Source organism: Delphinus delphis, chromosome 17, assembly GCF_949987515.2.
Source record: "Delphinus delphis chromosome 17, mDelDel1.2, whole genome shotgun sequence".
Classification (NCBI taxonomy): Eukaryota; Metazoa; Chordata; class Mammalia; order Artiodactyla; family Delphinidae; genus Delphinus; species Delphinus delphis.
In genome coordinates this window covers 11,401,219-11,689,576 of record NC_082699.1, presented here as the reverse complement: position 1 = coordinate 11,689,576, position 288,358 = coordinate 11,401,219, and the positions used below count along the sequence as shown (strand labels likewise).

Genomic DNA, 288,358 nt, shown 5'->3' with positions numbered 1-288,358 from the left:
TTACTTTTTAGGAAAGTTATAAAGTCTGTGTTTAGATTCTTTTTTTTTTTTTTTGCATGTGGATGTCTACTTCCACCTTTTGTAAAAGATTTAAAATTATATAAAATAATATTTAGAACTATATTATTGAATTTATAAAATATATAGGTATAATATGTAAAATAATAACAATAGCACAAAAGTAGGGAAGAAGGACTAGAGTTAAATAGGAGTGACATTTCTATATCTCACTGGAATAGTTAGTGTCAATCTGTAATAGATTCTGATAAGATGCATATGATAAGCCCTAGAGCAACCACTAAGAAAATAACCCCAAAAATCATGAAAAAAATAATTAAAGGAATTAAAATATTGCACTAGAAAATATTCACTTGCTTAGGATCCCCAGGCTAGTGACTTGTAGAAACATGATAAATATGATGAATTCTAAACCCCTCAGCCTGTCATACAAGACCCTTTAACAAACTGGCTTCCAACTTCCTCACGAGTCCTGTCTCCCAGCTCTCACCAACCTCGGTAGTGACACTTCTCACCAAGGGGCAGTCTAGTGTGGTCATAAAGATCATGCTCGGGCTTCCCTGGTGGCGCAGTGGTTGAGAGTCGGCCTGCCGATGCAGGGGACGCGGGTTTGTGCCCCGGTCCAGGAACATCGCACATGCCGCGGGGCGGCTGGGCCCGTGAGCCATGGCCGCTGAGCCTGCGCGTCCGGAGCCTGTGCTCCGCAACAGGAGAGGCCACAGCAGTGAGAGGCCCGCGTACCGCAAAAAAGAAAAAAAAAAAATCATGCTCTGTGGGGCTGCACAGCCTGGGCCTCCTGTCCCCTCTCTGTTGCTTCCTAGCTGAGGGACCTTGGGCAAGTTGCTAACCCTCTCTATGCCTCAGTTTCCTCATATGTGTAGTGAGGAGCATGTTAATAATCACTGTATCTTCCTCACAGGATTAACGCGAGTGCAGATTAGATGAATTCACTAGAATTCACTAGATGAATCAATTCTTGCACATTGCCCCACTTTTTTTACTTGTAGTTTGCTCTGTCTAGAATTCTGTCCACCTTGCTCCCTCCATTCTGTTTCCCTTCTTCGACAGCCAGGTGCTCAACGGCCTTTAAATTTCAACCAAAGACTCCCCTCTCTCAAATCCTCGCGTTCTACCAAAGTATTCATTTCTCCTCTGGGCCTCCAAAGTATTTATTCATTACTTTTGTCCTCTTTGCATAAAAAAGAATAGCTATAGTACATCTGTGATGGAGGCATGAGGGCTCAGAAGAGAGAGGCTCAAAGAGCTTCTATCGTCGTATTGCAAAGGAAGACACTATGCTTAATTGTGAACTTGAAGCAACTAAAGATGGAGAGAATAAGAGTTTTCTGCAGTTTGGCATAAAGTCCTGATTACTTCCTTCTTAAAGACATTTCCAGTGCCTTCTGCTCACATGGAGAATAGGAAACAGAAACTTAAATTTTATCTCTGAATCTAGGAAACATCTGTAACCCCAAACCACATTATACTAGGAGGGAAATCAGATGGAAGAATGATAAATGACTTAGCAGAACACAGGGAGGTCAAATCTAAGTGCCTGCGGAGGTGATACTGGCCAGAAGCAAGCCAGTTTGATTCACAGGATCCCAGTATGGCTCAGAAAGCAGAGACACCAGCACCCTGAAAGGTGAGGATGTTAAGAAGAAGAAGATCATTGAGAAGTTTGTAAAAGGAAAAATTGAGTTGTCACATCTTCATTCCTACCTCTCTCAGCCTGGTGACCATCCCTCTGGAGAAATTTGTACTAGAGAGGATACTAACAAAGAGATTGGTCAAGCGAACAAGAGTAAAACCAGGATTTTAAGCAAAAGTCTGCATATTAACGCTCAAGAGCCCTGCCAGCACCCTCCCTTTGCCCATTCTAAACGTGAGCATCCAGGTTTTTACCTTCTGGTAGGGGACTGGAAGATTCTTCCATGGAGAAACTGACCACACGCACCAGAGGAAAGTCCTTTAGCTATTGACATAGGGGGTCCACAATGAGAAAGCATGCTGGCCATACCCCCACACCAGGGTTTCTTAATTAAGCACTACTGACATTTTGGACCAGATAATTCTTTGCTGGGGGAGCAGGAGTAGAGGGGACACTGCTGTCAAATGTCCCTAGGTGATGGGGCGGGTGGTATAGAGAACTACTGACTGACAATGACGCTTATCAGTCTGCAAGCCACTCCCTACACAGAGTTTCTAATCTACTTTTCTGGTGTGTCACCAGTTCTTTGAGCATAGCCTCTGACACAAAAGATAGAGACCAAAAGAAATCACAACCTGTAATTAATATCCCCAGAGATATAAGGGAAGATGTTTCATATTTAAACAAGAAAAATATGTTATATAAAAGGAACAGAGAATAAGAACTCTTCTTTTGTTTTGTTTTGTTTTGTTTGGGGTTTTCTTGGCCGTGCTGCACAGCCTGCAGGATCCTAGTTCCCTGACCAGGGACTGAACCCGGGCCTCAGCAGTGAAAGCACAGAGTCCCAACCACTGGACCACCAGAGAGTTCCCAGAATAAGCTCTTGAAAATAAAAATATCATCAAAAATTTTTTTAATTTGATAGAAGTGTTAGAAGGAAAAGTTAAACAAATCTCACCAAAAGTAAAACAAGCAGACAAAGCTTGAACATAAAACGTAAGAATATTAGAGTACCAGTCCTAGAAGACTGGTACCACATCAAACTAATAAGCGTTCCAGGAGGAAAAGAAAACCAAGTGGGGAAAGTTACCAAATAGTTTGAGAAAATTGTCCAAAACTGAAGGATAAGAATTTCCAGATATTAGTGGCTAAATGCCTAGTAAAATAGATTTTAAGAAAATACCCATATCAACTTCACTATATTGAATTGTGGGGGGAAAAAAAGAAGATCCTAAAACCTTCCAGAGAGATGAAAAAACACAGACATACAAAAGACTGGGAATCAGAATGGCATCAAACTTTTCCGTAGCAACATTAAAATTAGAAGACAATGGATCAATGCATTTAAAAATCTTTTGGTAAATGATTTGTATCCCTGGATTTTATACCCAATCAAATTATCAGTCAAGATGTTTAGGATAAGTGTGGCACAGAAAGGTTAGTCATAGATTAAAAGAAAAACTAGGAAAGTTAAGGAAAGTTGATTATCAACTGGAAAAATAGAAAAGGAAAGGTAATCATAGTACATTTTTCTGATTCAGCATTGAATATTTTCATAGTCAAAGCAGGAAAACATTGAATATAGAATGAGCAAAACAAAAACAAAGCTAAGCTAAACTGAAAGCCCCTGTGTTGTACAAAATCAAGAGGATGGAGAGTGGAGAGGAAAAGGGTGTGAGAAAGATTAAAATTCTCATCTGCCACACAAAAAAAAAAATAACAGAGGACCTCCATTTCTGGTAATATGGTGGCTACATGCTGAAAACAATTGAGAGTCCTGGATAAAAGGTAAAACATCATCTTTTTAAAAGCATTAGTGAGCTGATAAAAGAAGAAAAGAACTCTCAGGCCAAGTGTTCCTTCTCCGTAAGGCTGGGACTTCAAAAGTCTACACCCTCAGAGCACAGATGAACTGTAAATAAACCTGTACTCTCCATCCCCCCAGGGACTGTGAGGAGACTTGCACAGCAGCACGGGCATATCCCTCAGGTCCCAGCAGGAAGCAGCACGACTCAACTAAGGAATTAAAGAGAATATTTCGTCTGTGTATAGAGGTGTGAGCAGGGTTTAGGGAAACCAACAGAAGATGGGGAAGAACCCTGGTGCTAGCAATTGCAGGGAGCTCTTACCACCTCTAGGCGTGAACGGTGGGGTTGCCAGAATCCAGAGAAAGTGCTGTTTGAAGAGGGTTGCCAGAGAACACAGCCACTCCTAGCCCCCGGCAAGGAGCAAGCCAGGGATCCCACTTTCTTCTCACCCTCTGATGTCCTACAGGTTCTTCTCTGTTCAGGCCCGAGACTTCCACTGTGAGCATTTTTAAGGCAGGTTCTGACCTTCAGTGAAGCAGGGTTCTTTACTTACTGCTCTGAGCCCACATCAGACCCTTTCTCATGGCCGGCCATACAGCTCACAGAGGAGGCTGTCATTGAAGTCAGCTGTCTCCCAGGTCCAGAATCAAATTCGGTACACACTTTAACTTCACGTTTCATCATTCCTTTAGGGAAGTTCCTATCTGAGACATGCTTGTTAACATGCAGCTCTTTTGTAGAGAAGAGATTATTGATGTATAGAAATTGAAGTTGATCAGCTCTGGTTTTCAGATTTGTCCTTTTACCTAGAATTGCTTTGCTTACTTGCCACCAACTAGTTATCTCTTGCAAAATGATCGTTGGTTGTGATCATTATAACTTATGTAATACATACAGCATCCTATGAAGACATTTTGAATGACTTATTTCTTAAGGAACTCACAATGAGAGACATGATTGTGGAAAAACTTAATTGCACTTCAATGTGAGAAATGCTATAATAGACGCATAGAATGAAGGGTCTTCATTTTGATATCATAGGCCCCAAATACTCTATAACTGCTTAGCTGCATAGAGTCTAAGTGTAAAAGATAAAAAAACTAGTTCTTTCAAGATGTTAAAATATCTTTTACCTGTTCTTGTACTTAAAGGGGAGAATCAAAAGAAAAGCTAATTCTTTGTAATTTGTCCTTTTTTTCTCACTGAAAATGGATAGAGAGGTGATGTAAATGTAAATGTGGTTATAAAAAGTTACAATTATGAATAATTGCTACTGTCAGTTATGGATCCTGATAAATCGCTGGTATATAGAATCATTAAGATAATTGGCAATGGAACGTTATAAAATCAGATACTGCTTCCCTAGGAGATTATTATGGGGAAATAGCATCAGAATAGAGAAAATGAAGCTGATTTTATTTGGGCTTTTACTGTCTTTCACTGAGTAATGTATTCTTCATAAAACTGCATAGTATGGGTCAATTTCTAGAAGGTTTACTTTGACGGGGAAAGGATAGCAAAACTCTGGGAAAAAGAATGTAAGTCCAGAACCAGAAAGCGTCTTCACATTTTAAAGAGTTGTTTCGTATTTCTTATATCTACACCAAGGACGACGAAAATATAAAATGAATTGTGGAGAAGGGAGATGAGGAACATTAGTTATGATCTTGGCAACAGCTGTAGGAATGGAGATTATGGGTCATTTCACTGGGCTTCCCACTTTAAGTCTGGTTTATTTTACAGATTATATCCAGCCCTCATCTCGAAGAGCCAGTTATCAGTAGAGCATATCTCAGTGGTGCAAGTTGTAGACTGTATCGGGCATTTGTGGTGCCTTGCGCACATGCACCAGTTCATCTGATGAGAGTTTAAGCTATAGTTTTACTGAGATACTAATTTTGTCAAAATTACAAGTTTTGTTTTGTTTTCAAATGACTCTACTGCCAGTGAGGGTGTTGCGAAATAGGTTAATGTTCACGATTTCAGTTAAAAGATGATGTTACCAGCACAAGTAACAAAAGAAAAAGTAGATAAATTGGACATCCTCCACATTAAAATTTTTGTGCCTCAAAAGACACCATCAAGGAAGTGTAAAGACAGCCCACAAACTGAGAGAACATTTTTGCAAATCATATACCTAATGAAGCACTTGTGCCTGGAATATATTAAGAACGCTTACAATTCAATAATAAAAAGACAAATATCTCAATTAAAAATGGGCAAAAGGGCTTCCCTGGTGGCGCAGTGGTTGAGAGTCCACCTGCCGATGCAGGGGACACCGGTTCGTGCCCCGGTCCGGGAGGATCGCACATGCCATGGAGTGGCTGGGCCCTTGAGCCATGGCTGCTGAGCCTGCACGTCCAGAGCCTGTGCTCTGCAATGGGAGAGGCCACAACAATGAGAGGCCCATGTACCGCAAACAAACAAACAAAAATAAAATAAAATAAAATAAAAATAAAAAAATAAAAATGGGCAAAGGGTCTGAATGGACATCACTCCAAAGAAAATAGTTACATGGCAAACAAAGCAGGAGAAGAGGTGCTCAGCATCATTAGTCATCAGGGAAATGCAAATTCAAACCACAGTGAGCTACTACTTCACACCCTATAATCAAAAAGGATGGCTATAATAATAAAAAGAAAAAGACAGCTAATAATAGGTGTTGGCAAAGATGTGGAGAAATTGGAACCCTTGTACATTGCTGTTGGAAATGTAAAATGGTGTAGCCACTTTGGAAAACAGCCTGATAGTTTCTCAAAGTGCTAAACGTAAACCTAGCAACCCCACTCTCAGATATGTACCCAAGTGAAATGAAAACTTATGTTCATGGGAATTCCCTGGCAGTCCAGTGGTTAGGACTCTGCGCTTCCACTGCAGGGGGCCAGGGTTCGATCCCTAGATGGGGAACTAAGATCCCACAAGCCATGTGGCAACACAGCCAAAACAAAAAAAAAGAAAAGAAAGAAAACTTATGTTCACACAGAACTAGTACTCAGATGTTTAGAGCAGCATTATTCAAATAGCCAAAAATGTCCATCAGTTAGTGAATAGATTTTTAAAATTCCTGCATGTCCATACAATGGAATATTATTCAGCAATCAAAATAAGTGAAATATTAGTAGTAGGTACAAGGTGGATGAACCCAGAAAACATAATGCTTAGTGAAAGAAGCCAATCCAAAGGACAACATATTGTATGATTCCAAGTATGTGACATGTCCAGAAGAGGCAAATCCATAGAAACATCAAGTAGATTAGTGATTGCCTAGGGCTGGGGAGGCGGGAGGGAAACAGGAAGTGTTTGCTAATAGGTAGAGGTTTGGGGGAAAGAGGGGATGAAAATGTTCTAAAATTGATTGTGATGATGGAAGCACAACTCTGAATATACTAAAAGCCATTGAACTATAAACTGTAAATGGGTGAGTGGTATGGTATGTGAATTATATAGTATATCAATAAAGCTGTGATTCAATAGTAGGGTAAAACTAAGGTGTGGGGAATATGGGAACTCTCTGCACTATCTTCCCAATTTTTCTGTACATCTAAAACTATTCTAAAACACAACATTTATTTAAAAAATCAGGATGTCACCATCCCCAACTATCGCTTAAAATTATGGAAGTTCAGTATGGGGAGATCAGTAAACTGTTGAAGAAATATTGGCTTTGGTGTGTCGGTCAAAGTTCAATCAGAGAAGCAGAACTGCTAGGAGATATGAATATATACAAAAGAGGATCGGCTACAGCAGACCTTATGTAACTGTGAAGCTGCGTAATAAATCTCTGTAAGGCTGTTGCCTCTGCTTCTGATGCTGAAGATTGATGCGGGCAAATTGGAAGGGAAGATTGACAGAAGTCTGGGGAAAGCAGATACAAGCTAGAACCCACAAACATGAGCTGGAGCCCAGGAGAGTGCACTGAAACTTGTGTCAGATGTTGTTGCTTCTAACCTTCATGGTGTTGGTGTGCTGTAGAAGCCAGTGGAAAGCTGAGCTGACACTCTTTCCCCAACTTGGAGGCAACAAGGTGGTGCCAGCCGATGCCCCATTTTCATCAAAAAAGGTGTGAGTAGGGCTTGTTAAGCTGAGCAAGCAAACTCACCTGTCCCACGATACACCTCAAAGGGAGGCTGCTGCTTTAAAAGAAGATTAAAGAGAATCTGGACTCTTAATATAATATCCCAAATGTTCAGGATAGGATAGAATTGAAAATTGCTTATTTTATAAATAACCATGAAAATTATAACTTACATAAGAAAAAACAATAAAAAGATGCCAACACTCTTTATGCAGTACTGTTTACTGCATTTGTTTATCCATTCTAGCCCTGTTAGACTCATCTGACAAGGATTTTAAAGCAGCCATTGCAAAAATACTTCAAAAAGTAGTTACAGGGCTTCCCTGGTGGCTCAGTGGTTGAGAGTCCGCCTGCCAATGCAGGGGACACGGGTTCGTGCCCCAGTCCGGGAAGATCCCACATGCCGTGGAGCGGCTGGGCCCATGAGCCATGGCCGCTGAGCCTGCGCGTCCGGAGCCTGTGCTCCGCAACGGGAGAGGCCACAACAGTGAGAGGCCCGCGTACCGCAAAAAAAAAAAAAAAAAAAAAAAAAAAAAAAAAAAAAACGTGGTTACAAATTCTCCTGAAACACATGAAAATATAGAAAATCTAGCAAAAAAAAGTTATAAAAAACCAAAAATTTTGAACTGAGAAATACAATTCAGAAATAAAAAGCTCAGTGGATGGGTTCAATAGTAGAGTGATGACAGATAATGGAATTAGTACCTTGAAAACAGATTAATAAAATTTATCCTATCTGAAAATAACAGAGAGAAAACAAACTGAAAACAACAACAACAGTATCAGGAACCTATGGTACAATAACAAAAGAGCTAACATTTGACTCATTGAAATCCCAGAATGAGAGAAAAGAGAGAGTGAGACTAAAATAATATTTGAAAAAAAAAGGGCTGAAAATTTCTCCAAAAATTTTTGGGGAAATATAAACCTACAGATTCATGAAGCTAAGAAAACCCCAAGTAGGATAAAACCAAATACATTGACATGAAGTAAATCATAATTAATCTTCTGAAAACTAAAAACAACAGGAAAAAATCTCGAAAGCAGCCAGAGAGAAATGATGCAATATTTACAGGGGTACACCAATGCGAATGGCAGCAGATTTTGCATCTGAAACCGTGGAGGTCAGAAAAAAGTGGCACATTTTTCCAGGCCTGATAGAAAGGCCTGTAAGCCATGAATTTTATATCTGTCAAAAATATCCTTCTGAAATGAAAGGGAAATTAAGACATACTCAGACAAAGGAAAACTAAAGAATTTCTTTGCTAAAAAAACCCCTACCCTTAAAGAATAGCCGTAGGAAGTTTCTGTAAACAGCAAAGGAATGATAGCACAAGAAGTCTCGGAACTTCAGAGAGAAATGAAAGAACATCAGAAGGGATAAAGATAGGGGTAAATATAATAGACTATCCTCATACATTTCTTTTGTAAAAAATGCACTTTATTAAAGGATATAATTCAGTGATTTTTAGTATATTCACAAAGTTGTATAATCATCATCACTATCTAAATCCAGATTATTTTCATCACCCCAAAAGAAACCCCTTACCCATTAACTCTCTATCCCCAACCTCCCACCTCTCAGCTGCTGGCAACCACTAATCTATTGATACTTTCTGTCTCTATGGATTTGCCTATTCCAGGCATTTCATGTCAGTTAGATAATATGATACATGTCCTTTTGTGAATGGCTTCTTTCATGGACAATAATGTTTTCAAAATACAGTCAGCCCTTTGGATAACCAGGTTTCACATCGGTGGATTTAACTAACCGTGGATCGAAGTTTTAGTCTGACTGTGGACTATTTTACATTCCCACAAGCAATGTAGAGGGTTCTAATTTCTTCACATTCTTGAAAACTCTTGTTATCATCTGACTTTTTGATTATAGCCATCCTAGTTGGGATCTCATTGTGGTTTTGATTTGCATTTCTCTGATGATTAATGATGTTGAGCATCTTTCCCTTTGCTTGTTGGCCACTTGTGTATCTTCTTTGGAGAAATATTTGTTTTTGTATATGGTGCAAGGTAAGGGTCCCATTTCATTCTTTTGCATGTGGATATCCAGTTGTCCCAGCACCATTTGTTGAAAAGACTATATTTCCCCCATTGAAAACAATGGGTACCCTTGTTGAAAATCAATTAACCATAAGTGTCAGGGTTTATTTCTGGACTCTCAATCTATTCATTGTAATCCTTATGCCTCATGTTTCTCTTAAATCATTTTGATGGTGAAAGTAGAAAGCATAACACTGTCTAATGTGGTGCTTATTTTATTGTAACACTTAGGACAACCATATTTTAAAAGTGGAGAGGAAGCTTCAATAGAAGTAAGTTTTCTATACTTCACTCAAATTGGGAAAACATCGATACCAGTAGATTGTGAGAAATTACATGTGTATATGTAATACCTAGAGCAACCACTAAGAAAACTATATAAAGTGATACACTAAAACAAAACAAAATAAAACAAACGGTAAATAAATCAAGATGGAATCTGAGAAATATTCAAGTAACCCACAGGGGGGTAAAAATAGAAACAGTGGAATGAGAAACAGGAAACAGATAAAAAAGAAATTGTAAAATGGTAGACTTAAACCCTAACATATAAATAATTACTTTAAATGTAAATGGCCTGACTATTATCACTTTAAGGACAGATTGGCAGAGTGGATTAAAAAACATGATCTGACAGTAGGCTGTCTACAAGAAACTCACCTCAAATACAATTTCATAAGTAGGTTGGAGATAAAAGGATGGAGAAAGATGCTTATATCATGTAAGCATTATTTTTTTTTAAAGTAGTAGTGGCTGTATTAATATCAAGTAGACTTTGGAGAAAAGAAAATGGCTAGAGACAAAGAGAGACATTTTATAATGACAAAGGAATCAATCTACCAGGAAGACATAATGATTCTAAATGTAACAGCACCAAACAACAGAGCATCAAAATACATAAAACAAAGGTATTCAGTTGTCCTGTACCCACTCCAGGAAAGAGGCTGGCTGGTGGGCTAGAACAATTTGTGTAATTACATTGGGTTTAGGACAAAGTCTTACATGGCTTATCACAGCTGGTATGCAGGGAATCAGAAGACAAGAAAAGATACCACACTTAAGAGAGAGCTCCAAGGACCAAAGCCAAAGGCACATGTCTAGAGTAGTGGCCACAGGAAGAAAGGCTTTAGAGAAGGGAGTCAAAGACTCAGAGAGCTGGGAACATAGAGCATAGAATTGTAGGTTGAAACACACAAGCAGTAGTATGAGGGATTTCTTGCTACAGTCGCACAAGTGCCATGCTCAGATTGCATGTTGCATGAAATCCATGGATACTTCTAAAAGGCCTAGGATAATGAATTGGAAGATTGGGATTGACATATATACACTAATATGTATAAAATAGATGAGTAATAAGAACCTGCTGTATAAAAAAATAAAATAAAATTCAAAAAAAGGCCTAGGACATCATTAAAACTTGCAGATGAATGAATTATGAACTAAACTTTTCCCAAAATAATAAAAACGTCACTGACATTGATTGAGCACTTACTATTTGTCAGGCAACAGTAACATATATGCATTATCTCGTAATTTTCACAATGGTCCTATAGTATTAGTTTTTGTTTGCTGCTGCAACAAGTTGCCATAACCTCGATGGCTTACAAGGACAAAAATTTATTATCTTCCAGTTTTGTAGGTCAGAAATGTGACATGGGTCTCACTGGAATAAAGTTAAGGCATTGGCAGGGCTATGTTCCTTCCTGTACATTCTCGGTAGGATCTGTTTTCTTGCATTTTCAAGCGTCTACAAGCTACCCACATTCCTTGGCTTGTGTATCTCTACCCATCTTCAAAGCTAGTAAAGGTAATCCAAGTCCTTCTCACATCATATCAACTCTGACCTCTTCTGCTTCACCCTTTCACTTATAAGGACACTTGTGATTATATTGGGTCCACCCAGATAATCCAGAATAATCTCCCTATTTTAAGGTCACCTGACTGGCAACCGAAGTTCCATCTGCAACCTTAATCCCCCTTTACCATGTAAGGTAACATCATCATAGGTTCCAAGCATTAGGCTAGGGACATCTTCAGAGGCTCTTATTCTGCCTACCATACCTATGAAGTGGGCTCTATAATTCATAATTTAACATCTGAAGCAGTGATTTCCAGCCAGGGGTGATGTGCAATGTCTGGAGACATTTTTGATTGTCATGACTGGGGGGAACTTCTACTGTCAACTAGTGAGTAGAGATGCCAAACATTCTACAATGCCCAGAACATTCCCCCACAATAAAGAATTATCAAAATGTCAGTAGAACCAATGATGAGAAACCCTGGTCTAAAGAAACTGAGAGTCGGAGAGAATAAGTGTCTTGACCACACTCACAGCTAAGTTTCAGAGCCATGATCTGAACCCAGGTCCACCTGACACTCTCCAACTTTGCCACATGCAGTACTATGCCATCAATTGTCCTGTGACAAGCAAAACTGAATGGCCCCTCCATGGGTGTATTCATACACAATGATATGAGGACTTCTTTAGTCTCTTAACTCTGAACATACAAATGTCCAGCTCCAGCTAACCGGTGCCTTGGTGATTTGGACAATGCAGTCTTGTTCAGTAGTTGAAGCAGGTGTACTTGTTTCATGGAAGTGTTCACTGAATATAGTTCACTCAGGCCTTAGAGTAATAAAACCAATATAAGAAGTAGCATGCTTTCTCAGTGCTACAGGTAGGAAAGGAATTGGTCCCATAAGATGAAATATCACGTCAATCTTTTGCTTCTTTTTACCCATCTCCCTAGTTTGTGTTGCTTCACTTACCAGAATGTCGGTTGCTGACAACATTCAGAAATATGTGTTTCTATGAGGATGGATAAATACCAGAGTCTGTGCATTCTCAGTACACACTAAGTGTGAACCTTGGAAAGTCCTATCCCAGCATATTTATATAGATGAACCATGTATGAAAGTAACGCATGACATTTATCATCCAGCATGTGAAGAAAGTATTGCTTTAGCATAATGCAACAAAAATTAGATTGTCAGTCACAGATTTTTTAAATGATAACATATTTAGCTGTTCTCAGTAATCACATCATTAACAACCCGTTGCATCCGAACATTAACATTGCATAAGCCATTACATCATTAAATAACACTGAAAATAATTATAGCAAGATTATTATTTTCTATAGTCACGTGTTCCCTGAAGCTCCAAGAATTCATTCGAACATAATTATGGCATCTAAACTGTACAAATATCAGCATGAACTTAAAAGACTTTAATTAGAGAACACCTTTAGCTTTCATTGGGTAAACGGTTACCTTCCAACATCAATAACAGCAATTTACGTAATTACATATTTGTGTACAGGGTTTAGTTGGTCTAAATTATTTAACAGTTTGAATCAATTTTACTGCCTTACAGAGGTTCAAACCCAGACTATCACAGCGCCACCAAAAAAGAAAATAGCATCAGCCAAATGTAACATGACGTGTATGTGAAGGAAGTTGCAGACCTTTAAGAAGTGGTCACTAATGATCTAAGGCTCCACAAAAATCAATCACCCTCTGCTTACCCTGAGTGGTACTGATTAGAAAATTAATCCATTTTCCAAGAAGCTCCAAGAAGCTAGTGATTTTCTCAAGGTCACCCAGCTCCCAAAATCAGATCTAAGACCAAGTCTCAGGTCTTCCAATTCCAAGCTACTTAAAATAACAGATCAGCTCTTCCTCATTCCTGTTCCACCCTGAGGGGCTTGCTGAGTGTCTGGCACAGAGTCAGGTATCTGCTGGATTGAATCCTCAGTCTAATACTCCATTTACTCACCACACAAATGTCTTGTTTTATGTGCAGAGCTGATATTCAGCTAAATTCCCAGGCTATTGATCCCACCTCTGGACTGGCCAGTCATCCAAGAACTAAACGGAATTTATTGACCTTCTAGACCCTGCAGGGTTACAGTCAGTATCCATTCTGATTGTCAGGTGTCCCTGCCGTAACTACTGTTAAAAGCTGTGAACATCACCCTGGTTTATAGCTAACAAACTTCAAACTTGACTTTAAGTAAGTTACCTCACCTCTCCTCTCATCTTAAAATGAGGGTGAAAATAATAATGGCTCTATTCTTAGGATCGTAAGGATTATATGAGATCATTTGCTTAAGGTACTTAACACAGTGCTTGGCATACAATAAATTCTTAATAAATGTTAGCTGTCATTAGCTTGCTAGCAAAAAATTAGTTTCTTAAAATGAAAGAAGCCAGTGCACACTATTTAAGATGCTCAAAATGCCCAGATTCAATATTCAATACATTTAACATTTTAAATGATTTTTTATGTAATAAGAGTAAGAATAATTATAACTGTAGAATTACACTTGGGTAGAACCTTTACTAAATAATGTTTACAAAGTGCTTTCTTACACATTATTGAATTTATACCATGAACTAAAAAATAGTGGCTAGCCTTAGAGATCCTGTGAAAGATAACTTCATCTTAGTCAAAAGGGGAGTTATACATGATTTTAATTTGAGGAACACTGAAGAAAGCTTAGTGCACAATATATTTCTCCAGTCCAAATGCCACAGTGTCTGAATTCCATTACTGTAGTAAAGATAATAGCTTTATTTTTGCCAGCTCCTCCTTTAAAATGCCATTACTTCTTGAACTGCTGATAGCTCAGGCCATATAAATATATATATATATATTTTAGGTTTTTATCATATATATCTATATTTTTTTTTTAGGGTTTTTTTTTGTTTTTTTTTTGCGGTACGCGGGCCTCTCACTGTTGTGGCCTCTCCCGTTGCAGAGCACAGGCTCCGGATGCGCAGGCTCAGCGGCCATAGCTCACGGGCCCAGCCACTCCGTGGCACGTAGGATCCTCCCGGACCGGGGCACGAACCCGTGTCCCCTGCATCGGCAGGCAGACTCTCAACCACTGCGCCACCAGGTAAGCCCTATATTTTAGGCTTTTATCATGCCTACTGCCCAAAATGACTCTGGACTTCTTAATACAATATAAAACAGGACAATTAGGAATAAGAACAGAAGTCATTTAAAAAGAGCAGAAAAGTACAGAATGCCAAACTTTGAAGAGTTAAAGTTGGGCACTGAAATTTATTTTAATATCTTGGAAATTATGGCAGAAGTTGGAAGCATCTTGTGTAACATGATCTATGTTTCCTGACCCCAAAAAACAAACAAAAAAACAAAACACCAAACACATTTGTCTGCAAACACAAGTAGTACCAGAAAGATTGCCGCACCTGCTCTAGTTTGAATGTGAATCTCTTAGAATTGACTCCTCCTCTTAAGGGCAAGAGGTCAAGTGTGGAATTGAGACCCTGCTCATCTAGGTAGGATTCTCCTGTCACGGTTGACTGAAAATCTGCCTGCCTTTGTCTCGTTAACTTTTGTTCTTCCTATGCATGTCATATAAAACCACAAGATTGACCAAAGTTAGTCTCAGCTATTAAAATAAAAGAAAATGTATTACAGTTAATTTAACATGTATACATTTATTATTTATCATCAATCACACTAAAATATAAGACAAATTCTAAGTAGAGTACAAATGATTCTAGCAATACCACGTGTATAAAACTTTACAGTGTACAAAAATGTTTTCACAGACATTATTGATATGCACTGATTAATTCAACAAATAGTTATTGAAAATTAATTATGTGTTAGGTATTTGTGCCCGGAGAGAATAGTATAAAATATAAACATGGTTCTTGCCTTCTCAGAATTCACAGTTTAGTGGAGGAAGTTATACCTTGAAGAAATTACTAACCAAATAAGTAACAAATTACATTTGTGATAAGTACCATGATGGAGAGTCTCCAACAGGGGAGCCAGACCTAGACGAGGGCGCTGGGGAGAGTTTCCCTGAGGAAGTGAAAGGAAGGTTGAGACCTGAAGAATGCATGAATCAACGTTAGCAAAGAGACGTGTGAGCATCAGAAGCCAAGGAAATAGCTGTGCAACAGGCCTGAGTTTGGAAGGGGTGCAGCCTATTCTAGGCAGTGATGAGAGAACACCGGGGTTGCTGGGCATCCAGATCCCAGAGACAAGTCACGTAAGAAGAGCGAGAATCGGCAGGGAGACTCGGGCTCACATCACGCTGAGCTCTGAAGACTGCCATCTTCTGAGAATCTGATCATAGGACCTCATAAATGAATACATACCGGTGGATAGTGCGGGGCAAGGCCAGGCAGTGAGGCCTGGGTGGGTTCCACGTGGTTTCATTTAGTCACATTAAGGAGAGTTGAATGCCCCATATCAATCGAGCTGGCCACAAACTACAGCAGCTAACAGCTGTAGCAGAGTTACCTTGGCTCTCTAAGTATCTAAATGACTTCAGAGAGTCAGGGTATTGGCGGTTAACAGTCAAGCTTCCTCACCTTGATTCCAGTTCTGACTCATGGCTTTATGACTGTGGGCAAACCTTTAGCCGCTCTGAGCTTCAGCTTTTTTGTTGACAGAATGGAGATAATTTTTGCCTCACCTGGTTATTGTGAGGATTAACAAAGGAAAGGACTTTGCAATGATAAAAATAAATGCTCAGTGTTTATAGTTTTATGATTCTGACTCATGCCATGTTTTCCTTAGTGAAAGTCTTAAGTAATATTTTATTCTAGAAGGTTTTAGAATGCCTTCTTTCATATGCTTAAAAGATAGCTTGGTGTAATAGAAAAAGCTTTGGCCTTGGAAACACCTGAAGTCAAATGCCAGTCCTGGCACTTCCTAGCTGGATGACAATGGGAAGATTGAGCCTCAGTTTTTTCATCTGCTAATTGGGAGCAATAGATTATACCTCTGTTGTTATTGTAGGTATTAAATGATATAGCATTGGTGATTCTCATACTATAGTGCCTATTACATAGCAAATCTGCAGTAAATGTCTGTGCCGTACTTCTAGCTCTCTTTCTCCAAGAAGAAAAAAATTTCTGTGTTGCATTTAAGAAAGCAGGGTAGACTAGTGCTTCACAGGCATCAAATATGCATAGGAAACACTTGGGGATCTGCTAAAATGCAGATTCTGATTTGGTAGGTCTAGGATGATACCCAAGATTAGGCGTTTCTAACAAGCTCCCAGGTGATGCTGTCCCAGCTGGTCCGCAGATCACAGTTTCAGTATCAAGGGTCTAGATGATCTTCCTAGTTTACTAATATCATCAAACTGCTGTCCATATCAGAATAAGTTAGCTAATATTGGGATGTATCTTAGTAGGCTTCCATGCTTCCTGGAAAAAAATTTAGGGCTTCTTATTGTTTGATTTCATTTACTTTTCTTGATCCAGAAATAAGAAACATATGCCTAGAAAATTTAGGTGAGATAGAAAAATCTAATAAGAATCATTTTTAATATAGAGGTTTGATGATCACTCATTTGAGGGTCTCTCAGGCATGCTAAGAAAAACTAAAGATGAGCAAAAGCATGCCCGTGGCAAGGAAAAACAAAGTTTGTCTTGCTTTTCAACTAAAACAGTGATTATGGAAGCCAAGAAATTACTCTAAATATGGCAGAGAAGGCAACAAAGGATAAAATTCTTCTTTTGTTTTTATTGTGGTAAAATATATGTAACCTAAAATTTACCATTTCAATCATTTGCGGCCATGGCCCACGGGTGCAGCTGCTCCACGGCATGTGGGATCCTCCCAGACCAGGGCACGAACCCTCGTCCCCTGGCATCGGCAGGCAGACTCCCAACCACTGCGCCACCAGGGAAGCCCCGCATTTCAATCATTTTTAAGTATAAATTCACTGGCGTTAAGTACATTCACATTGTTGTGCAACCATTCACCACTATTTATCTCCAGAACTTTTTCATCATCCCAAACAGAAACTCTGTCCTCATTAAATAATAATTCCCCATGCTCCCTGTCTTAGCCCCGATAACCACTATTTTACTTTCTGACTCCATAATTTTGACTCTTTGGGGCTCCTCACACAAGTGGAGGCATACTATATTTATCCTTTTGTGTCTGGCTTATTTCACTTAGCATAAAGTCTTTAAGGTTCATCCATGTTGTAGCACGTATCACAATTTTATTTCTTTTTAAAGCTGAACAACATCCCAATTGTCTGTCTGTATTTGCCACACTTTGTGTATTCCATTCACCTATTGATGAACTTTGGAGTTGTTTCTACCTTTTGGCTATTGTGTATAATGTAGCTATGAGCGCTGATGTACAAATATCTTTTTAAGTCCCAGCTTTCAATTCTCATGGGTATATGCCCAGAATGGGATTTCTGGGTCATATAGTAATTCTATTTCTAATTTTTTGAGGAATCACCACACTGTTTTCCACATAGGCTGCACCATTTTACATTTCCATCAGGAATGCCTGTCTCTTCTGAAAAGAAGAAAAATCATGTTTTTCAATAAGGAATCATTTTTTAAAAGATGCCACAGGGGGACTTTCCTGGTGGTGCAGTGGTTAAGAATCCACCTGCCAATGCAGGGGACACGGGTTTGAGCCCTGGTTCGGGAAGATCCCACATGCCATGGGGCAACTAAACCCATGTGCCACAACTACTGAGCCTGCGCTCTAGAGCCCGAGAGCCACAACTACTGAGCCCACATGCCACAACTACCGAAGCCTGCGTGCCTAGAGCCCGTGCTCTGCAACAAGAGAAGCCACCACAATGAGAAGCCCACGCACCATGACGAAGAGTAGCCCCCTCTTGCCACAACTAGAGAAAGCCCGTGTGCAGCAACGAAAACCCAACGCAGCCAAAAAAAAAAAAGAAGATGCCATGTGACGGCAACTCCCTCCTAAAATGCACTACCTTTTAGGGCCTCTGATGAGACAAATGAGCCGACTTTGCTGACTTTACTTACTTATTATTTACCACATATTTTCCCCAGAACTTTATTTTCTTTTTGTTTCTCCTGGTTCTTCAAAGGACCTCCTTTAGACAGGGAAGATAGTGTGCTGTAGCAGAAAGAACAAGGCATTTTGAGCGGTGTCTCAGAAAGAACAGGGATTTGGGGCTGTAAGATCTGGGTTCTAATCCTGACTCTGCCCCATACTGGGTGTGTGACTTTAAATAAGTCACTACACCACTCTAAATCATTTTCCTCAAGTGTAAACTAGGAACAATAGAAATGCCTTCCCCATTGATGTGGAGGCCAAATGAGGCATGTCATTGATTTTCATGGAAGAAAGTGAACCCCAAGGCAATACCTCCCAGCCAACACACACACACACACACACAGAGAGTAAACTTCAACAGAGCAGCTCCGCTTTTATTTTACATATTAGTTTTCCCTGTGAGACTGATTTGAAGAAACAGCTCTAACAGAAACTGAAAAACGTTGAAATATGTAGACCTTTCTCTCTCATTTTTTTCTTTTTAAGTAGTTTTAACTGTTTTTGCTCTCTCCTGGCCATCTTCATACATGCAAGTCTCTTCTCTAGTGGAGAGAAAGTGGAACAAGGCAACGCTTCTTTTAACCCCTTCCACTCCTCCCAGATAATTTACTATTTTTCTACTTTCTTCATTGCTAAATTCTTATAAGGAGTGACCCTACTTTCTGCTTCTATTTTCTCTCCACTACTCTCCTTTTACTCCCTTATTATATGAATTCCGGCCCGAGGATTCCATTGCAACTATGTACTTAAGCTCAACTTCTCACTGAATTCCATCCCCATTCTCTTAGCAGCTTTTGAAATAGTTTACTCCCCGCTCTCTTCCTCAAAACCCCTTTCTTCCTGGTGTTCAGAGATGCAGTGAGATTCTGGCATACCCCCTTTTTCCCAGGCAGCTGCTTCCTGGACTCCTCCTGTCCGAGGACAGTGGTGGGTCCCCGAGGACCAGCTGTCAGCCCTCTGCTCCTGTCCCCCGCAAGCCCTCCCTCAGAAATCTTGTCCAGCTTCACGGCATCAGCTGTCACACTATGAAGACCCAAGGTGTAACTAGGACCACTCCTCAGCTCCAGTTCCCTGGCTTCGGTGACCTGCTGGACTTTTCATTTCACATGTCTGGCCCTGACAATTGCTGATTAAACCATTTATCTAGACCCAAAATGCCTCCCCCTCCGCACTTCCTGTTTATGTTATGGCATGGGCAGCCTCACCGTTCTGAGATTTAACATCACCCTCATGCTTGCTAATTCCTTGTCTTCATCTCTCTACTCCCATATCTGATCCGCCACAAACTTCCACTGACTCTTACCCCTCGATGCTTCAGAAACCTCTTCCCCCTTCTTCACCCCTTCCTCTGGCGTTCTAGTCCAGACCCTTTAACAGGGCCATGGCAGTCATCTGCAGAGACTTACCTTCAGAGTCCGCCTTGCATCAGCTTCTCCCGTGCACCATTTCTTTACTTTTGCCAATCTCCTATTCAAAACCTTTCACTTCTCCCTTTCACCTCTAAGACGCAATTCAGACTCCTTAATCTGGCATGCTGTGCCTTCTACAACCCGACCTCAACTTACTTTTCTGAACCTATTTTCTGTCTCCCTTACTTTAAGTTGTATCTGACTTTAGTCAAATATATGACCTCACTGACTTCAGTTCCAAGAAGTGAGAGTTCTAAGAAGAGAGAGTGTTATAAGTTTATTATTATTATTATTTTTTGTGGTACGCGGGCCTCTCACTGTTGTGGCCTCTCCCGTTGCGGAGCACAGGCTCCGGACGCGCAGGCTCAGCAGTCATGGCTCACGCGCCCAGCCGCTCTGCGGCACGTGGGATCTTCCCAGACCGGGGCACGAACCCGTGTCCCCTGCATTGGCAGGCGAACTCTCAACCACTGCGCCACCAGGGAAGCCCTATAAGTTTATTTTAAATAAAAGGCCCAACGCTGGTCTAGTTGGCTACGGTCTAGGAGTTAGGGTCATGCTCAGGTTTGCCTTCTCTGAGTCTGGATAGAGGACTTTTCTACCTTGGAAGTACAGGCAAGGAGAAAATTATTGCTAGTACTGAGAAAATGCTAAGCCAGTACCAGCACCAAGAAAAGGGTGGGGACAGGCTTTACCTGCTCCCCCTGACCCACCCTAATCGTCATACATCTTCCTGTAATGTGTGTGGACATAAATGGTCACTTGGAGCTTCCTCAGTCTTTTGCAAACGTAGTCTCTGGTCCCCTCCCCCACTGCGACAGGCTGCAGCCCAGAAGCCCCTGCCTTCTGAGATATCCGAGACCAGTCACTGAAGGTCTGTACAGGGATGGTTCCTTTGTTGGACATTTGACTTGGCCAGAATGACAGCTAAATTAAGTTTATTTGCATATTTTGTTTTGAGGCTACAAAATATGATAATTGTACTAAAAATATTAGAAACTAAAATTTGATATCCCATACATACAGGATTGGTCCAATATTTTGCCCTCTTGACTCTCTGATCAATTATTAGGACGAACAACAGACCCTACTGGGTATACGAAGCCAGAAGGACACTAGTTATGACAACTCACTTTTATTTACCTCTTTACCAAGATATTTTGGATTCTATGTTGTCCTACATAAAAGCTCATGTCAAGTTTATTTATGTCATAGAATAAATATTAAACTTTAGCATAAATATGAAGAACTATTTTAAGAGAATGGAGGAAATGTAGTGATTCCAATGAACAGGTGAAGAACTTGATATTGAAATGAATTTGTCAACAAAGTAAGAAACAACATGGAAGTGTCTTCACATTGTGTAAGAGATAGAAATTCTGTTATCTAAAGAGATGTTGTAGAGCAACTAAGTTAAACAGTCTTATTTTTCTTTTTTATAGCTTTATTGAGATATACTTCATATAACATAAAATTTACCCATTTAAAGTTTATAGTTCAGTGGTTCTTAGTATATTCACAGAGTTGCGCAACCATTACAAGAATCTAATCATAAAACATTTTTGTGGGTTAAAAGAAGCCTGACAACCTAGCCCCTGACAACCATTAATCTACTTTCTGTCTCTGATATGCCTATTCCAGACATTTCCGGACATGCATGGAATCATACAATATGTTTTCAGGGTTCGTCCATGTTATAGCTCGTGTCAGTATCTTGTTTCTTTTTATGGTTGAATAATACTCTGTTGTGTGGAGATGCCACATTCTGTTTGTCCAGTTGATCGATAGTTAGGTTGTTTCTACTTCTTGGCAATAATTACCAATGCTGCTAAGAACATTTATTTTGGTGTGGACATGTTTTCATTTCTCTTGTATGTATACCTAGTTGTAGAATTGCTAGGTCATATTCTAACACATTATATGCTATATGATATACATACATATATATAAAGAATATATTAAACACTATATCTAAAATGTATTAAATATATTAACTTTATGTTTAATATTTTTAGGAACTGCTAGACCAGTTTTCAAAGTGGCTGCACCATATTACATTCCCATCAGCAGTATGCTAGGTTTCCAATTTCTCTTCATTCTTGCCAACACTTGTTACTGCCTGTATTTTTTGTTTTAACTATCCTAATGAGTTTAAAGTAGTATCTCATTGTGGTTTTGAATCATTCTTATTTTTAGCAAGAGGAAGCAAGTCTTGAGTCTTGTGCTTTGTTTCCCAGCTAGTCATGGGCAAAATCTGATCTATAGAGCTGTGTTGTCTTAGAGAAAGGTATGAGAAGATACCTAACTGTTAGTTTTAGTTACTAGAAGGTAGCGATTTAGGAAAGGAAGCGGGGAAAGACTATTAACTTTTTTCTTTATGTTCATCTGTTGTTAAAATGAGCATTTTACCTATATGTTTTGCTTTAATAATTAAAACAAAACTATAAGAAAACAAAATGAGAAAATCCGTGTCTTCTGATTTCCAGTTCTGTAGTTAATCCTTTGGGGGTTTGGGTTAAAATCTTTTTTGTGTATAAGGATTACCTATATGTGTATATAAGTTATATAATCTAGTTATTAGATAAAACATTTAATAATAGACATATATAAAAACTTACTTAAAATACTGGCAGGGTCAAACTTGGCCAAATAGAATCTGAGTATTCTGTGGCAAGTGTTACACAACGGCTAATGATTTGCTGGAATGTTTGAATAAAAGTGTTACACTATCAGTATTTTTAGATTATGGAGTATTTGCCTGGAAGAAATTTGTTTTTTTGTGAGTAAAATGCAGTAGAGGTGTAATGGTTCATATTCTCCTCACAATCCTTGAACAGTTTAATAAACAGAAAAGACTTTTGACTTGATAAGCACCAAGTTGTGCCATTGGCAGATTTGCTGCCATGCTTCTGGGACTGATTTTTCTGACCTGGTGTAACAGTCTACAGAAAGCCATTCATACTGGCTTAGCAGTTCACAAACCTCTATTGAGTCATTCTTCCAACACAAAGAACACGATAGATTTAACTAATTGCAAATACTTAATGGCAATAAAACCAACATGTAGATTAAAGGTAGTTCCTCAAGTGGATAAAATTTGTGAATTTTTTTTTAAAATGAAGCTTAATGCAACTTCTGTATATCTTCTCAAAACTTTTTTGATAAAATATTTTTTTTTCCTGAAGTCTTGGCCCACAGGCCAGTGACCTTGGTAACTGTTTCTTTTTTTTTTTTTTTTAATATTTATTTATTTATTTGGTTGCACCGGGTCTTAGTTGTGGCTTGCAGACTCTTAGTTGTGGCATGCATGTGGGATCTAGTTCCCTGACCCCGGATCAAACCTGGACTCCCTGCATTGGGAGCGCAGAGTCCCATCCACTGCACCACCAGGGAAGTCCCTGATGTAATATTTTTTATACATCCATGTTGCATTAGGATGTGTGGAAAACATGACAGATGCAATCTGTTTCCCATAATTGGATTTTCTAAATGCTTTGTTGTGCTCCATCACAGTTTGAGCAAAACTGTCTAGTAGTTCTTTTAGCAGAGCTCAAGCAAAAGAGAGAGAAAAGCAGACAGAGCAGGATCTTAAAAGAGTCTCAATCCAGTTATTATCATTAATCAACTACATACTGCCTGTAAGATTTATACTGGAGAATTAAAACCTGATAATAAATACTCCAGAAAAAAGGATCTAACTCCAGAATGAAAAGATAAAAATTCAAGCAGCAGCAGAAGTAGAAGACAGTTTCTTTGTGCTTTTCCTGGAATACCATTACCCTTCATTATGAAGGTCGGTCAATTGGAAACCAAGAGTGAATAGCACTTTTGAGGGCTTTGGGTACATGTCTGGGATAGATAGGATCAGAAACTCCCAGATCTCAAAAAGATAACAAGGAATGAAAATTCCAGACACAAGAATCTACCGCCAACAATGTGCCTTTGCTTGCCCCGGAAATTCAGACCTTTGGAACGAAGAGCAAGAACTAACTAATCATCCTAACAAGAATTTATAGAGGCAGCACCAAGAAAACTGGTTCGAAGACACTGTAATAACCTGTAGCTTGACATGTCACTGACACTTAGTTACACTTTCTAAGGAGCTGAATTTGTACATACACTTGAAATGAAAAGTAGGCTCCCCTGGACAGAACCCTGCTTAAGTAGGTAGGAAAGACAATTCAGTTCAGTAATCCACTGAGTACCTTCCATATATGTTTTGGGCTTGTGTTGTTTAGAGAAAATTCCTCTAATATAAATGGAAGAATTCATAAAAAATTCTGGTGACAAAAACACCCTCAAAACTAAGTTTTTAAAAAAATGTTTAACATTAATATTCCTCCAGTGCTAAGCAACTAATAGTATATTTTGGAATAGGAGAGAAGTGAAGCTCAAAAAATACAGTAAAAATTTAAATAGAGAAGCAAGTCACATACTTTCCCTTATGTAATCTCATCTAAACCTATGACCATCATATCCACCAAGAGAAAATATGTTTTTATTTTTAAAAAAAGATACGTCTTGCTCCTTACCTAGCTTATAGCACCTTGACTATTTTTATTTTTACTATTTTTCTTACTAACTTCATTTCTTATTTGATTAGCTCATTGTGTCAGATGCCAGGGATCAGCTTGACTTAGATCATCTCATTTCATTCAGAGGCAGATTCAGGTTTTGTACAGATGCAAGCTTACATAATTGGGGGCCCTTCTTTAAATAGAAGAATACAAAATTATGGGGCTTCCCTGGTGGTCCAGCAGTTAAGACTCCACACTCCCAATGCAGGGGGCCCAGGTTTGATCCCTGGTCAGGGAACTAGATCCTGCATGCTGCATCTAAAGATCACGTGTGCCGCATCTAAAGATCACACGTGCCACAACTAAGACCAGGCGCAGCCAAATAAATAAATAAATATTTTAAAAAATTAAGTTAACTGTTTAAAAAAAAACAAAGAATACAAAATTATGAATGCAAAATGAGGTTAAAAATTAGAATGATAATACAAATTACAATAAGTTAAAAACATTCTAATGCTGACAAATAACCATTAATAATAAAAACTCCAGGAAAATTACATGATATTTTTATTAATTAACTTCCTGACATACCATTATATTACTTTTCTTATACATTTTTTTGGTTTAATGCACTTCGGTAGCTTCTTTATACAACAGCTGTTTTGTAATATCATCTTCTATAAAGAGAATAGAAAAGTAATTCAGTCTTTCTTGTGGTCTAGTTGACCAAAATTTGTTTTACATATTGAGGCTTGGGATGCATAAATCATCACAACCTCATACACAGACATACTTGCTGTTTTTAGTACTGCTGCAAGTTTGTACCCTAAAATCAAAAGAATTTTGATCAATTCTATTTCACACAATTCTCATCATAAAAGAAAGACATATATGGTGTGTTGATAATTGTACATCATCATATATATTCCAACTGGAAAGCCATGGTTATGCCTAGGCTTCTATGCAAACTGAATCCTCTACTCACAGTTTTATACATCTGATGATTGGAAGAATTTCCCACACACTAGCTTAGGACATTTCAAACACGTTTCTCCACCACTTGCCTACACAATCCTGGTAAGAGGTGTGATAGGACCCATTCATGGTGTATGAACGCGGCTCTGCCCCTTTATGTCATGGCGCCAGGTAGCTCAGCATAATGGGAGTTACAAGTTTTCCTGGAAGCTATTCCTTCACCAGGACACCTAGCTATAACTTAACTTACCACAGAAATGACTGCAAACCACATAAAGATACCCTATGAGACCTAAACTTAACAGTATCACCAACTTAACTTCCACTTACCAGGATCCTGTAATGTCCACAGCCACTCCAGCACACCTAACACAAGGACAGACACTACAGGGGGCAAGTCAAAGGGGCGAGAGAGTACTGTCAACTGAGGGTGGCTTAAATATCTTCATTTTACAAATTTTGCCAAAACATATGGCACGTGAACACATTGCTTAGGCCTTTCCCAAAGCCTTGGAAAGACTGGTGTAAAAAGAGGACCTGAAGCTTCAGCATCCCCTACTTTAATCCATCTGCTCCTGATCCCATCTTTTTTTAATACATTTATTTATTTTTGGCTGTGTTGGGTCTTCATTGCTGCACGCAGGCTTTCTCTAGTTGCGGTGAGTGGGGGCCACTCTTCGTTGTGGTGCGTGGGCTTCTCATTGCCGTGGCTTCTCTTGTTGCGGAGCATGGGCTCTAGGTGTGCGGGCTCAGTAGTTGTGACTCGCGGGCTCTAGAGCGCAGGCTCAGTAGTTGTGGCGCACGGGCTTAGTTGCTCCGCAGCATGTGGGATCTTCCCAGACCAGGACTTGAACCCATGTCCCCTGCATTGGCAGGTGGATTCTTAACCACTGTGCCACCAGGGAAGTCCTCCTGATCCCATCTTATCTCACTTCTGGAATGCTCACCCGGCGAGCCACACATGGAGAAGCACATACATCTCTACACAGAAATAAATCATGATTTAAAAGAAGTTAGTCTGCTTCTCCAGAAGAAAGAAGTTCACTTCCTATTATAGCGAATAAACTTGACAACTAACTGAAGCCATATTTCTCTGAGACTTCAGGAATTTTCAGTAGAATTTTCTAGGGACGATGAAGGGAAATTACCTAGTTGAGAGAATAAGGACCAAATACCATGGAAATGAAGCCCAGGCTCAATCAGGGAGAATCCTCTGAGTGCCCGCCCAGCCAGCCTGCCTAGACCGCTAGCCCATGGCTGTCCTCACGGGTGTGAGCCAGGCAGGGCACCAGGTATGGCCTGGAAGAAAAGAGGCCCCACTAGGGGAAATGGGGAACATCAAAGAGGAACGGGGCTATCTCCAGAGTCAATGCCTGGGGCAGATTTTACCAGGCGCCCTAAAAGAAATCTAGATGCAGAACCCGAGGCCATCCCAGCAGGTCGGCACAACCGGAAGGAAAACCAGCAGTGTTGAGAAAAGCGTTTTAGCTCCCTACAAAAAACTTCCCTTCCAGATTAGATCAAGACCTATTTGTACCTGAAAGCAGGAGTGATTAGATGATTTCTTACAGCGTTTGTCATCAATCTATGATATCATATGAAAAAAGGATGAAAATTTATTCTCAGGGGAGGATGAATGCCAAACGTGTGAATTTGAAAACTATTCTTTTAATGCTCTATAAATCTTATAGGCTCTTTAAGCCTTTCAGTATTTAAGATGTTATAATTTTCCCACTTGAGAAAACAGAAAAGAAGCAGTGAGATGATTTTAAATGTGCTTTGAAAATACCATAGAAAAATCACCGAAATGTTATTCTCTAATGTATTTTCTTTAGGTTCTTCTCAATTAATTTTTCCATTTCTATTTGAATAGGAATATGACAGAATTTTCACAAGTATGATTAAGTATATGTAAAATCTGAATTCATAACAGACCATTAAGCTAGGAAAACCAACACTTCTTTTGCAGCAATCTCTCTAGATAAATATTACAGCTTTAATGATCCTTAGAACACTAAATTAGAAAAATCATGGAACTTCAACTGTACCTAATATTTTCATTTCCTAGGAGATTCGACCTCCTGACAAGTTAAAGCTTTCCTTTCCTTTTATTTCTCCTTTGTCATTGTGACACTCTCGACAATTTTCTCACGTTCATTGTCCTGGTGATGTCACATCTTCCATGGCAACGCTTTGTCAGTCTATTGTAAATAAGCTACAAAATTCTTGGTTGTATTTAAAAAAAAATTATATAGTTCCTTAAAATGTCAGATATTATATCTGTTTATTTTCCCCAAAAATTGACTAAAATATTGGGGGTGGGGTACTTTAAAATATGAGCAGAAAATGAAATTTAGGCCAAACTGGGCAGGTCAGATAACATGCTAGAGATTTGAGTAATCAGTGCTAAGATTATGTAACAACAACGCTTTCCTCTCTGGCCCTTCTCACTTGATGTTTATGAACCCAGGCTTAGTTAAATGTCACCCAAGGAGGTAAACGGCAACAATGACTTTTGAAAAATGAGCTTTTGAATAATGCCATTATTTTAAGAAAGAGGATCTGAAATTGCAACCACACACGTATATATTTACCTATCAACAGGACTTGAAGGAAACATGCAAAAATGAAAAGAATTGGAGCGTCAGGGGTAAGAGAGTAATTTTTTTTTTCAAAAAAGTTTTTAATCTCATTGTTCTCTCAGCATCTCTATAATAATGATTTGAACCATGGGTGCATCGTTTGGTTTAAAAGAAGAGAATCATGTAGTCTGGCTTTGCTGCCTGCGACCTCTCAACCTGGTGCGTCTGGAAGCCAACAAGGCAGTAGCTGTGCTCTCAGAGGGAAGCCTAAATCTGGGAATTTATTTCCATACCCCACTGCGAGGGAAGCAGTAACAGAAATCATTTTATAAGCTTAACACCTCTCAAGACAAAGGGCTAGACAATAAACAGCTGAGTCCTCTCCCCCAACCTGCTCCAGAGGTTTCTTTTTATTTCTTAGCTCTGAAAGAGAAAGCTTGCCCCACTCCTAGTGACAGCTAGCTATGACAGAAGCCATGTGGACCTTAATTCCAAGTTTTAGAGAGTCATCTACAAATTCAAGGATTTTGTGAGACTTTGGTAAAATAATAAATTATCAATTTCATTCTTTAATGGTTAGAAAAGAGAGGACAGCACTGAAGTAAAAATGGCATCATACCACCTTAATAAAGCATTTGTCTAATTCTGAATTTAAAAACAGCATTCCTCTAAATGCTTAATTGTTATAATGAAGAGTTAAGACTTGAGACAGGGTAATGATATCTGTGTTTAAAACATATTTAATGAATTAGAGAACCTTGACATCACAAAAGATTCAGAGTTGGGTGTATAGCTTGCCTTTCAAGTCTTGTCTGTTTCTGGAACACGTCTGATGATTTTATCTCTTGTTAAGATGATATACTTAGAGCAGCAGTGCTTTTGAGTTTCCTTTTTCTTACTCTTTCCATCTTCTCTCCTTTTTCTGTCCCACTGTCTTCCTTCCTTCCTTCCTTTCTATCTTTGTATCTATCTATCTATCTATCTGTCTGTCTACCTACCGACCTATTTATCATGGTTTTCCCAAGTATCTCTTCTCTATCTGTTTTCCTGAGGGACCAGAAAATTGGATTCATGCTATGGCTTTGTTAGCAGTTAAAGTCTGTGACAGGGAGAAATTTTCATTAAAGCTGGGACTTGTCAGATCTGACTTTATCCTGTATGGATTCTTTTTTTTTAATTGAGATATAATTGACATATAATATTGTATTAGTTTCAGGTGTACAACATAGTCATTCAGTATTTGTATACATTGCAAAATGATCACAATGAGTCTGTTTAACACTGGTCACCTTAAATAGTTACATTTTTTTCTTGTGATAAGAACTTTCAAGGTCTACTCTTGGGAGTTCCCTGGCGGTCCAATGGTTAGGACTCTGCCCTTCCACTGCAGGGGGCATGGGTTCGATCCCTGGTTGGGGAACTAAGATCCTGCATGTGGTGCAATGTGGCTCCCCCCCGCAAAAAAAGTCTACTCTCTTAGCTACTGTCAAATATGCAGTACAGTATTATTAACTGTAATACTGTAGTCACCATGCTGTACGTTACATTCCCATGACTTATTTATTTTATAACTGGAAATGTGTACCTTTCAACCTGTTCACCTAGCTCATCTGCCTTCCACCCCCTGCCTCTGCCAACCACCAGTCTGTTCTCTTTATCTATGATCTATGATCCCCCCCCTTTTTTTTTTTCAGATTTCACATATAAGTGAGATCATATGGTGTTTGTCTTTATCTGACATTTTCACTTAGCATAATGCCCTCTACGTCCATCCGTGTTGTCACAAATGGGAAGATTTCCTTCTTTTTATGGCTGAGTAATATTCCATTGTGTGCATACACACACGTGTGCGCGCGCACACACACACACACACACCCCACATCTTCTTTATCCATTTGTATGTTGGTAGACACTTATGTTGTTTCCATGTCTTGGCTATTATAAGTAATATTGCAGTGAACATGGGGGTGCAGATATCTTTTTGAATTAGTGTTTTTACTTTCTTTGGATAAACACCCAGAAATGGAATTGCTGGGTCATATGGTAGTTCTACTTTTAATTTTTTGAGGAACCTGCATACTGTTTTCCATAGTAATTACTCTTGTAGAGACTAGATCTCCCAAAGATCTTCTAAGGTAGGATGCCAGGCCAGAACTTCTCTGCAAAACCATATATAAGGACAAATACACAAAAGAGTTTTGAGTTCCATGTAAGAAAAATATCACATAAATAATAGACTGAAATTTCTCTTAGCAGCCTTTGATACTCAGTATTCCAGTCTAAGCCATCTATTTCCTTTCTCTTTTACTTTAATAAGTAACAAAAAGAAAGCTAAATAGTCCTAAGATCTCTATCATTATTCTACATGCTCTAATTTTTGAGTTGATATAAACTAGTAAGAAAACTGTAAGCTTTTTAAAATTGATAGAAGATATGGAAGAAAACTTGGGGGAGGGTCTGTAGGAAAGGGCCTCAGGAAAAGAAAAAAATAGAGAAAATTAGATGAGGAAATAAATCATCTACAGGGTAAGGAAAAGGAAATTGTCTAAAAGGGAGAAATAATGAGAAGTTGATGACAGAAAAATTGAAGGCTGATCACCCCTTATAGGAAAGAAGTTGCTTCTGGCATGATGCTGAAAAAGCAGTAACTCTGCTCATAAGAGTCAACAGATTCTCTTTCATAGAATTATAGTTGACCCTCAGTATCCGCAAGGGTTTAGTTCCAGGACCCGCCTGATGCCAAAATCCTCAGATGCTCAAGTCCCTTATATCAAATGGCTGTATTATAGTCAGCCCTCATATCTGCTGGCTTCTCATCCAGGGATTCCAGATATGGAGGGCCAACTGTATCTTGTTGTAACTCGAAATATCCCAACTTTTGATGAGTGAGAATTTGCTTTTCCTTGGGATAATAACTTTTTTAAGGCTGATTAATAGAATGGACAATTTCAATGGCTCTTCATTTTCTACTAAAATAATTAATTTTATGACACTGAATTCTATTTCAAAAGCAATAAGCCCAAATGATTCAAATACCATCTTCAATGCATAATAATTTTTTAATGGCATTTCTGCCAAAAATACTTAACTGGCTAAAATGTAAATGAAATCAGGAAAGTAAAACTCACAAAATCAAAACAAAGTACATTCTGGAAGTAGAGACAGAAATAATAACCTTTCCCACCAAACCAAAACAAAACCAAACCCTCTTTGAAAGAAACTTTATGTTGAAGTCCACCAAAACATGGATCTGGAAAATCAGCAGTTGGAATGGAATCCCAAGGGTTGAGAGGAGATTATTCTTGAGAATTTTGCTGTGCCATTTCTAGAAGGTTTCATTTGGAAAGACAGTGTCTAAAGTACACCAATCTTCACTGCTTTACTCGAATTTAGACCTAAAGGCAATCTGATGAAAACAGACTGATCTGCCACAATAATCTTAATGACTGTTATCAGCAATACCACAACTCTCTCCTTGAAGCAAAAAGGAAACCAGTTTGGCTTGCAATGTAGGTCTTATGGATATCTTCGGGTCAGAGCTGGACACTGCAAGGTCACAATGTGGTAGCCAGACATGTGTTTCTAAGCAGCGTAGCTTAGAAGGACAACCAGTATTGTTAAGAGTGTTTTATGTCTAATTTTTAAAATGTTAGAGAATGCCCTGTGTGGTCTTGGGCAGTTCACTAACCCTCTTTGAGGCTTGTTTTCTCATCTGTAAAATGTGAGTAAAAATACCTACTTCATTGGGTGGTTGTGAGAAATAAATGAGATAGTATTTACGAAGCACTTAACAAAGTACCGAGTACATAGAAATGACTGCAGTAAATGGGTAACTTCATTATGTAATAATCAAACTTGACCTATCCAGCCTTGCAGAGACTGTCCTCTGATAATAGTTTTTGAGCAGATGACCGCTGTAAGTCAGGAAGGGAATTCCAGAGAGAAGAACCAGGATTTTGCTGGGAAAGCAAAAGATCTGATTGGAATAACATAGCAGAGGCAGCTATACTTGGGCAAGAGCAAGAAAAAGATGGAAGGAAAAACTCATCATGAATATTTCCAGAACTCACAGTTTTTGCTAAGAGACGCTGGACATACTCTGGATTTTGATTATAGATTTCGGGGAATTCTTAAAGCTGGAGGGGAACTTAAAGAGATCATCTCTCCAAACTTATTTTACAGATGAGGAAACTGAGGGCTAGACACATGAAAAACTCTTCTGAAACTACATGATCAGTTACTGACCACGGTGGGTTTCAGAACTGCCGACTTCGATTCTAGTGTTTTCTCCGTGACTTAATACCCTTTGTCACATAAAAGCGAGCAGGACTTCATGAGAGGTTTGGACAGGTGCATTTGGGTCGTTTGCACCCAAAGGCAGTGGTGTCATTAGCATAAGGAGAACAGAGAAAGAAATTTGGGCAGGGAAGATGATCATTTCCACCGTAGAGTTAGTGAGTTTAAGGTTTAAAGAGGCAGCTTGGTGCAGAAATCTCACAGGCAGTCAGAAATAAGGGGCTGAAACTTGAGAGAACCAGAGGACTGAAGATGGGAATGGAGATTTGGGAGTCACATTCATAGAGGAGAGAGAGAGTTGGAGCAGTGGCGAGATGGCCGTGGTGGAGGGCTATGTGTATCTGGGTGTGTGAATCTACACTCTTGTCAGCAGTGTAGACTGACAAGAGAATAGGGTCCAGGAGAGATCTTTGGAGAACATCTATATTTAGACGTCCAGAGGGATCATTTATGTACACAGTAAATAAAATCATACCACACAGAAATGGGAGTGCCTTAAGAGAAGTACACGAGAGAGAGGCTTGGACATATATACACTAACAAACGTAAGGTGGATAGCTAGTGGGAAGCAGCCGCATAGCACAGGGAGATCGGCTCGGTGCTTTGTGACCGCCTGGAGGGGTGGGATAGGGAGGGGGGGAGGGAGGGAGACGCAAGAGGGAAGAGATATGGGAACATATGTATATGTATAACTGATTCACTTTGTTATAAAGCAGAAACTAACACACCATTGTAAAGCAATCATACCCCAATAAAGATGTAAAAAAAAAAAAAAGAATAAATAGAATCCTTTCAAAAAAAAAAAAAGAGAGAGAAGTACAGATGGTCTTACAGGACCTCCTAAGAGAGAGATTGCTTCCAGCTGAGAATTCAGGAAAGGCTTCATTGAAGATGGATATTTAAACTGCATCAGATGATATGTGGGATTCGAAGTTGGAGAACCTGGGTGGGAAGGAACGGGTCCTCAATTCAGAGAGAATAGCGTGAGCAAAGAGTGTAGACAAAAGGGCAGGGCACTTGTGGCAGCAGAAGTTTAGACATGCTAGAGTGAGGGCTGTGAGGATACCAGTAACTCCAAAGACTCCAAGTCACGTGCGTTGTGCAGAAGCCAGAGCATTCTCTCCCCTCACTGCCATCTCTGGCCACTTGTTTTCCAGAACAATTGGCATGTTTTTGGGGGGGTTTTTTTCTTTCTCTTGCGGTACGCGGGCCCCTCACCGCTGCGGCCCCTCCCGCCGCGGAGCACAGGCCCCGGACACGCAGGCCCAGCGGCCACAGCTCACGGGCCCAGGCGCTCCGTGGCACGCGGGACCCCCACCCGGACCGGGGCACGAACCCACGTCCCCTGCATGGGCAGGCGGACTCTCAACCACTGCGCCACCAGGGAAGCCCCTGAAACTCTACACTGATTAAGGAAAACATTTATTCCAGTTATCTCTTTCATGAGACTGAACTTTGTCTAAAGTAAAAGCAACTTGTTTCTTGTGATTCCAGAGGTATTTTTATTCATTTATTTAATTTATTTATTTTTGGCTGTGTTGGGTCTTGGTTGCTGCGCGCAGGCTTCCTCTAGTTGTGGCAAGCGGGGGCCACTCTTCGTTGCAGTATGCGGGCTTCTCACTGCGGTGGCTTCTCTTGTTGCGGAGCACGGGCTCTAGGCGCGTGGACTTCAGTAGTTGTGGCACGTGGGCTCAGTAGTTGTGGCTCGCGGGCTCTAGAGCGCAGGCTCAGTAGTTGTGGCCCACGGGCTTAGTTGCTCCGTGGCATGTGGGATCTTCCCGGACCAGGGCTCGAGTCCTTGTCCCCGGCAATGGCAGGCGGATTCTTAACCACTGTGCCACCAGGGAAGTCCTGTTGCCCATTTTTAAACTGAGTTGTTTGTCCTGGGAAAATTTTTTTAAAGCTTTGACCTTGGATCATTTCATTTCCTAGAGTTAATGACCATTATTACTAATTATATTCACTTATTTCCAAATGAACAAATTTTACTTTAAACTTAACTGAATTTTGAATACTGACTCCTTTCACTCTGAGAATTGTGAAGTTATACTAATTCTTAGACAATGTGAGATTTCTAAATACTATAAGTAGAAGAATTATTTTGGTTGCATTTAAAAATTGATTCGATACTGCTAATATATACATAATATTTTGCTATACCTTGTAAATTTTTAATTATATAAGTTGTTTACCTAAAAAAAATTAATGCTGAGATTTTTCAATAGCAATTTCATTTTTATCCTTCAATTTTACAGTTATTTTGTTTTTGAGCTGTGAATAAGATGTTCTAAATGGATGTTAACTGGTTTATTCAGAAACTCTGGCTAGCATCTGCTCTAAAGAAGTTCATGAGTGGACTTTCCGGTGGTCCAGTGGTTAGGACTCTGCACTTCCATTGCCAAGGGCCCAGGTTCAATTCCTGGTTGGGGAACTAAGATCCCACAAGCTGCATGGCGTGGCCAAAAAAAACGAAGTTCGGTGGATGTGGAAGAACCCCATGATTCTGTGATTTTTAGCTTGAAAAGGGGATAATGTTTGTTGGCTCAGATGGTTATCTGTAAATAACCACCATCTCTCTTTCAGGCTGTTTAAAAGCTATTCAACTGATCTCCTTGCTTCCACTTTTTATCAAGAAACCATTGTCTACAGAGCACCCAGAGAGACCTTTAAAACATATAAATCAGAGACTGTCACTTCTCTGATTAAACAAAACAAAACAATAAAACATTCCAGTGGCTTCCCGTCACACTTAGAATAATATCCAAATCCTTAACCAGGCCTATCAGAGCCTACATTGATTTGGTCTCATCTCCCTTCCCTGCTTCTCAATCACTGTATTCCCTCGACATCGGCCTTACTCATGTGCTGGGCGTTTGTACCGTTTCCCTCTATCAAGAAAGTTCTTCTATACCCACTGATCCTTGCCTAGTTTACTTCCTTACTTCATTCAGGACTCAGATGTCATCTTCTCAATGATACCTTCCATAAACTTCTAAATAGCACTTTCTAGTACACTTCCCTGTTTTATATTTCTTCACAGCACCTAAAACTCGCTTGTTACGTGATGCTATGTGTTTATTTGTTTACCACTCTTCTCCATTAGAGTTCTCACTTCATTCAGACAGGGACCTTTCTCAGTCTTATTTTATCTCTAGTGACTAGAGGAGGGCTTAACGCATAGTAGTCACTCAACGACTATTTAATGAATAAACAAATGAATGAAAAAACTGGAATTGAAAAAATTTTAAAGGACTCTTTCCCTCACCCCAGGTATTATAATTTTAATAAAAGCCCTGAATATTTTTTTTTTGGACATCTTGCTTTATTTATTTATTTATTTGGCTGCATCAGGTCTTAGTTGCAGCACACGGGCTCTTTGTTGCAACGTGTGGGCTTCTCTCTAGTTGTGGCATGCAGGCCCAGTAGCTGCAGCACGCGGGCCGTAGAGCACACGGGCATAGTTGTCTCGCGGCATGTGGGATCTTAGTTTCCCCCACCAGGGATTGAACCTGTGTCCCCTGCACTGGAAGGCGGATTCTTAACCACTGGACCACCAGGGAAGTCCCAGCCCTGAATATTTGTTTCCTAGGACTGCCGTTCAAAGTTTCACAAACTGGGTGGCTAATGGTAAATTTTATGTTATGCTGTATAATCTGGGTGGCTTAAAACAAGAGAAATTTATTCTCTCACAGTGCTGGAGACCAGAAGTTCAAAATCAAGGTGTCTGCAGGGTTGACTCCTTCTCAGTGCTCTGAGGGAGACTCTGTTCCATGTCTCCCTGCTAGTCTCTGGTGACAGCCAGTGATCCTTGGCTTGTAGATGCCTCTGTCCAGTCTCTGCCTCCACCTTCACATGGCTGTCTTCTTATGAAAACACCCGTCATAATGGATTATGGGCCCATCCTAATTCACTATGACCTCATCTTAATTTAACTAACTATATCTCTAATGACCTTATTTCCAAATAAGGTCACATTCTGAGATACTGCGGGTTAGGATCTCAATGTATCTTTTTTTTGGGGGGTGTGAAGAGGTGGGGAGGAACTGACATAATTCGACCCATAACACCCTGTAACCAACTGCTTTAAGATCTTCAATATCTCATTATTTTTAAGAAGATATTGGACCCTAAGACAAGACACTGGAATTAAAAGTGTAGGAAATGTAAATAACACCAGTGGTTTCTTTAAATCTGTTACTATTTCATACAAAAATGACAGTTAACAAGTTCAGAGATACTTATTAGTTGGATAAAATGTTTAAGTAAGCAATTTTCAGGTCCACTTTAAAAGAGTTTGCTGTTTTGGGGACTTCCCTGGTGGCACAGTGGTTAAGAATCCGCCTGCCAATGCAGGGGACACAGGTTCGAGCCCTGGTCTGGGATGATCCCACATGCTGCAGAGCAACTAAGCCCATGCACCACAACTACTGAGCTTGCACGCTAGAGCCACACCTACTGAGCCCGCGTGCCACAACTATTGAAGCCTGCACACCTAGAGCCTATGCTCCACAACAAGAGAAGCCACCACAGTGAGAAGCCCGCGCACCGCAACGAACAGTAGCCCCTGCTCACTGCAACTAGAGAAAAGCCCATGGACAGCCATGAAGACCCAATGCAGCCAAAAATTTTAAAAAAGTATTTTTTTAATTAAAAAAAAGAGTTTGCTGTTTTGAATAATGTTCACTCTGTTCAACATTTTACATTATTATTGTGCAGGGTGTGAAGGAAGAGGGCCCTATCCTTTATAACTATTCTTCTCCAGAGATAGCAGGAGAGAAGGGTATTTTAAAAAACAGAAAGTAAATCTCAGGCAGGCGTACACTTAAATATTTATAACTAGAGACCAAAATTCGTGCTTCACATTTGCCAGTTCTCCCACGTCCCTTAATTGAACAGATGGGTTTTATACTGTGCCCTAAAAAAACAAACAAAAAAAACCCAGCTAACTTGATTAGTTTTTTTTTAACCTCAAGTGTGGAAATGTACTTAGAAGAATTGACCCTCTGTCAAACTTCTCCTGCTCCAATTCAGATACACAGAAGTTGAGTAACACGACTGTATTAGTTTCCTTAGGCTGCCGTAACGAATTACCATAAACTGGGTGACTTAGAAAAGCAGAAACATATTCTCTCATAGTTCTGGAGGCTTGAAGTCCAAAAGCAAGATGTTGGCAACGCCATGCTCCCTCTGAAGGCTCTAGAAGAGAATTTGTTTCATTCCTTTCCTTAGCTTCTCTTGGTCACTGGCAGTCCTTGATGTTCCTTGGCTTGTAGACTTAACACTCCAATCTCAGTCTCTGTCTTCACATGGCTTTCTTCCCTGTGTTTATGTGGGCCTCCAAATCCCCCTCTTCTTATAAGGACACCAGTTGTCGGGTGTCAGGCCCACCCTAATCCCATATGACCTTATCTTAACTTGATTACATCTGCAAAGACCCTATTTCCAAATAAGGTCATAAGTACCAGAAGTTAGGACTTAAACATATCTTTTGGGGAACACAGTTGAACTCACTATAATTATTTTAATTTTTTAAAAATAAATTTATTTATTTATTTATATTTGGCTGCATTGGGTCTTTGTTGCTGCGCACGGGCTTTCTCTAGTTGAGGTGAGCAGGGGCTACTCTTCCTTGCAGAGCACAGGCTTCTCATTGCAGTGGCTTCTCTTGTTGCAGAGCACGGGCTCTAGGCATGTGGGCTTTAGAAGTTGTGGCACGTGGGCTCGGTAGTTGTGGCTCACGGGCTTAGTTGCTTAGCGGCATGTGGGATCTTCCCGGACCAGGGCTCAAACCCGTGTCCCCTGCATCGGCAGGCAGATTCTTAACCACTGGGTCACCAGGGAAGCCCTATTTTAATTTTTTAATGAGAAAAATAATACATAGTTTTTAGAGTTCAATAGTTCTACTATATTATAATAAACCTAGGAGCGTCTTGTTCCATCTCAGTATTCTACCAGTTCCTGCTCTGCTGAGGCAAGAATGTTCACTGTTTTAAATTGCTCTTAACAATATTTAGCTCCATATTCTTAACTCACATCCCAATTTTAGATATTATCTATTAATAGATATTATTGGGGTTTTTTTTTTGGAGGGAGGATTCTCTCTATTGTTTCTGTTTCTTCTTGTTTGTTTTTCTGTTTTTTTCTATTGTCTCTCATTTTATGATATTTATTCAAATTCTGGTAATGCTTGATTGTTCTTTCACATTTAAGAATGAGACACTGATAATGCTATTTGTAACTCCATGTATATGGGTAGGACTTACCTTAGATTTATGTGTGGACCCACTTATTTGGTTGGAAGAATCCAAACTGATAGAACCTGTAAAACTTTTGCCTTCGATAGGTTCACTTTCTAAAAGAGAAATCTTCCAACCCCTTGCCTCAAGGATATTAACTTGGCTGTCAACAAGTAGACAGATTCTCATTTATTCCACTGCTTTCCATATGGTACTCTAACCCCACTCTCAGTTCTGCCTGGTGAACCCATGTCCAGAGCCTGTTTGGTTCAATCTATCCAATCTTCTGCTGAGGTGAAGGAGAGCACGAGGTTGTGGAGGAGATCTGGGCTTCTAACCACTTGTTTTAAAGAACTTCAATTGACCTGTCTCTTTTTCAGCCCACTTACATCCTTGCCTTCCAAAACAGCTAGGGCCTCTAATTTCTGCAATTATTCTGGGTCTTTGCAGCAGGAATTGGCTGGATATAGACCTCCCCATTTGTAAGCTTAGGTTTTAGCTTTCTGTTCTGCCGAGACATGTACAACTTGTCCATTCCCTTTCTATTTCTAGAAGACAAACTTGTCAGTTTTCATTTCCCCTTCTTTTCTCTTTGTCTTTCTGGGTTTATGCCTTATTTTCTTCCTTCAGTGTCATTTAGTTAGGGTTTGGGGAGGGAACAATGATGGATGCATGTTTGTAATCTGCTGTGTTTAGCCAGATGTCCTCTGACTGATTATTCATTAGTGTACCACCAAGAAAGGTGCTTGTCAATTAGTGTTGAGCTACTAAATAGTCTAGAGCAACCAACCCGCAGGTGAAAATTTCCTTCAATTGTCTTTTATTTCATTAAACATTCATCATTGCATTTTAAACATTTTATTTTTATTCGTAGTTTATATTTTTAACAAATTAATTTTTGTTACAAAATGACATGTTTATCTTAGAAAACTTGGCAAATAGACTTGATCAAGAAAACATTTTAAAAGAAAAGGAAAAACCATAATCCGACCGCTTCTAACATTTGGGGGATGTACCTTGGGGACTATTGGGAGGGAATATACAGAGCTTACTTTATAAGCATTATTAAGTAGAGAAATTGAATTAATAATTTTAAATCCTCCATAAAGAAAAATCCAGGTCCAGATAGTTTCACTGGTGAATCCTATCAGATATTTATGTAAAAAAATGATACCACTTGTATGCAAAATCTTTCAGAAAATAGAAGAGTAAGGTTTATTTCCCAGCTCATTTTATGAGACCAACATTACCTTAAAGCCAAACAACGTTAAAAAAAAAAAAAAGAAAGAAAACTATAAGCCAGAGAGAGCAGAGCATATATTATTTTTAACATTTTAACCTACCTGGGGCTGCCTGAAGGACTGGTCTCTGCTTTGTCTAACTTGGATTTCAAGCAGGAAGAAGCAGTAAATGCTTCTCAGGAAAATTAAAGGGAGGCTGGCCCACAGATACTTGGAGTAAGAGATTATGGGTAGAGGCCCCAAAAAGAGACACTTTGGGATACTAAGACAATTAAAAGCAGCTGTATACACAGGGAAATCAAAAACGTCAAACACAGCCCCAAGCAAGATGCACGGGCAGTAAAGACCTTATGATTTCTCCTTGGACTGATCCCAAAGCTTAGAACCGAGGGTCAGGTAATTAGTGACACGTACCCCTGGCACAGGACCAGTCTACAAAGTCTGAGATAGGTGGCTATTTTTTAAATGTCCAGTGATCAACAATTAAATATCACAAGACATAAAAAGAAAGAGGAAAACATGACCCACTCAAAGGAAGAAAATGAAGTGGCAGAAACCAGCCCTGAAAAAAACACAGGCATCATACTTAACAAACAAAGACTTTAAAACAACTGTTTTTAAATACATGCAAGTTGCTGAGGGACAACACAGACAAACAACTAAAGGAAATCAGGAAAATGATATATGAACAAAATGAAAAGATCCGTGAAGAGGTAGAAATTATAAAATGAAACCGATAGAAATTCTGAAATTGAAAAATGCAGTAACCGAATTGAAAAAAATAACCAGAAGTGTTCCATAGCAGACTTGAGCAGGCAGAAGAAAGAGTCAGCGAACTTCAAGATAGGATATTTGAAGTCATCAAGTCTCAGAAGCAGAAAGAAAAAAGGTTGAAGAAAAGTGAACAGAGTCTAAGGGAATTATGGAACTAAGGGAATCAAGTGGACCAATACCTGTATTACAGGAGTCCTTGAAGTAGAAGAGAGAGAAAGAGGCAGAGAGGTTACTTGAAGAAATAATGGCAGAAAACTTTTCAAGTTTGTGGAAACCTGAATCTACAAATCCAAGATCAATGGACTCCACTAGGATAAAGGAGACCCACACTGAGACACATTATAGTCAAACCGTTGAAAGACAAAGACAAAGAGAAAATTTTGAAAGCAACAAGAGAAAAGTGATTCCTGATATATTAATACAAGAGATCTTCATTAAGATTATCCACCAATTTCTCAAAAGAAGGCTTGAAGTCCAGAAGGCAGTAAGATGATGTTTAAGGTGCTGAAAGAAAGAAAAAAAAAACTGCCAACCCAAAATTCTACATTTGGCAAAATCGTCCTTCAAAATTTAGAGAGGAATTAAAACCTTCCAAGATAAGTGAAAGCTGAGGGAGTTCATTCCACTAGACTTGTCCTATAAGAAACGCTAAAAGCAGTCCTTCAAATTGAAGTGAAAGGACACTAGACAATAACTTGAAGCCATATGAAGATATAAAGATCTCCAGTAAAGGTAAATACATGGACAAATATAAAAAACGGTATTATTGTAATTTTGGTTTGTAACTACACTTCCCATTTTCGACAGGATTTTGAAAACAAATACCTAAAAAAATAAGTATTAATTTATGTTAACTGGTACACAATACATAAAGCTAAAACTTGTGACATCAATAACATAAAGTGGGAGGAGAGCTGTACAAGAGTGGAGTTTTTATAGTGATGGCAGTTAAGTTGGTATCAATTCAAAATTAATTGTTACAATTTTAGGATGATATATGTAATCCCCCTTGTAACCACAAAGAAAATATCTAATGAGAATGGAATCCAAACATGCCACTATGTAGAAATCAATTAAACACAAAGGAAGGCAGTTTTAGAGGAAATGGGGGTCCAAAGAACCATAAGACATAGGGAAAACAAATAACATGACAAAGTAAGTTCTTTCCTATCAATAATTACTATAAATGTAAGTGGATTGAAATTCCCAAACAAAAGGTATAGATTTGCAGAATAGACTTCAAAAAACATGATCCAACTATATGATATCTACAAGACAATCACTTTAGCTCTAAGAGAACGCACAGGTTGAAAGTGAAAGGATAGGAGAAGATATTCTATGCAAATAATAAAAGAGAGCTGGGTGGCTATATCAATATCAGACAAAATCGTTTTTTTATTGAAGTACAGTTGATTTACAGCATTTCACGTGTACAGCAAAGTGATTCATTTTCAGATTCTTTTCCATTGTAGCTTATTACAAGATATTGACTATAGTTCCTTGTGCTGTACAGTAGGTCCTTGTTGTTTATCTATTGGGTTGGCCAAAAATTTTGTTCGGGTTTTTCATGTTACAGAAAAACCCGAACGAACTTTTTGGCCAACCCAATGTTTTATATTTAATAGTGTATATCTGTTAATCCCAAATTCCTAATTTATCCCTGCCCCCTCCTTTCCCCTTTGGCAACCACAAGTTTGTTTTCTGTGTTTGTGAGTCTATTTCTATTTTGTAAATAAGTTACTTTGTATCATTTTTTAGATTCCACATATAAATATCATTTAATATTTGTCTTTGTCTGATTTACTTCACTCAATGTGATAATCTCTGGGTCCATTCATGTTGCTGCAAATGGCATTATTTCATTCTTTTTTTATGGCTGAGCAGTATTCCATTGTTTGTGTATACCACATCTTCCTTATCCATTCATCTGTCAATGCACATTTAGGTTGCTGCCACATCTTGGGCTACTGTAAATAGTGATGCTATGAACATTGGGGTGCATGTATCTTTTTGAACTAGAGTTTTCATCTTTTCTAGATATATGCCCAGATATATAATCCCAGGAGTGGGATTGCTGGATCATACAGTAGTTCTATTTTTTGTTTTTTTTTTTTAAGAAAATTAATACTGTTCTCCATAGTGGCTGCAGCAATTTACATTCCCACCAACAGCGTAGGAGGATTCCCTTTTCTCCACACCCTCTCCAGCATTTCTTATTTGTAGATTTTTTGGTGATGGTAGACAAAATAGTCTTTAGGACAAAAACTGTTATGAGACAAAGAACATGATATCACTATTAAAGAGACAATTCACCAAGAGGATATAACAATTACAAACATATATCCATCAGACATCAGAGATCCAAGTTAGATGAAGTAAACATTAACAGAACTGAAGGGGGAAATAGACAGTTCCACAGTAATACAAGGAGACTTCAATACCCCATTTTCTTTTCTTTTTTAAAAAATTTTTAATTGAAGTATACTTGATTTACAATATTGTGTTAGTTTCTGATGTTCAGCAAAGTGATTCAGATATATACATATCTTTTTAAATATTCTTTTCTATTATGGTTTATTATAGGATATTGAATATATGTCCCTGTACTGTACAGGACCTTGTTGTTTATCTATTTTATATATAGTAGTTTGTATCTGCTAATCCCAAACTCCTAATTTATCCCTCCCCCACCCCCTTTCCCCCTAGCCATGAGTTTGTTTTCTATGTCTGTGAGTCTGTTTGTGTTTCATAGATAAGTTCATTTGTATCATATTTAAGATTCTACATATAAGTGATATCATATGGTATTTACCTTTCTCTTTCTGGCTTAATTTAGTATGATAATCTCTAGGTCCGTCCATGTTGCTGCAAATGGCATTACTTCATTATTTTTTATGGCTGAGTAGTAGTCCATTGTATATATATATATACCACATCTTTATCCATTTATCTGTCAAAGGACATTTAGGTTGCTTCCATGTCTTGGCTCTTGTAAATAACGCTGCATGAACATTGGAATACCCCATTTTCAATAATGGATAGACAACTAGATAGAAGATTAATATGGAAATAGATGGCTTTAACAACAATATAGATGAATTGGACCTAACAGACATACATAACACACAGAACACTCCACCAAACAGCAGTAGAACATACATTTTTCTCAAGTGCACATGAAACATTCTCAAGGATAGATCAAATGCTAGACTACAAAACAAATCTTAATAAATGTAAAAGGATTGATATTATACAAAAGAATCTTCTCCAGCCCTTGTGAAATGAAGTCAGAAATCAACAGCAAAAAACCCGGAAAATTCAGAAATATGTGGAAATTGACACATCCTTAAATGTCAATGGTCAAAAAATAAATCACAAAGGATATTAGAATCTTGAGACCATTCAATGGGGAAAGGGCAGTCTTTTTTAACAAATGGTGCTGGGTAAACTAGATATCCACATACAAAAGAATGTGATTGGACTCTTACCATACACCATATACAAAAATTAACTCCAAATGGATTAAAGACCTAAACATAAATTGTAAAACTCTTGGAAGAAAACATAGAGGAAAGCTTCATGACTTTGGATTTGCAATGGTTTTTGGCTATGACACCAAAAGCACAAGCATTAAAAGAAAAAATAGATAAATTAGGCTCTATCAAAATTCAAAACTTTTGAGCATCAAAGTACACTATCAGGAGAATAAAAAGATCACCCAAAGAATGGAAGAAAATAATTGCAAATTACATATCGTTAAGGAATTAATATCTGGAACATATAAAGAACTACTAAAACAACTACAAATAACTCAATTCAAAAATGAAGAAAGGATTTGAATATACTTTCCTCCAAAGAAGATATGCAAATGATCAAATAGCACATGAAAAAATGCTCAACATCACTAATCATTAGGGAAATGCCAACCAAAACTATGAGATACCACTTCACATCCACTAGGATGGCTATTATCAAAAAACAAATTCCAAGTGTCGGAAAGGATGTGGAGAAATTCGAACAATTGTGTATCCCTGGTGGGGATGTAAAATGGTACAGCTGATGTGGAAAACAGTATGGAAGTTCCCCCAAAATTTTAAATATAGAATTACCATATTATCCAGCAACTCCACTTCTGGATATATGTTTTAAAAGTGAAAGCAGGGGGCTTCCCTGGTGGCTCAGTGGTTAAGAATCCGCCTGCCAATGCAGAGAACACAGGTTCAAGCCCTGGTTGAGGAAGATCCCACATGCCACAGAGCAACTAAGCCCATGTGCCACAACTACTGAGCATGTGCTCTAGAGTCCGGGAGCCACAACTACTGAAGCCCGTGTGCCTAGAGCCTGTGCTCCGCCACAAGAGAAGCCACCACAATGAGAAGCCCAGGCACCGCAACAAAGAGTAGCCCCCGCTGGCGGCAACTAGAGAAAGCCTGCGCGCAGCAACGAAGACCCAACGCAGCCAAAAATAAATAAATAAAATTTAAAAATAAAGTAAAATAAAATAGAAAGCAGGGACTCAAACATATTTATACGCCCATGTTCATAGTAGTAATATTCAGAGTAGCCAAAAGGTGGAAGCAACCCAAATGTCCATTGACAGATGGATAAATTACATATAGATATATGAATATTATATATGAATATATATGAATATTATTCAGTCTGAAAAAAGAATGTAATTCTGTTATATGCTACAACATGGATGAACCTTGAAGACACTGTGCTAAGAGAAATAAGGTGGATACAATCAGATAAATACTGTATGACTCCACTTATATAAGGTACCTAAAGTAGTGAAATTCATAGAGATGGAAAGTACAATACTGGTTACCAGGGGCTGGGCAGGAGGAAATGGTGAATTATTGTTTAATGAGTACAGTTTCATATTGGGATGATGAAAAGTTCTGGTGGTGGTTATGCTGCACAATGTGAATGTAGTTAATGCTACTGACTTCTACACTTAAAAGTGATTAAAATGGTAAAAATTATGTTATTTATATTTACGACAATAAAAAAAATGAACGGCTGGGTGGAGCTCAGAGCAAGAGAAGAGTATGTAAGGAATCCATACTGCCATATAAGCTTCTCTGTCACTTGGGCCATATGACCCAGCAGATATGCTGCTGTGATAGGTTAGGGATACCATATAAAGCCTTTGGTGATCCTCTATAATTGAATCAGTACAAAGCTATGTCACCTTCTCTACATAACTGTTCCCCTTTTGAGAAATTATTCTTGCTTCCGCTGGGCCCTAGTAGAAGCAAAATGCTTGATCACGAACTATCAAATTACCTTGTGACCTGAGCAACCCAAAGTGTACTAAATGTATTCTGATACACCAAACCATAAAGTTGGTCGTGCCTAGCAGCACTCCATCAAGTGGAAGTGGTATACCTGAGATCAGGCTCAAGCAGGTCTTCTGAGGTGCAGGTCAATTTTATAATCTAGTGGCCCAGATGCCCATCATTCCTATTACTACTACAATGTCTCCTCCCTCTCAACTTTCATCTAAGGTATCATGGGGAGCCCCCTATCTACTGTTGAGTGATAGAAGAAAAAGATTTTATTTGGGACTGTCTTACAGATAGTTCTGTATTCTGTGGTGCAGAAAGTGGATAGCTCCAGCACTATGACCACTCTTCGGGGGTAGTCCTGAAGGTAGTGAAGAGAAATAGTCCCAGTGGGAGAACTTGGAGCAGTACGCCTGGTTGTTCATTTTTTCTGAAGAGGGATAGCTAGATCTGCAGATCATACTAATGGGCAGTGTCTGACCATTTGGCTGTATGGTCTGGAACTTGGAAGGAACATAATTAGACAACTGGTGATAAGGAGGTCTGGGAAAGGTGTATATGTGGATAGACTGAATGAGCAGGGTGTGAATATATTTGTGTCTCATGTGATTCCTAAGAGGAATCTCATTAGAGTATGATCATAATAATCAGGTGGATGAGATGATACATTCTGTGTATGTCAGTCAGCCTTTTCCTCCATCAACCCCTGGCCTTGCCCAACAGGCTCATGAACAACATGGCCATGGTGGCAGGATGAGGGTTAGATGTGGCTTTAGCAGGATTGATTTCCACTCAACAAGGCCAATCTGGCTACAGCTATTGCTTAAGTGCTCAAGTTGCCTACAGCAGAGTGTAAGACTAAGCTTCCATTTCCTGGAGGTATCACTTAGCCATCAGGTACATTGCATTAAGCCTCTTCCATTATGAAGAAGCAGCCCTTTTTTTCTCCCAGAATACATACTTATTCTGGAAATGAGTTTCCTTCCCCGGTTGCAATGCTTCTATCAAAACCACCATGCATGGACTTACACCATCACACTATTCCACCCAGTGTTACTTCTAACCAAGAAACTCATTTTATAGCAAATAAAGCAATGCGTTCCTGCTCATAGAATTTACTGGTCTTATTATGTTGCCTATTACCCTGAAGTAGCTGGCTTAATAGGATGGTCAAATGGCCTTTCTCTTCATTGTGACAAAATTACAATTTTAACCATTTAAAAATGTACAATTCAATGGCATTAAGGACATTCACAATGCTGTGCAACCATCACCTCTATCTAGCTCCAGAACCTTTTCAGTTCTCCAAAAGGAAACCCCATGCCCATTAAGCAGCCTCCCCATTCCTCCCTCTCCCCAGCCCCTGGCGAGCACTAATTAGATTTCTGTCTCTATGGTTTTGCCTGTTCTGGATATTTTATATAAATGGAGTCATACAATATTTAGCATTTTGTATCTGGCTTCTTTCACTTAGCATGTTTTAAGGTTCATTGGAATGGCCTTTTGAAGACTCAATAATCCGTCGTACCAACTGGGTGGCAATACCTCATGTAGCGAGGATAATATTCTCCGAGTTTTGGCGTATGTTCTAAATCTAAACGTATATCCATGATCCAGGAATCAAGGAGTGGGACTGGCAGTAGATCCTCTTACTTTTACCCCTAGTGCAAAATTTTGCTTCCCATTCCTGCAACTTTGGGCTCTCCTGGTCCAGAGCCCAAAGAGGTCTTCGTTCTCAAAGAAGAATGTCTCCACCAGGGTACACAGCAAGAGTTCAATTAAACTGGAAGTTGAGACTGCCACTTGGCCATTTGGGGAGCCTTGTGCTACTTAACCAACATGCAAAGAAAGGGGTTACTCTACTGCCTGGGATGATTGACCCTGGCTACTAAGCAGATTTTGAGCTGCTGCTACACAATGGGAAAAGGGAGGAATATGGCTGGAATGCAGGAGAGTCCTTGGGGGTGCCTTTTACTACTTAGTATTCCAATGCTCCGTGTTATGACAGTGGAGAACTACAACCAAGAATACTTTTACTGATAGCAGTAGAACCTCTGCTGGCCCAGAGCCTTTAGGAATGAAGGTTTGGGTCACTCCACAAGGCAAGTGGAGTGACCCATATCATTTTCAGCTGAGATGCTTGCTGAAGGCAAACGGGATATGAGACAGGTAATGGGAGCAAGAAAATAGTTATAAATAGTAATTATGATCATGTTTTCAGTTGCAGCTACAAGGACTATAACAGTTCTGAGCATTTTTCCTAATTTTGATATGAATTTATCTGTGTATTTATTTATTTTATCTTTATTACATCTGTGTATTTATTAACCAATTATTTTCTTTTACTCCTCTCTCATTCCCCTATGATGTGTTAATAGTAGGTAAACTTATATCTTAGTATATAAGTTACAGAATAGCCAAGGTATATACTGTGACTCGTCAAGAAGAGGAATTAACATCACTCAAAGACTCCATCCTCTTGGGGAAGGAGGGAGCTGTTTTGGGTTATATGAAAGAGAGTTGCATCATATGGACAGAGGCATGATTTTGCTATCGTCTTCATTTGAAAATTAAATACGATTAAAAGAGTGTGTATGGATGTCAAGTTGGCAAGTGTTGGACTGGGGTGGTTATGTCCTGACAGCTTAGCTAAGTTGGAACTACATTTCCCAGAATTCTCTTCCTTTTATAGTTTTGGTTATGGTTGGCCACAATAGAAATTTGCAAAAGAATTAAAAAGTGGAAGTGAAGCACCAGCCATTACACTTGAAAGGTCCCTGCAGGGTCCCAGGCACCACTGTGATTTTGCACATGATCCACTAGCTCTCCTCACTGGCAAGGGGGCAGCTCCTCCAGCTTCTCTGACCTCTGGAGGAGGAACATGTGTGGCAAATCAATCTTGCTCTCCCTCTGTCTCGCTCTCTCTCCCTGGCTCTGTATATACTTTATAGGTTCTGCTTTTCTGAAGAACCCTAGTACACTCTCCAATACAGTAAAGAACACTGAAAACAGCTGAAGTTCTGGTCTTGAGCAACCACCCGGTGTGGTGGAAATGCATGGCTCTGAAATCATACAGAACAGAGTTCAGTGGCACAAATGATTTATGGCTTCGAAACCTGATTCCCCATCTGTAGAGTTGGGATCAAGTTTTTACTTTTGCAGCTGTTGCACAGGGCTAAGTTAAACACTATATAGAATACCTATCACAGTTCACAGTGGGTGCATAGTAAATGTTAGCTCCCCTCTCTGCTGAGGGAGAGCTGAGTCTTGTTAAATGATTTCATCAAGTCTCTTAGATGTTATTAAATATGACAGAGTTACTTGGCATATACTGTCTGATATCACACCGATACTGCTTTCTGGGTGTTTAGAAGAACACAGAATTCAGACATTATTTGAGGTAAGTTCTGCCATTTATCTGTGGAAGATCTAAGGCAAGTCATGTTTCCCTGAGCCTCCTTTCAATTTAGAAACTATTACCTTATGGGTTTTTTGTCAGATGTAAATACGAGGGAGAACTCAGCTTAATCACAAGTATACAGAGGATGCTCACATCTGCTAGAGGTCGTGGGAGTAATTAGGGTTTCAGAGATGACTTGGGTCAGCTGTTGGGAGACAGGCTGGGACCTGAGACCCTCTGCTGCAGTATTTACACCTGGACCAACAGCTCCTCAAGCAAGAGAATACAAAGAAACAATAAGGGACTAAAAATAAATGCATGCATACACAGCTGGGGCAAATTATGAACAACAAGATACAAAAAGACCAAAAACCCACCTGACACTTCTGAGGTGTCCGGAGCAAAAGCATGGTACTGTGCAGGATCCCTCCACACAACACCATCAAAGGGGTGGGTAGACTACCTAAGCCACCCCCCAGCACGACCCCAGGATCCTCCCCTCCCTCACCCCATCTAAGGGACCAGCTCAGGACCTCCCCCCCTCCCCCCGCCCGCCCAGTTAGCAAGGGAACCTGTTATTTGTTTTCACTCCCTCCTGCAGTAGCAAGAGGCCCAATAAAGCCTTGCTTGAGCTTCCCGTCTGGCCTCTTAGTAATGAGTACAAGAACCCCGGTTGGTAACAGTTGCACTGAAGGGAAGCTTACCATCTAGTGAAGACAAAAATCCATGAAACCACATTGGAAGTGATATCCTTTTAATAGTAGAAAGCAGACAAGTAGAAAAATGCCCACGAGAAGGTAGAAAGTGTTAAGTGATATAAAAGAAACATGTCATGGAAAGACGATAAAAGGTCTTGTAGACGTCTGTTGATTTATGGGATCAACAGCACATGTTACCTGATCTCATCGGTACTGGCTATGCAGTACTTTCAGAGACCTGCCACCTTGCCAGTGGCTGGTCATAGCACAGAAGTGGAAGCTTGGGTGACCTGAAAGCAGAGCCAAATCAGTTTTGCCAGCAGGGGAAAGCTTGTTCAGGCTGATGCCCCAGAGGCTGGAATGTACTTGAAACAAAGGGTTGCAGCTGAAAAGCTTTGATGGTTTGGGAGGAAATGTAACAAAATGAACCTGCAGTTTACAAACCATGTCAAGAGTTATTTTCTCCTGCCTTCTACAAATCAAAGCCAAGAAACGAAAACACTTTTGGTAAAAGGGCATGCAGTCTCCTTTCCCGCTCTGGCTTCTCATTTTCATCCTCCCCTTCTCATATTTTCCAGTGCATACTCTCACTTCTTTCTCAGTCTCGGTGTTCCCTCCCCCACCCCTCGCCCCCTCCCCACGCCCGCGCTCTCGGCTCCGCTCTTGGCCCCTCCGCCTGGGACGGCCCCGGGGCCGCACCTGCCAGGGGAGCGCCCAGCCCGACCCCGCCGGGGGACTGGCAGTGACGTAGCGGGGAGGACGGTGTCCGCGCGGCCCGCTGACGTCACTGCCGCAGCGGTCCCGAGCGAAGCCCAAGAATGGGAATTCGAGGAGGGAAACACGGCGGTGACCCCGCGGTCGCGGCTGAGCGCAGCGAGTGGGCCGCGTGCTTTGGGTTTTTGGAGCCGAAAAGCCGGAACCGCGCCTCTAGTGTAGGCTGAGCCCACCCCACACCCTCAGCGCGCCCGAACGCCAGAGTTTAGCGATAAGGGGAATGTCCCCAGACGGTGGGGCCTCGTGCGCACGCGCCTTGGCTGGGGGGCCTGCAAGACGAGGATTGGTGGGGGAGGAGGGCAGCGTGAAGCGGGAGAGGACTGTGACTGAGCTCCAAGGTGCGGCACAGGAGGAGGGCGGCTCAACCCCTCCACTGCTAGCCGGTCTCCCTGGACGCTGCGGCGGCGCGGGGCCTGCGGCGCAGCGTCGTGACGTCACGGTGGCGGCGGCGGTGGTTGGCCCAGGGTCCGCGGCTGCAAAGTGTGAATTACGCCGGGCTCGCGCTGGCGGCGGAGTGAAGTCAGGCTCCGGGGGAGGGGAGGGGAGGGGCAGGACCGCGGCGGCGGCGGCCGGAGCTGGTGGCTGCACCCGAGCCCCGCGCGCCCTGAGTCTCGCCGCTGGCTCCAGTAGTCTTTTCTTGCACCGCTTTGCTCTGTCCTTGCTCCGCTCCTGCGCCGCTGGCCCCGGACCCTCTCCTCTCGGCCGAAGAGCCTGGCGGCGCCGGGGTTCCCCCGCCGACTTGGCTCGTGCTGCCCCCGCTTGCACCCCGGAGCCGGGAGCGCGCTGCTCTTCGTAACCGTCGCTGCGGCCGCCGCAGCGCCTTACCGCCGGCAACCCGGGTGGAGTGTTGGGGTGGGGGAGGCGTGAGCGCGGCTTCCCCGCCAGGGGTCGACGCCCGCCCGCCCTGCCCCCGCCTCGGCCCGGCGCCCCCGAGCCGCGGCCCCTTCCCAGCGCAGGGGCCGGCGGCCGCGGCAGGGCGGGCGCCGCGCGGGGGCAGGGCGGGCGTATTCAATGGAAGTATGTTACCAGCTGCCGGTGCTGCCCCTGGACAGGCCGGTCCCCCAGCACGTCCTCAGCCGCCGAGGGGCCATCAGCTTCAGCTCCAGCTCCGCGCTCTTCGGCTGCCCCAATCCCCGGCAGCTATCACAGGTAAGCGCCGCCGCCGCCGCAGCCACTGGGGGCCCACGCCTGGGGGCTTCTCTGTTGTTACCCCCCTCCCACCTGGCTTCACCTCCGCGACCCCTACTCCCCAGTCCTCGCCGTTCACCCCAGATCCACTACTGCCCATTGTTCGGGGATTCCTAGTCTGGCCCCTCGATTCGGGAGCCTTTTCCTTGACCCTCGGGGCTTCAGCCCCCCGGCCTGCTCAAGCCTGGACCCGGGTGGGCTCTGGGAGCCCTGCAGACCCTTCCCAGGCCCGCCCCCCTCCGTGCTCAGCGGCTTAAGACTCAGGAATGACTTCGTTTTCCTCCCTTTCTCGACGTCTCGGTCTGGAAGTTGGGACTCTCTTCGTCGGCGGTGGCCCTGGGCACACCTGGCCACCCTCACGCCCACACACCTGTGCTGGGTGCGCGCCTCGCCTCCCGCAGCTCCCGCGCGCCCTGCGGTGCTCGGACGGTCCTGCGGCCCTCCGAACAATAGGCCGATTCCCGGTTGCTCTTCTCCCCGACTCCTTCGATGATGTGAATGGACCCTAAGTGGTATCGGTCTCCAGAGTGCTTCCTCGAAGCTTCGGTTTTCGTAAAGTTGATAGCCAGGAACCAGTTTTGTTTTTAATTTGATAAGGAGGTTTTAAGAGAAAAACTACTGTTGGAGCACTCCCAGGAAGACTTTGTTTTGAATGGGCCAATACCGGTTGCTCCTGAGAATTTCGTGTTTTGTTTTTTTCTGTGGTGATGCTGTTGGCCAGCTTCTACTTCTGGCTGATTTTGATTGCCGGATTTAAAATAGGGAGGTTAAAAGAATTTTGTTTTGTTTACATTTGAACTGAGTGAGTGCCCTCCATTTCTGCTGCCAGAGCGTCACATGTTCACGATCACTTTTTAAATCACGTATATTTATTTTTCCTGTTGATTAATATTAGCGTCTTTTATGGGGGTATATGTTTTTCTCCTATTATATTGTAAATATCTTGAGCCCGGTCTGTATTTCTTTTGGGTTTTACTGGTAATGTGGATAGCACCCGATAGAGATTTACTTACAGTAGGTGTGTCCAGTAAATATTTGCCATTTGCTTCTTTGCCTAAATTGTTTGTAGAGAGAGAGCAGTAGCCTATATTTGGGTTTCTCTGTGAATTGTTTTTATTTAAAATCAGACTTCTTTAGCAGGACAAGGTGGTATGCTAATGAGGTCAGAGTCAACTTGTAAAGATTACTATAATATTAAGTGACATCTAAAAATAATGCTACATAATTACTTTTAAAGTTAGGTCCGTGATCTGCCTTTACAGTACTGCTTAAAGCATTTTCAGGTTCCACATTTAATACTGAAGAGATACTAATGCATTAAAAAGGTTTTTAACGGTAGTAACTTTTTCATTTCTTATATCAGCAGCACATGACTAATACCCATTTCCGGTTCAGTCTAAATAATCAAGGCAATCAGTACTCATTTGTAAAATTATAAAATGTGAATAAAGTTACTTGTGCTCCCCAAGGAGAAAATGAATGAGATGGGAGATTCCAAGGGAGTTAAAACAAGTAAGGCTGATGCCAGGGAGTTTACCTGATGTCTTAATTAATCCACAGAGACCAACTTTAAGCTCCATTCCTTCTTGACTCATTTCCTAGCCTTAGATTTAAATGGGTAATGGAATTTTAAAAATATGATTGGCAGATAAAGCAAATATTGTATAGCCACACCATACTTACTATTAAAACTTAAAAGAAATTTTTTGTACCCCAAAGTGAAGTGTATAGGAACTTCTGAAAACTTGGACAGAAGTTTTCCTGAACTAACACTTTTTTCAAATTAGCGGTGCACAGTATTAAAATGACAGTAAACTTACCATGATGCTGAATGGGTATATTTATCATTATCAAGACTTTGATTATCATTTAATACTAAAACATATGTCATAGTGATTTCTTTAGGGCCAGATGGGAATTTGTAATAGACTGAAAAAGAGATAGAAAATCTTGGAATCTTATTCAGAGCTGTATAAAGTAAATATTTGGTTAAATCAAAAGCTTTCTTTACCCTTGAATCTTCAGTTTCTAAGTCTTAAGTTAAAGGAATTATAAAAAGTTTGGGTGGTTTTGTAGTTTCATTTAAAAGACTTTAAGAAATCTGTTTTTCTTTTTTTTTTTTTCCTTAGGCACTAGTAGAACAGTTATTTATATTAGAGTACTTGTATTTTAAAATATGTTCTCAACTAGCAGTCTTTTCCATTTTCATTGTAATATGGGAGCCCAGTTCTTAGTAGGGACTTAGTAATATTGGTTGAATGAGTGAATGGCTAATGAAGTTTTAAGTTTTATCTCTGACTGAGCATCAGTTGAAAATAGGACATCAACGAAAGGACTTTCATCCAGGTAAAGCGGTAACTCTTTTATCCAAGACTTGGCTCTCCAGACTTTAACAGATTCAGGAAGTAAGCGAACACTCTGAGCGACCAAAGTAGATTTGGAGATCCTCTCAAAGCCAGTGTGTTTTAGGCAAAATTCTGACGAACTTGTTTTCCAAGTAGCAGCAAATTTGAAGGGGGATGGGAGGCTGCTAGAGTCAGGTTCATACTGATAGCAGCAAAAGTTGACAGCTGACGCACCCAAAGCTCGGGGTCAGAAGAAACGCTCTTCAAAGCCAAAAACTTGTAAAAAGGACATAAAGTTTGGCATCTTGAGTGTTATACAACACAGTTATGTTTTTGACATTAGTCAAAATAACATTTAATGGAGTCTGTTTTTAAAAGTTGAAAGATTTGTGCTGTTTTAAAAAAAAAAAACCTCCATGCCAAACATTTTAAGTGTTGATGTTTAAATGGACAAGCCCGAGTTATCTGGAAGATTCATTTATGTGGAGCACCAAGTCTCCCAAGGATGCCAGGTAAATGAAGCATTAACTTTTTGTTTTAAATCAGGTCATGTACTACTTTCTCAAATGGTTAATACAATTTTTTTAATTATTGGAAAAATAAGGATAATAGAAGATGGTTGTTGATTGTTTTCACCATTTTGGGGATATCTGTTGTTGATAGTTGAGTATAAAAACATTTATCTTGCAAAATACGTTTCTTATTTGGAAAAAAATATTGTGAGAGCAGAAATTATCTTGTTCACCACTGTGGCCACAGTGCTTTGCATAGGTAGGTGCTTATTAAGCATGGAAGTTGAGCTAGTGTATTGATAGCATGCCAAAACACCGCACCTGGGATGATTTCAGTCAGATTTTCTATACAATGGAAACAAATCTTATTTGGGTTAGAAAGCTGAGGTTTAATTTTTAAAATTTAACATAAATCTATGATACGTATTATTATTGAACAAAATTTGGGGATCTAACATGTAAACATATGCTTTTAATACCATAATAATCTAAATTTGATTTCTAATTTAGCATCTGTATCTTTTTTTTTAAATAGATTTGATTTTTTAGAGCAGTTTTAGATTCACAGCACTATTGAGTGGAACATGCAGAGATTTCTCTCACCTGGAACATGCGTAGCTTCCCCATCATCAGTATCTCCTACATGAGCAGTACATGAACCTCCCTAACACATCAGTATCACCCAGAGTCCATAGTTTACCACAGGGTTCATTCTTGGTGTCTTTTTTTTTTTAATCCAGAAACTATTCCACAAATATTTACTGAACACCTCTGTGAACAAGGCTCCTTGTGTTAGGTGCTGAGAAAATGTAAAGAATTAGTAGTTTAAAAAAAAAATCACTTGTGAGCCTGCCAACCTAACCAAGTTTTTCTTTGAAGCATTGCCTTCCTTATTCATAAACATTTTTCACCTGTATTCACAGTCCACATCTCTGGTGTCTTTGGTAACGTTCTAAGAATATAACAAATTATCGAGGTCCTGTATGTGCCAGAACAGTTCAGAGCCCCTTGGATAAAAGTTGGTTGGTTTCTCCTTGAAAAAGCTTTTACAGGATTGTGGTGGGGAAAATGGTATGCTTATATATGACATAATTTTTGTACTGGGGTTATCAAGCTCTAATGAGACTACAAGAAGGTATACCTAAATTTCCTGGGTAAATCAGGAGAAGCCTCACGTGGTAGTTGAGCCTTAGGCTAAGGCCTGAAGGTTCAGAAGATGTTTCTCAGTAAATGGGTGCATGTAGGGGAGGAAGAGAGGGGAGGCGCAGGTAGCTATGTAGATCAAAAAGCACCATCAAAAGAAGTTTTTGCGATGATGGAAATGTTCTCTGCAGTACCTAAGATAATAGTCACTAGCCATATAGCTAGGTGAGCCCTTGAAATATGACTAGTTTTGACTGAGGGATTGAATTTTAAATACAGTTTTGTTTAAATAGCTCCATATGGCTAGTGGCTACTGTATTGGCAGAGCAGGTGTGTAGTGTGCTTAATGATGGTTAGTAGTGATGTCATGTTGATCTGTCCGTAGCACGTTCTCCGGATGCGGAACATGAGAGCTACTTTCAGGTTGTTGCTGTTGGCTGCAAAACTTCATTTAATACCTTCATGCAAATTTGATAAAGTCCTTAGAGTGGAAGCACTAGATTGGGTCGAGAGGTAGGAACACTTTCTGGCTTTCTAGAATTCTCTCTTCTTTTACAGTGCAAAGATGAATGAGCATATCTCTTTCATCTCCAATCACATAGTATTAAACTGTAATACTTATATGTTAAATAACCATTTTATAAATATTTTATAAACATTTATATAAACGTTTTACTGCTTCAGTAGATGTGCTATGGTACACCGAGTTTGTTTTCACTTGCAGTAAGGGTGTACAGTTTCTCGACTGTTTTTTGTACATTTGCATTACCTCTTTTGTGACATTTCATTTGCATATCCTGTGCTTATTTATGGAGGCTCTTATATATCTAATATCAGTTTGTAAATTGCATCATTTCAAATATTGTTAGCATAGTTGTTGCCTTTTCACAAGCCTGCGTTCAGAAGCCAGTACAGGGGTTGTGTGAACAGTGGTGAACAGGGGAGTGATTCTGTTCCTGACACCTTCCTCCCTGCCCACTCCCAAGACACTCCTTTGGTTGGGACCTTGGTTTCATTTTTCTATTTTCAGAAATACTTCGTATTTTGATTTAAATTCAGTACTACCGTATTTTGGCTTATACTTCAGAACAAATATGTATTTATACTATATTTCAAAAAACATGCTCAAACATAATATTAATGTAAATTTATAGTGTATTTGGACTGCAGATTTGATTGTGGAGTAGGGTGTTCAAATTACTGGTTTATAAGTTGTCATCAGGAATACGTGTAGTCTGTGGGATGTGAATTGAGAGGTTTTAGACCTATGTCCAGATTTTGGTGCTTTGTTGCAATGCCTAGAGTTCTGTCAGTTGTACATACTGTCTACTCAAAAAAATTTTTTTAAACACAAATGTCCTGTGAGAGGTAAAATATTAAGCTCTTTGCAGGAGTTAGGAAGATTAGGGCGCCCACTTTGGGTGGAAAGAGGGAGAGGGATGTACTGTCCATTCTGTTGGAGGCAGTTTGATAAGACTTCTGCTAACACTTCAGTGTAAATTTCAACTCTTCCTTTCCTCTTCCCTCCTTCCCTCCCTTCCTCTCTTTATTCCTTTTTTCTTTTTTCAGAAAGGATTACAGCAGTTTTAAAGAATTGACTTCTTTTCTGGGGATGGATATAGAGACAGGCTTGGAAGAAGAGAGCTGAAGAAAGAGAAACGACAGAGTTTAGCTTAACTCAGTTTTTGTCTGGGATCATTAATAGTCATAAAAACACCTAGGAAATTTAGATGATAAAGAACCCTCATTGCATGCAGATCTTCTTAATGAATTTAATTTTTTTCTTTTTCTGTACTAAAGACTGTGTGTATCACATTTGTTGTGTGGCTATAAAATCTTTCTAATTTTGTTAGAAGTCTCTTGACTCAATATCTTTAGTGGAAGTTTTTTGGACATTCTTACATTCCCTTTGGCCACTCCAGAAAACTTCAACAATTAATCTTTAATCTTCTAATTTAAAAACAACTCAAAATATTTTTTTCTGGCTACAGATTGCTCATATCTTATGATTATTTTGAATTGAGAGAAAATTAAGTGTATATTCTCTTCCATATTTAAATGGCCTGTTCTTGCCTGAAAATAAGGTAGACCGTTAATTTTTACATTGTTGCCAAATATGCCTTTCAAAAGGTTATTCACAAGTAAATGATACTTTTTGCATGGTTGCATTCAGGTGTAAGTGTTCATGCGGTCAGTATGTGGGGAAAGGAATAAAAGCTATATTTGTACATGAGCCTTCTAAGCTTGTGGGGCTTCATTTTGGCTGCTGGCAGGAAGCCTTCTGAAGGGATCTGTGCTGCTGATCCTGTGGCTGTCATCAGAGAATCTCTTGCTTATAATTTTGAGTAGGAATTTTGGATTATTGCTCCATGCCTCCACCTGCTGGTAGGGATGGCTCTTCGTTTTCTGAAGATGATGGCTAGAGGGAGGAGAGGGCAAAGGCAGGGCATAATTTGGGGAAGAAAAATTATTAATCAGATAACTAAATTTTGGCAAAACCTACTCTGTTTCTCGAAGTTTTGAGTAGACCAAACTCTAGCTCAGGACCATGTAAAGTACTTGGTAAACAGTGCTTCATAAAGATGCAGTAGTCTTGCTTCAATATTAATTATAATTATTGGTTTCCATTTATTGAGGACCTTCTACATGCCAGATACTGTAATTGATGTTTTTAATCTTTACAAAAGATTGCTTTATGAGATAATTGGCAGTACTCTCATTTTCACCAAGGAGTGAGTAAACTGAGCTTGGAGACATTAAATCCCACTTTTACCAAGAAGTAAGTAAACTGAGCTTACAGGCAAGTTAAATCGCTTGTCTGAGGCATCAGGCAAGGTCTTGGAGAAGAGCCTGTCATGTTCCACACTCTTACTTTCAAACTGGTCTCCCTCATTGGAGAAGGTGAGTGGAATATAGTTAGACTTTTAGGTTTACGGATTATAGATTTTGTTGGTTCATGGATCTTGATAAAGAAAACAAATTTGATGATTTGAGACGATTATTTGAAATGATAACCTTCGCTCTGGTCTTTTCAAACCATATCTGGAATATTTTATTCTAGATGCCATGTTCTAGGAGGAGATGATTACGCTAACTCAGACTCTGAAGATAGTGACCAGGGTCATGAGGTGATTTGAAAACTGTATCGTTTGACAGGTGACTGAAGAAATTGGAGACATTTAGTCTGGAGAAAAAAGACTCAGGTTTTGGGCCAGCGGGGGTGGGAATGGAGGTGGGGAATGCTTGGTGAGAGATGGTGGAGCATTGCTGTCTTCCAGTATTTGAAGGATTGCTGTGTGAATGAGAGGGAGGAGAAGAGGATTAATTTAGGTTTTGATTGGTTGTATGTTCTTGACTGCTATACCCTTTTCCTACTTTGTGAGGTCAGTTGCTAATACACAGGAAGAGATCCAAGCTTAAAGTTGTCACTTGTCCAAGGCCACACAACTAGGTACTGGAAATGGATTAAACTCTGGGTCATTCTGACCCTAAAGCCCATGCATTCTCTTCTACTTCCTCTTACTGCGTGGAAAAAGGATGTTACCTCAGAGGGTAGATAAGTACCAATAGGTAGAAACAATAGAAATAGAAAGGGAGATCTTGTGTTTAAGCACACTAGTAATAAAAGAAATGCAGGTTAAAAGAATGATACTGATTTTTGCTTTCAGATTGGCAAATTTAAAAAAAATAAGTGTATAGCTTGAAGATTATACTCACGTAATGCTGGTAGGAGTCTAATTGTTTTACGTTTTCTGAAAAGTAATTTGGCAATTGAATAAAATAATTAATACTTTTGCCTGATAATTTACTTTTGGGTATCTGTCCTGAGCAGATAACTAGAAATGTAGATGAAGATTAATGATCTTCAAGGATATTCATCATGTATTTATCACTGAAAAATTGAAAACAAATAATTTATAAATGGTTTACTATAGTATTTCTTATTGTGAGTATATGGTATTTATTTTTATATTGTGTGACCACTAAAATGCATTGAAGAATTTAAAGTATGTATAGTGTAAATAGTTCACAAATGGCTAAATAAATTTTAGTATTTTCTACTATTTCTGTATTGTGTGCCCACTAAAATACTTGGAAGAATTTGAAGAATATTTAATTGCATGAAGAATTGCTTACAACATTAAGCTAGCAAACAAACAAAAAAAATCCTCAGGGTATTTACAGATTTATCCCGATTTTGTTTAAAAATAAATCACAAAATATATACATATTCACATACTGTGCATGATTGCAGAAGGAAAAAAAGCCAATATATATCCCAAAATGCTAACAGAAGCCATCTGTGGATGCTGAAATTATAAGCAATTTTTAACTTTTTGTTTAGAATTTTGTGTAATTTTACGTGTTCTTCTTTTAACATGAATCTCCGTTTTAACTACAATAATCCTAGAAAAAGTCAAACAAGTTGTATTTGGGCCCAGATCTCTGACAGAGATGTCCAGAGAGGAAGTACACTGCCTCATGAGATTAAAAATTCCCGAAAGATACTTGGATGAGGTTCTTGTCAAGGGGTTTGACTTTTCTGGTTCTGTCTGACCTCATGATTCTATAATTCTTGGCGTAACTCAGCTGTATACATGACAGGTATTTTTGTATAGCTCTGATAATGATAAAGTAGCTTCACTCTCCATGGGAGATGTTGGGAAGTAAATTTAAGTATAGTTATTGTTTTAAAGGAGAGCTGTTTGATGATAGCGCGTGAAGAGATCTTGAACAGTGGCAGTGGTGGAAGAAATAGAGATAGGAGGTCAGGAGTTAGGTCCTCGGAACTGATTTGATTTGAGAGGTTAAAAACAAACAAAAAACTTCACCTTTTAAATTTAGGAGACCAGGTAGATCATGAAGCTAGTAATAAAAATACAAAAGGAAGAAGAGGCAGGTTTTATTTTTTTTTCTTTTCCTCTTTTGTGTATGTGTGTGGAGGATTGGGGGAGGGTGGTGGAGTACATTATAAGTTTACTTTTTAAATATGTTGAGTTCAAGTGTCTGGGAGCCCTCCAGTTGGGATGTCCAGTAGGCAGTATCTTAGGACGAAGGTTAAGACTAATGACATATTTTGACTTCTACTACAAGGATTTTCAAACATTTTTTGCTCACATATCCCTTTGAAAAACTAGGGGAGAAAACCCACAAAAAACTGGATACCTTCTTACATATCTAGAATTTTTCTTCCAAGTGTATTTGTAAATGATGTAGATTTTGGTGTATTATTTAAATCACAGTTTTAAATACATCCAGGGGAATTTTTAAAATTTGATATGCCCATGATCTGTTTTAATAAAATGTGAGCAAGCTCTTAATTTTAACAGAATCTTTACATTCCTTATTTTTCTCTTTGAACTCATTTCTGTTTGACAGTCTCTACATATTCTTATCCTAATGTATTCTTTTATATTTGAAAGCGTTTTATCAATCACAGTGTCATACTTTTCTACAACAAAAGTAAATTCATTCATTAATTTAGTAGATGGAAATAGAAAGTACTTAAGCAGCGTCACCCAGTTCTTCTGAGTTCTATGCAAAAACAGTTATAATTTAAAACATTTGAAATTTCCTGTGTCTGTAAGGCTGTGTCAGATATATTTTGGATTGAGTTACCAATACAATGATAACCAGTAGACAATCAAAACAACATGTGAGTTATTAAATTTAATAAGTATTAAATAGTAAAAATTTCATTGGAAATGCATTTTGTTTATTTTAAATCATTTAGAAATCTATTTTATCCATTTATAAGTATTATTAGAAAAGATGAGGTTCTGCACCGATTCTCTTCCTTTTTTACTTTAAAGTATTGAGAAATCTTGTCCACAAATTTAGTAGATGGTAATAAAAAGTGCTTTATTTTAGCAGTATCACCCATTCTTTTGAGTTGACAGCAAAGTGATCCACAATCAAAAATACTTTTAAGGCTTTCTCGAGTAGCAAATGGATTTGGTTCTCCTTCCATTTTCATGGAAATAGGAGCTGGTGACCATTTGATTTGAAAAAAATTTGATACCCAGTCTGGAGAGCAATTACCTTTTTCAGCATTAATATTTGAAACTCTCCTTTTGGCTCCTCAGCTGTTGTTAGGCCCCAGCTCCACAGTAAGTTTCAGGACTTGTAGAGATTTATGTAGGGCAGAAGAGGAGAGGTGAAAGGGGAGAGGAGGTAAATGAAAACTGACGTGTCAGTAGAATAGTTTTAGAAAATTGTACATATGGAAGTTGAAGACCTAGAAATCAATTCCCTTGAAACTTTCCATGCCCAGGTGCTCCTCAGGGTATGTATGCATGACCCAGTTTGTAGACCACTGTTTACTGTATTTCACCTTATTACCTTGTTGCTGTATTTTACTGTTCTCCATAGGCATACAGAAATAATACCTTACGCATCAGGTGCTTTTTTTTTTTTTCCTGATTTTGTTTGCTCATAATCCTGGATCTCCATACTTAATCATTTTAGGCCTTCTTTAGGAATGGAATCAGAATATTACTGCTTGAAAGAGACCTTATAAGTAATTTATCTTCAACAGTTTGAAGATTTGGTTGTCGAGACTCAGAAAGGTCAGGATTTCTCCAAGATCACACAATTAGAAAGTGGAAAAATTAAAGCTGTAAACTTAGTTCTTCCAACTTTTAATCTGTTGCTTTTCTCACTATACCCCTACTTCCTTATAAAAGGATTGATTTATAGGATTTCCATAAGTAGCAGTCTTTCTTTACTGAACATTATTCCTTTGAGTAGCATTTGCTGATAGACCAGTGATTATTTGAACAAGTTAAAGGACAAACACACTCAATTTTTAAAATGTCTGAGTTACTTCTGCTTAAAATATAGTCAGATAAAGCAAAACCATTACTGAAAGTGTATTGGGCCTGTTAGGAAGATATTTGTTAAAATGTGATTTATGTATAACTCAGCAGGAATAACCTTTTTAAAAGGAACACATATTTCACCTGTATTTTAAAAATTAACTTAAGAATAAAACTTTTTTTTCCACTTTAGGGAATAAAAGAATTTTAGCAAATAAAAGCATATTCTTGATATACAAAGAGCTCACTCTCTAAACCTTTTATGTGTTTACTATGTATGAAAGGGTGAGTGGTAGAATTTTTTTTTTTTTACTTCATTTTACTTTTTGCTTGAATTCTTCATAGTGCACGTATATTTTAAGAAAAACAATGAAGTTATTGTGAAAAGCGAACTTTTTTTTAAGAGCAGTTTTAGTTTCACAGTAAAATTAAGAGGAATGTCAAGAGATTTTCCATGTACCTCCTGTCCCTACACATGCTTAGCCTCCGCCATGATCAACTTCCCCCCCAACAAAGTGCTACACTTGTTACAACTGATGAACCTAAATTGATATAATCATGCAAATTCCATACTATGTATATACATTAGGGTTCACTCTTGGTGTTATACAGTCTGTGAGCTTGGACAAATGTATAATGAAATGTATCCATCAGTATAGTGTCATACAGAGAATTTTCACTACCCTAAAAATCCTCTGTGCTCCACCTAATTATCCCTACCCCTCAGTTCCCAACAACCACTGAATGTTTTTACTCTCTCTCTAGTTTTCCCTTCTCCAGAATGTCACATAATTGGATTCATACAGTCCTCTGCCTTCAGGATGGCATCTTTCACTTCGGAATGTGCATTTAAGGTTCCTCCTTGTTTTTTCATGGCTTGGTAACTCATTTCTTTTTAGCACTGAATACTATTTCATTGTCTGGATGTATCACAGTTTATTTATCCATTCATCTACTGAAGGACATCTTAACTGGCTTCCAGGTTTTGGCACCGTGAATAATGCTGCTACAAACATCTGCTGGATTTTTGTGTGGACATAAGTTTTCAACTCCTTTGGGTAAATACCAAAGGAGTGTGATTGTAGGATCATATGGGTAAAAGTATATTTAGTTTTGTAAGAAAACACCAAACTATCTTCAAAGTGGCTGTACCTCTTTGCGTTCCCACCAGCAGTGAATGAAAATTCCTGTTGTTCCACATCATCACCAACATTTAGTATTCTCAGTGGTCTGGATTTTAGCCATTCTAATAAGTATGTAGTGATAGCTCATTGTTTTAATTTGCATTTCCCTGATGACATCTTTTCACATGCTTTTTGCTATCTGTATACCTTCTTCAGTGAAGTGTCTCTTAAAGGTCTTTGGCCCATTTTTAATTGAGTTGTTTTCTTATTGTTGAATTTTAAGAGTTCTTTATACATTTTGGATAATAGGCCTTTATTAGATGTCTCCTTTGCAAATATTTTCTCCCAGTGCATGTCTTGTCTTCTCATTCTCTTGACATTGTCTTTTGTAGAGCAGAAGTTTCAGCTTATCAGTTTCAATTTTTTTTTTTTTTTGGTGGACTGTGTCTTTGGTGCTGTATCTAAAAAGTCATCACCATACCCAAGGTCATCTAGATTTTTTCCTGTGTTTTCTTCTAAGAGTTCTATAGTTTCAGGTCTATCATTCAGGTCTATGATTCGTTTTGGGTTAATTTTTAAAAATTTATTGGAGTATAGTTGTTTTTCAGTGTTGTGTTAGTTTCACCTGTACACCAAAGTGAATCAGCTATACGTGTACACATATCTCCTCTTTTTTGAGTTTCCTTCCCATTTAGGTCACCACAGAGCATCAAATAGAGTTCCCTGAGCTATACAGTAGGTTCTTATTAGTTATCTACGTTTTGGGTTAATTTTTGTGAAGAGTGTAAAGTCTGTATCTAGATTCATTTTCGCATGAGGATGTCCTGTTGTTCCAGCACCATTTGTTAAAGAGACTATCTTTGCTCCAGACTATCTTTGTTCTGTTGTCAAAGATCAATTAACTGTACTTCTGTGGCTCTATTTCTGGGCTCTCCATTCTGTTCCATTGATCTATTTGTCTGTTCTTTCATCAGTACCACACTCTCTAGATTATTGTAGCTTCATAGTAAGTCTGGAAGTCGGGTAGTGTTAGCCCTCTGACTTTGGTCTTCTTCTTCAATATTGAGTTGGCTATTCTCAGATTTTTGCCTCTCCATATAAACTTTAGGAGCAGTTTGTTGATATCCCCCAAGATAACTTGCTGGGGGAATTTCCTGGCAGTCCAGTGGTTAGGACTCTGTGTTCTCACTGCTGAGGGCCTGGGTTTGATTCCTGGTTGGGGAACTAAGATCCCACATGCCTCATGGCGCAGCCCCCCCACCCCCCCAAAAAAAAGATAACTTGCTGGGATTTTTGATTGGGATTCCATTGAATCTGTAGATCATGTTGTGAAGAACTGACATTTTGACAATATTGAGTCTTCCTATCCATGAACGTGGAATGTCTCTCCATTTATTTAGTTGTTAGATTTGGTTCATCCAAGTTTTGTAGTTTTCCTCCTATATATCTTGTACACATTTATACCTAAATATTTCATTTTGTGGGGTGCTAATGTAAATGGAATTGTGTTTTTAATTTTAAATTGCAGTTGTTCATTGCTGGTATATAGGAAAGCGATTGACTTTGTATATTACCCTTGTACCCAGCAATCTAGCTGTAATAGCTCATTAGTTCCAGGAGGTTTTTTGTCTGTTTTTTTCCGATTTTTCTACATAAATGATCATGCGATCTGTGAACAAAGAGAGTTTTATGTCTTCCTTTCTAATCGATATACCTTTTATTTCCTTTTATTGTCTTATTGCATTAGCAAGGATTTCCAATATGATGTTGAAAAGGAGTGGTGAGTGGCCTTAGTCCTTGAAGGATTCTTTACTTTTAACAGGGCAATGTAATAATATCTATAGGAAAAAAATTAAGACTACTCAGCAGAAGGTTAGCAGAAGACTCACTCAGTTCCAGGAAGAAATACAAATGTAGGAAAACAGGTTCAGCTTTGCTAGTAATAAATGCAAAATAAAATAAATTTTAAAAATTTGGGGGGTGGGGAAACATTTTCTTACTGGCAAAGACTGGCAAAACCCAATCTTAGCAGGGTGTGAGAAAACGGTCTTTTTTTTTGTTTGTTTTAATTAATTTATTTATTTAATTTTGGCTGCATTGTGTCTTCCTTGCTGCACACTGGCTTTCTCTAGTTGCGGTGAGCGGGGGCTACTTTTCGTTGTGGTGCCTGGGCTTCTCCTTGCAGTGGCTTTTCTTGTTGCGGAGCACAGGCTCTAGGCACGTGGGCTTCAGTAGTTGTGGCAGTTGGGCTCAGTAGTTGTGGCTCACGGGCTCTAGAGCGCAGGCTCAGTATTTGTGGCTCATGGCTTAGTTGCTCAGGGGCATGTGGGATCTTCTCGAGCCTGGGCTAGAACCCGTGTCTTCTGCATTGGCAGGCAGATTCCCAGCCACTGTGCCACCCAGGGAAGTCCCGAAAATAGGTATTCTTATAAATGGAGCTGGGAGCATCATTTGGTTCAATCTTTTGGGAATACAGTAGGTCTTTACAAATCAAAATTTTAAATGTGAATATTACCCTTTCTGCAGTCCTGTAATTTATCCAAAGGGACAGTTAGAACAATTTGCTAAGATACATGTGCATAGATTTTTGGCAACAATTTGCAGTATTGATATTGATGGGTGTTTAGGTTATTTCAGTGCTCATCATTGGATATTGTTAAAATATGGTGTTTTAATTCAGCGTAAAAGTCTATATCCAGTAAAATGATGCCACAGATCCATATTTGTCTTGGAAAGGTATACGTAACAGTTTGAATGGGGAAAATTTTAGCTGAAAAGTGGCATGTATATATTAGCCTGTTGATTTAACTTTCTATGTAATATCTGCATTTGTCAATAAAAACATGGAGGATATTGTATACACCAGTATATGAATGCATACAAGTCTGGAAGGTCGCTCAGCAAAATGTTAACAGTGGCTATCTTTGGGTACTGGGGTTTCTGGTAACTTTTACTATTTTTGTACTTCTGTGGTTTGTTGTATTTTTTTTTTTTTTGTAATCAGAGAAATCAATTTTTTTAAAAAAACAACATTAAAAAGTAACACGCTGTCAGGTGGAATATCATTTAAGTAGAAATAAAGTTATGAAGAAACTTAGATCTAGTTAGAAAATAATTTATTATAGGATGGTCAGAAACGAGTTATTCACTGGCACATCGTAGGTATTCAGAGTGGTTTATTAAAATGGAATTATAGTGGGGGAATGATGTATGGAGGAATGCACTGCTTTTTTTTTTTTTTTTTTTGGCAGTATGTGGGCTTCTCATTGTTGTGGCCTCTCCCGTTGCGGAGCACAGGCTCCGGACGTGCAGGCTCAGCGGCCATGGCTCACGGGCCCAGCTGCTCCGCGGCATGTGGGATCTTCCCGGACCGGGGCATGAACCCGTGTCCCCTGCACCGGCAGGCGGACTCTCAACCACTGCGCCACCAGGGAAGCCCTGCACTGCATTTTTAATGGAAAAATGAAGTGAGTTTGGAGGCAGATAGTTTACAAAAAATATTATGCCTATTTCAGAGCTGAGAAGGTAAGCTTTCTGCTATAATATTTATGACCTGGAATCATAGAACATCAATGTTAGAAGAGTCTGTGGAAGTCAGCCCCCTCAACATCCAGATAAGTAAACTGAAACCAAGGAGGTTAAAGGACACACCGGGCAATCCAGAAGTCTCTTCTGTTGAACATCGTGATTTTGGCTGCTCAGTTTTTGCTTGAACATTTTTGGAATGAGAAGATTACCACTTTATAAGGCAGTCCATTTTGGTGTTGAAAGGTGTAATGGGTTGAATAGTGTCCACCAAAAATTCATGTCTACTTGGAACCTCAGAATGTGACCTTATTTGGAATGAGGATCTTTGCAAATGCAATCAAGATGAGGTCATATGGGTTAGGGCAAGCCCTAAGTCCAGTGACTGAAGTCTGTCTAAGCAGAGGAGAGGACACACAGAGCCTCTGACATACACACAAGAAAGAAGGCCATTTGAAGAGGGAGCAGAGATTGGAGCGATGCAGCTACAAGCCAGGAACTCCAAAGATTGCAGGGATACACCAGAAACTACTGAGATGCAAGGAAGGATTCTTCCCTAACACCTTCATTCCGAGGCAGCACAGCCCTGCCGACACCTTGATTTTGGACTTCTGGCCTCCAGAACTGAGAGAGAATAATCTGTTGTTTTAAGCCACCCAGCTGGTGGTACTTTGTTACAGCAGCCCTAGGAAACTAATACAAATGGGTTTGAATATTTTAAATGTGTTTGTTCGCTCTTGCAGTCAGCAGATGTTTACGGAGCACTCTTTACGTGCCAGGCACTTGGCTAGGTATATCAGAGATAAGTGAGACGTGCTTCCTGCCTCCATTCCTAGAGAGTGTCCATCAGGAAGGACAGCCATGTAAGTACGTGACTGCAGTACTGGACTAGGATTGTGTGTGGAGTTCAGTGGTGGCACAGTGGAGCTGGGAGAACCAGGGACGGTTTTACAAGAGACCTTTATGGTGGGTTTGAACGAAAGAGCTGAAATCAATCTCTGTGGGAATTCTGCTTGATTCTGCCACCGCTAGTGCTATCACTCCTACCTAGTTCAAGGTATGTAGCATGCTGTTACTAGAATTCTCTCACCACAGATCAGTCGAAGTAATTTTTATTTTTATTTTCTTATTTTGCCTGCACTGCATGGCTTGCGGGATCTCAGTTCCCTGACCAGGGATTGAACCTGGGCCTCTGCAGTGAAAGTGCCGAATCCTAACCACTAGACCATCAGGGAACTCCCCGAAGTAATTTTTAAAATGCAACCAGATCGGGTTTCCCTGGTGGCGCAGTGGTTGGGAGTCCGCCTGCCGATGCAGGGGACGCAGGTTCGTGCCCCGGTCCGGGAGGATCCCACATGCCGCGGAGCGGCTGGGCCCGTGAGCCATGGCCGCTGAGCCTGCGCGTCCGGAGCCTGTGCTCCGCAACGGGAGAGGCCGCAACAGTGAGAGGCCCGCGTACCACAAAAAAAGAAAAAAAAAATGCAACCAGATCATGCTTCTCTACTGAAAACATCAATGGGTTCTTATCACAATGAAAATAAAATCCAAACTCCTTTTCATCATACAGCCCCATAAAATCTGATCCCTCCTAACTTCAGTCGCATCTCCTTATACAGTGGTCTTCTTGCTGTCTGTGAACACTGTCAGGTTTGTTCCCATCTTGGACTTTGCACCTGCTCTGCCCTCAGACCCAGGATCTTCCGTGGCTCCTCTTCCTTCAAGTCTCGGCTCCCTCTTTGCAGAGGAGCCTTCCCTGACCACCCTATTTAAAAGCCCCCCTCCCCCATCTATCTATTACCTTGTTTTATTTACAGCACATACCACTAACTGGATTTGTCTATTTCTGCCTCGCTTCCAGCCTGCATCCCTGCCACCATAGAATGTGTGGTCTGGAAGCAGGGATCTTGTTTATACTGTTCGCTGCTTATACTGTTCACTGCTGTGTCCCTAGTGTACAACACATAGGAAGTGTTAAGTACAGAAGAAAGAAGAAAAACTTACTCTTTTAGTCTCACGCTTATCATGTCAGATCATATGTCAGCATGACTCTCTTTGGGATGAATCCCAAACTGTATTCTTATAATTTCATTTTATAGTCCCAGCCTATTCCCTCCCTCCGAAAATTGCACCTTCATCTTCATATCCTTTCTGAGCTGCCCTCTGTGGTATTGGAGCTATCTTAATTTCTAAAATTGTGTAATCTTATTTAAGGATGCATTGAGTTTTAGAAAAGTTGCCCAAAGTAACACAGCCGTGAATGGTGTTGCTAGGATTTGAACTTAGATCTCTCCCTGACTAGAGCGCCTTTCTGGTTGTTCTCCTATGAGGGTTTTGGTGAGTGGGAGGTAAAAATCCAGAATTAAAATAGGAGCCTTGTCCATTTGGACTAGAAATAGCAAACACTTATTATTTGTTTCTATAAAAAGAGCTCCGCGATATTTGTTGAAAGGAATTCTAAAAAGTAACTTTAATTTTTTTTCGACTAAAGTTAATTTGCTTGTTATAAAGAAGAAAGTAAACATCATCAGTAGTCTACCACCCAGAGACAGCTGCTGTTAACATTTTAGAACATTTTTATCCAATATTTTTCTGTGCAGAAATAAAATAATGTTATGTCATTTTCCTACATAAATCTTTCTCTGAATTTTGAAATAATTTCCTAATGTAATTATTAGATCAAAGCATATTGCCAAATTTTTTTCCAGAAAGGTGACCCCAATTTACATTTCCGTGAGCAGCACACGAGTGCCTTTTCATACCTTTTCAATATTTTTGGTTTCCACTTCTTGGATTTTTCTTGATATTAAACTTGGAATATATGTTTATTAGTTACCTACTAACTATCCTGGAATTGTCTATATCCATTGCCTATTTTTCTATTGGCAGCTTAGTATATTTTAAATCAGTTTTTAAATTTTACATTGATAATGAAAATGTCATATTTGTGGCAAACTTCCACCTTTTTGACTTATTTTTATTTTTTTAAATTTTATTTATTTATTTTTGGCTGCATTGGGTCTTCATTGCTGTGCACAGGCTTTCTCTAGTTGTGGTGAGCAGGGGCTACTCTTTGTTGCGGCGCGTGGGCTTCTCATTGCGGTGGCTTCTCCTGTTGCGGAGCACGGGCTCTAGGCGCACGGCCTTCAGTAGTTGTGGCATGTAGGCTCAGTAGTTGTGGCTTGCGGGCTCTAGAGCGCAGGCTCAGTAGTTTTGGCTTAGCTGCTCTGCGGTATGTGGGATTCTCCTGGACCAGGGCTCAAACCCATGTCCCCTGCATTGGCAGGCAGATTCCTAACCTCTGTGGACCACCAGGGAAGTCCCTTGACTTATTTTTAATAAAATGATGTTCTACCTGTACTGCTAAGCCTTTATCTAGTAAGTCTTATCTCTTTAATGATGTAGTCATCAGAGGGAATTTTTGTTAATAAAAGTTTTCAGCATTTTAAATTCTTCCACACAAACTTTTTGTCTTCAGCGTACTAATTTGATAAAGATCTTTTTCATTTTAATAAGTTGTATGGATTAATTGTCAATAACAAATTATAGGTAATTATCTCTTTGTATTTTAAATATATTGTAAAAGGAAGGTGACATAAGTACTTTTCCAGAATAGAACCAAGAATGTGAAATTGGAGGAAAAATTTTATACTTGGAAAATATATTGAAAATGAATGACTTGAGAACTTCTGAATGTACTTTCTAAGCATTCTCACCACTAAAGCAATTGGCATGTAACCTATCCCCCTCCTGCAAACATTTTTAATTTTGTGATAGTAACTCAAATTTTGTACTAAGAAAAATGGAACGTAGGACCCATTTTACATGGCTTTTCTAAAATCTCTAAAATTTTAGAGAGAATTTATGTCTTACAAACATTTAAGAGGATTTTTAATGGCTTATAACATTAACATAAAAGAGGACAATTTGAAGATAAAAGCAAAAACATAGATTACCTGCAGTGTGTAGAACCAACATTTTCATTTTTCTTTCATCACAGTGAAAATACTCCAAAATCATTTTCAGAGAAAAACTTTCCAGAAGTGACTTCAAGAATTTTTTGTGGTTGGCCTCAGTTCATTTCCATTTGAGGTGTAGTTTTAATAACTTTTTCAAGGCTTTCCACATTTATTTCCCCATCAGTGGTGTTTTTAAATTTCCTTTTTGTCGTTTTTTTGTTTGGTTGGTTAAGTCTCTTAGAGCAGGATTCAAGAGGGCTGCGCAAGAAGAGCCATTGAAGATGTAAAAATAAAATTTTAGAGTGTTTATTTTCAACCTTATTGTTTCAGTTCCTAATTTTATTTATGTTACATGGAGTACATAAAATTATATGTATCTAATTCATAAATAAATGCATTCCAAGTTTGGAGACTACTGTCAGAGAATCTGTTGATTGTAATGTATTTCTCACACGCACGTGTGTGCACGCGCGCACACACACACACACACACACACACACACACACAGGTCATGCAGGAACATACACAACATTTCAAAGGGTTCTTGGAGTCCGTCCATCATACCTCTAGAATACTCGCGTTCCTGTTTAACCACAACCTGCCTTGCCTCCTGAGTGCACTTAGCCGCAGCTCTTTGTCTACTGATTTATTTAATTTTTAAAATTTTTTCCTTAAAGACAATTTCATGAGGTCCATGGTATTTGGATTATAGAAATTTGCTAGGCAAACAGATTTTTTTTTTTTTTGCGGTACGCGGATCTCTCACTGTTGTAGCCTCTCCCATTGCGGAGCACAGGCTCCGGACACGCAGGCTCAGCGGTCATGGCTCACGGGCCCAGCCGCCCCACGGCATGTGGGATCCTCCCGGACCGGGGCACGAACCCGTGTCCCCTGCATCGGCAGGTGGACTCTCAACCACTGTGCCACCAGGGAAGCCCTAATTTATTTAATGTTATTAACCAACTCTGATTTCCATCCTTAAGGTTCCAGCCGAGGGTTAACTCTTAGAAGAGCCACCTTGTGTACCTATCTGTCCTGATTTCAGTTTGGTTAAACTATGAGCTCCTTAAGAGTGGTCACTGTTTATTTAGCTCTGTTCAGCCCAGTGCTTCATACAAAGTAGATATTTAGCAAATGAAAAGAGTGCGTCAAACCTTTATAAAGTCCTGTCAGTGACCCATCCTACAGAGTCCAGCTTCCTGCTCTCCCCACACTCCCTCCTATTTCCCCCTTCCCACGATGCCACCTCATACGCTGCTGCGGCAACAGTCATTTCTGTCTTAAAGGGTCTTATGCCATCTCAAGGTGGCCGCTCTTAATTCTTTGACGACTGAAGGATTTCTGGAAGGCCTCAAAGTGGTAGTAGTATTCAGATCCCCTCATATAAAGCTGGTAAATGACATGGTCAGGATCAGGGATAGGCTTTCAACCTTGAGGACTTTATAAAAGGTCTCTATGGCTTCCCTCGTGGTGCAGTGGTTAAGAGTCCGCCTGTTAATGCAGGGGACACGGGTTCGAGCCCTGGTCTGGGAAGATCCCACATGCCACGGAGCAGCTAAGCCTTTGTGCCACAACTACTGAACCTGTGCTGTAGAGCCCGCGAGCCACAACTACTGAGCCCCCATGCTACAACTACTGAAGCCCACATGCCTAGATCCCGTGCTCCACAACAAGAGAAGCCATGGAAGTGAGAAGCCCGCGCACCACAACAAAGAGTAGCCCCCGCTCGCTGCAATTAGAGAAAGCCAGCGCGTAGCAACAAAGACCCAACACAGCCAATAAATAAATAAATAAAATAAATTACCAAAAAAAAAAGTATCTGGATTTCTCCTGGGGCTTTGGTTGTCTTAATGGATTATAGACCCTTGTTGTTGAGTAACCAGGTGATGACTATAGGTAGCCCTTTTCTTCAGTACACTGTGGGATGTAGCCCCAGGTCAACACACCCTCTTTATTTTTTTTTTTAAATAAATTTATTTATTTATTTGTTTTTGGCTGCGCTGGGTCTTCGTTGCTGCGCGTGGGCTTCCTCTAGTTGCGACGAGTGGGGGCTACTCTTCATTCCGGTGCGCGGGCTTCTCATTGCGGTGGCTTCTCTTGTTGCGGAGCGCAGGCTCCAGGTGCACGGGCTTCAGTAGTTGTGGCGCACGGGCCCAGTCGCTCCGCGGCATGTGCGATCTTCCCAGACTAGGGCCCGAACCCCTGTACCCTGCATTGGCAGGCGGATTCCCAACCACTGCACCACCAGGGAAGCCCACCTTCTTTATTCTTTAGCATATAAGTGTGTAACTAGAGAACGCTTAGCCAAAAGAAAATGGTTATAAAATTTTTCTTGTTAGAAACTAGACTGGTTGGTTCAGGTATAACACCAGTGATGCCCAATAGAAATACAGTGTGAGCCATGTATGTCGTTTAAAACTTTCCTGTAGCCACATTTAAAACAGTAAAATGAAACAGGTGAAATTAGTTTTAATGTATGTTATTTAACCAACTCTATCCTAAATATTGTTAATTTAACATGTAATCAATACAAAAAAGATGTTAGTGGTAAATTTTATGTATTTTTGGAGCACACATCTCGGTTCTGACCAGCACCATTTCAAGCACTCCGTAGCCACAGTGGCTGCTGATTCACTGGACAGCGTGGCTCTAGAAATAATGATATTTTATAGTACATCTTGTTAGAGGGTGTCAAGGCCACCTCTTTTTTCTATAATTAGACACATTTGTTGTTACATTTTATGGGGTTCTGTACATTTCCCTTATTCAAACCTTGTTTACTTATTAGGCTTGGAAATACCAAGATACCAGTATAAGTTAGCTGCATTTTTAGAGAGATTGTATATAGTAGTCCCCCCACTTGTCTGCGGGGAATATGTCCCAAGACCCACAGGAGATGCCTGAAACTGTGGATGGTACCAAACCCTGTACATACTCTGTTTTTTCCTGTACACACGTGTGATAAAGTTTAACTTAAAAATTAGGCACAGTGGGCTTCCCTGGTGGCACAGTGGTTGAGAATCTGCCTGCTAATGCAGGGGACACGGGTTCGAGCCCTGGTCTGGGAGGATCCCACATGCCGCAGAGCAACTAGGCCTGTGAGCCACAGCTACTGAGCCTGCGCGTCTGGAGCCTGTGCTCCGCAACAGGAGAGGCTGCGATAGTGAGAGGCCCGCGCACCATGATGAAGAGTGGCCCCCGCTTGCCACAACTAGAGAAAGCCCTCGCACAGAAACGAAGACCCAACACAGCCATAAATAAATAAATTTAAAAAAATATTAGGCACAGTAAGAGATTAACAACAATAATAAAATAGAACAATTACAGAACAATTATGTAGAACAATTATAATAGAACAATTATAATAATACACTGTAGTAAAAGTTAAGTGGATGTATCTCTCTCAAAATCTTAGTGTACAAATCTAATGCCTTTTCCATCTTAACTAAGCACTTAAAATGTACTGTGGCCGTAACTTTTGCAGTTTGAGGTGTGACAGCAAAACTAGCACAAATTTCTTTTTCCTTCACAATTTCGCAGATAGAAGAGTTGTTCTTACCACAGGTCTTAGCAACCCCAGCATACAATTTTTTTTTTCTTAAGTCAAGAACTTTCACCTCTTCACTTAAAGGAAGCACTGTAGGGCCTCTCTTTGGCATATGAGTCACCAGCATCACTACTTTTGCACTTGGAAGCTTTATTAAGTGAATAATTATTAAGTAAGATAAGGGTTACTTGAATACAAGCATTGAGATACGGTGTTGTTCTGATAACTGAGATGGCTACTAAGTAACTAATGGGCAGGATACGCTGGACAAAGGGATGGTTCATGTCCCAGGTGGGACAGTTCGAGATTTCATCATGCTGTTCAGAGGGGTGCACATTTTAAAACTTGTGTATTGTTTATTTCTGGAATTTTCCATTTAATATTTTTCGAACTGCGGTTAACCGGGGGTAACTGAAGCCGTGGAGTGCGGAACCTGAACTAAGAGGGGACTGCTGACTACTGTAGTTAGAAAAATGAGAGGACGACAGAGTTTTTAGCAGCTCTGTTTTGCTTTCTTTGGGCTTGGCTGTTTCAGTTTCTTAGTTCTGGGGTGTAGGGACTTCAGTCTTAAAAGCTATGCTTTTCATAGTGGGGCCAGCTCTTGTCCTTCTCCAGAAAGATTTTTTTAGGTTGAGGGAAGTTGCTGGTGAGAAAAGGCATAAAGCTTCTTGTTGGTTCAGGTTCTGTATATCCCCTTGCACGCATGGAGACTAGACTTTGTTTCTTCTAAGAAATACAAATGTGAAAGATGAAGCAAAAGGGTTTTTTTTGTTGTTTTTGTGTGTGTTTTGTTTGTTTTTTACAAAGTAGAAATAGTTTAGTTATGTGAAGCCAGTCTTGTTTGGGTAAGGCTGTTAGCTAGTACCCTAGAGGAACATGGGTAAATAATTCTGCATTGTTAAAGAAAGAACACAATGGCAGGATTGCAGACCAGGTACCTTGGATGTGAACATTGGCCAGAGGATCCATGCTTTATACCACTATGAAAGTGGATAGGATAAAAATCCTTTAAATCTGGGGCTTCCCTGGCAGTCCCGTGGTTACTACTCCACGCTTTCAGTGCACGGGGCACGGGTTGGATCCCTGATCAGGGAACTAAGATCCCACATTTGTCACGGCTGAAAAATTAAAAATAAATAAAAAATAGGGAAAATTTATTTTTTAAAAAATCCTTTAAATCTGTTTTGAAACCATTTTTAAGACAGTCTTAAAACAGAATGTAAAATGTCTCAAAGCAGATTTAATTCAACAATTTCAACTTTTTAAATTATCAGACTAACTTAATATTATTGAAAGTTTGAAAGGAATAATCACCCATAATCCTGCCATTATAGCATTATTATTTTTATGCAGTTGCCATGTTTTTATATGTATTTTAAGGTAGTTGTGATGAACGGGTACATTTAATTTTGTAGCTTTTTAGAATATGTTACTTTTTAAAATGTGGATTTGTAATGTTACTCAGTAATAAGATACCTTTTTATTTAGTTGTCATACAGTAGCCTGAAAATAGATACAGGCTGGTGAAGTGATTCCGTTCCTTGAAGTAATACAGGGATTTCATTTGTCATGGTTGTCTGTGAGTTGCTGCCAGTCTGTGGGGATGGGGAAGAGAGGAATGTCAGGGCAGTTTACATCGAGGAGGTGGGCAGGAAGCTGTGGTATCTCTTCTACTCTTGTCGCATTGGTGAGAACTACGTGGCTCCACTTAGCCGCACAGGAGGCTGGAAGGGAGAAATAACACAGTAGGAACGTGCTGTGCACAGCTTTCTCCACATTGTGGGCTTCCCTAGGGTGGTTTTTATAGAACTGGGATTACTGGTCCAAAGAGTACGAACATTTGAATAGAATATTTATTTCTACATTACTTTTGTAAAGCAGCCATTTCATTACTCTGGAGACCGACCAAAGGCCAATTGCATAAAGCTTTGAAAAGTGTAATGCTGTCGAACTTGGAGTAAGAAAAATGGGAATCTCTGGCATTCTTGGCTGGGGCTACGCACATTCCACCCTACTCTCTCCCAGCTCGGTTGGCATGAGGTTCTGCCAGCAAGAAGCAGGCTGTGAAGACCTCACCTTGAAGAGGGCTCAGCTCTTTGGAGTGGCGGGTGTTGTTGCTCAGTGGCATTTTCTGTGGATGTGGATTTCAGAGGTGCATGGGAGGGCCAGTGGCTCCGCTTATATAGCAGACTGCAGTACTGTTTGGGGCACACGTATTCCTGGATGAGGCTGAGCATAAGCACAGAGAAGATCTGAGCAGGCCCACGGTATTCATATACTTTAGACTGACCCTGGAGTTCTGTGCATGCACCTGGGAGATGTGAAAGGGCCTGAGGAAAGATAAACCTGGGGCAAACTGGAAAACAGACTGAATTTCCCAGGAGCTCCCCTACCCACGCACATACCCATCAGCAGAGGTGGGAGCCTCACTGGCTAAAGGTGTTTGAGCATAACCTCTGCCCAGTCCAAGTTGACCGTGAAATTATGCAAAGCTGCAACCCCTCAGGAAGTCAGGCTTAAAAATAAAAAGATACATTTAAACCAAGACTGAGCAGAGACATCAGTGGTGGCATATCACAGGGAGACAGAGTTCACATATTTAGCCCAGACGTGATACCAGACAGAAACTAAAGTAAGACAGCAACAATACCTATTAGGGGGAAAAGAATCAGAATTCAGAGTTGCTGTATTATATACAATCCATAGGTTTAACAACAAAATTACAAGCCACGGAAGGAAACAGGAAAAAAAGTGTGACTAGTGCACAGGAAAAAGGAGCGGTCAAAAAAAGTGTCTCTGGGCTTCCCTGGTGGCGCAGTGGTTGAGAGTCCACCTGCCGATGCAGGGGACACGGGTTTGTGCCCCGGTCCGGGAAGATCCCACATGCCGCGGAGCGGCTAGGCCCGTGAGCCATGACCGCTGAGCCTGCGCGTCTGGAGCCTGTGCTCCGCAACGGGAGAGGCCACAGCAGTGAGAGGCCTGCGTACGACAAAAAAAAAAAAAAAAAAAAAGTTAAAATGGAAATTCTAGACTTGAAGACTACAATACTTGAAATGAAAAATTCACTAGAGGGTCTCAACAGCAGTTTTGAGATGCTAATAAAAAGAATCAGTGAATTTAAAGACAGACCAGTAGATATGATTCAATCTGAAAAACAGAGAAAAATGATTGGAGGAAAATGAACAGAGCCTCAGGGTCAAGCATACAACATAGGCGTAATGGGAGTCTCAGAAGGAGAGAGAAAGGTGCGGGAAATAGCCTTGTGGGAAGCTTTCCAAATTTGATGAAAACCTTTAAACTTCACATCCAGAAGCTCAGTGAATCTTAGTAGGATAAATATGAGACCTGTGCCTAGACACAACATAGACAATCTTGTTGAAAGACAAGAGAAAACCTTGAGATCAGCAAGAGGAAAAGCACTCATTGCATACAGAGGATCATCAGTGGCTGCCTTCTCGTCAGAAACACTCGGGGCAGTGGGACAGCACACCTGAAGCGCTGAAAGAGAAAAAGCTGTCTGTGAATAATTCTATATTTAGCAAAGCTATCATTCAGAAACGAGGGTGAAATACATTCCTGTGCAGAGACTGAGAGAATTTGTGGCAAGCAGACCTGCCTTACAAGAAATATGAGAAGTTCTTAAGGTTGTCAGGAAATGACACCAGATGGTAACTCAGCTCCACAGGATGAAATGAAGACACTGGAAATCTAAATATGTAGGTTAATATGAAAACTTGAAATACATTTTTTCCCATTTCTTAACTTTTTAAAAAGGCATTGAATTGTATCTAAAAACAAATTAAGTACCTGTAACATTTCATCCCACCCCCCCACCTCCACCATGTTATAATTCATTCATCCCAGTTGTACACAAATTGTTCCCAGCTGTTTGCCTTTTGGTCTGTACGATCTCAAAAGTTTTGGTTTCAGGACCCCTTTCCACTCTAAAAACTTGCTGAAGACTCCAAAGAGCTTTTGTTTATAGGGGTTTCGTCTATTGATATGTTTTTGTATTAGAAAATAAAATAGAAGAATTCAAATACTGTTCATTTAAAAATAACTGTAATACCAATTGCATGTTAACATAATGTTTTTTAATGGAAAAAAATCTATATTTTCCAAAGCAAAGAAAGTTAATGAGGAGAGTGGCATTGATTTACACTTTGCAAAGCTCATTAGTTTGGGCTTAATAGCAGACAGTCTGCTTGGAACTTGTTGCTTTGGCTGAAGTACATGAAGAAAAGCTGGCCCCGCTCGTTGGAAAAGAGAGGGGGTACTGTCGTAGCCTGTCCTTGTAATTGCGGATAGTTTTCTTTGATATGAACCAGAACTCAAGAAATGGTAGTTTCTGAGAAGTTAGTTGCAATGTGGGATCTAAAACATTATCAGTGAATTTTTTGATTCATTGTTACATTAAACTTCGTTCCATTAAAACTCATTCCTGTTTAAAGGATAATGGAATAAAAAGTTTGCTCTCTGAAGTAATACATTTGGAAAAAAACTATTAGGGTAATCAAGTATTGCATAAGAATGTCTTTTGAAAGGCTTTTCATTAACTAGCATTTGAGATTTCTAAGTTAGGACTTAGTTTAAACTCCTGGGAGCTGGAATCACAGATTTTCTCTATCATTACTAGGGACTTGATTTAAAGCTTAGTTACAGCATCATCATCACCACCATCATTATTGTAAAAGTAATACCTCCTTGTGGTAAAATTAAAAAATTCAGAAGGGTATAGAATGCAGTTAAGGAAACCTTTCCTTCCCAGTTCCCCAGAGGTAAGTAGTGTTTATAGTTTCTTGAAGGTTTTTTTGCAAATTTGGTCACATAAACACCTTGATATGTATTACAAGTATACATAGGAAAATCTTTTTTAAACACATGGGATCATAATAAACGTTGTTCCGTAAATACACAAATCTTGAGCATCTTTGTATCAGTATAGTAGGTATGTCATTCTCTTAGAGACTGCCTAGTATGTATGTTACTAGATTGGTTATTGGAAGAAAAAAATTTAGTAATAAAGTACCACTTTTAAAATTTGTTCCCACTTAAGTATTGTTCCTGATGCATTATTAATATTTTTATTGGTCAGATACAATAAAATCAGCTGCAAAATGAAATTGCTTATCTTGCAAAAAGTATGCAGGTTTTCATAAAATTCATGGGTGTGACATTAAAAAATTCAACTCTATTGACAGACTGCCAGCTGAAGATCTAAGATGATAACATACTGGATGTCTTTATTTTTATTTTTTTAACATCTTTATTGGAGTATGATTGCTTTACAGTGGTGTGTTAGTTTCTGCTTTATAACAAAGTGAATCAGCTATACATATACATATATCCCCATATCTCCTCCTTCTTGCATCTCGCTCCTACCCTCCCTATCCCACCGCTCTAGGTGGACACAGAGCACCGAGCTGATCTCCCTGTGCTGTGTGGCTGCTTCCCACTAGCTATCTGTTTTACATTTGGTAGTGTATATATGTCCATGCCACTCTCTCACTTCGTCCGAACTTACCCTTCCCCCTCCCCCTCCACGTGTCCTCAAGTCCATTCTCTACGTCTGCGTCTTTATTCCTGTCCTGCCCCTAGGCTCTTCAGAACCTTGTTTTCTTTTTTTTTTAGATTCCATATATATGTGTTAGCATATGGTATTTGTTTTTCTCTTTCTGACTTACTTCACTCTGTATGACAGACTCTAGGTCCATCCACCTTACTACAAATAACTCAATTTCGTTTCTTTTTATGGCTGAGTAATATTCCATTGTATATATGTGCCACATCTTCTTTATCCCTTCATCTGTCGATGGACACTTAGGTTGCTTCCATGTCCTGGCTATTGTAAATAGAGCTGCAATGAACATTGTGGTACATGACTCTTTTTGAATTACGGTTTTCTCAGGGTATGTGCCCAGTAGTGGGATTACTGGGTCATAATAACATGCTAGCTGTTTTTTAAGGGAGCCTGATTCGATTGCAGTGACTTTTGATGCAAATGATTAGAGAGAGACCCTTAGGAAAAATGGATGAAGCCATTCAGTACTTTTGAAAAGATGATCATTGTGATTGAGAAAAAAACATGAAGGTTGTATTATATTATGTTATCATACAATTTTGTTGAAAAGCTTACACTAAAAGGTAAAGTCAACACGATTCTGTTTTTTATTCTTAGAATTTGTGCATAGTTAAAATTATAACTTACATCTTGTTAACTATAACTTAAACTTGTTTTTATATTTGTTATTTTTCAAGTCAAAATCTTGAAAATCAGTTATTATTTTCAATTTTATAATTACATTTTGGTGCTTAGCTTGAGAGAGTTCACTAAGTGGCCTTTCCCCAGTATCAGTCATCTCCAGAAGACTAGGAACTCATGAATTGCAGTGCATGGATGTACTTTAACTTAGGTCCCTGTCAATTAAGATATTTAGGCTAGCGAATTCCCTGGCAGTCCAGTGGTTAGGACTCAGTGCTTTCACTGCAGGGGCCTGGGTTCAGTCCCTGGTGGGGGAACTAAGATCCCGCAGGCCACGTTGGTGCACCCAAAAAAAAAAAAGATATTTAGGCTAACAGTATTTTTTTGTGCCTCTTATAAACAGTGCTGCAGTGAATGTCCTGTGCATATATCTTTACATTCCAACGTATGTCCATGGTATACATTTCTGTGAGGGGAATAACTTGGGTCGAAAGCTACATGCATTTACAATTTTGCTAGCTCCAAAAGGGTTGCATCAATTGACATTCTCACTGCAAAACTGTGTATACTTCACAGTGTATTCCTTGTTGCCCAGATCTTTTCTTAAGTTAGCATAGTGAGAGTTTGTACAATGAGTTCAAATAGTGAAAGATGAGGTGTTACTGAACTCTTTTTAGTTCCTGAGATTTGGATGGCCAGAGTCGGGACAGCCTGGACAGTGAAGGGTCCATCTGAAAACTGATCATCCTCTGGTCCCTGAGTTAGATGGTTAGAGAGTTTGAATAATGCAGAATTCCAGCTGTTTCTTTCTTCTGTCATCTCCACACCCTCACTGGCAGTGAGGTATCATCAATGTTTTTGTCCTTGATAGCGTGATGGGTTAAAATAAAAAGGTGTCTCATTAGGTCTGTTTCGCTTCTCTTTAGTTATAAGTGATACTATGCATATTTTTATTTGAATGGCATTTATATTTTAAAATAATATGTAAAATATCTTCTTGTATCATAAGAGTGATTTTCCACCATTAGGGAAATAAATTCATTTTATAATATTACTAACATTTTATCGAATTTCTTTTTACTTTTTATGGTAATTTTTTGTGTGTGGTAGTTTTATTTAGTGAAATGTATAATTTTTCCCCTTTTAAGGCTTCTGGTTCTATGTCATAGAGTATTATCTGCTGTGCCTCAAGATAATAGGTCTTTCATGTATTCTCCTACAGTCTTTTACATTATTCTTTCGATAATTCTATTAACACAGTTTTTTGTTTTTTGTTTTTTTGCGGTACACGGGCCTCTCACTGTTGTGGCCTCTCCCATTGCGGAGCACAGGCTCCGGACGCGCAGGCTCAGCGGCCATGGCTCACGGACCTAGCCGCTCCGCGGCATGTGGGATCTTCCCGGACCGGGACACGAACCCGCATCCCCTGCATCGGCAGGCGGACTCTCAACCACTGCACCACCAGGGAAGCCCCCACAGTTTGTTTTTCATGTTTTGATCTTTGCTCCATCTGTGGAATTTATTGTGGTGTAAGGAGTAAGGCAGAAATCCAGCTTTTTTCCTCTCCTTACTATCCAGTTTCCCCTAAATTGTTTATCAACTTACACACCTTTTCCCCCATGTATTTGAAATGCCGCCTTTATCGTGTGTGAAGTTGTTGTGTCTGTTTGGTCTATCGCTGGGCTCTGTTGTGTTTCAGTGAGCGTATTCATGTGCCAGGATTAAACTGTTTTAATTACAGCTTAATAATATTTTAAAATATGTAATAGGACTATTCTCCCCTCTTTTCTCTCCTACCTGATTATGCATGCATGGTTATTATCCTAGAAGAATTTATCATTAGTCAAAAACTCCCCTCTCACTACCCGTAAAATATCCTGTGGGTGTTTTTACTGGGATTGTTGGAATTTGTTGTTTGGGCAAACTGGCATTATTAGAATTAATGCAGATAAAGTGGTTAGAGCAGCGCCTGGCAGAGAGTAAACAGTCAGAAGAGACCAGCTGCTGCGCTGGATGTACTTTCCGCGCTTTCAGTGTATTCACTCCCTCCCTCTTGCTCTGCGCTTCAGGGGGCTGACCTTTATGGACGGCCTCATCAGGGCTGTCTTGCCACTGGCTTCTTGTTGGACTTGGCAGGACTGGTAGGAGATGGGAGGGTGGGAGGGAAGAGAGGTTAGGGTGTATTTCCCAGCCTGTCACCCTCTTAGCACCGTTTGTCTCCCGAAGGCTCACCTTCTGCCTGATGTTTCCTTGCCCATAGTCAGAGTCCTCCCTAGGGTCTGGAAGTAACGGTGGTAACAGCTTCCTGCTGCTGTTGCTACCCTCTGGGAGCTTCACCCTGCCCAGTCCTTAGTAAATAGTTCTTTCATGAATTTCTCCTCAGTTACTCCTTGAAGTGTGTCATCAGTTTTCCTGCCAGGAGCCTGACTGATACAGCTGCTCTCATCCTAATGCTGAATCTTTCTATTCTAGTCTTTTTTGAGATCCCTCAATAGAGATGAAAACTAGAGTCCATTATCATTTTTGTTGTTTATACTCAGGTTTACTTCTCTTTGGTTGCAATTGTAAATGGAATCTTTTCTCTCATTATGGTTTCTGTTTGTAAATAGACAAACTATTGATTTTTGTATGTTAATTTTGTCATCAGCTGCATAGTGAGTTTTCTAGTAGCTTTTCAGTACCTTTTCTTGTTTATTTCATAATCACTTGCAAATAATGATAACTTTGCCCTTTTATCTTTACTTCGTTGGGAGTATTTATTTGGGAATGGTTGTTTATTTTATTCAAATGCATTTTGGGGCATTTGAGATGCTTAAAGTTTTTCACCTTTGATCTACTAATTTGGTAAATTATCCTAAATTATCTAAAATTAACTTACTGTTATATTCCTAGAATGGTTCTTACTTGGTTAAGGTATATTATTCTTTTAATGGTTCTACTTGCTAGTATTTTGTTATAGGACTTTTGTAGCAATATCCCTTACAGAAAATTATCTATAGCTTTCTCTCCCCATCCAGTATCATGTTGCAGTAATAGTACTCTATTGGTATCATTCTTGTATTTTTTGAGGCAAGTCAAAAACAGTAAGGCAGCAAAGAAAAGAAAATTTTTTTTTAATACAAAGATTTTTAAAGCAGTGAGGAAGTTAACTGGTTACCAGGGAAACTAGCATCATACATTGCTAGTTATAAGGATGTCTTTTGTATCAGAGTGGAACAGAATACAATTGTTACAAGACTTATGATGTGTCTGTAATGAAGTGGTGGCACATAATACCATCTTTCACTTAATAGTTCTTTCATCTACTTTGTCTCATACTGTGAAGAGAAATGGGTAGGTATTAGCCCCATTTAACAAATGTGAAGGTTTAGGTTCAGAGAGGTTGCTGCTTGCCAGAGGCATAAGGCTAATAAGGTTGACCTCTAGACCTAGAAACCAAATCTTTTGACTCATGGCCAATGCTCCTTTACTTCATTATCTTTAAGAATAGAGTTAATGCAGTTTCACGGGTCATATCACGTACGTATTTCAAAATGGGAGAGATTTTGGCTTAGATTTTATTTTCAAAATGATTATGTGAATTCAGCACTCTTCTTATAATGCATATTATAATTCATTTTCTGTCTGCAACATCTTCTTGGGGGTAGTGTCAGAGAACAAGGTTATAACTTTGTACTATAGGTAGTAGCACAGAATCATCCGATTTAAAAACTGGAACTATCTTCCTACCTGCAGAGAATTATATAGGCTCTACCTGGATACAAATGAAATAAAAATAGTGTCTTCTTGTGTTCATGAACAAAAAACACTAAATTTCTTCCTTTTAAAAGCATAAATTGTGTTTTTCTTTATTACTAAGGTAATACATGTTCATGATGGAAAATTTAGGGGAAAAAATAGTCATGCAAAAAATATAAGAATCATCTGTAATTCTACCACCCAGAGATGACAGTGTGAACATATTGGTGTCGAGCTCAACAATCCTAGTATCTGTCTATCTAAATATATTCTCTCTTTCTGTCTCTTACTGTGCATAATGTTTTATAATCTTTTTAAATTTACATTATCAGTAATTTTTCATATGGAGTATTTTATAGCAGTATTTCAGATACTTGAGGTTTTTTTTTTTCTAAATAAAGCCTTATTAGAAACCCAAATATATGCAGTATTCCATTGGTAAATGCTAATTTATAGCTTCATTATGGGAGTAAAAAGGTTGGTTTAATGAACAGAAAATTTGAAATTGGGTTGTATCCAGTGGCGTGCTGGGAAGTGTTTATAACGACTGGATCTCTGAGTTGTGGTGTTTGCCAGTTTCTGTAGTGTCCTTACTCTTAGCATGGTTGATATGAAGCTCTCGATGTAAAATCAATGAACGAGATGTTGGGACAAGTGCAGAACTGGCTGTCTTGAGCCAGTGTGCACCGACTCCAGCTCGCTACTCGTTATACAGATAGAGTGTTGTTAGTTGCAGGTAGCAAAAAAACGAATTCCAGTTTCTGCAAACAAAAGACTTACCAAGAAGACTCAAGAGTGGCTCCAGGGCGGCGGCGGATCCCGGTGGGCGACAGGAGTCGGCACCTCTGGTTCCTGCCCCTGGTCCTGAGGCGGTGGTGGACGGGCGTTCCGGGATGGCCTTCATGGAGAAGCCGCCAGCCGGCAAGGTCCTGCTGGACAACACGGTGCCGCTGACAGCAGCCATCGAGGCGAGCCAGAGCCTGCAGTCCCACACGGAATATATCATTCGGGTACAAAGAGGAGTTTTTGTAGAAAATAGCTGGCAGATGGTTAGGAGATACAGCGACTTTGATTTGAGGAACAGCAGCTTGCAGATTGCAGGCCTAAGTCTACCTCTTCCTCCCCCAAAATTGATTGGTAACATGGATCATGAGTTCATAGCTGAGAGGCAGAAAGGTCTTCAGTGCTCTCTCAACGCTATCACCACAAATCATATCTTGTTTAATTGTGAGCTGGTTAAGAAGTTTTTAGATCCAAACAACTATTCTGCAAGCTATACTGAGATTGCCTTACAACAGGTTTCCGTGTTCTTCCGATCAGAACCAAAGTGGGAGGTGGTGGAACCATTGAAAGACATAGGTTGGAGGATAAGGAAGAAATATTTCTTGGTGAAGATTAAAAATCAGCCAAAGGAACGGCTAGTGTTAAGCTGGGCTGGCCTTGGTCCTGACAAGTATCTGTCAGATAAAGATTTTCAGTGTCTAATCAAACTTCTGCCATCTTGTTTGCACCCTTACATCTATCGTGTTACCTTTGCCACAGCTAACGAATCCTCAGCATTGCTAATTAGAATGTTTAATGAAAAAGGAACTTTGAAGGACCTGATCTACAAGGCAAAACCAAAAGAGCCATTCCTAAGGAAGTACTGCAGCCCTAAGAAGATTCAAGGCCTTGAACTTCAGCAAATAAAAACATATGGGTGGCAAATATTAGAGGTACTAAAGTTTCTCCACGACAAGGGATTCCCTTATGGGCATCTTCATGCTTCCAACGTGATGCTGGAAGGGGACGCTTGCCAGCTGCTGGACCTTGAGAATTCCTTGTTGGGCCTTCCTTCCTTCTACTGATCTTATTTCTCACGATTCAGGAAAATCAACACATTGGAGGGTGTGGACGTTCACTGCTTTGGCCACTTACTGTATGAAATGACTTACGGACGACCGCCAGACTCAGTGCCTGTACACTCCTTCCCTCCTGCACCGTCTGTGGCTGTGGTGGCCATGTTGGAGTCTACGCTGTCTTGTGAAGCCTGTAAAAATGGCATGCCCACCGTCTCCCTGCTCTTAACAGATGCCATTATTCAGTGATGTTCTGCTAACTACTTCCAAAAAGCCACAGTTTAAGATCCCCACAAAGTTAAAAGAGGCATTGAGAATTGCCAAAGAATGTATAGAAAAGAGGCTAATTGAAGAACAGAAACAGATCCACCAGCATCGAAGACTGACGAGAGCTCAGTCTCACCATGGATCCGAAGAAGAAAGAAAAAAGAGGAAGATCTTAGCTTGAAAGAAGTCAAAACGATCTGCTGTTGAAAATAGTGAAGAGCATTCAGCAAAATACAGCAACTCCAGTAATTCAGCAGGATCTGGGGCCAGCTCACCTCTCACATCCCCGTCATCGCCGACTCCACCCTCCACACCAGGGATGTCCGCGTTACCCCCACCTCCTCCACCTGCGCCTCCGCCACCAGCAGCTCCCTTGCCTCCTGTGAGCACAGAGGCGCCCACACAGCTTCCGCCCCAGGCTGTGAATGGCGTGAGCCGAGGGGCCTTACTCAGCTCCAACCAGAATTTCCAAAAAGGAACTTGGAGGAAAGCCGAAACCTGTGATCATAACGCTCCCAAGATCGGCTAAAGCTTTGTGTTTACACTTGGAGGGAAAAGTTGTTTTGTTTTTCCTTCCACCTCCAACCCCTAAAGTACCCTCTATCTGGATGAATAATTGCTGAGCCAGTACAGTCACATACGACTTCGCAGATGCTCATGTAAGAGGCTTTTCAAGAGGGAAATAGTCTTCAGGTAGAATAAAGTCAGGCTGGCATTGCTGCCTTAAGAAATAGTTTGCTCCTTTGTTACGCTTGTGAAGGAGTCTTGCTCTTCCTCTAATGGTCATCTTTTGGTGGCAGCAGCATATTGGAATCAGTTATTTCCACCAACAGAAGGAAGTGGACAAAAAAACAAAAACAATGACAATATACAGTCACAGCGGTGAATGGCCTTCATGTTGCAGTCCCTCCTATACCATCAGACAGCTCCTAGAAACGTTCCTCTCATGGTTCATTTCTCTATTCTAAAGCATTTTCTGGTTATTTCTTAGATAACTCCCATTTTTGCTACCTTAATTTCATCCTAGACATTATTAACACTGTAGCCCAAAGCATAGTTATGTCGCTGAGAGTCAGAGAAGCAACTAAGTTCTTCATTTTCCCTTCAAGTAGAATGGGAAAAGTTCGTAACAGTCTCTTAAGTTCAAACAGGAACTCCATTGTGGTTATAGAACTCAGGGCTGCTAAAGGAACTACTCTAGATTCTTAGTTCCTTTTAGTATGTATCGAATGGACAAAAAAATGTTGACATCAGAAAAAGCTCTTGCCAATTAGAGGATCTTCTTAATCCTCAGCAATTAAGTCAAGTTTGGCATTTGTGGGGGTGGGTTATTATGCAATACAAGTACATCTGGCAAAATCAGTTCTGATTTTCCAAAGATTTATCCAAATATATCATCTTTTTAATGTTACTCATTTATTAGAAAGATCCTTTATCCTATGATTTGCTTAAACCCTTAAATAAATTACACTTTAAAGGATTATAAATAATCCATCTAAAAATTCAAGTTACACACATCAGTGTTGATTACTATGCAGAGAGAATGTCATTGTGTATAGTTTCATGTAATCTGTGATAAATGTTCAGCTGTATTTTTATTAAAATAAACCATGTCTAGAAAATGAAAAAAAAAAAAAGAGTGGCTCCAGATTTGGTTAATTCAGCAGCTCAGTATCACCATTACTGACCCAGGTCCTTTCTGTCTTTCTGTTTTGCTAGCTTCAGTATGTTGGAGTTGTGCTCATGCCATGGCTGCACAGTGGCTTTAGTAGTTCCATGTATTCAGACATAACAGCTTCCAGAGGAAGAAATGGGCTATCTTCCCTTTTGTTTCATTTTAAGTTTAAAGAAACCCATCCCATGAGGCGCCCCGCCGCAGACTTTGCGTCACACCTGTTTTACGTGGCCATGTCTAACTCAGTCTCTGGCAAGAGAGATGGACCCATTATGACTGGTTTGGACCAGTCAGGGCCCACTCTTCAGGGCTGAGGCTGCCCGCACTTCCCTGAAGCACATGGCTGCCCAGACACCTGAACAAAATGTTGCTTTAGGAAGGAGGGAAGGAGGGGTGGATATTGAACGTACAACCAACAGTGTTGTCTGCACAGGATTGTGGATGGCCCTTCCAATCATATTATCGGCTTCGGTATTTATTTTTCTATTTTATTTTGACTGTGTGATAAAATTTTTCATTCATCGAGAAAAATTGCAAATATTAACAGTATTCTTCTCAACTCATTCTGTGAGGCCAGCATTACCCTGATACCAAAACCCAACAAAGACATCTCAGGAAAAGGAGACCACAGACCAATATATCGTATGAATGTGGACACAGAAATCCTAAACAAAATACAAACTGAATCCAGCAACATATATAAAGAATTATACAGCCTGACCAAGTGGGATTATCTCAGGAATGCAGGGTGGTTTGATGTTCAAAATTCAATTAACGTAATAACCGTATCAATAATAATACACCCAGAGAACTAGGAATAGAAGTGAACTTCCTCAACCTGATAAAGGGTATTTATGAAAACCCATAGCTAACATCATACTTGATGGTGAAACTTTCCCCATAAGATCTGGAACAAGGCAGGATGTCCAGTCATGCTACTTCTATTCAACATTGTGCTAGAGGTTCTAGCCGGGTCAATTAGGCAAGAAGAAGAAAAGGCATCCAGATCAGAAAGGAAGAAGAAAAACTATTCACAGATGACATGATCCTCTTTTTAGAAAATACTAAGGAATTATTAGAACTAGTAAATTAGTTCAGCAAGGTTGCAAGATACAAGGTTAATATATAGAAATCAGTTGTTTCTATACTCTAGAACAACTGAAAATGAAATTAAAACAATTCCATTTACAGTAACATTAAAAAAAAATCCTGAGGTTGTTTGTTTTTTTAATATTGAGTTGTATGAGTTCTTTATATATTTTGGATATTACCCTTATGGGACATATCATTTGCAAATACCTTCTCCCATTCAGTAGGTTGCCTTTCCGTTTTGTTGATGGTTTCCTTTCCTGTGCAAAAGCTTTTTAGGTTGATGTGGTCCCATTTGTTTATGTTTGCCTTTGTTGCCTTTGCCTGAGGACACAGATCCAAAAAAATATTGCTAAGACCAATGTCACATCACATACTTGTCTGTTTTCTTCTAGCAGTTTTATGGTTTTAGGTCTTACATTTAAGTCTTTAACCCATTTTGAGTTTATTTTTGTATATGGTGTAAAAAAAAATGGTCCAGTTTTATCCTTTTGCATGCAGATGTTCAGTTTTCCCACTATCATTTGTTGAAGATGCTATCTTTTCCCCCTTGTATATTCTTGCCTCCTTTATCGTGGATTAATTGAACACACGTGCATGGGTTTATTTGGGGGATCTCTATTCTGTTGCATTGATCTGTGTGTCTGTGTTTGTGCTGATACCATACTGTTTTGATTACTGTAGCTTTGTAGTGTAGTTTGAAGTCAGGGAGCATAGTACCTCCAGCTTTGTTCTTTTCTCTCAAGATTGCTTTGGCTATTTGGGGTCTTTTGTGGTTCCACACCAATTTTAGGATTATTTGTTCTAGTTCTGTGAAAGAGGCCATTAGTATTTTTATAGGGATTGCATTGACTTTGTAGATTGCTTTGGGTAGTATGGGTATTTTAACAACGTTAGTTCTTCCAGTCCACAAGCATGGTATATCTTTCCATTTATTTGTGTTGTCTTCAGTTTCTTTCATCAATGTCTTATAGCTTCAGAGCACAGGTCTTTTACCCCATTGGATAAATTTATTCTTAGGTCTTGTTTTTTTGATACAAACAATCTGGCTGACAAATGGAAAGAGGACGCAAATAGGCATTTTTCCGAAGGAGATGTACAGATGGCCAACAGGCACATGAAAAGATGCTCAACATCACTAATCATGAGGGAAATGCAAATCAAAACCACAGTGAGATATCACCTCATGCCTGTCAGAATGGCTTTCATCAGAAAGACAAGAAATAGCAAGGGTTAGTGAGGATGTGGAGAAAAGGAAACTCTTAAGCGATTTATTTAAGGGTCTGTGGGAATGTAAATTGGTGCAGCCGCTACGGAGAACAGTGTGGGGGTTCCTCAAAAAGTTAAAAATAGAACTACCAGGGGCTTCCCCGGTGGTCCAGTGGTCAAGACTCCACACTCCCAATGCCAGGGGCCCGGGTTCGATCCCTGGTCGGGGAACTAGATCCCGCATGCAGCAACTAAGAGCTTGCATGCCACAACTAAGAGCCTGCATGTTGCAACTGAAGATCCCACGTGTGCAACTAAGACCCAGAGCAGCCAAATAAATAAATAAATACTAAAAAAAAAAAAAAAAAAAAATAGAACTACCATATGATCCAGCAATTCTACTTCTAGGTATTTATCCAAAGAAAACAAAAACAATAATTTGAAAAGATATATGCACAGAAATATTCATTGCAGCATTATTTACAGTAGCCAAGATATGGAAACAACCTAAGTGTCCATCAACAGATGAATGGATAAAGAAAACATGGTGTTTATTTTTATACATAGATACATATATATATGTTGTGTGTATGTGCTGCACAGTGGAATATTACTCAGTGCTGAAAAGGAATGAAATCTTGCCATTTGTGACAGCATGGATGAACCTAGAGGGTATTATGCTAAGTGAAATAAGCCATACAAACAAAGATAGATACTGTATGTTTTCACTTATATATGGGAGTCTAAAAAACAAAACAAATTAACAAATATGAAACAGACTAACAGATAAAGAGAACCAATGAATTGGGTGGGGCGATAAGCAAAATAGGTAAAGGGGATTAAGAGGTACAAAGTACCAGGTATAAAATAAATAAGTCACAGGATATAATGTATAGCACAAAGAATATAGTTAATATTTTAATAACTTTGATGTGTAATGTATAAAAATACCAAATTACTCTGTTGTACACCTGAAACTAATATAATATTGTAAGCCAACGATACTTCAATTTAAAAAAAAAAGAATGAAATACTTAAGAATAAATTTAACAAAAGAAGTGCAAAACATCCTCTGAAAACTACAAAACATTTAAAGAAATCAAAAATCCAAATAAATGGGAAAATACCCTATGTTCATGGATCAAAAGATGAAATACTGATAAGGTGGCAGTACTCCTCAAGTTGATCTATAGTTTCAGCCCAGAATCTCAGCTTATTTCTCTATAGAAATTGATAAGCTGACTTGAAAATTTATATGGAATTGCAAGAGAACCAGGATAACAATAAACAATCTTTCAAAAAGAGAGAACAATATAGGACTCACACTCCCTGATTTCAAAACTTACTACTACAAAGGAACAGCAGTCAGGACAGTGTGGTACTGGCACTTAAGCTTGCAGTACTTACCTTTCATACTTATAGACATATAGATCAATGGAATGAATTGAGAGTTGAGATAGAAATCCATGTGTCTTTGATCAACTGAGTTTTGAGAAAAGTGCCAAAACCATTCAATGCGGAAAGAGTACCTTTTCAGTAAACTGTGGTAGAACAACTGGATAGCTAGCCGCATGCAAAAGGATGAAGCTGATCCTTATAAGTTAAAATGGACCAAAGATCTCATTTTAGGAACCAAAACTATAAAGCTTAGAAGAAAACATAGGGTGAATCTTTATGACTTTGGATTTGGAAAGGATTCTTTGATCTGAAAAATGCATGAGCAACAAAAGAAAAAAATAGGTACATTAGATTTCATCAAAGTTAAAAATTATTGTACTTCACAGTATACTATCAAGAAAGTGCAAAGACAACCCACATAGTGGGAGAAAATCATATACCTAATAAGGGAGTCATTTCTAGGATAGAAAAGGAACTCGAGGGACTTCCCTGGTGGCATAGTGGTTGGGAGTCTGCCTGCCAGTGCAGGGGACACAGGTTCGAGCCATGGTCCGGGAGGATCCCACATGCCACGGAGCAACTGGGCCTGTGCGCCACAACTGCTGAGCCTGTGCTCTAGAGCCTGCAAGCCACAGCTACTGAGTACACGTGCCACAACTACTGGAGCCCGTGCTCTGCAGCAGGGGAGGCCACCACAATGAGAGGCCCACGCGCCACGGCGAGGGGTGGCCCCTGCTTGCTGCAACTAGAGAAGGCCCGCGTGCAGCAATGAAGACCCAACACAGCCATAAATAAATTAAAAAAAGAAAAGATAATGCAATTAAAAAATGGACCAAGGGTCTGAATAGTCATTTCTCCAAAGAAGATATACAAATGGCCAAAAAACACATGAAAGATGCTCCAACATCTTTTCCATCAGGGAAATGCAAATCAGAACCACAATGGGAGATGACTAGAATTAAAAAATCAAGATAATAAGTCTTAGCAAGGGTGTGGAGGAATCAGAACCCTCGTGCACTGCTGGTGGGAATGTGAAATGGCACGGCCTCTTGGGATAGCAGTTTGACAGTTCCTCAAGATGCTAAACGTAGAGTTACCACATGACCCAGCAGTCTCACTTCTAGGTATATACCTAAGAGAAAGGAAAACCGGGCCCCACAGAAATTTGTACATGAATGTTTATATCAGTAACAGCATTATTAAATAACCAAATGGTAGAAATACCCTGAATGTTCATCAACTGATAAACAGACGAAACGTGTTATGTCCATAATGGAATATTATTAAACAATAAAAAGGAATAAATTTCTGATACATGCTACAACTTGGGTGAACCTCGAAAACATGCCGAGACACAAAATAAGCCAGACACAAAAGGTCACATTGGGTGTGATTCCATTGGATTGCTGTAAGGATAGAAACAAGATAGGTCGTTGCTGTGGGCTGGGGGAGGGAGAATGAGGACTGACTGCTCATAAGTATGGGGCTTCCTGTGGGAAGAGAAAAATATTAACAGTGGTGATGGTTGCACATATGTGCGGCTACACTGAAAACCATTGTACTGTGTATTTAAATGGGGGAATTGTATTATTTGTGAACTGTATCTCAAGAAAGCTGTTTTAAAAATCTTAACAGCATTTTATTTAGAGATTTCCTTGCAGTTTCAGAATATTTTTAAATTAATGATCCAGAATTTTGAAGGAAAAATAGTTGGAAATGTTAGTCTCAATGTATTGTCAGCAATAATATCTAAAATTTTGTCCATCTTGTTTGTCATAAATGTAAAGTCAGAAAAGTAAGCCAAAGTTGTACTAAGCATTAAAATAATAATATACAACCCCAGTGTGTTCTTACACGTTCATCTGTCAGTATAAAGCTGCTTCGTTTTAATGAAAATATATGCTGAACAGATGCATCTGAGCTGTGCCTGGCATTTGCTTATGGAGCCTGGTTCCTTTGGTGGAGCACAGTTTTACACAAGGAGCCACGCACAGGCACAAATGGAAAAAGAGGTTAATTCAGAGCCCAAACTTTTCTAATCAGTAACACGTGTACGAAACAGTCATATCCATATACAGAGACGCCAGAGGATGGCCTAATTTAAGATATATGTGAAAAGATGTTACTCTGGGAGCATAAATTAATATTTTGGTAGGAGTCCCCAAAGAGTTAACATTTAAATGTTTGAATATGTGCATTTTTTGAGAAATGACTCACATACCATAAAATTCACCCTTTTAAAATGTACAGTGTGCTTTTTAGTGTATTCACAAAGTTTTGCAATATTGTACACCTTCACTACGATCTAATTTCAGAACATTTTCATCACCTAAAAAAGAAACTCTACCCACAGTCATTCCTCACTCCTCCCTCCCAGCCCCTGCAACTAGTCATCTGCTTTCTCTCTGTATTTACATATGGAATATGTGCATTGTTTTTACTACAAATTTGAAATAGTTAAAAGTATCCAAGAATTAAATCTTTTTGAAGACAGAACATTTATGTTTTATAGCATTCACTTTAAATGATTGTAGGTAGTCCATATTTCACTTTAGTAATCAACCAGTCAGTCCATTACGGTAATTTCCTTAAGATTATTTCCTAGAAGTGGTATGACTAGTTAAAATATTAGGTGTAGATTAAAGCCTTTTGATAAACATTGCCAAACTACCTTCTAGAAAGCTTATATCAATTTATACTCAAACAGTAATGTAAGAAAGACTCATGTAAGTTGTAAAGTATAATAATACAAGTAACTAAATTTGTATATAGGGAGAGAGGTTCATAACTGCCTTTCAATTAAATGTTTACTTGTCTAATTTTGAAAATTGTTTTCTCCTCAACACTTCAGAAACTTTTCAGTGAACAGGAGTCATAATTTTTAAATCAATTTTACTTGAAACATTACCTGAAATTAGGAATGCAGCTGCATAGTACCAGTTTGTATTCCAGGTTCAAAACAAGAAACTCTTTAAATATATCTTATTCATCAGTTGTAAATTGCCTGTACTTTATGTAACTGGCTCTTAATTGTTCATACAATAAATCCTTCAGCTGTATCAAATTACATATTTCAGTTTTTTTTTTTTTTTTAATGCTTCCTCAGTAAATCTTGAAATAAGCCATTTGGATGGCCCAAATGACTGTTTATTTTTCTCTTTATACAACTACATGTTGGAGGTGTTAAAACCGATGTGGCTTTCCCAAGTGGAAGGGAATTTATTCCAGATAAAGGAAATGAGTTGGGTATAGGTGTGGCAGTTGTCATGTCCAGGCTGTGATCAGGAAATTTTGTGAGCAAATTATTTGGTTGGAATTGGGGTACATAAAGGGTGAAAATGAGATAATAAGGTTAAATTTGTGCCATAAAAGGCAAATATTAACTGGTTTTCTGTATCTTCTTGTTAATAAAAAAAATGCTGCTAATAGGGTATAGGGGAGGATGTATGATAAGGTGCTGTGTATGCAGTTTGATGAGAGGGTTAAAGATTTTGTGCTCTTTGGAGTGTCACCCCTTTTAACCTTGATCATATAGGTTTTTCTTATCATATCAGTTTTTCGCATATCAGCTTTTCCCCCTCAGTTTTATCAGGGTTTTTTTTTTTTTAAGCGATGTGATGGTGTGCTGAAGGGGGCACATCTCTTTCAGAAGTGTGTGTATTTGGGTGAGGATGAGGAGGAAGGGGGAAGGGCATGCATACACACACACCTGGCCTAATTGATAATGGCAAATCCCAGAAGAATCTCGGATTTGGGCAAGGGATTCATGAATCCACATGTATTTGCAATAGTAAACTTAAAAAAACAGACTCATACATATATATATATTATTACTTTTCAAATATAAGTAGATATACCTGTGATTAAATAAAATTCATTTACACATAACTACTGAACTCTCAGTGTTAGATCATTTTGTATTTTCTCGATCAGTGCATATGTTTTGTATTCTTTTATGAGATGGTCAGTCACATTAGTCAGCCACAGAGGAGACATGGGAAAAGCTCACGAAGAAACAAGGTGTATTATGCTCACGGGTCCTAGAGACAGGAGCCCTGGTACGCCACACAGGGCCACGTGGGAGAACTCCAGGGTGGTCAGAAGACAGAAGACAGGAGTGAAGGGAAAGTTAGGCCATGGCCTTTATGCAGGTTTCCTAGAGAAAGGCAAGGCGGGGCAGAGTGAATCGTTCAGAATTGGTTACTTTGAATCATTTTGCAGGCTTTGGGCTACAGGAGTGGTCCCTAGTTGCCTGGTACCTGACCCTGGGATGATTAGTTGTTTTGAGATGCAAGGGTCTGATGGAGGTCCGGCTCTGGATTGGCTGGTTTGCATAATCAAAGACATGCTTCTGGCTATCTTTAAGAGTTGGCTATCCCATGGAGGGGCAAGTCTCCCCAGTCAGAAAGGTTTTTAAGATGTCAAAACAGCATTATAGGGCTTCCCTGGTGGCGCAGTGGTTGAGGGTCCGCCTGCAGATGCAGGGGATGCGGGTTTGTGCCCCGGTCTGGGAAGATCCCACATGCCACAGAGCGGCTGGGCCCGTGAGCCATGGCCGCTGAGCCTGCGCGTCCGGAGCCTGTGCTGCGCAACCGGAGAGGCCACAACAGTGAGAGGCCTGCGTACCGCAAAAAAAAAAAAGAAAAAAAGAAAAAAAAACAGCATTATATGCAGATAATAATGGTATAAAATTACACACAGTGCAGGATGTCAGAAGAGTAACCCGTATCGTGTGGGGTGCACGGACTATTGGACACTTAGGAGGTTAACCACCGCCTATGCCCGCCATGTCTGATCTCCTAAAGGGGTAGAATTGTGACTTAGACCCTGAATTACTTGGGCAAATTTATGATTGTTACGTGCCTGCCTGTTTTTGATGCCACTGACTGAAAATGGACTATTACCATTGGGTAATGACTGACAAAAATTTGATAAGGGGAGCATTATGGTCAAGCTTTTACCATGAGCGAAACCAATGAGTAAGTTAATGAGTTTTTTTTTTTTCTTAATTTCATGGCTGTCTTACATTGTAACTTAGAGAACCTGGTAATTTAAGTAGGAGCTAGGTTGATTGTCTGCTCTGTAGAGAGGGGAAAGCCATTTTATAGAATTTGATTTGAGTCTTTGATGTGCATGAATATATTAAAGCACTGGTTAGAGGGTGTTAAATGATTTTTAAAGGCTTATAAGTTTTAGTTAATGACCCTTCCCTGGGACTGTGTTGGAGAATTGGGTAAGAACACCTCGGTGACGTTCCTGGATTATCTTTAAGCATACCTTAGCTGTCTACTTTCCCATTATCCAGCTGGAGGAAGCCAAGGCTTTTAGAATGTAACTTTTGTATCAAGACTCCATGATAGGAAGGGTAGACCTCAGATTTGAACCCATGATCACGTACGTGATCCAAAGTCTCTGCTCTCCTGGTTCAATTATGAGAAGATAGTTGTTGGCATGAATTTCAAACTTAAGAGAATTCCAGACTTTGAGGAAAATTAGATGAAAATATTTTTCCTCTGTACTTTTTAAATTGTACTAAAATACGCCTAACGTAAAATTTATTATTTTAACCATTTTTAGATGTACAAACCATCATTTCTGTCCATTTGCCCAGCTTTCTCATTGGCCGCACAGAAACTGTGTACCCATTGAACAGTAATTGCTAGTCCCTTCTTTCCCAGCCTCTGGAAACCTCTATTGTGCTTTTTTTTTTTTTTTTTTCTAAATAAGAATTTTTTAATTCAATAATTTTATTATACTTTATTTTATTTTTACTGTATCTTCTTTCTTTCTGTCTTTTTTCCTTCTTTCCCTCCTTCCTTCCTTCCTCCCTCCCTCCCTCCTTTCTTTCCTTCTTTCCTTCTTTGCTTCTTTCTTTCTTTCTTCCTTCCTTCCTTCCCTCCTTTCCTTCTTTCTTTCCTCATACTTCTACTAATTCCCTCTACTTTTTCTCCCTTTTATTGTGCTTTTTGTGTCTATGAAGAAAATTTCTTTGTAATGAGAGAATTTGTTGATGTTAGATGATATAAATTAAGTTTTAAATTTCTTTGTAGAGTGTTGATTATAAAGGCATTTCTTTTGAACAAAGAAGTACCATGTACTCAATGTAAGTTAAAAGTTATTTTTGCCCTTTTAATTCTTTGCCTATTCTATTTTAAACAAAATATTATAATTACATATGCGAAGTACAGAAGCCTTGGTGTTCTCATTTTATTAAATGTAAACCAATGGTGTTAATTTAAGAGAACATAGTTCTTTTTTCTGAACCTTTTACCAAGTTGCTTTTTATACATTGTTCCAGTTCCAGCTCCTTAAGGTAGCATCAGTCTTAATTGCCTTTGCAATTAAGTTCATCGAAATGGTGGCAAATTCAAAAGAGGACAGTCTTTTCGCTAGCCTGCGTAAATTTGTATCATGTTCTCCTAGCTGATGGATGTCAAATTGCACATGATTTGATTCAAGCTATTTTTTTAAATGAGCACAGAATGTTATTATTATTGCTCATTGTATTCCATTAGCAATAGTTACTGGGAGGTGCTCTGTACTTTGTCCAGACCCTGGGCTTTGGGCTTCTTTTGTTCGATATACTCAGGAGGTTGTGGAAAACGCAGAGTTCAGGTTCACCCACTTTACTTTGACGTTGCAGTGAGAGCCAGCTTCAGTACTCTGCCCACCTTCATGCATACCTGCCTTTACTTAGTTTTTGCCTGAGTGTTCCTTATTTTATTACCAGCTCATGGATTCATTTCAGTAGGTATTTTCCAGCATTTTTCAGTTGTTTTCAGTGGTAGGGTCCATTCTCTAAACTAGTCTGCTGTTGGTAATGATCCTGTGATCAAATGACTCTTGTGATCTCAGAGACTTAAACCGAATCATTACAGCCACCAGGTAAATAACGATAGGAATAGGAACACAGGTTTTGTCTTGATGATTAGCTATAATTTATTCTTGGCTGCTTCTTCCAAATCAGTGTCTGTTACAGAACTGGATGGCAGAATTTTTAATATTATCTGCTATATCTTGCTTTCATTTTGTAAAGGAACTAAGGGAGCCTAGATTGGAGGAAGGGGCTGAACCAAAAGTTCCTTCTCTGGCCTAGGTCTGGAAGAAACTATTAACAAGCCCTACAGGGGATGCAGTTTGAAATTTGTTGAGCGTTGGCCTTCTTGTCACTTGCTTTTTGTATTACAGTTAAAGCTGTTTCTTATTGGCTTTAATGTTACAGAGGTGTAAGAGGGAATGTTATTTATATTTATGTGTGAGAGAAAATAAACGCGTGGGGATGGGCTGTTTAGTTTGAATAGTTACCATTGGCGAGTTTTGGTCTTTTGCCCTCCCAGTCCTTTCCTGTTTGTAAGCCTGAAGATTTTGGTTTTAACCGTCTTATCTTCTCTCCTTGAGTCATCTTGCCACATGGTCTTCAGTGCTTGGGAGGGGATTACTCCCAAATCCCTTCCTCAGCTCACCACAAGCCAGACTCCTGGATGGACATTTCCACTTAGTTGTCCTTGGGGCACTGAGCCCTCTCCTGAAACAGGGCACATTAGTCTCCTGAATCCTGTCACCTTTCTCTGTTCCTGTGACCGCTCCCCTAATCTCAGCCGTCGTCTTATTCTGGATTAAGGCAGCAGCCTTCTTACAGAGCTCCTGAAGACGGAAGTCTTCCACTGTATTAATCCATTCCATCCACTGGCACCCAAAGTATGTTTTCCAAAATATAATTTATGCATCACTCTCCTAAATAAAACCTTTCAGTGGGTTCCTTTTGTCCTTTGTACACAATTCAGACTGTCAGTATTGTTGACAGTCCTTATTCTCTAGTCTCAATCCCTTACCACTCCCACCTTCACTTTACACTGTAACCTGTACTAAACTTCCTTTGTGGGTGGGAGGGAATAGATTTTGCTCCTCTTTTTGAAATTAAACTTTATGGAGGTATAATTTATACAATGTGATGAGTTTTAACAAATGGGTACACCTATGCAGCTGCTATCCCAATCAAGATACTGTGCTCTTCCCTCACCCCCAGAAGCTCCCTTGGGCTCCTACCCCAGACCACCACTACTGATTCGTTTTGCTTGTTCTCGACCTTCACATAAATGGAATCATACAAAATGTAGTCTTTTTTTCCTGATTTTTTTTTTCACTTAGCACAGTGTTGTTTTTGTTTGTTTGTTTGTTTGTTTGTTTTTTGTGGTACACAGGCCTCTCACTGTTGTGGCCTCTCCCGTTGCGGAGCACAGGCTCCGGATGCACAGGCTCAGCGGCCATGGCTCACGGGTGGAGCCGCTCCGTGGCATGTGGGATCTTCCCGGACCGGGGCACGAACCCGTGTCCCCTGCATCGGCAGGCGGACTCTCAACCACTGCGCCACCAGGGAAGCCCTAGCACAGTGTTTTTTGAGGTTTATCCATGTCATTGCACATATCAGTAGTTTCATTTTATTGCTGAGCAGTATTCCATTGTATGGATATACCACAGTTTATTTATCCGTTAATTAGTTGTTGGATGCATGTGTTGTTACCAGCTTTGACTAGAGGCACACCTCATTTTATTGCACTTTGCAGGTATTGTATTTTTTACAAACTGAAGATTTGTGGCAACCCTGCATTGTCAAATGATGGTTATCATTTTTTTTTAGCAATAAAGTATTTTTAAATTAAAGTATGTACATTGGTTTTTTGGACATAATGCTATTACACACTGAATAGACCACAGTATAGTGTAAACATAATTTTATATGCACTGGGAAACCAAAAAATTCATGGGACTTGCTTTTTTGTGACATTTGCTTTATTGCAGTGGTCTGGAACTGAACATTTAATATCTCTGAGGGATGCCTGTATGAATGAAGCTATGAAATTCATGTTCAGGTCATTTTTTTTTTTTTTTTTTTTTTTTTTTTTTTTTCATGTTCAGGTCATTTTGGGGACATATGTTTCATTTGCAGAGTTCTAACTGCTCCACAGCCCAACACTAGATATTGCCAGTCTTTTTAATTTTAGCTGTTCTTGTTGGGTGTGTAGTGGTATCTTGTGGTTTTAATTTTCATTAAATTTAATTTTCATTTAATTTTCATTTCTCCAGTGATTAAACATGTTGAGCATCTTTTCGTGGGTGTATTAGCTATGCATATATCTTCGTATATCTTCTTTTGTGACTGTTCAAGTTTTTAGCCTATATTTTAAATTGAATTAGTTGTGATTAAGATATGAGTTGTTATTAATATATGTATAATACATTCTGGATCAAATCCTTGGTCAGATATTTATATTGCAAATATCTGAGTCTGTGGTTTGCATTTTCATATCTTAACACTGTCTTTGAAGAGAAGTTTTTAATTATAATTAAGCATAATTAACATTTTTATGACTAGTGTTTTTGTATCTAGAAATCTTTACTTAACCCCAAATCATGAATATATTCTCATACTTTTTCTTAGAAATTTTATTGTTTTAGCCTTTATGTTTAGATATAATGATCTGTGTTAATTTTTTGTATAGCATGAGATTGCACGTTGAGATTTTTTTTTCATAAGTTTATATAGTTTTTCCAGTGCCATTTGTTGAAAAGATTACATTTTCCCTTGAATTACTTGGGCACCTTTGTCAAATATCGATTGACCACATAAGTGTGGGTCTGTTTTTGAACTCTCTGTTGAGCTCTGATGCTCTGTGTCTGCCTTTATGTAAAAACCACATTGTCTGTAGCTTTAAATTAAGTCTTGAAATCAGGTAGTACAAGTCCTCCAGTCTTCTCTTTTCTTTCCAAAACATTTTTGGCTATTCTAGATCTTCAGTGTTTCCATATAGATCTTAGAATTTGCTTGTCAGTTTCTTAAAAAAAAAAAAAAAAGCTGGAATTTTAATTGGGATTCTGTTGGATTTATAGATTAACTTGAGAAAAATTGGAAACGATATTGAGCCTTCCAATCCGTAAACATGTGTATTAGTTTCTTAGGGCTGCCAAAACAAAGTATTACAAACTGGATGGCTTATAGTACAGAAATTTCTTTTCGTGGTTCTAGAAGTTAGAAGTCAGAAGTTAAGGTGTCAGCAGGGCCATGTTCTCTCTGAAGGCTCTTGGGGAGGAATCCTTCCTTGTCTCTTCTAGCTCCTTGTGGTTGCCGGCCATCCTTGTTATTCCTTGGCTTGTAGATGCATTACTCCAGTCTCTGCCTTTGTGTGGTTGTGTGTCTGTGTCCAGATTTCTCTCTTTTTATAAGGACATGAGTTATACTGGATTTCAAGCCCACTCTAACCCAGTATACTGTTATCTTAAACTTGATTACATCTGCAAGGAACCAAGTAAAGTCACATTCATAGGTACTGAGCGTTATGACCTTGACAAATCTTTTGGGGAAAACACAATTCAGTCTTGTAACAACATGATATATTTCTCCATTTATTTAGGTCTTTAATTTCTCCTAAAAATGTTTTATAATTTTCATTGTACAGATCTTGCTCATATTCTATTAAATTTGTCTTTAAGTATTGATGTTTGTGGATGCTATTGGAAGTAGTATTTTTTTCATTTCATTTTTCAATCATTTTTTACGAGTATAGAGAAATGCAGTTGATTTTTATATATCAAATTTGTGTCCTGTGACATTGCTAACTTTTTATTAGTTCCAGAAATTCTTTTGTAGGGTTTTTATGATTTTCTATATAGATGATAATATTGTCTGCAAATAAAAGTTTTTCTACTTTCTTTCCAATTTGTATGCTGTATGTTTCTTTTTCTTGCCTTAATGCAGTGGCTCTGACTTTAAATACCATATTAAAGATGTAAAGCAGACATCCTTGGTTTTTTTTGTGATCTTAGGGCAAAAGCATTTAATTTTTAAGTATGATGATGGCTGTAGGTTTTTTAATAGATGTCCTTTATCAGATGAGGGAGTTTCCTTTTATGCCTAGTTTAGTAAGAGTGTTTAGCATAAATGAGTTGAATTTTGTTCAGTGCCTTTTCTTTATCAGTTGAAATGATTATATGATTCTTTTTTAATTCTAATATGTTGAATTACATTTATTGCTTTTTTTGAACAGAAAACCAATTTTGGATTCTTGGGATAATCTCCACTTAGTCATAATGCATTTCCTTTTTATATATTGTTGGATTTGATTTATTAATATTTTCTTATACATCTGTGTGTCTATGTTTATGAGTGATTTTGTAATGTCTTTGGTTTTGGTATCAGTTGTTTTTTTTAGTAATTTTATTGTGATGTATCTTGGTGTGGCTTTCTTTGTGTTTCTCCTATTTGGGGTTCACTGAGCTTCTTTGATATCTGGATTAATAGTTGTCATCAAATTTGGAAAATGTTTAGGTAATTTCTGTTGATCTCTTCTATAGCATTTAGTCTGCCGTTAAGCCCAACTGCAAATTTTTAATTTAGATGTTATGTTTTTTAGCTATAAGTGATCCTTTTTTTTAAGTTTCAGTTTCTTTTTTCAGTGTGCATGTTTTCTTTAAAATCTTTGGATATATTTACAGTAGCATTGTAAAAGTCCTTAATTTACCAACTCCATCATCTTGTTCATTTCTGGGTTTTTATTGACTCCCCACCATCACCCCATTTGGGGTCACATTTTCTTGTTTATTCTCCTAATTCGTTATTTTTCACTTGTCATCTTTAAAAGAGTGTTGAGTTTTGATCTGATAAGCAATTTAGTTAGTTGTGGATCAGCCTGATCCTTTTAGGCATATTTTAAGCATCATTAGTGGGGGTCCAGAACAATGCTGTCCAGTAGAACGTTCTGCATTGATGGGCTACATTTGCCCTTCTCCTGTGCTCTGGCGTTTCTTGGGTCGCTATGGAATGTCCCAGGTATTGTGTGAGAGCTCTTCACTGTGGTTGGTGGGGACCAGATGTTTCCCAGCTCCCCTGTAGTTCTTTTCCCAGCCTCATGGTATCTTATTCTACACATGGCTAGCTTAGTATTTAGCCAGAGACTCAAGGAGACCCATTTTCAGGCTTCTGGAGCCCGTTATCTTCACGGCTCTTCCTGTCTGGTACTCAGCCCTGCAAAATCCAAGTATTGTACCCTCCCTGAACTCCAGTCTCTTGAGTCCTCAACTTTGTGAGACTTCTTGCTCTGCAGGGTTACTCTGCTCTGCCTTGGGGTTTGGTAACTGCTTTCAAGAAACCTAGGCAATTACAGGTCTCACCTTATTTGTTTTCTTCCCCCTTCTCTCAGGGATCAAAGTCCTATCCTACTTGTCTAACATCTGAAAGCAGTGTTTCTCATAGATAGCCTAGTTCTCTAGTTGTTCATGATGGGAGTTCTAGTCCACTACTAGTTGTCCTATCATTTATTGAACCTTGTTTATATTTTTATAAACAAGCCGTGATTTTGCTTACCTCGGGTTTTTGCAAATACTGCTTTTTCTGTGCTTGGAATTCTTTCCCCCACCTCTTGTGTGACAAACTCTTATGAAATCATTTAAGAGTCAGATTATGTGTCACTTTTCCCCAGTGGTCTTCCTAGCTACGACTGAATCCTGGGTTAAGTGTCATACTTGGCACTCAGAGCATCTTACATTTGCTTGTAATCGTGGTTATTTGTTACGATTGTTTGTAGTCCCCACAAAAATCTGAGCTGTGTGAAGGCAAGGACTGTGTCCATTTGTGTTATATCCTTCATGCCCAGCACAGTGGAGATCTCAAAATCTCTTTGTGCGTCTCCTTTCCCTTGCAGTACTATATGTGGAGATGAAACAGTACTATTCGGTGTGCCTCAAGTATACTTCAGAAATTTTTTGGGCTTCTACTCTCATTGGTTTGGAGAGGGAAACAATTGTTGACAGTTGGCGTTTCCTTTTTAAATTTGACCAATCTCTGAGAGATTAGTATTTTTCTTCTTTAGTATTTATGTTATAAATATTTTGATATATATTTACCCACAAGTAGTGGTCAGTTCGTAGTAGTATTTTTAGTGTGAAGTTTTTTTCCTTACCTACAAATAGTTCTCATTTAAAAATTACCTTTTGAGATAAATACCAGTAACCACTTAGATGTTAGTAACTGAGGAAATCAGTGTGGCTGGGTCTGTGGGGTGTGGTGGCAGCTTTCTTAGAAAGGCTTCTTTGATTATGAAATCGAGTCGGGTATAGTATTGTGGGATCTTAGAACTGGCAGAGACCTTGAAGGTCATTTTTTCTAGCCTGCTCCACAACCGCCTTGACAGAGGCTAGTTTGAGGCGGCAGCTTTCAACTTCCATGGTTCTAACTGTAGAAAGTTCTTAGAAAGTAATATTGAATCAAATTCTGTTTTCCACAAACTTGTGCCCATTGGTCTACTTCCACCTTTCATAATTTCACAGAATAAAGCTGAACTCCTTGGCTTATTTTATCTTATAGCAGTTTATATATTATCCTTATCTGCATTTAAAGATGTTATGTATGTATGCATCTTCCAGCGTAATACTGAGAACTGAATTCAGTCTTATCCATGTGGCCTGTACTGAGAACAGTGGAGGAGCCTGGATTTGGATACTTATCTGACTCTCAGTGCTTCCTAAGATTGCCTTTACTTACTGTCTCTTATTAATTTACAGTTTAAACATTCTGGCCTTTTTTTTTTTTTTTTTTTTTAAGGAAACTTGTAAACTCCATTTCCATTGTTCCATATGCATGCAGTTTATTTTATTTTAAAATTCATACTTCATTCTCTCTTTATTTTGTAATTAAGCACGGTGGTTTATACTTTGTGTTTTATATGCAGATATGATATGCATTAGTCCGATCTGCATCCCAATAAATAAACTGTGGAACAAGACAAAGTCAAATGTAGAGTTCTGTCAGCGACCTCTAGAATTCTTCCACCAGCTTGACATCCGGTACTTGAACTCTGGTTATGTTTGTTCAGTCAGCTAGGAGTCAGCCTAACATTGCTCTCTTTTGTTCTCAAGGATGCCTCCAGAGACTCTGTGTGCAGCCTTGCTGAAATTAAAGTGTCCGGGGTCTGTGACATTCCGCTGGTCTTATATACTAGCAGCCTAAGTCCAAACTCTACAGTTGTCAAATCTACACCACTGATTTTTTTTTTTTTTCCTTCTGGAAATTGTGACCATTTCTACTTTTCCATAATTTTTTTTTTTCCGACAAAAGGTCTCACATATTTAGTACTGAGCCAAAGCACTAGTGCAGAAGCACAAAGAGAAAAATCATTTTCCCAATAAAACACATCCAGCTGTTCAGATAGTAGTGATGTTCTCAGTGATATGGTAAGATGGAAGTGACCTTGACACAGCATAAATATGTGTGCCACTTCATACGCAAGGCTCCTTATAGACCCAGCTTGGTTCTGCTCCAATGTCTTCTCTTGGAGTTGTACCTGATCTTATTACCAGTTTTCATTCGAATCCATTGGGGAATGGTACGATTCTGCTTTCGTTTCTTGGCTGGGAATCACTTGATCCTGAAAGTCTTGTGAAAAGACATGGCGAGGAGCAAATTCCCATAATTTTTCTTTTTTTTTACATCTTTATTGGAGTATAATTGCTTTACAATGGTGTGTTAGTTTCTGCTGTATAACAAAGTGAATCAGCTATACATATACATATGTTCCCATATCTCTTCCCTCTTGCGTCTCCCTCCCTCCCACCCTCCCTATCCCACCCCTCTAGGTGGTCACAAAGCACCGAGCTGATCTCCCTGTGCTATGCGGCTGCTTCCCACTAGCTATCTATTTTACATTTGGTAGTGTATATATGTCCATGCCACTCTCTCACTTTGTCACAGCTTACCCTTCCCCCTCCCCATATCCTCAAGTCCATTCTCTAGTAGGTCTGTGTCTTTATTCCTGTCTCACCCCTAGGTTCTTCATGACATTTTCTTTTTCTTAAATTCTATATATATGTGTTAGCATACGGTATTTGTTTTTCTCTTTCTGACTTACTTCACTCTGTATGACAGACTCTAGGTCTATCCACCTCATTAAAAATAGCTCAATTTCATTTCTTTTTATGGCTGAGTAATATTCCATTGTATATATGTGCCACATCTTCTTTATCCATTCATCCAATGATGGACACTTAGGTTGTTTCCATCTCCGGGCTATTGTAAATAGAGCTGCAATGAACATTTTGGTACATGACTCTTTCTGAATTACGGTTTTCTCAGGGTATATGCCCAGTAGTGGGATTGCTGGGTCATATGGTAGTTCTGTTTGTAGTTTTTTAAGGAACCTCCATACTGTTCTCCATAGTGACTGTACCAATTCACATTCCCACCAGCAGTGCAAGAGTGTTCCCTTTTCTCCATACCGTCTCCAGCATTTATTGTTCTAGATTTTTTGATGATGGCCATTCTGACTGGTGTGAGATACTGTGAACAGTCATTCAATAAGCAAATCTCTGAGTTCTTTTAATATCATAAAATGTAGTTTTCTGGACCAGAAGACTTGAATGTTTGTAAAAGGTCAGGGTGTTTTTATTATTGAATACTTCATACCAAGACTAATCACATGTTCATTGCCGTTAATTACTGTCCAACAGAAAACTTAATTCAGAACTCTAAATCAGTATGACACAAAGGTCTTAATTAAGTGGTAAAATTCCCATGTTACCATAGTTTTAAAATAATTTTTGTTACTTATCAAGGATTAATTTTTTTGGTCAGTTTCATATCTCTTGAAATTCATAACATTTGAAAAATAATAAGTTCCGATATGTGGTTTTTAGTAATAGAAATAAAAAACCCGCCCGGATTTACTATTTGGTATTAAAATTGGTTGGAATTCAAAATGATAAAAGCACAGTTGGAAGGTTTAGACTATAGTATTCACATTTTTCTATTATAAATTTGGTTATAATTTCCAACAGACATTACATTTGTATAAAGAACTCTGGGATAGGCTCTTCTTGTCAACAGGACTCCAAAATTATAGACACTGATGTCAATGCAGTTGAGGTTAGCCTAATTTGGTCAAGAGAAGGACATGCTGAGTCTCTATATGGATAGCTAAAGGCTATTGCCAAGATTGACAGGTGTCCTGTGAGTGGCAGAGAGCCCCAGGGATAAAATTTGTACTTGGATTACTTCTCTTAAGACACAGTGATCAAAGCTGTACCTTTTCCTTCTATTGATCATACTCCTAAAATAGTGAGATTTGCTTTTAATACCCTGACTGTTCAGATATTACTTTTATAAGCCCCAGCAAGGTAAAGAGTTTTATACCTTTTTCTTATAGTTTTAAATTCTGTTTTCATAAAGCTTAGCTGTCTCCTATGCACTAATTTTTCTAGTATAATCAAGTGATTTTTTTTGTTGCTCTGTCATGTTTCACTAAGGCTTTGAGACAGGTGAGAAAAGTTAACGTAAAAGAATACATTTGTTATTATTGTAAAAGAGGCAACTATTTCTTTATGGGATAATAAATTATTTTATATTTAGAAAGATTAATTTTAAGATAATTTTCTAAGAAATAGACATAATATTGTAAAGGAGTGTTAATACAACTTGATGACAGCTTTTGTTTCTATTTCGTCTTATTGAAAATTTTTTATTAAGAGAAGTCTTATACTTTATCAAGATAAATTAGTGATAAATACTTCATATCTCAGAATAGGAAAAAGTTTTAAAGCCATTAGGTCCGTGCCATTAAGAAAGGTGAGTGCACTGTTTTAAGAAAAACTTGTATTGCCTGAGTTTTTTGTGAGATTTGAGTGATGTAAATCTGTCATCAGCAATGAAGGAGCTATGATTTTAGGCATAAACTTAGTAGCTGTTTCTATTCAAATAGGAAATTTCTGATCTGGAAGGACTGTGTCTTGATTATCTCTGCATTTTAGTGTCAGACATACAGTAGGTATTTAAGAAGGAGGATGCTGGGGAACCATTTTAGGGAGCCAGCCTATATTCACTGGTGTGAAAAATGACCTTAGCCGTACCAGGCCTCAGGAGAGGTTCCCAGGGCACTGGGCAAGCACAGCACACGTTGCCCTCATGAGCCATGTGATTTCAGTTAAGCCCAGAGTTGGGGTGGAGCTGGAGTGGTTAGGTCATGATCATTGTTAGGTCTTAATTATTTAATTTGGACTTGGCTAAATGTTATTGAGAGCCTGCTATGAGTGAGGTATTCTTTTACAGATGTTATTTAACTCCTGTGAAGGGAGGAAAGCAAGGCCCTTACAGGTGGTGATTCACCCAGGTTCACTCAGCTCTTGGCAGTACAGCTGGGAAATAAACCCAGGCTCTTGACTCCCAGTGGAGTTTTGAGATGGTGGGATAATCTCAACAGAAGTTCATTTAAATGAGAGAATTTTTAGGACTGCCTTTCTTTTTTCCCTGTGTGTCTCAGTTCTGATTCTTTCCCTCTTCCCTTGTTCAATCCTTCACTTGTATTTATTTACTTCTTTTTGGCTCCGCCCTGCCGCATGTGGGATCTAGTTCCCCGACCAGGGGTCGAACCCGCGCCTCCTGCCATGGAAGCACGAAGTCTTAACCACTGGACCACCAGGGAAGTCCCAGTCCTCCACTTTTAGACGAAAAGCAAGTTGAGATTCTTGACCTCACCACCGTTAACCAAAAGGGCATTTATCAAAACGTACCAAAAATAATAGGATCTTGTTTGCTTCGTAGAACTCAACTTTTCGAGCAGCTGACTGGCTGGGAGCTGTGAGGATAGGAAGTATTTCTGGGCTGGGCATCAAGGTGGTAGGCTAATTTGGAGAGTGCAGCCCAGGCTAGTGCAGCCGATAATGAATGATGACCACCAGCGGTTCTCCTGAGGGTGGAGCTGATTACATTTGGCTGCTCTGACCTGTTCCTGGGCATCCTTTGAGTTTGCCGGCTGGAACCTTACTGCCCAGAGAGTAATCCAAGACCCTGACAATCTCATGCCACACCTAGTTTCATGACAGACTAAAAAAGTTATCTCCGTTTGTGCAAGGATTAGCATTACAGCTTGTTAGTTCAGTAGAAAGAAGAGGGGTGTGTGTGTGTGTGTGTATATATATATAATGTATAAGGTGTAGTGGGAAATGTATGGCCATATGTTATGTATAGCTTCAATTCAGAAAAATTGTGATGTGCATCTGTAATTTGAGTTTATGCCTCATTTTGACAGGTGGAGAATTAACTTTTTTTAAAAAAATAAACTCTTCCTACTGAGGATTGGATAATGAAAACAGCATTGGTATTTGAACTATTTGGGCTGTTTTCAAATATTTTAGAACCGTCATGTGGGTACCGCCACTAGGCAGATGCCTTTGTCTCACCACGAACTGCAGCCCATGACGTAGTCCTGTCGCATCCGGAGTGTTTCCCAGCCCGTCCACGTCTCCCCCCAGCACAGTCCGTGAGCGCCTCTCCTGGGCCTCCGCTGTGGCCTCCTGACCGCCCCCCAGCCCCTACCCCAATGAGCTGCCCTTGACCAAAACCTGCTGAAGTCTCCAGCAGGGTGGGGTTGGCTTTTAGGATGCAGACGAAGCCCCTTCTCGGGGCCTCCACTGTGGGGTCCCACAGCCTGCACTGCAGCCTCCTCTGCTCTTCTTCCCGAATCTTCTGCTTGTCTTTGTTGTGCGTTGTCATTGTCTGTGAGGATCATTCTTCCCATCTTCTTCGTGTTCTCGCCCTTGCAGTTCAGCTCAGGGACATTTCAGGGCCTCTGGGAAGAAGCCCCTGACCTCCTAACCATGTCAGACCCGGGGCTTTGTTGGCGGTTCCCGTCGCAGCTCCGTCGTACTTGTTTCCGTTGCAGTTTTGTATTTATTTGCAGACTTCGATTAACGTAGACTGACTAAACTGTAAGTTTCGGGAGGGCAGGAGCCCTTTCCGTTTTCACTCAAAGATTATACCCCTGGCGTCCAGCAAAGGGCCTGGTACCTAGTTGCAGCTTAATGAATACTCGCATGAAAGTTTCATGAAAGGCTTTTTCTCTGCTGGCTGCTGTGAGAGATCATGAAGATGAATAGAGACCCACTTTGCTTTCACCGAGCTCACTCACAGCTGAAAGAAGAATGAGACGTGTAACACAAATATTATCATGTAAGCTAGACTGCAAGTCGGGCTTAGAAATAGTGTACTTTTAATTGCTTGAAAAATGCAGATAGACTGGCCTTTGTCAATAAATCCATAATGAGTGAATTATAATGTTAAATAGCACAACATTATCTATGAAAGCCCCTAGCATTCATAAAGTAATCCTAGCTCTAAAGGAAATAGAGTTGACCAATTCAGTATTTAAAGTTGAAAAAATAGAGTAAAATGCATTAATATTTTTAAATGCCAGGACGTTATACCTGTGACACTGGTCTACGTGGAGGAAATGAGGAAATTTTTAGTACTGCCAAACATTTTTTGGAAGTTATTTGAAAGCATTCCTGGTGTTAAGGTCGGGGATGTGCTTGGGGCCAGCTGGAGACCTCGTTTGCCTACATTTTGTGAGACTGTTAGGTCAGCGCTCACGAAGGTGTTTCCTCCCCTCTTCCAGCTTTACTGACTCTCCTTCCCCAGCCCTGGGCTGTGGCATTAACCACGCGCTGGTAGGAAGGCCGGCTGGCAGCATTTTCTCAGAGAGTCAGGTGACCCTTGTTTGAAGGCAGCTGCGTGAGGTTCAAGGCAGGCAGTGTCCCCTCTCTTCTGCCTCGGGACAGCTGGTTATTGTCAGATCCTAACAAATCTTCCTTGCTCATTGCCCTCTGGGAGAGGAGGGAGGCTATGCAGGGGGCTTTTCATTGATCCAATGGGAATTACATTGATCTGGTGTCTGGCCTTGGTTCTTATCAAGTGGATCGCCTCTAAGGTAGGCCATCTTTATTTTTAGGATTGTGACATTAATCATTAGTTCATATATGGGTAGGAGTGAACTTGCTAGTCCAATTTCTTCTCCTTTTGCTTCAGTGTTATTTCTCTGATTAAAAGAGCTACACGTTTTACCTGTCAGCTGAGAAGCTTGAGATTACTGCATGTGATTTTTATTCTTCTCCCACCTATTCCTCCTGAAGGGCTTTTTATGGTATCATTCCTTGGTATCGAGGTAGCTTTCCTCAGGATCATTCCTTTAAAGAAGTTTTTACACTTAAAGAAGTTCAACTTTTAAGATTATGGAATTAAACAGTTTAGACATTTGGTGTACGTATTTTAAACATTCTCTTCTGGAGATAGCAAATTTACTGTTGCTTATAAATTGAAAGTATAATTATTGAGGATTTCTAAACAATTAAAAACTTTTTAAAAACTAAATACCACTGTCTCTCATGTTCTCACTTAAGGTCTTCCTGCTGCGGAAATATATGCCTTACTTTATTTAATATGTTGAAAAGAGTAAGATTATTATATATCTGTTGTTTTTAAATTTGGATTCCAAATATCGGGCTTAAGAAATGCTTGCTATAGTATTTCATCAGCTGAATCTAGCATTCCGTATTAAGTTGTCTTCATTATTCCCTATTAAAATTATGCTGTGATTTAAAAAAAAAAAAAGAAAGAAATGCTTGCTAGAATGCTAGCCATTTGCCATCCGAATGAGAGTCCAAAGTAGGAAATACTTAAGATTATACTATTTGAAATTATTTTTCTATACTTGTATAAAAATGATGGTCTTTCATCCACCAGGCAGCTTTTGTCTTCCTTTATTAAGAAATTGAAAAGTGTGAATAGTAACTTAAAATGTATAAGGCCATCATTGTTTGCTAATAAGCAACACAAAAGCTTCTCTTATATTTCTTCTTCAAGCGAGGTTTGAATCCCTGATAATGTAATGTTTTTCACATTTAAGCATATTGTTTTAAGCATAATTGTCTTTTTCTTGAAGCAGTCCTGTTTTCTTAGTGAATACGATTGAAGAAATCTCTTAAAAACAGTGCACTCAGATTTTTTAAATCTTGTGTTTTGTAAGTTAAGAATTAATTTTGTTTCACTCACACCAATTTACTAATTGTTTTTAAAGGATTAGCTTGCCAAGTTACTGAATGAAGGTCAAGTTAATGTTAATAATGCATTAGTTGAATTGTGGATGTTTTCAGAGATTTTTTTACTTTTGTTATAACCACCAAAAATTTTAAATTAAGTTTTTAAACAAAAAGAATGCTAGTTTTAAGAGTGTGTTTTTTTTTTTTTTTTTAATGTTTGCATAGGGAAGAGGACTGGGAAGGATAGTGTTCAATGGATGGATTCGTACTTGGATAGGCACTCAGGTGTGAACGCTTTCCTAGCATACGTAAGATGAATACGGTCTGAAAAAGCTCACTTTACTGCATCAGAGAAAACTGCTTTGAGAACTTTGGGCTTCATCTTTTGTAGCGTGTTACCGTTTTTGTAACGTTACCCAAAAATGTATTTAGTGCTGTTGTGTTTAAGCCCCGTGACCTGTTTACTAATCTCCAACACCCGGCGTATAAGACCTGCCTCACAGAGGTCTTGTGCGGGTAAGCGAGGTTTTGTATGAAAGCGCCTGGAGCATTTTCTGGCAGAGTAGGAGCTCAGCAAGGAGTTAATACATCATTACTTCACCATCTAAGGGAAATACACACGCTTTTGCACAATAGATTATTTTACTGGAAAATCCAAACAAGATAAAAACCATAGCACTTAAGATATCTTTGCTCAGTTTTAAAACATGTCTGTCTTGGGAATTCCCTGGCGGTCCAGTGGTTAGGACTCGGCGCTTCCACAGCCGAGGGCGCGGGTTTAATCCCTGGTTGGGGAACTAAGATCTCATAAGCTGCGCCAAAACAAACCAAAAAAACATGTCTGTCTTTAAAAGTTATGTATTAACCAATATCAGGAACAACTTTTACGCCTTTTGTCATTTACCTTGTCAGATCTTCTGCGGAAGAGCCGCGATTCACCCCGATGCAAGCTTGAGTGTCTTACCAGGGCACTCAGAACGCCTGTCTGTGTGGTGGCGGATCCTTTGGAACCTTAGAGTTTAACTTGTTTGTGCTGCGGCTGTCAGTTTCTGATTAGCTGGGCCTCACCCGTGGTTTGACTGACACTAGTTTGCTTTAGGAGCTGTTCCCAGGATGGCTAAATTAGAAAAGTCACGAGTAGAAGCTTCTCAGTTGTTTCCATTCACTGGTGAGGTGAGGTGGGAATGTGGATGACAGCCCCGAGTGTTTTATGACTGACACTGTGACACGGGAATTTGATTAAATTTGTTTTACTGTCTTTATTAAAAACAATTTTACTAGTATATGGCTTTAAAAATGATAGTCTTGTTTTTACAAAGATATATGTTAAGTCTGTGCTGCAGTCTTGGTGTATAAAGCACATATAATTATTTTTTAAAGTAACATTCTAACATGGAAATCAAAATTTTAATGTTATAATTTATAGTATATTTATCCAAAAAGAGTTACTTTAGATTATTTTACCTAGACTGTTTACAGTTTAATAATATTCACTTAAATCTTGGTCTGTGAGGCAACACATGAGTAAATTATCACTCAGAATGTACTCATTGTTGGATCCACCTTTTTTTTAAGTCCATTCTTAAAAAATTTTTCTGTTATCTCATTTGGATTTGTTTCATGAGAGTTGTATCTTGCAGGTTAGGATAGCATTTAAGCTAAGTATTTGTGGACCAGGCTTCCTTAAATTAGTAATGAATAAAATAACTTGAATATTTTGCACATCCCAAAGTAATTTGTTAAAATATATTAAAATTAAATTCTACCTTTTTGCCAAGTTTTTGTAATGGTTAACTAATACAGACCCTAAGTTAGTGCCTCTATAACTAAGTCTAAAGTGATTACCTTAAAATAAATTTAGTGTCATAGTTAATCTAGATTATGTTCATTACCCAGCTTCTTACTTATACTATTTTAACAGCTGATGTTAGTCTTTCTCAATCCTTAAAGTGATAAATGAGACTTTACCTTTCTAATTAGTGGCTCTTTTAGTAAATACCCTTCCCCTCATTAAAAAAAAAAAAAAAAAAAGGCAACCCTTCTCCTGAAAAGAACTGTTAGAGATAACAGGTTAAAATGTGTTTTAACAAGCTATTTACCCAATTTGATTGGATAATAGTGGGTTGATAGGTCCTGACCATGACAAGCTATTACATAATTATATCTGTGGTTTCATGAATATGATTTGGCCGATAGAAATATTTATCTCCACATATGTGCTCTCCAGACTACTGGGTTTTCCTCTAATATGGTGGTATTAAGGGGAGTCTTGAAATCTAATAAGATAAATATCTTGGGGTAGAGATGGGAACAGCAGGTGTGAGTCGTGCCTTTTAATACCAAGTGATTACAGTGGCTGTTTGCTCCAGAATAAGTCATTTACCATGAAACACTGCAGGAGGCTCAGGGTCTTCTGTTGGTGGAAGACACTAACTTTATTAAGCATGATGCTGCCAGGAGTGTGTTCTGTATGATTTAGTCCCTTGGGTTTTGAGATCATCCATTTCTTTGTAGATTTCTTTGTAGTACATTCTTACTGTAGCTTTAAATTTTAGTTCGATGTATTTTGTGAATATATAATAACTACACGTGCTACAAAATTCAAAAGATATTCGTTGAAAAGTCCTCTTCCTACCCTTGTATCTGTCTTTCAGCTTCCCTGGAGGCAGCCAGTGTTGAAAATTTAGAATTTTATTTTTGCTTGTGACTTGTGTTCCTTTTATATTTCCTGAACTGGTGGGGTTTTTTGTTTGTTTGTTTAAGGATACATTAAGTCATAGCAGTTTAATTGATGTTTTTCTTTTAAATGATAAGCACGGAGGAGATAATAACAAATGATTTGGGGAGCTATTTTGCATACTAAATCCAAATGAGGGCTTTAAATACAGTAACTTTTCTTTATAATAACAGTAAAAAAAACATGATTATTTTTCCTTGAGATTTCTAGGTATATGTTGAAGAGTTGTAAATTTCATGCCAGGGGTTTGTGAGGAAAGAAGATCATTAGTATGTAAAAATACCATCTCATTTCTTTAATATGTATTTTGTTAATGAAGTCAGGCATTTTTTCTTGTGTTTATTAGTTTATTATTTCTCTTTCTGTGAGTAGTGTGTTTATGTCCTACCTGGTTTTCTATACTATTATTCATTTTGTAATTGATTTGTAAGACACTTCTTTTTTCTCCCTTCATTTTTAGGTGTAGCAGGGAAAAATTAGCCCTTTGTCGTATCTGTTGAACTCATTTTTCTTCATTTGGAGTTTGTCTTTTGCCTATGTTTATGGTATATTTTGCCATACATAATTTAACTTTTATGTGGCCAAATTGATTTGTTTTTCATGATTTCTGGATTTTATAGAACAGTTAGAAAGGCCTTTCCTAGTTAAGATTTCTTTTTGAGTCATTATTTAAATTTAAAAAACTTTATTGAAGTATAGTTGATTTACAATGTTGTGTTAGTTTCAGGTGTACAGCAAAGTGATTCAGTTATACATATATATATATATATTCTTTTTCAGATCCTTTTCCATTATAGGTTATTATAAGATATTGAATATAGTTCCCTGTGCTATGCAGTAGGTCCTTGTTGTTATTTGAGATTTTTTTTAATACAGTTACGTTTTCTTCTAATATTTTCATGCTGTTGTTTTACATTAAAATTTCTGTTCCATGTGTAATTTATTTTGGAGTAGGAAGGTAATAATACAGCCTTATGTTTTTCCAGATAACAGCCACTTAATCTAGCATTTTAAATCAAATAATTAACTTGATTTTTTTTTTTTTTTTTTTTTTTGGCCGTGTACACACAGCTTGTTGGACCTTAGTTCCCTGACCAGGAATTGAACCTCAGCCCTTGGCAGTGAAAGTGCTGAGTCCTAACCACTGGGCCGCCAGGGAATTTCCTCTCCACAGATTTTAGATCCTTTATTTAGCATATACAAAATTTCTGTGTATTCTTGGATTTGATTCTAGATTCTCTGTAGTGTCTCTAAAGTGTCACTACTTTATAATAGCTCATGACACTAGTTCTATTTATTACTGTTTTTTAAGAATTTGCTTGCCTGTTTATTCAGCTAATATTATTGATTACATTAGAATGTGCTGGGCACTATTCTAAATGTTGGGATTTATTCTATATCTGGGGACAAGGACACAGTGGTGAATAAGTCAGACATGGTTCTTGCTCTTGTGGAGCTTTTGTTTTAGAACAAGCTAACAAGAGTAGGTCAGCTAGGTGTGCTGTACAGAGCATGAACGTAGGGACTCTGGGGAGGGTGACTCTCTGGTGGCTTCAGGTTTGGTAGTCTGGGACTGCCTCTCTGAAGAGATGACATTTTGTCTGGAACCTGAGAGGTAAGAAGGGAACGATGATGCAGTGATCCTGGACAGAACAGCAGGTATCAAGGCTGTGCGTGTGGCGTGGTTGAGGGAGGGCAAGGCGGCCAGGGTGGCTGGCTCTTAGTGGTAGAAAGAGGGCGGTAGGACAAGAGGACTGAGGGGTAGGCAGATCATGGAGAGTTAGGTGTTTGGAGTTTATTCCAAGTCTAGTGGGGGCCATTGGAGGACTTCTGAGCAGTAGCTGGAATGTTCACTCTTGCTTCTGCGTGAATGGACTGGGGGCCAAGAGATGCAGCAGGAAAACCAGTAGCAGGGCAGAACATTGCAGGAGGCCAGGTGAGAGATGCTATTGCCTGAGACAGAACGAAGAAGTGGAGATCGAGGAAGGGAGATGGGTGTGAAGGTGGAGTTGGCAGAACTTGCTGAGGGTGTTTCAGGTCTTACAGAGGTGTTTTTTGGTTTCTTGCTTTTGGTTTTTTTCGGTAATTATATTTAAAATATTTGCAATACTCGTTATTTTTTATAAATGGCTTTATTGAGGTATAGTTCATGTACCATACGATTCACCCATTTAAAGTGGGTGGTTTTTTTTTTAATTTCAGTGCTTTTTGGTATAGTCACAGAGTTGTGCAGTCATCACCACAGTTAATTTGAGAACACTTTCATCATTGCAGGTAGAAACCCTGCAGGTAGAAAGCCCATTAGCATTCACTCTCCAGTTCCCACCAACTCTCCCAACTCTAGGCAACCACCAGTCTGCTTTCTGACTCTGTGGATTTGCCTGTTTGGATATTTCATATAATTGGAAACATATGCTTTGTGGTCCTTTGTGACTGGCTCCTTTCACTCCATATACTGTTCTCAGGATTCAACCATGTTGTAACATGTATCAGTACTTCAGTCCTTTTTATGTCTGGATAACAACACTAGATATTGAATACTGAATAATATTGTACGGCTATACCGCTTTAGTTGGTAGACATTTGGATTGTTTCCAGTTGGGGGCCATTATGAGTAATGTTGCAAGATACTTTTTATACCTGTTTATTTTTAAGCTCAAAATATATTTTTAAATCTGTTCTCTTTCAGTGCACCCCATTTTTTGTTTTACTCAGATTTCTCTGAGTACACTAATTACATTTTTTAAATTCTCTTATTTCTTGTAGCTTCTGGGCCATTTGGTTTTTCATTTTGTTCCCTTTATTTCTAGCTAAAGAGTTTCTTCAAATGTCTGATGATTCTTGTTTGCTTATTCATTCATGTTTAAGTGAAGGGAATAGTGAAGTAGTTGAACTGTGTCTCTCCATCAATTCCGACTACCTCTGCAGAGGCTCTCTCTTCAAGTGGGCTTGTATGATGTACTCCACATCATACAAATTTCCACCTACTGTGTTCCTCACTCTGTATCCACTTCTCCAACATTGCTTAATCATATTGTATTATAATTATTTGTCTTCCTCACAACTAGAGATTTCAAGAGCAAATGCTGTATTTAATTTCATTTTGTATATCCCAACTTCTCTTGCACAGTGCGTCACAAAAAATAATAAATACATGTTTGTTGAATTGAATTTTATATCACATTTTAAATTATCATGCATTAAAATGTGTGTTTTTTTTTTTTTTCTAGAGGCGTGGAGCTATCTCCTATGACAGCTCTGATCAGACTGCGTTGTACATTCGTATGCTAGGTAAGAATTATTTATTTTGCATCAATATCAGTTAATTTTGTTATCTGCTGTGAATTCAAGATCGAGATATCTTCCATTAGGTAGCTTTTCATCACTGTTTGCAGCAGAAATGGCCTATTACTTTGAAGTTGAGTCTAGAAGCCAAAATTAATATGATGTGAATAAAGAGGGGCATCTTAGAGTTTGGGTAATTGAGAAATCTCTGGCTTAATAACTGGGACTCTGTGATTAGTATACAATTTTAAGTTGCATCCTGATTATTCTTCATAAAAAGAGTCTTAGATTTGTACAGTTGCTGAATACTAAACGGTAACACGAACAAAGACGAGACCGTGAATTACCTGATCGCATAGTCTTGTCACTGGATGTGTTTGTTCTCAGTTGGCAGGTGAGAAGGCCATTTGTCTTCTCCTAGTCTGAGTTCTTAAATCTTTAATGTATTACTCAAGTCCAGAGGGTAAAATGAATTTGATGTGTGTATATATACATGTATAATTGATATATATATATATATATACACACATACATATATGTGTGTAGTTTCTCTCTTTCCCTCTCTTTGCCAGATTTTTCTCTTCATCCACGCACTCCTTGATCCCTTGTACTTTAATTCATACTATTAAAAACATACTATAAAGATTCCAGTAGGCACCTTTACTCATCTTTTCTTACTGTCTTTTCTTCATGACTGCTCTCCTTATACTCAGAATTCCTCGCTCAATTTCTATGATATTTAGTCATCCTTCTTCTTCACCTGCTTCTGGGGTGGTGATTTGGTTTGGGGTTTTTTGTTTGTTTGTTTGTGCCTCTTTCATTAACTCCTTTTCATAGTCTTAGGCCTGTGTGTTCTCCAGTGTCCTGTTTTTGCTCTTCCCTTTTTCTCGCTTTAAGTTACCTTGTGTATCTTACCTGCCTAGTCCCATTCCACTCTAGCACATATTTCCCCCCAGGAATGTTGAGCCTTTCCTTCTTTACTGTCTCCATCTCTCTCTGTAGACATGTCAGGATTCTACTCTCCTTAAAACAGAGTTTTAGACTCCTGTCTTCTTCACTCTGTAGAGCATCTCCACATGGTTATGGGTACCTCACATTTGACATATGTGTTAAAAGATTTGTGTTCCCCAGGTCTGTGATTTTGCATTCTTTCACCGTCTCAGAAAATGGAACTCCATTCTTCTGGTTGTCAGGTCAGGAACCTTGGCGTCATTCTTGACTCTTATTTCTTATTTCCTCTGTGTTTACTTCATCACCACATCCTCTTGGCTGATACCTTCAAAGTGTATCCAGGATTTCCCCACCACAATGCTGTTACCATCCCTAACTGAACCACAGTTACCCGGTTTTTTATCGGTAGCTGTCGTCACATAGTTGTACATTAGATCTCCAGAACTTCCCTGCGTAACTGAAACTTTTTACCCCCTTGACCAGCATCTCCCCATATCCCCCTCCCCGCAGGCCATAGCTGTTGCCTCGTTGAATGCACTCACTCCTTGAGTGTCTCCCTGCGTCTGCCTGTGCGTCTCTACTTGATTCTAGTCTATGCAGCCAGAGTGGACCTTTTCAGACCTAAGTCCATCTCACCCCTCTGTTCTGAATCTTCCGATAGTTTTCTGTCTTGGAGTAACAGCCAAAGCTATTACAATGGCCCGTTGAAGGTCCAGTGTGATGTGGCCCTACTGTTTCTCTGACCACACCTCCTACCAGTTCCCCTCATTCACCTCACTCCAGCCATGCGGGCCTTTTTGCTTGACCTTGAACGTGACAAGCATGCTCCCGTCTCAGGGTATTCATACTTGCTCTCCCTACGTCTGGACCCATCTTCATCCAGGTGGCCGTGTGGCTCACTGCTTTGCTGCCTCCAGGCCTCTGCTCAGATGCCTCCCGTTCGCTGAGGTCTCTGACCACAGCCATGAATCACTCCTCCCCGACTCCTCCTCCCTGTTCTTTCCTTGCTTTAGTTTTCTGCATGGTGCTTTTTACCATCTTCCATAGAATGAAATTATTTGTTTGTTTTATTATTTGTGTCACTCCATGAAAGGGTGCACTTCACGAAGACAGGGACTTTATATATTCTGCGCACTGCTGTGTTACCTGACATGTAGTGAGTGCTCAGTAAACATCCAATAGAGAGTGAAGGCATCGCCACATGAGAGAAGGGATTAATCGTTGCGGGATGGACTCATGGTGGATGACAGGCACCTTGAAACAAAGAATAAGCAGGAGAGCCTTCCAGGCAAGCGGAATTGCGAGGGCACAGGAATAGGGACTGGAGACTTAAAGGTTATAAACTCGGAGGCTGTGGAAGTGTAGTGGGAAAGGTGCTGCCTTTGGAGCCCGCAGAGCTAGGTTTAAACCCTGGCACACCTTTACACTAGCTTTGTGGCATATGCATGCTCTTAAACATCTAAAAATCTCAGTTTCTGCATCTGAAAATGGGGGTTAAGATTCCTATCTCTCAGATTTGGTTAGAGAATTAAATGAAATAATGTCTGCAAGGCAGAAAAAGAGCACCTGGCAGAAGATTGCAGTGGTTATGTTGCTGTATGGAGAAGTAGATCCAAAAGTCATATGAATATAGGAAGAAACAATACTGAGCTTATAAACAACAAAGTTTAAGACCCAACTAAAGACCTTGACTATACCCACTGTCAATGAGGAAAAAGAAGATTGACCAAATTAAACATTTCAGGCAAAATCTTTAACATTTTAATTTTCTGTACATGTAAAAAATTACAAGCTGCTTGAGAATAGGTAATATATTTTCTATTTCTTTATATCCCTTATAGTATAGTGTTAGGCACAGAGTAGATGCTTAATAAATATTTGCTTCTCATTGTGGCTTTTTAAAGTTTTGAGCTGAGGATTTTTTTTAACTCCATGTGAGTAATAAGATATGAGGTTGGATTATCATATACATGAATCATCTTTCAGAAGGTGACTCTAAAATAGAGATTATAATTATTAGAGGGGTAGTTTAAAAAAAAACCTCATCTAGCCTTATAACTCAGTGCCAGAAATTTGTAAACCCTTTCAAATAAATCAGCTCTTAACTACTTATTCCATTTATATCATTAGTAGCCTGAGTTATGGGTTTGATCCCACATAGACCTTTATTGCACGTGGGAGCTTCCTGAACGGCAGCCTTCTAAACCTATGTTTTATTCCTGATTCTGTCCAGGAGATGTACGCGTGAGAAGTCGAGCAGGATTTGAATCAGAAAGGAGAGGTTCTCATCCATATATTGATTTTCGTATTTTTCACGGTAAGTGTTAGCAGATATAGTACTTCTCTCAGACTTCCAGTAAAAGATCTTCATAAAATTATGTAATTTTCCAAGGGAAAGCGAATCCAAGGAAAAACATATTATGTTCAAAATGTTTTTAAAATACTGGGTCATGATAAATGACACTTTATTTCTAAATAATACTTGTAAATGTTTAGAGGCAAGGAGAATTGGAAAGTGTCAAAATATGAAAGCTGGTATGGTTTTTCTTCTTTCTTATTTAAATGTGAAATTACTTTGGTACATTTTTTTCTTTTTAAAAACTATATGTTCAAAAAGTTGTTTTATTCTAAATGTTCTGTCTTCACGACTCTAGATAAAATGTTTTTGTGCAGGTGACATTATATAAAGGTATCTCATAGTTAACAAGGTATATATCCCTTGGATTTATTTAAAAACACATGTACCCCTGAAAGATGTTTGGTAGAATGCGTATTTCGAAAACAAATATTGTTTGGTTCCGGCGCATAATGGGAGAAAAAGGGAAAAAACAGGACTTCTAAAACTCTTAAATAGTAACCATGTTAAATCTGTTTTTGGAGGCGTCCCTCTTTTGGTAATGTTGGATAAATTATTTGGATTAACAATACAATTGAAAAAATTAGAAACACTAGACACAGTAGAAAAGACGTGTATTTGAGTGTATCAGAGTGCTGTTGAGGCAAGGACGAGGCAGGCATTTCAGGCTACTTTTCCCCTTAGTGGCATCTGCTGATGCTGGGAAAAGTGGGTGAGAAGCTGAGCAGAGCTTTTGTTGGACACTTGAGGCCAGAAAAACAAAAACAGGTGTTTGTAGTTCACCAAGGTTGGGGAATTGTCCTGGTAAACTCTCTATGCTTCAGTCAGAGACCCAAAGTGCTTTATATTAGAAAAAAATCCCAGCTTTCAACTCTCGCAAATAATGATTAGATTAAGGTGGTCTGTGATTTTAGTGCCTCTAAGCCACCTGCATGGAAGTAAGTGTTAATCTTCTTCGGAGGAAGGAGACTCTTTTGGATTTGGTTTGCCGATATTTTATTGAGAATTTCTGCATTTATATGCATGAGAGAGAATGGTCTGTAGTTTTCTTTTTTTATAATGTCTGGTTAGAGTGAGCTAGGACGTGTTACCTGTGCTTCTAGCCTCTGAAAGAGATTTTAGAGGATTGGTATAATTTCTTCCTTAAAGAACTCACCAGTGAACCCCTCTAGGCCTGATGTTTTCTGTTTTGGAAGGTTGCTGATTATTGATTCAATTTCTTTAATAGAGATGGGCCTTTTCAGGTTGGCACCTTCTTCTTGTGTGAGTTCTGGCAGACATTTACTGTGGGATTAACCTGGTCAAGCTCCTGGAGGTAAATCTCACAAAATTCTGCTCCCCCCTCCCACCCCATGACTGGATTTCCCTGGAGTTTTTAACTCTCAGAAAAGCCTCCAGAAGTTCATCGATTATAGTTCAGGTTTCTCTGCCCCGGCACCGGTTCCCAAGGAGGTTTCCATTTGTGAGTCTCTGTGCCAGTAAGTTGTCTCTCTTTGCCTGTCTCTCCAGTCTTGGGGCAGTGAGTTGCCCTGTGTCCTCACGTCTTCAGTGGATCCTAGAACAGTTGTTGATTTTGCAGTCTGTTCAGCTTTTTATATGTTGTTAGGACAGAATGGCAACTTCTAAGCTCCTTATATGCAGATCCAGAAACCAGAAGTCCTATTATGTTGTTTCTGAATGAAATGATAAATAAGTATTTTGAATTTTTGTTTTAATTTCTATTATGGAAAATATCCGTAGATACAACGCACATAAACTAAAGCTCTTTGGGGCAGTGAATAATTTTAAGAGTGTGGAAGAGTTCTGGGGTCAACATGTTGGAGAAAGCTACACAAGAGTTACCCCTAAAAGCATGAGGTCCAGAGATTTTACAGGCAAATTATTCAGTGTCTTTAAGAGACTGATAATTAGTTTCACAGCATTTTAAATTCTTTCAGATTACACAAAAAGAAGTCATTCAGAGCTATTTTTATAGAGCAAATATAACTTTCAAGAGGCAAATGTAATACTCTAAGTGTAGATGTCTATAAAAAAATCTTTGGAAAAAATATTAGCAAAAGGAATACCAACAGCATAAAAGAATAATACTCCAGGATTAGTGGGTTTGTCTGGGGAAGGAAGCGAGAGTGATTCCAATATGTCGTTTTTTTCTGTAACAACGCATTAGACCTTAGTAACATGGGTTGCCTCCAGGAGGGAAACTGGGCAGCCTGAGGACGTGAGAGAGAAAGAAGCTGTTTGTTTTACACCCTTTTGAATTTTGATTCATGTGAACATATTACTCACTGAAAAGTTTAAATAAAATTGTTTGTAAATATTGTAATATACAAAGATTGGCTCTGAGTAAGGATATCAGTAAAATGGTTAAGTCTCAATATTGACCTAAAGAAAAGCACAGTTGCATTGGGAGTCTCTAGGTTACCCCTTGTCTTCTACTGCATTTTAGTGAAAGAGAGGATTTGAAAATTATAATTGTTATAAGATGCTGGAAGTCTTAAATAGGAGACATAATGGGACACTTCTGTGGGGGAGGGAAGTTGGAAATGACCAAATTGTTGGAGGTACTCTCTCATGGAATTCAAATAGGATGTTTGTCTTCTAAATCATTATGAAACCAGGAGCAAATGGTGTAAAATCTTAAGGACAAAATGAGAAAAGTACAAGCAAAGGTATCAATGATGGCAGTAAAGGTAAACGGATAAAATATTCCTTCTAAGAGATAAAGGTGCTCAGATTGGGTGCAAAATGAAACCTAGTGGCAAGAAATGGTTGAAAGCAGTGTGCAGCAGTCTCGGGCTTGGGGATCTGCACTTGCATCCTAATGTGGAGCCTCTGTGGTCTGGTGTCTCAGGACAGCAGAGGCCACTCGGCTTCTAGGTATGCAGATTCTTCTCTTCACGACCCCATCGTGACAGATGTTCTAAGACTCTAGGCTGTAGCTGGAAATTGTCACTGTGGAACTGACCCTGTAGTTATTATAAAACAAGAGTATCTCTCTAAGCCAAAATGATAACGTAATTTGGAGGGGTTTTTTAAATAGAGAAAAATGAGTCATTCTTTCCTACTCGTGTCGTAGGTTCTGTTTATCACACAGCTCAGAATTCTGAAAAGAAAAAATTTTCATCGAGCGTATTTTGTGAAATGTGATCTAATCAGGGGGTGAGCGCATGCCCGAGCTGTGGCTGAAGCCTGCCGAGTGCCGCCTTCAGCCGTGTCCCGCGGACCTGGCCAGCGCTGCGGGGTGGGCGTAATCCCTCGAGGGCCCGAGCAGTAGGGCTTCAGTAATGTGCCCTCTGCTTTGTATACAATTAAAAATAGGATTTTATTTTTCACAGTGACATAAATATTTGCATGCTGAAGTTAAAATAGTTTCTAGAATGTTCTGAATACAAAATTCTGGATAGGTGTTTTAAATTCATTGAAGCTAGAATTTTCTCTGTGTACGGCTCCTCACCCCACGCCTTCTGTGCATCTCTTCGGTTTTACCTTAAACTCACTGTTAACTTTCCCTGTTGTAAAATTCTTGTCTCTCTCAGTTCTTTCATTGCTTACAGCCAGTCTGCATTCAGTCCCATGTATTTAGTAACCGAAAATAGCTGTCATTCTCCTCTCCTTTCTGTCCTCCTTATCTCCTATCCTGCTTGATTCGGACCTCTGTTACCACAGTCTGGGGTTATTCTGGTGGTCTCTTAACCGTTGTCCTTACTTTTAGGATTCTGTCTTGTAATCTGTCCTCCCAGGGCAGGGTCTTTTTAAAGAGAGAGTTTAAAATACAGGAGAAAATGCATATCAACAGGTTAGAAACATATATTATACCATTAGTACATTATAACTACTGCTTGTCTGTAATTTTGTGTTTCTTCCATGCGTTCTATTTGTGAGGTGCTGCTGATGTGTGTTTAGGTGCTGGAATAGTTTTAACTTGTTTCTGGATTGAGATTTTCTCCACGTTGAACATAATTGTCTTTATTAAATTTGCCTAGAAATTAGACATCTACACTGCAATATTGAGCTTTTTTTGAAAGATCCTTTTATATATACGGTTTATTATAAACAGTGTTTGGGTTTACCATCCCAAGGTGCATTCTCCTCTAGCTGTTTATCCAGTTAGAGAACAATTACAGGCTCCAAAGTTAGCAAGTGAGACCTCAATAATAATTTTATTATGTAAATATTGCGGTTTTTTCTGCCCTGAGTTTTTGTGGTTTGGATTATCTTTTGTCATAAATCCTTATTCTCGTTCTCCTGAGGCCTAGAATTGGATCTTCACAATAGGATTTGCCATGGGCATTATCATGCAGCAAGTTCTGACTGTGAGTCTTTCTAAAAGGGTATAAAGAGGCAAAAGAAGAAAATTAGCTGAACACATGAGTACATTAAATACAGAAACAGTGTTCAACTTCACTACTAAACAAATTCCTATCAAATTTAGAAAGTTAAGCAAACGATCAGCTAAGGTGCTAGTGATAGAAGTTTGCGTTATGACAAACTTTTTAGAAGGCAGTTCGTCACGATGCATCAAGAGTCGTAAACATTTTTTTTCTCTTTGATTTCAGCACGAGACATATATGCAAAGGGAATAATCTTACACAAATGTCAATGTATGTGTGAAGACATTCACATTGGCCTTATTTATAATAGGAACATGTATTAGGTTGTGGTGTTATTCACTGAAGTATTTGAGGGTAAAAGACCAGAATGTTTATAACCTACCCTCAGATGTTCAGAAAAAGAATCAGGTACACACCACACACACGTACACACGTACACACGTACACACACACACACACACACACACAGTACAAATGGTAAAGCAGGTGGATAAAATGTTAACAATGGCAAATCTGAGTAAAGGGTAGTGATAAAGGGTATTCCCTGTACTATTTAGTTTTGCAGCTTTTTGCATTTTTTATTTGTATTTCAAAATGATCTCTAAACAAAAAGTTTTTAAAGTATGGTAATTAAATTATGCATTTATTAAAAATCATGGGTTTATAGTCGGAGTGCAGATTTGTTAACTGGTATTGGACCAGGTCTGTGGTTGTTTATAAAGAAATGGGAGAATTCAAACTTTGGGAAGACGTTTTGAAACTAACCTGTATTCATGGTTACAGAGGGTGGGGGGATTTGGAAGATCATGAATCCTCGTTGCCAGGAAGTGTTTGCAGAAGACCTGGTGTAAGTCTGCAGCCAGGGTTAGCCTGGCAATTCGTCACAGATTCTGCTTTAATCAAGAAATTCTACTCTAATTTTTAAGTCGTCACACAGAAGCTTTCATTCTTAACTAGGTTTTGTTGTTTGGGGGTTTTTGTTTGTTCGTTTGTTTTTTGGTCTCTGCTGCTTTAAGTGGACTGTTCATGCTAACTACTTTGTGAATTTATCAGGTGTTATTATCTTGGTTCTATGGGGCAAGAAAACAAATTTTCCCAGATATCATCTCTCACTGAAGAGATGTTATGAAGCATTCTTTTTTTTTTTTTTTTTTTTTTTTTTTTTGCGGTACACGGGCCTCTCCCTGTTGCGGCCTCTCCCGTTGCGGAGCACAGGCTTCAGACGCGCAGGCTCAGCGGCCATGGCTCACGGGCCCAGCCGCTCTGCGGCATGTGGGATCTTCCCGGACCGGAGCACGAACCCGTGTCCCCTGCATCGGCAGGCGGACTCCCAACCACTGCGCCACCAGGGAAGCCCTATGAAGCATTCTTTTACCTTTGTTTGTGTTCTTATTACCTATGTTATGGTACAAAAGGTAATATATATCATACATATTTACATAGTTTGAGTTTGAGAAAGGGATTTTTCATGTAAGGAAGTCATTGTTGACATTATTTTAGGATGATCAGAAACATTCCTCGGAACATTGTTTTTTCAAACTAATATTTTCTTCTCTGGGGAGTGTTCCATTTTGCAATTTAGATAGAACATGCATATCAGTGGGAATTATACGATGGGTTGTGTTTATTAAGAAATTTGGAAGATCTTAGCTCATTAAAGATACTGCTGAAATTTTCAGATGCTCATGTTAAGTCAGAAATTTTTATTCAGCCCAAAAGGAGATGTGAAATTGCTTATTGAATAGAAAGCAGTTTCTGGTTATACTACTTAAAAGGTGTCATGACAGTCCATGAGTATTCACAGTATGCTAATCACTAATTATTTGTTTAGATAACAAAAAACTAAGATTGGTGCTTCTTACTTAACCTCCTTGTCCCTTGTCTGTCCCCCAGAGCTGTACATGGAATCTTGTAATGGTGTTTAGGGCTATCGGATTACTAGCAGATAATGCAGCTAGCTCTTCTAAGCATGTGATCCTTTTATATAACTTTTTTTTTTTTAAGGATTGGTCCCTTTCTCAATAGGCAGATGATTAGTTTCTGACAAATATTTAAACTTCAGTGTTAACGTTAATACTTCTTTGATACCTACTGAAAAACTTCAGCTTTCATCCCATTTTTAGAAGATCCCTAACCTTTCCAGACCTGCCCTATCTAGGAACTACTCCCACTGAGGTCCAGATTTCTGGTCCTCCAGCATTTAATAAACTGATTCTTGATGTCCCGCATTCAACTAATTTTAACCTATTTAGTCTCCTGACCTTATGTTGTGAAAATTCGAGGATTGAGGCACCTGATAATGATGAGCAATATATACACTACCAAATTGGGAGAAAGAGGTAATGGGGGGTAGAGAAGAAAGCTGGGGAGAGAGGAGCTGATTGATTAGAGAGTGGCAGAGATGTTAGGCTGCTGGCTGGGTGGTGTGGACTGAAAAGTGCCCCAGAGCTGGGTCTCCCTGACGCGGCCCCGTGGCTCCCGACCGTCTCTCCTTAGCGTGACAGCTCCCCTTCCGCGGGCTTTCTCAAGTTCTGCTTTCACTCCGCTCTCTGTGGAGAGAGAACCAGGAACCTCCCTCCTGTGAGTTTCCTCCTTTCGAGTATGTTGGCTTCAGTAACCAGCTTTCCGTAGGGTGGATTACGAGCCCCAAATTTTCCTACAGATATTTTTCTATGTCCAATTGGCCGTACACCTGGTCTCTTGAAATATGATATTTTGACTTTTAAATTAGTTGGGCTTAATGAAATGGATTCCATATTGACTTGGTGTCAGAATTCATCTCTTGTTTGCTGTACATTTGATGCCCCTAAATTTAGTAAATTATTCTTTTAGTTACACATTCTTTTTAGCTTATATAGTAACAAATTCTAATATCATTAAACATAAAAGCATTATTATAATTCTGCTCCACATGTGCACTGATACCTTCCTTTGCAAGGTTCTGGCGTGGTTATTAAGTAGTAAGGGAAGCTGCCAGCTTGAAATTTTCATGGAATTCACCAAAGCTCATTGACGTCATCCAGACTGGAAGCCATGGTCTCTCTGCCAACGTTGGACAAGATGTAATACCAGGAGAATGTTTTTTCATGTCCACACAAACGCAGTTTTCCGTTTTCTTTTACTCCCGACACGTGGTAATGTTCCATTCTATGTAAATGTGTTTTGCCCATTATCTTGAGCCTTTTTATTCATTTTAGCACTTTATTCCACCCCATACTAGGGAACCTTTCAGGATATTTACATTGTAGCCGAAAAGGCTTTTAGCCTTACTCATCTTTTTGTTCCTGGTTTCTGGCAGCCTCTGGCTCATTGTAGAGATTGAATATATTCCTGTTGCATCAAATGGACTAAAACTGCATATCTTCTACCAGTTGGACTTAATACGGTCCCATTTGTATTTCTCTAAGTATGATCTGTATTAGCTGTAAACTGAATTCAGGCTGGCTACTGCCCTTCTGTTGAATCAAATGTCTCATGTTGTCTTTATTATAATGACCCACTCTGAAAGCAGACAAAATTATTAAGTGCTGCCTTAGACCCTCAGGTGCGTTTGGTTTTGTGTTGTTTCTTATCTTCCTAACAGGGCTGTGTTAGACTTGGATACTTGTTTCATACTTAGTGACATGATCAGAAAGAACATCTGTTTCTGCGTTTATCTTGAGCTTAAAAGCTTATGTCTTACTGACTTTATTGTCTTAGTTCATCTTAGTCTTTAATGTATAGTAAACTCCCACACAAACTCAGGTCCTCTTATATTCCGAAGCTTTTACTGCTTCTTCCCTTTAAGAATAGAAGTTGTTGCGTGGCGTTTCCCTCAGCCATGACTTTTTCTGCGTTACATTGTTTTTCTTATTATCTTTCATACTGTACTGCCTGGTCATCACTTTCCTATTTACAAGCGTATTTTTTTTTTGTTTTTAGCCATTATTTGTTTGATTTGCTAAGGTGGCTGTCCATGATCTGTCATTTAGTCTCTCATTCAGATGTGAGTGTGCCAGCCTCTACTTATAGTTCTGGTATTATAGACTAAGGTCATATCTGTCTGGAGTTTCTATTAAATTTTAGTTTGTTCCCAGTCATTCATTTATCTTGAAGTCATATCTGGTGGTTTCAGCAACACTTCTGTAATAGTTCATAGTCACAGGAAACAATCTCATGTCCTTTTCCCCTGTCTGTTCATCATGCGTGTTCCTGCCTCCTTCCTATAACAGTCCCCTTGCCAAGCAGTGCCTGTAGAGATGAGTACTGCTGTGCTGAATCGAATTAGGAAACCGAGCATTCTGCCCCACTGTATGCATTTTTTTAAATGTATCTAGTTTTCCAGGAGATTGTGAAGTGCCTGCATTTGAAAAACCACTGATTTTTGTTTCTTTTTTGTCTCAAATTGAAAGAATATCTCCTAGATACCTTCTCTAACTTCATAGCATAAATTAGGGAACCGATATGGCTTGGACCTTAACCTTAATAAAATTTAATGATAGTTTAATTCTGCCTGACCTTTGGAGAATTGGAGAAATTGGAGATTTAACTTTAAGCTTTATTTTGTATGTTATACAGTAAGGCTTGTGTGCTTTCTTTTCCTTCTTTTTTTCTCAGCTCACTAATAAGGGAATTAGGAATGTACCAAATAAGGAGCTGTGTTCAAGTCCTACGTTTGAGCGTAAGAGGGACCCAACATGTCACGTATCCCGTCTCTGTAGGAGAGTTGGGAGTGATACTGCTCAAGACGTGTTGATTTTCCAGCCCTTTTGTTTCCTTAACCTATTACCTATATTTCTTTTTTCTGTCCACTTTCTAATATGAAGGAGAAAAGAAATGCCTAATCCATAACAATAAGAGTAATCTTTTAAAAAGGGTTTATAGAATATTAGTTTATTCTCATGTTAACATTGATCTAATTTTAGATTATGAGTAGCTCCTTTATTTCTTTGGTTTGTAGTGAAGCTTGGAATGTCTATATATTTATTTTAAAGTAATGACGTATGCATATTTTGAAATCTTTAAATGTGTGCATTTAATTCTACAGTATGTAAAAGTATACAGTGGTCTTCAGAAGGAAGTTATGCTATCATGAAGAATAAATCTGGCTTTGTTAAAATAAATAGTATGAAGTCATGTGCTTAAACATATTTAAACATGAAACCAATGTTATATGTCAGTTATACATATTGTTTTAAAAGAATTGATACCTGTAACAACTATAGCCATTAATGTTAGTGTTTATTCTTTGCCCAAAAAGACATATTGCTGTATTATCTCTTTTGATTTTTACAACAGTTCTGTAAGGCCTGTTTTACAGTGAGGAAACTGACAATCAGTTCAATAACTTAAATAGCTTTCCTAATATCACAAAACTAGTAAAAGGGGCAGGGCTGGGATTCAAAATCAGATATGTAACTCCAAAGCTGATGTCTTTATTTGCCCTGCTGTACTGCTTCTCCGTATCAGAACAAGCTACTCTACTAAAGACCATTGCTCTGAACACCTAGCTGTTTTTTCTCCATTTATCCATGCATGCTAAATGTAAAAATTCTTCCAAGAAAACTTGAATTTAGATGTAGCTAAATGTGTTTATTCAGTATTAACAGTAGGCTTTCTGATATGGCTTCCGTTCTTTTTAAGGAAAATTAAAGAGGAGATTAGAACGAAGAATGTCTTAATATTTTTTATTCAGTTATCATTCAATATGACCTTGCCCTAGACTAGAGTTAACACCTTACAGCACTGAATTTAAAAAAAAAAATTATGACAGTCTCCAAGGGTAATTCATGCTAATGCGTCTAAATGATTGTCACGGTTTTAAGGTAGCAGGTATAGTGACTGCAGGACTCCCTCTTGTGGACAGTTAAAGCAAGTAGTGGTCAAGTCTCAAGATCCACAGGCTTTTCTGTTAAAAACCTCTTTTGTCTAATAATATCGGTGACATCTTTGCCATGCCGTTTGGATGACAGACAGAGAAGAGGGTCTGTAGGAGAGTTGAGAGTGATACTGCTCAAGACGTGTTGATTTTCCAGCCCTTTTGTTTCCTTAACCTATTACCTCTATTTCTTTTTTCTGTCCACTTTCTGATATGAAGGAGAAAAGCAAGAGAAAAACATGGCTTCTAAATTTGCTGCTATCCCACATTTCAGTACTGGCTCAGAGAAGCCAGGAGTGGATGACTGGAAGTAATTCCCATGTTCATTAAGTAACGATGCTCATTTAGTTTTGGTGGGTTGATTAGTTTGTTCGTGATCACAGAGTGAGGTAATGTGATATTTTAGACAAGAACCAGCAGCGCCAACAGTTCTTAATAGTAACTTGATTAAGTCACTGAGCCCTGTCGGCTTTCTAAGCTGGATTGGAATGTAGGTAACCATGTAAACTAGAACAAGCCCGAGACTTAAATAGTCCTAGCCTGGTGGAAGCTGGGCTTGAATAAAGACAACTTTAATCTGTTGTCTTTTATGCTGTGAAATAAATACTGGTGTGTCTCATGTCACAAAATGAGTTCTTGAGAATATTGGTTAATAGGGTCAGATTTTATGTAATATGGTCAGGGGGTGAGCCTTTTAGCCATTTACCTGTCTGAATGAAAGTACTAGTTAAGTTCTCAGGATCACTTTTTCTTGTTCCCAGTTCCCCATGTATCCTCTTTTTATCTGTTCCTAAATGATACTACTTATTCAACTTGATACCTTCTCAATAGTGGCCTCTACTTGCTTGTTTCAGTATAGGAATTTTATTTTTAATCATTGTAGGGAATCAGTGTGTATCTGTGTGTGGAGGAAGGCTGGGGGTGGGGTGAAGCAAACCTGAAACTAAAATTTTCCATCTTAACATGATCTCATCATGCTTCATCCTTGATTCATAGTTACTGATTCCCTTTTCTTAGATCATATTTTGGAAGCTATTCTAGGAGAGTTCTGGAAACCTCTCCAATTTTCTTTTAGAAAACCTATCCTCCAGTTTGATAGTGTGTTTTAGAAGCCATTGAAATGTGCTCCTATGTGCTTGTTCTACTTCTGAGGGTTTATTGTAAGGGAATCAGGACGTGTGCGAAGACTCAGTTATAAGAATGTTCACTACAGAGTTGTTGGTAAGAAAAATGAAAGTTAGGAGCAGCCTAAGAGCAGAAAGATTTAGTAAATTATGATAGTTTCATACTGTGGGATAATATGTGGCTAGTAAAAGTGATGGCTCATGTAAGTGCCATTTACTGACTTGAAAAGGTGTTCGTGGATTCTTAAGTTAAAAAAATGCTGTGAACTGTCTGGGATAAAAGAGAACCTGTATGTTTATGCATATATAGGAAATAATTCATAGAAAAATACCTAGCGCACCAGGCTGTTGATAGGTGTTGTTTCTGGACTGCTAAGCCTTTCCATGCACCTTGTCCCCATTCTCAAACCCAGGTTGAGCGGAAGAGAAGGCTTAGGGCAGCTACTCCCAGAAGGGACCAGGCAAAACAGCTTTTAAAGGAAAGGGACAGTGTGGCTCAAAAATAACAGGGTAGGGGGGCTTCCCTGGTGGCACAGTGGTTGAGAGTCCGCCTGCCGATGCAGGGGACACGGGTTCGTGCCCCAGTCCGGGAAGATCCCACATGCCGCAGAGCGGCTGGGTCCATGGGCCATGGCCGCTGAACCTGCGTGTCCGGAGCCTGTGCTCCGCAACGGGAGAGGCCGCAGCAGCGAGAGGTCCGCGTACCGCAAAAAAAATAAAAATAAAAATAACAGGGTAGGAAGCTCTAGGGGTTGGTTCCTCCATCAAAACAACCACTAAACTGGAAAAAAAAAATGGCAGAATTAACTATTTCAGGACTCTGGACCCTGACTGGACACTTACAACAGCCAGGGGGGTGCTTGATGAGGGAGGGACTGCTGTTCTTCGGCAGTTAAGCAGTGTGCACAAACCCGTGATCATCCCCCGCTCCTCAGCCCCTCGACCTGTGGGGAGAGTGGCCCGTGTTTCTTTAGTGACTTGCTGAAGCCAGGTGGGCAGTGGGGACCTAGTCCTCCAGAAATATGGGGTTGCTTCTTGACGTCAGTCTGGCAGATCCTGAGGGTTAGGCACAGACGTTTGCCTTGGTTTCAGCCCTTTCAGCTGCAGAGGCTTTGCCCAGAAGCATCTACCAGAAGATTTAAAGAATCGGTACTTCTCTCCCCACCCCCCAGCCTTTGGAGCCAGACATATAAGGGAAATCTGTGTTGGGTCTTTGGCTGACTGCAGAGATACTGTAGCAGGAATTTCAGTGACCACACACAACAAGGAATAAACAAAGTCAGATAGATATGCAAAGACAAAAATAGTCTGGTCACAAAATAGTCACAAAACAGATGGCTTCTGCCCACAACAAGCAGAAATAAATAGCCCTGGAAGAGTGAGAGATTAGATTTCCAGTTGCCGCAGCATAATACTCACAATGTCCAGTTCTCAATTAAAAACTATAAAACATACAAAGAAAATGGAAAGTATGGTCCATACATATGAAAAAATGAACTTCACAAAAACCATCCTGAGGAAGCCCACACATTGGAATTGCTAATCAAAGATGTTAAATCAACTGTCTTAAATGCTCAATGAGCTAAAGCAAACCATGGGGAAAGAACTAAAGGAAATCAGGAAAACGTTGTATGAACAAAATCAGAATCTCAATAAATAGAAATTATAAAAAAGAACCCAACAAGTTCCAGAGCTGACAAGTATGATAACTGAAATGAGAAATTCACTAGAGGGATTCAGCAGCAGATTTGAGCAGGCAGAAGAAAGGATTGGCAAACTTGAAGATAAGAACATTGAAATAATCCAGACTGAGAAGCAGAAAGAAAAAAAGAATGAAGAAAAATGATGAGAGCGCAAGAAACCAGTGGAGGGATCATCACGTGTACCAACATATGACTCATAGGAGACCCAGCAGGAGAAAGAAGAGAGAAAGGGGCAGAAAAATGATTTGAATGGTGGAAAACTTCCCATATCTGAAGACATGGATATACACATCCAAGAAGCTCGGTGAACTCCAAGCAGGATAAACTCAAAGAGATCCACACAGAGATGCATTATAGTCAAATAATTGAAACCCAAAGGCAAAGAAAGATAACTGGGGCAACCATGGTATAAGCACCTGAATATTGAATATGTTTAATGCTAGAGCTGAACTTAAAATGCAAATGGGGATTGGAGTGAAAGGGGGAAAAAAGCACTCTAACAACTAACAAACACTGGAAGAGGAAAAGGCAAAGAAGATGGGATATAGAGTGATTTCCTGTATAGTGTTATTTCCTGTTTGTAATAATAAAACATTAAAGAATGATATCTAAAGCTGACAAGTAGTGGAAAACAAGTAGTGGAAATATAAGCATATTTAATAAAATGAAGGTATTTTTGCAAATTGTGAAGTTGTAGCAGTGCCCTTCAGTAGAGGATTGGTTAAATAGATTATGGTCCATCCATATGATGGAATACTTTGTAGCCTCAGAATGAGGAAGGTCTCTGTGTACTGATAGGGAAAGAGCTCTAAGATAAATTAAAAAACAAAGTACAGAACAGGTTATATGGTATGCTGCCATTTACGTAAAAGAAGTAGAAACATAGTGTATAATGATGTTTCCATATATTTGATCCAAAAATTGAGAAAGGATACCCGCAAAACTTTTAAAAGGTGATCATTTTAGGGGAGAGTTTGGCATTTGGTTGGATCAGAAACTGGGTAGGGGTGAGGTTTTTCACTGTGTTCTTTTCTCCCTCCCTCCTCCTTTCCCTCCTTGATTTTCATTTTTGAAACGTGAGTGCAGTACATATTAAAAATTAGATTAATGAAAAAAAATCAGATACCACCCCTCCCCCCATTTGGGTCCCACCCCTCCCCCCATTTGGGTCCTATACTAAGTCTCAGGCAAAGCTTTGAGGTAGTTTTAATTACCATCTCTGCAAAGTCTTATGGGATTTTCAGTTCTTTCTGGAATGTAATCTTCTTAGGTATAGGCTCCTCAGGCCCCTTAGGTGAAGAAAATTCTTTTCACTGGATGATTTGCCATTTCATTTGGACAGGTTCTCTGTCCTTTCTTAGATTGTATGTGAAATAATCAGTAATTGTTAAGGCTGGTTCTATCACTAAGTGAAGGTCTGTTTCTTATCCTGTTGTATAGGTTATTTGTGGGATTAGTCTTGCTGGAAGGCATTGGGTTCCTATGATGAGTGAGCTTTTCCCCTTCAGTTAATATCTAATATTCATGCTCAACTTAATGTGGTCAAAACAGAACTCTTGATAATGAGTCCCAACTTCAGGGCTCTGTGAAACAGGAAAAAAGACGAATTATGGTTAGTTTTTTTCAGTCAAGGAAAATGAGACATTGAGAAGTTGTGACTTGTGAGAAGTCACCTAGAAGATAGGAATAAGGCAGGGGCAGGTACAGCCGTGATCTCGTGGGTAGAGCCCTGACTCCCAGACAGTGCCACCTGTCTTAACCATTGACAGTGTGAATCCTGCCATGTTGAGGTAGGGACTTAGCACAGTGGATTGAGCCCCTTCAAACGAGGCTTATTAATTTTTTGGACCTTATGTAATTATCCTCCCAAAGAGATTCTCCAGTTTACTTCAAGGGTGGATTAGTTTGGACATACAATTTGGGAGCAGTGATCCTACTGTCAGTGTCCACACACAGGATGCAAAGGAATTGCCAGTGATAAAATTGTTACCTTTTGTGTGTGATTTAAGATAGTAAATTGAAGGGAATGCTTATGAAGTCATGCTTATGACCTTGAACTCTTTCAGGTTGCTTTTCCATAATGAATAGAATACGTGTCTTCTGCAACATTTTTTAGAAGCTTTCTAAATGCCTTGGCTCTAATGCGTTAATTGTATTGCATTTCTACTTTGGTTTCTAAGGTTATATTTGTAAAATGGGGATGATAATCTTTGCCATCTTCACAGGACTGTTGTGATTATTAAATGGGATGGCAGATGTGAATGTGCTTTTTGTAAAACAGTAAAGTGCCTTGTAAATGCAGAGATGGCAGTACTCGTATTAATTAGTTCTCATCTGCTCCCCATGTGTTCGTGTCATTCCACTCTGGCCCTTCCAGGTCCAGTCTTTTCTAGGAATAAGACTAGAAGGGTCATATTAAATTCTTGTATTTCTGGGACTTCCCTGGTGGTGCAGTGGTTAAGACTCTGCACTCCCAATGCAGGGGGCCTGGGTTCGATCCCTGGTCAGGTAACTAGATCCCACATGCATGCCGCAACTAAGAGTTTGCATTGCCACAACTAAGAGCCCACAACTAAGACCCAGCACAACCAAATACATAAAATTAATATGTATTTAATTGAATACTTTTATTTCTGTACATTAGCTTTTTTCCCTCTGTGTTTCTTTCTGTACATACTTTCATCTAAATAAGGACAATTTTGAATAATGGTATACACAGAATTTTATCATAAACAGTCAATAAACCATACTGTAGAGATGTAATAAGAAACTTGTGCGTAATACTGTGGACACACAGGCTTTGTCAGTAGATCTGTGTTTTAAAATCTAGTTGTCAGGGACTTCCCTGGTGGTGCAGTGGTTAAGAATCCACCTGCCAGTGCAGGAGACACGGGTTTGATTCCCTGGTCCTGGAAGATCCCACATGCCACGGAGCAGCTAAGCCTGTGTGCCACAACTACTGAGCCTGCGCTCTACAGCCCTTGAGCCACAGCTACTGAGCCCAAGTGCCACAGCTACTGAAGCCTGCATGCCTAGAGCCCGTGCTCCGCAGCAAGAGAAGCCACTGCAAAGAGAAGCCTGCACACCGCAGCGAAGAGTAGCCCCTGCTCGCCGCAACTAGAGAAAGCCCGCACGCAGCAATGAAGAGCCAACACAGCCAAAATAAATAAATAAATAAATTTATTTAAAAAAAAAAATCTAGTTGTCACCCTACATTGGCTGTATGATCTTATATATATTATATATAATATATAAACCCTATATTGGCTGTATGATCTTATATATAATCTCTTGTAGATTCAGTGTGCTCATGTATAAAGTGGAAGATAGTAATACTTGTTTTTTTAACATTGTTGAGGGCTAGATGAGATACCTCTTCTTTTTTTTAAAATTCATTTTATTTATTTATTTTTGGCTGCGCTGGGTCTTCGCCGCTGCATGCGGGCTTTCTCCAGCTGCAGCGAGCGGGAGCCACTGTTTGTTGCGGTGCGCGGGCCTCTCATTGCGGTGGCCTCTCCCACTGTAGAGCACGGGCTCCAGGCACGCGGGCTCAGTAGTTGCGGCTTGCGGGCTCCAGAGCACAGGCTCAGTAGTTGTGCGGCATGGGCTCAGTTGCTCCACGGCATGTGGCATCCTCCCAGACCAGGGCTCGAACCCATGTCCCCTGCATTGGCAGGCAGACTCCCAACCACTGCGCCACCAGGGAAGCCCTAGATAGCTTTTTTTAAAGCACATGGAACATTACTTTCACTGAACTTATTAAACTAACCTCATTTCCTCAAACATACTAATTCTAGTTCAAACATAATTGCTTGATATTAATAACGTTACCATTTTGGTTCTAGTCCTTTTAATGTAAGTTACATTGATAAAGATAAAAATTTAACTCCACAGTTGTTCTAGATACTCTATTTTAGATCCACTGGGATGAAAAATGAGAAAAAACCCACGTAACTGTGCGTTATCTTATTTCTGGCTTATGTCAGTATATGGGAACCTCAAAACTCATCAGGTATTTCAAAAACAGTATGCATTTATTCATTTACTCAGTATGTTTTATACATACCTACATGGCACTATTATTAGGCTTTGGAATACAAAGATGAAAAAAAATAATCCGTGCCTGTATTGGAGGTCATCATTTGTTGAAGGAGACAGATAAATAAGCAGTTGTAATAACAGCCTCAAAAGTAGTGTGATAGGTGTCTGCACGGGTAGCCTTGAGAACCCAGAGGAGGTGCCTCCCATCTCTCCGAGATGGGGAATGTGTATATAGGTGTCCAGGTGTGCTTCCCAGGGAAGGTGTCATCTGAGTTGAGTCTGGAGAGAGCCAGAACCTGGAGCATAAAGCCTTTTCTTCCAGGCCAAGAAGATGGAGTTCGTTTTAAAATGATGAGGGATCAGTGAATATTTTTATTTAGAGCAACATAAACAGATGTGGAACTTAGGATAATTACCTAGATGCATACCTCCAAGCAGTGGCATCAACATCAATTTTATTATCCTCTACATTGCCATCATTTGTTTAATACCTATTATATAACTGACTCGTGTGTATATTATCTCATTTAATCCAGCACCCTTTGAACTAGATATTATTGCCATTATTTTATAGATGAGAAAACACTGGGTGATAGAGGTTAATAGAACAGTTAGTGACTGGACACAGAAGAGAGAATGTGTTTGATTACCTGTCATTCCACCAGTGGGATGTTAATGGAAGGTAAGATGAGAGATGATGGTCTGTTGATCCTTAGTCTTCCACTTTGATGTTTCGTATTATGAACATTTCACTTAACTTAGTTAGATTCTAGAATTTAAAGATAACATTCATGCTCTACAAGACAGCTTGTAACCAATGTCTTTTATTTTGTCTGGTGCCCCAGAAACTTTGGTTCATTCTAACACTGCAGGGACACATGACTGGTAGACTCATGGAAGGAAAACGTATCCATATCCAATGTGGAACCACATTTTTTTTTCTAGACTTTTTCATCTTGCAGGATTTTTATCCCTATCCTTTAGAACTCTTACAGGGTATATAAGCTGCTTTATTCTCCATTCCATCTCCTTTTCCTCTGAATAAACTTCTCTTAAGGAAAGATTTGAAATGATACCTCATTAGGATTTGAGATGTTTGAGTTGAATAATTAATTCTCAAAGTCTCATATATAACTTGGGACCTGGCTTCTCAGTATGAAGGATAGTTTGAAACTAGATTTTGTCTTTCTGCTTCATAGTGTTTGTATAGTGTATTGAAGCGATGGAGTGAAAGGTAATAATTCTTAGGAAGTTAAAAAAAAACTGATTATTAATCTAACCACACTCCTCATTAGCTTTCTAAATGCTGATAAAATTGGCAATTTGCCCCTTCATTCTCAGCTCTTTAATTGAAAGTACAAATAAAGTACCTCTTCTCTTCTAGAAATATGGCATGGAAGCTGATTAATTTTAAGACATATTTGTATGTCACTAGAAGGGGTACAACAAAGATAGGGTATGCACAGTTTTGAGTCGCTCTACTCACCTTTTACTCCTTTTATTTCAGCTCAATCTGAAATCGAAGTTTCCGTGTCTGCAAGGAATATCAGAAGGTTACTAAGTTTCCAGCGGTATCTTAGATCGTCACGCTTTTTCCGTGGTACCAGCGTTTCGAATTCTCTAAACATTTTAGATGATGATTATAATGGACAAGCCAAGGTGTGTATAGCTTTTTCAAGAAAACATTAATTTTTAGATAAGTTTAACGAAGCCTTGTTTTTCCCATATGGTACTGATTTATAGAGGCTTTTTTTGTATGTGAAATCAGTTGAACCCATTTTTCAGGTTTTCCCTTTAGAGCAGCTAGCTGTTCATCCTATAGTTAGGTATTACAGAGCAAGGAACATTTCTGAAGTAACTAAAATAATGAAAATGTTTTCAATTTATTATAACAGCAAGTAGATCAATAGAAAGTTAAGCTATAAGATCACACTTAACGCTGGGAAGAATATTATGGATTGTCTGATCTAATTTCTGTATTCTGTAGCTAAGAACAGTATAGCCTTAAAAAAAAAAAACAGAACACTATGGCCTAAATAGTATAAGGAACTTGGTTGAGCTCCCCCAGCTGGTTCGAAGTAAACCCAGCACAGGAAGACTCATGACTTTCAGTCAAATGATTTTTCATAATCTCTTGTTATCAGTGAGATTTTTGGAAGATTTAGATTTTTTTAAAAATTAAACCTGGTGATTGTGTGCATTGTTTTCTTTATATAGTTTAAAAGAAGTATGTTAATGAAGGTGGAAGTTAGTTGAGGTTGTTTTTGACCAAATGAGGATTTTTTAATAATCTTATGTTTCTAATATTTGTAAAAGTATTCTTTGACTTAAATCAGATGTTGTCAGTTTGTGTAGATAGGGTCGGGGTACCCACTCTACGGTTATACTAAAGTGAAAAAATTTGCCTCCCAGTTTGATAAAACAAATCAGTGAAAAAGTACTGATGCTTTCCTTAAATTTTAAAATGTTCACAAGTTTTGCTTTTTAGAATGAGAATATTATGTGTATCATTGACTGTTAGTATTATAATCTCAACCAGTAGTACCTTAATGTTGCTTATGTCTATTAGGTCATAAATGTATACGACAGTGAAGTTTTGGATACAAAATAAAATTTTTTTCTTGAAAATAAAGTCCACAAAATTTTCAGGTTACAAATATATGGTGTAAAAATATCTATTTGAGTTTTAGGGTTGTGGGATTTATTTACTTGGCTGAAATAACCATCAACCTAAAAATTAATGTTAAGTGCTATTGACTCTTTTATAAGGATATTTAAAGAATATAAATAAATACCCATAAATTGGGAGTGTATTTTCAGAAAACAAATAACAAATAATTTGAGTGTAGTACAGTGTAAGCGTCTAGTGCCTGGGTTCCAGAATCAGACCACCTGACGTCAGATCCCAGCTCTGTTACTTTCTTGCTGAGCAAGTTAGAACTTTTTGCCTCTTTCCCCATCTATAAATGAGGATTGAAAACAATGCCTGCTTGATAGTGTCGGCATGAAGAGTAAGAGTGAGTAAAGCACTTTTAACAGTGCCTGGGATATAGCAAGTGTTCGGCTATTATAATTTACTTTTATTCGATTTTAAAAATCTGGTTTCTAGACCATGCAGTGTATGAACCACACTTCTGTGATGTTAAGTTATATTAGAATTCTTGACCGTTCATGGGAGTATAGGAATAAGTTGAAGGGAACACTAACCTTACCTATACATTTATTAACTGGAAGACAAAATAATAATTGTTTTTTCAAATGGAGTTTATCCCTCTGGACATGTTTTGGAGCCGTTTGGAAAGGTCATGATTAAAGGGAGAATGATACTTAACATTCCTTAAAGTAAATCAACCACTTCCCATTTTCATTAACTTCCCTGTGGACTGTCTACAAAAGATAGAGAATGTTACTGAAATTAAATTACAGTAGGAATGTTTGGTTTTCATTTCAGTGTATGCTGGAAAAAGTTGGAAATTGGAATTTTGATATCTTTCTATTTGATAGACTAACAAATGGTAAGTGAAGAATTTGACTTACTCAAGTTAATGTATTCTTGAGATTGCTGCACTGACGGTACAGCCGCTGGTGAGCTGCTGCTTTCATTTACTTAGGTTAGGAGCCCTCTGCTGGCAGAGGGAGCATTGTTGTGTTGCTTCTTTAGTGACTGACTTGTAAGCCTAGAGAATCAATCTAAAATTTTATTTTTTGATTATTACTCTTAGTAGTAATCAAAATTAACCACTGTCATCATCACTTGGGCGTCCCTTATTAATGCTACTGTTGTTAATAACCCAAGGCGAACATCACTATCTCATCGTTCTTTTTTTTTTTTTTTTTGGTTTCTTTTGTACTGTAGTCACAGTGACATGCTCTGATCTTGTATTCCAGTTTTGATAGCCCCAGATATGTGGTAGATGAATGACCTTTTGAGAGATGGCTTTTCTTCTAGCTCTGGCTCCTAGGCTTTCCTTTCTCTGCTCACTTGAGAGATGGTGTGTTAATGATCAGCAGCAGTGGTTCCTCCTGGCACTGCTTCTCCATGGCGGGGTCGGGTGGGGTGGGAAGAGCTCATGGCTTCTTGAGGGGGCGTATCAGAATCTACGGAAAGTATGAGTACTTTGAAAAAGACAGGTGATTCTTTTTTTTAGATGTTGGGGGTAGGAGTTTATTAATTAATTTATTTTTGCTGTGGTTCGTCTTCGTTTCTGTGCAAGGGCTTTCTCTAGTTGTGGCAAGCGGGGGCCACTCTTCATCACAGTGCACAGACCTCTCACTATCGCGGCCTCTCTTGTTGCGGAGCGCAGGCTCAGTAGTTGTGGCTCACGGGCCTAGTTGCTCCTCAGCATGTGGGATCCTCCCAGACCAGGGCTCGAACCCGTGTCCCCTGCATTAGCAGGCAGACTCTCAACCACTGCGCCACCAGGGAAGCCCCAAGACAGGTGATTCTGATCTGTTTACCTCTCTGAGTTTCGTTTTGCTTTGCGGGAAGGGTTCATTTTTCTTTATTCTGTTTGGGAATGGGAACAGAATTCCCTTTGAGAATCATTCTTTATTTAGTGTGAAATTTTTGGCATTAAAAATAAAAAACGTGGGCTTCCCTGGTGGCACAGTGGTTGAGAGTCCGCCTGCCGATGCAGGGGACACGGGTTCGTGCCCCGGTCCGGGAAGATCCCACATGCCGCGAAGCGGCTGGACCCATGAGCCATGGCCGCTGAGCCTGCGCGTCCGGAGCCTGTGCTCCACAACGGGAGAGGCCACAGCAGTGAGAGGCCCGCGTACCACCAAAAAAAAAAAAAAAAAAGGTGGTACCTGTTGTCCAACTAGACTTTGCCCCTTTTGCCTTAATATGTTTTAAATGAAGCAGAGTGGAAAGTTTACTGAGAGGAAGTCAGTTCTGTTGGTTGAGAATGAAATAAATATGTGATTCACTGCTATACTTTGAAATCACTTTTTTTTTCTTATTTTACTTTGGAATAAAGCTCCTTTCCTAAGAAAGCCAAATATGGGAAATGGACAAGCAAATAGAACTGTATGCATCTTGAGAACAGCATGGGTCTAGCTTTTTAGTATCACTACGTCATTCGCTCTGAGCTATATGGCCAGGCATAGTGAGGATACCTTTGTGATCACCTTCCGGTTGTCTGTGGACTGCTGACCGAAAATAAACTGGAGCGACCCAGCCACAGGTGTAAAGACAGTGAAGTTCTCCTCAGTGGTGGAGCCTCCCTCCCGCTTCCCTGCCTTTTGTTTTTCCCCCTTTTCTGTTCCTACTCACCTCTCTTTTGCCCTCTGGTGACTAGTGTCTGTTCCTCTCCCTGCCCCCACTTGGGCCTGTCCACACAGAAAAGGCTCTAATATCATTTAGGGCCTATCGGAGGCTCTTACTATCAGCTGTCCTTCCTTGCAGCCATCCCCTTTTTGAAAATATAGGTGCCTCAGCTTCTTCTAGATCTGGGAAACTCCCCTTTCCTAATGCAACACAAATATTGCTTTAGTCATTATCTCAAGGTAAACATAGATAAGACAGTGCCGCCCTTAACACCTTCAAGGTCTAGCCTCACATAAACACTAAGAGCTCATAGCCTATTCTTAGTCTCCTGAGACACTTGTCACCCACTGAAATAGTTGATTGTTTTTCTCTAGATTTTATTTTTAAAAAGAACATACCTGCTAGTCAGGGGGCGTGGCGATAGAAGTGGAATGAGGGTGACGGTGCAGCATGGGCAGAAGTCATGGCCACTAGTCTACCTCCGTTAACTTAGCCCTTGGCTTCCCTTCAATCATCTCACTCCTTTTTTGTGGAGAAGGTGGCCGAATGGTTTCTTCTTGCAGTTGTTAGGGGTTAGTAGAAACCACCCACGGTTAGCCACCCACCTGTGCCTTTACAGATGGTGATGTCTATGTTCAGTTCACTACAGTCACCCAAAAGTTACAGGAATTCTGTACGTGAAGGGATATTATCGGGAAACAAGTGGGCAGGAGAAAAGTCCTTTAACTTGCATTATTTAATTGGATCTGCTTTCCTTTCAAAGCTGCTTAGCCTGAAACGAATTCTGGATGATATACGTACATAGTATCCAAGTATATAGTTTTCCCTTCTTGCTGTCGATCTGCTGTGTTCTGTGTTTCTTCCTCTGGTGATTTCCCACATGATACTGTGAGGAAGGCAGGGAAGAAACAAAACGCTGATTCCCAGCTTGTCCACTGCAAAGTGGGAAGTGGTTTCTATCTGGTAGGATATATTTGATGCTGCCTTTGCAGGAATGAGTTAGGTTACATCAGATAGCAAGATAGGGCTTGTCTCCCCCAAAAGTCACCTGGCGCATGAGGACCCTCGTTGCCAGGCCTGTGTTATAGCCGTAGCCCAGTCCTGCCAGCTCCCAAGTATTGAAGAGAATCACATCCTAAAACCTGTTGAGAGCCGTAACACCTTAGGCAGGTCCGTCCTTTCATATATCTTTATATAAAGGGTAACTTTTCTATAAGTACAGTTTTCTTTTCCAAGAAGGTGTTTCCATTCTCACATAAAATAACTGCTTCTATGCCTGTTGCTTGTTTAACGTATCAGCTAAGCATCATCACTTGCTTTGAAATGTTTCGTTGACTTGTGTTCTTATTTACTGGTATTAAGTCAGTTGGTATCTTATAAACTGAAAGTGAGAAAAAACGTTGCATACAGTTTTTCATTTTGATATGGGCGGTACACTTTGTTAGATTGGCTCTTGTCACACTCCCCCAGGCTTCTTGGTGGAGGACGTTAACATGCGTTTCTTACTGCCATTCGCCTGGATTCCAGACGAGGGTATCTTACCATTTGATTGCAGCTTTCTTAAAACTTATTCTAGATCCTAGAAATTGGTAATGTATTTCATTAGGTTTGGGAAACAATTTGGGGAGAATCCTGCGATTACCTAAATACACAGAATGAATATACATTCTTTTTTTTAAATTGAGGCATAATTGACATAGACCATTACGTTAGCGTCAAACATGCAATGTATGATCTGCCCTTTGTATGTACTGCAAAGTAATTGCCACAGGGGGTCTAGTTAACATCCGTCAGCGTACATAGTCACGGTTTTATTCATTATGATGAGAATTTTTAAGACCTTCTCTCGGCAGCATTCAAATACCCAATGCACCCATTTTGTCCCCTTGCCCCACCTCTGACAACCAACCGCCGGTCTGTTCTCTGTATCTGTGAGCTCGAGATTTTGTTGTTTTTGTTTTAGATTCCACATATAAGTGAGATTATACAGCATTTATCTTTCTCTGTCTGACTTACTTCACTTAGCACAGTTCCCTCAAACTCCATCTATGTTGTCACCTATGGCAAGATTTCCGTCTTTCTTATGGCTGGGTAATATTCCACTGCATATACACCACGATTTCTTTATCTGTTTGTCCATCGATAGGCCCTTAGGTTGATTCCATGTCTTGGCTGTTGTAAATAATGCTTCAGTGAAGATGGGGGTGCAGGTGTCTCTTTGAGATAGTGATTCCATCTCCTTCAGATATATACCAGCACGTAGGATTGCTGGATCATAAGGTAGTTCTACTTTAAATTTCTTGAGAAACCTCCATGGTTCTCCATAGTGGCTGCACCAGTTTACAGTCCCACCAACAGTGCACCAAGGGTTCCCTTTTCCTCACATCCTAGCTAACGCTTGTTATCTCTTGTCTTTTTGGTAATAGCCATTCTGACAGGTGTGAGTTGATATCTCATTGTGGTTTTAATTTGCATTTCCCTGAGGATTAGTGATGCTGACCAGCTTTTCTTGCACCTGTTGGCCATTTGTATGTCTTCTTTGGAAAAATATCTATTCAGATTCTCTGCCCATTTTTTAAAACCAGATTGTTTTTTGAATATACATTCTGAAATATCTCTATATATGCCCTAAGAAAAGTTGGTTGTTACCGTGGTTATGACAGAAACATAGCTCACTTCTTCACAAGTGATTCTAGATCCCATGGGCTCATGTTTTTACCAGTAGAGTGTTACTAGGATTTGAGTGCATGTTTACATTTAACTCCTTAAAGGGAAAAGATCTGAAATGGTTTTTTCTTCCTGTGTGAAGGTGATGTGTCGGATGGTTTTTAGGAAGACTCTCTCTTGGTTGCCACATCCTTCCCACTGTTGCTTATGCAAACCTTGTTCCAGTTCGTTGACTTTTTTCCTCATCTGTGGGCTTCTAAACAGTTGTTCAGGCAGTTTTGGATAATTAGTTTAGCCTGATAGTTCTTTGTAATTTTTCATAAATATTATTACTACAAATTTTCATTGTGGGACTAGTTGGGTCTTTTATACATGTTTGTAAGAATCATAGATTTTTTTCGAGAATACCAGAATCATGTTTATGTTATTGTTATTGTCTGAATGCTGGCAGTAACTTATAAGCTCACACACCTTTAAAACCTACAGTCTGTTTAATTGTTAAATAACATAGCATATGCAGCCAAGGCGCTCTGCTCTGGGACACCCCCATTCAGAGCAGTGTGGTGGAGGGATGGTTATGAGGAGGTGAGTGCACATGTTTTAGGTGCTTTGGGAAATTGAATTAAACTTACTCAGTGTGGACAATTTTCAAAGTTTTCTATCAATTCTAATTATTTTGGTGTCTTAAAAAGAAAACTTATCTATTCAAAAATGTTTATCTTCCAGTTGTTTGGTTTTAGAAAAATAAAACCAAAAAATCCTTTTTTCTTAGAATAGAAAGAACATGTGATATTTAAAGTTCTAAACTGGTAAAATTAAAATAAGTTGTAAATTTTAGATAGACAAAAAGTAGGACTTAGTACTCTTTATGTTTCGTATTCAAACCTATATTTGGAAGTACAGTGCAGTTACATAAGCTTGTATTCCTGCTAATATCTCCTCTTCTTCCTTTTTAGGAAATAGTCTAGTAAGTTTAACCTTTCATTTATTTAGTCTTCATGGATTAATTGAGTACTTCCATTTAGATATGATGAAACTTCGTAGATTTTTAGGTAAGTGATTCTAACCCATTTAACAGTAATAAGATTTGTACTGGTACTTGTTTAACTTGTCTCTCAATTATATCAGCTGTTGCTCTGAAACTAATCACCCCAAAGTTCGTGGCTTAAAGAAAACACACATTGATTTAGCCCTGAGTCTGTAGGGCTGTGGAGCGCTGCTTCTGGTCTGGCTGAGTTTGTTCGTGCCCCCGCCCTTGACACCCAGTGAGCTGCACTGCGGCGTCGTGGGCCTCAGCTGGGACACCGGGCCCGACCCGGCTCAGCTCTACATGATCTCCTGTTAAATTAAAAGGAGGCAGAGGAGTTTGGCACCATAATAGAGCCACTTTAAAAACAAAAAAGGAAAAAGATTATTTTCCAACAAGCCAAGCTTGTTCAGAGAGCAGTGGCACATCCAGACCCCCGAGCCCAGCCCGGACACTGGCTCGCCTTGCTGTCCGCCGCATCCCAGTGGCCAGAGCCCGTCAGGTGGGGGGGGGGGCATACCTCTGGGTGGGGAAGCCGCGAAGGCCCAGTGCCGCTGGGGGCTGGGTCGGCTTTGCTGTCAGTCTCCCACGTCAGCCCCGGCTTTCTCGCAACGATGACACAGTTTCTGTCCTTTCCTAACTTTTTGAAGGCTAAAACCTTAAAAGATCCAGGTCCATTGCACTTGGGTCTCCTCTTTTTCTGATCCCAGAAACCTCCTGACAGTAAACGTCAAAGATTATTTTGAATATGTTTTCATGTGCAGAGTGATATTTAAGAGCACTCTGCTAGGGAAAAAATTAGAGTCTTTCACCGAATAAAGGAAAACGTTAGAAGAAAATTAGCATGAGGATTCTTGTTTTTGTAACGAAGGTGATAATATTTTCTTTCCTCTTAATTAGCAAAACTAAGATAAATTTATTACCTAAGACGTTGAGAAACTTCTAATGCATATTCATTTACAAATTGTATGCCTGCAATACTCTGCTAATATCTGTTATAAAACACATAAATAGATATTAACACGAGTATTTAGAAAACTATTTTAAAGGATGGGATCAAAGTACATACAGAATTCTAATGCTCTTTGCCTCTCACCAGTGAGTCGTAGCTCACCACCTTGGGGTTGGCTCACCATACCTGGAGATGACTGGATTGAGTGATGGGCTGTGAGGGCCACAGTGCGGGTTTGGTGGCAGTGGGGACGGCTCTACCCTCTCATCCTAGTCTACTTTTTCATGGTAGCATAATACAGACACTGAGCAGAGAAGGCAGGATTAACACATCATCCTTCCCTACTACTGAAAAACTAATTGCAGATCTGAAACTCACCTCACTGATGGAGTATCCCAAGGATCGTGTTCACATTCCCCAATATCTGTATTATTTTAGCCTCATAATGATTTTTGTCCTCTGATGAATTCCTAGTTCCTAGAACAGTATCTACTACGATGAGTATTTGTTGAATGAATTGTACAGTTTTTATTAAACTAAGAAACTCTTTTTAAATTAAAAAAAAGTCAGAGGAGTGGGCCACAATGATAGATTGACATTTTAAAAGAGAAGAAAAGGAAAAAAAAATTTTATAATTTTGACATGAATACCTTCATGTCATTTAAAGAGTTTCGAACAAGAGTCAAAGTGGTGTTGATGCCTTGGGTATACATGTGAGTTATGATAAGTGATTATCATCTCCCCGAATCAGAACAGTTAGCTGATAGCCACATGAGAAGGGTAAGTGGAGAATGCATAATTGTTGCAATTTTTGTATTTGTACATGCCTCCTGTTCGCAGTTAAATCTGAGGTCTTTTTTTTTTCTTTGACGCAGTTATGATCCAAGAAGATTACCACAGTCAAAACCCTTACCACAATGCAGTCCACGCTGCAGATGTTACTCAGGCCATGCACTGTTACCTAAAAGAACCTAAGGTAAGGTGTTGGCATTTACAGTCAGTGAAAGTCCTGAGAAAATGCCCTTGATTTAATTTCAGATACTTTTCCTTAAGTTAATGTTTTCATCAGACTTAAAATCAGAAGGTTCCTTCACAAGAATGAGATGTGGCTGGATCAGGTTTCCAGGCGTGGCTGTATTTGTAAGTTGACAGCTAGAGAGCTGGGGTGATTGTCGAGAATGAGGCTGGAGAAGCCCAAGTGAGGGTCAGGCTGTACGGCCCGGCCACACATGTCAGGTCACCTGGCGTTTACGCTGAGCTCCACGAGGGCAGGGATGACACTCGTCAGATCCCGTGATGAATAGGAAGCTCCGGAAGGGAAGCAGGAGACTTTACAAAGCTATCCTGGCTGTGGGGGGAGAATAACTCAGACAAGACCAGAATCATGCACGCTGCCCATCAGGAGCTGTTTCGATAGCCTTGGGGCAGGAGAGAGGCAGACGCTTGGTGAGGTCTCTTGGGAATCAGAACATGGAGGATGTGGTGTCTGGATGCATCTAGGGGGGTGAAATAGGGAGAGGAGTCGGTGGAGACTGTCCCCGGCAGCTGAGTAGCAGGTGGGAGTCGCTGTGAGGGAGAGAATGTAGGAAGGGAGGGAGGGCTGGCAGAGATGATGAGCTCCATTGTGGGCACGTGCGGTTAAGTGTCTTCGCGCCATATCCGAATGCAGGTGTCTAGTAGAGAGTTGGAGAGGAGTCTGAAGCAGAGCAGAGAAATCAGAGCTGGGGACCAGCTGTAGATGGTAATGGAAGCCGTGTTTGCCCATGGGCGTTTCCTGTTCCTGGAGGCTGTAAAGTTACATCTGCCACCCTTAGCCCTGCCTCTAAACTCGCCTCCCCAGGGATCTTAGTTCAGCCGGATGTTGGGAGGGAAGGAGGCTGACTGAGCCAGTTGGTGCTAGTTGATGCTCTGAGAATATAGCCATGTGGTTGCCAGTCTCCTGATTTTTCAAGAGATGTGGAGTATGTGAAAGTACCCCAATTTTTAAAGTATATTATGACTCAAAAAAAAATTAACTGTATTGTGGCATCATTTATATGCAGTAGTAAAATGCATACATTTTATGTGTGTAGTTTTGATAAATGAATACGCCCATGCACCCCAATTTTTTAATTAAAGTTTAAAACAAACATTGGGCCAAGCCTATAGTGTCTCTGTTGAACAGTCTTGCGGGAGAAATTGGTAAGTAATCACCATACAGCCAGGGAAGTGGAATAATGGAGCTAAGTGCCCCATGGGACACAGAGGAGATAAACCTAGTCCATGGGGCTGTGAAGGCCTCACCCGCTGGCTGGCCACGCCCAGCCCGAAGCCAGGGCTGGGGAGCGCCGGCACCCAGCAGGACCAGAGGGGCAGAGAGTGCAGGGCGAACGTGGTGCAGACACTGTCTTACCCATGCAGCTCTGGTAGCACTAGTTTTAAACACTTTTTGCCTATGTAGCTCTGATCATTCTTACTTTAAACACTTTTCTTAACATACTCAGTGAACTCTTCAGTCAAAGCTTCAGTTAAGGATACCGATAAAATCACTAAGATTTAAAATACAGCAGTTTCCTCCTCCCTTATCATAGAGATAAGAAAATAGAAATGGAGTCACTCAGAGTTGACTGTACCTCTTTTACTTCCCGGTCCTTTACATGGCATCGCATTGTCGAGTGTGTTCATTCATTTGTTCTGTCCGTTTTCCTGGCGCTAAGAATCCAGTGGTAAACAAGACAGGAAAGGTCCCTGGCCTTCAAAAAGTTGCCCTCCCAGTGGGGGGCAGGGGGGCGGTCTTTAAACAGATAAACAGAACTTTGACCTCTACTGTGGTAAGTGCTGCTGTGAAGTCATTTACTAGCGTGATGCGCTGGGGAGTGACTGGGTGGCTGGCGAGAGCTCACAACTTCAGACAGACGGTCGGGAACCATGTAAACCGAGAGGCAGTGTTTGAGAAGGAGACGGCCACGGAGAAGAATCCAGGTGCAGAGGGGACCGTGAAGAGAAAGCCATATATACAGTGTTCAGTGGGAAACCTGCTTCCATTCGTTTGTTTAAACACCAGCTTTTATTTTATGGATTGGTGCTGTTATTGGGTTTTTTTTATCGTTGTTTATTTTTGGCTGCGTTGGGTCTTCGTTGCTGCGCGCAGGCTTTCTCTAGTTGCGGCGAGCAGGGGCTACTCTTCCTTGTGGTGCACAGGCCTCTCGTTAAAGTGGCTTCTCTTGTCGCGGAGCACGGGCTCTAGGCACGTGGGCTTTAGTAGTTGTGGCATGTGGGCTCAATAGTTGTGGCACACGGGCTCTAGAGCGCAGTCTCAGTAGTTGTGACGCACGGGCTTAGTTGCTCCACGGCATGTGGGGTCTTCCCGGACCAGGGCTCAAACCCGCGTCCCCTGCACGGGGGAATCCACATTGGCAGGTGGATTCTTAACCACTGCGCCACCAGGGAAGTCCTGCTTTCGGTTTTTATATCTTATGATTTATACGTAAGAGCTAATTCCTGGCTCTTCTAAGTCAAAAAAAAAAAAAAAAAACAAAGACAAAAATATTTGAAAACCAAGAAATTATTGAAAGTTCCTTTGGTGTGTACTTGTATCAGCTCTAACTTTAGTATTTATTTTTTATGTCCTCAAAGCTGAACCTCAGAATATAGATTATAATTTTGTTCCAGTTGAGCCTAACGGCACCTAATAGCAACAGTCAGAAATGGGGATGACATTTGTCTTTTTTAAAAAAATCTAGTTTTAAAAATTGCATTAATGTCATTGACTTCCTTGTCTTTGTTAGGAAACTCATAAAGTTTTTTTTCTGATGAAAGATTTTTGTAACAAGCAGAAATGTTGCATTTTTATTCAAAATTTTTTTTGCATGTGTGATTTGTTTTCAAACTTAGAACTTACTTTTCCTTCACAGAACTTTAACAGCTCAACTGCTGCTTCTCATGTTTCTATTTTTAATAGTTAACTCTTTAATCTGCCTGAGACTGTTTGAGGTCATGTGTAAATCATACATTAATTTTTAACAATTCTGGATTATTGCCTTCTCCCAGGCTGGTCCACGTCTGTTCTTCTGCCAAAGTTATCGTAAGAATATAACACTTCTGAATATTGCTTAACAAATCGCATGTTCATAATATATCCACAGCCACGCCTGCATTCTTATGTCAGGAGGGGATGTGGCTTTATATGCAGGGTGCTCCATGGAGTGCTCTGCTCATCTTGATTAGTAAGCAGCACTCTTTATTTATTTATTTTGGGCCACATTGGGTCTTCGCTGCTGCGCGTGGGCTTTCTCTAGTTGCAGCGAGCAGGGGCTGCTCTTCGTTGCGTTGCGCGGGCTTCTCATTGCGGTGGCTTCTCGTTGCAGAGCACGGGCTCTAGGCGCGCAGGCTTCAGTAGTTGTGGCTCGTGGGCTCAGTAATTGTGGCTCACGGGCTCTAGAGCACAGGCTCAGTAGTTGTGGCGCACGGGGCTTAGTTGCTCCGCGACATGTGGGATCTTCCCGGACCAGGGCTCGAACCCGTGTCCCCTGCATCGGCAGGTGGATTTGTAACCACTGTACCACCAGGGAAGTCCAAGCAGCACTTTTAAAATCTTTTATTTTTTTTAAATGCTTTTACCTCTCCTAAAGAGGAAATAATTGTCTTCACCATCTTCTACCCATTCATTGAGTTTCTCTATATACCATTTACAGGTAATACAAAAATAAATAATTTACATTCTCTGCCCTCAAACAGCTTACACTATTTTAGTGGATTCAGGCCCTCCGACAGTGGTTTTTTTCAGACCAAGATGAACTTGGCGCAGGGGATGGAAAAAAAATCCATTCTGGCATAGAAAGAATATACTAGAATTTGAATCAAAAATACTTTTATCTCATATTTTAAAACTTTTCGGTTTTCATCCGTGTTTTATCACGTGCAGTATGGGTTGGCTCTGTGTTGTAATCTGTAAGTAAGTGTACCTGTGTGGGTGGCCTATGCTCAGAATACTTCTCTGCTGTTAGGGCACAGGACCCTACACGTTTAGAGAGCACTGCCCCAGGGTAAAGCTAAACGGGCGCACGCTGCGCTCTGGCAGTGTTGGTGTGGCAGGATGTGGAATGTGCTGCAAGAACGCAGCCAGTCATTTGTGGGCGGGGGCTGGGCGAGGGCTGGGCTGCAGGCGGAGAACGGAGGTGGGCTGGGGAGGCGCTGGTGGAGCTGGGCTTGCGACACACTCCAGGTGAGTGTTTTTTGTCGTTGAAAACTTCAGTCAGGTAAATAAGCTTATTTATTGTGATTATTTTATCAAGAATAGTAAATGACTGTTGAGAGTAAAATTACAATGGCTAGTGTACAGGATGGCTTTTCCTGAGATGAATACACTGTGTATGCTGTTCTGAACTGTCCATCCATGGGGAGAGGATTTCACTACCAACTTGACGTAAACTTCTGCTCCATGATTACTCAGTAGCTTCCTTCAACATTTGGGACCTCAGAGGTAACCTTGGATTTGGGTCCTTGATTGAAACCCAGTAACCGATTTATTGGTAAACACACACGCTCAGTCATAGGTTTACAGTATTGTACGCTTAAACATCTGTTAAAAGGGTAGATCTCACCTTAAGTGTTCTCACCATGATAAAAATGTTCTTAAAACCTCATAGGCCGTCTCTGACTACATTAACAGAAATACTCAAATCTCTGTTTGTTGTTTGAAAACTTTTATTTCTCAAAAAGGTGGTTTGTACTTTAGCTGTCATCTTAATGATGCTAGTTTCCAGTGGAGGATGAGCTGCATCCACGCACTCCACGTGGGCGGGGACACCATTATACCACGCCTGCCGCCAGGGTCGTGAGGAGACCCGCCGCTGGCAGGCACTCCGTGGCCTGGATGAGCGGCCCGAGAAACATGGCGGGAGGAGACCGCCGACACTCAGTCGAGGCTAACTTAGAACAGCTACTGTAATGGCGCAGCGCGTGTTTCAAATATGTCTGTAATCAGTTATTCCTTGCCGCACTCCAGCTTGCCAATTCTGTAACTCCTTGGGACGTCTTGCTGAGCTTAATTGCAGCTGCCACTCATGATCTGGATCATCCAGGTGTTAATCAACCTTTCCTTATTAAAACTAACCATTACTTGGCAACTTTATACAAGGTTAGTGCAATTTTATCCTCAAAATTTAATATTCTTGCATTCTAGAAAATGTGTCATGTTTAAAGAAGTGAAAGGAGTAAATAAATTCTCCATGAACGTTCAGATTTTAATCAGATTAATATTACTTACAAATAATTCTTTATGTTCAGAAAAAGACTTACCATTTACTCAGAGATGCCCTTTTCTTTTTGTAGAATACCTCAGTACTGGAAAATCACCACTGGAGATCTGCAGTGGGTTTATTGAGAGAATCCGGTTTATTCTCACATATGCCATTAGAAAGCAGGTAGGTTGGATTAAGACAAAATTAATTAGTTATGAACTGTAGAAATTAAGTTGCAAAAACAACCGTATAAAGTTTTTAAAATTATGTTGTTATATTCAGGTGTTCCACAATTTTCAGGTAAATTATCTTATTTTACAAATTTACATCAAAATTTTAATAATTTAAACCTGTTCTGAAATACAGTCAGTAGTAATTTTTTTCAGTGAATTTTTATGAAGGATCACTCATAGATACTATAAAATCCACTCGAAATACACAGTGGCTCAGTCATGGTTTACTGCTTATTTATGTAAATGGTATTACATATTTCCATTTTATGCTCTTTTGAATAAAACCATAAGTTCTAGCTGTAAAGGTAAATTGGATAGAAAGTAAACAATCTGTATAAGAAACAGATTCATTAAAATCTGTTCCAGGAAGTTTTCAAAACCGATAAGACGTGAAAAGAATGCTTTGTATCCTCAACAGCATAGTCCTAGAGTCACTGCTAGAGTTATAGGATAAAATAATGAATTGAAAGAACAGAAAATACTACATTTTTTTTAGAAAATATCACTTGATGTTGAGCAGGCCATTTGAAAGGCTAATAAAAAGCATTCATGTAAATGAGCCCAATATGATAATGATGGTGGTGGTCAACAAAATCTCATGTCATGGGTCCACAAACTGAAGCTTTTAACGATGCCTCCCCAAGAGAAGGTGCACTTAGGAAAACCATGTCAGTGGATGTAAACCACCTACTTCTAGAAAAAAGGTGAGGCGTAAAAATACATGTGGGTATCAAGATTTAAGTTACTGTCATTGCTCTTTCCTTTCTCCCTTTCACAATTTAAAACAACCTCATAAAAACACAAAAATGTTTTTGGTAATGTCCGTGAGAAAAAAGCTGGACTTTTTATTTTTTTAAATCTGTATTCATGGATACCGTTTGGAGTTATGACAGTACTTCTGGTAAGTAAAATTGTTTCTTGTCATAGTACAAATATAAAAACTGCTTAAACCACACAGTGTTTGTATATATAAGTTCTCTTTTTCTTGACTAAGGCAGATTAAATTGTTTGCTTCATTATTCCCTTTCTATCGTGTTTTGCATTTGATGATTAACCCTGTTGAATTCTCATATTTTAATACAAATAAAAACTGAAAATAAGGAATACTGCATAATAGCATTCTTTTATGTTTGCTTAGGGTTTGTTTTATTTACTGTTCAATACTGTGAGCCTTTTATTTTTTTATTTTATATTTTTTTGAAGCAAGGAATACGACTTTATTCGGAAAGTCGGCAGACCAAGAAGATGGCGGACTAGGGTCTCCAAAAAACCATCTTTAGAGCCTTTTAATCTATTGACTGCTCTTTACTGATCATTATACAAAGATAATGTTTGTGATGGCCCATTGAAACAGAAGGAATTTTTTTAACATTTCTCTTATTTGACTTGAAACAGTTTTTTCTTAAATACCTTTATTGGAGTATAATTGCTTTACAATGGTGTGTTAGTTTCTGTTTTATAACAAAGTGAATCAGGTGTATGTATACATCTGTCCCCATATCCCCTCCCTCTTGAGCCTCCCTCCCACCCTCCCTATCCCACCCCTCTAGGTGGTCACAAAGCACCGAGCTGATCTCCCTGTGCTATGCGGCTGCTTCCCACTAGCTACCTATTTTACATTTGGTAGTGTATATATGTCCATGCCACTCTCTCACTTCGTCCCAGCTTCCCTTTCCCCAGCTGTGTCCTGAAGTCCGTTCTCTATGTCTGCGTCTTTATTCCTGCCCTGCCACTAGGTTCATCAGTACAGTTTTTTTAGATTCCATACGCATGCATTAGCATACGGTATTTGTTTCTGAGGCGGTTTTTTAAATGATATAATGTATTTGTTATTTGTAGTAACATGTTACCTTTTCCCTTCCAGGAAATTTGGATAATTAATTCTTGAATTCGGCCCTGAAAGCATAGTTGAGTCTAAACTTTATTAAATTGGTGGAACTTCATCAGGTTTTAGTCAGACATCTTCAAAAGTTTGCAGAAGTCAGTGGGAATGGGCTGTTCTTCCTCCATCTGACCCTCCTCCTGCCTCTCAGATCTCAGGCACCAAAAAAGAGTCCAAAGTTGTTCACTGCATCCCAGCCAATCTTACATAGACTTTCTTAGGCATATAATTCCACCTTTAGGCATTCTTTTTGGAGTGTTTGCATATTGGTATTTTCCTACCAACTCTCTTGGTTTTAGTTTTGATTATTTTAGTAGGTTTTTAAAATGCATTCTTTGAATCCATCTTTTTGGTAGGTTAAAAGTTGAATGGCAGTTAGAATATCTTAGGGCCCTGTAAAGCTTTCTGAGTATTAAGACTTAAGGAAAAAATAATCAAGAAGTAGCTATTCAGTTGAAAGACTTGTATTTCTCTTTATGTTTCTCTAATTCCAGACAACAGATGGAGGCTCAGATAGGCGCTCTGATACTGGCCACAGACATCAGCCGGCAGAACGAGTACCTGTCCTTGTTTAGGGCCCATCTGGACAAAGGCGACTTACATCTGGAAGACATCAGGCATAGGCATTTGGTTTTACAGGTAAAATGAGCTTGGAAAGATTCTATTTCTAGAGCAAATCACATGACTATTAGAATAAAAGTGAAATATTCTCGTGTAGTCTTCTGAGTGGTTAAATCCTGAGGGAAAGCATTTCACTTTAATAAGTTCTCATATCTAAAAAATGAGAGAGAAGTGGCTGATTCCTTTGTAGCTTTCTGGTTAGTGCAGTCCTATGCCTGCCTCTCCGGAATTACCAAGCGTGTGTAATTTGCTTAGTAGGCTTTCAGTGTTTCTGCAAAAATGATTGTTACAACTAATAGTATCGTAAAATCAGTATAAAGGATAACAAATTTCCTGTTGCAACGTTTTCTTTTTCTTTTCTGAGGTGTTCTTTTCCCCACTATTAGCGTATATTAAGCTTAGTAAAATTGAAATTTTACCTTCTTCTTAAGACAACTTTCATATTTTGCTTTTGCTAGATGGCTTTGAAATGTGCAGATATTTGTAACCCATGTCGGACCTGGGAATTAAGCAAGCAGTGGAGTGAAAAAGTAACAGAGGAGTTCTTCCATCAAGGCAAGTTACAGTATTGAGTGATAGTCTAGTCAGTTCATTTTTTAGCATCATATGAATAAAATAACTCAGACAATTGCAGAGTCTAGCAGAAGGTGCCTGATAGTTTTAGTGACGATTCATAGTGGATGTACATATAACCAATAATGCACAAATTGAGCATCTGTTTTGAAAATCAGCAGTTCTCTTTTGAAATGATCCGATGTGTGTGTAGGCATTTATGAATTAGACGTGGAGCCGGCTAGAAGGTTTTCTGTACAGAAAGATTTTCCTGCCTTTGCTCCATCCTTGTCTTGTGTGGAGGGTGTGGCCATATGACCATGTAAGACATGTTTTGTGATTTAAAGCCAGGAACCAAGGATCTTCGTTCCATGCACCTTCCTTTCAGAAATCTGAGTTTTAAATTAAAATGCTGACAGAGTTACAGTCTTGGGATAACACCTAGTAAAAGTTTCCCACCGTCTCCACTTAAAATAGGATGTTGGCTTGGCAGCCTTTTCTATGTATGAATAACTTAAAGTTTAAAAAAGAGCTAATTTAGGGCTTCCCTGGTGGTGCAGTGGTTGAGAGTCCGCCTGCCGATGCAGGGGGACATGGGTTCGTGCCCCGGTCTGGGAAGATCCCACATGCCGCGGAGCGGCTGGGCCCGTGAGCCATGGCCGCTGAGCCTGTGCGTCCGGAGCCTGTGCTCCGCAACGGGAGAGGCCACAGCAGGGAGAGGCCCGCGTACCGCCAAAAAAAAATTTTAAAAAAGAGCTAATTTAGAAGGCATCCTCTCATGAGGATTGTGTTACATTATTCCTAAGGAATTTACAGGTAAGATGAAGACTTTCATTATATATTTAACCAATAGGTATATTCCGCATTAAGAATACTTTTTTTCTTTTTTCCATTTCTAGGAGACATAGAGAAAAAGTATCATCTGGGTGTGAGTCCACTTTGTGATCGTCAGACCGAATCTATTGCCAACATCCAGATTGGTAACTATGCATACTTAGATATAACTGGTTTTTAAAATGCCACTGATTTTAAGTTTGCCAAGAAGAGAGGTACATCTGAAATATCAGTATTAAAATTATGCTTATTTCTAATTTTTAAATAATTTAAGAAATTTTATTCTGGTTTTTCCCTTTTTTTTGGCTCTTATAAATTACTCTCATTTGATTTTAGTTCCTCAAAAGCAGAGCAGGTAGCAATAACTTTCTGTTCTGAACTGGAAAGAATGCATCATTTTCCCATGTGGGAGCCTCACTGGCGTCATTCTGGGACCGCTGGGCCTGACGGTCGTGGGAAGACCGGCTTCCACGACTGCCGGCTTTTCTCTCACCGCTGCCTGCTGGTTGAAGCTAACTCTTCAGCACCTCACACAGGCCCCTTGCAAGCTGGCCTCCAATTGTCTCTTCCGTCTTCTCCCCAACACCTTCCCCCTCGTTTACCTACAGCAACTCGGGACTCCCTGGGGCTCCCCAAATCCCTGGTGCTCCTTCACTCTGTGCCTCGCCAGGCCCCCCTTCTGCCTCATAGCCTCCTCTTCCTTGAGGGTCCACCTCAGATGTCACCCCCAGAAGCCACCTTTCACTCTTCTCCAGGCAGCCATCACCCCTCTTGAGGCGCTGGATGCCTGTCGTCACAGCTCCAGGTGCCGACCTGGCCTTTGGAGGGGTGTGTGTCCCCAAGGCCAGCGCTGCCCCTCAGGGCGGGCTCACTTGAGAACTGCTTGTTGAGTGGACTGTGACGGTAAGAGAAAGCACGATGAAGGGGCTGTGATTCAAGAACGTGCAGCTTTTCGTAGACGAGCCGAGGGAAGATGGGCCAGGTTTGGGGTGCGGTGGGTGGATTGCCAAGTGGGGGTCACTCAGAAGGATATGGAGGGACGGGCGTAATTTTGGTGGCCAATACTGAGCAGGACCTCTCAGGACTCGGTTGACAATAGTGAAGTGTGTCCAGAAACTTCGGAGAGAGAGAGTTTCTAGAAATTTGGAAGGTAGCACAATACTGTGGTTGCTAATACCCGGAAAAGCGGACTGTGCTGGAGGGTCAGAAATTCAGAAACAGAATTCTGACACTGTACAACAGTTGCAGAGGATGCTCAGGGGGAGGCCGTGGGTAGTAACGATCTGGCTGCAGAGGGAGCAGTAGAGATGTGGGAGAGTGAGGCCCAGGCCTGCGGGGACAGCGCGGGGACGCCGAGTCCCCCGGGAGCTGGGACTGGCCAGGAGCGCGGGAGAGGGAGGTGGGAGGGGAGGGGATGACGGGACAAGAAGCCTGTCTGCTCTGGCCTGGTCCTCAAGGGCATAACTTTCGGATGAGGAAGAACAGCTGAAATATGGGCAGAGGGGGCCGAGTCGAAGAGCAGGGGTTGGCTTGTGCACTCACTCCAGCTTACTTCGTGCCTCAGCACATTACTCCCGTGATTCATGAGAGAGGTTGCAAAGGAGGTTTAAAAAACTGCAATTTTTAAAAGGGACAAGAAGCTAGATCCCTTAAGCCGTTCTTGTCGTTTCTGACCTTGTCAGCGTTGGGCAGTTGTGGACCCGGTCCCCCGGGGGGCAGGGATAAGGTTGAAGGCGGTGACAGTTGACGTGGGCTGACCCCTCACGGCACCCTAGGACACAGGCACTGCTGGTGTTCTTTTCCACATAGTTTGCCCAGTTTATACAGAGAACAGGTGTTGGTCTTTCTGACATCAAATCCTAGGTAAAACGGGGCTTGCAGAGGTCCTCTTCCTAGGGTAGGTCAGGGGACGATTAGAATGAACTCTGTGCTCAGCAGCAGTTACTCGGAGCCAGCATGTGGTCAGCAGGTAGAAGCCGTGTTTAATCAACACGGTTTTCTTCTTTGGTAGGAACACCAGGTCCTGTCACATGCCAGGTGAGGGTGAGGCATTGACACAGCGCCCTGTGGTATCTGAGGAGAAGAGAGAGAGAGGCGCATGGGCTGGGACAGTTAAGGGGGTTCACGGGTGGATGAGCAGCTCACGAGTAGCGTCCTGCCACCTGGCTGTGTCTGCGGCCCGGCCCGTGCATTGTTATCAGGTACTTAAGACCTAAAAGAATCCTAGGTACCATAGAGCCAGAGTGAGAGCTGATTTGTTGGATGTGAGAAGCAGGATGCAGCTCTCAACCAGTTGCGACAGTGGGAGAATCAAAGAAGATGGATTGCGTGAAACCTGCGGTAATAAGGTTCTGCATTTGGGTGCAACACTCCGGCTGCTCACGACTTGACGGTGGCACCTGGAAAAGACAGGGCTCTGGCGGCTGGCTCAGCCTGACCCGGGGCTGAGGGGGTGGCTTGGCTGCCAGAAGCTCTGACTGCAGTGATGCCGTTTTCCCGTGTCCTCTCTCTCCTCACCAGACGTAACTCGTGGAGAGCACATCTTGTCTGTTTGTCCACTGCTTATCCGTGGCCACCCCAGAGCAGTGCCTGGCATCTAGAAGGTTCTCAGTTAACATGTGTGGAGGGGATGGAAGAGATGAAAGAAAGAAATGGAGGACTTCCCTGGAGCCCTGGTCCGGGAAGATCCCACATGTCGCGGAGTGGCTGGGCCCGTGAGCCACAACTTCTGAAGCCCGCGTATCATAACTACTGAAGCCCGTGCACCTAGAGCCCGTGCTCCACAACAAGGGAAGCCACTGCAATGAGAAGCCCGTGCACCGCAACGAAGAGTAGCCCCCGCTCACCTCAACTAGAGAAAGCCCGCACGCAGCAACGAAGACCCAACGCAGCCAAAAATAAATAAATTTTTAAAAAAAGAGATGGAAGAAAGCCTTATTTCCAATATCGTTACTACTTCAGATACCATAATCTGTACACTTGAAAAAATTCAATCATCAGACCGTATATGACTTTTCTAATTAAAAGTAGTGGGTGCTTTATTTCCAGTGAGATTTTTTTTTGTTAGCTAAATGGAACCTGTGTTGTCTGTGGTCCATGTGGTCTTTTGCTGAAAAGAAAAGGTGTTAGAGATGAAGAAAATTTTAAAACTGTTAAACAGTGATAGAATTAGAATGTACATTTTCCTGTCGTTGATCAAAAGTTTAGGAAGACAATGTTATTTGCTTCTCCTAATAGATGTGATCTGATTGTTAAGGTGAGGCTTCTTTCACCCTGTGTAAGACACTATGTAGTTTTAAGTCAGCTGTAATGTGAGCTCGAGTGCTGTGTAACCCAGAGATGCAGACAGGCCCGAGACCACTCCTTCTCCTTTTCTGACTGAATTAAGGGAGATCGATTGTAGGAAGTGTCTGTAAAGTAGGCCCCCTGGTACACTTTCAATGTTCACTTTCCTAATTGTCTAAACTAATCTCCTCTGTTCGTTTTAGACTCACACTTTGTGGCATGCATTTTGGCTTTATAAATCCTGAGATTCATAGCGGGCCCACTGTGCTCATGACCAGGTGTGACGATTACCAGCCCGGACGGTAGGGCAGCCGCGCCTCAGTCCGGCCTCGTCACCCACAGCCCCGGGGGGACCCCCTTAGCCTTGGGCACACTGTGCCCTGCTCCTCAGGGTTGAGAGGGCCGCCGCAGGTTTGCTGAAATAGAAGGATATGGTTGGTGCAGCTGAGAGGAGTCGTCAGAAGAGATGGGCTGTGTTTGTCAGTTCACCTTTACTTCAGGTTTCAGTAAGTTGCCTAAATAGATTCTTCAGAGAAGATATGTAAATCTGCACACACATCTTTTGAAAAATAAGAGGTAATATTGGAATAGGACTTAAGAGAGTAAACACTACCTCGACGTTGTAAAGTTTCAGAACATCCACTAATACCTTTTCTCTTGCTGTCTCAGGTTTTATGACGTATCTCGTGGAGCCTCTGTTCACAGAATGGGCCCGGTTCTCCAACACCAGGCTGTCCCAGACAATGCTCGGACACGTGGGGCTGAACAAAGCCAGCTGGAAGGGACTGCAGCGAGAACAGTCCAGCAGCGAGGACGCTGACGCTGCATTTGAGGAGCTGAACTCACAGTTATTACCTCAGGAGAACCGGTTATCCTAAACCGTCCCCCAAGTCAGTGGGCAGACTGCCTCTGGAGCTCGTTAGAAATGTGAATGGGGTCTTGAGGTGAGAGAACTTTACTCTCGGCTGCTGAGGGAAGTGAATGACGCCAGCATTATTTATTTCCAAGATTTCCTCTGTTGGATCATTTGAACCCACTTTTTAATTACAAGACCCGAACACAGCAATATGCATTTGGCTTTCGTGTGAAACCTTGAATATGCAAAGCCCAGTGGGAGCGAACCGAAGGGAATAACAAAGTTTTGCAGGAAGTTTTGCGGTGGCCCTCGTGCTTCTCGAAGCATCATGAAACTTGAACCGAAGCCTTCAGCAGAAATCTTTGGAATTTAACCCGTCTGATGCAACAGTGTGTATCTGTACCTTCCACTAAGTTCTCTCGGAGAAAATGGAAATGTGAAGTGCCCAGCCTCTGCGCCTCTGGCCAGACTCAATGTTTACAGACCAACTCTGAAATATTGGTTCTCAATCCGCCTTGGAGCACGATTGTGAAGGAACCACTAAGAATTTTAAAGATCAAACCTAAACTGCAGCCCTTTCCCCCGGTTTGCCTTTCTTCTCCTTTGGATGCCACCAAAGCCTCCCATTCGCTATCCTTTTACTTTGTGCACTGGAAACTGAGCATTTATCCTAGAGTGCCGCCGAGCTTTCACTCCAGTGCTGTTGGGCAATGCAATTTTTTTTAACTCTTAGTTTTTAATTTGGGGCGGGAGGGGCAGAACCCCAGTGTCCTAGCTGTATTATGATTCCGCAGTGAAGACATTGCATGTTGTTTTCACTAATGTACACTTGACCTGCACATGGAAGAAAAGGGTGGAATGTTTTAAAACACCATAATCAGCTCAGGGTATTGCCAATCTGAAATAAAGTGGGATGGGCAAGTGTGTCCTTCAGAGCAAGGGTACTAAAGTCCCTCTCGCTGCAGGGAGTGAGAGGTATGTTGTGTGTGTGCGGATGTGTGTGTGGGGCACGCTCGTGCATGTGTGACTGTGCATGTGTTCTATTTATCCACGTGGGAAGGATTGGGAACGTCAGCTTTTATTTATTATTTTAGAATGTGACATAATGGGCAGCCACATGTGGGGAGGGGAAGGGAGGTCAGCCGTAACAGATCGCTCCAGATGCCTTAAACTATGCACAAAGCTAAGTGACCAAACTTCTTGTTTTGATTTGAAAAAAGTGCATTGTTTTCTTGTCCCTCCCCCTTTGATGAAACGTTACCCTTTGATGGGCCTTTTGATGTGAACAGATGTTTTCTAGGACAAAATCTAAGGACTAATTTTAAACTTACAACATTCCACTTTTGTAATTTGTTTTAAAATGTTTTATGTGTAGTAAGCACAACTGTAATCTAGTTTTAAGAGAAACCGGTGCTTTCTTTTAGTTCAATTGTATTTCCCTTGTTACTGTAAAGGACTGTTTATTAATTATGTTTACAAGTTTGTTGCAACAGTCATTCTCTTGGGAGAAAGCTTGAGTGTAAAGCCATTTGTAAAAGGCTTTGCCATACTCATTTTAATACGTGCCTGTTGCTGTTAACTTTTGACGAATAAAAACCTATCTTTTCACATTTTCATCTTTGATATTTACCTGTAAGTCAGTCCGTTGGAAACCACGACACTAAATTACTAGGGAAGCAAAGAATTCGCTTGTCGGCTCCGGCATTCGCTCGCCACACATTTGTTCAGGCAGAGCTGGGCGCAGGCGGAGTCCTGCGGGCTCGTGTGCTGCCTGCACCTCACGGGTGAGCAAGCTGAGGCCGGGACGTAGTGGACAGAGTCCTGACAGCCGGGAGAAGTCGGCTCTGAGCCCAGCCTCTTGACTCCACAGCCCTTTGTTCCCACGGCGGGAACCTCAGGCCTTGCAGGTACTAAAATACTACTCGTATTGGCCTTTTAAAAGTCAAGTAATAAAATGGCCACTTAATACTACTTTCGGTATCAGCGTAAGAAAGGTACCACTGGGCCTCTCCTGGATCCTCTCGAGTCCATTTCATTAGAAGGGATACGTGTAAACTTTGAACTCAAACATAGTCATTATTTGCATAGAAGAGTGATGTCGGATAGAAATACAGTGTGAGCTGAGTCAGTGATTGTCAATTTCCGAGGAGTCACGTTTAAAAAAAAGGATAAAGAAACAGCTGGAATTTTAATAATATTTATTCCAACATATCCACAGTATTTTATCATTTCAATATGTAGTCATTATAAAAAACTATTGAGATGTTTTACATTCTCTTTTCTGTTACAGAGTCTTTGAAATCTGGCGTGTATTTTATGCTTACAGCACGTCTCGGTTCGGACCAGCCATGTTTCAGGTGCCCGGTCTCCACATGTGGCTCGTGGCCACCACACTGGACAGCTGGGTGCAGAAGTCCGAGGGCTATGTGGGGAAGGTCAGTTGGCCACTTATACGAGGAGTATCATCTTGGCACATCTGACGCATCCAGTGTCTGATAAGGAAACTTGCCAGCTCACACACCTAGCATGTCAGCACATGGAAAGTAGAACTGTATCTCATAGCAAACTCACATTAACCAATTTCACAGAAACTGATGGTTTTTTAAAGCGTTAATAGTTCAATTTACAGTGAGAAATATAACTATCAGTCGTTCTCTCCCTTTAGGCAGACGTTCTCGGGAAGCCAAACGACGATCAGCCGGTTGCTTGAGCATGGATTCTGAGCAAGGGAAGCAAGTCACCTCACGCATCCTGCAGGGACGTACCTGCTGCTACTCGTTTGTGGACCACGGCTCCCCTGAACGAGGCTACAGATTCTCCGCCAGGAGCTGCTTCTCCACGCCTGCGTGATTGGCACATCCAGCAGACAGACCTTCAGCCTTGCATCAGTTGAGCCTGCCTGGGCTCCATCTGCCAGTGTATGATTGCTTTCTTCTTCTCTGACCTGTTACATGTTTCTCACTGTTGGATATTCAGAGGATTGTCTTCTTATTGCCATTCTTCAGGGGGAGACACCTGAGCGTTGCTCCCATCTCCTGCCTACACATAAAATAAACCCACTGCAAAGGTATGTTTTGTTACATATATGTGGTATTACCGGCTATAGCCCTGCTTCTTCAACAGGACCTATATTCTTTGAACATCGGTTTTCTAGAAAAATCTGAGGAAACAGTACAGTAATTTAGAAGGTCACAGTTTAAATGAGTAATTCAATATTATAGAAGAGAATGCAAAATTCACAAATTTTTAAGATAAAACAGGAGACTTCAAAGAACTGTTGAGCGTTGCAGCAGCCCTTTGGGGCTCTGGGCCGGCCCTTAGCAGCTCCTCTGCTCTAGGCTGAAGGTCCTCGGAGAGAAAATTGTGGTAAGCCTTAGCTTAACAAAAACAATCTGGTTCCTGGTCAGTATCTGCACTCAGTAAGTGTGATGGTTTATAATGATCCTCTTTACATAAAAGAAGTGAGTATTTTATGTCCTTTGTCCAACCTGGGCAATGTGTTTGTACCTTAGGTACAGGTTAGAGGTGCAAATAATTCTTTGAAGATTCCTGTAACAGCCTTTCTTTCCAAAAATCTTTCTTGACTCTTAAAGCTTTCGATTTTCTTAAAACTTTAAAATTTTCACATTGGAGGTTTACAGTGTTTTCATGTGTACTTTTTTTTTTTTTTTTTTTTTTTTGCGGTACGTGGGCCTCTCACTGTTGTGGCCTCTCCCGTTGCGGATCACAGGATCCGGAGGACGCGCAGGCTCAGAGGCCATGGCTCACGGGCCCAGCCGCTCCACGGCATGTGGGATCTTCCCGGACCCGGGCACGAACCCGTGTCCCCTGCATCGGCAGGCGGACTCTCAACCACTGTGCCACCAGGGAAGCCCCATGTGTACTTTTTTTAATGTATAAATATTTTGTTTAAATCTCCTCCCAATCAGTATCTCCCGCTTGGGACAATGACCGACAGCTAATCTGCATTCAGGAATGTTTTTAAATAAATGTGACATTAATCACCATACTAGCAGCATGTATCTGAAACACAGAGTAATCCAGATATGTGCAAGACTTAGCCTGAGCCATTCCTTGTTTGCTGAGGATTTGCAGACAACCTGTGTCCTCTGGAAGGCCCCCAGTTGTCCACTGTCTCCAGGGGAAGTGACCGCTACTTGCGGGGGACTGCCAGGAGTGCACAGCCATCTCCTCCACCTTTTTTTCTCTTGTGCTTAGCATAGGGCTAGCGTGAACTGTGCCGTCAGTAAATGTTGAAAAAATTAACTTGGAATTGTTTCCTTTTTAGCTATCAGTCTACCATGATGAGCAATTATGTGGAAACTAGTCTGTCGATGGTAAAGTCACGTGGTCACAGTATCCGAGTTCCTGTTGTGTGCAGAACTGCACTGGATGTAATAAAGGTATTAAAACTAAATACCGAGACGGGGTCTCTGTTCTCAAAATGTTTGGGTGACAAGATGATGTGTGGAAAGCATCTGTTATGTAACATGGGAGGTTTCTGTATTGCACAAAATGAGTGTAAAGTGTTGGGGTATTGTCGAGAATGAATGATTTTGTTGGGTTAATGATGAAAATGACACCATTTCCAGTCATTATTGAATCTTACTAACATCCGTGACTGGTAAAATCATTTAGCTTTCAAGTTTGATTCTAAAATATAAGTCTTAGATGTTCACTGTGATACTTCTCGTAAAATACTAATAACTTTTATCAATCACAGTAACATTTTTTTTTTACTTTTACAGCTATGCTAAGTCATCCTGAACCTATCCTGAAGTCTGGTAGAATGGTCAGGGAAAGAGAAACACCCCCATTTTTAGTATTAGATTCTTTTTAGCTGTATTTTAAAACTGAAGCACAGTGACCTATTGGTTTATTGCAGCTTTCCACTGGTCCCATCAATAGTCTTGTTAAGAAAGTTCATCTTATATTACATTTATGTTTAAGCTATGCATTGTTTGAGATTTTTGAGCATAAATTTGAAGTGTTTCTTTACTGTTGAGCCGCATCCTATAAAGAATCGGGAGGCTGCATGGTATCCCAAGGTGCTTTGTCTTTTTTTTTTTTTTTTTTTTTTTTTTTGCGGTACGTGGGCCTCTAACTGTTGTGGCCTCTCCCATTGCGGAGCACAGGCTCCGGACGCGCAGGCTCAGCGGCCATGGCTCACGGGCCCAGCCCCTCCGTGGCATGTGGGATCTTCCTGGACCAGGGCACGAACCCGTGTCCCCTGCATCGGCAGGCAGACTCTCAACCACTGTGCCACCAGGGAAGCCCGGTGCTTTACCTTTTGAAGAAAGTATCATAAAGGGATGTGTTTAAAGTTCCTAGTTGAACATTTGCAGGAAAGTTTCTGAATTTCCATCTAAGAATCCTCACAAGATAGGGGTTAACTTTTCCATTGTAGGGAACAGAGTCTCACTCAGATCACTGCAGGGTAACTGGAGCTTTATCTTGAGGATTCATGTTCACGATAATGAGACAAACCCCATGAAGGCTGCAGAAGCAGAACCTGGGGGTCTGAGCACTCTGAGATGTAGCTTCTTGCTGCGTCTGCTTCTTCCCACACTTCTCCTCTTCCTTTCTCTTCTCTACCTTGGAGTGTCTGCTTAGAAAGGCAGTAAAGTTTTTAAAGTGTTGTCTTTATGGCTAGATCGACTGTGTTAAGGTCTTTGGTCATGTATTAGCGCGTCACCTCATCTTCTGCGTGGCTCCCTAACCTATAACATGTCTGCCTCGTGAAGGTAAAATAACGTCCTGACACACGGTTCAGTCCCAGTGTCCTTGTTCGTGTCCTCGTCATCTGTTTTGTATAAACTGCTCGTGGGTATCGTGGGTACACGTGTACCTCATGGCATGCTTATTTGAGCTCCAGGTACCAACTGTGCCCCTCGCTCAAGGTTTCCTATTCAGATTCCCAAGGGAGGACTTGGACCAGCTCGTCAGGGCTGCGTCCTGAGTCACACGTGTCTCTGCATTGGCTGGTGCTCCCCTTGCAGAAGGCAGTCTGCTCCGGAGCTGCGTCAGAGAGATCATCGTGCAGAGTGTCACGTGCTCTCCACCATCACCGATCACACCTGCTTCTCACCCTTTTTCATCCTCTGATAGCAAGCATGACTGGCCAGTGAAGAGGGACGGCTCCTAGGCCATGTGAACAGAAAGCTGTTCACAACTCTGGTAAAAATCCTGTTGTGAAGAGTGTCTTTCTCCCCAAATTACGGCTTTTCCAGCTGGGAAGACAGTGGTTAGGAGGGACAGGACTGCCCTGTAGCGGCCACAGCAGTTTGGGATGGAATGGGAGGTGCTATTTGGATCATCTTCTTTAGCTTCCTGGTAATGTCTAAATTACACTCGTGTTATTCTCTCAGCTTAGAGAAGGAGCTCTCTGACCTTTAGAAGAGGCTGGAGAATCTTCCAGGGGAGAGAAGTTTGAGAAGCTCCAGCTAGAGGAACATTAAGTTTTCCAGCCCCTACCAAGTGGACTAACGACAACAGCTTTCGGGGAAACATCCAAGATTTCTGGATCCTTCCATGGGTATGCTATTTTTATTATTTTATTTTATTGTCCTATCTGTTCTCAAGTGATCACACTAGTACGAACCAAGAACTAGCCTGCTTACAAGGTTTACAAGGAAAAAGTAATAAGAATTTTAAGAAAAAGGGTCAGTGGGGTAGCTCAGAAGAATGCTGAGTCTAGGATGAGAAGGGGGAAGAGGACTCGGGAATGGCTAAAGGCTCATGGGAAAGACTGTGACAGTAACAGGCAGAACAGTGATACTGTTGTAAAACCGAGTGCCTCCTTCTGCCTGGCAATCCCAGAGCGGGTGCTACTGGGCTAACGCCTGAAAGTTTAAACTTGTATCTGCCAGATCTAACCTACACAGAAAACTTGTGTTTTTTGGAGAAGTTACCAGAGGATGGTTTGTTTCCAGTAGTTGTTACCTCATGTTTTCTTCCTTCACCACTGAGGCACAGACTCATAGGAACTCTTAATACAGCAAGAGGACAGCGGACTTCCCTGGCGGTCCAGTGGTTAAGACTCTGGGCTTCCAATGCAAGGGTGGTTGTTTCGATCCCTGGTCGGGGAACTAAGATCCCACATGCCATGCAATGTGGTCAAAAAATTTAAAAAAAGAAAAAATGAGGACAGTATTCTTCTGCAGAAGGGCCTACGACTGGGAGGACAACCAGAACTGAAGACTAAGACCTACTGCTCCACCCAGGCCTGTGCACAGAATGACACCTTTTCCAGGTGCCAAGAACACTGGAGAAATCCGTCTACTGGGCACTACAGTGACCTTGTGTAAAATAATGTAGTAACTTACTTAGCAAGCTGCCATGTACAGAACGTGTTCAGAATCATTATTTAATCCTAGTTTTCTGGACTGAGCATTAGTCTCATTTTAAAAAGAGGTGTGACTTGGCCAGGATCACATACGTGGGTCGTGTTTTAGCTCCAAGTCCAGCGCTCTTTGCCACACTCATTACGTACACAGCTGACCCTTGAACAACACAGGTTTGAACTGCATGGGTCCACTTACATGTGGACGTGTTTCAATAAATAATATAGTACCTGTATTTTCATTTTACAGATCTTTAAGGTACATATGGGGAGAAGTGAGTGTTTGACCAGAGATCACAGGACATGGAATCAAAGAAACTAAGGGTTGAGTCCTGACCCTCTCCACACTGTTTCAGCTTCCTGCCCACCCCTGGGTGAGTCATTTACCAATTCATTTGTTGTTGAGGCAGAGATGGCAACGTGTGGATTTTCGACTGGGGATGAGAGGGAGTCGGTGCCCCTAACACCCACGTTTTCTTTTTTTTTAAACTTTGATATGGACCAGTTTTAGTCTTTTAATTGCATTTGTTACAATATTGCTTCTGTTTTATGTTTTGCTTTTTAGCCAGGAGGGATACGTGGGATTTTAGCTCCCTGACCAGGGATGGAACCCACACCCCTTGCATTGGAAGGCTAAGTCCCGCCCCCCACATTCTCAAGGGTCCATTCTCTAAGAGTGAGGCCCTAGACTAGTCAGAATCACAGAAGAGAAAACATTACACCAGTTATTTAACTTTTTGAGCCTCAGCTGTAAAATGTAGTGTTGAACTATTTTTAAGATCTTTCACCCAACTATCGTGTTGGGTGGGAGAACCAGAAACTGAATGAGGTGGGTGTAGGGGAAGATGAGGAAAGAGCTTTCACCAGTCCCAGAGGTGGATTATAGGCTTGAGAACCCTGAGGAAACTCATCCCAAGTGACTGCCTTTCTCTTCTTAATGATGGAGTTCCTTTAAGAGAAAGATGAATGAGAGGTGATATATTCTAGGCAATATATTTCCCCTTGAAAAATGCAGAAAGCAAATAATTCTAAAGAAGCTGCATGTATAATATAAAAGAATCGTGCCTATTGTGGAAAAAAAAATGAAAGCATTTGTATAGGCATTATGGCCCAAGGAAAGTAAAAGTTTATTTCAAAACAGTAACTTCCTTGTAATTGGAGCACTGCCCAAAATTCAACAGTGATACAAATAGAATACATACTTTGACCTCCTAAGAAATTTATATCAGGCGAATTTTCTGAATTCCTTTTAAAGGCAGAATTTTTAAACCGTAGGAAACAATCAGAAACAATGTATCAACATGTGTAAAATAAGCCACAGTTCAAAGTTCAGCTGAATAACCAAACCATGAAAATCACCTCCAACTAATATTTGCTGTTATTTAGAACACTGCACGTATTTTCAATAACTTAAAAGGGTCTTCACATCTCCTAATCCCCCCAGGAAGGACAACTTTCTTTTCACTAGATTTAAATAATAGATCCAAATATTTACTCATAGTAGGAGGTTCTGACATTAAACTATGTGTGTTTAACAGAAATATAGAAAATCATGAAGATACATGCATTTAAAAATGATCACTTGTAGCAATTCCTTAGAAGTCGTAGAGGAGAAAGGCAGCTGTCTACTTCCTAACAGCACCTAAGGTTTATGCTACATAATATAATTCAGCAGAACACCGTTCTGACCAATGATAAGCAGCTTACAGAAAATTCTTTCTCCTATTCAATATTTCATTATAAAGCTACTATTTGGACCAATATTAAAAATGTTTAACTCCACTATGCTGACATTTCCAGAAGTATTAGCAGCAAGTTATCTTCATGCCATTTATTAAACTGAAAGAAAAAGATGGTATATTCTAGTTTTTACTTTAAAAGAGATTTAATTCAATCATTTGATTCCTCACTATCTGAAAACTACATTTCCTTCCTCAGCACTGGATGGCACTACAGTGAAAACGGTTTCCATGATCCTTGACTTCCCTCTTTAAAGGAAAGCATTATGTAATTTCAGCAGCAAACATTATCTGGTTCCTACTCAAACTCCATCTCCAATCCAAGAAAACGTGAGAGAGAATCTAACATAAAAAGTTCTGTTCAAGGTAAGAAATTCCAATCTCAGAACCATTTCATTCCAACAACCTGGTTATTCCACCTGCTCCATCACTGAAAACAACTGGCACTGTCAGCACCCTCGCCACCCCCTTGCTAAACCTTACGTCCTGAATACATGCACATAAAACATTTGTACAGATAAATTAGTGTTAAGAATTAAAAACTCACATCTACAAAGGTCCTTTCTTTATTCTGAAATCTATATAATTGTTTTCCAGACTGGAAATCTAAACATCTTGGCTACACATTAAAAACACGTCAGAATATAAATATGTTATGGAAAACTTCAGAACGGACCTTCTCTTAAAAGCGAACAAACTTAGAGTGCTTTTGTTACAGCTTAATCCTCTGAGACTTAAAAGGAGACACTAAATTCAGGTATTTACCAAATGGTGTATTAGGGCTGTTCGGCTAATAGAAATCAACACTAACAGCTGAACTAGTAGGACAGTCTTTCTCAGCTCAGTATTAGGAAGTTGAAACATTTTCAATTAAAGCCTTCATTTTTCCTGTAGACTTCAACATGTGTGGCCCAAACTAGAAAAGAAACAAAAAAGACACTGGTTCATGTAACAGTAATGATATGCCCCGCTCCCAATCATGGATCAAAGGTATGTTCTTCATGAAAAACCAAACAGCTACGTAATATTAAAACCTTTATGAATTGACAAGTTGTTATAAACATGACATATCAAGAGTGAAAGGCAAAGAGACAACAAAATTACGCCCTAGAAAACTATAATTACCTTAGCAAGAGCCTAGCTTAGTCCAATTTTACTTCTCCGAATAAACGAAGGAAGGTACAGAGTTTCCTTTTCAATGTCTGAAGACTTTCAGAGATGCTAGAATTTCTAAGATATCTACATCTCTGGAATAAACACATATGCCCCATGACAGTACCCAGAATAAAGGTAATGTATAAATTAATATATTCGAGAGCTTCCATGAATCTGCTCAGTCCCCACCTTCGGCATGCCCACAGCCTGCAAGCCCCTGGTCAAATGTCTCTCCCTCTTCAGGAGACTTCCTCACAGGTGCCCTAAGAGAAAATGATCTTTCCTTGCTATATCAGCATTTTTATTGTCCTCAGATATAAATTTTATTGTAATGAATTTCACTTCATTATACTTAAATAAAACAGCATGAAAAATTTAACACAGGAGACACTAAGCAATGAAACCAGGGGTTAACTTTTGCTTCCTTCTCTGTGCTCTTCTATAATAGGTAATCTAGCTGTAGGTAGGGACTAAATCCTGTAGCATACGTCCTTTTGAATCTTGCAGGCGCACACAGCTGAATGTGTTGCAGCGTGCAGCAGCGAAGTGAACTACCAGGCTGTACTTGGAGAGAACTCTGCCCAGTACTCACCAACACTCTTTCGGAGGTGCCCTCTGATTCAGACTTTGGAATTCCTTTTTCAACTTCACCTTGGCTATCACATCGATACCGGTAAGCAAACTTCTTTCTCAGAGCCTCTGCTATGAGGGCAGCAGGGTCAGCAGCATCCACCGGTTTGGGCTTCGTGTCTTGTGCTGACCTGAGAGAAATGAACGTGAACCGAGGGGGCGCTGATTCCTCCGGGAAGCACACGGGGAGCCTGGCGGCACTTCCCTGGCATCAATACACGTGACAAAGACACTGACACATACTGATGCGGCGAAGTGGAAAACCTAGATTTAAAGCTCAATGAAAGAGCACAAAAGTGCCCAGTAACAGTCCCTCAGGTCCTCTCAGGAGCAGAGATTATGTGCTCCTTCAGGGAAATTAGGGTTCCATTCTTCTCCAAAAGCCTGGTGACTACCATAGCAGGGATGCATACAGCTTCACTGGATGAATGACTGCACAGGAATGAAAAGCCTTCAAATGCAGTTGGGGGAGAAACTGGAAAGTTACCTGCAAGTGTTTATTCTGCTAATCTCTTAGGCTCCCGTACACAGTTAACTATCATTTTTAAACTAAAAACTTAGAGCTACTCATGTAGTCATGTTATAAAACAAAGTTCGCAAGAAACCTAGTACTTGGGAGATCGGTTCAAGATGGCACAGTAGGACGTGCTCTCCCTCCTGCAAGAGCACCAGAATCACAACTAACTGCTGAACAACCATCGACAGGAAGACACTGGAACTCCCCAAAAAAGACAGCCCACATCCAAAGACAAAGGAGAAGCCACAATGAGACAGTAGGAGGGGCGCAATCACAATAAAATCAAATCCCATAACTGCTGGGTGGGTGACTCACAGACTGCAGAACACTTATACCACAGCAGTCCACCCACTGGAGTGAAGGTTCTGAGCCCCACGTCAGGCTTCCCAACCCGGGGGTCTGGCAACAGGAGGAGGAATTCCTAGAGAATCAGACTTTGAAGGCTAGTGGGATTTGATTGCAGGACTTCGACAGGACTGGGGGAAACAGAGACTCCACTCTTGGAGGGCACACACAAAGTAGTGTGTGCATCGGGACCCAGGGGAAGGAGCAGTGACCCCATAGGAGACAGAAGCAGACCTACCTGCTAGTGCTGGAGGGTCTCCTGCAGAGGCAGGCGGTGGCTGTGGCTCACCATGGGGACAAGGACACTGGCAGCAGAAGTTCTGGGAAGTACTCCTTGGTGTGAGCCCTCCCAGAGTCCACCATTAGCCCAAAGAGCCCAGGTAGGCTCCAGTGTTGGATGACCTCAGGCCAAACAACCAGCAGGGAGGGAACCCAGCCCCACCCATCAGCAGACAAGCGGATTAAACTTTTACTGAGCTCTGCCCACCAGAGCTACAGCCAGCTCTACCCATCACCAGTCCCTCCCATCAGGAAACTTGCACAAGTCTCTTAGATAGCCTCACCCACCAGAGGGCAGACAGCATAAGCAAGAAGAACTACAATTCTGCAGCCTGTGCAACAAAAACCACATTCACAGAAAGAGACAAGATGAAAAGGCAGAGGGATATGTACCAGATGAAGGAACAAGATAAAACCCCAGAAACCAACTAAATGAAGTGGAGATAGGCAACCTTCCAGAAAAAGATTTCAGAATAATGATAGTGAAGATGATCTAGGACCTCGGGAAAAGAATGGAGGCAAAGACTGAGAAGACACAAGAAATGTTTAGCAAACACCTAGAAGAATTAAAGAACAAACAGAGAGATGAACAATACAATAACTGAAAAGAAAAATAGAGTAGAAGGAATCAATAGCAGAATAACTGAGGCAGAAGAACGGATAAGTGACCTGGAAGACAGAATGGTAGAATTCACTGCTGTGGAACAGAATAAAGAAAAAAGAATTAAAAGAAATGAAGACAGCCTCAGAGACCTCAGGGACAACATTAAACGCAACAACATTCGCATTATAGGGGTCCCAGAAGGAGAAGGGATAGAGAAGTGACCCGAGAAATATTTGAAGAGGTTATAGTTGAAAACTTCCCTAACATGGGAAAGAAAATAGCCATCCATGTCCAGGAAGCGCAGAGTCCCATACAGGAGAAACCCAAGGAGAAACACACCGAGACACATAGTAATCAAATTGGCAAAAATATAAAGACAAAGTATTGAAAGCAGCAAGGGAAAAACGACAAATAACATACAAGGGAACCCCCATAAGGTTAAGAGCTGATTTCTCAGCAGAAACTCTACAAGCCAGAAGGGAGTGGAATGATATACTTAGAGTGATGAAAGCGAAGACCCTACAACCAAGATTACTCTACCTGGCAAGGATCTCATTCAGATTCGAGGGAGAAATCAAAAGCTTTACAAACAAGCAAAAGCTAAGAGAATTCAGCACCACCAAACCAGCTCTACAACAAATGCTAAAGAAACTTCTATAAGTGGAACACGAGAAGAAAAGGACCTACAAAAACAAACCCAAAACAATTAAGAAAATGGTAATAGGAACATACATATCGATAATTACCTTAAACATGATTGGATTAAATGCTCAACCAAAAGACACAGGCTCACCGAATGCATACAAAAACAAGACCCATATATATGCTGTCTACAGGAGACCCACTTCAGACCTACAGAGATACAGACAGAAAGTGAGGGGATGGAAAAACATATGCCATGCAAATGGAAATCAAAAGCTGGAGTAGCAAAACTCGTATCAGATAAAACAGACTTTTAAAATAAAGAATGTTACAAGAGACAAGGAAGGACACTACATAATGATTACAGGATCAATCCAAGAAGATGATGTAACAATTATAAGTATATATGCACCCAACATAGGAACAGCTCAATACATAAGGCAACTGCTAACAGCTATAAAAGAGGAAATCAACAGTGACACAATAGTAGGGGACTTTAACACCTCACTTACACCAATGGACAGATCATCTAAACAGAAAATTAATAAGGAAACACAAGCTTTAAATGACACAATAGACCAGATAGATTTAATTGATATTTATAGGACGTTCCATCCAAAAGCAGCAGATTACACTTCCTTCTCAAGTGCACACAGAATATTCTCCAGGATAGATCACATCAAGCCTCAGTAAATTTAAGAAAACTGACGTCGTATCAAGCATTTTTCTGAGCATAACACTCTGAGATTAGAAATCAATTACAGGGGGAAAAAACGTAAAAAACACAAACACATGGAGGCTAAACAGTATGCTACTAAATAACCAAGAGATCACTGAAGAAATCAAAGAAGAAATCAAAAAATACCTAGAGACAAATGACAAAAAACATGATGATCCAAAAGCTATGGGATGCAGCAAAAGCAGTTCCAAGAGGGAAGTTTATAGCAATACAATCCTACCTCAAGAAACAAGAAAAATCTCAAACAATCTAACCTTACACTTAAAGGAACTAGAGAAAGAAGAACAAACAAAACCCAAAGTTAGCAGAAGGAAAGAAATCATGAAGATCAGAGCAGAAATAAATGAAATAGAAACAAAACAATAGCAAAGATCAATAAAACTAAAAGCTGGTTCTTTGAGAAGATAAAATTGATAGACCATTAGCCAGACTCATCAAGAAAATGAGGGAGAGGACTCAAATCAATAAAATTAGAAATGAAAAAGAAGTTAAAACAGACACTGTAGAAACACAAAGCATCCTAAGAGACTACTACAAGCAACTCTATGCCAATAAAATGGACAACCTGGAAGAAATGGACAAATTCTTAGAAAAGTATAACCTTCCAAGACTGAACCAGGAAGAAACAGAAAATATGAACAGACCAATCACAAGTAATGAAATTGAAACCGTGATTAAAAATCTTCGAACAAACAAAAGTCCCGGACCAGATGGCTTCACAGGTGAATTGTATCAAAGATTTAGAGAAGAGGTAACACCCATCCTTCTCAAACTCTTCCAAAAAACTGCAGAACTCCCAAACTCATTCTATGAGGCCACCATCACCCTGATACCAAAACCAGACAAAGATACTACAAAAAAAATTACAGGGCTTCCCTGGTGGCGCAGTGGTTGGGGGTCCGCCGGCCGAAGTGGGGGACACAGGTTCGTGCCCCCGTTCGGGAGGATCCCGCGTGCCGCAGAGCGGCTGGGCCTGTGAGCCATGGCCTCTGTGCCTGCACGTCCAGAGCCTGTGCTCCACGATGGGAGAGGCCACAGCAGTGAGAGGCCTGCGTACCGCAAAAAAAAAAAAAAGAAAATTACAGACCAATATCACTGATGAATATAGATGCAAAAATCCTCAACAAAATACTAGCAAACAGAATCCAACAACACATTAAAAGGATCATACACCATGATCAAGTGGGGTTTATCCCAGGGATGCAAGGGTTCTTCAGTATACGCAAATCAATGTGATACACCATATTAACAAATTGGAGAATAAAAACCATATGATCATCTCAATAGATGCAGAAAAAGCTGCTGACAAAATTCAACACCAATTTATGATAAAAACTCTCCAGAAAGTGGGCAAAGAGGGAACCTACCTCAACATAATAAAGGCCGTATACGACAAACCCACAGCAAACATCGTTCTCAATGGTGAAAAACTGAAAACATTTCCTCTAAGATCAGGAACAAGACAAGGATGTCAACTCTCACCACTATTATTTAACATCGTTTTGGAAGTCCTAGCCACAGCAATCAGAGAAGAAAAAGAAAAGGAATACAAATTGGAAAAGAAGTAGTAAAACCGTCAGTGTTTGCAGATGACATGATACTATACATAGCGAACCCTAAAGATGCCACCAGAAAACTACCAGAGCTAATCAATGAATTTGGGAAAGCTGCAGGGTACAAAATTAATGCACAGAAATCTCTTGCATTCCTATACACTAATGATGAAAAACCTGAAAGAGAAATTAAGGAAAAACACTCCCGTTTACCATTGCAACGAAAAGAATAAAATACCTAGGAATAAACATACCTAGGGAGACAAAAGACCTGTATGCAGAAAACTATAAGACACTGATGAAAGAAATTAAAGATGATACCAAAAGATGGAGAGATATACCATGTTCTTGGATTGGAAGAATGAATACTGTGAAAATGACTATACTACCCAAAGCTTCTACAGATTCAATGCAATCCTTATCAAATTACCAATGGCATGTTTTTACAGAACTAGAACAAAAAAATCTTAAAATCTGTATGGAGACACAAAAGACCCCAAATAGCCATAGTGGTCTTGAGGGAAAAAAACGGAGCTGGAGGAATCAGACTCCCTGACTTCAGACTATACTACAAAGCTACAGTAATCAAGACAATATGGTACTGGCACAAAAACAGAAATATAGATCAATGGAACAAGATACAAAGCCCAGAGATAAACCCTCGCACCTATGGTCAACTAATCTATGACAAAGAAGGCAAGGATATACAATGGAGAAAAGACAGTCTCTTCAATAAGTGGTGCTACATGTAAAAGAATGAAATTAGAACACTCCCTAACACCATACACAGAAATAAACTAAAATGGATTAGAGACCTAAATATAAGACTGGACACTATAAAACGCTTAGAGGAAAACATAGGAAGAGCACTCTTTGACATAAATCACAGCAAGATCTTCTTTGATCCTCCTCCTAGAGTAATGGAAATAAAAACAAAAATGAACAAATGGGACCTAAGGAAACTACAGACAAGACAAAAAGTAAACCCTAAGAATGGGAGAAAATATTTGCAAACGAATCAACGGACAAAGGATTAATCTCCAAAATATATAAACAGCTCATGCAGCTCAATATTAAAAAAACAAACCACCCAATCCAAAAATGGGCAGAAGACCTAAATAGACATTTCTCCAAAGAAGACATACAGGTGGCCAAGAAGCATGTGAAAAGCTGCTTAACATCACTAATTATTAGAGAAATGCAAATCAAAACTACACTGAGGTATCACCTCACACCTGTTAGAATGGGCATCATCAGAAAATCTACAAACAGCAAATGCTGGAGAGGGTGTGGAGAAAAGGGAACCCTCTTGCACTGTTGGTGGGAATGTAAATTGATACAGCCACTGTGGAGAACAGTATGGAGGTTCCTTAAAAAACTAAAAATACAACTACCATAGGACCCAGCAATCCCACTACTGGGCATATACCCAGAGAAAACCATAATTCAAAAAGGCACATGCACCCCAGTGTTCATTGCAGCACTATTTACAACAGCCAGGATGTGGAAGCAACCTAAATGCCCACTGACAGACGAATGGATAAAGAAGGTGTGGTACATATATAGAATGGAATATTACTCAGCCATAAAAAGGAACGAAATTGAGTCATTTGTAGAGATATGGATGAATCTAGAGACTTTCATACAGAGTGAAGTAAGTCAGAAAGAGAAAAACAAATATACATTAATGCATATATGTGGAACCAAGAAAAATGGTGCAGATGAAGCAGTTTGCACAGCAGAATTTGAGACATGGATGTAGAGAACAAATGTATGGACACTAAGGGGGGAAACTGGCGTTGGGGGGGGCTGGTGTGATGAATTGGGAGATTGGGACTGACATGTATTCACTGATGTGTATAAAATGGATAAGAACCTGCTGTATGAAAAAAATTAATAAAATTCAAAATTAAAAAAAAAAAAGAAACCTAGTACTTGGTTTTAGGCAAAAAAATCAAGGGAAGTGAGAAAGAAGGCAAATATATCCTCACCTTTTTACTGACCGAAGTTTCACGCTGTTCATGTCTTTAAGGATCTCCAGCATATTTGGCATATCAGATTTCTTTGGACTGCTCTTGACTGAAGTCTTTCCAGCACAGGCGTTTTTCTCTCTTCGATCTCTAATCAGATCAATAGCAGATGCGCTTTTGTGGAGCCCTGACGGAGGGAGGGGAGGTGGCGGAGGGGGAGCTGGTGGGACACAGGGTGGCGCTGGGGCAACGGATGCCGTAGATTCTAAGTCACCTACAGAAACAAGGGAAAGTCATTTTGATCCTGCTGGTAATAGGCAAATAATCTATTTTTAAAGCAACATTATGTTAAGGACTTTATATCTGAAAACAGTATCCTTAAAAAGAATCAAAGTTACATAAGTAGAAAGGAAGTTTCAGTTACTTGGTTGGAATCTAAATGCCTGCATCTCAGTCACTGTATCATTTAATCCCAAACTCTCCAGATGGAAACATTCCATTTAACTTAACAGGGCGCTTTTGTGATCTCCAATGTTCAAGTCTGACTGCTGCCAAGTGTGTAGCTACTTTTAGATGAAACAGAGCATCTGTACTGCACACATAACTATCTTCAGTATATACAGTTTGACAATTTAGTACTAGAGTTAAGTATTTGAAAAAACCATTTGATACTCCGTGGTTCTTTTTAAGTATATTTACATAGAAGATTTAATTGAGCATTAACTAGAATGTGCATTGACCAAAGTGTGTTTAAAGTTTTAGATTTATTGTTGAACAAATTTCTGGCAGGAAAAAAAAAGTTATAGTTAATTTCCAAAACAAGAAGTAACCAAGAGTTAAAGTGGTTCTAAAATAAGGACCTAAAAATTCATCTTTCTGCATAATTGGAAATTACAGAGTTGTTTTGGGGGTGAACTATATTAATTAGGGGGAACTCGATGCACACGAGTTTTACCCAAGGGATATGGATTGTAAATAGAAGTCTAACATAAAGCCCCAAATTATCTCACAATTTACAGTAGTTTTCTAGTCTGCCAGAAGAGGGAGGTAAAGCAAAAGAGAAATGTAATTCTTAGGTTAAACAGAAAAGGGCAGGACTTTGTTACGTGCAAATTTCACTTAAGTAACACCAGGTGTGGGGAGTGCACTCACCCTCTGCCCATCTTGGCCTGACCCAGGTTGGATGAGGTTTCCATGTGGGGTTACATTAAACTCTAGGACCACAAGCAAAGTGGCTCAGAGGCAGAATAACTGTCCTATCCTTTAACCTTTAGAGTTGGCTTATGCTGAGTCTCGCCAGGACTCAGGGAACAACACTTGGAAAAACAACCACTACCTACCAACAGGTTAATGGGCTAGGATTTCAAGGCTATAGTTTCTTCTCCAGAGTGACAGTGCCACACAAATAAAAGCAACAGTAGTAGTCCAGGAGTCAAAGGACCTGAATTCAGTTTCCACTCTGGGCAAGAGGGAGAAAAATGACTACTGAATATCTACTATGTGCTGAAGGTATCGTATATAATCTCCACGTTTACTCCCTACCACAGGTAACTACTATCCCCATTTTAGAGCAGGAAAGGGAGGTAGAAAGGCCAAGTACTTGCCTCAGGACATGTAGGTCAGTAAACAGCACTCAACCCTGTCAGGGTTGTTTTTTGCGATTACCTCCTGTCTGATGGAATGGTGCCATTATCACAGAAACTAAGTTTACCACAGCATTCACTAGTAGCAATTCAACTGTTACCAATGTATGTATATTTTGTGTTTTCAAAATACACTCATCATCCTCTCTGACGGCATTAAGATTGTTCAAAACAAACAAAAACTACTTAACCTTGACTGGGTCCTGTACTGGACAATGCAGAGGACTGATTTTCCAACAAGCCCAATGGCTGTTACTTTTTTTTTTCTTTTAAATTTCATTGTAATATAGCTGATTTGCAATGTTGTGTTAGTTTCAGGTGTACAGCAAAGTGATTCAGTTATACTTCTATATATACATTTCCTTTTTCTTTTAAAATTAGTGGCATTCTCCTAATTTCCAGTTTGCTGGTTAAAACAAATGTAGGACTTGCAGACCTGCACCGAGGTTTTGCTGTTCCTGGAGGGTCACAATTTTGGCAATCTGAGCTCTGAGGGCAGCAAGCTCACTTTCGAGGGCACAGATCTTCTGCAGTGCTTCCTCATTGGCCAGTGTCATGGTCTGCAGTGGAGGCTCTTCCGGAGACAGGTTTGGTAAGGAAAACTGCCGGCCTAGGGGCTTCTCGAAGAAAGGAAGATCATCCTGGAGGGGATGCCTTTTCCGGATCTCTGTCCTGCAAGGAAGACAGAAGGTTGGCTGTCACACAGGCTTTGTTAGAGAATGTAAAAAATCATCATTTCAAAGTCAATCAGAACACAGCAGAACATAACATCTGAGAACCACTTTTCAGGCTGACCTTACATAAAACCCCTGCTGTAAGTTTCAAAACAACAAAGCACTTATCAACCTGATGTAGATACACACCACGCCAGGTTTCTTGTTGGCATCATTCTTCTTAATCTTTATCTCTGCGTTATATGCACAAGCCAACACTATCCAGAGGAATCACAGATTCCAACGATGTTTTTGCTAATTCATGTTTTGTTTTGGTGGTTTGAACTAAGGTGATGCAACTTTTAATGCTGTTAAAAATGGTAAACTGGGACTTGGCTGGTGGTGCAGTGGATAAGACTCCACGCTCCCAATGCAGGGGGCCCGGGTTCGATCCCTGGTCAGGGAACTAGATCCCACATGCATGCTGCAACTAAGAGTTCGCATGCCACAACTAAGGAGCCCAGAGCCACAACTAAGACCCAGTGCAATCAAATAAATATATTTTTTTAAAAAAGGTAAACTAGGGCTTCCCTGGTGGCACAGTGGTTGAGAGTCCGCCTGCCGATGCAGGGGACATGGGTTCATGCCCTGGTCTGGGAGGATCCCACATGCCGCAGAGCGGCTGGGCCCGTGAGCCATGGCCGCTGAGCCTGCGCGTCCGGAGTCTGTGCTTCGCAATGGGAGAGGCCACAACAGTGAGAGGCCCGCGTACAATCAATCAATCAATCAATCAATCAATATATGTAAACTAATTATTGGTTATATTTGACAATCAAATCAAATCAGTAATCCATTAGCCCTTCCCCAGGGTCTTGGTTTCTGCATTTCGATGTCCGTGTTTTCCACTTGTGATAGAATACACCGAACTGCAAGACACACTGTAACAATATGGGCCAAATTACAGCATAAGAAACTGAAAAGGGGGAAAAAGTAATTATAATTGAACCCATGCAGTAATTATACAGATGGTCTCATTTTCACTTGAGCGTAAAGAAAGGTTTTCTAATATGCACTGCTTCGTAGGTTGAGAATAAAATTCAGATTTCAACTGTCAATTTATATATTTATCCATTTCCTCCTATTTTCTACAGTTAGGTTTTTCCAGCCTCTAAGCCCTTTTCTTTTTTCTTCATCCAGCTTTATTGTGGAATAATTGACAAATATTGTGTGTGTGTGTATATATATACACACACACATATATATACATATAGTACAGCATGAGGATTTGTTAATGTGTATACATTTTGAAATAATCACCACAATCAAGTTAATTAACATATGCCAGTTTCCCTCACAGTCTCATGTGGTCATGTGACCGAGCTGTGTCTAACAAGATGGTGAGCCACTTCAGAAGGCTGCTTAGAGGGCAATGACTCAACTCTACAAGAAAGAAAGTCCTTTCATCTCTAGCCCTACCCACTTTTCCTGCTTCTGAGAGCCTTGCGAGTCGCTGAAGGACAGAAGCTAACCTTGACAGTAAAGCCAAAGCTAAGGATGGCAAAGAGCCTGGCTGGTCCCTGAGGACACAGTGGAGCCACTGTCAGCTTCAGACTATCCACTCTGGATGTTTTTGACTTGAGAAAAATTTCCATCACCATTATTTTGGGCTTCTGTTTGATGTAGTCAAACTCAGACTGACTGTTACAACATTCACCAACATTATACTGTATTTCAGTTTTCCTTTAACTGAACACTGCTATTTTAGTTTTGCTTGAGAGCTATGATAATTCATTCTACCTAGTGTCTGAATGAATGAATTCTTGGACCTTTAGCTTTCGGTATTTTGCACTGAATTCAGTTGTTTTTCTTCATATCTAATTTTGATTATGCCCTGTTAATTAAACTGTCATACACAGAGGCTGCTTGCAAATTGTTTTTTACCTGTAGTATTAATTATTAAACAAAAATATTTGGAGAATAAATGTCCTCGTTATTACCTAGCTAGCAACCAACTTTAATAATACTAACCTCACTCACTTTATTTAATTTAGAATATCTGTGGGGTAGGGAAATATATTGGGCTTGCAAAGCTTTAATTACCATTTCCTTTCTTACCCCACACGGGGAAGAAACAGGTGATGAAATGTCTAAAAAAAGTACATGACGATTAAACAAAGGTAAAAACTTTTATAAGAAACAATACCAATGCTCTGATTAAATACATTAATGTGTTCTTTGAAAGATTATATGTTATATAAGTTCAGATTAGGGCATGTGCTCTAATCAACCTGCAATAAAGAAAGTAATTTTAATAAGACATTAAATTTTTTCTTAAATCACTATGGTTTTTTGTTAATATAACACTGAATTTTGATTTCTACTTACCTTTCATAGGGTAGGTCAAATAATTTCGTTAAACGTCTCTATATGATAAACACATTAAATTACAAGAAGACAGAAATTAGTCTACTGAATGAAGTTTTTTGGGGGGGATATTTACATAGAGTTATTTAATCAGTATAATGTCAAATATTTAATATGGTTCCTCAACTATATTCTTGACAACTGTCTAATAAAACATTAAAACACTAATTTTAAAATAGTGTTTTAAAATACTATTTTAAAAATATTACGTTTTGAAAGAACTAAGGAAACCACTGGTAGATAGGATACTGGCAGAGACAGAATTCTAGTCCTGAGGAAAGATCTGGGTAAAATATAGAAATCTCAAATAAATGTACAATTAAAGTATCACACTTGTTCGAAACAACAGTGGAGAAAAGAGGAAGACTACTAGTAGGAACGGAGACGGCGGGTCTCGAGCAGGGGATGGATCAGAAGCAGACAGTTCTCAGGACAGGGGACAGGCGCCCTGCCACAGGCAGCCGGGTGGAGCACCTGGAGGGTGACAAGTGGATGGAAGTGCAGCCGAGCAGAGAAGCATGAGAGCCTGGAGGTAAAGACGCACCTCTACCCCCTACCGTCTCCCATTTTCCATGAAAGTTGGATTTTGCTTTGTTTATCTGAACTTACCTAAGAGAATGTTTTATTGGGAACATAAGCAAGGATGATGGTTTATTTTCATATTATGTATGAGTGCAGAGGTTTCATAAACTATATATTATAACAGCAAATAAAGATAAATTTTATTTATTTTTTATTTTTTTGCGGTACACGGGCTTCTCACCACTGTGGCCTCTCCCGTGGCGGAGCACAGGCTCCGGAGGCGCAGGCTCAGCGGCCATGGCTCACGGGCCCAGCCGCTCCGCGGCATGTGGGATCTTCCCGGACCGGGGCATGAACCCGTGTCCCCTGCATCGGCAGGCAGACTATCAACCACTGCGCCACCAGGGAAGCCCTAAAGATATATTTTGAATGCCAGAATCTTTAGTGCTACTAAACAAAAAAATGATGTTATAATAACTGTTTTTTCAAGGACTCAGTCACTTTAGTAGTGAGTATACCCTCCCAGATCACAGGATCCAGAAGTATTATATGCTTTTATGTTTGTTTTAAAATGTTATCACTCAAGTAAGCCAATCGTCTAATCCCATGAACATTTACACTTCAATACCCAGAACTGGAACGAGATAATAGGGCGATTTGGATTAAGAGATCAACTACAAGGCATGTTTGAACAGCTTCCTTTCTTTAAGATATCCTCCAGCCAAAATACACTGTAAGAGGAAATTAACCGATACTTAACAGCAAACTACACTGTTTAAGAAAAATAAGAATTAAGCTTCTACCTCTCCCCATAACTCCTCCAGATGAATTCTATCCTTTTGTTTTTGCATCTACTGAGAATTAAGGGATAAGCACTCATTAATCTTGAAAACCAGTGTGCCAGGGTAAGAGGAAAAAAGTTTAGGACCTTTAGCAAAACGATTTAAGTGACAGTGTCAGATCATCTATATTTTATATGTCTATACTATTTTTATAACTTTGGTATAGATTCTGCATTTCCCTGCTATGGGTTGACAGCTATGGGTTCAAACAAATTATAGGAAATGTGGAAGTTTAAATGTGGATTTTTAGAAGCTGGAAAAGGAAAATAATCTTGAAATGATCATGCATTCTCAAAGACACAGAAAGATTTGACATTTACAGAAGCTTGAGAACCAAAGGCAAAAAAATAAAGAAAAAGAGTTGCTCTGTAATATTCTTATATATGGAAAAGCTTAGGTTTTATGAAAATTCTCATACATGTCCCTTCCTTTAAAACTATAAACACACACACACCCTTTTCCCACAGACATCTGTTTTATAAGGCAGTCTACAAATAACTCGTTCTCAGAACCAATCTGTTTTGCCATCCTTCGGAATACAAGGCTATTAAAGAGCTAGAATATAGAGGCAAAAGTAATCCAAACTAAGAAATGCTCTTTTCCACTAAATCTGTGTATAATTCAGAGAAATTTTAAGTAAACAAATATAAAAACAAAAAGAACAAAAGAGGCGTCAAGTATGGATGTCCCAAAAGCAGAAGACAAACAGCCAAAGTATGATCATTTCTTAAAAATACTGTCTGCCGCAGACCTACTAGAGAATGGACTTGAGGATACGGGGAGGGGGAAGGGTAAGCTGGGATGAAGTGAGAGAGTGGCATGGACATATGTACGCTACCAAACGTAAAACAGATAGCTAGTGGGAAGCAGCCACATAGCACCGGGAGATCAGCTCGGTGGTTTGTGACCACCTAGAGGGGTCGGATAGGGAGGGTGGGAGGGAGACACAAGAGGGAGGGGATATGGGGATATATGTATACGTATAGCTGATTCACTTTGTTATAAAGCAGAAACTAACACACCATTGTAAAGCAATTATACTCCAATAAAGATGTTTAAAAAAAAATACGGTCTGCATACTGACTTGTGCTGGCGAGACTTCTACCCTTTTTGTTTGATTTGGCTCTGAAGTGCCTGTGGCACAAGGGTGCAGGCTCCCCTTCAGAGTACCATCCACACGAAGTGTCTGGCTCGCTTACCTTTTCAATGTTAGTATCAAGGGCGGCCACTCTGAAGTACAACATACACAGACACGAAGGGCTTTTTAAGCTCCACTGACTATTTTAAAGAAAATCCTCAATTAAATACAATGTACCTCTTGGGTCCTTTCCCCTTACCTCACAGTTAATGAAAACAAAATCTGAGATTCTTTTAAATGAGCCCAGTGCCCTATGAAAGGTGGTATTCCCCGGATGACTTTTATTGAGTCTCCCTCACTGTTTTAGTTGAGAGAATAGCTTAGAAAGGTACAGAAATACATGTTACTGTCAATAGGGTGCGGAGAAGGGAGGACAACTCGTAATGTAGTTCCCTGAAAGCACAAAGTTGGGTAGAAAGCTAACAATATTTTTCAAAGTGAGCAAATAGCTAGATAAAGACAACTGGACTAGGGAAATTATTCTGAGGGAAGTAATCCATGAAAGGACTATAGTGGGGAATAGTCAGGACTGTCATGAGGCTGCAGACCCAGATGACTAGTGGGATTCATCGCCTATTCTAGATTCTGTTCAACACAAGTCTCTTGTTTTGTAATTTAAAAGCTGGATCTTGGGCTTCCCTGGTGGCGCAGTGGTTGACAGTCTGCCTGCCGATGCAGGGGACACAGGTTCATGCCCCGGTCTGGGAGGATCCCGCATGCCGCGGAGCAGCTGGGCCCGTGAGCCACAGCCACTGAGCCTGCGCGTCCAGAGCCTGTGCTCCGCAAGGGGAGAGGCCACAGCAGTGAGACGCCCGTGTACCGCAAAAAAAAAAAAAAAAGCTGGATCTTCCTGTAAGTGATATTTAGTGGCAATCACATTTCTTCCTTGAATGCAGTACTGTACTGATGTGCATTATTAGTTAATGTCTAGTGTTAAATACTTAAGATTAAAATGGGAATGAATAACACCTGCTGTTTGCTGTGCTGTGAGTAGGAAACCGTCTTGCCCTGATCCTTTGTGTCTCCTGGTGTACACTTGCACCTATGGCGCTGTGGCCAGCCAGCCTGCTTGCTTGCTGAGTCATTTCCTTTGGAGTCTTGTTACTTACTGTCATCCTCTGTGAGGTTGGGGTTCTTCCCTGACACTCCTTAAAAAACAGCACATTTCATTTTACACTTGATATCTTTAGTCAAAGCCTTCAGTCTCACTTTATTCACTATTCTTATATCAGATTTTTGTAAATACATTCATCTTAATTCATTAGATTACAAACATTCTGGTATAAGAAAAAGGGCTACCTCAAATACTTTCAAATCCTACGAACCTGTAAATTCTTATTTAATACATACTCAGCTTGATATGTACGTGGGCACTAAGAATTAAGAATTAGATACAATTAGAAATTCACGTATTAATAAAGAATGAACAAAGTGGAGTTAAACTTGAAACATTTCAATATTCCTTAAATAATGTTCTACTCCAGGGAGAAAATATGTGCAAATGATGGGACCGACAAGGGTTTAGTTTCCAAAATATACGAACAGCTCATAAAACTCAACAACAAAAACACAACCCAAATGAAAAATGGGCAGAAGACCTAAATAGACATTTCTCCAAAGATGACATACAGATGGGTCAACAGGCACATGGAAAGATGTTCAACATCCCTTATTATTAAAGAAATGCAAATCAAAACTACAATGAGATACCACCTCACATCAGTCAGAATGGCCATCATTAAAAAGTCTACAAATAACAAATGCTGGAGGGACTTCCCTGGTGGTCCAGTGGTAAAGAATCCGCCTTCCAATGCAGGGGACGTGGGTTTGATTCCTGGTCAGGGAACTAAGATCCCACATGCTGCAGGGCAACTAAGCCCACGCGCCGCAACTACTGAGCTTGTGCGCCTCAATGGGAGAGCCTGTGTGCCACAAACTACATAGCCCATGCTCCCTGGAGCCCGCACACCACAACTAGAGAGAAGCCCACGTGCTGCAACTAACACCCAACATGGCCAAAAATAAATAAATACATACATACATAAATGCTGGAGAGGGTGTGGAGAAAAGGGGATCCTCCTACACTGTTGGTGGGAATGTAAATTGGTGCAGCCACTACATAAAACAGTATGGAGGTTCCTTAAAAAACTAAAAATAGAGCTGACACATGATCCAGCAATGCCACTCCTGGGCATATATCCAGAGAAAACTCTAATTCAAAAAGATACACGCACCCCTATGTTCATAGCAGCACTATTCACAATAGTCAAGCCATAGAAACAGCCTAAATGCCCATCAACAGATGAATGGATAAAAAAGATGTGGTATATATATACAATGGAATACTACTCAGCCATAAAAAAAGAATGAAATAATGCCATTTGCTGCAAAATGGGTGGACCTAGAGGTTATCATACTAAGTGATGTCAGAAAGAGAAAGACAAATACCATATGACATCACTTATACATGGAATCTAAAATATGACACAAATGAACTATCTATGAAACAGAAACAGACTCACAAGAGATCAGACTTGTGGTTGCCAAGGGGGAGAGGGGGTGAGGAAGGGATGGAGTGGGAATTTGGGGTTAGCAGATACAAAATGGTATATATAGAATGGATAAACAACAGGGTCCTACGGTATAGCACAGGGAGCTATATTCAATATCCTGGGACAAACCATAATGGAAAAGAATGTAAAAAAGAATGTATGTATAACTGAATCACTTCGCTATACGGCAGAAATTAACACATTGTAAATCAACTATACATCAATTAAAAAAATAAAATTTTTTTTAAATATTCGACTCCAAAAGCAATCAAAAACTTGATGACAGGGGCTTCCCTGGTGGCACAGTGGTTAAGAATCCAGCTGCCAATGCAGGGGACACGCGTTTGAGCCCTGGTCTGGGAAGATCTCACATGCCGTGGAGCAACTAAGCCAGTGCACCACAACTACTGAGTCTGCACTCTAGAGCCACGAGCCACAACTACTGAAACACGTGGGCCTAGAGCCCATGCTCCACAACAAGAGAAGCCACTGCAGTGAGAAGCCTGCACACCAGAACGAAGAGCAGCCCCCACTTGACGCAACTAGAGAAAGCCCGCGTGCAGCAACGAAGACCCAACACGGCCAAAAATAAATAAAATAAATTTATTTTAAACACAAAACTTGATGACAATGCCTATGATGTCTGCTAGAAGCCACATAGATTATACTCTTTAATTTCATCACACATAGTGCAAATGTCATGCTGTGTCTATGTCCAAAGACTACACATTCTCCATAGGCTACTATTATGAAAGAGAACAAGTTAATTATCTGAGACAAGACTCTCAGTTATACTGATTCTTTCAAAGGATCTCAATGCTTCTTATAAAAATGAAGATTTCTTTCCAATCCTGGGGCCATTCTGTTAATTCAAAGGGAAATAAAAACGTGTACAGAACAGAAAACAAAATGAGGACTTACTTGTGCATGGCACTGTGCTATAAGTTTTCTCATGGTATCTTTCAAAATTCTCCTCTCAAAGTAGGTATTGGTGCTTCCAATTTAGAGATGAGAAAACTGAAGTTCAGTGTATTTGAAAAAAAAAATCAATTGTACAATAACCAATTAAGGACTCATGTGTATGCCACTTTCCCAGAGAGATAATACCGTAACATTGTAACCAACAGTTACAGAAATGCCGTCAACAAATTTCAAGGGGGAAATAAGAAACAAATATATTGAATAGCTTTGGCTTTCATATAAATATAAATGTGACAGGCAGGGAAACACTCAAATGGCAATACGTAAATCTTGAAAGTACTCTACTTCATATTATGTTTTTAAGATTTAAGTTACAGTTATGAGTTAAGTTACAAATTTAAGCTATAAAATATTGCCATGGAAATGCAGTTAATATCAAAATGACAGATGAAAAAAGACTCAAACTGCCTGGTAAGAGTACTAGTATTAAATAATTGTCAAGACAAAGTAAAATTCCATCAGCTCTCATCCTTCTATTTTGTCCTATTGATTAAAATACATGATATGGTAAATCTGCTATCTCATCAATCTGTACAAAACACACTTTATCTGGTATGTGAAACTGACCAAGTAGAGCTTCCTCAAAGCTCCCGTCCTTAGGAAGATGGTGAGACTCAGATGTGTCAGCCTGTTTATCAGGATATCAGCCACAGGAACGTAACACAGAGTACCTTTCCCAGCCATCTAGATTTATTATATACATCCACAGTTAATCACAACTGATGCAAAAGGTGATACAGCACCACACAGCAAAATAAAAAGTCTGCCCAATCTCTCTAGTCACATGGGCCGTGTCATTAACCTTGGAACTCTGGGACCACTTCCCACCTGTCTGTCGACTTCCTCCTCCAGAGCATTGCACACTTCTCACTTTGTTTCCTTCTCACTTTGTTCAGGTTCAGATTATCTTTACCTAGAATGCTTCTAGGCACCTTTTCAAAGATCCTTTAGCCAATTACTTTCAACATCATAGACAAAATCCATCATCCAAATCCATTATGCCAACTCAATTACTCTATAATCACAATCCCCATAATAGCTACCCCATAATGTCATATCAAGTACAAACATGACATTTGTGTTAAAAGCCCTTTAGAGACTTTTCTAGGAAGATGGAGCAGATGAACTTTTCACTATTCTTCCTCCTAACTACAACTATAATCTCTGGACATCATATATAAAACAAATGTAAGAAGACTTTCGGACTTACCCGGTGGTGTGGTGGTTAAGAATCCGCCTGCCAATGCAGGGGACACGGGTTCAATCCCTGGTCTGGGAAGATCCCACATGCTGCGGGGCAACTAAGCCCACATGCCACAACTACTGAGCCCGTGCACCACAACTACTGAGCCTGCGCTCTAGAGCCCGTGAGCCACAACTACCGAGCCCACATGCCACAACTACTGAAGCCTGCATGCTGTAGGGCCCATGTGCCACAACTACTGAAGCTCACACACCTAGAGCCCATGCTCTGCAACAAGAGAAGCCACCACAATGAGCAGCCCATGCACCGCAACGAAGAGTAGCCCCCACTTGCTGCAACTAGAGAAAGCCTGCATGTAGCAACAAAGACCCAATGCAGGGGCTTCCCTGCTGGTGCAGTGATTAAGAATCCACCTGCCAATGCAGGGGACATGGGTTCGTGCCCTGGTCTGGGAAGATCCCACACGCCACAGAGCAACTAAGCCCGTGCGCCACAACTACTGAGGCTGCATGCCTAGAGCCCATGCTCCACAACAAGAGAAGCCACTGCAGTGAGAAGCCCGTGCACTGCAACAAAGAGTAGCCCCTGCTTGCTGCAACTAGAGAAAGCCCACGCACAGCAATGAAGACCCAACGCAGCCAAAAAATAATTAATTTTTAAAAGAAAGACAATACAGCAGAAAAATAAAGTTAAAAAAAAAAAAACCAAGAAAAAGTCCAAAAAAAAATAAAACAGGCAGAGAAGACAGACTGAGTTGGACCTTGGGATCCAAAAGAGAAAAAAAAAAAAAAAAAACCTCAGCCTAGGAGTGAGTTCCTTGAGTTTCCTTTTACCTCATATATCCCAGACTGGGCGCTGGAGTAACAGGTAACCCAGAAATGCCAATGGATGCAGGGGAAAAAGTCTCAACAAAAGCCTGCTCTCTTAGCCAAAGGACCAAGAAAGGGGCAGCCTCCCACAATAGATAACATATAAAATAACTGCTCTACTCCAGCCAACATCACAGAAAATGCTGCGGCCCCACCTCCACCAAGGCTAACTTCCCTCCTTTCTAGGCTGTAATGAGATGCCTCAAACCCTACAAGATGGTGTCAGAGAAAGCAGGGACTTACTCACCTCCCTTTAAGACGGTGGAGACAATCTGGGGTGGGGTGTGGGGGCAGAATTACACCCCATCCAGCATCAATGAAGCAGCCTCCCCTATCTGCTAGGATGGTGCCCCAGGAGGCCTCGTGGGGAGTTGGGGCACCCACCACCACCCAGCAGTAATATGCCCAGCAGTAAAATGGAGCACTGCCCTGGGGGTGACTGGAGGCCGAGTGGGAAACCTGGACTCTGCTCGCACCTGGTAGTAACAAGATGGCACACACTCCTCCCTTGCTGTTAGTGAAAGCCAGCTAAAAGAAAAAGCTGAAACAAGATCCAAAGTCTCAGATACTCAAAATATCTAGATTTCAGTAAAATCACTCTTCATGCCAAGACCCAAAAAGAACACAAACTGAATGGAAAACGACAATCAGTAGATGCCAACTCTGAGATGACAAGAGATGTTTGAATTATCTGACAGATTTTAAAGCAGCTACAATAAAAAGGCTTCAATGAGCATTTAGCAGCACTCTTGAAACAAATGAAAATAATAGTCTCAGCAAAAAAAAAAAAAAAAAAGGGGGTGGGGGTGGGGAACCAAATAAAACTTTTAGAACCAAAAAGTAAAATAACTGAAATAACACAACGGATAGGAACAAAAGCAGAATGGAGAAGACAGAGGGAAGAATCAGTGAACTCAGAGACAGAACAACAGAAATTATCCAATCTGGAAAACAAAAAATGAACCAACTAGGGGAAAACATGAGCAGAGTCTCGGTGACCTGTGTGGCTACAACAGAAAATCTAATAATTGTGGCATCAGGGTCCCAGAAGGAGAGGAGTAAAACGGCAAGGCTGAAAAAGTACTTTAAAAAAATAATGGCAGGGCTTCGTTCCAGCCTGATGGGCGTCGAAGGCAGGCCAGTCTGTGGCCAAACAACGAGGCCACATTACAGCACGACAGTGACTGCGACCACGCTGTGGGCCCCAGACAGGCGAGGAGACAAGACGGCCTCCTACTCTTGGAGGGCACACACAAGGTCTTGTGTGCACTAGAACCAAGGAAAAAGCAGTGACTTCAGAGGAGCCTGGGCCAGACCTACCTGCTGGTCTTAGAGGGTCTCCTGGGGAGGTGAGGAGGGCTGTAGGTCACTGTGGAGACGAGGACACTGGTGACAGAGGTACCAGGGAGTACTCATTAGCGTGAGCTCTCCTGGAGGCTGCCATTTTGACACCAAGTCCTGGGCCATCCAACAGCCTGTAGGCTTCAGTGCTGGGACACCTCACACCAAACGACCAACAGGGTGAAAACACACCACACGCATCAGCAGACAGGCTGCCTAAGTCTTTCTGAGCCCACAGCCACATCTAAACACGCCCCTTGACATGGCCCTACCCACGAGAGGGACAAACCCACCAGTGGGCAGGCACCAGTCCTTCCAGCCAGGAAGCCTGCACAAGCCTCTAGACCAGCCTCACCCACCAGGGGGCAGACACCAGACGCAAGAGGAACTACTATCCTGCAGCCTGCAGAACAGAGACTGCAAACACAGAAAGACTGACAAAATGAGACAGCAGAGGAATATGTTCCAGACAAAGGAACAAGATAAAACCCCAGAAGAACAACTAAGGTAAGTGCAGATAGGCAATATACCTGGAAAAGAATTCAGAGTAATGATAGTAAAGATGATCCAAGATCTCGGAAAAAGAATGGAGGCACGGACTCAGAAGATACAAGAAATGCTTAACAAAGAGCTAGAAGATGTAAAGAACAAACAATTGAACAATAACTGGAATCACAAATACACTAGAAGAAATCAATAGCAGAATAAATGAGGGAGAAGAACATATAAGTGAGCTGGAAGACAGAATGGTAGAAATCACTGCTGCAGAGCAGAATAAAGAAAAAAGAATGAAAAGAAATGAGGACAGTTTAAGAGACCTCTGGGACAACATGAATCACACCAACATTCACATTATAGAGGTCCCAGAAGAAGAGAGAGAGAAACGGCCTAAGAAAATATTTGAAGAGATAAAGCTGAAAACTTCCCTAATGTGGAACAGGAAACAGTCACCCTAGTCCAGGAAGCACAGAGAGTCCCATACAGGATAAACCCAAGGAGGAACACACCAAGACACAAATTATTCAAACTGACAAAAATTGAAGACACAGAGAAAATATTAATATTAAAAGCAACAAGGGAAAGGCAACAAATAACATACAAGGGAATCCCCATAAGGTTATCAGCTGATTTTTCAGCAGAAACACTGCAGGCCAGAAGGAAGTGGCACAATATATTTAAAGTGATGAAAGGGAAAAACCTACAACCAAGAATACTCTACCCAGCAAGGATCCTGTTCAGATTCGACAGAGAAATCAAAAGCTTTACAGACAAGCAAAAGCTAACAGAATTCAGCACCACCAAACCACTTTTACAACAAATGCTAAAGGAACTTCCCTAGGTGGAAAAGAAAAAGCCACAACTACAAACAAGAAAATTACGAATGGGAAAGCTCACCAGTAAAGACAAAAATACAATAAAGGTAGGAAATCATCCACACACAAATCTGATATCAAAGCTAGTAATCTTGAGGAGAGTACAAATGCAGGATATTGGTAATGCATTTGAAATAAGAGAGCAGGAACTTAAAACAGTCTTGTATACACATACTATGAGGTTTTGCTATACCAAACCCTCATAGTAACCACAAACCAAAAATCTACAATAGATATACACACAAAAAAGAAAGAGGAACCCAAACATAACACTGAAGATAGTCATCAAATCACAAGAAAACAAAAAAATAGAAGTGAAGAAAAAAGACCTACAAAACCAAATCCAAAACAATTAACAAAATGACAATAAGAACATATGTATCAGTAATTACCTTAAATGTAAATGGATTAAATGCTCCAACCAAAAGACACAGACTGGCTGAATGGATACAAAAACAAGCCCCGTATAATATACTGTCTACAAGAGACGCACTTCAGACCTAGGGACACATATGGACTAAAAGTGAGGGGACAGAAAAAGATATTCCACGCAAATGGAAATCAAAAGAAAGCTGCAATAGAAATACTCTTATTAGACAAAATAGACTTTAACATAAAGTCTGTCACAAGAGACAAAGAAGGACACTACATAATAATCAAGGGATCAATCCAAGAAGATATAACAATTGTAAATATATATGGATCCAACAAAAAAGCATCTCAAAATATAAGGCAAATACCAACAGCAGGATGAAAGTAAAAGAATAGAAAAAGATATATTATGCAAACATTAACCAAAAAACAACCAAACAGTTCTGACTACATTAATATTAAATAAAGTAGACTTAAGAGCAAACAAAATTATCAGGGACAGAAAGGGACATTATATTACAGTAAAAAGATAAAAGACACAGCAAGCCTAAATATGTATGCACCAAACAAGAGACCTCCAAAAAATGAAAAGAGCTGACAGAAAAGAAAGGAAAAATACACAAATCCACAAATACAGTGGGAGACTTCAACACCCCCTTTTCAACAACTGCTAGAATAGAAAATCAAGAATGATACAGAAGAATTTAGCAACACCATCAACCAACAACTTCTATTTAACATTTATAGGACATTCCACTAACAACAAGAGTACACATTCTTTTCTAATACCCATAGAACATAAACCAAAATGGCCCATATCCTTGGGCCATTAAAAAAACCTCAACAAGGCTTCCCTGGTGGCACAGTGGTTGAGAGTCCGCCTGCCGATGCAGGGGACACAGGTTCGTGCCCCGGTCCGGGAAGATCCCACATGCCGTGGAGCAGCTGGGCCTGTGAGCCATGGCCGCTGAGCCTGCGTGTCCGGAGCCTGTGCTCCACAACGGGAGAGGCCACAACAGTGAGGCCCGCGTACCGCAAAAAAAAAAAACAAAAAAAAACCTCAAAAAATTTTTTTTAAAAAATGGAAATACACCCTTCAACAACAACACAGGGGTTAGGGGCTCCAACCCTCCCCGTGGTCCAAAATCTGCATATAAATTATAGTCCGCCCTCTATATCTACAGTTCCTCAGTATCCACAGTTCTGCACCTGCAGATTCAACCAACCTCAAATTGTGTAGGACTATAGTACTTACTACAGAAAAAAATCTGCATGTAAGTGGGAACGCACAGTCCAAACCTGTGTTATTCAAGGATCAACTGTACAGTTTGTGTCCTCTGACCACAAAAGAATCAAACTAGAACTCAATAACCAAAAAATAATAGCAAAATTTCCAAATATTTTGAAACCAAACAACAAACTTCTAACTTCAACAGTTAAAAGAAGTTTTCTCAAGGGAAATTTAAAAATACAATGAACTGAATTAAAATAAATATATCAAAACTTGTGGGATGCAGCTAAAAGCAATGTTGAGAAGGAAATTTACAGCACTAAATGCTTACATCAGAAAAAGAGGATTTGGTTCAGGAAGGTGGAGTAGAAGGACACGCTCTCACTCCCCTTCCAAGAGCACCGGAATCACAACTAACTGCTGAACAATCATAGACAGGAAGATTGTCGACAGGAAGACTCTGGAACTCACCAGAAAAGATACCCCACATCCAAAGACAAAGGAGAAGCCACAATGAGAGGGGAGGGGGTGGGGCACAATCACAATAAAATCAAATCCCATAACTGCTGGGTGGGTGACTCACAAACTGGACAACACTTATACCACAGATGTCCACCCACTGTAGTGAAGGTTCTGAGCCCCACGTCAGGCTTCCCAACCTGGGGGTCCGGCAACGGGAGAAGGAATTCCTAGAGAATCAGACTTTGAAGGCTAGCAGGATTTGATTACAGGACTTCAACAGGACCGGGGGAAACAGGCTCCACTCAGGGAGCACACACCAAGTAGTGTGCGCATCAGGACCCAGGGGAAGGAGCAGCGACCCCAGGGGAGACTGAACCAGACCTACCTGCTACTGTTGGAGGGTCTCCTGAAGAGGTTGGGGGTGGCTGTGTCTCGCTATGAGAACAAGGACACTGGCAGCGGAAGTTCTGGGAAGTACTCCTTGGCTTGAGCCCTCCCAGAGTCTGCCACTGGCCCCACCAAAGAGCCCGGGTAGACTCCAGTGTTGAATTGCCTAAGGCCAAACAACCAACAGGGAGGGAACCCAGCCCCACCCCATCAGCAGACAAGCGGATTAAACTTTTACTGAGCTCTGCCCACCAGAGCAACAGCCAGCTCTACAGAAAACTTGCACAAGCCTCTTAGATAGCCTCATCCTCCAGAGAGCAGACAGCAGAAGCAAGAAGAACTACAATCCTGCAGCCTGTGGAACAAAAACCACATTCACAGAACGATAGACAAGATGAAAAGGCAGAGGGCTATGTACCAGATGAGGGAACAATATAAAACCCCGGAAAAACAGCTAAATGAAGTGGAGATAGGCAACCTTCCAGAAAAAGAATTCAGAATAATGATAGTGAAGATGATCCAGGACCTCGGGAAAAGAATGGAGGCAAAGATCGAGAAGATGCAAGAAATGTTTAACAAAGACCTAGAAGAATCAAAGAACAAACAAACAGAGATGAACAATACAATAACTGAAAAGAAAAATACACTAGAAGGAATCAACAGCAGAATAACTGAGGCAGAAGAACGGATAAGCGACCTGGAAGACAATGGTGGAATTCACTGCTGTGGGACAGAATAAAGAAAAAAGAATGAAAAGAAATGAAGACAGCCTTAGAGACCTCTGGGACAACATTAAACGCAACAACATTCGCATTATAGGGGTCCCAGAAGGAGAAGGGATAGAGAAGTGACCCGAGAAATATTTGAAGAGGTTATAGTTGAAAACTTCCCTAACATGGGAAAGAAAATAGCCATCCATGTCCAGGAAGCGCAGAGTCCCATACAGGAGAAACCCAAGGAGAAACACACCGAGACACATAGTAATCAAATTGGCAAAAATATAAAGACAAAGTATTGAAAGCAGCAAGGGAAAAACGACAAATAACATACAAGGGAACTCCCATAAGGTTAAGAGCTGATTTCTCAGCAGAAACTACAAACCAGAAGGGAGTGGCATGATATACTTAAAATGATGAAAGGGAAGAACCTACAACCAAGATTACTCTACCTGGCAAGGATCTCATTCAGATTCGAGGGAGAAATCAAAAGCTTTACAGACAAGCAAAAGCTAAGAGAATTCAGCACCACCAAACCAGCTCTACAACAAATGCTAAAGAAACTTCTCTAAGTGGAACACAAGAGAAAAGGACCTACAAAAACAAACCCAAAACAATTAAGAAAATGGTAATAGGAACATACATATCGATAATTACCTTAAACATGATTGGATTAAATGCTCAACCAAAAGACACAGGCTCACTGAATGGATACAAAAACAAGACCCATATATATGCTGTCTACAAGAGACACACTTCAGACCTACGGAGATACAGACAGAAAGTGAGGGGATGGAAAAAGATATGCCATGCAAATGGAAATCAAAAGCTGGAGTAGCAAAACTCATATCAGATAAAATAGACTTTAAAATAAAGAATGTTACAAGAGACAAGGAAGGACACTACGTAATGATTAAGGAATCAATCCAAGAAGAAGATATAACAATTATAAGTATATATGCACCCAACATAGGAGCACCTCAATACATGAGGCAACTGCCAACAGCTATAAAAGAGGAAATGGACAGTAACACCATAAAAGTGGGGGACTTTAACACCTCACTTACACCAATGGACACATGATCCAAACAGAAAATTAATAAGCAAACACAAGCTTTAAATGACACAATAGACCAGATAGATTTAATTGATATTTATAGGACATTCCATCCAAAAACAGCAGATTACACTTTCTCCTCAAGTGCGCATGGAATATTCCCCAGGATAGATCACATCTTGCGTCACAAATCAAGCCTCAGTAAATTTAAGAAAACTGAAATCATATCAAGCATCTTTTCTGACCACAACGCTATGAGATTAGAAATCAATTACAGGGGAAAAAATGTAAAAAAACACAAACACATGGAGGGTAAACAATATGTTACTAAAAAAACAAGAGATCACTGAAGAAATCAAAGAGGAAATCAAAAAATACCTAGAGACAAATGATAATGAAAACACGACAATCCAAAACCTATGGGACGCAGCAAAAGCAGTTCTAAGAGGGAAGTTTATAGCAATACAAGCTTACTTCAAGAAACAAGAAAAAACTCAAACAACCTAACCTTACACGTAAAGGAAATAGAGAAAGAAGAACAAACAAAACCCAAAGTTAGCAGAAGGAAAGAAATCATAAAGATGAGAGCAGAAATAAATGAAATAGAAACAAAGAAAACAATAGCAAAGATCAATAAAACTAAAAGCTGGTTCTTTGAGAAGATAAACAAAATTGATAAACCATTAGCCAGACTCATCAAGAAAAGGAGGGAGAGGACTCAAATCAATAAAATTAGGAATGAAAAAGGAGAAGTTACAACAGACACAGCAGAAATACAAAGCATCCTAAGAGACTACTACAAGCAACTCTATGCCAATAAAATGGACAACCTGGAAGAAATGGACAAATTCTTAGAAAGGTATAACCTTCCAAGACTGAACCAAGAAGAAACAGAAAATATGAACAGACAAATCACAAGTAATGAAATTGAAACTGTGATTAAAAATCTTCCAACAAACAAAAGCCCAGGACCAGATGGCTTCACAGGTGAATTCTCTCAAACATTTAGAGAGCTAACACCCATCCTTCTCAAACTCTTCCAAAAAATTGCAGAGGAAGGAATACTCCCAAACTCATTCTATGAGGCCACCATCACCCTGATACCAAAACCAGACAAAGATACTACAAAAAAAGAAAATTACAGACCAATATCACGGATGAATATAGATGCAAAAATCCTCAACAAAATACTAGCAAACAGAATCCAACAACACATTAAAAGGATCATACACCATGATCAAGTGTGATTTATCCCAGGGATGCAACGATTCTTCAATACATGCAAATCAATCAATGTGATACACCATATTAACAAATTGAAGAATAAAAACCATATGACCATCTCAATGCAGAAAAAGCTTCTGACAAAATTCAATACCCATTTATGATAAAAAGTCTCCAGAAAGTGGGCATAGAGGGAACCTACCTCAACATAATAAAGGCCATGTACAACAGCAAACATCATTCTCAATGGTGAAAAACTGAAAGCATTTCTTCTAAGATCAGGAATAAGACAAGGATGTCCACTCTCACCACTATTATTCAACATTGTTTTGGAAGTCCTAGCCACAGCAATCAGAGAAGAAAAAGAAATAAAAGGAATCCAAATCAGAAAAGTAAAACTGTCACTGTTTGCAGATGACATGATACTATACATAGAGAATCCTAACGATGCCACCAGAAAACTACTAGAGCTAATGAATGAATGTGGTAAAGTTGCAGGATACAAAATTAATGCACAGAAATCTCTTGCATTCCTATACACTAATGATGAAAAACCTGAAAGAGAAATTAAGGGAAAACACTCCCATTTACCACTGCAACAAAAAGAATAAAATGCCTAGGAATAAACCTACCTAGGGAGACAAAAGACCTGTATGCAGAAAACTATAAGACACTGATGAAAGAAATTAAAGATGATACAGATAGAGAGATATAACATTTTCTTGGATTGGAAGAATCAACATTGCAAAAATGACGATACTACCCAAAGCAATCTACAGATTCAATGCAATCCCTATCAAATTACCAATGGCATGTTGTTACAGAACTACAACAAAAAACCTTAAAATGTGTATGGAGACATAAAAGACCCCGAATAGCCAAAGCGGTCTTGAGGGAAAAAAACGGGAGCTGGAGGAATCAGACTCCCTGACATCAGACTATACTACAAAGCTACAGTAATCAAGACAATATGGTACTGGCACAAAAACAGAAATACAGATCAATGGCACAGGATAGAAAGCCCAGAGATAAACCCACACACCTATGGTCAACTAATCTACGACAAAGGAGGCAAGGATATACAATGGAGGAAAGTCTCTTCAATAACAGACTGGGGTGGTGGTGTGATGAATTGGGAGATTGGGATTGACATATATACACTAATATGTATAAAATGGATAACTAATAAGAACCTGCTGTATAAAATATAAATAAAATAAAATTCAAAATAAAGAGAAAGTCTCAAATTAATAATATCAACTCTCACCCAAAGAACCTAGAAAAAGAGCAAAATAAACTCAAAAGTAAGCAGAAGGAAGAAAATAATAGGAGCAGAAATCAATAAAATTGAAAACCAAAAAAAAGAAAAAAAAGAAAAATCAATGAAAGAGAAAGCTTGTTCTTTGAAAAGATTAATAAAATTGACAAATATTTAAAAAAGAGAAGGCATAAATTACTAACATCAGGAATGAAACGGGATATATTATTAAAGACCACGTAGCTATCAAAAGCATAATAAGGAAATACTACAAACAATTCTATACACATAAATCTAACCAGTTAGATGAAATGGACCAATTAATTGAAAAATACAAAACTACTACATCTCTTCCAATATGAAATTCGTAAGACAGTCACATAACTATTAAGGAACTTGAACTCATAATTTTAAAAACACGCCAAAACTCAATTCCACCTATGGCCAATTAATCTATGACAAAGGAGGCAAGACTATACAACGGAGAAAAGTCTCTTCAATAAATGGTACTGGGAAAACCAGATAGTTAAATGTAAAAAAATGAAATTAGAACATTCTTTCACACCCTACACAAAAATAAACTCAAAATGGATTAAAGGCCTAAATGTAAAGCCAGACACTATAAAACTCTTAGAGGAAAACATAGGCACAACACCCTTTGACATAAATTGCACAGCAATATCTTTTTCAATCAGTCTCCCAGAGTAACAGAAATAAAAACAGAAATAAACAAATGGAACCTAATTAAACTCAAAAGTGTTTGTACAGCAAAGGAAACCATAAACAAAACAAAAAGACAACCCACACAATGGGAGAAAATATTTGCAAACGAAGCAACCAGAAAGGGAGTAGTATCCAAAGTATACAAGCAGCTCATGTAGCTCAAAATACAAAAAAACACCCAACCCAATCAAAAAATGGGCAGAAGACCTAAGAAGACATTTCTCCAAAGAAGACATACAGATGGCCAAGAAGCACATGAAAAGATGCTCAACATCACTAATTATTAGAGAAAGGCAAATCAAAACTACAGTAAGATATCACCTCACTCCAGTGAGAATGGCCCTCAATCAAAAAATCTGCAAACAATAAATGCTGGAGAGGGTGTGGAGAAAAGAGAACCCTCCTACACTGTTGGTGGAAATGTAAATTGGTACAGCCAGTATAGAGAACAGTATGGAGGTTCCTTAAAAAAACTAAAAATAGAGCTACCATAAGATCCAGCAATCCCACTCCTGGGCATATAACCAGAGAAAAACATACACGCACCCCAGTGTTCACTGCAGGCACTGTTTACAATAGCCAAGACATGGAAGCAACCTAAATGTCCATCGACAGATGAATGGATAAAGAAGATGTGGTACATATGCACAATGGAATGTTACTCAACCATAAAAAGAATAAAATAATGCCATTTGCAGCAACATGGATGGACCTGGAGATTATCATACTAAGTGAAGTAACTCAGACAGAGACAGATATGATATTTGTCTTTCTCTGTCTGGCTTACTTCACTTAATATCATATGATATCGCTTATATGCGGAATCTAAAATGAACTTATAAAACAGAAACAGACTCACAGACTTAGAGAATGAACTTACAGTTATCAGTGGTGAAGGGTGGGAGGAAGGGATAGACTGGGAGTTTGGGATTGACAGGTACACACTGCTATGTTTAAAATAAAATGCCTTTCTGTATGTATAAATAGATAGATAGACAGACAGACAAATAAATAAATCTCATCAAAAAGAAATCAACAGGTCCGGATGGTTCACTGGATAATTCTCCTAAATGTTTAAAGAATTAACACCAGTTCTATACAATCTCTTCAGAAAATAGATAGCTTCATTTTTTGAAGCTAGTATTACTCTGACACCAAAACCAGACAAACAATCAGAAAGTTAATTGTAAAACATAAAACTATAAACTTGAAAAAAACAAAAACAGGAGAAAAATCCAAAGGATCTAACATAGGCACAGAGTTCTTACACTGACACCAAAAGCATGATCCGTAAAAGGGAAAAACAAATGAATTAAAATATAAAACTTTTGCTCTGTGAAAGACCCTGTTAAATAGATGAAAAGATAAGATTTAACTTGTCCTATTTGCCCTACATTTGGGAGAAAATGTTTACAAACCCACACCTCTGAAAAATGACTCATACCTAGCATATATAAAGAACTCGCAAAAGAAAACCAAATTAGAAAATGGGCAAAAGACGTGAAGAGACATTTTATTCAAAAGCATATGAAGATGGCAAACATATGAAACGATGTTCAACATTATTAGCCAATAAGGAAACACAAATTAAAATGAGATGTACAATACACACCTATTAGAATGGCCAAAAAAAAAAGGAAAAAAGTAACATCATCAAATGCTGGTGAGGAAGCAGAGAAGCTGGATTAGCCATACACTGCTGGTGGGAATGTAAAATAATGCAGCCATTCTGGAAAATAGTGTGTCAGTTTTTTAAAACTAAACATGCAACTACCTTACGACTCATATAAACCAACAATTGCCCTCATGGGCATTTATTCCAGAGAAATGAAAACCTATGCTGGCTCAAAATCCTGTACACGTTTACATTAACTTTACCTATAAAAGCCAAGAACTGGAATCAATCCAGATGTCCATCAACTGGTGCATGGTTAAACATGTGGTCCATCCATACCAAGGAATACTACTCAGTACTAAAAGGGAAGGAACTGCTGATACACACAGCAATCTGGATGAATCACTAGAGATTATGCTTAGTGAAAAAAGCCAGTCCCAAAAGGTTGTATATTGTATGATTCAATTTATATAACTATCTTGAAATGACAAAATTGTGAAAATGGAGAACAGATAAGTGATTGCCATTAAGGAGGGGTTAGAGATGGAAGTGAAGTGGGTGTGGCCATAACAGGGCCACAGGAGGGGTTCCTGTAGTATGGAAATGTTCTGCATCTTGACTTAACCAGTGTCAATATCCTAGGTGTGATAGTGTACCATGTTTTGCAGGATGTCACCACTGGAGAAAACTGGGTAAAGGGTACAGGAAATGCTTCTGTATTCTTTCTTGTAACTGCATGTGAAGAATCTACAATTATCTCAAGAAGTTTAATCAAAAAAATAAAATAAACATCTTAAAAAAGAAAGGCTAGGGCTTCCCTGATGGCGCAATGGTTGAGAGTCCGCCTGCAGATGCAGGGGACACGGGTTTGTACCCCGGTCCGGGAAGATCCCACATGCCGCGAAGCGACTAGGTCCGTGACCCACGGCCACCAAGCCTGCGCGTCCGGAGCCTGTGCTCCGCAACGGGAGAGGCCACAACAGTGAGAGGCCCGCATATCGAAAGAAAAAAAATAAATAAAGGCTGTGCTCGCTTCGGCAGCTCATATACTAAAATTGGAACGATACAGAGAAGATTAGCATGGCCCCTGCGGAAGGATGACACGCAAATTCGTGAAGCATTCCATATTTTTTTCCAATGCAGGGGTTGCGGGTTCGATCCTTGGTCAGGGAGCTAGGATCCCACATGCCTTGCAGCCAAAAAACCAAAACATAAAACAGTAGCAGTATTGCAACAAATTCAAAAAAGACTTAAAAAAAAAAAAAAGGCTCTTTACCTGCTAATCCTGCAATAATCTGGCCTGTTCATCTACTGCTATGTCCTCACTCCTACTTGTCATTCAAATCAAATTCCTTTTTTGCTCTTGGATTACTTAATTCTTATTTTATTCAGCTAATACCACTCAAATGAAATTACTCTCTAGCTAAAGTCAATGATAATCTTTCAAATGCAAAACAAAATGGAAACTTGCTAGGTTTTTGGTTTACCTAGCCTCTAAGTATCTGACACTGATGGAAGTTTACTCTACTTCCCTGAAGATCTCCTACCTCTGCTTCCATGACAACACTCTCTGATGGTTCTCCTTCCGCCTCTTGAGCTACTTCTGGCAGGTAGGGGAGTCCCTTCTTTCTCTTTCTTTTTTTTCTCCTGATTTACTTCCAAATGCCAGCTTTATCCAGGATACAAATGCTCTTCATGTCTTATATATGCTCCTTGAGTACTCTGGGTACCAGCCATTCTATCCACATGTTGAAGTGCAAGCATTCTTTATCAATATCTAGCTACATAAACTGTCTCTAGAGCAATGTCAACGTCCCACAGGAAGCTCAAACACAGCATATTCCACATTGGACTACCTCTTACTCCCACCCTCCAGAAAGAAATCTGTTTTCCTATATTCTTATTAATTGTTCCACCATTCTCATATCCTAGCCAAAAACCTGGGGGTTATCCTAGACTCTTCCTTTCTCAACCCCAATACCCAAAAAGGTTCTTAAAAAAGTTTAACATTCTTCTGAGTATCCCTTGATTTTGTCCTTTTTCTCCATGCCTTCTGTCGGTTTCTTAATTTAGTCACACTCTTATCATCTCTTATTTAGCCTATTTCCTGACTTGGCTCCCTTCTATTCTTTACACTGTTTACAAGGAAATTTAACTAAAATACAAATTTGATATTATTACTATGATGCTTAAATTTCTTCCACCGCTCTACAGTGCTTTCAGGAAAAAGTGTAAACTTCTTAGCCTAACATGTATGACCTTTAAATCTCGACCTACTTTCCATATTCTTCTCCTACAGCTTACCCTTCCCTGCCACTCTCTAGCCTCATGGAGCCATTTGGAGTTTCCCGAACATGCCATGTGGCCTCCTGATTGGTACCTTTAATCACATTCATTTTACCTGGAATACAGCCTTCCTAGCTCAGTGGCTCCTACTGCCCCTCAGCACTCAGCTCTATCATCCACCCCCCTGAGAAGCCTTGCTGAACCTCTCATCCCACAGTGGCCTTCTGTATTCACTTAGTAGTCTTTCCAGTATCACTCTTATTTAGTTTTGTAATCTCCTCTAGCAAGTATTTCCAAGTATTCCTGGAAAGCTGGGACTGTGTCTTATTTTATCTATGTATCCTTGATGCCTAATAAGAAGAGTTGAATAAGCTAAATAGGTGTTTATTAGATTGAAGAGTAGTCAATAATTTACTCAGGCTCTATCAAATAAATGAAAGCACTTCTGTAACTCTTGCATACTGTCTCCTTTGAATCAAAACTCATCCTGAAGCCAGGACATGAAACCAACCTAAATGTCCATCGACAGACGAATGGATAAAGAAGATGTGGCACATTTATACAATGGAATATTACTCAGCCATAAAAAGAAACGAAACAGAGTTATTTGTAGTGAGGTGGATGGACCTAGAGTCTGTCATACAGAGTGAAGTAAGTCAGAAAGGGAAAAACAAACGCCGTATGCTAACACATATATGGAATCTAAGAAAAAAAAAGGGTACTGATGAACCTAGTGGCAGGGCAGGAATAAAGACGTAGATGTAGAGAATGGACTTGAGGACACGGAGTGGGAAAGGGGAAGTTGGGGTGAAGTGAGTGTAGCATCAACATATATATACTACCGAATGTAAAATAGTTAGCTAGTGGGAAGCAGCCGCATAGCACAGAGAGATCAGCTCGGTGCTCTGTGATGACCTGGAGGGGTGGGATAGGGAGGGTGGGAGGGAGGCTCAAGAGGGAGGGGATATGGGGATGTATGTATGCATATGGCTGATTCACTTTGCTGTACAACAGAAACTAATAACACAGTATTGTGAAGCAATTATACTCCAATGAAGATCTATTAAAAAAAAAACTATCTTGACTATACAAATTTCCTAATATGATCCACGGTGATTCCTCTGCCTCAATAAGACCATTAGAATTACTTACTTATCTAAACGTATTTATGATAGGTCTTTCTGATTTCTCATTTTAGAATGTAAACTTCCAGAGGGCAAGGAATTCTGTAATTCTTAAGGACTAGGACACAGTTACAGGTCTCTTAAGAACTTTACAAATACCAGCTGAGTGTTTAAAATGAACAGAAAAGATGACCACTCAGAAAAAAAAAAAGAACTGGGTTACTAGAGATCAAATTAGGCTAATAAAAGGAAATACTGTACATGTATCATCTTAAAATACTAAATACCGCATCTCAGCTCTGATAGCCATCCAGACTAACCTTCGTCTTGTTGAACATTCTCCTTCTTCTTTGGCTACCCATCCAACATCAGCAAAAGACACCACTGCATCCTCTCCTGGCTGTCTGGGGCTCCATTCTGTTGTAGGGCTGGTAAGCTGTAAGTTACAAATAGGGAAAGTTCTTCATCTAGCACCAAAATGGTAGAATAAAACATTTTCTTACCTAAGGAAAATCATCAGCTCTAGTGTTACAAACACATGGACAGTTTCTAGCATTTCCACTGAAGGTCTCCATGAAAGAGACCTTTAGTTATGTTATACTGTTGTTTAATAGTGCATGCAATCTCTGAATTATAATTTAACTCATTCAATTTTTATTTTACAGGTCAAATGAGACTCATTAAAAAAAAAAAACCTCTATTCATCCTAAAACATTAAGAAAATTTTTAGAATTTAAACATTATAAATCAGTTCTTTTCTGAAGAGATTTAGTAAAAAGTATAGTGACCAATTTGTGCTAAATCTGGGAATATTTTTAAATGGATATTATATAGATACACTGTTACAATAATGAAAATACATTTTCAAATATCATTAGAGCTCTTGATTTTTAAATTAAAGTATTAACTATATTAAAGAACCAAAAATACAAATAGCAGAACAGAATTCTCTAGCTAACCTTAAACACCTAGATGAAGGAACAGAATATTCTGAAATAAATATAACAAAGAAAAAGCGTGCAAGTTCTGAAACTGACCTTCAAAAAATGGAAAAATAACTTAATTGAATTAAATTTGTTTTGTTATAAGAATAATGCCTCAGAGCCAGATGGCCAATGAATAATAGTTATCAGATTAATGTAATACTTCCTACAAGTTGAAGTAAGGTTTAAATAAAAAAGAAAATGCAGACTTTTTAATTGAAGAAAAACGTTTAAGAGGCCAAAGAGATTTACATGTATTTATCAGAAAGCTTCTACAGTAACCCATGCTTTGTTTGAACCTTCTTACTATTATCATTGCTAGATGAAGCTTTTGGAAGCTACACTTAAATAATACTTGTTCCTCAACTGTAAAATATACCATACAAACACATAATACTAATATGGTTAAAATTTTTAAATAATGTATCTTTAATTTTTAAATAATATATCTTTAATATTAGGAATGAAATTTTAACTAAACATATTGGCTCCTGGTATGTGCACGCATTCAGATACCATAATTACCTAACATTATCAACTTCATAGAGTAGTATTAGAAAACTGACATTTTAACAAGATACTAAGAATATCAAGTATTTAAAATGCCTTAAATTCTGGCTTTGGGGAAGGACGGGGGTATAGGAAAGAAAGAAAACAAGTATATTAGAAGAGTAGAGATTTAAGGACTTAATACTGGGCAAAAACAAAAACAAAAAAACTAATAACAGAATTAAGATGAAAAAGCTTTCAAAATACCAGCGTTCTGGGCTCCCCTGGTAGCGCAGTGGTTGAGAGTCCGCCTGCTGATGCAGGGGACACAGGTTCGTGCCCCGGTCCGGGAAGGTCCCACATGCCGCGGAGCGGCTGGGCCCGTGAGCCATGGCCGCTGAGCCTGCACGTCCAGAGCCTGTGCTCCGCAATGGGAGAGGCCACAACAGTGAGAGGCCCGCGTACCGCAAAAAAAAAAAAAAAAAAAAAAAATACCAGTGTTTTAAGGCACACAGTGGAGTAACTGTGGTCAGAAGAGAAAAAAAGTATAAGCTTCAGCAAGTACATTGTCAAGGGATATGATCAAAGAAAAACCAAAAAGAAGATTTTTCTACTTCTCCCTTATATGTTTCAGAAATTTATCTAAATAAGTCAATAAAAAATAGTTTTCAGTAAATTGGTATCCTGTACAACTTAAATAATATAAACGAACTAGGCACCACATCTGGTCTCAAGAGCCTGCGAATCTGGCAATATTCTGTTGCTATCCATTACTAAGAACAGAATGGTATATTAATACTCCCGTAACATTATAAAATGGAGATTCTAAGTGGGTTACATGGAGATTAGGGAACAGGAAGGTCCCCCAAGCTCTGTGGAAGCTCCTAGAAAATACAGTATTTAATGGGCTATTTTGTACAAGTGACAAATCATAAAGGTAAAACCTGAATGGTCCCTTCCTTAAGGTGCTAGTTCATGAAGATCAATTTGGTTACCTAACTCTTTGTTTAGAAAATAAAATTTTGTTCCAATATACTTACTAGTTGGTAGGAAGAAAGGTATATTTAAGATAAATAAAAATCTAGTTTTGACCTTAAGACTTCTTACCTTCCCATAAAAGCTACAAAAATTGCTGTTTTCTTCCCAGATATTTTTGTTCATAAAAGGAAGCAAAATACTTTTCTAAGAATACTCAAAAATATAAGTTAAACCCACTCTGTGACAGCCTTTCAAAGTATTTTATTTTATAATGTAAAGATCATACAATATTTCTCAATTTTACATCTGTAACACTTCGCATATTAAACATGAAATGTTCCTTTTTGCACAAACTTTAAAAAAAAAATTATTCCATGGACTTAGTCTGTAATCTTACTGAGCATTGATTATATTTAATCACTGAAATAATACCATGTCTATAACATGTACTCAATGAGATGAAAATGTTAATGATACTGTCAGGAACCAATTCCAGAATTGATAATACCTGTATCATTTCTAATTGACATCCTGCGCCACAAAACAAAGTAGTTTTAGTATTTAAGTCACGTACTTACATTTTAACAGTGATTTATGCCACCAAAAAAGAAGCCTAACAAAGTCCCTGGGGAAACTCATACAAAAAACAAAATAAAACTGAAAAAAATCTAATCTTTTTTTAAAAGGCCACTTCAGTTGTTGCCGAAATGGGCACTCAGTAGCATAAGAATGAAACAGAAAGTACAGTTCACCTAGTAAAGTACTAGTTTAGGTGAGGTCAGTGTAGGCAAGGGGACTGAGGGCATGGAATTCTTGGAGGTATGATTTAGACACCACTACTGACATGCATGGATGATGGATGGGAAGTTTGAAAAAGAAAAGGTCAACTTACTGAAGGTTCCAGCAAGGTCCTGTCCTACCACAGCTATTGTTAGTGGGGGGGGAAAAAAAAAACGACAGAAAATTTTTTTTTCAAAATCAAGGGCATTATAAAATTTAAAATAAAATTAGTGCTTATTGATTTATCAGTATCCAAATTCCTTTCAGAAAGAAAAGCATTTCATTCAGAGCAAAATTCAGTAAGAGCATTGTATTTTTACTGATCTTAAGAAATTCAAATCAACATTTGAAACAATTTAAATTATCCAAGATTCAATTATATTTCTAGAATTTTACTGAATTTTAGGTAATTTTAAATATTCTGATAATGTAAAACTACACTGAAGAAATTGATTTATTTAATAAAACGCATAAAAGAAAAATATAAAGCTTGTACAAAAGTTGAAATACTTAGAATAAAATATTAGAAGAGCTCACTTTGTCCTCATGTGACTTTTCATAAAATAAACACACTGGCACCGGGAACTAGGATTCTCTCAGTTTCTTGCCGAAAACGGTGTAACAGTAAATATACTCAGTCTATTTTACCACCTTTTGTTTACAGCCAAATGCAAAACATGTATTCTTAAAAGCAACACAGTAAAATAACTTCTAGATTTTTAATTACAGATTTAATTATTCCTCTTTTTCTACCAATTCCTGTCATAGTAAGAAAAAGTAAAAGCAGAATTTCTGCATTTTAATATAGTGACATACAGTGACACCAATAGGCCAAGAGGTATACCTGAGTAAAGAACACCAAACTAAATATTCTAGCCGAGACAGGCACTAATATTGCTGAGTAATGCGGTCACTTTAAAAAAAACTGAGCATCTATTAACCCTTCCTATTCATGACACACCTAGAATGGGGGAGGGAAGGAAGGTGAGGGGAGAATAGGGAGAAGAAAAAGGACCAGAGAGACAAGAGGGAAGGAAATGTGTGTGTGTATCTCTCAAAATAACCTAGGAAGGTAAGTAACAGTATCTCCATGGAAAAGCAAGTCTGTAAGAAGTCAATTACTGAGAATGAATAAAACATCACAAACAGTTATTTACTGAGTTGGGCTTCAAATTACTATGCCATGTTACCAAATTTATAAAACATAATGCATATATATCTGGATTCAGTTACCCTTAAGGGCCATTTTATAGCTAAAAATATCAAGAAATGGTATGACATCACATGTATGACATCACATACTAGCATAGTCCAGATTACCAGACAGTAACTGGGAAAAATATGAAGTTTAACAATGAATTTTAGTATGAATCCAGGTACTTATCCACAGATGGCTCAGACATCAAAGACCATGATACCACACTACGTCTCCCACCTCACTAGCTCCTGACAGAGGGGCCTTGTCTTAGCTCAGCAGTAACCTCTGTCTTGCCTCAGGACCTCTGCACTTACTGTTCTCTCTGCCAACACTGCCTCACATCCATCCCTCTCCCTAACTCATTGAGGGGCTGGCTCTTTTTAATCCTTATTTGTCATTCCTCCAGGGATGCCTTCCCAGACCACCACTGTTAGTCTCCCCATGCTATACCAATTTTTGCTTCACTGCACTTAGTACAAATTATAGTTTTATGCTTATTAGCATATTTTCTTGCTTAATATCTCTCCCACTGAACCATATCCCAGTAAGGGTAGAGATTGTGTCTGTTTGCTTCACCACTGACCAACAGCACCTAACATAATGCATGGATTTCAAGTTGATTTGCTGAATAAAGATGGGCTGCCAGGTGGCAGGCAGCTGTTTTACTTCCACCTTTAGTCACAGTGTGTGGACTTCAGTGAGAATCTTATTCATTACTTGTTTGGTTACAGAACATTCCCTCCACCACCAATTCCAACAATCACTCCTAGCAATCTAAGAAAATAGCCTGGGGCAGGGTTTCCACAGGAAAAAACGGTAATCCAGGTTAAATTTCCCAGAGTTCTGCCAGTTACTGAGCAGGGATTCAAACTACTGTAGCACAGGGCCCACCCTCCCCTTATCTGATGGTATGCAAGAGCACTTTTTTTTTGCCTTAGATTTTTCTAAGTGTAGTATTTTATTACCCCAATAAGCCACACTTAAGTTCCATGTTTTTCTTTAACTCATAAAATTTGAAATTTATAAAAATGACCCCAAAGGTGTTTTAGTGATTACTTTCATAATTTGCCAATAGATAATTATGTTACTACTGTAAACTTTTCTTTAGCAAAATACTAAAACACAATCTGTAAATGAAGTCCTCAAACTCTACGCTACATAAGAAGCTTCTGAAAAGGTTTTAAAAAACAAATGAACAAAAAAATCGAATATATGAAATTCGGATTTAGTAAGCCTTGGATGACACCTTATATTCTTTATACATTCCGTAAGTGTTTTTGCGAGGAGGCTGGGGCCTTGGAGGATGGGGCCTGAGCATGGATATTTTATTTTTTAAAGCTCCTGGTGATTTAATTATGCAGCCAGTATTGAGAACCACTACACATCAAAACCTCTGAACTCCATTCCAACAAACAGAGCAAATAAACATTGAGTGCTTTTATATGATTTTTTTTTTAACATTCATTACCTCATTTTATTCCCAGCCCAATATTCATTGGGCCCATTAACTGGATGAAGGTGTAAATAAATGTGCTGATCTGTGTTCTGATTTGTGAACCTATAAATACACAGAAATCCAATTTGTTTAAAAAAAAAAGGCAAAAGTTTTGGGAATTCCCTGGCAGTCCAGTGGTTAGGACTCCAGGCTTCCAATGCAGGGGGCACGGGTTTGATCCCTGGTCGGGGAAGTAAGAGCTCGCATGCCAAGCGGCACGGCCAAAAGAAAAAAAAAATCCAATCTGTAAAACCAGGGAGTTCACTTAGACAACCAAGTAAGTTAATCTGCTATTCTGCTGCAAGGTGGCAATAACAATAAAATCCCACCACTAGCATACTTTTATTGTGCACTAATTATGTACCAGTTACAATATTCAGGGCTTTGCATGGATTATCTTGTCTAACCCTCAAAACACAAAGTAACATGCCTGTCTTGCCCATCATTTATGTGAGTCTTCCTTGTCTGCAGATATATGGGTCAGCTGACAACAATGAAAAGATGGTGTGATTTAGAAGGAACACACTGAGGCTTAAGATTTTGGAGGTGAAACTGTTGTGAGGGCGACCAACTTGAGGTGATGCCTATTGAGTGCTGGGTACAAGAAAAGGAATAGAAGTGAAAGTCTACAGGAGCAGAGGAAGAAAAGAAAATATGAGACTAAGTTCCAAAAGACAGTGAAATCACCCAGGACAACAAAGGACTGGCTTTGACTACTAACTCCTGCTTCTGAATTGACCCATGAACACTTCATTCTCAAGTTTAATCTATTTCAACTTTTCTCTCCCTCCCTGGGTCCCATGGTGGTTCCCCAGTTCCAGACTTTCTATAGCAGTATTTACTCATGTTGGACTCCTGGACAGTCCAAATACATTCCATATCAATCAAACCTCCAAATGAGCCAAAAAAAATAGCAAAAATGAATTGTCAATTTTATTACTCTTAAACGGCATCCCTTATATTTTTTGAAGACTCTACATTTTTTATATTTCTGATAGATGTAGTAAAAAAAATTAAAGAAACAGAAGATACAGAAGAATGATAGCAGATTTAAAATATCTAAATAAGTAGCAGATAAAACACTCACTTTAAGATTGATGCTGAATTTGAAAAGACGCAGCATGCTGCAAAACTGTCTGGAAGTAAAAAATCTCACTATAAACAAATGTCTTCTGTTTTCTACTACATTCTCAAGTAGGTCACCAACATTCCTCTTACCTTACTCCTCTCCTTTATGTTAATTTCTCTTTTCAAATGCAGCTCCTGTACTAAACCTAAAACTCTTATTATGCTCAGATGCTTCTAAGTGACTAATAACATTGAGAAAGAAAATCCTGCCAAGAAAATGAACTTGGCCCTAGTACTTCGGCCCACTGACTGTCAAGGCAGATTTGGGTTGCTACCAGAAAATGCTGGATTATCTCCACGTCCTTTCATACATCTCTAGCTATGTGAACCCAAATGCTGAAGCAAGTTCTCCTGCAACAAGGTTAAGCAGACAGATAAAATTTTAATGGAATAAATGGAGCAATCAGAAGTTACTAAGTCTTAGTTAACACAATAGTTATTTGAAGAAAACTGGCAAATAAAGCAATCAGCAATTGGTGTCTCAGTGAACTGAATTCTCAGAAATTGTGCTTGAGAGAATTACTATCATACGTTTCTCTACTGTGATTTTTTTTAAAAAGCCCATCATTTGATAAAAATTACTTCTGCAAAGTTCCAATCTGTCAATCTCTAGACTGATGCACAAAGGTCTTGCCAGTCAATCCGCAAGTGGGCGTAGCAATGACCTACCTTGTTAGTGAACCTGGACAAATGGTCATTTCTACCACTTACTTAGAAACAGATTTTTAACTCTCTACAAGGAGGAGTGATTTATAAGTAAGACATCTAATAAGCTCGCAGGGGCACTTCTGACCTTCTGAATTATGAGTTAAACTTACCTTCCACACTTCACATGCTAATCTATTATTTAAAATTGGTATAGATTATCTGCTGAACTTTATATACTTAAACGTTGAACTAAAAGATTTTCTTATTACTACTGTAGAGAATTACTGAAAAACAAGAATAAAGCTATGTGAAACATGTCTCACACTAAAACAACCGTAAGGAACAAAAACCCAAATCAAGAAAATAGGAACTTATCTCCAAGCAGAGTTGAGCTACTCCTGATTTGGTGCTCGAAGACAATGCTCAAGGTCACCTGGGAATTAACAACTGCTGGGCTTATTATATGCTTCTAAGTCTGTATGTATTCTTAAGGATAAATGTCTTACAGAGCTTCAGTAATCACTTCACAGAGGAACTAAATTTAGAAAGACTTTACCGTGGTTTTTATCCTCTTTTATTTTATTGATAGCAGCATCAATAGTGGGGAGAGGTTCAAAAAGTACTTTTAAAGCTGTCTGGCCTATTTACATCACCAATGCACATATTAATATAAAATTTGAAATATATAAAGTACAGTACCTGAAACTGAACTCTTGGACACTGGATCAGAGATAAATTAGTACCAATTTTCCTTACGATACTTCGAGATGAACCATATGGCTTCCCAGACCAAAGTACCTAAGTAGGAAAAACCAAAAGTTTAATTACAAGACTTACAGAACTGTTAATACAAAGCACTGGACAGTTAATTGCATGACATGCTGACACATTAATTATGGGATCACAAAGCTCTATGTTATGGGAAATGAGCTAATACTTCTCAATTAAAAATTAAAGAATATATACAGCAGGTTGTTACTAATGCAATAAAGTTTAATGTAAGGCATTATATAAAAATGTAAAAGAACAACTAGTGGAAGTTCCCTGGTGGTTCAATCTCTGGTTGGGGATCTGATCCCACAAGCCGTGCAGCATGGCCAAAAGGAAGGAAAAAAAAAGGACTACTAGTAATTGTAAAATAAAATTATATTAGGAGTAAAAACTCATCTGTTTTCATTAGGTTTTCATCCTACTCTGCAGAGGAAACTATTTATCTCCCCTGCTATGTTTTTAGAATCTTATCTATAAGTTTTTCAAAACTACAAGCTACTTACAATAGACTTTCAAAACAAATGCAAATCAGTACAAAGTTCAGAATCTGAATTTGTACGACGCAGGATGCTGCATTTTGTTTGCTACACAAGAAGGCCTGGCCAAGGGTGAGTGGGGGCCAAAATCCAGTTGTACTTGTGAGGCCTTGTCTCAGGGGAAAGGTGTCTTTTCCTAATTTATACAAAAGTACTAAATAGGCTAGTGATAACCCTAATGAGCAGAATTTTTCAGATGAAATCATAATACACAGAGGACATTATGCTATGCTTAAAGCAAAAACAAACACAAACCTCAAAGCAAAAAGCAAACAAAAAATGCACAGGCAGAATGTTAAAGCATTACGAATTGTACCTTGAAACTTCTCCCCAAGTATATGCTCTTTCCTTAAAGAGAAAAACTATCCATCTGTTTTGAGTGCTATACCTGAAAGCCTGGACAGAAGAGGTAAAGAGAGGTGGTATACTATTAAAAGCAATTTGGAAAAAAAAGAATGAGAATGATATGACTATTTACTAATTCATTCAACTGAGATATTCAATTGCATCCTAAAACTATTAAATAAATAGTACCCAATCAGCTGGCATGTATTCTGAGCAATGGACACTGACCGCTTTTTAAAGTCACTCCATGCCCATTCTAATTTAAAGAATGGAATTACAGTATGACCAAACAATGTTACTGTAAACAGTTGGACCAAGCAATGTTACTGTAAACAGCCATGGCTCCAACACATAACCCTAACTAGACCTTTAGACCATTCTAAAAGCATGCACAACTTGTAAAACGAGCATAGAAGCAATCTGACTTCTTAGATTTTAGCAATCAAATCCAATTTAAGGTTAACAGTATGAATCAAAGTGAGGATCATGGGGTATATATAATACCTCTGGCATCTGCCTCTGCTCATATAATTCTCATCATCAATATGGTCAAAGTTTCAGATAAATAACAAGGACCTACTGTACAGCCCAGGGAACTATATTCAAGGTCTTTTAATAACCTATAATAGAAAAGAATCTGAAAAAGAACAGACATATACATATAAATGTATAACTGAATCACTTTGCTGTACATCTGAAGCTCACACAACATTGTAAATTAACTATACTTCAATTTTTTTAAATGGATTTAAAAAATTGTTCAAAGTTTCACTGACTGTTTACCTGGGAGAGCTCCAGAAAGTACTATAACCTACACTGGCTACTATAACCAACAAAAACTATAACTCCTGCTTTAGAAATATAAATTAAATGGATGGACAGGTTGGAAAACTGGTCAGTGGAAAGATAAGACGTCAATACTGAAATAAGAATATTAAAGAATATAAGAGGTAAAGTTACTGTGAAGCTTAGAATTACGTGGAGTTCAGGAAAGCAATCATTCAAACCAATGATCATACAGAGAATTATCACATGAATAGTGTTAATAACACATGAGGACCAAGAGGAGGAAAATCATCCGACCAGAGGAAAAAGGGAAGAATCACAGCCTTACAAACCCAACATAGGAGGCCAAGAAAAGCAAGAGGGAAGAGAAATGGGGATATATGTACAGTTGATTCACTTTGTTATAAAGCAGAAACTAACGCACCGTTGTAAAGCAATTATGCTCCAATAAAGATGTAAAAAAATAAAATAAAATAAAACAGTATTTAAGCAAACTCTTTACCTTATACATGTTAATTGGCATCGATCTTTTAAAAAAATAGCCATAGGGCAATAGTAACTACACCACTCAATCATTTCTCGTGTCTTCTATTTAGCCATAAGTCAAAACTCTCCTATGATGTAGGAGAATGCTATTTATACATCACAATGTGACAATTACATAGTCTAATGTGAATCTTCCATCCCTCCAGTAAGCAAAGATCTTAACTGCAGATGAAGAGGACAAAAAAGCTCACGAAGAAAAGTTCAAAAAGGACTTGCCAAGGTCAGAAACTAAGATTTCTGCCAGCTTTTAGCCTTCCTTGCTATGCATGCTTCAGGGCTAAGTTTCAACTATTATCTTCCCATCTGCTTTATATCAGAAGGAAAGAATACCAGGTGCCTTCAACAAGGGAAAGTGGCCAAAGCTTCAGCTTTTATTTATAGGGAATTAGTAGACTATTTAGGCTTTTGATGCAAAGTTAAGGAAAGTAACTTGCCTTATGTGATTATTTTTTCAAGTATACACAGTGGACTAACATAATGTTGTTCTGTTACTTATGAACTGCATAACATTTAGCACCAAAAATTATGAAGCAAGAGTCTTTATAAGCTAATGAATGGGATACTTAGAAAGAAGAGGAGCCATAACCTTCAGTGGATTGAAGAAAAAGTAAGGGGAAGGAGCAGCTAACTTCCAAGAAGTCTAAAACTAGGTCTTAACTTTATTTTTTCTATTCAGCCCTCATGGAGGGGGAGAAATTGTAAATGGCTGTGAAGAAATAATGAACAGATGGTATGGAAAGTCACCATCTGTGCATTGGGAGGCTGTACGGCCCAAGTGCATCTCCTACCCTAACTGGTGGCTGAACTATGTCTTGTCAGTACACTTGTTTGGAGAAGGAAAGGCTTCCTCTAAAGATGAACTGTCAGTAATATCTTTTCAGATCTAAGAGAGAGGGCAGGGAGAAAACTGTCATTACTAGACAATTCGATTTCATTAAGAAATAAGAATTGGGCTTCCCTGGTGATGCAGTGGTTAAGAATCCTCCTGCCAAAGCAGGAGTCATGGGTTCGAGCCCTGGTGCGGGAAGATCCCACATGCCACGGAGCAACTAAGCCCGTGCGCCACAACTACTAAACCTGCGCTCTAGAGCCCGTGAGCCACAACTACTGAGCCCGTGTGCCACAACTACTGAAGCCCACATACCTAGAGCCCGTGCTCCACAACAAGAGAAGCCACCGCAATGAGAAGCCCGTGCACCGCAACGAAGAGTAGCCCCCGCTCAGCCCAACTAGAGAAAACCCGCGCGCAGCAACAAAGACCCAACGTAGCCAAAAATAAGTAAAATACATTTATAAAAAAAAACAAGCATTCAATTCCATTAAGAAAAAATTAAGTAAGAGTAATTTTTTTAAATTAATTTATTTTTGGCTGTGTTGTGTCTTCGTTGCGGTGTGCAGGCTTCTCACTGCAGTGGCTTCTCTTGTTGCAGAGCACGGGCTCTAGGCGCGCGGGCTTCAGTAGTTGTGGCTAACGAGCTCTAGAGAGCAGGCTCAGTAGTTGTGGCGCACGGGCTTAGTTGCTCCGCGGCAGGTGGGATCCTCCCGGACCAGGGCTCGAACCCGTGTCCCCTGCATCGGCAGGCGGATTCTCAACCACTGCGCCACCAGGGAAGCCCTATTTATTATTATTAAACAAAAAAACTGCTTTGCTTTATTTATAAGTACTGATAAATAATGTAATAATGAATCTGTGTGGGGCATGCATGTTTGCATGTCTGAGTCTAGTAATGACAGTCCATAGCATCTGGCAACAGAGTTTGTAAGTGATGACAGCAAGGAGGAGGATGACACCAGGAGAGCAATTTGTTCTTTGTTAACAATGTGAAAAGCTATTGTCGAAGTGCTGAAATGTGAGGCTGGAATCTGAAAATGTCATCTGTCTCACCATGATGACTGCACTCAAGCTTTATACGGTGGTGATTCATTTCTTAGAGACTAGTTAAATCTATATTTCTATCTGAGAGTCACCATTTAGCAAGAAAAAATATAAACTTAATTCTAATCAAATGTATTTTTCTCAAAAAAACTATGTAATATTAACCCAAGGTTCTTATTCTGATATATAATTTCGCATATCCCTGAAATTATACACAAAATTATGTACATATACAACATTTTTCTAGGAAGAAGGTCCATACCATTAATCAAATTTTTAGGGAGTCTAGGACCCAACAAAGTATAAATTCTTAATTCCAAGGGAACCAGAGGAAAATAAAAAGTATGTGTTGGGGAGAAGGGGGTGGAGATAGGAAGATGAAATTCTATAACAATTTTGAAATCCCCAACTGAAGACAACCCTTCCGTCAGTTCTCTTCTTCCTTATCTAAACTCCTAGCCACATTCACATTCTTCCTCCAAAACAGAAGAGGAAAACAAGGTTGCAATTCTTAAGTATTACTGGAAATATATTCCTAATACAAATTAGATATTTGCTGTAACTTTTCAACATAAAATACTGAGATGAACCAGAATCACATTAGTTTCATAGCTTGCTTTCTCTAGTTTAAAACCATTTTTACTTAAGGGCATAAATATAGTAATAATAGAATGAGGAGAAAGTTTGGACAAATGTGAATACAGCTGACCCCTGAACAATGCTCAGGTTAGGGACACCAAACACTGCCCCCACTTTCCCAACAAAATCCACATATAACTTTACAGTTGGCCCTCCTGTATCCAGGGTTTCACATCTGCGGATTCAACCAACCATGTATCATGTACTACAGTACTTACTACGGAAAAAAATCTGCATCTAAGTGGATGCAAGCAGTGGAAACCCACACTATTCAAGGGTCAACTGTATATAGTTTTAAATTCAAACAAATGTTGAGGCCAAATGGAATGCAGTGAAGAGAAAACATAGAGACCACGGCAGCATATAGGCCTGGTTTTAAAAGCAGGCTCTACAATTTATTGTCTGTATAAAGCTGGCAAATTATTGATCCCTCTATGTTTCCCTTTCCTCATCTATAAAACGGGAACAGTATCTACCTCATAAGCCTATGAGCCTTAAATGAGTTAAGGGAGGGGCTTCCCTGGTGGTGCAGTGGTTAGGAGTCCGCCTGCCAATGCAGGGGACGCGGGTTCGAGCCCTGGTCCAGGAGGATCCCACATGCCTCAGAGCAACTAAGCCCGTGCGCCACAACTACTGAGCAAGCCACAACTGCTGAGCCCACATGCCACAACTACTGAGGTCCACGCGCCTAGAGCCCGTGCTCCGCAACGAGAGGCCACTGCAACGAGAGGCCCGTGCACTACAACGAAGAGTAGCCCCCGCTCGCTGCAACTAGAGAAGGCCCATGCGCAGCAATGAAGACCAAACGCAGCCCAAAATAAGTAAAATAAATAATTTTTTTAAAAAACTGAGTTAAGGTATTTAAGTATAACACGACTTTAATAAATACTGTCTTCTTCCCCTTCTATTATAAGAGGTAGCAAAGTACACTAAAAAGAAGATTTTGGAATCAAAATTGGGTTCATATTACAGCTCTGCCACTTATTAGTCAGGTAACTTTGCACAAGTCAGTTAAACACTCTGAACCTCAGGTTCCTCATCTGTTAAAAAAAAAAAAGTGTTGTCCTAGTGAACACACAAAATACATGTAAAAGACTGGGCATAGTAAGCCGATCAGTGATAGCTATTATGATGGTGCTGATGTGTACGGTAAAATGCAAAGAGCTAATCATCACCAGCTGGGCCTAATGGCAAAAACAAAACGCAGATCTCAAAACCTGCAATTTCTTTTTAAAGCAGATAAAATATGCAAAGAATGAAGACATTTTCTGCTCTTGAATACATTCAAATATAGTACCAAGTTCATTTATATATCAAAGCAGTGAGAAATATGTATTTATCATTGAAAGATGGAACTAAAAAGTTTTTTTTTATATTCAGATTACTCTTCAGCAGCAAGCTAAAAGATCCCAGAAACTAAGATAGAAAATAACTCCAAAGGGTCAAATTGTTTAATGTTAGGAGAAAATTTATTTTTATATAGATTTTCAGTTAACTGATTAAAGGTGATGATTATATGTTACATAAAAAAATGATCTTTCCATCTATTGGTAGAAATCAGTTGTGATTATAATATTGGGAGCAAGTTAATGCTCTCTTACCTGGTCCATTCTTTGATGAAAGGCACCCATGTTACAGCTCAAAATGAACAAAGCTAAATAAGTAAACTAAGCTAAATAAAGTGTGTTATCTATTCCTGAAACAAAATTCTGCACTTTGGCCTCAATCAGCACTGGTCACATTGCCTGACTTGGGGCGGGGGCAGGGGGATGACAGAGCAAAACAGTAGGAAATTAACCGTCATTGAATGTACCTACACTACATACAGGCCACTGTGATAGGTCTTTTACATACACTGCCGTGTAAATCCACAGGTTCATTGTGCAGGAGTAGTTCTTCCTACCTGTAATTTGTAGATGAAGAAAGTAACTGGCAGAGATAAATTTCATACCCAGGTTTGTTTGAATCCAAGACCTACAATCTTTCCACTCAACTACACTTCCTACTAAAATTGCAAATAAATACGAATCATAAGCTGTAAAGTTTCACTTTTGGGGAATCATTAGCAACAAAAGCTTCCTAACTTTCTGAAAAGAAATTCTTTTGCTGTCAGTACTGAAATGTTAACCTACCCTATGCAGCCAAATGATGGTAAGTAACAATTGAGAAAGGTGGTATACTGCATTAAGTGAAGTTCAAAACATGAGAAGATGTAACTGAAAAAGATGAAAGTATTAACTTTACAAACCATTTTCCTATTGTTTATCCGAAAGATAATACTCAAAATTATGTAAATATAAAAAAGGGTAGGGACTTCTCTGGCAATCCAGTGGTTAAGACTTTCTCTTCCAATGCAAGGGGTGCGGGTTCAATCCCCAGTCGGGGAGATAAGATCCCACACGCCTCGCGGCCAAAAAACCAAAACATAAAATAGAAGCAGTATTGTAACAAATTCAATAAAGACTTTAAAAATGATCCACATCAAAAAGAATCTTTAGGGGCTTCCCTGGTGGCGCAGTGGTTGAGAGTCCGCCTGCCGATGCAGGGGACATGGGTTCACGCCCCGGTCCAGGAGGATCCCACATGCCACGGAGCGGCTGGGCCCGTGAGCCATGGCCGCTGAGCCTGCGCGTCCGGAGCCTGTGCTCCACAACGGGAGAGGCCACAACAGTGAGAGGCCCACGTACCGCAAAAAAAAAAAAAAAAAATCTTTAAAAAAAAGCGGGAGGGGGGGCGGGGTAAATGTTATTTGGTTCTTTGCTTTTTATCTCCAAAGAAAATAGATGGAACTTTGTGGGACTGGGGCAACAAAACGTTCAACCTTCTCTTAGCAAGATTCAAAGAGACAAAATAAAAACAAAAAAGTAAAAGTAGTGCATTAAAAAGTATACCCATATTCAAATTATGTAACCTGCCTATATCTTTAATGAATACAATGTAATTCCATGTCACCAATGACACTGAATGTGAAAATGAGAAACAAATATTCCACAAAATATGCTTGGCACAAGTATTGCTCTAATAACTTTACACTGGATCTGAAAAAAAAAATTATGTATTAGTAGAAAATACTTTTAAAAATGTCAAGATCCGAACATCTTTGGCACAGAATAACAATATTACACTAATTTTTTCCTTTGTATCTACAGTTGTTATATTTTAGGAGACATGACTTACCTTTTAAACAGCTGTGTGATAAACCACATTATAAGAGCATTCAATATTAACAGTTCTACAACATTCAGAGTTGTCAAGCATTAGTCAAACATATTTTATTCAATGATTTCTATATACATTTAAGCCTTTTCCTCACTAATAACAAATGCATTGCTTTTACCAGTCACATGAATATTGGTTAAGTTTTCGATGTAGCCAACCCATCCCTTACTTAGGATACTGGGTAAAGATTCACTTCCATGATTTAAATAGTAAGCAAATTAAATACTACATAAGTTGGCCATACATAAGATTCATTTTTCTCAGAAAAAATTCTCAATGTCTGGATTTTAAAAAACAATTTCAAGCACTCACCGATTGCATGCTTCCAACCTGTTGAAAAACCATCCTAATTAGGCGTTTAATCCAGCCAAGCATTTAGATGGCAAAGTCTCTCCAAATTTGCATTTCAAGTACTTCAGGCATACATAGTAGCACATGGTCCATAAAGCACACTGAAATGTTAAAATGTAAATACTAAAGTGAAATAATTATTATTTAGAATCTTTATTGTCTACAACACATCTCACAAAGTAAGTTTAGTCTACATCTTAAACCTTTGTGTGTATAAGTTTACTTAAGGAAAAAAATTTTCAACTAAGACCCGACACAGCCAAAATAAATAAAACAAATTAAAAAAAAAAGAAAAAAATTTACTTGTGATCACCTTTAAATAAACTAATGGTACAATTTTTTTAATTTTTTTAAGTATTTCTTTTCCAGTCAGGGTTCTACCTTGGAAGCAACAAAAACCTACTGTGGCTGACATAAGTAGAAAATATATTTATGGAAAGACACCCAGTAGACAACAATCTTAGAAGAAACTTATAGGCTACACAGCCAGGAAAGACATCCAAAACTGCCGCAGAACTGGTCTTGGAAGACACCACTGCAACTGTTACTGCCACCCCTGACAGAACAGAATCTACCAGTTCCCACTTTCCTGTCCCACTGGCTCCTGAGTTGCTGTCCATACTGGCGGCATTTGCTTGGACGAACCTACCTGGCTACAGTTACAAGCCGATTCTGGTTCTCACCAATATCATAAAGGAATTCCGGAAACATAAAACAGGAATTCAGAGGCCAGAAGGTCAAAAATAACAAAAAACCACACTCACTGGCACTATAACCCCTGCCACTCACCCTCTTTACCTCCCCATCAATATACTGTATATCTGATACAATTATGAGCTCGCGTGGCATAAACCAGTTTACCTGAAGTGTTGGTCTCCAACACGACAAGTTTACACCAGACTATAAATCAATGTGCTGCTTCCTTGTCAAGGAAGCCTTTAAAAAAAAAAAAAAAAAGCAGTACTTAGTCAGCGGTCCCCAACCTTTCTGGCACCAGGGACCGGTTTCGTGGAAGACAGTTTTTCCACGGACGGGGCGGGGCGATGGTCCAGGCGGTAATGCGAGCGACGGGGAGAAGCAGATGAGGCTCCGCTCGCTCGCCTCCTGTCGTGCGGCCCGGTTCCTAACAGGCCGTGGACCAGTACCGGTCCGCGGCTCAGGGGTTGCAGACCCTTGTACTTAGTGATATACTTGATTTACATTCTGATATAGGCTTACCCCTTTGTGGACCAGAAATAACGTTTGTGGTCTACACTTTGAGGAGAACTTGATAAAGAATTACAAAGAATTGGGGCGGGGTGGGGATAAAGTTGTCACAAATACGCCAGACGCTGGGTGAAACATGAACTAGAAAGAGCCCAGCCCTAAGGACAGATCAAAGTATGCAATGAAAGAGTTCTAAGCGCTGACAGGAACATATAATTTATTGATAACTAAGAAATGGCCGGGGCTAGAACTTTGGTGAGACATATATTTAAATATTACCAACATCTATAATTGCCTGTAAGAATGAATATTCTGAGAGGTAACGGTAATAAAAAGTGCAAAGGGCCAAAAATAAGCTGGAGATGACTGACAAAAAACTGGTCAGAGAAAAAGGATGGTTTTATGTAATTGGAAAACCTATCACTTTTTTTTTTTTTTTTTTTTTTTTGCGGTACGCAGGCCTCTCACTGTTGTGGCCTCTCCCGTTGCGGAGCAGAGGCTCCGGACGCGCAGGCTCAGCGGCCATGGCTCACGGGCCCAGCCGCTCCGCGGCATGTGGGATCTTCCCGGACTGGGGCACGAACCCGTGTCCCCTGCATCGGCAGGCGGACTCTCAACCACTGCGCCACCAGGGAAGCCCTAAACCCATCACTTTTTTAAAAAACTGAGATATAACTTACACAGGCAAGTGCACAAATTTTAAGTATGTCCAGCTTAATGAATTTTTATGTATGTATAAACCTGTGGAACCTCCATCCAGATCAAGATGTGAAACATCTGAAGAACCCCAAGAGCTCCCTTGGGCCTCTACCCAGTCGATATCCATGCCTCACCTATCTAACTACTACTCTAACTTTTACAGCCTATCACTTTCGCAGGCTGCATGTACTCTTCTGTGTCTGACTTCTGTCACTTAACATTGTCTGTGACATTTATCCACATAATTTGTGAATCACAGTTCTTTTTCACTGATGTTCAGTATTTTGTTGTGGTACTATGCCACAATTTACTTGCCCAGTTTACTGGGGGCTTTTTTTGGTTGTTTTTTGTTTTACTTTATTGGCGTACAGTTGATTTACAGTGTTGTATCACCCAAATTACTGTTCATGAACATTTGGGTTGTTTCCATTTTTTAGCTACTATAAATAAAGTTGCTGAAACAATTCGTGCACATAACATAGCAAGGTACACATAAGAACTAATTTCTCGGACTTCCCTGGTGGTGCACTGGTTAAGAATCCACCTGCCAATGCAGGGGACACAGGTTCGAGCCCTGGTCCAGGAAGATCCCACAAGTGGAGTAACTAAGCCCGTGCACCACAACTACTGAGCCCACAAGCCACAACTACTGAAGCCCGCACTCCTAGAGCCTGTGCTCCACAACAAGAGAAGCCACCACAATGAGAAGCCCACGCAATGCAGCGAAGAGTAGCCCCCGCTCACCACAATTAGAGAAAGTCCATGCATAGCAATGCAGACCCAACACAGCCAAAAATTAATTAATTAATTAATTTTAAAAAGAAGAACTAATTTCTCTTGGGACTTCCCCGGCGGTCCAGTGGTTAAGACTCCACGCTTCCACTGCAGGGGGCGTGGGTTCCATCCCTGGTCTGGGAACTAAGATCCCACATGCTGTGTGGCACAGTCAAAAACGAAAAAAGAACTAATTTCTCTTGAGTCTATACCCAGAAGTAAAACTGCTAGATCATCAGATTATACAGAGATAGAGATAAAGCTAAATCTTTGAAAAATCTGTAGAAACTAACATTTTTCTGAAGTGGTTGTACCAATTACACTCCCGCAAGCAGGTATATACAAGAGCTCTAGTTGTTCTATAATCCTTGGTATTGTCAACGGTCAATACTTGGTATTGTCAGTCTTTCTAATTTTAGCAATTTTAGTAGCTTTTCCACAGGTTTTGGGGGTATCTTGATACCTTCCATTAAGAAGTGTCTTTCGCTCGCTTTTTTTTTTTTTTTTTAAGATTTCTTTTGATGTGGACCAGTTTTAAAGCCTTTAATGAATTTGTTACAATACCGCTTCTGTTCTATGTTTTGGTGTTTTGGCCTTGAGGCATGTGGGATCTTAGCTCCCCAAGCAGGGATGGAAACCGCATCCCCTGCATTGGAAGGCGAAGTCTTAACCAGTGGACCGCCAGGGAAGTCCCTTTCCCTCGTTTTTTAAGCAGATAGTTTTGCGTTTTTTTTTTAACTATTTTTAAAAATTATTCTTGCCAGAAAAAAAAAAAAATTCTTGCCAGCAAAGAGTCTGTGCCAGAGATAAAGATTAGGAAGCACTGGCTTAGAAAAAGGAGATGCAACCTAAGAGTGAATGGGCTAACTCATACTCAGAGTAAGAAATGAAGCCCGAACAGAAGCCTCAAGAAATACTTGTGCATCAAGCAGAGAAAACAAGAGTCACTGGGAAAAAAATGATCAGAGGTAATAGAAAAATGAGAGAGGTGTTGTCACCAAAAAAAAAAAAAAAAAAAAAAAGGGAAATTTCAATAAGGGGAATGGTTCTTGTTACTGATAAACAGTAAACACAGAGGAGAGGTCACATAGTCGGTGGCCGCCTACAGTTACCCTTTCCTCCAAACTTCTCCACTGTGCTCTCTGGAACCCTGTTTGAAGGTAAGCATCCCCTCCCTCGCTGAACTGAAATTTGGCTGTCCCTCTAGAATGCTGCTTCCAAGCCTTCTCAAAGGGTCCTGTGCTTGCTTATTCTCTCCTACTTTATATCAAGGCTCTTTCCAATCAATTACTGCTCTAAGCTCTTTGAAAAACCCTCCCTCAAAGGCAAAACTAAAGTGACAACAAAACAGAGCAGTGGTCACCAGGGTTATTAACTACAGCAAAGCACAAGGGAGGTTTTGGAAAAATGGAAGTAGTTTATATCTCGATTGTGGTGGTGGTTACATGACTCTGTGTTCAAAGAAATGTCTGCCAAAAGGAGTGAATTTTGCTGTATGTAAATTATACCTTCACTTAAAAAAAAAAAAAAAAGCTCTCCTTAGGAAGCACTGCTTTACCACCCTCTGTCCCTCATGAGGGTTGACTTAAGGACACTTGAATCATTCCCTATCGCTCAGCTATGACTTCAACCGAGTCTTCTTCTCTACTCCAAGTCCTTTCCTAAATGGAATTCTGTACTTTGGCCTCATTGGCACTAGTACACCAATAAAGAAATATTCTTGCTGGTGCTAGGTGATTATAATATTCACAGAGATGATGCATCCAACAGAGCACTGTTTGAGTCTACTTACATAAAGATCTAAAACAGGTAAAAGTGAAAGCAATCTCATCAGAGATTATGAATTTTTTTTTTAATTTAAACTTTGTCTTTTTTGTCTTGTTTTGAATTGTTGGAGGCAGAGGTCGTGACTGGCAGGAGGCCCGAGAGGGATTTCTGAGGGTGCTGGCAGTGTTCTATTTCTTGACATACGCAGATACTTGCACGTGTTTACTCTGTGAAAGCTTACCAAGATACTTTTCTTAATGTAAGTTATGCTTCAAATACAAGTTTTAAAAACACACAGAGTCTTTGACCAAGTTATGCAACTTTCAGGAATTTCTTTTGCAGAAATAAAAGCATTATACATAAAGAATATGTATAAAGGTATTTTCTGCAGTGCTTTTTCTACTCACAAAACTAGGATCAACTTTAAATGTTCACCAATAAAACACCTGTTAAATAAATTACTGTATATGCATATTACAAACTTTATGCATCTACTAAAAGTGAGTTACAGTCTATGTAATGACTTGATGGTATATATATGTTACAGGAAGGGAAATATACTAAGTATGATTTCATTTCTGTAAAAAAAAAAAAAATCTTCAACCTTTTCATTTATGAAAAGATATACATCAAACTATTAAAACTGGCCAGAGTGGGTAGAAGTAAATTTTTCTTTGTATGGTTTGTACTGTTTACACAATGCTACAAAAATACATGTTTTAATTTGCATTTAGAAACAAAATCTAGGGACTTCCCTGGTGGTCAACAGGGTAAGACTCCACGCTCCCAATGCAGGGGGCCTGGGTTCGATCCCGGGTCCGATCCCGGGTAGGGGAACTAGATCCCGTATGCATGCTGCAACTGAGAGTCCACATGCCGCCACAACTAAGAAGCCCACATGCCACAACTAAGAAGCCCACATGCCACAACTAAGACCTGGCGCAGCCAAAAAAAAAAAAAATATATAGAAGTTACAAAAACCAAATGTCACCTTGCAGCTTTCACTCAGACATTCCTTGGACCATACTGAGACCTTCAGTCTCCTCCCCTGCACTTTCCGTCAACCTAACCAATCCCTTTCCACTTTCACTTTCATCTACCTCATGAAGCCCCAAATCACTTGAACCACTGCTTTGTTAGTATTTTCAACTCCTTTTTCTACTGTTTTGTTTATTTTACAAGCCAGAACCTGATGAGTCCACAAGCCTACACTTCCTACAATTGGGCTGTAGAAAAAAGACTATATCTCACATTTTGATGTTGCTACAAATGTACTACCTCTGGTCTCAACTGGGCCTTCACTGCTGCCTAGCGTTCAGGAAAATCTTAGTTTCTGCTCTTCCCACTCTTCCATTCTCCAGAGCAGCTATTTCAAGCATTCTCCACGCTACCCAAATCTCTCTAACCCTTGCTCCATCATTTCTCATTAGATGACCAAGCTTACTACTTTAAATAATAGAGAAGTCTTCTGACAGAAAATCCCTCAACATCCTGCCACACCACATGCCATACACACAGCATCTCTGCATCCACACCTATTCTGTCCCTCTAAGTCTGTCCCCCATTCTCTCTTGTCCCTCCTTCCAACTAAGTGCTCAGGATTATTACCCCCCCCACCCCCAACCCACAGGTCTCATTACATCAGCTCCATCCTGTATTACATGGATTCTCTTTCCTCGGCCCTGTTAAATTCAATCACATGCTACCTTCTGGTTTCTCCCATCTTCTTTTAAACCAAAGAAATCTGAAACTGAACTCCTCAACTTTCCTCCTAAATCTGTTGCTTATATGTTCCCTACCTCAGAAAATGGCACACCTAGTCAGTTATTCCTTCTTTCTCTTTCATTTTCTACAATCAAGTTCTATTTTGCCTCCTAAATATATCAGATTCCATTTCCATTGCCCTTACTGCTCTTCTAAGTCTATACTATTGTAAAAATCTATTAACTACACTATTTGCACCACCCCCTCCCCTGATTTTGCTATCCCTTTCTATCCATTCTCAATACCAAAGTAGGTCCTTTATGATTTGGTCATAAAGAGGGTTTTCCTGATCAACCAGGATTAGGGCCCTCCTGTATGTATTCTCTTACATTATTAAATTATGTATTACATTTCAAATTAAAATTAAAAATTAAAATTACATAAAAATTAAAATTACATTATTAAAGAGTGTATTAAAACAATGTACCTAAACTGCTTACCTCCTCCACGGCACTTCAGTCACCGTTAAGTGCAAAGACTCTATCTTATTCATCACAGTGACCCCAGCATGTAGCACAACATATAGGATACAACAGTTGCTCAGTTAATATGTGAATATTAAATGAAAGGCATCTAAGTCCCAAGCCAGTGCCTTTTCTATACTGTCTCAATTTCAAACAGACATCTTAAGAGGAATTTTACTTCTATTTATAGGTGAACTAGGTAATTTCAGACAAACCCTCCTCCCACTGAGGACAAGTAAACTAGGGGACAATATTTTTAAAATCATCTATTTGAAAGCATCAGAGAACTGTTAAGGCAGAGAAGTATAACCAGGCCAAGAGTTGGTTCTTTGAAAAGACTAATAAAAAGAATTGACCTCTAATGAGATTTACTGAGGAGAGAAAAGGCACTTTGCCAGTATCAGGAATGAAAAAAGGGACATCATTATAGATCTTAAAGGCATGAAGAAAATCATAAAAGGCAAAACAGACCTATAGTGTAAGAAGTTACAATGGTGGTTACCTTTGGATGGGGTGGCTAAGAGTTGGAAGGGAGTATAAAGGGGCTCTCTGGAGCGCAGACAATTTTCTATTTCTTAAACTGGGTGATCTCTGCATGGATATTTGCTTTGTGATCATTTATTGAGCTGTATATTTATGTCTGTGCATCTTTCTGTGTTACACTTTGTGTGTGTTATACTTCACAAGAAAACAGGTTTTAAAAAAAGATAGCTATCCCTGGTGGCGCAGTGGTTGAGAGTCCGCCTGCCGATGCAGGGGACACGGGTTCGTGCCCCTCTCCGGGAGGATCCCACATGCCGCAGAGCGGCTGGGCCCGTGAGCCATGGCCTCTGAGCCTACGCGTCTGGAGCCTGTGCTCCGCAACAGGAGAGGCCACAACAGTGAGAGGCCTGCGTACCGCAAAAAAAAAAAGATAGCTAAGAATCAGGCTGCACTTTGTTTTCTAGGTTCTTTATGTATGTATATGTGTGTGTGTTTGTAAAATTTAACTTCTAGGATTATATGATGACGGTATAGGCTTATAGTCGAGCCTACTGTAGCGTAGACCAGACATACAGAAATATCGTGCAGAAGTAGCATGGTGGGGTAGCTGGCAAGGCAGTAGAAGAGAAAACCAAGAGTAAAGGAGAAACAGATAAACTGTGAAAACAGACTTTCTTTTCCCGCCACAAATACTATGAAACTATGTGTGTGCAGGTAGACCAATTAAAGTATAGAGCAATCAAATCAAAGATAAAACAACATAATATTGTTTCAACTAACGCAGTGTATGTTTTTGAGATACTTATAATAAAAAAGTTATTAGCAAGAGTTTCACAATAAACCTGTTAGCAGTTATACCAAAGTTGTCATTAAACTTAAAATTCCAAAAACTTTAAAAGCTACAACAACAAAAAAAAAAAAAACAAAAACAAAAAAAAAAGCTACAACAGTACATGGGGCTTATTTTTATAAGGTCTTGTGGAACTATTCAAGGAAATGGCCATTTAATTATCTTTACAATGTAACAGAAGAGTGTGACCATTTCATTCTGGGGTCCGAGGAGTCTAAAAAGATTAACAGAACATTCTTAGTTATTTGGTTGGCTAAATTATTGGAATAAGGTTTCCTGTTCTCAGAAAACTAAGAGATCAGGTAAGCCATATTAGTTCATCCCAAACGACAGTCTACATTCTAGCTGCAAACAATGATGCAAAAGAAAAATAAGGACCATGAAGTAAAAAACAAAAACTTATTCAATTTAAAGTTACTGTCCTTGACCCAGCAATCCCACTACTGGGCATATACCCTGAGAAAACCATAATTCAAAAAGAGCCATGTACCAAAATGTTCATTGCAGCTCTATTTACAATAGCCCAGAGATGGAAACAATCTAAGTGCCCATCATCGGATGAATGGATAAAGAAGATGTGGCACATATATACAATGGAATATTACTCAGCCATAAAAAGAAACGAAATTGAGCTATTTGTAATGAGGTGGATAGACCTAGAGTCTGTCATACAGAGTGAAGTAAGTCAGAAAGAGAAAGACAAATACCGTATGCTAACACATATTATGGAATTTAAGGAAAAAATGTCATGAAGAACCTAGGGGTAAGACAGGAATGAAGACACAGACCTACTAGAGAACGTACTTGAGGACATGGGGAGGGGGAAGGGTGAGCTGTGACAAAGCGAGAGAGAGGCATGGACTTATATACACTACCAAACATAAGGTAGATAGCTCCTGGGAAGCAGCCACATAGCACAGGGAGATCAGCTCGGTGCTTTGTGACCGCCTGGAGGGGTAGGATAGGGAGGGTGGGAGGGAGGGAGACGCAAGAGGGAAGAGATATGGGAACATATGTATATGTATAACTGATTCACTTTGTTATAAAGCAGAAACTAACACACCATTGTAAAGCAATTATACCCCAATAAAATGTTTAAAAAAAAAAGTTACTGTCCTTTATTTTGAGAATATGTCCTTCTTACGTTTTTAGTATTAAAATGCTTTTTCTTTTAGGATGTGGGGACAGTAGATGAATGTTACTTTTGATTTTTTTTTTTTTTAATGCTCACTTATAATAAAAAGTTGTCAGGGCTTCCCTGGTGGCGCAGTGGTTGAGAGTCCGCCTGCCGATGCAGGGGACACGGGTTCATGCCCCGGTCTGCCGCGGCTGGGCCCGTGAGCCATGGCCACTGAGCCTGCGCGTCCGGAGCCTCTGCTCCACAGCGGGAGAGGTCACAATAGTGAGACGCTCGCGTACCGCAAAAAAAAAAAAAAAAAGTTGTCAAAGCCCTACCCTTTCTGGAAATTAAACTTGAAATTCAAGTCTAGTGACCACTGCTATACTTCAAGTCAGTCTGGGCTGAGACTTTAAGTCAGAACACTTACCACACTATAAAACAATGACATAGTACTCAACCTATGGGTACAATTTACTGGCAATATTCTGAATTAATATTCTATACTATTCATACTAATTAAGTACACTGCTACATTCCCAGTACCTAGCACAGAGTCTGACATATAATAAGTTTAACTTTTTTCAGTCCACAAATGAATAAATCTCATGACCTGTACTACATCTCTCAAAAACAAAAGAAAAAGCTGTTTAGATAAGAAACCTAAGAACATAACCTAATTAAAACTTGATGAAAATTCTTTCAAGTTAATGGGCTATAGATATGAAACTAAACTTCTAAAGGACATTTTCTGTAACATTTTTAGAAGTTAACTTTCTCTCCATATGCTATAAAAGAAGTTAGAGGTAGCTTTATATTTCCTTTTGAACTAAAGATGTACCATTTTCATGTGAGGATCTCTGACATATAACCCTCCTGTGAATGAGATAGGAATTTCCTTTAAGTATTATTTTAAGTATTCCCATGCAAATGAATTAAGCATCCTGGCATCAATTTTAAAACAATCTTTCGAAAAGACTGCTCAAATATCTTAAGTGGTCCTGGACATCAGTAGAAAAAAAATATTCACACTACTTGGAAGTCAATAATATTTTTCACTAACTAAAAGTGCTTCCTTGGGCCAAGCAAACTGATGAAAATTCACTATAAACGTGATTTTGATAAGTTGTGTAATAATTACTGTCCCCTACATATTATGTGTATTAAAAAATTCCCTTATGGAAAAATTCAGTAAATTATACCTTCATAAGTAAAGGTGTTCACTTTTTTTCAAATTTTAACAATACTTTTTATTTCTTTTAATTGAAGTATAGTTAATTTACAATGTTGTGTTAGTTTCAAGAAAGATGTTTAGTTTTTAAAAGCTAGTAAGGGTAGTTACTGAAGTATCAGTTGTAAAAGAGAAACTCTAGAGGCAAACTAAATGTCCATCAATAAGGAAATAGTTAAATTCAACATACTTATTCTAAGTTTATGGCCATTAAAACAAAAAGCTATACATGAAAGGATTTCATGATAAAAATCTAAATGACTAACACATATGTGATTCTGTTTTTAAAAAATAAAACAAAGCATAGAAATAGTGGTGAAATAGATATTTTATGTACACATGTACATAAAAGAAAAGATTTGAAAAGATACCAAAGCTTAACACTGCTTGTGTCTGAGGCCTGGTGAGGGAATTCTCTACCTTTTCTTCTTTATGTTTATGCACTTCTGTATCATTACATGGTGAGATTACAGTATCACTATTTGTTGCTTATCTAAATTGTGTAAGTTGTATCAACAGTAAATAAACATAAAAGAACAGATGAACAGCTGAGTAGTTAACATTTCAAAAAGCAGCTATATAGTAATAACACTCATCACCAAGACTGCCCAAGAAAACAAAGGGGTAGAAACTGAAGTTTATCAGCACTTCAGAACCTGCTGCACCACTGTACCACGCTGTCTCTTCCCCTCTCTTTTTTTTTTAATTTGTCTGCACTACTGGGCATGTACGAACTTAGTTCCCGACCAGGGATGGAACCCCTGTACCCTGCATTGGGAGTGCAGAGTCTAAACCACTGGACCTCCAGCGAAGTCCCTCTTCCTCTCCTTCAGAGTATTTTTTTTTTCTCCACTCCTTTCCTTATATCCATACATTCACCAGTTACCAACTTCTATTTCCACCAGGTTAATTCACTAATTGCTTCACATCTCAGGTGAAGCCATTTTTGACAGGGCCAGCTCACTATCTTCTTATGAGACTGATCATGTCACTTCTTTGCTCAAATTCAAACTCCTTCAACTTGGCATTCAAGTTCCTCCATGTGTGAGTCGAACTTTACTTCTAGACTTTTGAACTACTCCCCTACAGTAGGAATCCTAAACTCCAGTTTAACAGGTCTTCTCTGCTGTCCTCCGAACAAGCCCAGCTGTCTCTTTCTAGACCTTACTCCTCTAAAACTACTTGGATGAAGATGAAGATGCTCTCTAAGAAGTAATATAAGATAGAAAAGATGAGGGATACAGATTAAAGTATCCAGTATACATTGCCAGTATATGCTAAGTGCCGAAAGAGGTAGCGATTATTCATTGATACATATTTTTTTTCCCTTTTCCCTTCCTCTTTAACTGGACATATTCTATAAAATAAATGTTTTAAATTCTATTTACTGAACTATACTTATATACTTTGCTCATAACTTTAAATTCAATTGTATTAACCTTTTATTGTTTCCAAGAAACAAAAATACCTAGCTTACTACTGTACGCATAAATACCCAGGGTTTTTTTTTTCTCCCCCCATTATGGATTTGTAGCTCAACAGAATTTCCCACAGCAGTTAATTTACTCCACAATTCTTAGGACATTCAATTGTGGTTAAAAGAGCAAGAACTTTGCAGTGACCAGGGTCAGCATCCTAAATTTCAGCCCCCTGCCCCTTACATCAGTGTGATCGCAGGCAAATTGCTTAACCTCTCTAAGCCTCTTTTCCCCTCACCTGTAAAATGGGATAATACCTACTTCACACAGCTGTTGTAAAAGTTAAATGAATAGGTGGAAACAATTTCACAGTGCTTCATACATATCAAAACCTCGGTAAATATAAATTATCAATACAAAAGATTTTAATAAATAATCAATACATAATGCTACTCAAAAGCAGTAAAGCTACAGACAAAACTAGATTATTTGAAAACCTTTGTTTTCAGTGATTTTGAAAAGCTGAGCAACAGGTAATGAAACTGCACCGTCAGAGAACTGCCCACATTCTTGCAGCGCAAACTAAATTAACGCTGTCTACGCCTTCAAGTGTGCCTCACTTTACTCAACCTCTCTAGAAAGCAAATGACTGGAAAAGTATGATTACTGATCATGAGAAATATGTAAAAGAGATTAAAAGATATGTCTGGGATACACTTCAAAATAACCCGGGGAGAGGGAGCAAGCCTGGCCATTTAATACTTGTTGAATTGGTTAAATTGAGTGATGGGTACACCGAGTTCTTTACCCTATTCTCTCGACCTCTGTAGAGTTTGCAGATTTCCATAAAAAAATGTGTTTTTAAATGTCCAAAGGTCGATTTTTGTTTTTTCCCCTTGGGGCTTAATGCAAATCCTGGTCCTGGTCAGGAAGACATTGGGAAAGTCCTGAGCGGTGGAAAGTCAACGGTAACGCCGGTCAGCGGAAGCTGGTTGAATCTCCCCGGCCGCCCGGTAGGCGTGCTCCTCCCTCCGAATCCCCGAGGCCTGGCCGGGAGGTGCGCCCGCGAAGTCCGGCCGCCGGTCCCGGGAAAGAGCAACACCCACGGGAACCGCAGCCAAGGGCCTTCCAGACGGCCAGCGGGCCAACTGCGGGCTCCGGACGACCGACCGAAGCCCGGGGACGGGGGGGCGCAGCGGCGGGGTGGGTGAGTGCCAGCCTTCGGGGCAAGTCGGCCAAATTCCCTCTGCTCCGCCTAAGCTCCCGCCCCACCCGGGTCCTCAGCCACCCTGGCTGCCCCAGATCCTCTCCGCCTCCCTCCAGCAGCGGCGCAGACACCCAACCGGTCCGCGGAGCCCGCCGGCCTCCCCGCAAGCCCGAGCCCGGCTCCTTCAGCGCCTACCCTGTCACCAGGGTTTCCCACCGCCGTCTGGCCCGGGGGCGCCTCCTCGACCCCACGCCGACCGCTTTCCAGAGTCGCTAGCCCCACTTTACCTCAGCCGCGCGGCAGCCTCGCACCCCTCGCAGCAACTCCGGCTTCCAGCTTGGCTGACCCGGGGCGTTGCTGCCAATCACCCGATCTCCGCCCCGAGCCCGGGCCAGGATGACCAATCAGCGGTTTCCTCCGGCCCTGAGGCGGGCACTGAGAGCGGGAGCGGAAAGCTAGAGGACCGCCGGAAGCGCCTGGAGCGGCCCTTCGCAGTGTGCGCACGCGCGGGGCTCGGCTGGGGGCGTGCGCTTGCTCGTGCACCTTGCTTTTCGTTTTCACTTCCCTGCCCTGGGAAGTGCCTTGTAAGCCTGAAGCTCTAGGCGTGCAGGGAGAATCACATGATGAGTGTAGCCGCAAGTGTGCATTACCTTGAAAGAAGCTGTGAATCTTAAGCCCTTGTTAAGCTAACCAGTGTGGAGCTTTTTCATCCCGCGCTGTAGGGACTTGGTGCTCACCCGGCTTATCTTCTGCTGCCTTTTACAGACTTTGTATCCCCGGTGTCTTTAGAGAGAGCGAGGGTGTGGGGTTGTACAAAGTGCCTGATGGATGACGATTTTACTTTACTGAGTCTTCAGTTCCAGCATCTGTTTAATAGCTGGGACACATGGTTTTTAATAGCTGAATATCCTAGGACACTCTGGATTGCAAATCATTCTGTCATGAAAATGATTATTACACTTATAGCTAACAATATATTAAGCATGGTAACGTGTGTAGTGCTGATAAAAGATTCACAGGTAGAATGAGAAACCTATTTCTGTATGGCCTTTCAAGAGGCTGTTGCTGATTGGCTTGATTAGCTGCATCTCTTACCCTCCCATTGTAATTGATCCCAGAGGTCAGTCTGCAGACAGCGGAGCGCCGATGTTCTTATCCTGGGACCCCCAGTCTCTCCCTGGCGAGGGCTTCCCTCCTTCAGCAAGAGCATTAATTCATTTACTCAACAAGGGCTTGTTGGGGCCCACTAAGACGGTACAAAGATTTTAAAAAGCATTGAACCACGCCCTCAGTGAGCCTACAGGCTAACAACAAACTTAATTTATATAACCAAATGTTATAATGGAGACATGGAGGGGCCTGGGAGACCTGCCTACACCTGCCCCGGGTTCTCAGCACATCCGGAAAGAGTTAATGCTTGGGCTGGGATGAAAGAGCAGCATCTTCTGAGCTAAAGGGGCGGAGAAAGCATGGCGGCATTTCTGACAAAGTTCACCTGTTTCTCCTGAGATCTTCCCAGGGTGGAGCTCTGCTAAGCTAATGAAGCTTCTGCCCGGGCCCCAGGACTTGCAACAGGTCTTTCCAAGACCCAAGGTGGGCCCCTAGCACCGAGTTCACCTTATCACATGTAGCTTTCGACTCTTTTTAAAAGGAAGATGTCTTAAAGCTCTCCTCAACAGGGATTGGTTAAGGCTTTTTTCCGTTCCAATTTCCTTTCCTTCACATTTCCCTTCATCCTAGGTACCCTGGAGTGGCCGTGGGCATTTGGGGAATCTGGATGAGGGAAAAAGAGTTGAGATGAATTTGAGCCACTTCCCTAAGTTATTGCTGACTCTCCTGGTGTTGGAATGGCTTCCAGGAATACTCCTAGCCGTGCTTTATTCCATCTCACAAATGGATGTGTCCCGTGGCACCTAGCACTAGAAGTATTTAGCTGGTGGAAGAGAAAGAGAGTTTGAAATGAGCTCAGCCAGAAGCTAACCTAGGGGGAAATCTTCCAGTCATCACACTTTTAAAATTATAAGTAGGGGTCTTCCCTGGTGGCGCATTGGTTGAGAGTCCACCTGCTGATGCAGGGGACATGGGTTCGTGCCCCGGTCCGGGAAGATCCCACATGCCGCGGAGCGGCTGGGCCCGTGAGCCATGGCCGCTGAGCCTGCGCGTCCGGAGCCTGCGCGTCCGGAGCCTGTGTTCCGCAACGGGAGAGGCCACAACAGTGAGAGGCCCGCGTACCGCAACAAAAAAAAAAAAAAAAAAAAAAATTATAAGTAGGATGCTTTACTTTTTGTTTTTAATAAACTTTATTTTGGAATAACTTTAGATTTACAGAAAAGTTTGCAAAGAGTACAAAAAGTTCCTGTGTACTCCTCACCCAGTTTCCCCTAATGCTAACGTCTTACATTATCATAATACATTTATAAAACTAAGGAGCCAACACCGGTACAAATTCCAGACTTAACTCAGTTTTTACTAATCCTTTTTCTGTTCCAGAATTCAATCCAAGGTGCCACACTGCATTTAGTCATCATGTCTTTTTAGACTACTGCTCTGGTCTGTGAGAGTTTCTCAGTCTTTCCTTGTTTATCATAACCTTGATGTGACCACGACAGTCTTGAGGAGTCTGGTCAGGTATTTTGTATAGTGTTCCTCAATTTGAATTTGTCAGATGTTTTTTCTCATGATTAGACTGGAATTATAAATTTTGGGAAAAATACCATATGGGTGGAATGCCCTTCTCAGCACATCATATCAGGGGTACATGATGACTTAATTACTGCTGATGTTAACCCCAATCACCTGGACCATGGTAGTGTTTGCTAGCTTCTCCACTGTAAAGTGGCATTTTTCCCCTCTTTCCCTATTCTCTGGAAGCAAGTCACTAAATCCAGCCCACTCTGAAGGAGAGTAAGAGATTAAGCTTCACCCTCTGGAGTAGAATATCTATACAAATTATTTGGAATTCTTCTGTAAAGAAGATTCACTCTCTCCCCACCCCCCATTTATTTATTTGTATTCAATAATTTGTTTATAAATATGCATGTATATTTATTTTATACTTCATTTTATATTCTATATATGATTTTTATTTTTTTGCTCAAATTGTTCTAGCTTGACCATTGGAAGCTCTCTTAGGTTGGCTCATGTGCCGTTTTTGCTTTTTTAAATTTTATTTTTTCTTATTTATTTATTGCTGTGCTGTGCGTTATGTGGGATCTTAGTTCCCCAACCAGGAATCGAACTGCTCCTGCATTGGGAGTACGGAGTCTTAACCACTGGACCGCCAGGGAAGTCCTTCCTTTTTTGCTTTTTTTTTTTTTTTTTTTTTGTGGTACGCGGGCCTCCCACTGCCGTGGCCTCCCCCGTCGCGGAGCACAGGCTCCGGACGCGCAGGCCCAGCGGCCACGGCTCACGGGCCCAGCAGCTCCGCGGCATGTGGGATCCTCCCGGACCGGGGCATGAACCCGCGTCCCCCTGCCTCGGCAGGCAGACTCCCAACCACGCCACCAGGGAAGCCCCTTTTTTGCTTTTTGATCATCATCTTTTTTCTTGAACTACAAGAGACTCCAGGCTGATCTTGTACTTTTCTTGCCCCAGCATTAGAGTCAGCCATTTCTGCATTTCTTCAAGGAGTCCTGGAATGGTATTTAGAAATCAAAATCTAGATATTGGGTGTACTAGTTGCTCCTGGGATATCATTGAATCTAACCTCTCCTGGTGCACATATATTGCTGCCTTGTTTTTTAATTCTTTGTTTATATCCCTGTGATAGGCAGCCTCTAATATGGCCCCCAAAGATCTCTGCCTGGTATTCATGCTCTTGTGTAATTTCCTCTCCTCTAGGGTGGATTGGACCTAATGACTCCCTTCTAATGAATAGACTACAGTAAGAAAGATGGGACGTCACTTCCAAGATTAGGTTACAAAAAGATTGTAGCTTCCATCTTGCTTGCTCTCTCCCGGTCTCTCCTTCATTCACTCTGAGAAGCCATCCACCGTGATGTGAACTGTCCTATGGAGAGGTCCACATGGCAAAAAACTGAGGGAGGCCTCTGACCATCTGTACATCAGCCTATAAGAAACTGAATCCTGCTAACAGCCGTATGAGTGAACTTGGAAAAAGATTCTCTCCCACTTGAGCCTGGAAATGATTGCAGCCCCACTGACACCTTGATTGCAGCTTTGAGAGAGACCCTGAGCCAGAAACATCCAGCTAAGCCACACATGGATTCTTCATGCACAGAAACTATGAGATAATAAATGATTATTACTGTGTTAAGTTGCTATGTTTTGGAGTAATTTGTTAGGAAGCAATAGATAACTAATACAATTTCTGACTCCATAAGATCAGTGGTTCTTAAATTTCACTTTGGAATTTGTTTAAAAATACTTATACCCATAGAGAGCCATGATTAATTAAAAATGTATAAAATATGATTCCATATTGATTTAAAAAGCAAATATGAATATATTGTAATATGCATAGAAAACTCTTTGGAAGGATATATATAACAAAATGTCAATAGTGTTCCTCTCTGGGTGGTAGAATTATGGTTTTACTTTTCTGTATTCTTTTCTGTATTTCAATAACTTTTGCATATTTAATATGTGTTAAGTTGTATAATAAAATTAAATAAATTACAAAATAAAAAATAAATACATACACCCAGGCTCCTTCCCAGAAACTTAGGTGGTTGCTCTGTATAGCTAATTCTTAAAATGTAGAAGGTTACAGGGCAATCCATTTGGGGATTTTAGAAGACAATAGACTTTTCTTTTTAGTGTTTCTGATCCTGGAATTCTTTACCCAAATTAATGGCTTAGCTTTCTTGGCAGAATCCAGAATAACTGAAATTTCATCTGCTAGTTGAAGTATTTATTATATAGGGAAGAAAAAAACAGCAGAGTTCTCTCTTATTCAACATACAGGCTTGAAAAAGTCCCTTGACCTTTATATGCCTCCAGATTCCTAACAGGAAATTAAACGATTATAATGCTGTTATTTAGGCAAAGAGATTTATCATTATTAAGTGTATATTAGGCAATAGAAAGGTGACCAAGGCCAGCTGTGGGCCAGTTTCCTCGCAGAGATTTAACAAGAGGTTAGATTCCCACTTGTTCATTTTGGTTGATAGTGAGGCAGAATTCTATTGTAGAAAGACTGTGGGCTTCTAAGTCCGACAGACCTATATTCAAATACGCCTCTGCACTTACCAACTGTAAGTCTCTGCAGGTCTCAATTTCCTGACCTCAATCTCCTGACAGTGGGGAAAATAGTCACCCTCAAAGGGTAGCCCTGAAGACTGATTGTGTAACATTTATAAAATACTAAGGGCAATGCATGCCTTATCACAAGGGCCCAATTAATAATAACCACGAAGGACAAACAGTCAGTTCATATGATTGTGACCCTGATATTAGTAAAGTAAGGGACAGACAAATGTCCAAATATGTCCATCAGTCTGTTTCTCATATTAGGTTTAAGGACAGCCGTATTTGGTGAGACAGGTTGAATAAGCTGCAAGCCTTACACAATACTTTCCTTGGAAATCGAGACCCTTTCTCTAGCTCTGATTTTTGACAGCTCTGATTGCCTGTCTATAAAAAATACATCACACTGAAATGGGCCTCAAGAGGTCCTGAGTTAGAATCTAGGAAAACCTAGCTGGTAAAAGACCACTGGGTAGGACAGTGAAGTACCCATGTGAGGGACACTTTAAGACAAAGGGAGGCTGGATGTGTCTAGGAGAGATGAAGCTGCAGGACTACTGGTCAGAGCTAACTGGTGGGCCAACATGATCTCACATTAGGGGACAGTCAGAAGATGCTGGTTAATGCCTAATAGTTCAGGGCTATTGGCTTCAAGGCAGGTATTGTTAAGAGAGAATAATGTTTAAATCTGCTTCAGTCATGTAAATCTCAGTATAAATGAATGTGTTTTACCACGGTGTCCAATGAAGAATTTGTTAAGCTATTGTGATTTAATCATGTACTATTGGATAAATTTGGTAGTTCTAAGCCTTGAAACTATTTTTCTCAGATCAGTGTACAAAGCGATCTGATGTACAGTAAATCCTTAAAGATGTATATCCAAATAGGTCAAAAGGTCACTGTGTTCCAGAGATTGTGATATTTCCTTCTGTAAACCAGATTTTGGGATAGACACTGACCCACAGAGCTCTTATTTATGTTTTTAAATGGTTTTGTTTTTAAAACTGTGATTCTGGGGACTTCTCTGGTGGCGCAGTGGTTAAGAGTCCGCCTGCAAGGACTTCCCTGGTGGGGCAATGGTTAAGAATCCACCTGCCAATGCAGGGGACACGGGTTCGAGCCCTGGTCCGGGAAGATCCCACATGCTGCAGAGCAACTAAGCCCGTGTGCCACAACTACAGAGCCTGCGCTCTAGAGCCCACAAGCCACAACTACTGAAGCCCATATGCCACAACTACTGAAGCCCGTGTACCTAGAGCCTGTGCTCCACAACAAGAGAAGCCACTGCAATGAGAAGCCCATGCACCGCAACAAAGAGTAGCCCCTGCCCACTGCAACTAGAGAAAGCCCACGCACAGAAACGAAGACCCAACGCAGCCAAAAATAAATAAATAAATTTATTTAAAAAAAATTGTAATTCTGGAAAATGTTAAACGTACACAAAAGTAAAAAGCACAGTACAATGAATCCTCATATATCCATCACACAGCTTCAACAACCAGCCACCTATTCCTACTGGTTTCACCTATGCTCTTTCTTGGCTTCTTTGACTCTTTTTGTTGTTTCTTGTTTAGAGGTGATGCCAGGGAATAAACCACAAGGCCTCATACAAGCAAACTCTTTGATTCTCTTGAAGCTAATCTCAGGCATGTCATTTCAAACATAAATATTTCTGTGTGTATCCCTAAAAGATAAGGAGTCTTTTTATTTTATTTTTGTTTGTTTTTTATTTTTTTTTTTTGGCCACGCCATGTGGCTTGCGGAATCTTAGCTCCCTGACCAGGGGTTGAACCTGGGCCCCTGGCAGTGAAAGAGCCAGGAAGGAGTCTTTTGAAAAACATATCTATACTATTATCAGGCTTGAAACATTAATAATTATTTCTTAATGTCATCAATTCAGTGTGTACATTTACCTGGTTGTCTCATTTATTTTTTATTTTTTTTATAGTTGGTTTCTTTGAATTGGAATGTTAAACAAAGCCACGCATTACATTTTGTGGATAGTCTCTGAAATCTGTTTTAATCTACATAGAACGCGCCCCCCACACCCCACTATTTCTTGTTTTGTTTTAGTGAAGAAACTGAGAATTTTGTCCCATAGAAATTTCCCACATTCACGACTCTGCTGATTGCATTCCTATGGCGACATTTAACAATTCCTTTGTCTCCTTTTATTTTCTGTAAACTGCTGATTAGATATAAAGGCTTGATCTGATTTAGGCTCAATTTTTTGGCAAGAATACTTCATATGTGGTGGTGTATTCTTACATCAGAAGCTACATAATGTTCACGTGCTTCTTTGTGTAACATTAACAGCTATTGATGATCACTGCCTAGATCCCTGATCTGATTATGGTTTGCAAAACAGTAACACAAAGGGATGTGTTATCATCCCTTTTCATTTGTTAGCTAATTGGTTACCTTGAGGCATGTTTGTAAAGGAAAGCAGGTTGATGCTTATTTCTTAATAGCTACCAGTTTTCAGAATAATCTCATGTCAACAATTTTGTTACACTGAAGTGTAGTACATTTAAGAAAGGCAAATTTAATGCTTGGTTTGATTCTCTCTTTATTTAGCAGTTTTCAGAAAAATGAGTTGGTTCCTTCAAATTCTCTAAAGGTAACCAGTGACATTTCTTTTTTTTCCCCCCAGTATTCAAGCACTCTTGAATTTTATCATTATAAATTAGCTTTTATCAGATCTTCTCTAGATAGCAGATTTTTTACAGAGAGACATGGGACTAAATGTACATTTATGGAACATCTTCTAGATACTGGTCTGGGTGCTCTCACTTACACTATTTTAACTAATTTCCACAGCAATCTTGGAAGGCAGGTGCCATGATCTCTGTTTTTTAGAAGAGAGTGAGGTCCTCAGCAGCAAAGTGACTACTAGTCATACAGCCAGCAAGTAGTCAAACTCAGATTTGTCTGAACCATACGGCACCATGTAGCTTTTTTGAATTAGGTCCTACAGACACTGAGGCACTAAGTAGGGCTCACTGGTTGCCCCACCAGCCTCCCGCCTCCTATGTATCTTCCTCAGACTGTTTGGTGACCCCCATTTTGTCACTCTCATACTTACAAAAGTACAATAGCTCCTTGGAACTGCTAAATACTCTTTTGCCTTTTAACCTAACACATAGATACACTTTATTACATATATGATTTTACTTAATGCAAATTTATGCATTATATATAAAACTACATTTACAACCCCCTAGTAAAGTTACCTTATTATTTTTTAATTTTTTGGCCGTGTCGCGTGGCTTGTGGGAACCTATTTTCCTAGGACCAGGGATCTAACTCGGGCCCCCTGCAGTGAAAGCGCAGAGTCCTAACCACTGAACCTCCAGGGAATTCCCAAAGTTACTTTATTTATTTTTGGCTTTTCTTGGTGTGGTGGGCTCCTAGTCCCCCAGATCCTACGCTGTTTATTCATGTAATATATGATGAAAACCTAGATTATATCTCTCTCTATATTTTCCACGCTCACACAATAACATGTAAAGATATATAAACATGTGTAGGATATTTGTTATTGTTTTCAAAAATCAGATCATACGACATATAATTTTAAGCATCTTACTTTTATCACTAAACATTGTGTCTCTTCCTAGAGCTCTAATTTCCTTTTCTTAATGACTTTCTAATATAGTTTTCATAATGGTCCACGTTTTTTAGCTATACCATCATTTACTAAAACATTCCACTATTGATATGCATTCATTTGATGTTGGATGTTGTTGGCGTTGTTTCAGGGGTTTTTTTTGTTGTTGTTCCAACATGAACAATGCTGCAATAAACATCTTTGTCCTTACTGTCTTTATATACCGGTGCTTTTTGTTTCTGTGGTTTAGATTCTTGAGAAATGAATTGCTGTATCAAATATGAATTATTTTTAATAATAGATTTTTCTAGATTGCGTTCTAAAACGCTGTAATAATTTACATTTTCACAGCATTACCTGAGAGTCCTCTTCCTACCCAGTATCCCCACCAGCAAATTTGTGTCATTTTGATTTTTGTTAGTCTGATCAGCGTCAAGTGATTATTCCCATTGTTATATTAATTTGCATTCCCTTATTACAAGTGAATTTAAATGTCTTTTCTTGTTTATTGGCCATATGGATTTTCTCTTGATTAAACACCAATTTATATTCTTAACCCAATTTCCATAGGGTTATTTACGCCCTTCTTGACAACTTGTAATCAATTTTTTTTTTTTTTTGGCCTAGTGTCTTGTGGGATCTTAGTTCCCCGACCAGGGATTGAACCTGGGCCATGGCAGTGAAAGCACCAAGTCCTAACCACTGGACAGCTAGGGAACTTCCAATTTGTAATCAATTTTTGAATGTTACTATCTGCCCACCGAGTTGCAAATTTACCCCCAAATCTATTATCATTGACATTGCTTATGTATCTTTTTTCCATACCAAAAAAATGTTTTTTTAAAACAAGTCAAATATGACCATTTCTTCTTTTTTATAAAAATTTCTTGGTTCCCACTTTCGTTTAAGGTCTCCCCTACTTCTTTGCTGTAGTCTCCAAAATTTTCCTAAAGGATTTTTTTTTTTTTTTTTTTTGCGGTACGCGGGTCTCTCACTGCTGTGGCCTCTCCCGTTGCGGAGCACAGGCTCCAGACGCGCAGGCTCAGCGGCCATGGCTCAAGGGCCCAGCCGTTCCGTGGCATGTGGGATCCTCCCAGACCGGGGCACGAACCCGCGTCCCCTGCCTCGGCAGGCGGACTCTCAACCACTGCACCACCAGGGAAGCCCCCCTAAAGGATTTTTAATATTTTATTTTTTACGCTTGAGTGTTTAATCCATTTGGAATTTAATATTTTGGTAAATGAGGTAATAATGGATACAATTTTATATTCAGTGCTTCTATTTATAATTATTTCTCATCCTTTAAAATTTTCTATTTTGACATATTTTAAAGTCTACATCAGTATATGTATAACATCTGTGAATAAATAAATACATATACATATATCAGAGCTATGTGCTCAGAAAAATTTTTTTAAGCTGAAAGGGATGCTTGATCAAAAAGTTTTGGAAACCACTGCACTAGACCATGAGCTCTTTAGGGCAGTGATTATATTCTTCCTCATCTTTGAACCCATTGCTAAGACTGTCTCTAGCACATTGTATGTGTTCCAAAAATGTTTGCTAAATAATTGAATTAATAAAACTGCCATTAGGTGATTCATGTGTCTTACGCAACACAGCCATTGAGAAACTTGACATTCCAGCTGTGTCCTGCCTGAGGTTAAACACAAGCAATGACTCACAATGGCAGGTAGTATAACTTCACTGGTGTTGAGTTCATACATTTTTAATATGGGGATATAAATTCTTAAAACCTTAAAAGACTTTCCTATGGCTTACAATCCATAGTGCTTATGAAACTGGTAATTATTTTTTGTGAATACATTCCCTGCTTTTTTTTTTTTTTACATCTTTATTGGAGTATAATTGCTTTACAATGGTGTGTTAGTTTCTGCTTTATAACAAAGTGAATCAGTTTTACATATACATATGTTCCCATATCTCTTCCCTCTTGCGTCTCCCTCCCTCCCACCTTCCCTAACATTCCCTGCTTTTTTTTTTTTTTTTTTTTTTGCGGTACGCGGGCCTCTCACTGCTGTGGCCTCTCCCGTTGCGGAGCACAGGCTCCGGATGTTCAGGCTCAGCGGCCATGGCTCACGGGCCCAGCCACTCCGCAGCACGCAGGATCTTCCCAGACTGGGGCACGAACCCGCGTCCCCTGCATCGGCAGGTGGACTCTCAACCACTGCGCCACCAGGGAAGCCCTCCCTGCTTTTTAATGTCAGTCACCTACTCTCTGTAATGGCAGTTTGCTAGGAAGAATTGGTCTTTTTGATACTGTAAAGTCAGAAGTGTGACTATATTTATTTATTTATTTCCAGCTACAAATGTTTATTTTTTTACTTTTTTATTATTTTATATTTTTATTATTATTTTTTTACAGTAGGTCCTTGTTGGTTATCTATTTTTTAAAATTAAAAAAAATAAATTTATTTACTTTATTTTGGCTGCGTTGGGTCTTTGTTGTGGTGCACGGGCTTCTCATTGCAGTAGCTTCTCTTGCTGTGGAGCACGGGCTCTAAGTGTGTGGGCTTCAGTAGTTGTGGCACGTGCGCTCAATAGTTGTGGCTCATGGGCTCTAGAGTGCTGGCTCTGTAGTTGTGGTGCATGGGCTTAGTTGCTCCGCAGCATGTGGGATCTTCCCAGACCAGGGCTCGAACCCATGTCACCTGCATTGGCAGGTGGATTCTTAACCACTGCACCACCAGGGAAGTCCCTGGTTATCTATTTGAAGTATAGCAATGTGATACGTCAATCCCAAACTCCCAATCTACCCCTTCCCCCCACCCTTCCACCCTGGTAACCATAAGTTCATTCTCTAAGTCTGTGAGTCTTGTTTCTGTTTTGTAAAAAAGTTCATTTGTCTTTTGTTTTTTTTTAGATTCTGTATATAAGCAATATCATGATACTTGTCTTTCTCTGACTTACTTCACTTAGTTTGGTAATCTCCAGGTCCACCCATGTTGCTGCAAATGGTATTATTTCATTCTTTTTTTATGGCTGAGTAATAGTCCATTGTATATATGTGGAAGTGTGACTATATTTAACTTTAGATTGTGAACTTCTAAAAGTCAAAAACTCTATTGAACATATATTCTGACTGGTGCCAAAAACCTATATCAATAATTAGTTGGGAAAACCCCAAACGACTTTTCCTTTTCTAATATACAAATTAACCTCAGCAAAAATAGCAAGTTTATTTCCCTGGGTTATTGTTTTTGATAACAATACTGAACAAAGTTTAATTTACTCAGTCAAATGGGCTATGTTTAACCTGACTCTGCCCTTTGTACTTCTTATATTTTTTACAGTTTTCTACATTTACGATTCCTTTTTTCCTATTTCTTTCTTTCTTTCTTTCTTTTTTTTTTTTTTTTTCAGTTTCAGCAGTTAATTGGTCTGGCTGATTTTTACAAATGAGGCTGGTGCTTCTGTCACTGGACATCATGCACCATCTCTCTTCTCCTTTTTATTTCAGATTCAGTATTCACTTACTACCACTCTCTCTTGTGACTTTGGAAAGTAGAAACCAGCCAGATGTGTTTTTGCTATAGGTCAAACGGTGTGAAAGAGATCTTTTCTACTCAACTTTGCCCCTTTTTGCTTGAGCTTATTAGGAGGAAGAGAAGGATAACGAAGAACAAGTGAAGGCAAAGGAATTTGGGCTGAAGTAACCGTTTGGTTTTTAAATTCACTTACAGACGAATCAAAGTATTGGAGAAACATTAGGAGAGACTACTGTACAGCCGGGGATATTTATACTCACTCACACTCTTTCTCCATTAGAGGCTTCTCAAATTCCTTCGGATTTTAATATGGGAGGTACGTGGCAGAATCAAACTGTGAAAGAGAATTCAGAATTTTTTCAGTGAGGTTATTGAGTGCAACGGAAGCATTATAATCAGACTGGCCTGTGGGATTTAAATTATACTTACATTTAGAGATATATTAAAGAATATAAAACCTATACCTGAACAGAACAAAACCTTCAGTGACTGCCATGAATAGAACAAGAATTTAAACCCTTACTTTGATAAACTAAATAGAAGACAATGTTTTAAAAATACTTCTTCACGAATTTGAGAAAATTCCCTGATTATAATGCTCTTTTTCCTTACAAAAAAAAAAAAAGTTCCAAAAAGAAGTTTCTATTTAAAAGAAACAAAAAACTGTACTTTGCTACCTTCGCGTTTCTACGAAGACAGTGCTACTATCCTCAGTAAAAAGAAAAAAATTGAAAAGATTCTGAATTATGACTCACAGAAGCCAGTGAAATATTACAAAGCTGCCCTATTGGAACTGAAAGAGTTGCTGAAGAAGTTACGTCCAATTTGAATTTCTGAAGGCCGGAGGGGACAGGTTCCTCTACCGCAGGAACGCTGGGAATTGTAGTCGGGAAAGCGCGGCGGTTTCTCAGGGGGAACCACGTTTCATTGCTTAGCGCTTAATGGACGGAGAGTCGTTTGGTCCAATTCACTCTTCCCGGGTTCTCCCTAGACCCTCCTGTTCAACGCTTCGGGCATGTCCCTTGTTCACCAATGAACGCTTTAGTTTAAGAAGGCCTTCGCGGATTGGATGTTTTACAGTCTGTGGAATGGTATTAGCCAATGGGAGGGCAGAACCGGCCGAGGTGGCTGAGTCATGGGGGAGAGTCCGTAAAGCCTTTCCCTGCCAGCGTCCTAGCTTTTATGGCTCCTAAAGTCAGCAGGGTCGTTTGTCATCGCCGAGGCCGCGTCTGCGAAAGGAGGGACTCGCTCCGCGCCTGCTGGGTTCCTCTACGTTATCCGTCGGTGTGGCCCTGATGCTGCGGCAGTCTCCGGATTCCTAGAACGCTGGAGCGGTAAGTAGGGTCCAGTGACGGCAGACAAAGCGGTGGAGCCGGGAAGGCCGCAGAAAGCGGCCCCTGCACGCAGGCGGCCAGTCGGCCTGGGCGGGGCGCGCTGCCTGCCTTGAGGCAGTGCGTCCCTCCAGGCGCTTTAAAGCTCTGCTCCCACGTGTCCTGGGAAAATGTTAGCTTTGTTCACTTCCTTCCCGTCTCCTGCACGTCCGATTTTCACAAACCCTAACATTATTAATGGGTGTCATCTCACTTCTTCATCCCTCCAGGTTGTTGTTTAGTAACTTTCTATTAGCTTTATGCTCCTGCGTGTCTACTAAGAGCAGAAGGACATGGTTGGGTTCGGCTTCATTCAAGCGAGACCAGCGTTCACATCTCTGTATTTTAAAAACAGTTCTCGGGGGCGTTTGTGCCTACAGCACCTCCTTTCGTGGTAGTGTACTTATGTGTGTACCCCAACACATGGCCAAATAGAGGTTCCCACAGGATCAAGTATCGTTCTTGTTTGCTAATTGCTGGTACTGTTAGCACCATCTGAAGTTCTTACTTGATCCTGACAACCACTCAGGATTATTATGAGAGGAAGCTGAGACTCAAAGGAGGTAACCCAACTTCTCAAAGAGTTAGTTGCTAGTAAAGGGCAAGCCAGATTTGATGTCACTGCTTACGTTATTTTCTAAAAAACTCGCTTAACTGAACATGGATTTAAGTTGTGGTTGTGTAGCTCTGTGTATTTATATTAAACTCTGTATATGAGAGCTAAATAATTCTTTGAGTTGAATGGTACATCTTGGCTGAAAGAAAATCAGGCAGCTGCCTAATTACAGGTGCCTCCCATCTATCACTTAACTCCTAGCTTTTTAAAGCGTCATTCTGGCAGCATAGATCTCACCTGGGAGCTTGTTGGAAATGCAGACTCTCAGACCTCACCCCACCTACTGAATTAGAATTGGCTTTTTAAAATAAGATCCCTTAGGTGATCAGAGTGCCTGTTAAAGTTTGGGGTGCGTTCATTGTCATAAGGATTTGTTTGCCCGAATTGAACTAAACAAAAGAGAAAGTAAAAGGTATACCTTGTGTTATTCCCTACATTTTCCTGGGCAGATCCTAATTTGAGCCGTCTCCTTCTGAATGGGCTGATAAGGTTAGAAGTTTTAACTCTTGGCTTTTGTTCATCTCAAAGGAGCAGGAAAGGCTATAACTTTCAGAATCGTTCCCACTGAGTGGTTCTCTAAGTACTCCTTAGATGAGAATGGAGCGCTCCAGTTTCAAGGCCAGTGTTGTAAGCAAAAGGCCATTACTCTGGGTATTTGGTTCTTAAATGTGACTTGGTTCTTGGACCTTTGGGCCAGTGATTGGTTCTGCAGTTTTCATTTTTGACAGGATTTGTGCTGGTGACATAAAGTTCATGATGCGTAAGCTGGCTTGTAAACAGCAATATTCAGGATGTTGATAATAGAAGCACCTAAGAGGCAAACCCTTCCGTCTTATTTCTGTGTACAGTATTCAGTCTATTGCTTTTTTGTTAAATCCTTTTTAAAATTGCTGAAGTAACTATATTTTCATTTTGAGAAAATTACCTGCCAAATACAGTCCTGTTGAAGCCTTGTTTTCTCTGAGTCCTTTATTTTATGCTTGCTTGAAAACTTCAAAAATTTAACTTTTAAAGTATTTTATCTGGGATACGATTTTTTTCCCTCATGTGTTACGAGTTAAAGATCTTAGCAGTGGTTTTAAATTGCTTAGAAGTTATTCCAATACCCTTTATTGAATAATCTTACTATTTTTCATTGATTTTTGACTCCATGTAACTTGCAACCATTATTTTTTGAGCACTTAGAATGTGTCACCTAAGCCTTTTACGTGTATTGTTATTTCATCTGGACAGTATACCATTTGATAGCTGCTATGACTAATCCCATTTTACAGATGTAGAAACTGAGACAAAGAGTTTAGGTGATCTGCCTAAAATCACATTTACCAAGTGGTGGAGCCAGGGTCTGATTCACGTAGAGCCTGCTTTCTTAGATGGACAGTATAAACAGCTTTCCTGGGAGAAGTGTCTCTCAACTACCTCCCACCCCGTACTACTGCTCTACTCTTTATATCTTTGTATATTTCAATATATGGGAAGACCATTTCAGCTTTATTACCTTTTTCCTCCCAAATAACGTTAGTAGGCTGTCTGGAGTTACAGAATAATTTCCCAGCCCACGTCCCCCAGTTGGCATGGTTTTTGAAATTAGCATTAAACTAACTCTTTACTTTGTGTAAAGTATTTACACCTTTATATTCTTTTTTTTTTGGCCCTGCTGCATGGCATGGGGATCTCAGTTCCCCCACTAGGAATCGAACCTGTGCCTCCTGCAGTGGAAGCACGGAGTCTAAACCACTGGACCGCTAGGGAATTCCTCCCCCAACACCTTTATATTCTTCCTAATAAGAAATATATTGTGTAACTTGGTTAATGGAAGTTACTATTTTTAACTTTCTGCATCTGTGAAAATTATTCCTTGTTATTTTGTATTTCCGTTTGTATGTTTATTATGTTACATTTTCTAAAATATCTTGTTTACTTTTGTGGGAAAAAGGTATGCTGAGTTTAAAAGGAAGGTATGGGAAGTGGAACGACTGCTGACCAGTTTAGGAGATAATAAATAAGCTTTCAGCCCAGTTCTATACTAACTGGCTTTTGTCACCTGGGGCAAATTATTTAACTTCTCTGTGACTGTTTCCTTATCTGCCAAATGAATTACCTCACCTCAAAATCTGTTTCATTCTTCTGAGTTTGGCCCACTCAGGGACGGACAGGTGTGGTTAGATTCGGTTCAGATCCACCCTGATCTCGCAGACTCCACTGGCCTGAGGCACAGGGCAAGATCCCCTTCTTGGCTTCTTTGTTCATGACCTTCTTTGACTCCCTCCTTCTTCTTAAGGGATGTTATCTTTTGTAAACCCAGTAAACTGGGTTTTGTTCACAGATGATTTAGAAAAAAAGCTGTCAGCCAGCCACTTTTCTCAGAGACACTTGTCTTAGGCTCCAGAAGTGTTCTAGAGGAAAAAAACACTGGCAGTGTTACAGTTTGAGAAGTGTAGCAAAGGTTGTAAGTTTGAACTGTAAAGACCTTGTTTATTGTGACTTTGGTGTTAAAATATGTATTGCTAAAAAGTTTATTGGAATAATGAGGATGACATGTGTTCTTTAAACATTGTACACACATAAATAACTTGATTTTTTTTGTTGTTGTTAGTTAGCTTTCTATGTTCTCAGACTGGAATTGCCAAATGCTTAAGTTTTTGTGATTTAGATTCATCTGTTTCTTTCTGAAAGTGCTGTGATTCTGATTATTTAACAAATGCCATAATACACCTCACCAATCTAGAACTAATTTTGCCAACCATTTCTACAGAATTTAAGAAGATTTTGTTCACGTGTATGGCATAGAAGATGAATTCGTCCTCCTCCACCATGAATGAAGAACCTGATGCTCTCTCGGTAGTTAACCAGCTCCGGGATCTAGCAGCAGATCCATTAAACCGTAGAGCCATTGTCCAGGATCAGGGATGTCTGCCCGGCCTTATTTTATTTATGGACCATCCCAACCCCCCTGTCGTCCACTCGGCTCTGCTTGTAAGTTGCCTTTAGTAATTTCAGTCTCAGTGTTACAATTTTGCAATTAAGGAGAATTTGAAAAAGTATTAGATGACATGGTAAAAAGTTAAAAGTGTAGAGCAAATAATAGTAAGTTTGTATGTATTTCTGTATGTGCAAACATGTACGTGTAGTCCTCTTACACAAATGGTAGCATACTATATTGTTTTTATTCTTTGACACAAATGGTAGCATACTACATGCATGGAATGTTCTGCAACTTCCTTTTTTCACTTAAGAAGAAATCTTAAGGATTATATTATATCAGTACAGAAAGACACTCAAAGAGGCACTTACGGTTTTGTTTTTCTTTTGTAACAGTTTTGTTAAGATGTAATCACATACCGTGCAATTTACCTAAAGTGCACAATTCGATGGGTTTTAGTGTATTCACAGAGTTGTGCAGCCATCACCACCATCAATTCTAGAACATTTTCATCACCTCAGAAAGAAACTCTGCTCTTATTGTTTCTCAGCCCCACTCTCTTCCCCTAAGCAGCCGTGACTTCCTGTTTCTTTGTATTTGCGTATATCTCTGGCAAAAGTGCCTGTATACATTTATATAAATGGAAGCATATAATATATGGTCTTTGTGACTTGTTTCTTTCACTGAGCTAATGTTTTCAAGGTTCATCCACATTGTAGCATGTATCAGTACTTCATTCCTTTTTATGGTTCCTTCATTCCATTATATAGGTGTGCCAGATTGTTTATCTGTTCATTAGTAGATGGATGTGGCACTTGTTTTAATACAAGATGGGAAGGAAAGATAAAGGAGAAGAAAAGAGAAAATATACAGGATCATAGCTAATAATGCACAAGGAACTACCATATTATGAGGAATGTGGGGGCTAGAAAAACATGATAAAGAACAATACAAAGCAATCAGGCAAATACAGAATGTGAAAATTTCTGGAAGACAAATAATCCAGTTCAGTGAACAATAAATTGCATTAAAAAGGCAGTTGGGGTGTGTGAAAGGCATAGCAGTAACTGTTACAGATTTAGAGAGACTTAAGGGACATATCAGCCAGGTATAATATGTGGACCTGATTGGATTCCACTTTGAACAAATCAACCATAAACATATTTTTTAGATAACTTGAAATGAATGTGGACAAGACAGTAGATAATATTAAAGAACCACTTATTGCTTTTGCAGGGTATTATAATAGTATTATCATTAACTTAATTTTTTAAAAAACATTAACTTCTTAGGGATATACTGAAGTATTTACAAATGAAATTCTATGTTCTGTGAGATTTGCTATAAAATGCTCCAGTGTGGTTAGCGGCGGGGGAGATGGATGAAACAGGATTGCCTAGTGGATGATAATTGTTGAAGCTGAATGATGGATACATGGGGGTCACCACACATTTTCTCTACTTTTGTGTCTTCTGAAATTTTCACAGCAAAAAGTTTAAAAGAAAATTACTGTCATAGAAAATTTTAAACTCATTGTCTTTTACTTAAGGACCCATGATCAATTCCCATTTAGTGTAATTTCACAAGTTCATACAGAAAAATAATATAGGCTGTTTCTTTTCAGAAATCAAAGTACATAATACAGATTTCCTATTTTACCTTCATAGAATGACGTTTATTTAGGCAAAACAGTGGTATGAGTGAACAGTAGTAACAAATGGGGAAATTTGCGTGGCCCCTAGTTTGGGTCCTATTTCAATGAGAATTGGAATAAGGGTGAGAGGAGAGAGTGTGTTGGTCTCTTGACAGAGACTTGAGGTTGAAGGGGGTTGTTTATTTTAAATAGACTAGTCTTGAACTTATTTAAATTCAGAAGGCAAGGGGCTGCTGAAGTGGGAAAGGTTTGAGGAGAAGGCTCTCACAGTTGGTACAGAAAATGGGAAAGGTTGCTAACTGAGGACGATGGTGAGATTGTTCACAAGCGTTGAGATTGTTCACTGCTTAGTTTGCTAACGCTGAATTGATATGAGGCTTACAGCTTATGAAACTCCTTTTTCACCCTGCTTCAGGCCTGCCATAGGCCCTGAGAGCCAGATAGTTGGATTTGTTTGAGGTTGATTCTTGGCCAGGCAAGTTGGTAATTAAGGAAGTTTAGGATTTTGGCAAGAGAGTAGTTGAAACAGTAGACTGTAGGTGCTGGGCTAAATAGGAAGAGAAGTCAAGTCATGGAGGGACCTAGTAAGGAGAGTAGAGGGAGCCAGGGGCTCAGAGTTCCCGGAGAGGTTGAAGAATATGTTGGTGTTCTCATAATTTCATTTTATCTTCACTGTTGACTTATTAGCTATACCTTTTTGTTTTTAATTTTTTTAGTGGTTGTTCTAGGTTTACATTATACATCTTTAACTTGTTACAGTCTGCTTCATGTATAATGTGAGAATCATACAACCGTATATTTCCATTTCCTTCTCCCATCCTTTGTGCTATTTTTTGTCACACATTTTACTTCTGTGTGTGTATAAAAAATCTACAGTATTTTTTTCTCTTACTCTAAGCTATTTTAAAGAGATTAAAGATTTAAAAATCAAGTGTATTTTATATTTACCATCATATTTACCATTTCTGGTGTTCTTCATTTCTTTTTCTTTTTTTTTTTTTTTTGCGGTACGCGGGCCTCTCACTGTTGTGGCCTCTCCTGTTGCGGAGCACAGGCTCTGGACGCGCAGGCTCAGCGGCCATGGCTCACGGGCCCAGCCGCTCCGCGGCATGTGGGATCCTCCCGGACCGGGGCACGAATCTGAGTCCCCTGCATCGGCAGGCAGACTCTCTGCGCCACCAGGGAAGCCCTTCTTCATTTCTTAATACAGATTTGTATTTCTACTGGTGTTTTTATTTTCCGCCTGAAGAAGTTTAACGTTTTTTGTAATGCAGTTTTGTTTTGTTTTTTTGCGGTACGCGGGCCTCTCACTGTTGCGGCCTCTCCCGTTGCGGAGCACAGGCTCCGGACGCACAGGCTCAGGGGCCATGGCTCACGGGCCCAGCCGCTCCGCGGCATGTGGGATCTTCCCAGACCAGGGCACGAACCCATGTCCCCTGCACCGGCAGGCGGACTCTCAACCACTGCGCCACCAGGGAAGCCCTGTAATGCAGTTTTGCTCTTGGCGTTTTCCCCCTGGGGCTTTACAAGATGTTTCATTTTTTTTTGGCCACACCGAGTGGCATGTGGGATCTTGGTTCCTCGACCAGGGATCGAACCTGTGCCCTGTGCGTTGGAAGCGCAGAGTCTTAACCACTGGACCGCCAGGGAAGTCCCGTGGATGTTGTTTTATCTTCTGGCTCAAATTATTTCTAATGAGCAGACTGCTGTGATTCTTACCTTTGTTCCTCTCCATATAATATATAAGCCTTTTTCTGGCTTCTTTTGTGACTTTATCAGTGGTTTTCAGCAAATGATTATGATGTGCTTAATATGGATGGTTTTCTTCGCGTTTTGGTTTTGTTCTTGTTTTGCTTGGGATTTGTTGGTCTTGGATCTTTCAAGTTTTTTCTGTCTCTTCCCTGTCACTCCTCTCGTGGGATTCCAGTTGTATGTGTTTTAGATACCTCATGTGGTCCCACAGGTCACTGTTCCTTTTTTTTTCTTTTAAGTCTTTTTCTTTTCTCTCGCAGTCCTTCGCTTTGGATCGTTTCTATTGCTGCATTTTAAAGCTCACTGATGTTTTTTTCTATAGTGCCTAATCTGCTGTTAATCCTATCCACTGTGGTTTTCATTTTAGACATTATGTTTTGTCCTCTGGAAGTTACATTTGGGTCTTTTTAATATCTTCCATTTTTTTTTCTCACCATACTTAGGTGTTTCTACCCATCCTTGAGCATATGGAACATAATTATAATAGCTGTTTTAATGCTTTTATTTCTCATTTTGCCTCTGTCATATTTTGGTCTGTTTCTATTGATTTTTTTTTCCCCCCTTGATTATAGTCATATTTTTCTGCTTTTCATGTCTGGTAGTTTTTAATCAGATGCCAGACATCGCAGATTTTATCGTATGGGCTTTGGAGTTTTTGGTGTCCCTATAAATATTCTTCAGCTTTGTTCTTGGTTGCCCTTAAGTTACTTGGGATCAGTTTGATCCTTTCAAGACTCCTAATGGGATGCTCTTCTGAGGATTCACCCTGATTCCTCCTGCATTGTGAGGTCTTTTCACTTCTGGCTGGTGGTGTCACAAACTATTCTCGGCCCAGTGTGAGGTCCAGGAGTGGCTTTCCCTACTTTCTGGTGGTTTTAGTCCCAGGCCCTTTGGTCTTTTACTCCAGGCATGTGCAAGTCAGCATTCAACCATAGATTCTTGGGGACCCCTCCGTAGATCTCTGGAGCTGTCTTGCTGTGCTGATCCCTCCTCTCTGTTACTCTCCTCTGCAAATTCTAGCTGCCTGGGGTATTTTCTGACACCAGCCAATGTCCTCTGTGGACACCAGCTGGGTGACCAACAATGCAATTTTGACAGTAACCACTCAGAGTTAGGTATCAAATTCCCCAGGTGTAAGAGTCAGTTCCCCAAGACTGCCTTCACTTCAAAGGCCAGTTGCAAGTATCAGGTCATCCATGTTTCTAACAGAGCAGCTATAAATTGGGTGTTCCAGTGACCTCCTCCTCAGTTCAGTAATTTACTAGAATGGCTCCAGAACTCAGGAAGCCACTTTACTTGCATTTACCAGATTTTTATAAAGGATACAAATGAACAGGCACATAGGGCAGGATCTGGAAGGGTCCTGCGTGCAGGAACTTCTGTCTCTGTGGAGTTGGGGCACACCACCCTGGCAGGTGGATGTATTTACCAAGCCAGAAACTCTGAATCTCCTTGTTCAAGAGTTTTTATAGAGCTCAATTTCCAGCCTTTCCCTACCTCCCAGGTCAGTGGGTGGGGCTGAAAGTTCCCACCCTCTAGTCACTTGGTCTTTCTAGTGAGAGCTGCATCCTGAGGCCATCTAGGGGACACAGCCTAACTCACTTCTTTAACATGAACTCACCCAAGTGTGATCTAAAGGGCCTCCTTATGAATAACAAACTCCTATCAAAAAATTCCAAGGGTTTTAGGAACTCTATGCCAGGGACTAGACGAAGACCAGACATGTATTTTTTATTATACTACTCCACCCTAACCTCCCCAGCTCTCATCTCTGTCTCCCTAGCTTGGCAAGACCCCTGGACTTCACTGGGCTTCCCTCTCCCTGTGCCGCAGTCTGGAACTGCTTCCAAAGCAGTAAGATGGGGCAGTTGTAGGATCTGCCTCATCATTTCTCTTAGGGATTCCAGTCCTATGCTGCTTCTCATCCAGTTGTCCTGTTTGTTAGTTTTTTTATGAAGGGAGGGCAGTTCCCTTGGCAGTTAATCCTATATGGACCAAAGTGAAAATCAAGGTAAGACTAGTTACAGAAAGGATAGGAGATTGCAGTCAGAGACAGGTTGTTGGATTTGTAATTTCATGGATAGTACCATTTTTGGTAAGGACCAGGCACTTTGGAAATGTAGTGTAGAGGACTAGTAGGAAATGTGAAGGTCAGTGAACTGAGGGGGCAGCTTTGGATGGTGTAGTTCACAGAGGTATTCCCCTGCGAATCAGGTACTAAAGTCTGCAGTGAATGATCAGAGATTAGGAAGTTTGTAGAACAGCTAATAAAATCCCTCAAGAATCAGCATGTGAAGGAAATACTTGCAAAAATGTACTTTAAATCTTAAGAGAAAAGCATCCTAGAAAAGTTAAATTCACAGGATAGGAATTTGTGAGAGTGAGTTCATCTTTTGGTTTTCAGTTAAAAAAAAAAAGTCATTTTAAAGGTGTTTTATAAAACTAGAAACAGTTCATTCCATAAAGGGGGTTGTATGTTTTGTCCCTCTCAGCAGTTTATTTTAATTAATATGTCAAAGCACCTAGGGAAATGATGGCTATTGGAACTGCTCCCTGAAATTAATAAATGGTCTATAGTTCCTTGTATCCTTGTCAAGATGAAGTGGTGAAAATGAAACCAGAACAGCCTAATTTTGACCTTGCAGATAAGTTGGGAACCTTCATTTCAAAGAGCAGATTCAGCTACTGCAGCTCAAAGGAATATTTTTGTCCCCTAGAGGACTGCTCTGCTTATCACATTTAAAGAAGAGTTTCTAAACATTCAAAACCAATTGGTTCTAAAAAGCAAAGCCCTGTTTTTCACTCTTTCCTCTCGCAGTAGCTTAGTAGTGGGTTTAATTTTGAGTAGTCTGGCATGTGGACTGACCTATTCCTGCTCTCGCTGTAGGCTCTTCGATACTTGGCAGAGTGCCGTGCTAACAGAGAAAAGATGAAAGGAGAGCTGGGTATGATGCTAAGCTTGCAAAGTGTTATACAGAAGTAAGTACAATAGATAGTGTCTCCTAATGGAGTAGAAAAGTGGGTCATGTTACTTTACTGAAATTTGTACTCTAATGTGACGGCATACTTTCGTGGGTTATATGTTCAAAAATGTTCTGATGGTCAGTGTTGTGATTATTTCTAAACGTTGATATTAACAGTAGTCCTTATGAAAATGCTCAAATTTTATTTAAAATGTTGATACACATTGTACTTATGAATAATACTAAAAAGAGACAGTCCTACCTTGTATGAAGTTTTGTGAAGTAGATGTAAATGGATTTGCTAGTGGTGCAACACAGGTGGCATTTGGAAATGTGCAGCATTATAGTGTAGTACATAATTCTTTTCTTACTTCCTCGCAGTCTTACTCCAAAGAACCTTGATCTGTATCATGACAAAAAGAGCTTTTGGTGAGATTTTCCTGAGAATCATTGCGATGTCTCGTAGAGATTTAGGGCCGTTTAATTTGAATTCTAGCAAATGGGTGGTTTTTAATTGTACCTTTCATCTTAGGAAGGTTTTTATATCTATCATCTCATTTTGCTATTTACAGCTTTTTGAGGTAGGTTAGACAGATAATAGTTTTATGGGTGAGAAAATTACAGAGAGGCTGAGTTTCTTATCTGTAGTCCTTCAGCTGTGTTGCCTCTGGGAACATCTGGTTTTGCTCCTTTCCTAGGCCTTGCTGATTTCCTTGTAGAAGGCTAGAAATTGAAGATTAAGTGTTTTGTTATTTGCACTGTGTCTGAAAGCAAAAAAACTATGCTTTCTGAGGTTTTATCTTAGTTTACTTTGTATCTTGATCTTATTCAAGACATGACTGCCTTTAAGACTATAATAAATAACCATTTAATTTACTGATTTTTAAAACTTGCAGTTTCTTTGGCTTGAGTGCTCACAAAAGTTCTATAATTCCCAAGCACTGTAAGTTAAATTATATCAGTGGACCGCCATCCAAACTGACTTCCAAGGCAGTGTATTTTTTTTTAGTGTTCTTGGCTTCTAGATAAATTTCATTTTAATAATCTTTTTTTTTTTAATCATGCTACCCCTGATAGGTGTCTTGATCTTTAATAATGACAAGTTAGAGACTGAAGGGTTTTTTTTGTTTTTATTCAGGTGATCAGTTAGGAATAAATATTAGAAAATATTGACTGGCATCAGTTGTATTAATCATTACCTATGGTTTGAGGTCAGTTGCATTAATAAAATTTGGATTGCAGTTCTGACTTGAGACAAATGGTCTCTTTGACCCTCAGTTTCCTTATCCATACACCTGCAGTAACAACGTCAAAGTGCTCGATTCAGTGGGATGATACGTGTAGAAATGCTCTGTAAATTCTAAAGTGTTGTATAAAATATGAGGTTGCATTGTTCTTGTGCCTAGTATGTTTTAATGCCATGTAATTATTTTTTTTTTAATTTTATTTTTTTGCGGTACGCGGGCCTCTCACTGTTGTGGCCTCTCCCGTTGTGGAGCACAGGCTCCGGACGCGCAGACTCAGCGGCCATGGCTCACGGGCCCAGCCGCTCCGCGGCACGTGGGATCTTCCCGGACCGGGGCACGAACCCGTGTCCCCTGCATCGGCAGGCGGACTCTCAACCACCGTGCCACCAGGGAAGCCCCCATGTAATTATTTTTAACTGGCATGTTCTTTTGGAAATCGTGACAGGATTAAGCATAATATGGAGCCTTCTGTAGGATTATTTTATTCATATCATGAACTTAAGATTGTGTATTTCTTTAACAGGTTTGGTTATTGAAGCTGAAAATACGTGGTAAAAATTTTAAAATGTAAGAAATTATATGAAAAGTTAATGTTGATATTAAAATATGCTTCAAATTTGAGCTTTAAACATTTAGAGCAAGTTTTAGAGGTACTGTAGATTTAACCTATAAAACAATTTCTTAGCTTGGTTGTCTAAGGTTGTGGTATGTGCATATGTATGTGTGTATCTGTAAATGAGAGATACATCTAAAATATTGGGTTGGCCAGAAAGTTCGGGGTTTTCCGTAACATCTTAACGTCAGGGAGAGAACTTGTATTTTTTTTAAAATAAATTTATTTAGTTTATTATTTATTTATTATTCTTGGCTGTGTTTGTTGCCACGTGCACGGGCTTTCTTTAGTTTCTGCGAACAGGGGCTACTCTTCGTTGTGGTACGCCGGCTTCTCATTGTGGTGGCTTCTCTCATTGTGGAGCATGGGCTCTAGGCGTGTGGGCTTCAGTAGTGTGGCACGTGGGCTCAGTAGTTGTGGCTCGCGGGCTCTAGAGCGCAGGCTCAGTTGTGGCGCACGGGCTTAGTTGCTCCGCGGCATGTGAGATCTTCCTGGACCAGGGCTTGAACCCGTGTCCCCTGCATTGGCAGGCGGCTTCTCAACCACTGCACCACCAGGGAAGACCAACAACTTGTATCTTTATAAGAGAAGTATTATGTCAGCTCAGGTCATTATCTTGCAGTGTCATCTGGGAAGGAGATCTTGAGATGGAGTTAGAAATGGAAGAGGTTTATTGTGAGATATCGTCTGTAGAGGTAGAAGGGAATGAAGAAGGATTGGACTATAGTCGTTAGACTGCAATGCAGATCTGACATCTGTAAAAGGAAAGTGAAGAGGAAATCGAATGGGGCAAGGAGTCTCAGATTGCAATGCAAATCTGACAGACAGCTCAAGGGGGAGCTCCAAAGCGAGGATTACCCTGTAGATGAGTCTTGTATTGCGCAGAAATGGCCAGGCCCTATTGTGCCCCTGCTGCCCAGGCATTGAGTGGGGTCTCCCTGGGAACGGTCAGGCCTTGGAATGAAGGATTGAATGGTGTGAGAGATCTCAAAGCCACTACTGCTGGTGGCTCTACTATTCTACTCCCTGTAGCCAAAGGGCAGGTTTCCTTCTTAAAGGGAGATCCAAGCAGTGTGTCTCCACGGTTGCCACAAGCAGCTTCTCTTTAATACAAATGATGTATATTTTTTAGGACACTGTGGTGATCGTTGCTGGCTCCTCCAGCAGTAAAACAGGTATGCATTCATTGCATACGCCATTATAATTTGGTCCTGTACCCCTCTCAAAAGTGGAGATATGATATAATAATTTTTATATATATTTTCCAGCTCGTTTGGCTGTGGGAGATCTCAGATTTGAAGGTTACCTTTCAAGCTTTCTTAAAAGTCACCTCTGTTTACTAAAATAATCATCTTAGAATTTATCAGTTACTGTTATCAGAAGGTCAATAGAACTATGTGTTTTAGCTTGTAAACATTAAGACTGAAGTATTAGAATCAGGTTTTGGTTCAGCATGTTTAGCTTTGTGTTGTGAATTATCTCATGGCTTGGACATAATTTTTTTTATATATTTATTCATTTAATTTATTATTTATTTTCAGCTGCGTCGGGTCTTAGTTGCAGCGTGCGGGATCTTTGTTGAGACATACGGGATCTTTTGTTGTGGCACGTGGACTTCTCTCTAGTTGTGGCGTACGGGTTTTCTCTTCTCTAGTTGTGGTGCAGGGCTCCAGGGCACATGGTCTCTATAGTTGTGACGAGGAGGCTCCAGAATGCTGGCGCTCCAGGGCACGTGGGCTCTGTAGTTTGTGGCACACGGGCTCAGTAGTTGTGGCATGCGGACTGAGTTGCCTCGCGGCATGTGCGATCTTAGTTCTCTGACCAGGGATCAAACCCGAGTCCCCTGCATTGGAAGGTGGATTCTTTACCACTGGACCACCAGGGAAGTCCCTCATTTTCCTTTTGTAAGAAATTAGATTGCTCTGGCATTATTATTTTCTCCTCATTTACTTTTTTCTTTTGGGTACCTGTATTAAAAATTCTTAAAAAATCAAAAGGAAAAGTTTTTATCATATAGAGCAGGGTGAGTTTTATATATGCATAATTGTTTTGACACTGTAGAAATATGTTCTTCAGACATTATTTTGCATTTTGACGTCTTTGTTGGCAGATACAGATGACTGATTTACCAGTATTCCATTCTTGTATAGGTCATCTTGGTAAGCCATAGCACAAGAGATCTAAACTATATACCCCAATTGTTTTCATTGATGTGGCCGCCCCATGACAGCTAGGCAGTCAGGGTGGGATTCGGATCAGTTTTTCTCTCTGTTTAGGAGTACTGAGTTAGGGGGAGATTTAGCTATGATTCTGTGGAACTATACAACTAGGGAAGCAGCAAAAGGATCTTCCCATACCCCAGTGAGACCTACAGAACAAAGAAAATCCATTGTGGAGGGATGCTGCTTTATTGACTGAAGAGAAACCTTCATCTGGAGTGATCAGAGGGGAAACCAGAAAGCAGAAGTAGGTGGGGAGAGTGGAGGTTATTCTTAACATGAGAAGCAGAGAGCAATGTTTTATAAAATAGGGAAAATTCTGTGTATTGAAATTTTTGCCCTTTTATCACCAAATTATTTTTTGCTACAAAATTTTGCTGAGATTTTAGCAAGTTATTCAACAGCAGGTTTGACTTAATGTTTAGGTCAAATTGGTGCTTACAGATCGACAGTTGGATTGATTTCAAAGTCACTGTTACTTTCAGTTCTTCAATTGTGAAGAGAATTTTAAGTTCTCTGTCACTCAAAATGAATCTGGCATTGTGTTATAATTTTAATCTTCCATAAATGAAAACTTGTCCTTAGAGGTTAGAACCTCTTTACATTTTATTTTTAACCCTGGATCCCTTTGTGAAGAGAATTTTCAAAATGTCAGTCTAGGAAGATATCTAAATGCAGTTTAAGACATTTGTTAATTTGTATTTCAGGAGTAATAACTTTTGATACAAAATGTATTTTATAAAGGCACTTGTGACTATCTAACATGAAGTATGCTATAAATAAAAGTCACTTTAATAAAACGTGGCATCTCAACTTTAAAATACCTCATTTCATCTAGAGAACTTCCTAAAATTCTAGATTTTGAAACAGTGTCATAGTAATGGTGGTCTATTCTTCTTGCTAAAATCTTGGATGAAAAGTATGTGCTTCATTTCTTTATGCCTTTCTTCTGTGTTCTTTTATTTTCTTTAAAATTCTATTTTAAAATCTTATTACAAGTATGCGGTATGTGGTTTATTTATAAAAATTCAAAAATATAAAAAAGAAAATCCATAATGCCATTTATGTTTTCATTTAAATATGTTTATACATACATAGTTTTTTAAACTTTAGTTTGAAATGACGTCAGACTTTCAGAAAAGTTGTACAAACAGTACACTGATGCCTAGATAAGTACACCAGTAGTCCCCGAATTTTAACATTTTACCATTTGTTTTACTGTGTTTTTGTTTTTTTAAATATTTATTTATTTTGGCTGCCCTGGGTCTTAGTTGCGGCATGAGATCTTTGTCGTGGCATGCGGGGGTCTTTTAGTTGAGGCATGCGGGCTTTTAGTTGCAGCATGTGGGATCTAGTTCCCTGACCAGGGATCAAACCCAGGCCCCCTGCACTGGGAGCACAGAGTCTTAACCGCTGGACCACCTGGGAAGTCCCTTGTTTTACTATTTTAACATTTGCTTTATTCTTTCTCCATACATGTTGTTGTTTGGTATATATGTCTTCATAACTTATATATAGTCATTGTGAAGTATGTATTTGAGGAGAAAAAAATGTGTCCTTTGTCATGTTTAATGCTTGGATTTGGGGCTGGAATTCTACTTTGTGTGATATCAGTACACAATTCCTGTTCTCATTGTTTCTATTTGCCTTATCTACACTTGCCCATTCCTTTATTTCTGAATCACTTTTAGTTGTGTCTTGTTTTGTGAGTCAAAATGAAAATCTTTTAGTGGGGGCAATAAAGTAGGAGCTTGGGATTAACATACACACACTACTATATATAAAATAGATAACCAACAAGGACCTACTGTATAGCATAGGGAACTCTATCTACTCAATAACCTATATGGGAAAAGAATCTGAAAAAGAATGAATATATGTATACGTATAACTGAATCACTCTGCTGTACACCTGAAACTAACACAACATTGTAAATCAACTATACTCCAATAAAAATAAAATAAAAAATCTTTTAAATTAGTGAGCTAGGTCCATTTATATTTATTGCTGTTACTGATATATTTCATCTTAACCCATTTTTGTTGTAATTACCATGTATATTATAATAGTTGTGTTTCTGTGCCTGCTGTTTTCTTCTTTTATCTTGAAAATTTCTTCTGATTTGTCTTATTGTTATAGTGGCTACCTTTGTACTTATACTTTAAAGAAATGTTCTCAGTTTTCTGTTTTCTTATTTAAACTTTCACCATCTTGCTTGTTAGTTTTAATGGTAATCTTTTCACTCCCATAGTCAGACTTTTTCTACTTTTCCCTTTTCTTCTCCCTTTTCCTTTCTTTTTTTAAGTTGCATTATTTCTACTTTATCAGAACATTTATATATTCTATTCTCTTTTCCACTTTAGTTTTAAATTTAGCTCTACAGTTAAATGTGTAAAATGCTCATCATCAGTCCTTTTGCTAGTTTTCCTAGTCATGTCTGTTGGTTGAAGCTTAATTCTCTAGTAGATTGCTCAAGTAAGACTCTAATATTCCTTGAGTTCTTTCATGTTTAAAATTCCTTTTCTGTAACCTTGATACTTGAAGGAAAACTGGACTGCATCCATGGTTCACCTTTTGTTTTCTTGTGATTCTTGAAAATGCTGCTCCATTTTGCCTTGATTTTTATGTTGTTTTTTGTAAAGTTTTTAGAACAGAGGGTGGCAACTTTTTTTCTGTAAAATAAAAAGCCAGATAGTAACTATTTTAGGCTTTGTTGGGCTCACAGTCTGTTGCGGCGCTCAGCTCTGCCCTTGTGGGTTAAAGCAGCCAGAGATGATATGTAAATGACGGACTTTTGCTCAAGGATCATAGTTTTCCTGCCTTTGGACTTCATTGTTACCTAAGCAGAGTTGCTGACTGCCTTCTTAGAACCCTTTTAAAGTTAGGATTGGTTTTGCATTGAAAGATGAAGGATGATTTTCTGAGTTGCATAAATGTTATAAGAACACTTTTTTTAGTGAACACCACAGGAAAAAAAAGCAAAACCAACTCCTAAAGGAAAAGTTGTGAAGATCTTCAAAAGATGATAGCAAGTCTTTAACATTAAAATAGTATATTCACTGCTTTCATGAAGTATATGGAAGTCTTAACTGGCTTTTATAGGCGGTATAAAATGATATTAGTAGCATCTATATAGGATTAGAGTGAATTGGTGTTTATGACCAGTGAGGAAATACATTCAAAATGAAGATTATTCTTGATATATAATGAAGATCAGAGTTCACCTTTCAGTTGTGTTTTATGAATAACATTTTGAACATTTTCAATATAGATAACTATTTAGAAAAAGTGGTGAGGAATCAATATACTTCATTATGGAATAGTAAATTACTGAGAGCAGAATTCCAATTATTTAGATGAAAGAGCTTTTCAAGATAGTCTTTTCTCGGGTGTCATATTTTAAAGACTGAACTAAATCCAGGGCATGATCAGCTCTTTCAATTTTCACTTGCTTAAGAAGCTTAGGGCAACTAATACTTGTTTAATTATACAGTCTTTCTTAGGCTTATGGCCAACTGTACCATATAACTCTAGACTTTTTGTACTTGAATGTTTTGAATCACATTATTTGAATAGTAATTTTTGTTGTTTTTTTTTTTTTAAAGACTAAGATACCTGCTTCCAAATCTGTAGATGCTCTTGGCTTTTTCTTTTTGGTTTTAAAAGCATTTTTAAAAAATAAGGCAATAATTATTTATCATTAATTTGTTGAACAGCAACATGCATAGATATTTGTGATACCTCATATAGTGCCCAGATCAAGAAGTAACTTCGTTTTTTTTTTTAACATCTTTATTGGAGTATAATTGCTTTACAGTGTTGTGTTAGTTTCTGCTGTATAACAAAGTGAATCAGCTATACATATACATATATCCCCATATCCCCTCCCTCTTGCGTCTCCCTCCCACCCTCCCTATCCCATCCCTCTAGGTAGTCACAAAGCACCGAGCTGCTATGCGGCTGCTTCCCACTAGCTAGCTATTTTACGTTTGGTAGTGTATATATGTCAGTGCCACTCTCTCACTTCGTCTCAGCTTACCTTTCCCCCTCCCCACGTCCTCAAGTCCATTCTCTAGGTCTGCATCTTTATTCCTGTCCTGCCCCTAGGTTCTTCAAAACCATATATATATATATATATTTTTTTTTTTGTGTGTGTGTGGTACATGGGCCTCTCACTGCTGTGGTCTCTCCCGTCGCGGAGCACAGGCTCTGGACGCGCAGGCTCAGCGGTCATGGCCCATGGGCCCAGCCACTCTGCGGCACGCGGGATCCTCCTGGACTGGGGCACGAACGTGTGTCCCCTGCATCGGCAGGCAGACTCCCAACCACTGCGCCACCAGGGAAGCCCCAGAACCATTTTTTTGTAATCGTTTTTACTTCATTTTTGCTTATATGCTTTTGCAAATTTCATTCTGCCTAAGACAAAATTTTACTTAGCTTTAAGGGAAATCTGTGTCTATAGAGGTATTCCCTTAACTGTTTCGTAGGAAGGGCAGCAATAAAATTAGTCCTATGAGGTCTACCAGAAAAACATACTTAGAACAACAGTGGGACCATCATGTTGATTTGACTATGTTATTCTTTAAAAAATTTTTGGTTTTAAGTAGATAGAAATTGAAAATCTTGCAGAAAGGAATTTATTACTGTATGAAAATGATGACACTTTGAACTATGAAATAAAGGAAGTTAAAAATAGTGATGGTGGGAGTATTTATTTCCTATAACCATTTTTGCCAGTCTGTGGTCTGTAACTGTTTTGTTTATCTAAGTAGATGTAGCCTATGTGACTCTAGAAATAAAGTATAGATCAGAATGAAGAAAACAAGGTTTTGCCAAGTTGAGGAATAAAATTACAGAATCAGTAGAAGTGGCAAGACTACTTTGTTAATTTATATGTTTCTTTTCAAGGACTACAACTCCAGGAGAAACAAAACTGCTGGCCTCTGAAATCTATGAAATTCTTCAGTCTTCCAATATGGCAGATGGTGATAGTTTCAATGAAATGAATTCACGTCGAAGGAAAGCTCAGTTTTTTCTGGGAACCACAAACAAACGTGCCAAAACAGTGGTTTTACACATAGATGGTCTTGATGATACGGTAAGACTTTTGTAAACACATGGTTCATAACATGCGAGAGAGAAATCATGTAAACTGGTTATCTCAGTGTCACCTGCTAACAGTCTTTAAGAATAAGTCCCTGGCTTCCCTGGTGGCACAGTGGTTAAGAATCTGCCTGCCAGTGCAGGGGACACGGGTTCAAGCCCTGGTCCAGGAAGATCCCACATGCCGTGGAGCAACTAAGCCCGTGCACCACAACTACTGAGCCTGCACTCTAGAGCCCGCGAGCCACAACTACTACGCCTGCGTGCCACAACTACTGAAGCCCACATGCCTAGAGCCTGTGCTCCTCACCAAAAGAAGCCACAACAATGAGAAGCCCACAGACTGCAATGAAGAGTAGCCCCCGCTCGCCACAACTAGAGAAAGCCCACATGCAGCAACGAAGACCGAACACAGCCAAAAATAGATAAATAAAAATAAATAAATTAAAAAGAAAAGACTAAGTCCTAATATTAGCATTTTATTCTGATAAAGAGGGGCATTTTGTGCTTAACGGGTCAGTTATTCAAAGGACATAACCATTGCAAATATTTATGCCCTAGTAATAGAACTTCAAAGTATATGAAGCAAAAACTGACGGAAATGCAAGGAGAAATAAATTCACAACTAGAGCTGGAGATTTGAATACCATTGTCTCAATTAATAGAACAAGTATACAGAAAATCAACAGGGATATAGAAGACGCAACACTAATAATCAACTTAACCTAACTGATATTTATAGAAAGCCCCACTCAGCAGCAAGGTAATATTCATTCTTTCCATGTGCACATGAAACATTTACCAAGATAGACCATATTGTGTCCCATAAAACAAGTCCTGATTTAAAAGAATTAGAACCAAGCAAAGTGTGTTCTCTGAGCACAATGAAAAGCAAGTTAGAAATCAATCACAGAAAGATACCTGGAAAACCCCCTAAGAATTTTGGAAACTAACCCATTTCTAAAATAATCCATGGGTCAATGAAGAAATCAAAGGAGAAATTAGGAAGTATTTTGAACTGAATAAAAATGAAAATGTGGGGCTTCCCTGGTGGCGCAGTGGTTAAGAATCCACCTGCCAGGGCAGGGGACGTGGGTTTGAGCCCTCGTCCAGGAAGATCCCACATGTCGCGGAGCAACTAAGCCCGTGCGCCACAACTACTGAGCCTGTGCTCTAGAGCCTGTGAGCCACAACTGCTGAGCCCGTGTGCCACAACTACTGAAGCCTGCGTGCCTAGAGCCCTTGCTCTGCAACAAAGAGAAGCCACCACAATGGGAAGCATGCACCTCAACAAAGAGTAGCCCCCACTCTCTGCAACTAGAGAAAGTCTGCGTGCAGCAACGAAGACCCAATGCAGCCAAAAATAAATAAATATTTTTAAAAAGATGTAGTATCAGAACTTGTGGGAAGCAGCTAAAGCAGAGTTTAGAGGGGAATTCATTAGCACCAAATGACTGAATATATACAAAAAGGGAAAGGTCTCAGTGACTTAAGCTTCTACCTTAAGAAACTAGAAAAAGAAGAGCAAATTAAATCCAAAGTAAGCAGAAGAGAAGAAACAAAAAAATCAGTGGAATGGAAAACAGAGAAAAATGAAATCAAAAGCTGATCTTTGACATGATCAATTAAATTGATAAACCTCTAGCCAAATTGATCAAGAATAAAAGAAGTCACAAAATATCAGTATCAGAAATGAGACAGCATTGCTATAGATCTTTTAATGTGGACACTGAAAGGAAAATAAGTGAATATTTTGAATAACTTTATGCCAATAAATTTGATAATGTAGATGAAACAGGAAAATTTCTTGAAAGATGGATTGCCAAAGCTCGCTCAAAAAGAAATGGATAACCTGAATGAATAGCTCTGTGTCTATCAAAGAAATTGGATTCGTAGTTAAAAACCTTTCCATAAAGACAATTTCTGGCCTTGATATCTTCATTGGTGAATTCTACCAAACGTTTAAGGAAAATGTAACACCAATTGTACTGTCTTTTAAAGTATTATACAGTAGTAGTTGTACAGTGTAGTTTTTTCTCAACTCATTCTACCTTTTCCCCTTTTTTTTAAATATTTTTTTTAATGTGGACCATTTTTTAAGTCTTTATTGAATTTGTTACAATATTGCTTCTGTTTTGGTTTTTTGGCCACAAGGCACGTGAGATCTTAGCTCCCTGACCAGGGATCGAACCCACACTCCCTGTATTGGAAGGCAAGGTCTTAACCAGTGGACTGCCAGGGAAGTCCCTTGTCTGCTTTTAATATTAGCTGCTCAAGCGTTCTTTTGATTATAGTGTGTATCTTCTATTTGTGTCTGTATTTCACATGGATTTCTTATAGGCACCATATAGTTGGGCCTTGCTTTTTTAATCCAGTCGAAAAATTTCTACCTTTTAACAGGAATGCTGGGATCATTTGCCTTTAATATGATTATTGATTTGACTGGATTTAAAACAACCATCTTGCTAATTGCTTTCTATTTGTCCCATGTGTTCTCTTTTCCTCTTTTTCTGCCTTTTGGAGTAATTGAAAGTTTTTTATGATTGCATTTTATCTCCTTTGTTAGCTTATTTGCGTTAATTCTCTTTCCTTCCTTTCTTTTATGTTTGTTGATTTAGGGTTTATTTTGTGTATCTTTTTTTTATTTTTGAATTTTATTTAGGGTTTATTTTCTGTATCTTTAACTTTTTTTTAACATGTCTTTAATCGTATTTATTTATTTATTTATTTTAACACCTTTATTGGAGTATAATTGCTCCACAATGGTGTGTTAGTTTCTGCTGTATAACAAAGTAAATCAACTATACATATACATATGTCCCCATATCCCCTCCCTCTTGCCTCCCTCCCACCCTCCCTATCCCACCCCTCTAGGTGGTCACAAACCACCGAGCTGATCTCCCTGTGCTATGCGGCTGCTTCCCACTAGCTGTCTATGTTTGGTAGTGTGTATATGTCCATGCCACTCTCTCGTTTTGTCATGGCTTATCTTTAACTTATCAGTCTAGCTTCAGTTAACACTAATCACCATGAGACACTTATAACACTATACTTTCATCTGCCTTATCTCTGCCTTTGTGTTCTTGTTATATGTTTTACTTTTGCATATGTTATAAACCCCAAACTACTTTGTTACTACATTAAATATTCTCTTTTTTTTATTAAAAATTTTTTGTGGTAAATTACACTTAGCATAGAATTACCATCCATCTTAACCATTTACAAGTATTTAAAGACATTAAAAAATAAGAGTATTTTCTGTCTACCCACGTATTTACCATTTCTGGGGCTCTTTATTCCTTTGTGTAAATACAGATTTTCGTCTAATATCATTTTCCTTCTGCCTGAAGGGCTCCATTAACATTTCTTATAGTAAGTAGTACAGGTCTGCTGAGGATGGACATTTGGCTTATTTCCACCTTTTGGCTATTATGAATAATTCTGCTATGAACATTTATGTACAGGTTTTTGTGTGGATATATGTCCTCAGTTCTCTTGGGTATTCTTAAGGGTAGAATTGCTGGATGATACGTTTAGCTTTTCGAGCAACTGCCAGACTGTTTTCCACAGTGGCTACTGCCTTTTACATTCCCATCAGCAAGGTGTGAGGGGTCAAGTTTCTCCACATCCCTGCCAACATTTCTTATTTTCCATTTCTTAAAAAAATAGCTATTCTAGTGGGTGTGAAGTGGTATCTTATTGTGATTTTGATTTGCATTTACCTAATTACAATGATGGTATCTTTTCACATGCTTATTGGCCATTTTTAGTGGTTGACTTAGGGTTTATTGTGTATGTCTTTAATTTATCACAGATTTTCTCTTTTGGAGAAATGTCTGTTCATTCTTTGTCCATTTTTTTAAAAAAAATTGCTTATTATTTGTCTTTATTCTTGAGATGAGTTAGTTCTGTTAATATCATGTGTTGCATCAGTTGATTTTCGTATGTTGAACCAGCCCTTCATTCCTAGGATAAATCCCAATTGGTCATGGTGCATAACCTTTTTAATGTGCTTCTGCATTCAGTTTACTGGTATATTATTGAGGCATTTTGCATCTGTATTCATACAGGATATTGGTTTGTAGTCTTTTTTTCCCTCGTGCTGTCTTTTTCTGGTTTTGGTGTCAGGGTAATCCTGGCTTCATAAGAGGATTTGGGAAGTGTCTGGATGAGTTTCTGAAGGATAGGTGTTACTTTTCTTTAAACATTTAGTAGAATTCACCAGTGAAGCCATTTGGTCCTGGGCTTTTCTTTGTGGGAAATGTTCTGATTATTAATTCAGTTGCTTTACTTGTTGTATAGGTTTATTCATATTTTCTTGAGTCAGTTTATGGTTTTGTCTTTTTTTTGTTTGTTTTTTTTGTTTTTTTAGTATGCGGGCCTCTCACTGTTGTGGCCTCTCCCGTTGCGGAGCACAGGCTCCGGACGTGCAGGCTCAGTGGCCATGGCTCACGGGCCCGGCCGCTCCACGGCATGTGGGATCCTTCCGGACCGGGGCATGAACCCGTGTCCCCTGCATCGGCAGGCGGACTCTCAGCCACTACACCACCAGGGAAGCCCTATGGTTTTGTCTTTTGAGGAATATATCATTTCATAGAGGTTATCTGATGTGTTGGCATACAGTTGTTCATAGTATTCGCTTATAATCCTTTTCTTTTGGTAAGATTGGTCATAATATATCCTCTTTTATTCCTGCTCTTAGTAATTTGAGTCTTCTTCCTCTCTTTTCTTGGTCAGTCTAGCTAAAGCTTTATCAATTTTGTTGCTCTTTCCAAAGAACCAAATTGTATTTTCATCGATTTTTCTATCCATCCCTCCCCCATTCTCTATTTCTTTTTTTCCCCTGCTCTAATCTTTATTATTTCCTTCCTTCCATTTGCTTTGGGTTTAGTTTGCTCTTCTTTTTCTTGTTTCTTTTTAATTTTTTTTTTGGCTGTGTTGGGTCTTTGTAACTGTGCATGGGCTTTCTCTAGTTGCAGCAAGCAGGCTTCTCATTGCGGTGGCTTCTCTTGTTGCAGAGCACGGGCTCTAGGCACATGGGCTCATGGGCTGAGTAGTTGTGGATCGCAGGCTCTAGAGCGCAGGCTCAGTAGTTGTGGCGCACGGGCTTAGTTGCTCCGTGGCATGTGGGTTCTTCCCGGACCAGGGCTCGAACCCGTGTTCCCTGCATTGGCAGGCAGATTCTTAACCACTGTGCCATCAGGGAAGCCCTTTTTTCTTGTTTCTTAAATGGAATATTAGGTAATTGGTTTGAGATTTTCTTCTACTTTAATGTAGTTATTATAGCTATAAATTCCCCTCTAAGCACTACTGTCTCTCTGCATACCATCAGATTTGGTATGTAGTTTTTCATTTCATTCATCTGAAAGTATTTTCTAATTTTTTTGGTGATTTCTTGTTTGACCCATTGGTTGTTTAGGAGTTTGTTGTTTAATTTCCGTATATTCATAAATTTCCCAAATTTCCTTCTGTTAACCGATTTCTGATCTCATTTCATATGCATGATTTCAATCCTTTTCCACTTGCTGGGGATTGTCTTGTGGCCTAAAGATCTATCCTGGCGAATGTTCCATGTGCACTTGAGAATGTATATACCTTTGTGTTCTACAAGTGTCTGTTAGGTTTAGTTGGTTTACAGTGTTAAGTCGTCTTCTTCCTTGTTGATCTTCTGTTCAGCTGTTCTATCCATTTTTGAAAATCAGATGGGCTTCCATGGTGGCGCAGTGGTTAAGAATCCTCCTGCCAATGCAGGGGACACGGGTTCAAGCCCTGCTCCGGGAAGATCCCACATGCTGCAGAGCAACTAAGCCCCTGTGCCACAACTACTGAGCCTGTGCTCTAGAGCCCGCGAGCCACAACTACTGAGCTTGCATACCACAACTACTAAAGCCCGTGTGCCTAGAGCCCGTGCTCTGCAACAAGAGAAGCCACCGCAGTGAGAAGCCCGTGCACCGCAACTAAGAGCAGACCCCGCTCGCTGCAACTAGAGAAAGCCCGCACACAGCAATGAAGACCCTATGCAGCCAAAAAAATAAATAAATTAATTAATTAAAAAAAAAAGTCAGATGGATATTGAAGTCTCTAACTCTTTGAGTTTTGTGTATCTGGAAAAGTCCTTATTGTATTTTTCTTTTGAAAGATATTTTTATGTGTATAGAACTCTAGATGACAGTTCATTTTCTTACCATACTTTATGAATATTGTCCCACTGTTTTCTCCCTTATATTGTTTCTATTCAGACTTCTGTCATTCTTTTTTTTGTTCTTCTATGTGTAATGTATCGTACTTTTTCCCTCTGCCTGTTTTAATAGTTTCTCTTTTATTATTGCTTTTGATCAGTTTATTTATGATGTGCCTTGGTATTATTTTCTTCATGTTTATTCAGCTTCTTGGATCTCTGGGTTTATAGTTTGCAGCAAATTTGGGCAATTTTTCCATTATCTTTTCAAGTACTTTTTCTGTCTTTCAGGGATTCCTGTGACATATTCAACCATGTGAAGTTGTCCCATTGCTCACTGATACTCTGTTAATTTCATTTTCATTCTTTTTTTCTTTTTCATATTGGATGGTTTCTGTTGCTATATTTGCTAAATTTTTCTTCTACCGGTATTTACTTTGCTGTTAATCTCAACCAGTGTTTTTTTTCACCATAGACATTATTTTATTTATCTATAGAAGTTTGATTTGAGCCTTTTTTATATCTCCTTAACAGTTTATACTTTGTCTACTTGAACATACAGCATATGGTTAGGATAACTGTTTAATGTCTTCGTCAACTAATTCAGTCATCTGTGTTATTTTTGAGTGTGTTTCTGTAGGTTGATTTTTCTAGTTATAGGTTGTATTTTCTTCTTTGCACGCCTCATAATTTTTGATTGGATGCCAGATATTACAAATTTTACATATTGGGATACCGCATGTACTTGTATGCAAAGCCTTTAAATATTCTTGAATTCTGTTCTGGATCAGTTAGGTTACTTGCAAACATTAGATGTTTTTGAGTCTTGCCTTTAAGCTCTGGTAGGCAGACTACAGCACCGTTTAACCTAGGGATAATTTTACTACACTACTGAGGCCATACTCTTCTGGGTTCTCTGTCTATGCCCTGTGTATATCAGTTTTCTCTGCTCTGGCTGATGGGGACAGGAAGTGTTCCCAGCCCTGTGTGAGTACACAGGATGGTTCCTTCTATTCCCTTCCAGCCTGGTTGTTTCCTCACATTCGTGCACCCTTCATCACTCAGCTGAAAACCAGAGGGGAACCCATTGCCGAACTCTGGTGTGTGTCTTCTCTCTGCGGGGCCCCCTTTGTGCAACCGTGTCCTCTCCTGCTCTGTGCTATGAATTACAGTTGCCTTGACCTCCCTGAATTTTCAACTTTGTGTCCTCAACTTGGGGAGACTGCTGGTTCTGCTTGGCTTCCTGCTTTGTGAGTTGCAGCCTAAAAATTTTCCAGGCAATCCGCTGCTGTGCTGGTGAGCCTCACTTCATTTGCTCTCCTTCTTTCGGGGGCGTCTGCTTTCCAACACCTGGAAATCACTGTTTTATTCATTTTATCTTGTCTGTATTTTTAGTTGTTTAAGCCTTGAGGGTAAATCTGGTCCCTGTGGCTCCATCTTGACTGGAACTGCAGGTCTCCCTGAAGTTATCTTGAGCAGTGATAAGTTAAATACCTTCACACATTGAGGGGTGGCAACTGGTGGATTACCACTTATCTCTTTAGCTGTGCCAGGCAGGTTACATTGGATTAGCCACAGCTTTTTCTAGTTGTGGTATTGGGGCACCTAGCCCTCAGGATTTAGGATTCAGTAAACAGGGCTTGGGGAAAACTTTTCATATGCATATCATCCATGACATTGCCAAGTAAGTTAACAACTATCTTATCAAAACTGGGGCCACAAGATCCCAAAAAGTTTCTAGAAAGCAGGTTCTGGTAAATGTAAATTAATTGAATGAAAGATATTAAGATGTATAAATTGTCACCAGTACCATTTGTTTAATGTTAATGAAAACAGTACAGTTCCTTTTTAAAGCTAGCAGAAACCAAATAATAAAACCCAACAAAGCTCACACACACAAAAATATAGGCCACAAAGGGGGCTTCCCTCGTTGCGCAGTGGTTAAGAATCCGCCTGCCAATGCAGGGGACACAGGTTCGAGCCCTGGTCTGGGAAGATCCCACATGCCGCGGAGCAGCTAAGCCCGTGTGCCACAACTACTGAGCCTGCACTCTAGAGCCTGCGAGCCACAACTACTGAGCCCACGCACCACAACTACTGAAGCCCACACGCCTAGAGCCCATGCTCTGCAACAAGAGAAGCCACCGCAATGAGAAGCCCGTGCACTGCAATGAAGAGTAGCCCCCGCAACTAGAGAAAGCCCGTGTGCAGCAACGAAGACCCAGTGCAGCCAAAAGTAAATAAATAAATAAATATATTAAAAAAATATATATAGGCCACTATATCTTAAAAATGTAATTGCTAAAATCCAAAAAAAAAAAAAAAAGGCAGGTTAACTCTGAAACTGTACTGTAATGTTTTGGCGGCATAACCTGGCACCTAGTATGTGCCAGGCACTATTTTAGGCACCAGGGATACAGCGGTGACCAAAATAAGCAAAAGTTCTCATAAATCCTATGTTTGACTTCATTAAGCTAATCTCATAGTTGGAGGAGACCGTCAACAAGTCAAGTTTTATAGTATAGTAGACGTGGTAAGTTCCATGGACAGAAATAAAGGGAAGGTAGCTAGGGATTGCTAAGGGGTGGGATGGTGGATTATAGTTTTAAATAGGATGGTTTAAAAATCCTCTTGGAGAAACTGACATTTAGCCAAAACTTAGGAGTGAGCCAGTGGATATCTGTGGAAGAGTGTGTGTTCCCAAGAAAGGGAGCCATGAATGTCAAGCCTTCACACATAGACAACTAAGAAGATACCTAAGAGTAATAAAAGGATGTGGAAGAAATTGCTTTAGGAAAGAGCTCTAGTTTAACAGTAAAGTTTTTGCTTTGTCAAATGTATTCTTAAAACGTAAAAACAAGTAGGAAAATATTTGTAATGAATAATTGACATCAGGTTAGTGGCCTTATTACCGTGTGTAAAATAGGTAGCTAGTGGGAACCTGCTGCATAGCACAGGAAGCTCAGCTCGGTGCTCTGTGATCCACTTAGATGGGTGGGATGGGGGGAGAGGGTGGGAGGGAGGTCCAAGAGGGAGGGGATATATGTATACATAGAGCTGCTTCACTTCGTTGTACAGCAGAAACTAACACAACATTGTTTTAACTGGAGCTATACTCCAGTTAAAAAGAATAAAAATTAAAAATATATATTAAAAAAATCAACAAAAGAAAATCCAACAGGAAAATGGGAAATTCCTGGAAGAGATGTAATTTCCAGTAAATAGTATCAGCTAACATTTATTGCAGTACTTGCAGGTAACTTTCTGGTGTGTTAACTCATTTATTTTTCTTAAAACTATAAGGTCTACTTATAGTCCCAGTTTACAGATGAGGAGACAGAAGCACACCAAATTTAAATAGCTTCCTGGTGTAGTAGAAGTGGTAAGTGAAGGACATGGGATTTGAATCTAGGCAGCGTGGGTCTAGCTGCAGAACCCCGCTCTTAACTGCTGCTTTGGACAGCTACGCAGGGAAACGTGTCTACTCTCACTAGTAATGAAAGCAGTGTACATTATTTTAGTGTATGCATCAAGGCTTTTAGAAAGATATTCCTGATTTTGGATTGTCACAAGCATTTTTCCCTTTGCTTTATTTTCTCAGCTGCAAATCATGCTGCTATGGAGTCTTCAGAAATTGGAGAGGGGCTACTATCTACATCTTTCGAATTGATACACATACACTCTCTCTCCCCCTCCCCCTCTTCCTCCCTCCCTCCCCCTCCCTCTTCCTCTTCCTTCCTCCCCCTCCCCTCCCCTTCTCCCTCTCTTCTCTCCCCCCGCCCCGACCCTTCTCCTAGCAATTGCCAGGCAGTTAACTTTGACCCATCAACCTCCTTGCCCAATTCCTAATTTTATCTGCTTATGATTCTTAAAACCTAATCTTGACCTTCTATCCCTATCAAGAAGTTACTCATCCTTTGTAGCTAATTCTTGATCTGTTTGCTCTGTTGAAGATCTCATGTTTACATCTTGGAATTGGACACCCCCCGTTTACCTGTTGCAAATGTGTTAATTTGTGTTAAAATAAAGATGAATTGGCATCATGGGTCTGGTTTTTCACTGTCACACATAGTTGGAATTTAATGTCAGACTCTTGTGATAAACCAGGAAAGTTGCTTAACGTTTATATTTTTTGGTTTCCTCACATTTAAAATAAGGAAACAGATTAGACTGGTAGTATCCTAACTTTCATGTTGTATATGCTATGTAAACTTTCGTTCACTGTTAAGTTTACCTGGTGTTGAATATGTGGAAGAGAGAAACATGGACCTTTTGGGCACTAATCCACCAAAGGCGCTTTGCAGAAGGGACAGTGCAGTACATGAGCCCCGTGCGCTGCCATGCACCACTGTATGCGAGACCCTTGCCTGAATAGTGTTGAAACGCAGAAGTGGAAAAATAGTTTAAGTAGGAGATAAACAATGATGTGAGTTGTTTTGAAGGTTGTGGGAATAAGTTTGAAGACTGATTTTATGCAATAGAAAAGAATGAATCAGGTAATTGAAGGCAGTGCTTCCTAGGCTATGACCCAGAGACTTGGTGTCCTTTGCTGATTCCTGTCCCCTCAGAAGTACTGAATCGGAGTGTGGTCTCAATACAGAAATAGGATAATTTAGAGATGTTGATTTGATGTATGGGTTGGAGGAGGGAGGGAGGGATGGGGAGAACTGCAGTTACTTTTTAATTCATTTTCTCTTTGGATCTTGTGTTTAAGATGACCACTTGTTATCCACGTGGATGTGTTTGTAGACAGATGAAAATAAAGTCATATTGGAGGTAGACATCTGTGCTTCTACATGGTAGTGATGGTTGAAGTGATCTGAATAGTTTACTGAGGGATGAAGTAGAAAGAAAATCACTTAGTTTTAGCACTGGACCTTGGAGATAAAATGAGAGATGAAATACTCAGTGGTGTAAGCAGAACACCAGGGTAGTGTATTATTAAGTCAAAGAAGCATTGAAGGGCGTATGTTATATTGTGTTGTCAAGAGGAAAATGAGAACCAAAAAGTGGATATTGATAACCCTTGAGAATGCAGTGGTAACCACTGAGAATGCCATGAATGAGGGATGCGGTGATATAAATACCAAGTGATTTAAAAAATAGTGACTCATACACTGAATGCTCACTAATTCTAACTTCAGTCTGTTAGAATTTATCCCTGGAGGTTTTTAAGCTAGAGCAGGGGTCAGTAAACCCTTTCTTTAAAGGGCTGGATAGTAAACACTTCAGGTTTTGCAGGCATATGGTTTCTGTTATGACTACTAACTCTGCTAGAGGGTGAAACTAGACTTGGACAATATGTAAGCAGATAGGTGTGGGTGTTTCCAATCAAACTTTATTTACAAAAACAGCTGTTGGACCGTAGTTTGCCTACCCTTGAGCTTGAGGAAACTCTGCTTTTCAGCATGTTTTCTGTATTATTCTTCCATTCTGTTTGGTTTAAGATTTAAATTAACATTGGCAAATTTATTTCTGATTAAAATGATTAAAATTAAATATTAGTAATGAAGCTTGAAAAAAATCTAGCAGGAATTACTATTTTGTTGGATCTTATAAATTTTCATAAACTTGACTAAGCACCACCCTTTCTGTGCCCTCAAATATGTGATTGTAGAATTGAAAAAGGGACATTAGCTTTCCCTTGCCCTGTGTTCCCTCCTTTCCCCCAAATATAAAGACTAGTTCAGTGTTGTTTGATTTGATTTATTCCCTTATTATTTTGCTAGTTTTAATAACAATTTGCTTTTACTTTTTCAGACTCGGAGAAACCTGTGTGAAGAAGCTTTGTTAAAAATTAAAGGCGTTATTAGCTTTACTTTTCAAATGGCTGTTCAAAGATGTGTGGTGCGAATCCGTTCGGATCTGAAAGCAGAGGTTGGTATTTTAAATGGCTAAATATGCTTGAGGTTACGGGTAATCACATCGGTGTTCAAAATTGTTGTCTTTCTGTCCTGGCCTAGGCTTTGGCATCAGCGATAGCATCAACCAAGGTGATGAAGGCTCAGCAAGTCGTGAAAAGCGAAAGTGGAGAAGAGGTAAAAGCTCGATTTAGCTTGCTTTATGCTTGACTCCCTCTTGATTATCCCTCGTGGCCAGCAGATTGCTAGTATTTCTAGACTAACAGCTGCTGAGTATATAGCGATGTGGCTGAGTCAGATTATCCTAATGTTTCTTGGTTAACAGTTAACACTTTTAGAAATACAGAGAGATCTTTGGTGGATTTCAGAATCTCTCAGACTCTGTTCTTGATGTCAGTGGAGATGTCTTGCTGATTTTATTTGGAAATAAAGGATATGTGGTTTCCTTGCATTGGTTTTTAAATACTTTCTAACCCTTAATTGGTCTTGCTGGTCCAAAAATAAAGATCCGGTCCCATCGTTGGGCAGGTATATATAGTGATAATCTCTGCATCTTGCTACTCTTTCCACTGGCTTTGTGATAGGGAAGAGGAATCTGTATGGCTTTAGCTCATTTGAGTTTCCACAGAAAGGAGGTTCATTGGCCCTTCAGGGCCCCATAGCAGCCGGTTGCTTGTTTTTGTCGTCTTTAAATAGAGGTTGAACATTTATTCCTGGAGCCTCAGGAGAAAAGCATCAGAATTTTCACGTCTACTTCTTCCTTCTGTGCTTACACAGTGCTCAACAATTGGGCCTACCTTCATAGAAGAGGATACTTTTTAAAGGAATATAACCTCTGAGAATAAATATGGTGATGAGAATGAGAAGTAAAGTTGACTTTTAACGTTTGACATGTACCTATATCAATTAGGTTGACTTTGTAACAACTCTTAACGTGCTCTCTGCATCAGATGCTGGTCCCGTTCCAAGACACGCCTGTGGAAGTAGAACAGAACACAGAGCTGCCCGACTACCTGCCTGAGGACGAGAGTCCCACAAAGGAGCAGGACAAAGCAGTGTCCCGGGTGGGCTCACACCCAGAGGGTGGAGCTAGCTGGCTGAGCACAGCTGCAAACTTTTTATCCAGATCGTTTTACTGGTGACTTCAGTTTGGGGCTCAAGGACTGTGTAAACGAACAAGGGGCCAGTTTTCCATTGTTGTGGTGAACTGTCAAGTGCAATTTGCAATAAGTTATCATGAAAAGTTTCTAGATTACATGATTAAGAATGCTGCATTTTACTGGACATTTTACCCCACTAAGTGGTAAAAAGGACAGGCTACAGGTGGAATTGCTTTGTTTATGAAGGTGTTTTGGTTTTGTTTTCCTTTGTTTAAATTGCCTCACTTTTTAAAAAACATGGGTCCACTGTTAAACCAAACATGTATTTGTGCAGCTTTACATTTTATTTTACACAAAGCACGTGATTAGGAAAACTTGTTTTCTCAAGCCTCAGGACCTATCTGAAGAGAAGATTTTTTTGTTTTTTTGTTTTTTAGCTCAAGTTGTGCATGAATTACTGAACACTTTGCCTTTTCTCATGAGAGATACTTGCTTTGGTACTCTTTCTTTCTCATGAAAAGATACTTGCTTTGAAAGCATTTCTCATAATTCCCCTTTTGTGCCTTTTTTATTTTGCCAACCATGTTTATAGAAAGGACGTCACTAGTGACATTTTGTGAATTAAAACATATTCACTGCAACGTAACAGACCCCTAAAAATACAACTCTACAAAAACTTGGCAGTCTTAGTTGTTATAATTTTTAAAAGATTAACACAAAATCAGTCGAGAAGGAAACATGTATATCAGCAAAGTGTTATTGGAGACCATTTGAATGTGACCAGATGTGGTTCTAGTTGACTGCTGTTCAGTTTGGTTTATATCAGCTCTTGAGAATTATGTCCACCCTAATATTGGGAGTGACTGTAAATGGTCTCTAGGCCTTACTTTGTGATTACACACTATCCCCTGCTAAGAAGAAGAAGAAAAAAAGTAGTAAAGAACTGACAAACTTGAAAAAAGAAAACAAAAATGGAACGCCTATAATGCCATAGTGCTATTTGGTAGAGTCTGACCTTAAAACGTGAATTACTTGGCAGATGCCTATTCAGTAGGTGTTTCCTTGTATTGCTTTTTGTAAATTTATTACGAACATGCAGTCATATTGAATGAAAAGGAAAAAAGACTCAAATTATTGCTTATAAAGAAAGAAAGCCAGCATTTGTCCGTCCACTTAAACTTTCTGCCAGAAAAAAACAGGACTTCAGCAAAGGTAAGATAAATAAATATAAATATATATACATATATATTTTTGGTATAGATTTAAGAGCTAATTACATATATGTAATGCTTTATTAAATTTCTGAAATATTTGGCAACAAAAAATTTTCTTTTGGAAATCCAACTAACTCCAGATAAAGTTTAATGCTAATATGATTAAAAACTAATAGGAGGAAATCGAAAACTTTTTTCGTCAACATGTAGAGCTGCTATTTAACTCCTTGGAGAATGTGAAGTGAAAATTGGACCCTGGAGGGTTTCCTTGCATTTTCATTGCTTCTCTTTTAGAGAAAACTAAAAGCATCCAGTGCCACTGGAGAAGAATTATTGTAAAATAGTTCGCCAGCCAGAATCTTGAGTTCAAGAACATTGTGACCTTATAGAGGGAGGGGTGTTGAGGGTATGGAGAGTAATATTGTTTCACCTGGCCTCTGACTCAGATGATGCGCACAACTGAAAATATAAGCTTTCAGGGCATGTATTGCTTTAAATGCATAGTACAACTTGCTGCCAGACCAGATGTGTTGAAAACAAAACAAAACAAACCCACCTCCTTTCTATAGCCATTGAAACAAAGTTTACTGTTCTAACAGGTTTGTATTTTATTTTGCATTGCCACACATCTGCTTATTTAAAAAACGACATCCTTTTGATAGTAATTGTTCAGCACAAGTAGGTATTACAGCTTGATGTTTGTGTGTTCTAATTCTCAGTGTTCTTTGATTCCAGGTCTTATATATAGAGCAGTTAAGGCAACTGTAACAGCATTTTTTGAAATATATTGTAAAATAATAAAAGGTAACATAATTAAAATTGAATGGATATTGCATTTTTGTGGTATAAGCATTACTGATTTCGCTAAAGCCTGTTTGTATCCACACTGCCTGGCACCTTCTTCTCACTACCTGCAAGTGTGTTACCCGACTAATTCCCGGGCATCTTCCATTCATCTCCTTCCCAGCACCACACCTGCTTCTTCCTGGGTTTGGATCAGTGCCCCTGTACATATATGCATTGTAATTAGATTAAAATTATATTTACCAGTGTCTGTGCCCTACTTAGCTCTTTGAGAACCGAGAAAGTCTGTAGTAGTACCTGGCTCGTATTTAATGCTCAAATATTTTTTTAAGAGAATGAACAAAGAAATTTTTTTTTTTTAATCAGTAAAAAATAAATGGAGGGTACTATTTAACTCGTTGGGCAAATAGGAAAAATTTCAGGCTGTATTTTTTTTCTTTTCTGGCATGTTTATTTCTGGCTGATTAATGCTAGGCAAATTCCCCTATTTATTTTGTCATTTGGTTTTTATTTTTTCAAAAAGCAGGAGAAAGGGGTATAATGCTCCATTGAATGAAGTTAAAATTAACTTATAATATCCTGATTCTTACAGAATTATTTTAGGAGAATATTACATATATATATTACTGGTACAAGTATAAGATGGAATTATTGTTACTGGAAGTTTGAAATGATTTTCTTCTTGTCTTTGATTCTCAAGCAAGACACTGTGCCTTTCTAGTCACACTTTATGTGACTTATCTTTCTGTACCCAGTCAGAGGGATTTTTTCTTTGAGGCTAAGTCCTCAGCTATTTGATTTTTGTCTAAATGTTGACCCTTGAAGAACTCATCTCTTGTCTTCATTTACCTCTGTGTAGATACCTTCTAAATCTCCATTTACTGTCATCTTTGAGAGTTCCCCTCTCCTTTGCTGTACCTGTCAAGTGTAAAGTCTGTGAATTTTTATTTCTCTTAGAACTGAGGTTGTGCAATAAATTTCACAAAAACTAATTCTGTGCCAGGCATTGTGCTAAGTGCTTTCCAAATATTTGTTCATTTAATCCTTAACAACTGTGAGGTAGGTACTGTTACGTCTCCATTTTATAGATGGGGGAAAATGAGACAGAAGTTAAGTAATTCATTAGTCCCAGGTCGCAGAACTAATAAGTGGTGAAGCCAGGACTAGACTGCATGGCCTGGCCTAGTTCCCGGCCTCCGCCTCTCACGGGCAGCCTGCGTCGTCCTGGGTCCCCTGCTGAGCCCTCCCGTCTCCCACCACCAGCGTTCCAGTCCAGTGACTTCACCCGGGTGTCTGTTAG

At 39.7% G+C, this 288,358-nt stretch overlaps 3 protein-coding genes, 1 long non-coding RNA gene, 2 other non-coding genes and 2 pseudogenes across 8 annotated transcripts; 5 read left to right on the top strand and 3 right to left on the bottom strand.

Moving 5' to 3' along the window:
• Positions 1–51,218: 51,218 nt before the first annotated feature.
• PDE7A (phosphodiesterase 7A) lies at positions 51,219–165,461 on the top strand. 2 transcript variants are annotated; one of them, XM_059994707.1, is made up of 13 exons: positions 51,219–51,791; positions 119,037–119,097; positions 122,276–122,359; positions 140,962–141,113; positions 142,906–142,969; positions 148,347–148,442; positions 150,245–150,345; positions 155,356–155,487; positions 155,682–155,773; positions 158,200–158,344; positions 158,785–158,881; positions 159,778–159,858; positions 163,667–165,461. In XM_059994707.1, exons 1-13 carry the CDS (start codon positions 51,654–51,656, stop codon positions 163,873–163,875), a joined length of 1,452 nt encoding a protein of 483 aa, XP_059850690.1. In that variant the 5' UTR covers positions 51,219–51,653; the 3' UTR covers positions 163,876–165,461. The 2 variants fall into 2 exon arrangements, with proteins under 2 accessions (XP_059850690.1, XP_059850691.1); XM_059994708.1 differs by lacking the exons at positions 51,219–51,791; positions 119,037–119,097; positions 122,276–122,359 and adding an exon at positions 140,040–140,136.
• On the bottom strand, positions 68,461–68,532 carry TRNAE-UUC (transfer RNA glutamic acid (anticodon UUC)). The gene has a single exon. It is a non-coding gene; the product is annotated as a tRNA-Glu (tRNA).
• Positions 85,540–87,374, top strand: LOC132440184 (PX domain-containing protein kinase-like protein pseudogene; annotated as a pseudogene).
• LOC132440182 (large ribosomal subunit protein eL39-like) lies at positions 106,501–106,656 on the bottom strand (annotated as a pseudogene).
• Positions 165,462–165,769: 308 nt separating the features above from the next.
• LOC132413041 (uncharacterized) lies at positions 165,770–172,085 on the top strand. The gene is made up of 3 exons (XR_009516584.1): positions 165,770–168,256; positions 170,222–170,388; positions 171,446–172,085. It is a non-coding gene; the product is annotated as an uncharacterized lncRNA (long non-coding RNA).
• Positions 172,086–172,280: 195 nt separating this feature from the next.
• On the bottom strand, positions 172,281–239,467 carry MTFR1 (mitochondrial fission regulator 1). 2 transcript variants are annotated; one of them, XM_059994710.1, is made up of 8 exons: positions 239,401–239,467; positions 226,095–226,234; positions 217,764–217,862; positions 209,686–209,801; positions 183,448–183,683; positions 181,390–181,642; positions 174,682–174,850; positions 172,281–173,850 (listed from the first exon to the last, which is right to left on the bottom strand). In XM_059994710.1, the coding sequence occupies exons 2-8, from the start codon at positions 226,155–226,157 to the stop codon at positions 173,782–173,784; spliced, it is 1,005 nt and encodes a 334-aa protein (XP_059850693.1). In that variant the 5' UTR covers positions 226,158–226,234; positions 239,401–239,467; the 3' UTR covers positions 172,281–173,781. The 2 variants fall into 2 exon arrangements, with proteins under 2 accessions (XP_059850693.1, XP_059850694.1); XM_059994711.1 differs by lacking the exons at positions 226,095–226,234; positions 239,401–239,467 and adding an exon at positions 224,165–225,063 and having other exon boundaries at positions 172,372–173,850.
• Positions 206,981–207,087, top strand: LOC132413412 (U6 spliceosomal RNA). Its single transcript, XR_009516711.1, has one exon. It is a non-coding gene; the product is annotated as a U6 spliceosomal RNA (small nuclear RNA).
• A 13,119-nt stretch (positions 239,468–252,586) lies between the features above and the next one.
• ARMC1 (armadillo repeat containing 1) lies at positions 252,587–287,078 on the top strand. Its single transcript, XM_059994706.1, has 7 exons — positions 252,587–252,774; positions 256,182–256,402; positions 262,643–262,734; positions 271,707–271,896; positions 283,840–283,956; positions 284,043–284,117; positions 284,891–287,078. Exons 2-7 carry the CDS (start codon positions 256,220–256,222, stop codon positions 285,080–285,082), a joined length of 849 nt encoding a protein of 282 aa, XP_059850689.1. The 5' UTR covers positions 252,587–252,774; positions 256,182–256,219; the 3' UTR covers positions 285,083–287,078.
• Positions 287,079–288,358: the final 1,280 nt, after the last annotated feature.

What these genes read in the sequence shown, in the direction of transcription:
- MTFR1 (XM_059994710.1), bottom strand. Translation starts at nt 226,157, where the DNA reads ATGCTTGGCTGGATTAAACGCCTAATTAGGATGGTTTTTCAACAGGTT. An exon ending in GAATGTTCAACAAGACGAAG is followed by an intron (nt 183,684 to 209,685) that starts GTTAGTCTGGAT and finishes TCTTCCTTGCAG; the next exon opens with GACAGAGATCCGGAAAAGGC. An exon ending in ACAGCAAAACCTCGGTGCAG is followed by an intron (nt 181,643 to 183,447) that starts GTCTGCAAGTCC and finishes TTGTTTCTGTAG; the next exon opens with GTGACTTAGAATCTACGGCA.
- PDE7A (XM_059994707.1), top strand. Translation starts at nt 51,654, where the DNA reads ATGGAAGTATGTTACCAGCTGCCGGTGCTGCCCCTGGACAGGCCGGTC. An exon ending in GAAACTTCGTAGATTTTTAG is followed by an intron (nt 148,443 to 150,244) that starts GTAAGTGATTCT and finishes TCTTTGACGCAG; the next exon opens with TTATGATCCAAGAAGATTAC. An exon ending in ACTTGGCAACTTTATACAAG is followed by an intron (nt 155,488 to 155,681) that starts GTTAGTGCAATT and finishes TTCTTTTTGTAG; the next exon opens with AATACCTCAGTACTGGAAAA.
- ARMC1 (XM_059994706.1), top strand. Translation starts at nt 256,220, where the DNA reads ATGAATTCGTCCTCCTCCACCATGAATGAAGAACCTGATGCTCTCTCG. An exon ending in TAGATGGTCTTGATGATACG is followed by an intron (nt 271,897 to 283,839) that starts GTAAGACTTTTG and finishes TTACTTTTTCAG; the next exon opens with ACTCGGAGAAACCTGTGTGA. An exon ending in GTTCGGATCTGAAAGCAGAG is followed by an intron (nt 283,957 to 284,042) that starts GTTGGTATTTTA and finishes GTCCTGGCCTAG; the next exon opens with GCTTTGGCATCAGCGATAGC.